General features: G+C 42.2%; 1 protein-coding gene and 2 long non-coding RNA genes across 7 annotated transcripts; 1 reads left to right on the top strand and 2 right to left on the bottom strand.

The window, feature by feature from the left end:
- Positions 1-591: 591 nt before the first annotated feature.
- On the bottom strand, positions 592-20039 carry LOC132381538 (uncharacterized). Its single transcript, XR_009508070.1, has 3 exons — positions 17633-20039; positions 2656-2795; positions 592-2545 (listed from the first exon to the last, which is right to left on the bottom strand). It is a non-coding gene; the product is annotated as an uncharacterized LOC132381538 (long non-coding RNA).
- Positions 20040-20437: 398 nt separating this feature from the next.
- On the top strand, positions 20438-166939 carry LOC132381542 (mitogen-activated protein kinase-binding protein 1-like). Of its 3 annotated transcripts, none has more exons than XM_059951038.1 (31): positions 20438-20770; positions 62301-62392; positions 70755-70817; positions 76938-76995; positions 77925-78095; positions 81018-81155; positions 82829-83011; positions 83101-83261; positions 83351-83540; positions 88869-89018; positions 89516-89691; positions 94275-94366; positions 97770-97895; positions 102311-102381; positions 102885-103006; positions 105409-105484; positions 113042-113153; positions 114435-114498; positions 114725-114847; positions 120384-120499; positions 125294-125358; positions 128905-129147; positions 135680-135849; positions 137440-137588; positions 145791-145958; positions 146053-146173; positions 147375-147429; positions 156602-156875; positions 157056-157904; positions 160078-160163; positions 165455-166939. In XM_059951038.1, the coding sequence occupies exons 1-31, from the start codon at positions 20654-20656 to the stop codon at positions 165695-165697; spliced, it is 4824 nt and encodes a 1607-aa protein (XP_059807021.1). In that variant the 5' UTR covers positions 20438-20653; the 3' UTR covers positions 165698-166939. The 3 variants fall into 3 exon arrangements, with proteins under 3 accessions (XP_059807021.1, XP_059807020.1, XP_059807022.1); XM_059951037.1 differs by having other exon boundaries at positions 157020-157904; XM_059951039.1 differs by lacking the exon at positions 157056-157904.
- Positions 166940-176771: 9832 nt separating this feature from the next.
- Positions 176772-193651, bottom strand: LOC132381533 (uncharacterized). Of its 3 annotated transcripts, none has more exons than XR_009508066.1 (4): positions 193632-193651; positions 183526-183590; positions 182498-182566; positions 176772-177432 (listed from the first exon to the last, which is right to left on the bottom strand). It is a non-coding gene; the product is annotated as an uncharacterized LOC132381533 (long non-coding RNA). The 3 variants fall into 3 exon arrangements; XR_009508065.1 differs by lacking the exon at positions 193632-193651 and adding an exon at positions 192647-192771; XR_009508067.1 differs by lacking the exon at positions 193632-193651 and adding an exon at positions 192047-192066.
- Positions 193652-229842: the final 36191 nt, after the last annotated feature.

Genomic DNA, 229842 nt, shown 5'->3' with positions numbered 1-229842 from the left:
TGTCTCAGCTCCCTGCAAACTTACTTCTTGCTCCCTCAAAACTCAAAGTCAATTTATTATCAAGTTACGTATGTTACCATAAACTACCTTGAGATTCATTTTCGTCCAAACATAACATAAAGAAATACAATAGATTCTTTATATACTTAGAGATACAGTGCAGAAAAGACCCTTCCAGCCCTTTGAGCTGCACCGCCCAGCAAATCCTAACAATCCTGATGTAACCCTAATCACAGGACAATTTATTCTGACCAATTAACCTATCTGGTACATCTACACTGTGGGAAGAAACCAGAGCAGCGGGAGGAAACCCATGCATTCCATAAGGAGGATGTACAGAGGACACTGGGATTGAACTGTGAATGCCAACACCCTAAACAGAATTGTGTTGTGTTAACCACTGTGCTACTCATAAACAGACAAATAGTAACAATCAATGTAGAAAAGAAGACAAACTGCAAATAAATAATACTGATAAGTTGTAAGTTGTAGAATCAGTTCAGAGTACTGGTGAATGAAGTTATCCACACCAGTTCAGCAGCCTGATGGTTGAAAGTTAATAATTGTTCCTGAACCTGATGGTGTGGTACCTAATGCTTCTGTATCTCCTACCCAATGGTAGTAGTGAGAAGTGAGCACAGCCTGGATGATGGCAGTCTTTGAAAATCAATGCTTGTGGCAGTACCTCAGTGGGGAGGGCTTTGCCTCTGATGGATTTGGCTGTATCCACCTTTTCCATTCCCGGGCATTGATGTTTTCATACCAGGTCATGATACAACCAGTCAGGAGACTCTCCACTGTGCATTCATAGAACCTATGCAAGCTTTCAAGAAAATATACTGTACACCCACTGACCATTCATTTCTCACCTGAATTTGTTAAAAAAAAATTCACCAACTACAGGGTACTTCACTATCAAACCTACCATTATTAATACTGTCAACATAACCTTCTGCCCCTGTAAACCTTCTCTGAACAGGCTATGGCTATTCAGGTCTTACCCTGAACGCCTTGATGAATACTTCCAATCCCTTCTGTCACTGCCACACCATCTTTACAGCTTCCTTTAAAAGTATGGCACCCTGTATAATTTCCTCCATCTCCTTTCTGTCAGGCTCTGTAGACTTCAACATCGTTGCCCACATCACCCTCCTGTAACACTTGAGCATTGCTCAGCTGGCTGGCACTTCCCTTTCTTATCTATTTACTTGCAAATAGGATATCACTCATTATTGTTATTCTTCCACATATGCACTGTTACCATTGATGTCTCCCAAGATTCTCCTCTACTCCCCCTCCTATTTTTAATCCTTAACTATAATAGCCCTCAACAGTGACAGTTTCCACATGAATTGTTGGCATCCATCCTCCCTGTCTCTCTGGACTCCTCCACTATGTAAATTGTTGGTCAGTGCTTGATATTCAGAAATGTCTTCCAACTAAAGTTTGGGCCATTTGAAACCTTCATCCCTATTGGCTATTACAACTACCTCTCTCAGCAACCAGCTTCATCCATTGCCTGCTAACCATCTGAAATGGATCCAGGCAATTCACAGTGCTGCTGCAACATACAAAATTCTGGAGAAACTCTCCAGGTCAGGCAGCATCTATGGAGGGGAATAAATAGTTGATGTCTCCAGACTCTTTGTCAAGTTGTTTTGGGATGAAACTTATCATCTGGACATTCTTATTAGCATTGTCAGTCTAAAATGTTGACTTGTAGTGATGTACTACATACAGAGATAGAAACAATGACACATAGTCGTTACATCATTTCGAGACTAGTTTATTCAAACATTGTGGTGCTGGCTTTTAATCCTTAGCTCCCGCCCTCCCCAGGCGGAAATTACGTCAGAGGTGCATTGCCAAAGTCTCTCCCCGCACGCGGGCTATTTGTGAGCCGGTTCGCCTGCACAGAAAGTGGGTCGCCACAGACTGTTTATTCCCCTCCATAGACGCTGATTGACTTGCTGAGTTTCTCCAATATTTTGTGAGTTGCTCTGGATTTCCAGGATTTGCAACCTCACCCCCAAGTCAGTTATGGTCAAGTTTGTGTTTTCTTTTTCATCTCAGTAATATTGATTGACTTGGCCCTGCTTTGGCCCAGCAGCAACTGGAGTTCTTCATAATATATGATTGCAACTCTTCAGCTAGTCCATTGCTTGTTTTCTAATGAAGTCACTCACCTCAACATACTCCAACACAAAACTTCACCATCCAGGCCATACTCTCTTCTCGTGGCTGCTGTCAGGAAGAAGGTGCAGGAGCCTTGGGTCCTACACCACCAGGTTCAGGAACAGTTATTACCCCTCAACCATCAGCATACTGAACCAGTATGGATAACTTCACTCACTGCAACCTTGAAATAATCACACAACCTATGGACTCACTTTCAAAAACTCTACAACTCATGTTCTCAGTAACATTTATTTATTTTTATATATTTACACATTTGTCTTCTTTTGCACTTTGGTTGTTTTTTAGTTTTTGCTTGTGTGTAGTTTTTCATTGATTCTATTGTATTTCTTTGTTCTACTGTGATTGCCTGCAAGAAAATGAATCTCAGGGTTATATATGGTGACATGCATGTATTTTGATAATAAATTTACTTTGAACTTTGAACTCAGTTGCTTGTTTCCTAATGAAGCCCCTCACCTCAACATACAAATGTTCCCACTCTAAACTCTGGAGTGTCCAGCAGGAGGAGAGATCGCCTGCAAGTGACCTCCAGCTTTTCTTCCAACTTGTGCTTTGCAATGTCCGGTGGTAAAATCTGAGATGGGCTGAACAATGAGCTGGGAAAAGGTAAGCATGATTCATATAACCATATAACAATTACAGCATGGAAACAGGCCATCTTCTAGTCCGTGCCGAATGTTTACTCTCACCTAGTTCCACCAACCTGCACTCAGCCCATAACCCTCCATTCCTTTCCTGTCCATATACCTATCCAATTTTACTTTAAATGACAATACCGAACCTGCCTCTACCACTTCTACTGGAAGCTCGTTCCACACAGCTACTGCTCTCTGAGTAAAGAAATTCCCTTTTGTGTTACCCCTAAACTTTTGCCCCCTAACTCTCAGCTCATGTCCTCTTGTTTGAATCTCCTCTACTCTCAATGAGAAAAGCCTATCCACGTCAACTTTATCTATCCCCCTCATAATTTTAAATACCTCTATCAAGTCCCCCTCAACCTTCTACGCTCCAACGAATAAAGACCTAATAGATTCCAATGATTCTTTGTCACATCGTTCTTGTTTTAATAGCTTCTGAAATTCCTAATGTTCCCATCAACCTTCCCCTGCATTTCTGGCAGAAACTGATGAGATCTCTGAATAGACCTTGTGCATAGCTACTGCTGTTCCCCCGGAAATTTCTGATTTCCTTCATTCAGTGAGTCAGGAAAAGTAACTGGTTCATCTCTTGCTGGTGGAGCAAGCTGAACCAACACTATATAGTGAGAGGAGACGACATCCAAGTGCAATGCACCTGACACTATATAATGTGAGAAAGTGAGGCAGCTGAGTGATACACCTGCTTCTGGGAAAATGGACTTTAATAAAAAAGCACAGAAGTAACCAATCGGCCCCTCTTGTCCTTTGCAACCGTTTAGTAGGATACAACTGATTTTTTTTTAACCTCTGCTCTATAGTCTTGCACTGGCCATCATTCCCTTGGACTCTGCCCACCTTACCCCTCACCTGGTTTTAAACATCACCCACCACTCCCCTCACTTTCTTATTCTGGCTTCTGCCCCCTTCTGTCCCGGGCTTGATCCAAGGCACCAACATAGATGCTGGAAATCCAGAGAAGAATACACAAAATACTGGAGGAACTGAGCAGGTCAGGCAGCATCTATGGAGGAGAATGGGAAGTTGATGTTTCAGGCTGAGGCCCTTCAGCAGGACTGAAGTGGAAAGGAGCAGAAGCCACAGAACTATTTGCCCTGTTAATTGCTCACGATAGCCACATTTAAATTTCAGTAACTTGAATACAACCATATTTCTGTCTTTAAAGATAACCTTTTAATCGCTCATCATTTAAAAGAAATACCTTGCTCTCTTTTTTTTAAATCAAAGTTGATGAACTATTTTTTTTAGAAATTATATCTATCTGGTATGTGAACATTCATCAATATCCCACTGAAGGTTCTCAGCACCCTCATTATTCACACTGCTGTCAAATTGCAATCTTCATCCTATTTCAATAGATTCTTGGTTCTGTTATTACAATTGCTGATGTTGGTTGTGAATAGCTTGGATCCAGCACTGATCTCTGATCCACTCCACCAGTCATAGCTTCTCAAACCAATAACGGCCTGTATATTCTGACTCTCATTATCCAACCCTCAATCCATGTTAGATCTACTTTTATTTAATTGGTTAATATGTTTACAGTATCTGCAATTTTTGCATTTCCCCCTCCCCCTCCCCCCCCTACTTTCAAATCTCTTACTATCTTTCCTTTCGGTTAGTCCTGACGAAGGGTCTCGGCCCGAAACATCGACAGTGCTTCTCCTCTAGATGATGCCTTGCCTGCTGTGTTCCACCAGCATTTTGTGTGTGTTGTTTGAATTTCCAGATTTCCTCATGTTTGTCCAGTATCTGCAGTTGTCTTTGTTCATTCACTGTAATATTCTGACTAATTGCAGCTTCCAGTCAATCACATGAAAGGCTGCTGAGTGGTAGGAGAATTTTGGACCCCATATCTCAGAAAGGATGTGTTGTCATTGGAGGTTCATGAGAATGATTCTGGGAATGGTAAGGGTTAACAGATGAAAAGCGTTTGGCAGTTTGGGCCTGTACTCACTGGAATTTAGAAGAATGCCATATTTTAGAAGAATAGGATGAACGTAAAGAGGATGTTTCCTAAGGTGGGTGTATCCAGAACTAGAGGACACAGCCTCAAAATTGAGGGGCAACCTTTTAGAACAGAGGTAAGAGGAATTTTTTAGCCTTAGTGTACTGAATCTGTGGAATGCTCTGCCACAGTTTGCCAAGTCCGTGTTTATATTTAAGTCGGAAGTTGAGCATTTCCTTATCAGTCAAGGCATCAAAGGATATGGTGAGAAGGCAGGTGTATGGGGTTGAGTGGGATCTGGGATCCACCATGATGGAATGGCAGAGCAGACCCGATGGGCTCAATGGCCTAATTCTGCTCCTATGTCTTCTGGTCTTTTGTATTCAATTTGTTTAATTGTCATTCAATCATATATGGATACAGCCAAATGAGAGAGTGTTACTCCAGAGCCAAGGTGCAAAACACGGTACCAACAGTCACACACAGTACAGACAAGATAGCAAGCACATGTAAGATAACAGTAAAATACACAAAAAAGTCCAGATCCTGTGTCCACGAATGCCACAGAAACCTGCAGTTGACCACGGTATAGCTTGTCTTCTGCCGAGTGAATGCTGGGAGGGCAGCACTGACTCCAGCCTGGATGTGGAGCCACACCAGCCCTGGTCCGGTGGCCATAAACATGTGTCCCTGAAGCTTGGGGCCTGGTCCTCACCAAGATCGAGGCCACGCAGCTCCCCCACTGTCTGTGAATTCAACTTGCAGCATTCCACATTAACGATGTCCAAAAAGAGTTGTGCAATCACAAGAAAAGTGACCCAGCTAACTCACTATTAGACAGCTAACCTCCTTCACACAACGACTCCTCCGAAGCCCCTCTGACACAGCAACACCAAGCCCAGCACCTTCAGTTTCTCCATCAATGAGCAACCCACTGATGGGGTAGACCTGCAGTACTTTAAGTTCCTATTGTTTAGTAGGATCTTGCAATCATAAAAAATAAGTTTTAAAAGGACAGTAGCACCCTTTGTTGACTGCATAGAAGCTGCAGCAATTGAATGTGCAACCATCTCACCAGAAGATATGTGGCTTCATCACCTGGGATGCTGATTACAGTCAGTGACAGTCACTAAACCTGTTGCCCTGTCTTTATTTAATTGTTTTCTGTGGTGAATTATCAAAGGCCCTCTAATACTCTAAATACATTACATCCATTAGTCCCCCTAGTCACAGCCTCAAAAATCTCTAATAGATCCAAACACTAAAGACTATGCAGATGCTCACAATGGCAGAGACCCAGACTCAAACCGCCCTGAGGTTTGCATGTTCTCTGTGGTGCTCTAGATGTGCAGTTTGGTAGGTTAATTCTCTCAGGTGTGTAGGAGTGGGGTGGAATCTGGGGGATATGAGGAATTGATGGGAATGGAGTATCCATAATGAAGGAGAAATGTCTAAGATGGTGAGAGTCTGTAAGAAGGGGGAATGTCTCGGATGGGGAGAGTCTGTAATGAAGGGGGAATGTCTCGGATGGGGAGAGTCTGTAATGAAGGGGGAATGTCTCAGATGGGGAGTCTGCAATGAAGGGGGATTGTCTTGGATGGGGAGAGTCTGTAATGAAGGGGGAATGTCTCGGATGGGGAGAGTCTGTAATGAAGGGGGATTGTCTTGGATGGGGAGAGTCTGTAATGAAGGGGGAATGTCTCGGATGGGGAGAGTCTGTAATGAAGGGGGATGACTTGGATGGGGAGAGTCTGTAATGAAGGGGGATGTTTTGGATGGGGAGAGTCTGTAATGAAGGGGGATGACTTGGATGGGGAGAGTCTGTAATGAAGGGGGATGTCTTGGATGGGGAGAGTCTGTAATGAAGGGGGATGACTTGGATGGGGAGAGTCTAATGAAGGGAGATGACTTGGATGGGGAGAGTCTGTAATGAAGGGGGATGTCTTGGATGGGGAGAGTCTGCAATTTTACGGGAATGTTTTTGGATGGTGACAGTCACTGGCATGCCTTCTTCATGACTGCATTGTGTTGGATCCAGGACAGATCCTTGAAGATGGCGGCTCGCAGGCACTCAAGGTATTTTGCTGCAATGGATTTGTGTTTAAATGAAAATTATAGGAAGGATTAATTTGTTCTGCTTTAACTCCTGGAGTTCTGGAATATCAGGTTCATTAAGTTTATACAAGTGGTTACATGTCTAGGAGATTTGGTCAGTGACTAATATCTTAGCTCCTAACATGCCATATCAAGGTGTTGAAGCTGGAACTGGATGAACTCCTGATTATTTGGGAGGCTTGGGGTTGATGGACAAGACGTACAGGATGGTGGTTGCACCCAAGGTGCAGGACGTGGATAACTGGGTAACCGTCAAGAGGGGAAATGGGATAGGCAACCAGTGCAGAGTACCCCTGTGCCACTCGCCTCAACAACAGGTATACTGCTTTGGATACTGCTGGGGGAGATGCCTGTCAGAGGAAAGCCACACTAGTCAGATCTCTGGCACTGAGTCTGGCTCTGTGGCTTGGAAGAGAGAGGAAGGGAAGAGGTGAATGATGACGATGGGGGATTTAACAGTTAGTGGAACAAAAAGGAGGTTTGATGGATGAGAACACAATTCCTGGATAGTTTGTTGCCTCCCAAGTATCAGGGACATCTTCGATCTAATACATAGCACTCTTAAGTGGGATGGAGCTAGAAGTCGTGGTTCATGTCAGTACCAATGACGTGGATAGGAAGGGTGACAAGGTCTTGCAAAATAAGTTCAGGGAATTGGGTTGTAATTTCAGGATTGCTACCCTTGTCACATGGTAGTGCATTCAGAAATAGGAGGATCTAGGAGTTTAACATGTGGCTAAGGAGATGGTGCAGGAGGGAGGGCTTCAGATTTTTGGATCATTGGGCTCTCTTCCAGGGAAGGTGGGACCTATGCAGGAGAGATGGTTTGTACCTGAACTGGAGAGGGACTAAAATCCTAGCAGGAAGGTTTGCTAGTGCTGTACAGAGGGGGTTTAAACTAGAGTTGCAGAGGGATGGGACCAGAGTGCCAGCACAGATAGTGGAATGGTTATGGAGAAAGATGATGTTGTTAAGCTTACACACAAAGTCATGATTGAGTATAATAGGACTAATTGTCTGAGTTGTGTATGCTGCAAGCAGTATTGTAGGAAAAGCAGATGAGCTCATGGCACAGATCAGTACGTGGTATTATGACATTGTAACCATTAGTAAGATTTATTTGCAGGAGAGGCACTATTAGCAGCTCAACATTCCAAGGTTCTATTGTAGATGTATAGAATGGGAGGGATTAAAGGAGGGGGAGTGGTATCAGGGAAAATGTCACGGTAGTGCTCAGTCAGGCCAGACTGGAGAGCTCATTTAGTGAGGTAGAACTGAAGATTAAGAAAGTTTTGGCCCAAAACGTCAACAGTGCTTCTCCTTATAGATGCTGCCTGGCCTGCTGTGTTCCACCAGCATTTTGTGTGTTTTGCTTGAATTTCCAGCATTTTCGAGCATCTGCAGATTTCCTCGTGTTTGATTAAGAAAGTTATGACCACATTAATGGGATTATATTATAGATCTCAGAATCAGAATCAGTTTTATTATCGCCAGCATGTGACATGAAATTTGCAGATTTAGAAGTACAAATTTGAAGAGAGATCCCAGACTGTTGCAAGAAATATAATGATATGATAGTCAGAGATTTCAACTTTCCACATGTTGTCTGGGACTCCAAAATTGTAAACTAACGAGATGGGATAGAGTTTGTCAAATGTGTTCAGGAGTGTTTCCTTAATCAGTATATAGAAGTCCCAATTATGAGTGCAATACTAGATCTCTTGTTGGGGATTGAGACAGAGCAGGTGACAGAAGTTTGCATAGGATAACACTGCATCTAGTGATCATAATGCCATTAGTTTCAACGGAATTGTGGAAAAGGATAGTTCGGGTCCTTGGGTTGAGATTTCAAATTGGAGAAAGGCCAATTTTGATGGTATCAGAAAGGATCTGGCAAGTGTGGATTGGGTCAGGTTGTTTTCTGGCAAAGGTATACTTGTTAAGTGGGAGGCCTTTGCAAGTGAAATTTTGAGAGTACTGGGTTTGTATGTTTCTGTCAAATTAAATGGCAAGAATAACAAGCTTAGGGAACCTTGGTTTTTGAAAGATGTTGAGGACATAGTTAAGAAAAAGGAGGTACATAGCAGGTATAGGCAGGCAGGAACAAATGAGGTACTTGAGGAAATCAAGAGGGCTTAAAAAAAAGGACATGAGGTTGCTCTAACAGACAAGTTTAGGGAGAATCCCAAGGGCTTTTACAGATATATCAAGTGCAAAAGGATAGCAAGGAACAAAATTGGTCCTCTGGAAGATCAGAGTGCTCATTTATGCATTGAGCCGAAAGAGGTGGAGAGATCCTAAATGGATTCTTTGGATCTGTATTTACTCGGGAGACGGACACGGAGTTGATAGGTGTGGGGCAATGCAATGACAAAGTTATGGACCCTGTACAGATTACAGAGGAGGAGGTGTTTGCTGTCTTAAGGAAAATTGCGGTGGATAAATCCCCAGGGCCTGATAATGTGTTCACTCAGACCCTGTGGGAGGCTAGTACAGAAATAGCGAGTGCCTAGTGGAGAGCTTTAAAACATCCTTAATTATGGGTGAGGTGCTGGAGGTTTGCAAGATAGCTAATGTTGTTCCATTGTTTGAGAGGCTCTAAGAATAAGCTGAGAAATTGTAGGCCAACGACAAGTGGGAAAGTTATTGGAAAGTATTCCAAGGAACCGGATATACAAGTATTTAGATCAACAGGGACCAATTAAGATAGTCAACATGGCTTTGTGCATGATAGATCATGTCTAACCAATTTCATAGAGGTGTTTGAGGAAGTTACCAGGAAAGTTGATGAAGGTAAAGCAGTGGATGTTATCTACGTGAACTTAGCAAGCATTTGACAAGGTCCTCGAGAGGCAAGTTGGAAAGGTTTGGTCAAACACGAGGGAATCTGCAGATGCTGGAAATTCAAAAAACACACACAAAATGCTGGTGGAACATAGCAGGCCAGGCAGCATCTATAAGGAGAAGCACTGTCGTTGCTTCGGGCCGAGACCCTTCGTCCTGACCTGATGCTGCCTGGCCTGCTGTGTTCCACCAGTATTCTGTGTGTGAAGGTTTGGTCACCTGGCATTCAAGATGAGATAGTAAATTGGATTAAACATTGAGAGGATAGACCAGGGTAGTTCTTACACGGTGAGCGGTAGGGCACTGAGGAGGACAGAGGAGCAGAAGGATCTGGGAATACAGGTCCTTAATTCCTCAGAAGTGACATCACAGGTCGATAGTCTTTGATTGTCTTAAATGGTCTTTCCTGCTCTCCTTGTTCTGCTGATAATTATTGAGTCTGTCAAGATGTTCACATTTATTTAAGCTTGATTATTGACACTTGTTTATGAGGAAGGATAAGCAGATGATAGGGCAAAGATGCACTCAGCCAGATGGTTTGAGATGTGTCTATTTTAATGCGAGAAGTATTGTAAGCAAGGTGGGTGAACTTAGAGTGTGGATCAGTACATGGAATTATGATGTGATGACCATTTCAGAGGGATGACTCAGGAGCAGGAATGGCTGCTGAGTGTGCCAGGCTTTAGATGTTTCAAAAAAGACAGGGAGGGAGGCAAAAGAGGTGGGGGAGTGGCATTGCTAATCAGGAATAGTAAAACGGCTGTAGAAAAGGGGGACGTTATGGAGAGATTGTCTACTGAGTCATTATGGGTGGAAATCAGAAACAGGAGGGGGTCAGACCCCGCTTGCAGTACCGTGTTGAATTCTTGTCACCTCACTACAGGAAGGTTATGGATACTACAGAGAATTCAGAGGAGATTTACAAAGATGTTGCCTGGATTGGAGAGCATGCCTTCTGAGAATAGGTTGAGTGAACTTGGGCATTTCTCCCTGGAGTGACGGAGGGTAAGAGGTGACCTGATAGAGGTGGATAAGATGATGCGAGGCATTGATTGTGTGGATAGACAGAGGCTTCTTCCCAGGGCTGAAATGGCTAACACAAGGGGGCATAGTTTTAAGGTGCTTGGATGTAGGTACAAGGGGGACGTCAGAGATACGTGTTTCACACAGAGAATGGTGGGTGTGTGGAATGTACTGCCAGTGATGGTGGTAGAGGCAGATTAAATAGGGTCTTTTAAGAGACACTTAAATAGGTACATGGAGCTTAGAAAAATAGAGGGCTATGCGGTAGGAAAATTCTAGGCAGTTTCTACAGTAGATTTCATGGTTGGTACAGCAATGTGGGCTGAAGGGCCTGTAATGTGCTGTAGATTTTTATGTTTCTATTGAATGTTCTGTTAATTGTTGATTGCTTATGGTTGTTTGCACCATTGTCTTGCTGTTTGCTATTGTGTTGTCTGGTATTGTCCTGTGTTTTATGCTTGGTACCGAAGCACAATCAATTCTGGTATGTTTCACATACTAGCAATAAAGTGACTCTGATTCATTCTGATAGGTTTGTAAAGAAAGCTTTTGGCACATTGGCTTTCATAAATCAAGGTTTAGAGTAGTGAGATGGGATGTTATGTTGAGATTGTATAAGATGTTGGTGAGGCTTAATTTGGTGTGGTGGTGGTTAACATCCGTCTATCTTGAAGGACAATGGCTGATGATGATCATCGTTACAAGCCTGGGCAGAAGGTATGAAGATCCTGTGATGCCCAGTCATCAAGATCCCCCTCTCGGCCTCACCAGCGTAGTCCAAAGGAAGACTAATGAAGCAATACACTTGGTACCAGCTTGGCCGCAGGAACTGCCCGAAGGATGTTCAAAGACATGCAGCCGCCTTAGGGGCTCCACTCTGGACTTGCTGTCTGAATTTGCTCCTGTAGACTTCATCTCTCCTGAGGCAGCCCATAAGGCAGTGGGGCTATTTACCATTAGCTAGGGATCTGGTTCACGAGCTCCAGTGCGTGTTCACACACAGGTGGACCTGCATGCTATGTGTGCAGGGGCCAGAACTCCTCCCTGTCCTCTGTAGTTCAGCCTGAGTCCAAAAGGAGTTCAGTTTCCGTGTGTCGCCAGCAAGGAGACACTACATGAGGTTTGCCGTTGTGGAGAAGCTATACACTGGCAGGGAGAGACTTACACATTCAGCTCTCCTTTTTGCAAGACTGCTAGCCAGCGGTGGAAGCTGCAAGTGAGAGTGACACTACCATATGAGATGCTTCACAACAACCATTTTGACACCAATTTGTATTGTGTCTTGTTTTGGTCACCTACCTACAGGAAAGATGTAAATAATATTGAAAGAGTACAGAGAAAATTTACTAAGATGATTCCAGGACTTGAGGACCTGAGATATAGGGAAAGGTTGAATAGGTTAGGACTTATTCCCCAGAACATTGAATACTGAGGGGTAATTTGCTGATGACACCACTGTTGTTTGTCTGAACCAAGGGTGGTGATAATTCAGCATATAGGAAGCTGTGTGGTGCCTCATCAACAACCTCTCAATCACTGTCAGCAAGTCCAACAAGCTGAGTATTGACTTATAAAATAAAAACAAATACAAAAAACGCTGACATTTGAACATCAAACTGAGTCTGTAGGAAGAGAGACTGCGATACTGTTTCAGATTGAGGAGCCTTGGTTGGAACTGGAAGATCAATAAACAACACACACAAACTGACGAAAAGCTCAACATGCCAGGCAGCGTCTGTAGAAATGAATAAACAATGGTTGTTTTGGGCTCAAGACATTTTGGGTAGAGAACAAAACCTTGATAAGACGGAAGGAAGTTAAGAGAGGGGAAAGTCTCTCATGGAATCCATGTACCAGTTCTTATCAGGGGAATCAGAGGTATAGAGGGCCAGCAGCTTTAAATTCCTTGGTGTGCATAATTTGTTACTCAATTAGCAGTAGATTGTCTTTTTTTTAATATACCTTTTTAAAACTTCAGCTAATTTGGACAGCTGCTTAATTGGGCCAAAATGTACTGGATGTGCCCCATTTAACTGGAATCTTACATGAGGAATCTTGCAACAACATTCTCCAAGGAGCTCATCTGCAGGACCAAGAGGAAACTGATCTGCTTACTCTGCTTTGCTCCAGAGCAAGAGCACTTTGCCTCTGTCACTGAGCTACAGCACAGAGACAGTGCTTTTAAAAGCTCAGAGACCATTGTCAATTTGTTCACCAGAAAACTACCCCAATGCAAGGCATAAACCCCTCACCAAACACTTCCGTGAAAAAAAATCCTGGATAACTTTCCACATCTCTAAACTACCTCTCAGTGTTGACAGACATTGAGGATGGAATTTGTTATCACCTCCAGTGTACCAGCACAGATTTTGAATGTTTAAGGTAGTGAAATGAGGAGTGTGGTAGAACAAAGGGATCTGGGAATACAGGTCCATAATTCCTTGAAAGTGGCAGCACAGATAGATAGGGTCATAAAGAAAGCTTTGACACATTGGCCATCACAAATCAAAATACTAAGTAGAGAGTTAGGATGTTACGTTGATATATAAAATGTTGGTAAGACCTAATTTGGAGTATTATGTTCAGTTCTAGTCAGTTAACTACAGAAAAGCTATCAATATGATAGAAGAGTACAGAGAAAATTTACAGGAATGTTTGCAGGACTTGAGGTTCTGAATAATAGGGAACGATTGAATAGGTTAGGACATTATTCCCTGGAGCATAGGAGAATGAGGGGAGACTGAGCTATACAAAATTATGACAGGTACAGAGAGAGTACTGTAAATGCAAGCAGGCTTTTTCCATTGAGGTTGCTGAGACTAGAACTAAAGGTCACAGGGGAAAGGTGAAATGTTTAAGGGGAACATGAGGGGGAACTTCTTCACTCAGAGGGTGGTGAAAATGTGGAATGAGCTGCCAGCAGAAATGGTGGATGCAGGTTTGATTTCAACATTTAAGAGAATTTTGTTTAAGTACATGCATGGGAAGAATATGGAGGGCTATGATCTGGGTGCGGGTTGATGGGTTTAGGCAGAATAACAGTTGTAGCATTTATAAGATTTGTAAATGATGGTGAAATTCAAGGAATTTTTTTCTATTGCAAAGAACTGCCTGAAACAAGCAAAGACCGAGATATATTTAATGTTTTGTCTTCATATCTGGAAACAGATTTATCTTGGAGGAATGGTGTTGACATTTATATGGGTGGTGCCCCATCCATGAGGGGTTTTGTTTCTTTTGTTTAAAAAAAATCCTGATGTCACAACACACTGCTTTCTTCACATATTGGTGCTGATGTCAAAAGGAGGTGAAATGAAAAAAGTTCTGGATTATGCTACAAAAATGGTTAACTTTACTAAACAAAGATCAGTTCACTTGAGAATTTTTTTAAAACTGTATGAAAACTTGAACAAATAGTACACCAATCTCCTGCTACATACAGAAATTCAGTGGCTTAGCAGAGGAAGAGTTCTCAACAGGATGTTTGAGCCAAAAAATAAATTGCAGGAGTAATTTCAAGAAAATAGTAGGTCAGATTTTGCTGAGTGCTTTTAAGGTAAAGAATAGCTGCAGAAACTAGCCTACTTGGCAGATATTTTTCATCATATGAATCAGTTGAACAAGTCTCTGCAAGGCCCTGGAAAAAATGTTTTGACTTCAAGTGAAAAGGAAATGGAATCTTTGGAAAAATCAGGACCTAGGTCAGGATGTCGTTCATTGACTATAGCTCAGCATTTAACAGCCTCATTCCCACAGTCCTGATTGAGAAGTTGCAGAATCTGGGCCTCTGTTCCTCCCTCTGCAATTGGATCCTTGACTCCTAACTGGAAGACCACAATCTGTGTGGATTGGTGATAACACATCTCCTTGCTGACGATCAACACTGGCGCACTTCAGGAGTGTGTGCTTAGTCAACTGCTCTACTCTCTATATTCGCAGGACTGTGTGGCTAGGCATAGTTCAAATACCATCTATAAATTTGCTAATGATACAAACATTATTGGTAGAATCTCAGATGGAAACGAGAGGGCGTACATGAGTAAAATATACCAACTAGTGGAGTGGTGTCACAGCAACAACCTTGCACTCAACGTCAGTAAGACAAAAGAGCTGATTGTGGATTTCAGGAAGGGTAAGACGAGGGAAAACATACCAATCCTCATAGAGGGATCAGAAGTGGGGAGAGTGAGCAGTTTCAAGTTCTTGGGTATCAACACGTACAAACAAGCTGGATGAACTCTGGTTGGGCAGCATCCGTTGAAATGAGCCAAAATCGGGTATCAAGATCTCTGAGGATCTAACCTGGTCCCAACATATTGATGTAGTTATAAAAATGGCAAGACAGGGGCTGTACTTCATTAGGAATTTGAAGAGATCTGTTATGTCAACAAATCCTGAAAAACTTCTATAGATGTACCGTGGAGAGCATTCTGACAAGCTGCATCATTGTGTGGTATGGGAAGGGGGGCTACTGCACAGCACCAAAAAAAGCTGCAAAGGGTTGTAAGTCTAGTCATAGAACAGAAAACCTACAGCACAATACAAACCCTTCCGCCCACAAAACTGTGCTGAACATGTCCTTATCTTAGAACTACCTATAGGGCTTACCTATAGCCCTCTATTTTTCTAAGCTCCATGTACCTATCCAGGAGCCTCTTTAAAGACCCTGTTGTGTCCACTGTCACCAGCAGCCCATTCCATGCACTCACCATTCTCTGAGTGAAAAAAACATACCCCTGGCATCTCCTCTGTACCTACTTCCAAGAATCTTAAAACTGTGCCCTGTCGTGCTAGCCATTTCAACCCTGCGAAATGTCTCTGACTATCCATAAGATCAATCCCTCTCATTATCTTGTACACCTCTATCAGGTCAACTCTCACTCTCCATCACTCCATGGAGAAAAGGCCATGTTCACTCAACTTATTCTTATAAGGCATGCTCCCCAATCCAGGTAACATCCTTGTAAATCTCCTCTGCACCTTTCCTATGGCTTCCACATCCTTCCTGTAGTGAGGTGACCAGAATTGAGCACAGTACTCCAAGTGGGTCCTATATAGCTGCAACATTACCTCTCAGCTCTTAAATTCAATCCCACTTTTGATGAAGGCAAATACACCCTATGCCTTCTTCTTCATCCAGGTCATTTATAAAAATCACAAAGAGAAGAGGTCCTAGAACAGATCCCTGAGGCACACCACTGGTCACTGACGTCCATGCAGAATATGACCCATCTACAACCACTGTTTGCCTCCGTGGGAAGCCAGTTCTGGATCCACAAAGCAATGTCCTCTTGGATCCCAGGCCTCCTTACTTTCTCAATAAGCCTTGCACACCTTATCAAATGCTTTGCTGAAATCCATATACACTACATCTATGGCTCTACCTTCATTAGTGTGTTTAGTCACATCCTCACATTCAGTCAGCTCCATCTTGGGTACTAGCCCACAAAGTACCCAGGATATCTTCAGGGAGTGGTGTCTCAGAAAGGCAACTTCCATTATTAAGGACCTCCAGCACCCAAGGCATGCCCTTTTCTCAGTGTTACCATCAGGTTAGAGGCACAGACTCAGCGATTCAGGAACAGCTTTTTTCCCTCTGCCATCCAATTCCTAAATGGACATTGAACCCTTGGACACTACCTCACATTTTTTAATACACGGTATTTCTGTTTTTTGCACTTTTTTAAATTATTCAACATACATGTACTGTAATTGATTTACTTATTTATTTTTTTCTCTTCTATATTATGTACTGCATTAAACTGTCAGATGTCAACGATAATAAATTTGATTCTAATTCAAAAAGAAATCTTAATATTTCTACTGCTGCTTGAGCTTGATAGTGGGGAAGAATATCAGAAAGTCTCAAGTCTTATTGAAAACTACCTGGAAGAAATACAGAACAAAATTGAACAGTATCTTTCCTTCCTTTCAATACAAGTGTATGACTGGGTGAGGGATCCTTTCTCTGAATCTTCTGCTCAGCCTGAGAACCTGACTTTGAGAAATTTGTGAGTTGCAGTCTGATTGTGCACTCAAGATGAGATTTACTTATCTGCCCCAGGACAAGTTCAGGATTTCATTGAAAGAAGAGTATCCTGCCATTCATAGGAAAGCAATGGATATTTTGCCACAGTTTTCAACTTCTAACATGTGTGAACAAGTTTTTTTCTTGTTTAACAAGCATCAAAAGCAACGATAGAAATAATATCATTTCAGTTGAAGATGAAATCCGTGTATGCTTATCTTAAATTTGACCCAGAATTGAGTATTTGTGCAGCATAAAACAAACACAGATTTCATGTGCTAGGCCTATATTTGGATCTGATCATGTCACTTAGTAAAAAAGTTTTTCAAAGTATTGTATGAAATTGTGTCTCGGGCTGTATTTTTATTCAAATTACTTTGGCTTATGGTTTTTAGTGATCTTACTCTTTAACATTGTCAATAAATTTTCATGCTGTAAGTAACATTAATAAAAATCAATTTAAAACTTTTATTTACATTTAATCTAGGAGCCTACCTATAGAAAAATTAAATCCCATGTTGGCTTAAGTCAGTTATTTAACAGAAATTTATTATGTTTGCCTTATGAATTTTTAAAATTTATGAAAGGGGAAGAAAGAGATTAATTTCAAGAAAGGCGAGCTAACTACCTGTGTTTTTCAAGAAAGGTTGGCTAAAACTTCATTCTTTACTAAAAAGATCATTGACAATTGTTTTTGGATTATTATTTCTACAATTTACTGATCACCCTAAGTTACCGTGAGCTTAAGATATAATACTTTTTACAGAAAGGTTACTCCAGGGCAAAAAGGTTGAGAAAGGGTTCGCTGCAGCAACTCACCAAGACTCCTGAGACAGTACCTTCCAAATACACGACCTCAGTCAGCGAGAGAAGGATAAGTAGCATCAGCATGGGGAACACCACCAACTGGAAGTTGCTCTCTGACCCACAACATCACTGGCCTTACGAATGAGTTTGTTGATTCTGTTGGTATCTGCTACCCTCAGCCTGCTGCCCCAGCACACAACAGCAAACCTGATAGCACTGGCCACCACAGCCTCATAGAACATCCTCAGCATCTTCCGGCAGATGTTAAAGGACCTCAGTCTCCTCAGGAAATAGAGACGGCTCTGACCCTTCTTGTAGACAGCCTCAGTGTTCTTTGACCAGTCCAGTTTATTGTCAATTCGTGTCCCAGGTATTTGTAATCCTCCACCATGTCCATACTGACCCCTTGAATGGAAACAGGGGTCACCAGTGCCTTAGCCCTCCTCAGGTCCACCACCAGCTCCTTAGTCTTTTTCACATTAAGCTGCAGATGATTCTGCTCGCACCATGTGACAAAGTTTTCCACCGTAGCCCTGTACTCAGCCTCATCTCCCTTGCTGATGCATCCAACTATGGCTGAGTCATCAGAAAACTTCTGAAGATGGCAGTAGTTGAAGTCCGAGGTGTAGATGGTGAAGAGAAAGGGAGACAGGACAGTCCCCTGTGGAGCCCCAGTGCTGCTGATCACTCTGTCTGAATTGGGTCCTGATTTGGGGATTCCATTGGAAACCAACAATTCCTCTCATAAATTCAAGAGATTCTGCAAATGCTGGAAATCCGAAGGAACAAATTCAAACTACTGGAGGAACTCAGCAAGTCAGACCCTTAAAATGAAGGGTTTTGGGTCCAAAAAGTCAACTCTTTATTATAAGCACAGATAGCGAGCAGTCAGACTGTCAGGAAGGGCAGACGGATGATAGGACAAAATTGCAACAGCAGGGTGAGTACCAGTACATTAGGAATGCAAAACCAAAAAGGGTAGCAAGTACAGTACTCTTGTTATATTTCAATGCACGGAGTATAAGCAATAAAATGGGTGATCTTGTTGCACTATTATTGTGGCCATCACTGAATTGTGGCTGAAGGATGGCCATATTTGGAAGCTGAATGTCCAGGGTTACACATTGTATTGGAAGGATAGGAAGGTAGGCAGATGGGGTGATGTGGCTGTGCTGGTAAAGAATGGCATCAAATCAGTAGAAAGGATTGGAAGATGTTGAACCCTTGTGGATTGAATTAAGAAGCTGCAAGGGTAAAACGATCCTGATGGCAGTTATATACAGGCCTCCCAGCAGTAGCTGGATTGTGGACCACAGATTAGAATGAGAAATGGAAAAGGCTTGTCAACAGAGATTTCAACATGCAGGTCAATTGGGAAAATCAGGTTGGAAATGGATCTCAAGAGACTGAGTTTGTTGAATACCTACGAGATGGCTTTTTAGAGCAGTTTGCCATTGAGCCTACTAGGGGATCAGCTAAACTGTATTGGGTGTTATATAATGAACCAGAGTCAAGGTTAGAGCATTTGCTGATTGGTAGGAAGCAGTGAGTGGGAATAAAAGGATCCTTTCTGGAACCTCCAGAGGAGGTTCACAGGGATGATTCTGGGAATGAAATATAGTATGAGAAACATTTGATGGCTCTGTGTCTACTTATTGGAGTCTAAACGGATGAGGGAAATCGCATTGAAACCTTTCAAATGTTGAAAGGCCTAGACAGAGGATGTTTCTTATGGTGGGGGGAGTCTAGGACAAAAGGGCACAGCCTCAGGATAGATGGGGTATCCATTTAAAACAGATGCGAAGAAATTTCTTTCATCAAAGGTGGTGAATTTATTACCACAAGCAGCTATGGAAGCAGGTCCTTGGTCAGATTTAAGGCAGAGTTTGATAGTATCTTGATTGGACACGCATCAAATGTTACGGAGAGAAGACTAGGGAGTGGGGCTGAGGAGAGTTAACAAGGATCAGCCATGAATGAATGGCGGAGCAGCCTCGACGGGCCAAACCGCCTAATTCTACTCCTACGTCTTATGTTCTTATAATTTAGTGTGTGTTACCAATAATTCCTCTTCCACTACCCCCCCCCCCCCCAGATTCCAGCAATCGGGTTAGGATCTGTGTCTTCATGAACAACTAAATGTTTCAACCCGCGAAGCCCACGTCGATTCGAAGAATAAGAAAATCATCTGCCCACCTCATCGAGCATCAGTTGTCCTGTGTGTGACAGAGTTTACAAATCTCACACAGGCCTCCCCACTCACCCCGGAACTCGAGTTGAAAACATCTGCAGAGCATCAATGCTCAATTTAAATTAAATTACGTGCGTCCTTCCTGCCGTTTGTACTCCCCCAAACACAGGAGCAGAATTAATACTGCATTGGCACATGTTGTATGTAAAGATTCCCATACAAAGACTGACCAAGCAAAAGGTACAAAAATATAACTGTAAGAAGATAGCCGGTTAAAAGAATGTGAAACATAAGCTGCAAAGTTACATGAGTTTTGGCTTGTCGATAGCGTTCATTGGCTCAGTCTTCTGCCAGTCATTCTTGCTTTATTCAATAACTAGAGCCTGAGGGTTGACGTTAATAGTTCTGCGAATCGATCCGTACTTCGGAAAGTCGTGAAGAAGGCGTGGTCTTAAATACCCTTTCTGAAGTTTATTGGTTAAGAAGGTTGCCAATCCCTATTCAATCCAATCACCAGGCAAAAACGTATCCCCCGGTGAAGAGGATCTCGAGGGGATTGGGCAGGCCGTCGTTCAATCACTCTCGGTGATCCAATCGCCTGCAGCCGATTGAGTTTGAATCGGGTCCACGCGCTGTGCCGCGAGCGAGGGTAGCCGTTGGAGGCTGGAATTTAAATCTCAGTTCGTGAGTGTGAGGTATTCTTCCGAGTAAATAAACAGCAACGAAAGTCTTCGAATCTGTCAGAGCGGCGCCCGAAGACGGGCAGCTTCTGAGGAGTTTTTGTTTTACTGTCGTTCGGAAGTTTTGCCAAGCGAGGCCTCCGGAGGCAGCGGGATTGCCAGATGGCGACGGCCGGGGAGAGTAGCAGTATCACCAGCCGCATTAGGAACCTGTTGCGCTCGCCACCGGCCCTCAACCTCAGGAGGTCCCGACCGGCGGCCAGGGATGTCTCGGAGCGGGTAAGGTGGAGGGTCGGACGGACAGGGGTGGTTAAGGGCTGTGGTCGGGGAGTGTACACTTCTGGAGGCTGTTGTGGGTGTGATTTTTGGGGAACACTGGCAGCTGGGCTACGAGGTGGTGTTTTTGCCCGTGCCCGCGCGAGTTGTGCGCGTGTTGTCCGCGTGCACGATATGCCTCTGCGCTACCTGCGCGTGTGCACGTGCTGTCTGCGTGCGCGCAAACAATATCAAGCTGGATGGAAAAAGCTTCTCGACTACATAAAAGATGATAGGGAGATGAGAGTGGATTTAGGATTGCTGGAAAATGAGGCCGGAGAAATAATACGTGGAAATTCAAGCAACACATGCAAAATGCTGGTGGAACACAACAGGCCAGGCAGCATCTATAAGGAGAAGCTCTGTCAGGACGAAGGGTCTCGGCCCGAAACGTCAGCAATGCTTCTCCTTAATAGATGCTGCCTGGCCTGCTGTGTTCCACCAGCATTTTGTGTGCGTTGCCGGAGAAATAATAACGGGGGACAAGGAGATGGCATATCAACTAAATCGGTCTTCACTGTGGAAGACACTAGCAGTGTTCCAGATGTTATAGGACTTCAGGGAAGAGGAGTGGGTACAGTTACAATTATAAGAGGGAAGGTGCCTAAAAAGCTGAAGGAAGTAGCGCTAGTGATTATGGAAGCATTAGTAATGATCTTTCAAAAATCATTGGATTCTAGCATGGTGAAAGAGGACTGGAAAATTGCAAATGTCACTCCAGTCTTTAAGAAAGTAAGAAAGCAGCAGAAAGGGAATTATAGACCAGTTAGCCTGACAGTGTTTGGGAAGATGTTGGAGTCAGTTGTTAAGGATGAAGTTGTGAAGTACTAGTGATAAAGGACAACATAGGACAAAGTCAGCATGATTTCCTTGAGGGAAAATCGTGCCTGACAAATCTGTTGGAATTATTTGAGGAGATTACAAGTAGGATAGATAAAGGGGATGCAGTGGATGTTGTACATTTGGATTTTGCGAAGGCCTTTCACAAGGTGCTACACATAAGGCGGCTTTCCAAGTTATGGGCCCGTGGTGTGTCAGGAAAGTTACTGGCGTGGTTAGAGCATTGGCTGATTGGGAGGAGGCAGTGAGTGGGAATAAAAGGATCAAAGAGTTTCATAAGGATGATTCTGGGAATGAAAGGGTTATTATATGAGGAATGTATAATGGCTCTGGATCTGTACTCGCTGGAATTTAGAAGGATGAGGGTGGATCTCATTGTAACCTTTCAAATGTTTGCAGATAATATGAAGATAGTGAAAGGGCAGGTAGTGTTGAGGAAACAGTCTGCAGAAGGACTTAGATTTGATTAATTGACTTTATTACTTGCGTCCTTCATATATATGAGTAAAAAATATTTATGTTGCATCTGTTTAAGTGCTTGATGTGAAATTTATAGTAATTTGTAATAAATAGTATGTACAACAGGACAGTTAATATAACTTAGAAATACAGTTGTGTCAGCATGAGTTAATCATTCTGTTGACCTAGTGCAGGGGTCGGCAACGTTTACCACTGAAAGAGCCAATATGGACCCATTTCCCACAGAAAAGAAAACACTGGGAGCCACAAAATGAAATAACACTGCATACAACGGGGTTTTTTTTTTGCCTTTATGCTATGTATAAACAAACTATAATGTGTTACATTTATGAAATTGATGAACTCCTGCAGAGAAAACGAAATTACATTTCTGCATGCAACAAAAACATTTTGAACTCCGAAAAAAAAGACGTTGTGTTGAAGGTTACTACATAGGTAGCCTACCTTGGATCGAAGAATTAAAAGAAAGCGCGCACTGGCGGGTGTCAGGCATTGGCAGTGGTGATGTATATTAATAGCGATAAAAAACACGTTTTAGCGGTGTGCTACACGCAGCGCTAAAATAAAGACTGCAGTCAAAGGTAACTTTATTCGAACTAAACAGCCTTGCTTTAAAGCCTCCCTCAACCCACCCCCAGTGGGCGCGGATGCTCCAAAAGACACGTACTCACAAACCCCCGTAGGCTATCTCCCTTAGCCTGAACGCTGGCTAATTGTGAGCCGGTTCGGATGTGCCAGGAAACGGTGCCTCCGCAAAGTTTTCAGATTGTACAAGATCACCATAATCTTCAAATTTCGAATTACATTTCAAAAGCTAACAAACTACGGGGAGCCGCATCACAGAGATCAAAGAGCCGCATGTGGCTCTGGAGCCGCAGGTTGCCGACCTCTGACCTAGTGGAAGAAGCTGTCTTGGAGCCTGTTGGTTCTGGCTTTAATGCTGCGCTACCTTTTCCCGGATGGTAATAGCTAGAACAGTTTGTGTTTGGGGTGACTTGGGTTCCCAATGATTCTTCCGGCCCTTGCTACACAGCTCTCTTTGTAAATGTCCTGAATCATGGCAAGTTCACAAATACAGATGTGCTGGGCCGTCCGCACCACTCTCTGCAGAGCCTTGCGATAGAGGGAAGTAACGTTCCCATATCAAGCAGTGATGCAGCCAGTCAGGATGGTCTCAGTTGCGCCCCTGTAGAAAGTTCTTGCGATTTGGTGGGGTATGTACAGACCACGGTGATGTGTATGCCAAGTAACTTGAAGCTGTTCACCCTCTCAACCCCAGATCCATTGATGTCAATAGGGTTAGCCTGTCTCCATTCCTCCTGTAGTCACAACCAGCTCCTTTGTTTTTTGCAATATTGAGGGGGAGGTTGTTTTCTTGACACCACTGTGCCAGGGTGATGACTTCTTCATAGGCTGTCTTGTTATTATTTGAGATGAGGCCAATCAATGTAGTAGAGTCAGCAAATTTATTTAGCAGATTGGAGCTGTGGGTGGTGATGCAGCTCCAATGAGGATGAGGGGAATGGACAAAGAAGTGGCAGAATAGATGTGGGAAGGTTGTTTCCCGTGGTGGGGGAAGTTTAGGACAAGAGGGTACAGCCTCAGGATAGATAGCCATCTGTTTGAAACAGAGATGTGGAGATAGTTCTTTAGCCAGAGGGTGTTGAGTTTGTTACCCCAGGCAGCTGTGGAGGTCAGGTCGTTGGGTGTATTTAAGGTGGAGATTGATGGGTTCCTAATTGGACTTGACATCAAAGGTTACAGGGAGAAAGCTGGGGAGTGGGACTGAGGAGGGGTAAAAAGAATCAGCCATGATTGAATGGCGGAGCAGACTCGATGGACCAGTTGTATTTTTGGATACCTTCCTTAATGATATTGGCCCTTGGCATACTGGGGAGGCACAGTAGCATAGTGGTTAGTGCTAGTGATAACCACTGGGCATTTGATTCCTGCCATTGTCTATAAGGAGTTGGTATGTTCTCCCAGTAACTGAGTGAGTTTCCTCCGTTTACATCTTTTATTATTTCTGCCAAAAATGCATGACCATACACTTCTCTATATTTCATCTGCCACTTCTTTGCCTATTTCCCTAATCTAAGACCTTCTGCAGACTCCCTGTTCCCTCAACACTACCTGCCTTTCCTCATATCATCTGCAAATGTGGCCACAAAGCCATCTATTCTGTCATCCAAATCATTGACCTATTGCATGAAAGGATGCAGTTTCAACCTCGAGCACAGTGGGACACCACTAGTCAACCAGAATAGACCCATTTTATTCTGAGTCTTTGCCTCCTGCCAGTCAGCCAAACGCCATTCCATGCTGGTATCTTTCCTGAAATACAATGGGCTTTTCTTGTTAAGCAGCATCATGTGTGGCACCTTGTCAAAGGCCCTATGGAAATCCACTGACTCTCCTTTCTGGCCTGCATTTCTATACCTCCTTATCCCAATGTTTAAAACCCTTTTTCTTTAATTATGACATCAATATCTACCTCTTCCACAGACAACCACAAAGTATACATTAAGAAAGTTCATACACAGAGGAACAGGACCTGACATCTTGTTTCTCTCTCCACATGTGTTGCCTGACCAGCCAGTTATCAAGTCAAGTCAAGTCACCTTTTATTGTCATTTCGACCATAACTGCTGGTACAATACACAGTAAAAACAAGACAATGTTTTTCAGGACCATGGTGCTACATAAAACAGTACAAAAACCACACTGAAACACGTAAAAACAACACAGCAGAAAACAACACTAGACTGCTGACCTACCCAGGACTGCATAAAGTGCACAGAACAGTGCAGGCATTACAGTAAATAATTAACAAGACAATGGGCACAGTAAAGGGCAGTCCAGACTCTGGGAATTGAGGAGTCTGATGGCTTGGGGGAAGAAACTGTTACATAGACTGGTCGTGAGAGCCCGAATGCTTTGGTGCCAAATCCCAGATGGTCGGAGGGAGAAGGGCTTGTATGAGGGGTGTGTGGGGTCCTTCATAATGCTGTCTGCTTTGCGGATGGAGCGTGTGGTGTAAATGTCTGTAATGGTGGGAAGAGAGACCCTGATGATCTTCTCAGCTGACCTCACTATCCGCTGCAGGGTCTTGCGATCCGAGATGGTGCAATTTCCAAACCAGGCAGTGATGCAGCTGCTCAGGATGCTCTCAATACAACCCCTATAGAATGTGATGAGGATGGGGGGGTGGGAGATGGACTTTCCTCAGCCTTCGCAGAAAGTAGAGATGCTTCTGGGATTTCTTTGCTGTGGAGCTGGTGCTGAGGGACCAGGTGAGATTCTCTGCCGGGTGAACACCAAGAAATTTGGTGCTCTTAACGATCTCTACCGAGGAGTCATCGATGTTCAGCTAAGAGAGATCACTCCATGCCCTCCCGAAGTCAACAACCATTTCTTTTGTTTTGTTCACATTTAGAGACCGGTTGTTGGCTCTGCACCATTCTGTTAGCCGCTGCGTCTGTATGCTGACTTGTTGTTCTTGTTAATGAGACCCACCACGGTTGTGTCGTCAGCGAACTTGATGTGATTTGAACTGAGTATTGCTGCACAGTCGTGGGTCAGCAGAGTGAACAGCAGTGGACTGAGCACATGGCCCTGGGGGCCCCCTGTGCTCAGCTTGATGGTGTTGGAGATGCTGCTTCCAATCCAGACTGACTTGAGGTCTCCCAGTCAGGAAGTCTAGATCCAGTTGAAGAGAAAGGTGTTCAGGCCCAGTAAGCACAGCTTTCCAATCAGTTTCTTAGGAATGATTGTGTTGAATGCTGAACTGAAGTCTATGAAGCATTGAAACATACGTCTTTTTTTTTGTCCAGGTGGGTTAGGGCCAGGTGGAGGGTGATGGCAATGGCGTCGTCTGTTGAACGTTTAGGACGGTACGTGAGCTGCAGGGGGTCCAATGAGGGGGGCAGCAGGGTCTTGATGTGCCTCATGACGAGCCTCTCGAAACACTTCATGATGATGGATGTGAGTGCAACGGGACGTTAGTCATTTAGGCAGGACACTGAAGACTTCTTTGACACGGGGATGATTTCTAGCATATTATGACTTTATTAGCTTTTTGGTCCTGGTTGGCCTTACACTTTCCTTATTGTTTTTCTCTTTATATATTCTGTCTACTGGATATGTTTTTCTTATCTGCTCTTTGCTTTCCTAATTTAAACTTTAATTTAAGCTTTAAACTTTGTTCTTCCAGTCTTTTTTTGGGATATTTAACTCTTGGCATCATACCAGACTTACTATTCATCTTGTCAACCAGAGACTCTAAATGTAGTATTCCAATTCCCTTGTGGGAATATGACTACTCTAACCCCCTTGAATCTCTTTGAATGTTTCTGATTTAGCTTCAGGTTATTATTTCCAGTCCATTTCTAGTCAGGCAGTCATAGAGCATGGAAACAACTCCTCTGGTTCACTGTTTGTGCTAAGCATTGAGCGCTGACTGCACTAATACCATTTTATTCTCCCCATGTTCCCATCAACTTCTGAACCAAATTTAAAGCACTCATCCACACAGGATGTGAAAGGATCTGGAACATCCACACAAAACCAGTGTAGAACATGGAAGGTTCAGTCAGAGTCCCTGAAGATGAAGCAAATAAAGTTTGGAATGAGTGTGGGCTCTTCCCCAATTTTCATTCTTGACATGTGTTTTATCTTTGCCTTTTCCTATAAATATTTAATTCTGACAACTGCCACAGAAATGCTCTCATGATGATCCTGTCACCCACCCTAACTGCATTCTTTTGTACCAAATCTCTATGAAGCTAGAAGTCTCACTCTTGCACCTCCACAGCCTCACATTCATCTGCACTGTTGGGTGGTACTGGATATTATTACCTTCCAGCATTGGCTTAATTTTTCTTGTCCTCATTCCTGTTTCTTTCTGTACTGTTGGGCTTGCAGTGGACCATGAGCCTTTAGCTGTTCACTCTCTATCCAGAATGATCAGTGGCTGCTCAATGATAATCTTTGGCACCTGGGAAATAAGATACCATCATGCAATCATTTATGTGACCACAGAACCACCTATTTACTCCTTTAACTACTGAATCCTCCATCATTATATTGAGTTTTCTTAGTTGGATAATTAGTTGGACACCAAGGGTGTGCGGAAAAAGTTACTTTTTAATCAGGGTGGCAATAGAGACTTTGAAGACAGAGTTTCACTCCAGTTTTTCTGAATTGAGGAGCAACCAATCAGCCACAGGGTTAGAAAGGGCCAATAAGAATAATTCAAGTGCAAGTGGAGTGGTGCTTCATTTTGAGTGTGCCAGTCTTTGGAGTGACTTTGGCTCATCAGGCTTAGACAAGATCAGCTTTTTGTAAGGTACAAGGGGTGATTGATAAGTTCATGGCCTAAGGTAGAAGGAGTTAGTTTTAGAAAACCCAACACACTTATTTTTCAGCATAGTCCCCTCCTACATTTACACACTTAATCCAGTGGTCATGGAGCATACGGATCTTGGGCCTCCAGAAAGTGTCCACAGATTGGTGATTGAAAAGTTCATGACTTAAGGTAGAATGAGATGAGTTACACATACAGGTCAACACTTTGATTATGCAGGAAGTTTGAAGTTAATAACTCATCTCCTTCTACCTTAGGTCACAAACCTATCAATCACCCTTTACGAGTTCTTAATTTCAAACTTATTGCATAATCACTCAGTTGAACTGCATGTGCATGTAATGAGAGCTGTATAACTCATCTCCTTCTACCTTAGGCCACAAACATATCAATCAGCCCTCGTACATTGTCTTGTAAGTTACTCTTTCTGTCCTTGTTCATTCCTCATCTATTAGGGCATAGTAAAGTAGTGCGAATGGCTCCGGGGTAGTGTTCTGTACTGCGTGGGATGTGGGAAGTCTGAGAGACCTCCAGTCTCCCAGATAAACAGATGTGCACCAGGCTGCAGCTCCCAAGAGAACATATTTAGGAACTGGACCTGCAACCAGATGACCTTCGACATACAGGAGAATGTGTAGGTGACAGAGAAGAGCTACAGGGAGGTAGTCACTCCTAGGTTGCAGGTGACTCCTAGGCAGTCACTCCTAGGTGACTGTCAGGAGGAGGGGAATTGCACAGAAAGTGCAGTGTACACCTGTGACCATTCCCCTCAATAAGTATATACCTAGATACTAATGAAGGGGACGACCTACTGGGGAAGCCACAGCGACCAGGTCTCTAGCACTAAGTCTGGTGATGTGGCTCGGAAGAGCAGAGAGGTGAAGAGAACTGCAGTTTTGATAGGAGATTCCTTAGTCAGAAGAACAGAGACAAAGTTTTGTAGGCCCGATAGAAACATCCAGGTGGTATGTTGCCTCCCTGGTGCCAGTTCAGGGATGTCTCAGATCAGGTGCATGGCACTCTTGAGGGTAAGGGTAAGCATCAGAAGTTTTGGTGCAGATTGGAACCAATGACATAAGTAGTCAAGGTGATGGTCCTGAAGAGAGATTTTAGACAGCTAGGTAGAAAGCTGAGAAATGGAACCTCCAGGGTAGAAATCTCTGGATTGCTGCCTGTACCATGTGATAGTGAGGGTAAGAATGGAATGATTTGACAGGTAAATGTGTGGCTCAGCAACTGGTGCAGGGGACAGGGTTTCAGATTTATGCATCGTTGGGATCTCTTCTGAGGAATGTATGACCTTTACAAATGGGATAGGATACACCTGAATTGGAGGAGTCCAATATCCTTGCTGGCAACGATGCGAGTTGCAACATGGAGGGTGTTGAATCATTGCGGATAGAGTGAAGGAACTGCAAGCATAAAAAGACCCTGACTGGAGTTTTATACAGACCCCCAAACAGTAGTAAGGATGTGGTCTACAAATTACAATGGGAGATGGAAAATGCGTGCCAGAAAGGCAATGTAGCAATAGACATGGGATTTCAATATGCAGGTAGATTGGAAAAATTAGGTTGGTGGTAGATTCCAAAAAGGGGTAATTTCTAGAATGCCTAAGACATATGTCAAACTCAAGGCCCGCGGGCCAAATCCGGCCCGTGGTGGAATTACCTTTGGCCCACAAGATAATATCTAATTACTATTAAAGCTGGCCCCAGTAATCGAAGCGCCTATGGCGTATGATATGGCTAATGCTGAGTTTATTCAGGTACCAGGTTTTCAGGGTTTTTAGTGTTTATTCGATTTCCCTGGTTTATTTCCTGAATATCATTAATGAATAAATTTTTTTTCTATTAGAGCTGGCCCGCCGGTATATTGCATGCACCACTAATACTACAAATCCCACAATGCACTGCCAGTGCATTGCTCGCGCTTGCCTTACTCTCTCATCAGCATCCTTATGGCGCTAGTCACGTGTGGTCAACTTTCAGCTATCCCTCACCCCAAAAATGGCTGAACGAAAGGTGGACTTTGAAAACAGGGGTTCTCAAGGCAGGTGGGAGGCAGAGTATATCTTCGCAGATATAAAGGGCAAACCTGTTTGTCTTGTGTGCGGAGACGGTGTGGCTGTAATTAAAGAATATGACGTAAGATGACACTATGAAACGAAACACCACAACAAATACAAGCATCTGGACAAGAAACAGAAGCCCTCGATGTGTGGTCAAAAGAGTGGATTGGTGGGCAGGATCCGGGAGAAGATGCGGGAGGAAAACGGCGCAGGAGCTGACAGCTTATCACTGCATCACACACTAGGAATCGTTGTGTGGCAAAGCCTTGAAAATGGAACATATAATGAGCACCATAACACGAGCAGTTAACTTCATAAGAGCCAAAGGTTTAAATCACCGCGAGTTCAAGTCGTTTCTGGAGGAGTTGGGTTCAGAATATAATGATTTGCCCTATCACACAGGTGCGATGGTTAAGCCAAGGAAAAGTGCTGAAAAGATGTTTCGAGTTGCGTGAGGAGATTTGTCAGTTCATGGAAAGCAAAGGGAAAGACACAACAGAGCTCTGGGATAAGAAGTTGCTTTGTGAAATGGCGTTTCTGTGTGACATCATGAACCATCTCAGTGCGCTCAACCTGCAGCTTCAGGGGCGGGGTCGTGTGATCACAGACATGTACGCTGCAGTGAGGGCTTTTAAAACCAAGCTGCGCCTGTGGGAGACGCAGATGCAGCAAGAAAACTTGAGCCATTTTCCGTGTTGCCAAACTATGAAAGAGCAGGTTTCTACCGCAGTGTTCCCACGTGCAAAGTTTGCTGAAAAACTTAGCATACTTGGTGCCGACTTCACACGGCGATTTGCCGACTTTGAAGCCCAAAAAAGCAGGTTTGAACTGCTCAGTAATCCATTTGCAGCTGACGTGGAAAGCGCACCAACCAACATACAAATGGAGCTGATTGAACTCCAATGTAGTGACACACTCAAGGCAAAGTATGACTCGGTGGACGCTGCAGTTTCTACGTTTCATTCCCGACACAATGCCCCAGCTGCGTACCCAAGCAGCTCAACTGCTCTCGATGTTTGGCAGCACATAGCTGTGTGAACAACTGTTCTCTTTGATGAAGATAAACAAAACATTGTGGCGACCCATTTCCTAGCGTATCCGAACCGACTCACAATTAGATAGCCTACGGGGGTTTGCGAGCACAGAGCTTTGGAGCCTCTGCGCCATGGGGGGCCGGTTGACAGAGGCTTAAAAGTGAGGCTGAAGTTTTCGAATAAAGTTTTTTCCTTCGACTGCAGTTACCGACTCCGTGTCGTAATTTTAGCGCTGCGTGTAGCACACCACTACAATTGGTGACCCCGACGGTCCAAACGATTTTTGGACCAGAAATGACCGACGCCGCCTCTGTTCATGCGGTTTCGTTGAAACTGCCAGGTTTCTGGACACAGCGCCCGGACCTATGGTTCCAGCAAGCCGAAGCCCAATTCCACGTTCGCCAGATCACCTCAGAAGACACCCGCTACTACTACGTGGTGAGCTCCCTCGACCAGGACACAGCGACCCAGGTCGCGGAGTTCGTACAGTCGCCCCCGGCAGACAGCAAGTACACGGAATTCAAAGCCCTGCTCCTCAGGACTTTCAGACTCTCTCAGCGCGAGCGGGCTGCCCGTTTACTACACCTGGATGGCTTGGGCGACAGACCTCCTTCGGCTTTAATGAATGAGATGTTGTCTCTCGCCGACGGCCACACACCCTGCCTCATGTTTGAGCAGGCATTCCTGGAGCAGCTGCCCGAGGACATGCGCCTGCTGCTGTCCGATGCGGATTTCAGTGACCCCCGGAAGGTGGCAGCCCGGGCGGACTTGCTGTGGAACGCCAAAAAGGTGAGCGGGGCGTCCATCGCACAGATCACCCAGCCACGCTCCCAGCAGCAAACCAGTCCAGGCCCGGCCACAGAGCCCGCCAACCCCCGGCCCAATGAACACTGGTGCTTCTACCACCAGCGGTGGGGCGCAGAAGCCCGCCGTTGTCGCCCGCCCTGCAAGTTCCCGGGAAACGCCAGGGCCAGCCGCCGCTGATGGCTACGGCGGCTGGCCATCGGGATAACCTCCTGTATGTGTGGTATAGAAAGTCGGGACGCCGGTTTTTGGTCGATACTGGGGCTGAGATCAGTGTTTTACCTCCGACGAGTTACGACACCCGCAGCAGGGCACCGGGTCCCCCCCTGAGGGCCGTGAATGGCAGCACCGTAAGGACCTATGGCACCCGTCAGGTGCAGCTACAGTTCGGCTCCAGCCAGTTCACGTGGGACTTCACACTGGCCGCCGTAGCCCAACCGCTTCTGGGTGCGGATTTTTTGCGGGCTCACAGCCTGCTGGTCGACCTGCCCAGGAAGAGACTGATACACGCCGAGACCTTTCAGACGTTCTCCCTGGGTGCAGCCCAGTTGCCAGCCCCTCACCTCGGCTCCATCACGCTGTCCGACAACGACTTCACCAGGGTCCTGGCGGAGTTCCCATCGGTTCTGGCACCGCAGTTCACAGCGGCCATGCCCAGGCACGGCGTACAGCACCACATCCCGACCCAGGGACCACCCCTCCATGCCCGTGCTCGGCGGCTTCCCCCAGACAAGCTCCGACTGGCGAAGGAGGAGTTCCAGAGGATGGAGGAATTGGGGATCATCCGGCGGTCCGACAGCCCATGGGCCTCCCCCCTGCACATGGTGCCCAAAGCGACGGGGGGCTGGAGACCGTGCGGCGACTACCGCAGGCTGAACGAGGCTACCACACCGGACCGCTACCCTGTGCCGCACATTCAGGACTTTGCAGCAAACCTGCACGGCGCACGGATCTTCTCCAAGGTAGATCTCGTCAGGGGATACCATCAAATCCCGATGCATCCTGATGACGTCCCCAAAACGGCTCTCATCACCCCTTTCGGCCTTTTCGAGTTCCTCCGCATGCCGTTCGGCCTGAAGAATGCCGCACAGACGTTCCAGCGGTTAATGGACGCGGTGGGACGGGACCTGGACTTCGCGTTCATCTATTTGGATGACGTCCTCATAGCCAGCGGCAGTCGTCAGGAGCATCTGTCCCACCTCCATCAACTCTGCGCCCGACTGAGTGAGTACGGTCTTACAATCAACCCCGCCAACTGCCAGTTCGGACTCGATACCATTGACTTCCTGGGCCACAGGATTACTAAAGACGGGGCAACCCCTCTGCCCGCTAAGGTAGATGCGGTCCGCCACTTCCCCCGACCCACCACGATCAAAGGCCTTCAGGAATTCGTAGGTATGGTCAATTTCTACCGCCGCTTCCTCCCTTCAGCTGCCCGGATCGCCCTGATGTCGGGTCCGAGCAAGGACATTACCTGGGACGAGGAGTCCGCCACCGCTTTCGTTCAAACGAAGGAAGCTTTGGCGGACGCCGCAATGCTAGTACATCCCAGAATGGACACCCCTACCGCCCTCACAGTGGACGCATCAAACACGGCAGTCGGTGGGGTGCTGGAGCAGCTCATCGCAGGTCGCTGGCAACCCCTGGCGTTTTTCAGCAAACACCTGCGACCACCCGAGCTTAAGTACAGTGCTTTCGACCGGGAACTGTTGGCGCTCTACCTGGCAATCCGGCATTTCAGGTACTTCCTAGAAGGTCGGCCCTTCACCGCGTTCACGGACCACAAACCGCTTACCTTTGCGTTTACGAAAGCATCCGACCCCTGGTCGTCCCGCCAGCAACGCCACCTGTCCTACATCTCTGAATACACGACGGATGTCCGGCACGTCTCGGGTAAGGACAATGTCGTGGCGGATGCGCTCTCTTGCCCTACCGTTCATGCCCTTTCCCAAGGGGTAGACTTTGAGGCACTGGCAGAGGCGCAGCAGGCGGATGAGGAGATTCCGAGTTACAGAACCGCAGTCTCCGGTCTGCAGCTCCAGGACCTCCCCGTGGGCCCAGGTGAGAGGACCCTACTCTGTGACGTCGCCACCGGCCAGCCCCGTCCAGTCGTTCCGACAGCATGGCGGCGCCGCGTTTTCGACTCCATTCATAACTTGGCGCATCCCTCCATCCGGACAACTGTCCGGATGGTTTCTAGCAGGTTCGTTTGGCACGGACTCTGCAAACAGGTCAGTGAATGGGCCAGAACGTGCATGCACTGCCAGACGGCCAAGGTGCAGCGGCACACCAAAGCCCCACCGCAGCAGTTCCATCCCGCCCACCGGCGTTTCGACCACATTCATGTGGATATCGTGGGCCCCCTGCAAGTGTCGCACGGGGCGCGTTACCTCCTGACTATCGTGGACCGGTTCACAAGATGGCCAGAGGCGGTCCCGCTCACCGACACCACCTCCGAATCTTGCGCCCGAGCCCTGATCGCCACCTGGATATCTCGCTTTGGTGTCCCGGCCCACATTACCTCCGACAGAGGCGCCCAGTTCACCTCCAGCCTGTGGTCAGCTATGGCCAGCCTTTTGGGGACTCAGCTGCACCACACAACTGCCTACCACCCGCAGTCGAACGGGCTAGTGGAGCGTTTCCACTGTCACCTGAAGTCGGCCCTCATGGCCCGCCTGCGAGGAGCCAACTGGGCGGACGAGCTTCCCTGGGTCCTACTCGGCATCTGCACAGCGCCCAAGGACGACCTGCACGCCTCGTCGGCCGAGTTGGTATACGGCGCGCCCCTGGTCGTCCCCGGGGAGTTCCTACCAGCCCCAAGGGGGCAAGAGGAAGAACCCGCAGCAGTCCTGGGCAGACTACGCGAGAAGCTCGGTAACCTGGCCCCCATACCCACTTCACAGCACGGGCGGCACCCGACCTGCGTACCCAAAGACCTACAGAACTGTAAGTTTGTGTTTGTACGAAGGGGCGGGCATCGGCCACCGCTGCAGCGGCCATACGAGGGGCCGTTTATGGTGCTCCGGAACAACGGGTCCACGTTCGTGCTGGACGTTGGGGGGAAAGAGGAGGTTTTCACGGTGGACCGCCTCAAACCGGCCCATGTGGACCTGGCGCAACCGGCCGAGTTTCCGGTGCCTCGGCGCAGAGGCCGACCTCCCAAGCAGGTTCTGGCCCAAACTGTGGACATTGGGGGGTGTATCGCCGGTTCTGGGGGGGGTTATGTGGCGACCCATTTCCTAGCGTATCCGAACCGACTCACAATTAGATAGCCTACGGGGGTTTGCGAGCACAGAGCTTTGGAGCCTCTGCGCCATGGGGGGCCGGTTGACAAAGGCTTAAAAGTGAGGCTGAAGTTTTCGAATAAAGTTTTTTCCTTCGACTGCAGTTACCGACTCCGTGTCGTAATTTTAGCGCTGCGTGTAGCACACCGCTACATCATCACACAGGAGTTGTCTTTCTGATGAACACCTTCACTCAATTCTGAGTCTTTCCTCAGCTCAGAGCCTGACTCCAAACATTGATGAACTTGCATCCAAGATGAGATGCCAAGTATCTGGCTTAGACTAGTGTGAATCACGGAGTGTTGGCCTGTGGAAAAATGTTTTCATTAGAAATTACTCCGGAAAAGCTGCAGATAAAGCCATAAGAAATAAATGCAACTGACTTTTTATTTATTTAATGTTTAGTGTTGTTTTTGTAGGCAATAACCTAAGCTTTGTTAGTTCCAGGTTAATATGTGTAATAAATTCATTTCAATAAGTTTTGCAAAAAACGCTGAACCAGTCCGGCCCTCAACTTGTACCGATTTTTAAATTTTGGCCCACTGTGTATTTGAGTTTGACACCCCTGGCCTAAGAGATGGTTTTTTCAAGCAGCTCATGGTTGAGCCCACTGGGGGATAAGCTATTCTGGATTGGGTGTTGTGCAGAGATCTGGAAATGATTAAGGAGCTTAAGGTAAAAGAACCCTTGGGGGAGAAAGTGATCATAATATGATAGAATTCACCCTGAATTTTGAGAAGGAGATGATAAAGTCAAAGGAGTATTACAGTGGAGTAACAGGAATCACAGTGACATGAGAGAGGGGTTGGTCAGAATTGATTGGAAAAGAACATTGGCAGGAATGATGGCAGAGCAACAACAGCTGAAGTTTCTGCAAGGTAATTTGGAAGGCACAGAATATATATGTCCCGAAGAAGTAGTATTCTAAAGGCAAGATGACACAGCTGTGGCTAACAAGACAAAACCAACATAAAAGCCAAAGGGAGGACATACAATAGAATAAAAATTAGAAGTTTGAGGACTGGGAAGTTTTGAAATACTAACAAAATGCAACTAAAAAGTCATTAAGAAGGTAAAGGTGGAATATGAAACTGTACAAAGTACTCCAAGTGCTTCACTAATAACTTGTATAACTGCAACATTATGTCCCTGCTCCTAAGCTTGATGCTGTGACTGAAGGTTAGCATGCTAAATGCCTGTTACACCACCCTGTCTACTTGCATGGCATTTTCAGCGATCTGTGCACTTGTACTCCCAGGTCCCTCTGTTCCACAATGCTCAACACGTTCCTACTATTCATCAAGTAGGTTCTACCCTAGTTTAACTGTCCAAAATAAGACATTCTTGCAGAATTTGGGTCATTTGGCCCATTGAGTCTGTTCTGCCATTCCATCACGGCTGATTAATTATCTCTCTCGACCCCATTCACCTGCTTTTACCCTGTAACCTTTGATGCCCAGACTAACCAAGAAGCTGTCAAACTCCAGTTTAAATATATCCAATGACTTGGCCACTACAGTTACTTATGGCAATGAATACCCAGAATTCATTACCCTCTGGTTAATGAAATTCCTCCTCATGTCCCTCTGGTCCTAGACTCACCCACTGTACATCTCCATACATCTACTCTATTCAGTCCTTTCAGTATTTGACAGGTTTCTATGAGATCCCCTCTCATTAGAGTCATAGAAAAGTAGGGCACAGAAACAGGCCCCTTGGCCCATCTTGTTCACGCTGAACTATTTAAACTGCCTAGTCCATTGACCTGGACCCAGACCATAGCCATCTATAGTTCTACTGTCAATATACCTATCCACACTTCCCTTAAACATTGAAATCAAGCTCACTTGCACTGGGAGCTTGTTCCATGCACTGGCAATTCTGAATGAAGAAGTTTTCTCTTGAGGTCCCCTTAAATGTTTCACCTTTCACCTTTAACCCATGACCTCTAGTAATCCCAACCAACCTCAATGGAAAAATATCAGAAGGGCTAAAAGAAGACATGAGGTACCTTTGGCAGTCAAGGTGAAGGATAATCCAAAGAGTATATTAAGAACAAAAGGATAGTAAGGGACAAAATTGGTTCTCTTGAAGATCAGAGTGGTCGGCTATGTATGGAACCAAAACAAATGGGGGAGATCTTAAATGGGTTTTTTGCATCAGTATTTACTAAGGAAACTGGCATGGAGTCAAAGGAAATAAGACAAACAAGTAGTGAGGTCATGGAACCTATACAGATTGAAGAGGAGGAGGTGCTTGCTGTCTTGAGACAAATCAGAGTAGATAAATCCCCAGGACCTGACAGGGTATTCCCTCGGACCGTGAAGGAGACTAGTGTTGAAATTGCAGGGGCCCTGGCAGATTTATTTGAAATGTCTGTATCTACGGGTGAGGTGCCGGAGAATTGGAGGATGGCTCATGTAGTTCCGTTGTTTAAAAAAGGCTCTAAAAATAATCCAGGAAATTACAGGCCAGTAAGTTTGATGTCGGTAGTAGGTAAATTATTGGAAGGAGTACTAACAGACAGGCTCTACAGTCGGCCCTCCTTATCTGCAGGGGATTGGTTCCGGGACTCCCCTGTGGCTACCAAAGTTTGCAGATGCTCAAGTCCCTTATTTAACATGTATCAGTGTGGTGATCTTTGGGACCCAATGGAACCCCGGACTTTATTTAACATGTCTCTGTGCGATGGACATTAGGACCTGGCGGTACAGCTCTGAATCCGTAGTGTTTCTCTTCATAAAAATAATCACGATCGCGATTGAAAATAAGGTGGAAGTAATAATGCGATTGGAAAGAGGTGAAACGCCATCGGTCACTGGAAAAGCATTAGGCTACAGTTGGTCAACGATTGGAACAATTTTAATAGAGAATGTGAAAAGCCCTGCCCCAATGAAAGCTACAATTATTACTAAGCAACGCAGTGGTTAAATTCAAAGGCAACACGAGTGAATCTGCAGATGCTGGAAATAAAAACTCAAGATGCTGGCAGAACTCAGCAGGCCAGACAGCATCTATGGGAGAAGGTAGTGATGACGTTTCGGGCTGAAACCCTTCAACCCTTCGCAGTGGTTAAGTTATTGAAATACGTATATTTCTTGAGTGTTTTATATGCATAGAATATATACTGTATACGAAGACAAACATTTTACTAACTGAGGCTAAATAATACCAGATGTACCTGTTCTGACTTCAAATCCGACTTAAAGATGGACTCGGGAACGGAACTCATTCATAACCCGGGGACTGCCTGTACTTTTAAATCATTTCTAGATTACTTATAATACCTAATACAATGTAAATGCTATGTAAATAGTTGTTATATTGTATTATTTAGGGAATAATGACAAGAAAAAATATCGTCTGTACATGCTTAATCAACGAGTGCTGGAGAGAGAACTTCCGGGTTTTCCTGATCCATGGTTGGTTGAATCCGTGGATAAGGAGGGCCAACTATACAAGTATTTGGATAGACAGGTACTTATTAGGGAGAGTCAACATGGCTTTGTGCATGGTAGGTCATGTTTAACCAATCTTAGAGTTTTTTTGAGGAGGTTACCAGGAAAGTGGATGAAGGGAAGGCAGTGGATGTTGTCTACATGGACTTCAGAAAGGCCTTTGACAAGGTCCCGCATGGGAGGTTAGTTAGGAAGATTCAGTTGCTAGGTATACATGGTGAGGTAGTAAATTGGATCAGACATTGGCTCAATGGGAGAAGTCAGAGAGTGGTAGTGGAGGATTGCTTATCTGAGTGGAGGCCTGTGACTAGTGGTGTGCCACAGGGATCAGTGCTGGATGATAATGTGGTAAATTGGATCAGCAAATTTGCTGATGATACAAAGATTGGATGTGTAGTGGTCAGTGTGGAAGGTTTTCAAAGCTTGCAGAGGGATTTGAACCAGCTGAAAAAATGGGCTAAAAAATGGCAGATGGAGTTAAATACAGACAAGTGTGAAGTATTGCACTTTGGAAGGACAAACCAAGGTAGAACGTACAAGGTAAATGGAAGGGCACTGAGGAGTGCAGTAGAACAGAGGGATCTGGGAATACAGATACAAAATTCCCTAAAAGTGGTGTCACGGGTAGATAGAGTTGTAAAGATAGCTTTTGGTACATTGGCCTTTGATTTATAAAGTATTGAGTATAAGAGTTGGAATGTTATGGTGAGGTTGTATAAGACACTGGTGAGGCCGAATTTGGAGTATTGTGAGCAGTTTTGGTCACCTAATTACAGGAAGGATATTAATAAGGTTGAAAGAGTGCAGAGAAAGTTTACAAGGATGTTGCCAGGACTTGAGGAACTGAGTTATAGAGAAAGGTTGAATAGGTTAGGACTTTATTCCCCGGAGCGTAGAATTTTATGTCTTTCAACCTTGTATACATCTTTCCTGTAGGTAGATTACCAAAACTGCACACTACACTCCAAATTGGGCTCACCATTGTCTTATACAAATTAAACGTAAGATCCCATCTCCTGTACTCTGTACTTTGACTTATGAAGGCCAATGTGCCAAAACTTTCTTTATAGCCCTATCTACCTGTGCTGTCACTTTCAATAAATTTGGACCTGTATTCCCAGATCCTTTTGTTCTACTCCTTAGTGCCCTACTATTCATCGTGTAAGACCTATCCTAGTTGGTCCTCCCAAAGTGCAGCACATCACACTTGACTGCTTTTATTCAGCCTATTTTCCCAGCTGTTCCAGATGCCGTTCTGAAGCACTTGATTGTCTTGCTGTCCACTACACCCCTAATCTTGGTGTTATCTGCAAATTTGCTGATTCAGTTAACCACATTATCATGTTGTCATTGATGTAGATGACAATCAACGAACCCTGCATCAATCCCTATAGCACCCCACTAGTTGCAGACCTCTAGTCAGAGAGGCAACTTTCTATGACCATACTCTGGCTTCTCCCACAAAGCCAACACTTAATCCAATTTACTACCTCATCTAAAATGCCAAGTGACATCTTTCTATACTCCACTGAGTTCAGGATCAGAGCTCCTCATATATTAACCCTATCATTCCTGAAATTATTCTTATCAGCCTCCTCTGGACCCTCCAATGCTAGCACATCTTTTTTTAGATAAGTGGCCCAAAACTGCTTACAGTACTCCCAAAAGTGGTCTGACCAATGCCTTATAGAACCTGAGCATTACATTCTTGCTTTTATATTCTAGTCCTCTCTAAATTAATGCTAAAATTGCATTTGCTTTCCTTTGCCACTGACTCAACCTGCAAGTTAACCTTTATGGGATCCAGCAAAAAGACTCCCAAGTCCCTTTGCAGCCCTGAGTTTTGAATTTTCTCTCAGCTTTGAAAACACAAGAAAATGAATGGCCTGTCAAGCCTGCTCTGCCATTCAATAAGATCATGGCTGATCTGACCATTGATTCATCTCCACCTACCTGCCTTTTCCCCATAACCCTTAATCACCCCTCACTATTTATACAAAAATCTATCCAACCTTGTCTTAAATATATTTACTGAGGTAGCTTCCTGCTGCAGTGGGCAGAGAATTCCACAGATTCATAATTCTCTGGGAAAACCTCCTCAACTTCATCCTAAATCTACTCCCACAAATCTTGAGGTTAGGTTCTCTAGTTCTAGTTTCACCTACCAGTGGAAACAACTTTCCTGTCTCTATCTTATGTATCCCTTTCTTATTTTTATGTTTCTACAAGATCTCTCGTTCTTCTGAATTTCAGCGAGTTCAGTCAAGGTGACTCAAACTCCCCTCATAATCTAACCCCCTCACCTCTGAAATCAACCTCATGAAAATTCTCTGCACTGCCTCCGAAGTCAGTATATTCTTCCTCATGTAAGGAGACCAGAACAAGTAGTCTGCCAAAGTGCATTATCGTACTTTTCCCTACACTATATTCCATCTGCCACTTATTTCTTCATTTCTCCAATCTGTCTGTCATTCTCCAGGCACCTTGCTTCCTCAGTACTACTTGCCCCTTCATCTTTCTTTGTGTCATCCACTTAATTGGCCACAAACCCATCAATTTCATCATCCAAATCTTGAACAGAAGGTGTCCTAAGAATGACCCGTGGAACACCACTAATCAATCAGCAAACCAGAATAGGCCACTTTAATTCCCACAACTTGCCTCCTGTCAGTCAGCAAATCTTCTACCCATGATAGCGTCTTTGCTAAAATACCATGTGCTGTAAATTTGTTAGCAGTCTCGTGCAGCATCTTGTCAAAGGTCTTCTGAAAATCAAGTGAACAACATCCTCTCACTGACTCTTTATCTATCTTGCTTGCTATTTCCTCTTGAGGGAAACTTTGCTGACTTTGGTCTATTTTATCATGTGGCACCAAGTACTCCCAAAACATCATTCTTAATAATGGATGCCAACATTTTACCATCCGCTGAAGTCAGGCTAACTGGCCTATATTTTCCGTTAGTCTATCTGCCTCCCTCCCTCCCTTCTTAGAGTGGAGTAACATTTGCAATTCTCCCATCTTCCAGAATGACACCCCCCCCCCCCCACCATTTCCCTCTTTCACCTTATCACCTCCCTTTGGTGGTCCTCCCCTTTTTCTTTCTTCCATGGCCTTCTGCCTCTTTCACCAATCAACTTCCAAGCTCTTTACTTCATCCTTTCCCCTGCTGGTTTCACCTCTCGCTTTGTGTGTTTCTCTCTCCATCTCCCCCCCCCCCCCCCCCACCACCTTTTAGTTCTACTCCTCAGCTTTTTTCTCCAGTCCTGCTAAAGGGTCTGCTGACTCCTCTTCCTGGGTGCTGCATGGCCTGCCGAGTTCCTCCAGCATTTTGTGTGTGTTGCTCGGATTTCCAGCATCTGCAGATTTTCTCTTGTTTATTCCAACATTGCATTTGCCACCTTTATCATAGACTCGACCTGTAAGTTGACCTTTTGGGAGTCTTGCACAAGAACTCCTAAGCCTTTTTGTACCTCAGATGTTTGAATCTTCTACCCATTTAGATAATAGTGCTATTGTTCCATAGAACCATAGAACATTACAGCATAGAAACAGGCCATTTGGCCCTTCTTGGCTGTGCCAAACCATTTTTCTGCCTAGTCCCACTGACCTGTACCTGGACCATATCCCTCCATACACCTCTCATCCATGTACATGTCCAAGTTTTTCTTAAATATTAAAAGTGAGCTCGCATTTACTACTTTATCTGGCAGCTCATTCCACACTCCTTCCACTCTGTGTGAAGAAGCCCCTCCCCCAATGTTCCCTTTAAACTTTTCCCCCAACCCATGTCCTCTGGTTTTATTCTCCCCTAGCCTCAGTGGAAAAAGCCTGCTTGCATTCACACTATCTATACCTATCATAATTTTATATACCTCTATAAAATCTCTCCTCATTCTTCTGCGCTCCAGGAAATAAAGTCTTAACCTATTCAACCTTTCTCTGTGACTCAGTTCCTCAAATCCTAGCACCATCCTTGTAATGCACTCTTCTCTGCACTCTTTCAACTTTATTAATATCCTCCTGTAATTTGGTGACCAAAACTGCACACAGTACTCCAAATTTGGCCTCATCAATGTCTTATACAACCTCACCATTAATTCCAACTCTTATGCTCAATACTTTCAGGAAGCAAAATATTAAGAAGGCTGCTAGCCCTGACTATGTCTCACTTGCCGCCCTTAAACACTATGCTAACCGTCTGTCAACAGCCTTTACAGATGTTTTCAATCAGTCTCCTAACATGTTGCAAGAAATCTGTATTTATTTCTGTCCCCACAAAAAAATCAAAGATCGCTGGACTCAATGACTACAGGCCAGTTGCAGTCACATCAATCACAATGAAGATTTTTGAAAGGCTGGTCACGTCATTGCTCAAATCCATAACTCAAAACTTTCTAGATCTGCTGCAGTTCACCTACAGAGCCAGCAGAACTGTAGATGATGCAATTAACATCGGTCTGGATTTCATAATACAGCACCTCACTCCTCTGATACATAGGTTAGGATTCTCTTTGTTGATTTCTTTTGAGCTGATTTATAAAGGCCAATGTACCAAAAGCTATCTTTAAAACCCTATTTACCTTGTATGTTCCACCTTGATTTGTCCTTCCAAAGTGCAATAGCTCACACTTGTCTATATTTAACTCCATCTGCCATTTTTCAGCCCATTTTTCAGCCCATTTTTCCAGCTGGTCCAAATCTCAATGCAAGCTTTGAAAACTTTCCACACTGTCCACTACACCTCCAATCTTTGTATCATCAGCAAACTTGCTTATCCAATTTACCACATTATCATCCAGATCATTGATATAGATGACAAATAACACTAGACCCAGTACTGATCCCTGTGGCACACCACTAGTCACAGGCCTCCACTCAGATAAGCAATCCTCTACTACCACTCTCTGACTTCTCCCATTGAGCCAATGTCTGATCCAATTTACTACCTCACCACGTATACCTAGCGATTGAATCTTCCTTACTAACCTCCCATGCGGGACCATGTCAAAGGCCTTTCTGAAGTCCATGTAGACAACATTCACTGCCTTCCCTTCATCCACTTTCCTGGTAACCTCCTCAAAAAACTCCCAAGATTGGTTAAACATGACCTACCATGCACAAAGCCGTGTTGACTCTCCCTAATAAGTCCCTGTCTATCCAAATACTTGTAGATCCTATCTCTTAGTACTCTTTCCAATAATTTACCTACTACCAACGTCAAACTTCCCGGCCTACGAGACAGATTTACGTCTGAGTCCGACCAAATGCCGAATATTATCCTTTGCTTCTCTCCTGGCTAGACGCTTGATCCTCCTTAGATGGAGAGATGTCACCCTGCCCACTCATGCTCAATGGCTTAACGACATTATGGCCTGCTTGGACCTCGAAAAAATTCATTATTCAGTTCTTAATTCAGACCTAAAGTTCCATAAGGTCTGGGGACCTTTTATCGAGTACTTTCATAACCTTCCTCTTGACTAGGGTTTTTTCTTTTCGGTCCCTTGCTTTCAGCTCCCTTTTTTTTCTGGTAGTAGGCATTACTATCCTCTGTTGCTAAGTGTATTCACAGTCTGGGAGTTTGATTGTCCTGATTTATATTCTCTATATTGTGTTGTGGTTGGTCTGGAGTTTTTTTTTTGTGTTGTGGGGCTTGGGGAGGATACTAAGTTTACTTGTCTTCAATTTAGGTGCTTTTTTTTAATTGTCTTTCTCTGTATCATATTGTCATTGTATGCTTAATTTTGCACTGTATTAATGTTCCTCATTGTGATTTGGGGTTTTTTAATCTGTAAAATGTATAAAAAATCTAATAAAAAAACAAAAAAAACTTCCCGGCCTATAGTTTCCTGTATTACTTTTACAGCCTTTTTTTAAACTTCAGAACAACATGAGCTATCCTCTAATCCTCCAGCACTTCACCCATAGATACCGACATTTCAAATATATCTGCCAGGGCCCCTGTAATTTCAACACTAGTCTCCTTCAAGGTCCGAGGGATTTATCTACTCTGTTTTGCCTCAAGATAGCAAGCACCGCCTCTTCAACCTGCATAAGTTCCATGACCTCACTACTTGTTTGCCTTATTTCCATCGACTCCATGTCAGTTTCTTTGGTAAATACTGATGTAAAAAACCCATTTAAGATCTCCCCTATTTCTTTTGGTTCCATACATAATCGACCACTCTGATCTTCAAGAGGACCAATTTTATCCCTTCCTTTTACTAAAATGTATCATCATATATATTTCCCAACACTATTCTATTTGCCACCATTTTGCCCATTCCTCCAATCTGTCCAATGCTTCCTCAGCACGACCTACCTCTGCACCCATCTTCAGATGATCCGTGAACTTAGCCACAAAACCTTCAATTACATTACCTATATCATTGACAAACAATGTGAAAAGTAGCCGTCCCAATACTGACCCCTGAGGAACACCACTAATCACAGACAGCCAACCAGAAAATGACCCCTTTATTCCCACTCACTGCCTCCTGCCTGTCAGCCATTCTTCTATCCATGCCAGCATCTTTCCTGTAACACCATAGTATTTTATCTTGTTAAGCAGCCTCGTATGTGGTACCTTATTAAATGACTTCTGAAAATTCAAGTAAATGACATCCACTGCCTCTCCTTTGTCCACCCTGCTTGTTTCCTCCTAAAGGAACTCTTAACAGATTTGTCAGGCAAGATTTCTCTTTACAGAAACCTTGCTGACTTTGACTTATTTTATCATTAGTCTCCAAGTACCCTGAAACCTGATCCTTAACAATAGGCTCCAACTCTTTCCTGTCAAGTGAGGTTGGGCTAACTGACCTATAATTTCCTTTCTTTTGCCTTCCTTCTTAGAGTAGAATGACATTTGCAATTTTCCATTCCTCTGGGACCATGCCAGAATCAAGTGATTCTTGAAAGACCATAACAAATGAATCCATTATCTCTTCAGCAATTCCTCTCAGGACACTGGGATGTAGTGCATCTGGTTCATGTGACTTATCCACCTTAATAGCTTTGATTTTGCCTGGCACTTTTCCTTCGTAATAGCAATGACACTCCTGCCCCCTGACACTCATGGATCTCTGGCATATAGCTAGTGTCTTCCACAGTAAAGACTGAAGCAAAGTGCTTTTAACTTCATCTGCCATTTCTTGTCCCCCATTACTACCTCAGCAGCATCATTTTCCAGAGGTCCAATATCAACCCTCACCGCCCTTTTACTCTTTATATAACTGAAAAAGCACTTAATGTCCTGCTTTATATTATTGGCTAGTTTACCCTCATTTCATCTTTTCTCTTCTTGTAGCTTTTTAGTTGCCTTTTGGATTTTAAAAGCTTCCCAATCATCCAGCTTCCCACTCACTTTTGCAACCTTGTATGCCCTTTCCTTAGCTTTTATGCAGTCCTTAACTAACTTTGTCAGCCACGATTGCCTAAACCTGCCATTTGAGAATTTCTTCTGTGTGACTTCTCTATCCTGTGCTTGTGAATATTCCCAGAAACTGCAGCCATCTCTTTTCTGCCATCATCCCCATCAGTATCTTCCCCCAATCCACCTGGGCTCCTCCCTCTTAAATTGCAGTATGAATACAATCATTATTATCATTACCTCCTAAAGGTTAACATTAAGCTCCCTAATAAGATCTGGGTAGTTACATAACACCCAATCTAAGATGTCCTTTACCCTAGTAGGCTCAAACACAAGCTGCTCTTAAAAAGCCATCTCGTAGGCGTTCAACTAATTCTCTCTGTTGCAATCTGACACCAACCTGATTTTTCTCAATTGCCTTGCATATTAAAGTCCTCCGCTACTATTTGGAGACCTTTTTTCTGATTCACATTGTGTTTTTTTTTAACCCTTGCAATTTCTTAACTCCACCCATGAAGATCCAACATTCTCTGACCCTACATCACCTCTTTCTAAAGATGCAGTTCCATCTTTTGCCAACAGTCACGCCATTGCTTCTGCCTTCCTGTCTGTCCTTTCAGTACAAAGTATAGCCTTTGATATTAAGCTCCCAGCTATGGCCTTCTTTCAGCCACAACTCAGAGATGCCCATAGCATCATACCAACCAATCTCTAGTTGCACCATGAATTTGTCCACCTTATTCCAGACACAGGCACAGGTTAGGCACAGGAGTATATTCAGCCAGAGACTCATTCTACCGAGATGCAACTCTGAATGTCATAGGAAGTCATTCCTGCCTGTGGCCATCAAACTTTACAACTCCTCCCTTGGAGTGTCAGACACCCTGAGCCAATAGGCTGGTCCTGGACTTATTTTCACTTGGCATTATTTACTTATTATTATTTAATTATTTATGGTTTTATATTGCTATATTTCTACACTATTCTTGGTTGGTGCAACTGTAACAAAACCTAGTTTCCCTCGGGATCAATAAAGTATGTCTGTCTGTTATTCCAAATGCGACAGACATTTGAATACAGAGCCTTGAGTCCTGCATTCTTTGCCTTTTTTATTTTGCCTCTGTGGTACAATTCATCACCTACTTGTAAACCTGCTGGCTTATCCTCAGCTCTATCATACTGGTTCCCATCTCCTACCAAATTGGTTTAAACCACTCTCGACAGTTCTAGTAAACCTGCCCACAAGAACATTGGTATCTACTGCTACTACTTTGACTTAGGCCTAGGGGGCCAGCATCGGGCACTCCTCCCTCATTAATGTGTTCAGTTCATCTACATTAGCTGTGCTACTATCTTCTTGGAGCGTGTTGACCATAGTCTTGGGAGGGCACCCAGGGTTCATCCTCCCATGCTTGGTCTCCCATGTGATGACTCGGCTGGCAGGGTAGCTCAAGGTGTCGTAGACAATGCCCCGCTAGTTGCAGTCTTCTTGCTTTGATTTTAGTAGTGAGCATTGGTAGGTTGTACAGAGCTCAATGTTTGTCGTGGGCTGTTGCCAACTCATACCCGGAGCCATCAGGAGCATTTGTGTATTGCAACCATCTAGTGACTTACAGGTGGTCTTGGTGAGTGTCAACGTCTTGCATCCGTATGTGAGAATGGACTCTATGACTGCTATGAAGATCCTCTTTTTGAGCCCTCTGGTCAGGTTCAACCTCCAGATTTCCTTCATGTCACTCATAGCCCTCCACATCAGTGTCTTCCGTATCTTTATGTCCTCTAAACTCATCATTCTTGACTTGAAGTCAAAGACTTTCTTAATGGTATCATTCTTTACGGTCTTGAGAGTACCTTCGTAGTTGAATGCCATGTACTCTGTCGTTTTAGTGTTTAGGTGAAGTCCACCTTTATTGCACTCAATTTCCACTTTTGTCCTCCATCTGGTCAGAGAGCAGGACTATGTCATCGTCAAAATCAAGATCTGTGAGCGTAACTGGTCTGACCCTTTTGGTTCGTCCTGGTTTTATGGTGAAACTGAACTTCTCATGATCTTTGGTAGCTTGACATAGAGTGTAATCAAGGATAATTATAAAGATGTAGGATGCCAGAGTGTTTCCTTGCAGCACACCAGCTAGGAGCTTGAATACTGCTGTTTCTCCGTCTGGTGATACGGCTTTCACCATGGTCTTGGTATAGTTGGACTCCATTGCTCTCAGTAGATGGTCTGTCACTCCGTAAGCTTTCAGGATCTTCAGCATTTTACCTCGGTGAATGGAGTCAAGGCCTTGCCTTGCTACTGGTACCATGTAGCCCAGTATTACCTGTGTTGAGTTGGGTTGTTGGCGACTCAACCGGCACATCCCCGGTACACTTCTGTTAACCAGAGAGGAGGGTGTATAGGCACCCAGCAGGACTAAAAACAAAGCCTGTTAAAGGGCGGATGAACTCTTTGTGAGTCAACAGCCACCTACTGTGGTGTGCCACATAGTCTTTCGTTTCGCACCTTGTAAGGCATTATGATGAACATTGGTACCCTTCAGATTCAAATGCAACCCGTCCCTTTTGTACATGTCACACCTGCCCCAAAAGAGGTCCCAGTTACCCAGAAATCTGAATGCGTCCAATTCTTCAGCCACACATTTATCTGCAATCTCATTCTGTTCCTCTCCTCACTGTCACATGACACAGGCAGCAATCCAGAAATTACTACTCTTGAGGTCTCATGCATCTTAATCTTCTGGATTAGTCTCCCAAGATGGACTCTGTCAAATACTAATTCTATAAACGTCCACTGCTCTACCCTCATCAACCTCTTTTGTTACTCTGTCAAAAAAGCTCCATCAAGTTGGTAAGAGATGACTTGCCCCATACAAAGCCATGCTGGTTCTCCCTGATAAGACCACAAGTTTCCAAACGCTCAAATGTCCTATCCCTAAGAATTTCCTCCAACAATATAACTGCAACTGATGTTTCCAGGAGCTATAGTTTCCTTTGTTCCCTTGTTAAATTGAAGTATTCCATTAGCCACTTGCTACTTCTCTGGGGCTTGTGTCTATAGAGAGGACAGGAAGATGATGGTCAAGGCCCCAGCAAACTCATCTCTTGTTTGCCTGCCCCTTCCAATAACCTGGGGTAAATCTCTTGGTCGTCCATGTCCTTTTCCTTGGTAAATACTGAAGCAGATGCTACCTCACTACCTTTTTGATTTCTATTTTCACACTACTAATTTAATTTATTCAATATATGTAATATTTTTACTGTAATTCTGTTTTCTTTCTGTTGAATCGCTGCTGTGAAGACCACAAATTTCACGACATATGCTGGTGTTATTAGACCTGATTCTGATACTAATTACCTCACTCCGCATCCAAGCAAATGTTCCCCTTTTTATTCTTGAGTAGTCCTACTCTCTCCCTAGTTATCCTCGTGTTCTACTAGACATAATGCAGTTTTAATTCTGCTGTAGATTAATTAATAACTTAATTCAGGTATGAATTGCAATAAACTTTGGCTTTAGTGATGGAAGATCTGAGATCTGACAGGGAAAGGTTAAACAGCGCAGTAAAACTTGGCTTTAGTGATGGAAGATGTGAGCTCTGATGTGGAAAAGGTTACATAAATAACTGATCTCAAGCTTAAAATTTTATTAGGATTTAAAAAAAATAGTTTCCAATTGCTACATTTGTGTTGAAATTTGAAACTGTTGTCACATTTTCTGAAGTGGAGCACAGTGGTTTCTTAACCCTAAATCTGGTGATATTCAGTACTTAAACATTTTTTTCCCTGCATTCTATCAAAATCTCTATTGCTTGTATGGTCCGTTCTTGTATTTTTCACTCTTGAAAGAGTGAAAATTGAACTCTTATCATTTACATTGTTATTTGAAACTTTCCAGAATATCTCATCACTATCAAAAACTTTATAGTTTGTGTTGTGGGATGTTGCGATGTTGTGGGAGTGGAACTGGACTCTCTGACAGTGGTGTCTGAAAAGAGGATGCTGTCCAAGTTGCATGCCATCTTGGACAATGACTCCCATCCACTCCATAATGTACTGGTTAGGCACAGGAGTACATTCAGCCAGAGACTCATTCCACCGAGATGCAACAATGAGTCATTCCGCCTGTGGCCATCAAACTTTACAACTCCTCCCTCGGAGTGTCAGACACTCTGAGCCAATAGGCTGGTCCTGGACTTATTTTCACTTGGCATTATTTACTTATTATTATTTAATTATTTATGGTTTTGTATTGCTATATTTCTACACTATTCTTGGTTGGTGCGATTGTAACAAAACCCAATTTCCCTCGGGATCAATACAGTATGTCTGCCTGTCTGTTTCAAGGGCAGTTGCCTAACTACAGTAGCTGGGCAGGTGGAAGAAGAAATCCTAGACTTTGGGGAAAGAGCAGAAAGGTGGAGCTAATTAGCAAGGGCTTTTAAAGAGCCAGCACAGATATGATACACCAGATGCCTGCTTTCTAAACTTCAGAATTCTGATTTTGGAGGTAAAAATGAGTGCTTATTTGATGTAGTCTTGATTGAAGAAGGACCGATCCAAAATTGTAGTTCATCTGTGTATTCATCCTGGCTCATTACTCATCTTGACCCTTGTAGAACAAAAATCACCAAACCAAATGAAGCCTTGGTTTAATCTCATCATTTAAGTAAAAAGGCTCCTTTTAAGGTTCACCAGATTTGTAAATACTAAATAAAAATGTTGTAGACTTTAATATTAAGCTTCCAGTGCTTGGCTAGAAACCATATGATTCTAATCCTAAACAAGTAAGTTATTAGCTGTGTCAGGAATACTTTAGAATTCATCTCCACTCCAGGAGCATTACACCACACATTTCTTTCGTCATAATTAATTTACTGCAGTTGTAACTTCTCTAGTGAGTAAGTTTGAACTTTGGCTGATTTGTGGTTGACAACTCTGGTATAAATAACATTAAAACTATATTTAAACGTTTTCAAATAATTAAAAAATAAATCCATATGTTGCACTCTGATATTTTGTGAAAGCAGTGAGAGCAGATGGTTGTTCATGACGTTTTAAAAGGGCAGGATTTCAGTGTAATGTTTTTCAGTTTAATGGAAAGTGCTTAAGATATCTACATCACTGAATCTCTTTTGACATGGTCTAATTGTACACAGAAAGAAAACTATTTTACCCCAATTTTTCATGTGCAGGCTCAGCATTCAATAGTTGAAGTATCTTTCGTGGGCAATTTAAAAATGATTCTTGTACAGCTTTTCAAGGCCATTGTACTTGGTATTTAAACCATTTTCTCATGTACACACATAAAAATGTATTTGTTCTGAGCATTTACAATATATTAGTACATTATTTATTGTATTATTATTAAAATGATGCAAGGTTAATGCCTAAATCAGCTCAGGAACACTTTATATCTGCTAGAACGTTCTTGAAATTATTCTTCTACAGTCCAGTTGGCTTTATGCTCAACTAGGGCTTCCAAGCCAAATGGCCTCTGGCAACCAAGTTGAGTTCTTGGCTTTCACGTGTGGCTTATCTACTAAGCCTGGTGAAACTGTTTCTACTGACAGGAGAAGGGTAAAGGCAGGTTACTGGCATCTTAAAACTAGTCACTTCAGGCAAATGGGGCTCTTCAGCTGTGGTTGACAGCTCATCTAGGAGAAGGAAAGCTCTGATCTTAAACTTCTGCCTAGCAGCTGTACCTGCTCATGGGGAAAGCTTCAAGAGTAAACCCAAAGGGGAAAATCATGAGCTGGAGTCCCTGATGCTGTCCTACGTTGGGTTCAATGCTGACTGGCAACTCCTCTGGCGTTGCTGGTACCAAACTGTATCATCCTGTGTCAAGGGTAACAGCTTGCCCTCCATATCGTACTGCCCAGGCTTGCGTATCTAGACAGCTAGGACGCAATATTCATAGTCAACCCTGACCGACGGAGGCCTCCGAATCAGAGACCTTCCATGTCTTTCACTATCTTTCTGTGACCAACTAGCAGAGACAAAAGAACCTCTACGGTGGTTTACTTTAGGTTCTTCAATGGTGTACTTCAAATTCCACTTGGTTACCTACGATTTTGCCATGATTTTGCATATCTGTTTTTTTTAATGTGGGTTATTTTGATTTTTGCAACTAACAAAGTACCTCAATGTAATCAATGAGGATGATACAACTAGCATAGTATTTTTGACTTTGCTTAGTTTCTTTTGACTTTTTAATAGGTGGCAAAGAGTATCTACTGTAATATTTTGTAGCTGTCCCTAATGGTATAATTTCCATTTCCAGTGAGTAACCCTCATATGATGTGTTATTTTCCTTCAAAGTTCCCTTGAACGAAGATGCAGTTTCTAATCACTATAGCAGCACCATGGTCACTTTGCATGGAATTTTTGTTGTAATTGTCATCTTCCTGGTAAATTTTGTAGAATTTGTTTTAATTTATTTGTACTGTGAGTGTTGAGTATCTGATGCTATGTGCCTGTGATGCTGCTGCAAGTATGCTTTTGTTGTTCTTTTGCATATAAGAACATGAGAAATAGGAACAGGATTAGGCCATCTGGCCCAACAGGCCTGCTCTGCCATTCAATAAGATCACGGCTGATCTGGCCATGGGCTCATCTCCACCTACCTGCCTTTTCCCCATAACCCTTAATTCCCCTACTATGTGAAAATCTATCCAACCTTGTCTTAAATATATTTACTGAGGTAGCTTCCACTGCTGCAGTGGGCAGAGAATTCCACAGATTCATTATCCTCTGGAAAAAGCAGTTCCTCCACTTCATCCTAAATCTACTCCCACAAATCTTGAGGCTATGTCCCCTAGTTCTAGTCTCACCTACCAGTGGAAACAACTTTCTTGTCTCTATCTTATCTATCCCTTTCATAATTCTATATGTTTCTGTATGATCTCCTCTTATTCTTCTGAATTCCAGTGAGTACAGTCCCAGGACACTCAATGTCTCCTCATAGTTTAACACCCTCATTTTTGCAATCAACCTGGTGAACCTCCTCAACACCACTTCCAAAGCCAGTATATCCTTCCTCATGTAAGGAGACCAAGAACTGCATGCATCCAGGTGTGGCCCCACCAGTACCCTGTACAGTTGCAGCATAGCCTCCCTGCTCTTAAATTCAATTCCTCTAGCAGTGAAGGCCAACGTTCCATTTGCCTTCTTGATCACTTGCTGCACCTGTAAACCAACCTTTTGTGATTCATGCACAAGCACTCCCAAGACCCTCTGCACAGCAGCATGCTGCAGCTTTCTTACTATTTAAATAGTAATCTGCTGTTCCATTTTTCCATCCAAAGTGGATGGCCTCACAGTTACCAACATTGTATTCCATCTGCCAGACCCTTATCAATTTTTTTAAACTACAAACCCCATTTCCAGAAAAGTTGGGATATTTTCCAAAATGCAATAAAAACAAAAATCTGTGAAATGTTAATTCACGTGAACCTTTATTTAACTGACAAAAGTACAAAGAAAAGATTTTCAATAGTTTTACTGACCAACTTAATTGTATTTTCTAAATATACACAGATTTAGAATTTGATGGCTGCAACACACTCAACAAAAGTTGGGACAGAGTTAAAATAAGATTGAAAAGTGCACGGAATATTCAAGTAACACTGGTTTGGAAGACTGCACATTAAGCAGGCTAATTGGTAGCAGGTGAGGTATCATGACTGGGTATAAAAGTAGCGTGCATCAAAGGCTCAGTCTTTGCAAGGACCTCTTTGTGCCAAAATTCGTGAGAGAATTGTTAGTCAGTTCAAAAGGAACATTTCCCAATGCAAGATTGCAGAAAATTTAGGTCTTTCAACATCTACAGTACATAATATTGTGAAAAGATTCAGAGAATTCAGAGACATCTCAGTGCGTAAAGGGCAAGGTCGGAAACCACTGTTGAATGCGCGTGATCTTCGAGCCCTCAGGCGGCACTGCCTAAGAAACCGTCATGCTACTGTGACAATTATAGCCACCTGGGCTCGGGAGTACTTCGGAAAACCATTGTCACTTAACACAGTCCATCGCTGCATCCAGAAATGCAACTTGAAACTGTATTATGCAAGGAGGAAGCCATACATCAACTCTATGCAGAAACACCGGCGAGTTCTCTGAGCCCGAACTCATCTCAGATGGACCGAAAGACTGTGGAACGGTGTGCTGTGATCAGATGAGTCCACATTTCAGCTAGTTTTCAGAAAAAATGGGCGTGGAGTTCTCAGTGCCAAAGATGAATACCTGATTGTTATCAACGAAAGGTGCAAAAGCCAGCATCTGTGATGGTATGGGGGTGCATCAGTGCCCACGGTATGGGGGTGCATCAGTGCCCACGGCATGGGTGAGTTGCATGTATGTGAAGGTACCATTGACTCTGAGGCGTGTATTAGGATTTTAGAGAGACATAGGTTGCCATCAAGGCAATGTCTCTTTCCGGGACGTCCATGCTTGTTTCAGCAGGACAATGCCAGACCACGTTCTGCACGGGCTACAACAGCATGGCCTGCTGCCAGTCCAGATCTATCTCCTATTGAAAATGTATGGCGCATCATGAAGAGAAGAATCAGACAATGGAGACCACAGACTGTTGAGCAGCTGAAGTCTTATATCAAGCAAGAATGGACAATATTTCCAATTGCAAATCTACTATAATTAGTATCCTCAGTTCCATAACGATTAAAAAGAAAGGTGATGTAACACAATGGTAAACACGCCTCTGTCCCAACTTTTGTTGAATGTGTTGCAGCCATCAAATTCTAAATTTTTGTATATTTACAAAATACAATTAAGTTGGTCAGTAAAACTATTAAAAATCTTTTCTTTGTACTTTTGTCAGTTAAATAAAAGTTCACATGAATTAACATATCACAGATTTTTGTTTTTATTGCATTTTGGAAAATATCCCAACTTTTCTGGAAATGGGGTTTGTATATCTCTCTGCAGACTCTCCATATATTCTGCACAATTTGCTTTTCCACTCAATTTAGTATTGTCGGCAAGCTTAGATACACTACACTTGGTCCCCTCTTCCACATTGTTAGGCCCAGTACCAACCCCTGCAACACACCACTCACCACTGATTGCCAACCAGAGAAACATCTCTGTATCCCAACTCTTCGCTTTCCACTTAATTAAACAATCCTCTATCCATGCTAATACATCACCCCTAGCTCTATGCATCCTCATCATATGAATAAGTTTTTTATGTGACACTTTATTGAATGCCTTCCGGAAATCCAAGTAAATAACATCCATCTGTTTCCCTCTATCCACTGGGATTGTTTTATCCTCAAAGAACTCCATTAAGTTTGTCAAACAGGACCTTCTTTTGCTGAATTTATGCTGTCTGCCTGATGGATCCATTTATTTCCAGATGCCTTGCGATTTCTTCTTTAATGATAGCTTCAAGCATTTTCAAAGGTTCAGAGGTCCAATTTAATGTCAGGGAAATGTATGCAATATACATCCTAAAATGCTTTTTCTTTGCAAGTATCCTTGTAAACAGAGAGGTGCGCCAAAGAATGAATGACAGTTAAACAGAAGAACCCCAAAGTTCTCCCACCCACCCTCCACCGGCAAAAAAAGTGAAAGCATCAGCACCGCCACCGAGCACTCGAGTGAGCAAAACAATAGCAAATAGCAGACTTGCAGTTACCCCAAAGGCTTCGTGTTTTACCCGGCATTCGACATACCACAGGTTCCCATTCTGTGTCTTTCTCTCTCCTAATAAGGGAGGAGACGTCTCCATTTTCCCAGCAAGAGGGGAGACATAACAAACAATTCGCTGGTTTACAATGCCAGAAGTCCATTACATCACTTTCTTCGAGCTCTGCCTGAAGATCACAAGGATCCTGGGTTTTACCGTGACACTGACCCTCGATTCACCCATCTCCAGAGCCCTGAGATCTTGGGCTTCCAAATCCAAGCCGGACTCTCAGGCTGAACCCTTGGCTTGCTGAACAATGGCCAGTCCTGAGAACGGGTCCCATTCCTGCAAAGAACTGGAGTCATTGTGTAACTCCAGGTCATGTTCTTCAAAAGAACCCTGAAAGACAAAAATAAATATATTAAAGATGGAAATAGAGTTGTTTGTGAAGATGCAAGCAAAGGAGTCACTGTTTAGCGACATCTTAACCTCACCCCGCCTCCTTTTATCTCAACTACAGATGTTGAGATAACTCAACTGGCCTGTAGTTACCTACCTTTTACCTGCATCCTTTCTTTGAACAGTGGCATGATGTTCGCTGTCTTCCAATCCGCCAGGTTCTGCCCAGAGTCCAGAGAATTTTGGTAAATTATCACCAAAGTCTCTACTATAACTTATACCATTTCTTTCATTATCCTGGGATGCACATTCCATCAGGACCAGGGGATTTATCTGTCTTCAAGCCCACAAGTTTGCTCTGCACTACCTCTTTAGTGATAGCTATTGTATCAAGATCCTCGCCTCCCATCGCTTTCATAATATCTCTCTTTGGCATGTAAGACACCGTGAAAACCGACACAAAATAGTCATTCAGAGCCTCTGTCATTTCCTCATTGCCCAATATCAATTTACCCTTCTCATCCTCCAAGGGGCCGATGCTCACTTTAGCCACCCTTTTCTGCTTTATATAATTATAAAAATTTTTTACTATTTATATTTTGTTTATTTTCATAATCTATCTGTTGCTTTTTAAAGTCTTCCCAATCTTCCAGTTTCCCACTACTCTTGGTGACTTTGTACGCACGAGCTTTTAGTTTGTATATGTAGCTTCCTCTTGTATTCATCCTATTTCTCCTTTTTCTTTCTTCCACCAAAAATACTTATCCGTTCATAGCCTAAGAACTATTATTTTATAAGCAAACATTATTTCAAATGTTAATTAAGAGTTAAATCTCCACTGGGAATGTATAAAGTTCGCTGTCCACGGAAGGCCACATTGGGCCTGAGGTTGCTTCCCATGGGAGACCAAGTTGGGGTGGTAGCAGGGAAACCATTTCTCAGCAGCTGAAGATACCATGGAAGGACTGAGTTCAAACAGTTGCTGTCTTCGACTCCGACTAAGAAATGGGATTATCAGTGTGGATCGTATTTTATATTGATCTCCTTCAGTTTTTCTGTGTTTTCTTTCTTGTTACTGATTGGCAGGTGGGTGATATGTTACTTTTTTGGGTGAGGGAGGGTTTGGGTGTTTAACATTATTGTTGATGTGGGTTTTTTTGTGTGTAAGGAGCTTGGGGTTAAGGGTTTGATGTTTTAGCTGCCGTGTTCGGGTGGGTGATCTGTTTTTGTGCAAGAGAGGTTGGGAGTTTTGAGGTTATGAGGTTTATTTGTTCTTTTTTGTGTGGGGGGGCCTCAATGACCCATCGTTTTTCTGTATTTTATGGCTATCTGGAAAAGATGAATATCAAAGTTGTATTCTACATACTTCAATAATGAGATGATTGGTTTCACTGTACACAAAGTTAAACAATTAGGATGGCATGTTGTTTGTGGGTCATTAACCTACTCTGGAGTTCAGATTATCTTGCAATCTTTCTCCATTTATTGAGAGCTCTCGTGAGAATGCCTTTAATGTCTACAAGTTTGCTGCCTAAAATAATGTTTGGGAGAGAGGGTGTAGACAAATTTTAACATTAATTGCTGGGATGTTGGCTCGGTTAGGTAAGGAGAAAATAAGCAAGATGGATTTGTACTTTTGAGTTTTAAAGATCAAGAATTGAGATGTTCAAAATGCTTCCCAGCTTTGACAGCATGGGTGCAGAGTAACACACACAAAATATTGGAGGAGCTCAGTATGTCGGGCAGTATCTTTGGAGATGAATTAACAGAATTGAAGGTGCAGATTTGGTTTTTCCCTTAAATAGAATGCCTAGAATCAGGTGCTTAGAGCTTCAAAATACAATATCAACCAATCAAGACAAATGAGAAGAACTATTCTCCCCCAGAGGATAATAACACTTTGGGAATTCACTTGCCAGTATAACTGGTTACTCGGTCACTGAGTATATTCAAGGTAGCTGGATAGCTTTTTTTCTTATATGAAATGCTGTGGAGATGGTTCATCTACAAAATCAGCTACCGTTTTACCAAAATATGGTGTAATCTCAAGGGGCTGAATGTCCTACTCTTCCTTAGAGCTCACAGATTCATTTACCCACAAGGCTGGTAATCAGGGCTATCAAAAGAGAAATTGGGTAAGAACAGGAAAATTTGAAGGGCTGTAAGGAAACAGTAGGGAAATAAAACTGAGAGGTTGATTTCCTGAGATAATCCAAAGCAAAGTAGCAATGTGAACTCTGAGAAAGATAGAGATCATTCAGCAGGCTGAGTGATCTACAGACTGGCAGTAAACTCCTCTTCTGATATACTACCACCTAAAGTACCTACAGCAGTATCAGTACTATCTCTTCAAATCTGACAAATTTTCTGGAAGGATAAGCAAACTGATATTGGAATCCTTGAGATACAGGTAGTCCCTGAGTTACGAAAGTCTGACTTACTGACAACTCGTACTTACAAACCGAGGAAGTAGAACACTGTCTGCCATTTCAAGTCAAATTGCAACACTGTCTGCCATTTTAAGTCAGAACGTGACGCCGACTACCATTTTAAGTTGTTGCTGTTAATACTGTGTTGAGTGCTTAACTTTGTATTTGGCTTAAAATTTTCTTAGTAAGATTCAGCCTGACCCCCCCCCCCCCACCCCCGTTCCGGTTGGCTGGTGGCACAGTGAGATCAGCGCCAGGCTGGAGAACGGAGGTTTTTGAGTTCAATTTAGTGACAGACCGCTCCTGTGTCCAGTTGATGTCGATCCAGTGACTCCCGTACCATCCGTGCTGGGTTGATGTCGAGCTCGCAACTTGTCCTCGTCAAAAAAACACTCCCACCTCCAGTTTAAATTCCCACGCAGAATATTGTGGATGATCAAATACCCAAACCCAGCACAGCCCCCACTTGTCCCATTTAGCCTGTTTCAGTGTGGACCCGGGGAATTCAATGCGGTGGTCCTTAGGACCCGGCGGACCTCGGGAGCCGGCACAGCTCGGCACCTGCCAGCTGCAGTGTTGCTGTTCCATTGACAGGAAGCGATCGCAATTGAAAATAAAGTGGAAATAATAAGGCGTTTGGAAAGAGGTGAAATGCCATCGGTCATTGGAAAAGCGTTAGGCTACAGCTGGTCAACGAGGGGAACAATTTTAAAGGATAAAGTGAGAATAATGGAGCATGTTAAAGGCCCTGCCCCGGTGAAAGCTACAATTATTACTAAGCAACACAGTGGTTTAATTATTGGAATACGTATGTTTCTGAAGTGTTTTATATGCATAGAAAGGTAAAATATATACTATATACTAAGCCAACCGTTTGACTAACTGACGCTAAATGATACCAGAAGTACTTGTTCCGATTTACATACAAATCCAGCTTAAATCCAGGACTCAGGAATGGAACTCGTATGTAACCCGGGGACTGCCTGTACCTATTATTGCCATTAGTTGCTTTCAGTTGGCTGCACCTACAGGGTGTATTATTCGCATGCTGACATCGGACTTCTGAAACAGACACTTCCAAATTTGCTTATGGAGAGAGATTACCAGGCAGACAAAGGGAAAGCTTCAAGGGTGTTCTCAAAGCCACAAATGTAAATCTCACTGTCTCGTGAAAATCTCTGGCAAGTGACTGTTCAAAGTGCAGCTGAGCCATTCAGAATGGTATTGCGAACCTTGACAATAGACAATAGGTGCAGAAGTAGACCATTCGGCCCCTCGAGTCTGCACCGCCATTCTGAGATCATGGCTGATCATTTACTATCAATACCCAGTCCCTGCCTTGTCCCCATATCCCTTGATTCCCCTATCCATCAGATATCTATCTAGCTCCTTCTTGAAAGCATCCAGAGAATTGGCCTCCACCGTCTTCCAAGGCAGTGCATTCCACACCTCCACAACTCTCTGGGAGAAGAAGCTCTTCCTCAACTCTTGTTTTAAATAACTGACCTCTTATTCTCAATCCATGCCCTCTGGACTCTCCCAACATCTGGAACATATTTCCTGCCTCAATCCTATCAAAACCTTTAATTATCTTAAACGTTTCAATCAGATCCCCTCTCAATCTCCTCAATTCCAGCGTGTACAAGCCCAATCTCTCTGCGTAAGACAGCCCTGCCATCCCAGGAATCAACCTAGTGAATCTACGCTGCACTTCCTCAATTGCCAGAATGTCCTTCCTTAAACCTGGAGACCAAAACTGTACACAATATTCCAGGTGTGGTCTCACCAGGGCCCTGTACAAATGCAAAAGGACATCCTTGCTCTTGTACTCAATTCCCCTTGTAACAAAGGCCAACATTCCATTTGCCCTCTTCACTGCCTGTTGCACTTGCTCATTCACTTTCATTGACTGGTGAACTAGGACTCCTAGGTCTCTTTGCATTTCTCCCTTACCTAACTCTACACCGTTCAGACAATACTCTGCCCTCTTGTTCCTGCTTCCAAAGTGGATAACTTCACATTTATTCACATTGAATGACATCTGCCAAGTATCTGCCCCCTCACCCAGCCTATCCAAGTCTCCCTGTATTCTCCTAACGTCCTCTTCGCATGTCACACTGCCACCCAGTTTAGTATCGTCAGCAAACTTGCTGATATAGTTTTCAATGCCCTCATCTAAATCGTTGACATAAATCGTAAAGAGCTGTGGTCCCAATACAGAGCCCTGTGGTACCCCACTAGTCACCTCCAGCCAGTCCGAGAAACACCCATTCACTGCTACCCTTTGCTTTCTATCTGCCAACCAGTTTTCTATCCATGTTGAAACCCTACCCCCAATGCCATGAGCTCTGATTTTACTCATCAATCTCCTATGTGGCACCTTATCGAATGGCTTCTGAAAATCTAGGTACACAACATCCACTGGCTTACCCTCGTCTAACATCCTTGTTACACCCTCAAAAAACTCCAACAGATTAGTCAAGCATGATTTGCCCTTGGTAAATCCATGCTGGCTCGGCCTAATCCTATTTCTGCCATCAAGATGTGCCACTATTTCGTCCTTAATAATGGACACAAGCATCTTCCCCATGACTGACGTTAGGCTAACAGGGCGATAGTTCTCCGTTTTCTCCTTCCCTCCCTTCTTGAAAAGTGGGATAACATTAGCCACTCTCCAATCTTCAGGAACTGATCCTGAATCTAAGGAACATTGGAAAATGATTACCAATGCATCCGCAATTTCCTGAGCCACCTCTTTTAGAACCCTCGGATGCAGACCATCTGGACCCAGGGATTTATTAGCCTTCAGTCCTACCAGTCTACTCATCACAGTTTCTTTCCTAATGTCAATCAGTCTCAATTCCTCTGATATCTTATGACCCTGGTTCATCCATACATCTGTCCTCCCTGGTGAAGACAGATGTAAAGTACGCATTAAATTCTGTTGCCATTTCCCTGTTTCCCATAACAATTTCTCCCAATTCATTCTTCAAGGGGCCAACATTGTTCTTAATTATCTTCTTTCTCTTCACATAGCTAAAAAAGCTTTTGCTATCCCCTTTTATATTCCTGGCTAGACTGAGCTCATACCTGATTTTTTCTCTCCGTATTGCTTTTTTAGTTAAGATCTGCTGTTCCTTAAAACTTTCCCAATCATCTGTATTCCCACTCATCTTAGCCCTGTCATACTTCTTTTTCTTTAACGCTATACAATCTCTGACTTCCTTCGTCAACCACTGTGGCCCCTTCCCCCTCTTTGAATCCTTCCTTCTCATTGGAATGAACTGCTTTTGCATCTTTTGTATTATGCCCAAGAATATCTGCCACTGCTGATCCACTGTCTTTCCTACCCATTTAACTTTGGTCAGCTCTTCCCTCATGGCTCCGTAGTCTCCTTTATTTAATTGCAACATTGACACCTCTGATCTGCCCTTATCCCTCTCAAATTGTAGATAAAAACTTATCATGTTATGATCACTACTTCCTAATGGCTCCTTTACTTCAAGATCACTTATCAATTCCTGTTCATTACACATCACCAAGTCCAAAATAGCCTCGTTCCTGGTTGGCTCAAGCACAAGCTGTTCCAAAAATACATCCCTTAGACACTCCACAAACTCCCTATCCTGGGGTCCAGCACCTACCTGATTCTCCCAGTTCACCTGCATGTTGAAATCTCCCATAACGACTGCATTACCTTTAGCACATGCCAATGTTAACTCCCTAATCAACTTGTACCCAATATCCATGCTACTGTTTGGTGAGGCAAAGATAAGCCGGGTATCACTTACCCACTCACTTGTCCTGTCAGTTATCTTTTTGCTCATTGCGTTACCAGACATTTTGGAACCCACAAAGCCAAGTCATCTTTAATCCATTCTAAGACTAGGGGGAGAGTATATTCAATTTGCTAAGTGACCTTGAGCCTGATAACAGTTCCATCATGGTTACTAATGAACTCTTTCTTCCCTGCCATCTCTTCTGTATTTACATAGTGTGTATTATAGCAACAATGCAATCAATTTTAATATTCTAAGCAAATATATTTCGTCTCAACTATTGAATGAGACTATTCAAATCTGTTTATTTTTTACCTTTCTACCTTCGGCTTGGTGACCATTGTAATCCCAGTCATGTAACCTGATGTGCCCTTTTTTTTAAGGAAAGAATAAATATTTAGAATTACATCCTGGATTATAAGTATGATGCAGTGGATTTGTGTACGTTTTTAACATTTTGGTTTCTCTTTGCTTTGTTGAAGTACAATTTCTGATCATGCAAAGTTATCTGGATGTGTTAAAAATTGTGTTTTTCAGATTAAACTGGACAAAGTTCTTGGGATTACAGCATCCAGCAGCAGTAGTTTAGCCTGTGATTTAACCACAGGACTAGTGGCATATCCAGCAGGGTAAGTGGCAAAGTAGACCCAGGATTTGTGGGGAAATGCATGAGTGCCCACTAAGGCAGTTGATGGTTAATGAGATTTATTTTAAGATGTTTCTCAGGTATTGGACAATTCAGTCTTCATATTTGTTTATTTTTCTGTCTTTATTTTCTTGCTAGCATTGTATTTTTATTAAATAGTTTACAGCAATAAGGATAGCAAGTGTCTGAGATTTTTAAAGTTGGAATGGTCTGAATAAAATGATGACTATCTAAGATTAGCAGTGCCTGTTTGGCATAGGTGCTTGAATATAGAAGATTAATGCATAAAGAACAAGCTGCTAAATTCATTGAGTAGAAATGGAAAGTGAATGTTTGGACAGAGATCCTTCATCTGGACTGAAAGAGTACAGAGGTGATAGATGGTAAAAGGAGATGGGTGTTGGCAGGAGCTGGCAAATTATACAAGGATCCAGCTGATGAGAAAGTTCTATTTTAACTTCATCAGTTCACAGGACTTGTTTCCAAAATGCATCAGGCTTGTTTGAACCTTTTGAATAGAACTTTTTGGCCAGAATGAGCAAAGGTATGTTTGGAGAAAAAAGGGTGCAGAATTTCATGAAAAGAACCCCTCTCCAACTGTTAAGCACGGGGGAGATCGATCATGCTTTGGGCTTGTGTTGCAGCCAGTGGTACAGGGAACATTTACTGGTAGAGGGAAGAATGAATTCACAATGAAATACCAGCAAATTCCGGAAGCAAACAACACACTGTAAAAAAAACTGAAGATGAAAAGAGGATGACTTCTACAACAGGATAATGATCCTAAACACACCTCAAAATCCACAATGGACTACCTCAAGAGGTGCAAGCTGAAGGTTTTGCCATGGTCTTCACAGTCCCCTGATCTAAACATCATCAAGAATCTGTGGCTAGACCTCAAAAGAGCAGTGCACGCAAGGCGGACCAAGAATCTCACAGAACTAGAAGACTTTTGTAAGGAAGAATGGGCGAAAATCCCCCAAACAAGAATTGAAAGACTCTTAGCTGGCTACAGAAAGCGTTTAAAGCTGTGATACTTGACAAAGGGGGTGTTACTAAGTACTGCCATGCAGGATGCCCAAACCTCTGCTTCGGACCCTTTTCCTTTTTTGTTATTTTGAAACTGTAAAAGATGGAAATAAAAAAGTTATCTTGCTTAAAATATTAAAGAAACGTGTCATCTTTAACTTTATGCCTTTTGAAAATCAGTTCATCTTTTATTTGCTTAGCTATTCACAGTAACAGAAATTTTGACCGGGGTGCCCAAACTTTTACATGTTACTGTATGAGCACCTTCTCTATAAGGAGATGTAACATGCCCAGGCAAAATTCCATGTTTTTTTTTGTATTTTTATTTTCATTAAACACAAACAAAAACAGAAACACTAAACATATGCTAACAAAGCCAGGGAATCACACGTAAGCAGCAACAAGTATATAACTATTAACTTTAAATATACAAATAAACCAGAAAATCCACTCTAAATACTGTTGGACAGAAGGAACTATATCTAAAAAGAGTCACAAAACAGAAACATTTACAGAGATAACCTGAAATGTTGACAGATTTGTACAGTCTTTACAGCTTTTTGGTTATGGGAAGTTTTCAGAGTATTAACGTATAGTTTGAAATCTGACGTAAAAATATAAATGAAGGTTTCTTATTGCTGTATTTGCATTTATGGATATAAAATTTGCTATAAATCAACAAAAGATATATGATAAAGAAATGATTCCTAAGAGATTTGGTATTATTAGTAAACCCAAATAAGACTTTTTCAAAACAAAAAGTAAAATCCACATTAATATATTGATCTATAAATTGACAAACATCAACCCAAAATGTTTTAACATGTTCATAATCCCAAAACAGATGAAATAAATCCTCTGGATATAAACCACAAAAAGAACAGTTAGCTTCAATATCAGATTTAAACCTTGTCAAATAAGCATTGGTTGGATATTATCTATGTATAATTTTAAATTAAATTTCTTTAATTTTATTCCTCAATAAAAATTTATTAAATAAGCCCCATATACTCCTTCACCTCAGATTCCCCAAGCGACTATTCCAAAAACTAACAGCCATAGGAATAGAAGTAATGTCTTTTTGAAACAAACTTCTAATACCTTTTCTAATACCTTATCCATAACAAACCTTCTCTCACTGCTCCCCATCTATAATTTCTTCGACCCTTCAACTTTTTAAGCATGTTTTGTGCCTGCTCTCCATCTCCCTTTGGTGGTCCCCTCCCCCTTTCTTTCTCCCTAGGCCTCCCATCCCATGATTCTTTCCCTTCTCCAGCTCTGTATCCCTTTTGCCAATCACCTTTCCAGCTCTCAGCTTCACCCCACCCCCTCCAGTCTTCTCCTATCATTTTGCATTTCCCCCTCCCCCTCCTACTTTCAAATCTCTTACTATCTTTCCTTTCAGTTAGTCCTGACGAAGGGTCTTGGCCCGAAATGTCAATAGTGCTTCTCCCTATAGATGCTGCCTGGCCTGCTGCATTCCACCAGCAATTTGTGTGTGTTGTTCTAATACCTTTACATATTTTTTTAAAAAATGGAGGAAAACAAACTTTCCTACAGCTGCACTGGATGGATCCAAGTTGGGTAATTCAACTACCAAATATGATGTATTTCTAAACAACATAATTACACCAGAGGGAATTGCATCCATAACAACAGCAAATTCTTTTGGAGTCATAGGAAATTCAAAGGTGGATAAAAACAGTATAACTCAATAAAGTACTGCTTGAATTAAATAACCGGTTAACTAACAAAATATTATTGTCAAACCAATCTTTATTTTAAAAAAAATTAATTCTTATAAGTTATGTTGTTGTTATTCCTGATAAAGTAACTGTGGAGAAAAATTGTGTTTGTAAATCAAAGACCAAGATAAAAGCATCTGTTGATGAAACTGAGATAAACGGAGAGGAACTTTGTCTATTTTGTAATTACATAAAAGAAAAAATTTCAATCCACCAACCCGGGAAAAGACAAAAGAAGGAATATAATTCCATATAGAAGTAAGGTTATGTAAAAATTGTTTAATCCAATTAATTTTAATAGTATTATTATGTCTGTCAAAATCAAGAAAATTTAGACCCCTGCCTTGTCATAACTATTCATGACAGGAGATTTTTTTATATAATGAACTTTGTTTTCCATAAAAAGTTAAACAACACGGTGTCTAACAATTTACAGATTTTTTTTAAGTTTAAGGGGAGAGCTATATATATTTATATATAAAAATAAAATCCTGGAAAGACCTTCTGCTTTACAAAGCAAAACCCAGCCTTTCAAAGATAAGTCCCTTTGAAGCCACTGGCTTAATCTATTTTTGGTCTTGTCTATAAGAGGTTTCCTATTAGTTAGTCCTGACGAAGGGTCTTGGCCCAAAATGTTGACAGTGCTTCTTCCTATAGATGCTGCCTGGCCTGCTGCGTTCCACCAGCGTTTTGAGTGTGTGTTGCTTGAATTTCCAGCATCTGCAGATTTCTATGTGTGAGACCTACATTAGTAACCTGTTTTCACATTACAAAGATGATTTTCGCTTTTCCAAGCATTTTTCCCTTATAAATTAATGGTTCTTTGCTTTACACCATTTTAGTTTAAGAAAGGTTTCATAGGAACGCTCTACCTTTGTAAAGGAAGGGACAGCTATAGTTTCATTAAAATAGTGGATTCCATTTAACTGGGTCATCATGACAAGCACTTTTTTGGGACAACTCTAAAGAATAAAAAATATTCAAAAAATAGCTGGGATTCCCTTAATTTATTGGGGACACTATGCTACTTAATTGGGACAGGAGACTGTTGCTGAACAGTTTCTAACTAGTATCAGTCGTAAGACATAGGAGTAGAATTATGCCATTTGGCCCATCAAGTCTGTTCTGCCATTCAATCATGGCTTTTTTTTTCCTTTCCTCGGTCCCACTCCCTAGCCTTACTCCATAACCTTTAATGCCTTGTCCAATCAAGAATCTGTCAATCTCTTGTCTTAAATACACCCAACAACCTGGCTTCCACAGCTGCCTGGTAACAAATTCCACAAATTTACCACCCTCTGGCTAAAGAAATTTGTCTGCATCTGTTTTAAATGGACATCCTCAATACTGAGACAGTGCCATCTTGTCCTAGACTCCCCACAATGGGAAACATCCTTTCCACATCTACTCTGTGTAGGCCTTTCAACATTCGAAACATTTCAACTGAGCTTCCCCACTCATCCTTCTAAATTCCAGTGAGTACAGACCCAAAGCTATCAAATGTTCCTTGTATGATAACCCTTTCATTCCCAGAGTCATGTGCACTTGTGTGGCCATTAGACACTGCAGTGTGCATAGGGTGAATAGTTTTTACAGTGTCAGTTGTGTATGAAATGATTATTGACACTCAAATCCTTGCTGTTTATAATTTTTATATAACTCTGCAAACAGCTTAAATTCTTACCTTTACCTTCAAACTTAAATGGATATAAACTGGAAATGTATTTTGCATCATTGCAAATTGTAGAATAATTGGTCTGCTGCAAAATCTAATTTAATCTTATTTCCAAGCTCTATTGCTGACCTAGTGCTAATTGATAAACATATAGAAACTGAAGGCTGTCGAGGGTATAGAGTGGAGGAATTTGTGAGAACAGCATTCATTTAGAAAATTACACACCAATGCAAAAAAAAATTTTAAGGTTAATTTGAATGAATTGGAAAATAAGTTAATTTTATGCAAGTTTGATTCTTTAGCTGGCCAATTTTAATGGCTTGCCATCATCTTTAGGTATCCCTGTGTTTTAATTGTAAACAATATTTGATTTTTGTCTTTTTAATTAGAATTGTGTGCGAACTGCTTAAATATTGAAGAGTCTTAATCTCTCAGGAATGTAGTACAGTTTGCAAAAATGCAAGTGGAGTTGAAAGTTTGGTTCGGAATGTTAATTTGGAGCTTTTTTTTTTAAAAGAAAAAAGAGGATTAAATTAACCAAAATGATAGTTGTTTTGTAAAGATCAATATGAATATAATTATTATGTTAAGAGTTATCTTTTAAATCATTTAACTTCTCGAGTCCATGTTTCATCTTAATATTCTGCAGTATATCATCACAATTGAAGTGATTTTTTTTATGGACTCAGGAATTTGGATGCTGTTCTAACCTACTACATAAATATTTCAATATGAGAAACATAGATGATGTCTCTTAACTCGTACAAGTCTCATTATTTTGATACCTTGCAACTATAGAGAACTTCAACTTTGATTTAGGTATGTATGTGGAGCAATCTAGATTGAGGTAATTGATTTAATGAAGAGTGCTCAGTCACAACTGCAGTGAAGCTGCACCACCCTCTGGCTGAAGAAATTTCTCCACATCTGTTTCAGATGGATGCCCCTCTTGTCCTAGACTCCCCCACCATAGTTTCCAATTCTACTATCTCAACCTTTCAACATTCAAAGTTTCAATGAGAACCCTCTCCCTCCCCGTCCTTCTAAATTCCAGCGAGTACAGACGTTATCAAACATTCCTTGTATGATAACCCTTTCATTCCTGGAATCATCCTTGTGAACTTCCTCTGGACCCTCTCCATTGGCAGCACTTATTTTCTTAGATGAGGAGCCCAAAACTATACTCAAGGTGAGACCTCACCAGTGCCTTATAAAGCCTCAGCATCACATCACTGCTCTTGTAATGAAAGAGAATGCTGCATTTGCCTTCCTCACCACTGACTCTACCTGCAAGTTAACCTTTACGGTGTTCTGCACAAAGACTCTCCAGGCCCTTTGCACCTCAGATTTTTGGATTTCTCCCCGTTTAGAAAATAGCTTGCACATTTATTTCTTCTACCAAACTGCATGACCACACATCAATCCAGAAATTACTACCTGTGAGGTCCTGCTTCTCCGTTTTCTACCTAGCTCTCTAAATTCTCTTTTCAGGACCTCTTTGTTTTTCCTTCCTATGTCATTGGTGCCAGTATGTACCAAGACATCTGGCTGCTCTCCCTCCCACTCCAAAATGTTGTGGACACGATCTGAGATGTTTCTGACCCTGGCACCTGGGATGCAACATACCATTCGGGTGTCCCATTCAGATCTACAGAATCTCCTGTCCATTGAGTCCACTATCACTACCACTGCCCTCTTCTCCCTCTTTCCCTTCTGCACCATGGACCCATGCTCAGTGCCAGTAACCTGGTTTCTGTGGCATTCCCCTGAGAGGTCATTCCCCCATAACAGTATTTAAAACTGTATTCTTATTATTGAGGGGAAAGGTCACAGCGGTGCTCTGTGCTAACTGCCTATTCACATTTCCATTTCCTCTGACAATCACCGAGCTACTTGCCTGTAGCTCTGATCTGTTATCTCCTCGGTTCTCCTGTACAAGCCGTAGGTCATCCAGCTGCTGCTCCAGATTCTTAACATGGTTTTCAAGGAGCTGCAGCTGGATGCACTTCATGCAGATGTAGTTCCCTGGGAGACTGTGGGTATCCCAGGACTCCAATACCCAGCATGAAGAACACACCACAGCCATTTACTACACTAGGTATGGTAAGTGGGGGGTGGGGAGGGGGGGAGAATATGGGAACCTTAACAGAAGTTTACCCAGAGCCAAAGTCTCCTTTGAGCCAAAGCTTGACACTGTTCCTCTCACTGCTGACCTACTCCCAACAATGGCTGTCCTTCTGACCTTTTAAACAGGCACTGAGAACCTGCGAGAAACCTCGTTGCTGTGGCCTGCTCCTGCAGCTGATTGGGCCATTGTCATGAACATGTTAGACACTTGTGTCTGTCCTGTGATGCAGTGTGAGTAGTACCATATTGCATCACTTTTGAGTTTAGTAACTGTCACTGCTTTTGTCATCCACCACTCAATCTTTTACTGAGAGTGTGTTCCATATTTTACCTTCCTAATTCACATCTCATGCTTTTGGTTGGTAATCTTATACTTTCTGAAATTCAGTAGAATGTCCACCTGTATTCTATGTGGAAAAACCTCAGAACATACAACCAAGTTAATTCATTGCAGTTCATGTGAGAAGCATTAATACAGTATCAGAAAATTTTAAGAATTAACATCATCTGTCTTTACTTAACAAAAAAATGCCATCTTTAGTGTTGGTTATTCCTATAAGATATGTATCATTTTAAAAACACAAATGTTTTCTTGTGTTTGCAAAATGTCATGCTCCTTAAAATATTTAACCTCACACTTAAAAAGAAAATCTATTCATATATGAAGTATATCTAGGAATAGACAGTGGAGGATGGGGTGGGGGGGGGGGGGAGGTTGATGAAGCTTACAGTAAAGCTTACAGAAATAATACATGCATTTCCAGAGTGAAATTGAAATTGCTACTAATGCCATTAGGGCATGGGAAATTTTTTTACTGCCCTCTAATTGAGTGAAAGTGATGTTTCTACAAAGTTAAAGTTAACTGGATAGATTAGATTTATTTGAAAATAAGTAAATAAGAATAACAAAAGGTTTGTTCATAGCATGTCATCATTATTTCATTGTAATTTTGGTGTGAAATTGGTTTTGATGAAATTAAGGATTACTTTAAAATTGAAATTGTTCTCAAATAATACAGTCAGCCCTCCTTATCCATGAGGGATTGGTTTCCGGGACCACATCCCCCAACCCCACCCCCAGATACTAAAAAACGCGGATGCTCAAATCCCTTATATAAAATGGCGTAGTATTTGCAAATAACGTACGCACATCCTCCCATATACTTTAAATTATCTCTGGATTACTTATTATACCTAATACAATGTAAATGCTGTGTAATTAGTTGTTGTACTGTAATGTTTAGGGAATACTAACAAGTAAAAAAATTGCATGTTCCTCTCGCTCAACGCAAGCAACGAACGAATGAGACACGAGGTGAACAGTGATCAAACAACGAGTAAAACTTGTAATACCTGTACAGTAGTTATTACATGGTTTAGGGAATAAGGACGCTTTGGTGGAGGCTTAATAATACTAAAGTCGGGAACTGTGGAGGTTGAGGGCTGAGGATTTTCAAACGTTGAATGTTGAGACTTCAGAATTGCAGATGCTTTGGTTAGAAACATTGTTATAAGAAGCTGTCTCTTTTTCTTTGCATTATCAAACAAATCTTGCAGTGGTTGTAGGCAGCATGTTGTTATCGCTCGGGTAACACGGAGGCTTTGAATAATGCTTGAACAACAAGTGCTGGAAGAGCACTTCTGGGTTTTCTCAATTCGCAGTTGGTTGAATTCACGTATGTGGAACTCGTGGATAAGCATAGCTGACTGTATAATTCAATTTGTTTTGAGTCTGTAACAAAAATTGAATTCTAATTTTCTATTTCAAGGTGTGTGGTGGTCCTCTGCAACCCAAAGAAGAATAAGCAGACTCACATTCTCAATGCTTCCAGGTAAGGGGAATCCAAAGAAAACAGTTAACCATCTTCAGCAAAGTAGTTGATCAGTAATATTGCTTGAGGGCCTTGACTTTTCAATGGTTTGGGGTTTTTATCCTCTACATTTCCTTTCCGATGCAACAGGTTCACACAAAGTAATGAAGGGCTATTTAACTAATGTTACTTACCCCGTAAATGGGTGTCTTACCAGCAAAGATAGAAGAATCCATTGGAGTCTGGTGGTACTATTCTCAAACAGTGTTTATTAGTAAAATATACAAATCAATATCAACAATGCAAATATATAGATAATACACGTTAGCAATACTAAACCTAAAAGTGTGGGTATAATAATAATCATTAATAATTGAGCTCTATCATTGTCTAGGGGATAATGAATTGTCATAGGAAAGTATAAAGTTCAGTTCACGTAGGCTGAGGTAGTTGTTCTTTTGTTGCAACCGTTGGAGGGAGAGAGAGAGAGAGGGCGAGCAAACAGTTACAGCTACAGTCAGTCAAACCTTCCTTTACGTTCTTGATCCGTCGATGTGTTATTGCGGCCATTCAGGTATGGCCTCTCTGTCCTTTAACTAGACTGTTCTTCTGTGGTGGACTCGTCACCCAGGCAAGGGTGGACACACACACAAGCCCCCACCGGCCTCGCTATAAACACTGAGTTAAAATTGACCGATCCTTCGTTCGGTCTCCGATGCCCCACACCTTCTCGTGGGTTCCAACACTTAAGCGGTGCTCACTAGTGCGTCTCCGGGTGTGTCTGAGGGGTGTCTCCCCAGGCACCTCACTTTTATCCCTACTCACGGGGTCTCGGGTGTCAAATCAGTTTTGAATGGCTTAGTCCATCAAACCAACCCATTGTGGCTGTCCACTGAGGAATTTTAATGAACAGAATGGTACCAAGTAAACAGCCTGCTCCAGAGCCATAAGTCTTTCAGGAGTCATAATATGGTGGAACAACAAGTCTCTCTCCCCTCTCTCATTAGCAGCATTGCAACAGTAACGGTTTGTAATTCTCCTGGGGGGGGGGGACATGGGCAACTCTGTACCCTTCTGCCCATCAGAGTTGTTCATCCTTCGTAACATCCCCATCCTTCTAGGAATTTTCACCAAAGGGGAAAATTAACTAATACAGCATCTTACAGAATTACAGAATCTAACAAAATACAGAAGTGTTTTTAACTACAAAGCAATGCAGATATACATTCAACTTAGCATCTAGATAAACAGTCAGCGATTACATTGTCACTCCCTTTAATATGTTGTATCTTAATATCAAACTCTTGTATCTTAATAAATTCCTGTAGCATCAGACTCCAATTTAATAACCGCCTATTTTTTTTCTCTTTGTTAGCCAACAAATACCAAGGGTTGTGATCTTAGCTTAAATGTATATTACAAAATGTGAACCAATACATGTGTGAGTATACTGTGGTACATTACAGAAGTTTGTGCAAATACAATTCTCTATTTTACTTTTAAACTTAACATTCAATCTTCCATGGTGTTGTCTTTATTATTTACATGCTTTGTCAAATTCCCTCAAAACCAGATCTTGTTATTCAAACGTGGCATTTTGTCAACCTTTGCCCCTTTTCCATTTAACTCTCACGTGGTTAGCTTGCTCACCAGTGTGGAATAGGCTTTCACATACTCCTTTCATAGGAGTTATCACCAATGTTTTCCAAACTTAGCCCATTCTTTGTACTTCCACATAATTCTTTATTTTTAAGCAAGTCATTAATTTTATCTTCAGGACCCTTCATTCTATTAGTTTTCAGTTTAACATCTGCAAGTGATCCCTCTTTGTCAAAATAACATTTTTGGTTCTGTCCCTCCAAATCACCTCCTTTAATAACATCAGCGAGTTGTTTACCTTTAAATTCCAAAACAAACTAATTGATTCACAGGCACCATGTTAACAAGCCATTGTTCCTTCAGCCTGGTTACTGCTTCCAAAACCAATCCAGACTTTAAATTTTCTTTATTCAATTTAGGAACAACACCTTTCCCTTCTTTTCAATAATATTCACATCACTAGCTTTCATCTCCTCACTAACTTTTAACACACTGTCTAACACAAACAACTGAGAATACTCACTTTCCACTGGTACCAAGATTAACCCTTTCTTCACTGAACCAAGTCCATCTGACCCAAAAGGACTGCATTCCTTTTCAACTAAATAAGATACCTCAGACTTTTTCTGAGTTTCAATACTAGGTTCAGTACCCTGTGACTCCACACCCTTCACACACTCAAACAGGACATCTACCTCTTCCAGGCTTTCCATACCAGTCCCTTTTTCAAATTCTAAGTTCCCCTGATCCTCCCAGTTACTCTCTGGGTAACTCCCATCCAGAGTAAACTCAACCCTGTGGGTTAAAACAACTTCATCTGTTAACCCAGCAGACTCCTTCAAGGTAATGGCATCCTTTTTATCTAGGACTGCCCTTACATCATTATCGGGAACACACTTAAATTTTGCAACTTCAAACTGCTCTGTCAAGCCAGCCAGACCATCCATGTCCAACCCTGGACCTTCTAACTGCCTTATCTGTTTCTCATCTTTATTCTGTGCCTCTATACATTCTCTCTTGGCTAAGGGTAGGTCTACCTTCTCTCCTTTATTCTCTTTCACCCCACTATCCTCCGTTTTACCTTCCCCTAACCCCTTTTGGTACAGGGTTGGTAAAAATATCTCAGCCAAATCAACACTGGTCTCATTTAAACTGTCCTCTTTCTCAGCCGCCTTTCTCGACATGCTGCGAGTGATTGCGCATGTGGGATAGAATCCAGGGGTGGGTCCTCAGCACTCACAGGCTTGCTTGTCAGTTTCACTGCTGAACACACATCACCACCTGCTAAATCATTACCAAGAAGGACGTCCACACTGCCTCTCGGTAATTCTGACCGCACCCCTACTTCGACTGGTCCAGATACCAGGTCACATTTTAAAATGATCCCATGCAAAGGCACAGCTTCTGTCCCTTTTCCTATACCTCCTCAATACCACCTCTCCAGTTTCAGGACCAAAATCAATGACTGGTCAGCCCCAGATTCTCCAGATTCTCACTGGAACTGGGGTCTCTCCTTTCACAGACACCATCCCTTCTGAAATAAATTTCTCACACCCCTCTCGTACTCTATCTACCTTTGCCTTCCTCGTCGATTTGCTGATCGACTCAATACACACTGTAGGGACTGCTGTTTTCCCCTTTCCTGTCTCCTTCTTCGGAGCAAAGCTCTTAGATGCAATATGACCAACCTTTCCACAATTATAACAGGTCAAGCCAGGAACCTTCCTGCCAGCCTGCTTATCCTCCTTACCTTTACCACTAACTCCCGGCTTATTCTCTACCTTAGCCGGTGGACTTTCTTTACTGTCCCTACTGCCTTTCTGGTAACTCTTATTTGAGGAAAACTTGTCTTGTGGGTTAGGGCATATTCATCTGCGAACCTGGCAAATTCCAATATAGACTTATTCGTCTTCTTGTTCAGATACATCCTGATATTATCCGAAACACAACCTTTAAATTCCTCAAACAGAATTAACTCTCTGAAACGATGGAAATCCTCCTCCACCTTTTCTGCAGCACACCAGTGATCCAAGAGCACACCCTTTTCATAGGCAAACTCCGCATACGTCTGATTCCACACTTTCTTTAAATCTCTGAACTTTTGTCTATACGCTTCAGGTACCAACTCGTAGGCCCGAAGGATAGCCTCTTTTACTTCCTCATAATCCTCAGACTCCCCCTCGGACAACGCCGCATATGCCCGTTGAGCCTTCCCTTTTAATACACTTTGTAACAATGCCACCCACTGATCTGTGGGCCACTTCTGAATCACTGCCACCTTTTCAAAATGCAAGAAGTAACTATCAACATCCGTCTCCTCGAACGGAGGTACTAACTTAAACTCACTACTAACATTAAACTTCTCCTCTCTTGAGCCTTCCCCTCGGTCTTTTCCCTGTTGCTTTAACCTCTCCATGTCCAGCACATGCTGCCTATCTCTCTCCTTTTCCCTTTCCTCCATCTCCCTTTCGACTTTCTCCTTCTCCCTTTCAGCCTTTTCCTTCTCCCTTTGTGCCTCCCAGGCAGCTCTTTCCCGCTCCCTTTTCGCCTTTAAATCCTTTAGCTGGAGCTCATACTCCCTTTTCTTCTGTTCTGCGTCCAACCTTAATTTTTCCAACTCTAACTGAACCAGCCCAACAACTGGTTTCTTTTCAGGGAACAGATCCAATACCCCAGCCGAAAACACATCCTTGTCCATATAATACTGGGCTATGGCCCTCTGTATCTCCCACTTTTTCATTGATGACTTCACCTCTGTGAGATTTAATCGTTTCGCAATATCCACCAAGACCGTCTTTGTGGCATCCTCTAGTGCCTTCAAAGTCAGGCTTTCTAAAAATTTGTCTATATCCATCTTTGCTGGTTTCTCGTCTGGTTACCCTCGCAACCAGATCAAATAATGGACTTATAGCCCGATTCACTGGCCCCCCAATTTGGTAATCAAATCTCGAGATGAGGCCCCAATTTGTTACGTACCCCGTAACTGGGTGGCTTACCAGCAAAGATAGAAGAATCCATTGGAGTCTGGTGGTACTATTCTCAAACAGTGTTTATTAGTAAAATATACAAATAATATCAACAATGCAAATATATAGATAATACACGTTAGCAATACTAAACCTAAAAGTGTGGGTATAATAATAATCAGTAATAATCGAGCTCTATCGATGTCTAGGGGATAATGAATTGTCATAGGAAAGTATAAAGTTCGGTTCAGTTCATGTAGGCTGAGGTAGTTGTTGGTTCTTTTGTTGTAACTGTTGGAGGGGGGGAGAAAGAGAGAGAGAGCGAACAGTGACAGCCAGTCAAACCTTTCTTTACATTCTTGATCCGTCGATGTGTTGTTGCGGCCATTCAGGTATGACCCCTCTGTCCTTTAGCTAGACCCTTCTTCTGTGGTGGACTCGTCACCCAGGCAAGGGTGGGCGCACACACAAGCCCCCACCGGCCTCGCTATAAACACTGTGAGTTAAAATTGACCGATCCTTCGTTCAGTCTCCGATGCCCCACACCATCTCGTGGGTCCAACACTTAAGCGGTGCTCACTAGTGCGTCTCCGGGTGTGTCTGAGGGGTGTCAAAACAAGATTTATCCCTACTCATGGGGTCTCGGGTGTCAATCAGTTTTGAATGGCTTAGTCCATCAAACCAACCCACTGTGGCTGTCCACTGAGGAATTTTAATGAACAGAATGGTACCAAGTAAACAGCCTGCTCCGGAGCCATATGTCTTTCACGAGTCATAATATGGTGGAACAAAAAGTTTCTCTCCCCTCTCTCATTAGCAGCATGGCAACAGTAACGGTTTGTAATTCTCCCGGGGGGGGGGGGGGGGAACATGGGCAACTCTGTACCCTTCTGCCCATCAGAGTTGTTCATCCTTTGTAACACTAAAAAGTAAATTTTATTTTTTTTCTTGCCTGAGCTTAAATGCTTCCTACTATTCATGAATTAAATCGTGAATCAAAATGTTGATCACCCTAAACCTTGGAAGTATTACTGCCAATTATGATATTCCAGGAGTTAGTTAACTTTGCACACATGAAAGACTTGAAACTAGTAACCTTGAATTCAGTCATGCTGTAAATTATCACTAGAAGAATTTACGAAATACAAAACTGATAATTTTTCCAAATTCCAGTCCAATTTTAAAACCATTAAGTAGGCTTTAAATGTAAATGTAGATAAATGCAATTATTTTGGCTTGGTCCCATTTAGCTACTCTTTTTAGTAGTTCCTAGTTATGATTGCTTGAATAAATGGATTAAATATCAGTAGACCAGAGTAGAAAAGATCGTGTAAGAGAATTTGTACCATCTAAATGAGCCATAGATTCTTTAATTCTAATTGGAAGTTGGGTTGGGGAGAACTCTTTTAACCTTAGTCCTTTGTCCTAGGGAAAAGATTTTGGAGAGCTTGATACTGCAAATTGCACATTATGTTGAGTTCTGGTACCTGAGAATGTCTTAGACTCTGGTGTGCAAATGGCATTTAAAATGAATAATGGTCCATCAATTCAATTATGATGTTTTGTCCTAATTTAGAAAAGCAATCTGTTCTTTGGCATTCTCACCAGATGGAAAATACTTAGTTACTGGGGAGGTGAGTATTTATTTAAAATTACGGGAATAGTTTGCAAGTTGTTTTGTTTTATTTACTGTCATATGTATTCAGTAGAAAAACTTAGTTTTGTAAATCCTCCATACAGATCATTTCAAAATATAATATGGAATGTCATTGCTCTGTGTTATGGCAATCCTCATTTAACTATACAAGTGTAAAGAAACAAGATTTTTGTCAATTTATCAATCAGTCTTGTTATCAATGTTTTTGTTTGAACTCATGACTATTTTGATAGGCTTTTAGTTTGTTCTATATCCCACTAAATGCTCTAAATATGATACATTGGACATTGAAACAAACCTAACTGTCCCTTTAACATTTTTTACTCTTCACCTAAATGTATTAGAGACATTAAATTGCAATGTCTTAATGGGAACTGCTGCTGAACTGTGGATAAGGTGTTCTTTGTTTGAAACGTTCCTGCTGCAGCCTAATAGTAACGTAAGCTTTCATATGGTGCTTGTGACCAAGGGCCTGCACCAGTAAATCTGCGAAATTTATTCTTTGTGCTAAAATAATAATTGGAAATTACCATAATTGTATGATTCCTTAATCTACTTGAAGGGGAAAAAGGAACATAACATCCAGATTGGTAATAACAGGGGAGAACTCACTGGAAAAGAAAATAAATGTAATTATATATCAAAATGGGTGCAGAGATACAAAAGTTAATATTTTGTGGGTGGATAGAGTTGGAGTTTTATACTTTCTGTAAAATAACTCAGTGGGGGAACCAAAGTTAATTGGAGGAAGATTTTTTTTTTAAGTTAGGTATACCATAAATTAAATGGATATTGCTATAGCACAAAGAATAAAAATAAAGTACTGAAATTTAGTAATTGATACTTATTGATCCCTATTGTATGCTGTATAAATGCGCTGATGTGATTTTAATTTTTTAAATGTAGAGTGGACATATGCCTGCGGTGCGAGTCTGGGATGTGGCTGAAACAACCCAGGTGGCAGAATTACAGTGCCACAAATATGGAGTATCGTGTGTATCCTTCTCTCCCAACATGAAGTATATTGTTTCAGTGGGTTACCAGCATGATAAACTTGTGAATGTCTGGGATTGGAAGGTAGGATGTATAAAATAGATCAGAAATAGTAACATATATTCAAACCCCATTTCCAGAAAAATTGGGATATTTTCCAAAATGCAATAAAAACAAAAATCTGTGATATGTTAATTCACGTGACCCTTTATTTAACTGACAAAAGTACAAAGAAAAGATTTTCAATAGTTTTACTGACCAACTTAATTGTATTTTGTAAATATACACAAATTTAGAATTTGATGGCTGCAACACACTCAACAAAAGTTAGGACAGAGGCATGTTTACCATTGTGTTACATCACCTTTCCTTTTAATAACACTTTTTAATCGTTTTGGAACTGAGGATACTAATTATAGTAGATTTGCAATTGGAAATTTTGTCCATTCTTGCTTGATATAAGACTTCAGCTGCTCAACAGTCTGTGGTCTCCATTGTCTGATTCTCCTCTTCATGATGCGCCATACATTTTCAATAGGAGATAGATCTGGACTGGCAGCAGGCCAGTCAAGCACATGCACTCTGTGTCTACAAAGCCACGCTGTTGTAGCCTGTGCAGAATGTGGTCTAGCATTGTCCTGCTGAAATAAGTATGGACATCCCGGGAAGAGATGTCACCTTGATGGCAACATATGTCTCTCTAAAATCCTAATATACACCTCAGAGTCAATGGTACTTACACATACATGCAACTCACCCATGCTGTGGGCACTGATGCACCCCCATACCATCACAGATGCTTGCTTTTGCACCTTTTGCTGATAACAGTCAGGATATCAACATGTGTCTCTCTAAAATCCTAATATACGCCTCAGAGTCAATGGTACCTGCACTTTTAATTTCATTTTGAAGGTTTCCCATTTACCAAGTACACCTTTGCCAGAAGCAGCCTGTACCAATCCACACTAGCTAGATCCTTTCTGATACCATCAAAATTGAAATAGCCTTTCTTCAATTTAGAACCTTAACCCGAGCAGCAGACTTATCCTTATCCATAATTGAAACTAACGGCATTAAAAGTTTCCCTACACAAGCTTCTGTCACCTGCCCTGCCTCATTCCGTAATAGGAGATCTAGTATCATACTCTCTAACTAGGACTTTTTTTTCCATCCTTTGACCTTTCCTACTCACCTACTTCACCTTCTTCCTTTCAGCTATCCTCCTCCTTCTTCCATCCCTCAGCTCAAATTTTTATTCTGTTGTCTTTTCCCCTTAGTTCTGAAGAAGGGTCTCAGTCAACTATTTATTCATTTCCATAGATGCTGCCTTACTGAGTTCCTCCAGCATTTTGTATGTGTTATCTTGTACATGCTGCCTTGGAGTATTTTCTTACATCAGGGGTATCCCACCTTTTTTATGCCATAGAGCCTTACCATTAACCAAGAGGTCTGTGGACCCCTGTTGGAAACCCCTGTTTTTCATGAATGTAGTACTCCGCTTATACCTGCTGTCACATTTATCACCAGAATAGAAACCTCAAATGAGTAAAGGATGTGACTATAAATCACTGTATGACTAGAAGATTGAGAGGAGATTTGACAGAGGTATACAAAATTAGAGGGATATAGATAGGGTAAATGCAAGCAGGCATTTTCCACTGAGGTTGAATGGGCCTACAACCAGAGGTCATGGGTTAAGAGTGACAGGTGCAAAATTTAAGGAGAACATGGTGGTGCATGCCAGCTCAATTTCAACATTTAGGAGAAGTTTGGATAGGTACATGGATGGCAGGGGTATGGAGGGCTTTGGTCTTGGTGCAGGTCAATGGTAGTAGGCAGTTTAAATGACTTCAGCATAGACTAGATGTGCCAAAGGGCCTGGTCTATGCTGTACTTTTCTATGGCTATATACTGATTAAGGAAATTTCCCTGAATACCTTTGACAAGCACTATCCCATCTAATCCTTTTACAACATGGGGGTCCCAGTCAATGTGTAGAAAGTTGCAATCACCTAGTATTACAACTTTGTTTATTGCAACAGTCTGCAATTTGCTCCTCTAAATCTCACCGACTATTGGGTGGTCTACAATATAATCCCATCAATGTGATCATACCCTTATTCCTCTGCTCTACAATGACATAATGCTCTACAATGGTGTGTGTTTTTTAAAAAAAAATGTTTGGGAATCCCTGGTCTGGAGGAAGTTCAAGAGAATGATCCCAGGAATGAAAGGGATAATGTATGAGGAATGTTTGATGGCTCTGGGCTTTTACTTGCTGGAGTTCAAAAGAACGTTAAACCCTACCAAATATTGAAAGGGTTAGATAGTGGAAATAATGGAAGATTCTAGGTACAGCCTCAGAATACAATTTAATCCCTTTAGAAAAGACGAGGACTTTTTTTTTAGCCAGAGGGTGGTGAATTCTTTGGAGGCCAAATCATTAAGTATAGTTAATGCAGAAGTTGTTGTGTTCTTGATAAGTAAAGGGAGAAGGCACAAGAATGAAGTTGAGAAGGATAATAAACCAGCCATGGTGGAGCAGACTAAATGGCCGAATAGCCTAATTCTGCTCCTATATTTTATGTGTTATGCTAAGGGTTAAAATCAAAGGGGAATAACATCTGGAATGAAAACCAACAGATCTTCATTCTAGTTTGAATTCTAAATTTAGTAATGCAAGTGGTACCTAGTAGCCAGTAATAATGAAATTTAAGAAAAGTCATTTGCATCTTGCTATCCACTCATGATCTATATTGCATTATGTAATTCCCACACAGGGCTCCAACTTCATCCACGATCCACTTCCACTCCGCTCAAACAAAAACTTCAGTCTGCTTCTGAATTTCCATACTTTTAATCTTTTGAAATATTATAGGCCTTATTTTACCTTGTCCTCCAAAATGATTTGCAGTAAAATCATTGTAGTAAAAATTTATCCTAAGCTAAATGGTAAAGAGCTTAGTTTTGTACATTGGTACTTACAGAAATACTTTCGTTTGACAGAAAAACTCCATTGTAGCATCTAATAAAGTTTCCAGTAAGGTATCAGCTGTTTCGTTCTCTGAAGACAGCAGTTATTTTGTCACAGCTGGCAATCGACATGTTAAGTTCTGGTACTTAAACGACTCCAAAACCTGCAAGGTAATTTATTCTTATTGTCTACGAGCATCTTCTAACCTGTAACCTGCCTAGAAATGCTTATCACTTTAATTAAAATTGTTTTGAATGTGCCAATTATGCAGTTATGAAATAAGTAGTTTTATTTCAAGATCCTGTGTTTTATCTATTATAAGCATTGCTCAGCTGTTATGTGGATGAGTATTTTGTGATGAGTTATAGTTCATTTTGTGTGTTATTTTCTTTCTTGGATTTTGTTTGAAGTTATATAAGCCATGAAATTTAATGTCTTGTGTATTTTGTTTGTAGCCACTCAAAAATCAACAGATGTTTGATTCCTGCTTGATTGATAACTCAAGACAGTTTTGGTAAAGTGTAAGAAGAGGCTAACTATTAATAGCAGGAACCAACTATGGCAGGTGTCACATCTTCATTGCGATGTGGAATCAAATCTCCAAGTGATTAGCCCCAACACCAGTTTCTAACAGTTGTTACGTACTCGTGACACATGACAGTGGAGCCCTTGTCATGTGACTGGGGTTGAAGCTGTACTGGACTTGAGGTGATGGTCTTCTGATGGTGGAATGACATCATTTTCCCGCCAGTAGAGATCATGTGACGGGTTTTTTTTACAGGTTATAAAAGGTAGACCCCACCCTGTGAGGAGGGGCAGTTCGTGGCTGGATTTGCCAAGTTGACTTCGTGCCACTGCGTGTTTGAAGTGATGACGCAGTTTAGTTGAAGGATGAAGTTTTTATTTAATGCCTAAAGTTTAAAAGGTTAATGCCAACAGGTTCTTTATGATTCTGTTAGTTTGAGAATTAAAGGAGAGTGAAGATTCAAGGTTGGAAGTTAAAGATCGAGGAGAATCGCTTTCTACGGTGAAACGAGGGCGACCTTTGTTTGATCCTTATTTGGAAGGATTTCGTTGACTATCTTCGTGTTAATCCCTAGGTTTACCTAGAAAGGATTGAAGGTAGTGGAGAAGGAAAGGTCAGTGCCTTTAAGCCGTTCTGTTTCGTAAATTCTTCGTGGGAATTTCGACGTCGGGAATCGAAGCAAGCGACGTGAAAAAGAACTTAAATCGTCCTGTAAAGTCTCTCCTTTTAAATGGACTGTGAGCATATAGAACTTTTGGCAATATCACTTTAAGAACTGTTTTGGAATATCACTTCAAAGAACTGTTTTGGAATATCACTTTACGAACTGTTTGAACAGCCGCGCAGCAGCTGTTTCCGGTTACGGTAGTGTTTGTTTACTTTTGGGGGGTTCGTTTTCTGTGTTTAATAAACGTGTTGTTTTATTATAAGAAACCCTTGCCGAACTCATATATTTATTGTTGCCTGAATACGTAACACAGTTGACTTTGCCCAAGTCACTTGGAGGTTTGATTCCACTTCGCAATGAAGATGTGACACCTGCCATAGTTGGTTCCTTTATTGAACCATAACATTTAAGATGCCTACCAAACTGAAATGAGTTTAAATATTATACAATTTCTGTTTTGGATCTTAAGTCATTTACATATCAATATGATTAAGTATTCAGCATAGCCAAGAAATTTTGTTTTGTAGAATGAGGTGGAGACAACATTTTTTAGCCTAGCTTTTGGGCAATCTGAAAGGTAGTATCCTTGTGTAACTTGTCATCCTTTCAATTCACTACTAATCTGAATACTTGTATGTTTTTCTATCCAGGCAAATATTACTGTTCCTTTAATAGGGCGATCTGGATTGCTGGGTGAGCTCCACAATAATTTTTTCTCTGGAGTGGCATGTGGTAAAGGGAAGATGGCAAGATATACCTTTTGCATCACCAGTTCTGGTCTTCTTTGCCAGTTCAATGGGAAAAGAGTGCTTGATAAATGGTTGGATTTGAAGGTACGCTGATCTCTGCTTTCTCTAATACAAGTGAATAAGTAAACCTCTTTTGGTAAATTAAGTAAGTATGTTTTCTTTGTACCCTTTAGACCTCTGCAGCAAATTGTATCTTTGCAACCCAGGACTTCATCTTTTGTGGTTGTTCCAATGGAACACTGAAGTTATTTAACTCTGTAAATCTCCGTTTTATTACCAATCTGCCCAAACCACACTATCTGGGATTGGATGTGGCAGCAGGAATTGAACTAAGGTAAAAATAAATGTTACACTAAGTTTTATTTTAAAGGCTAATACAAGATGTAAAATGCAAAGTTATTAACTATTAGTGTGTTTCCACAGCCGTTTATTCACTAAGAAGGCAGATGTCGTGTATCCTGACATTGTCGGTGTGGCTTTTGACCCTTCCAATCTATGGTTGTCATGTGTATACAGTGATCATAGTCTCTATGTGTGGGACATGAAAGACATTAAGAAAATTGGGAAGGTTTACTCTGCATTGTATCATAGTTCCAGCATATGGAGTGTGGAGGTACGATGTTACTTAGTACTCAATGCTTGTTCATTTGTCTTAAACAGGATTGCCATTGATGTGTGTTGGCATATTTAGTAAATGTGTAAAATTATCCTGTTTTAGGGTTTTAGAATATAGAACAATTTGCACAGTACAGGCTCTTCATCTGATGATGTTGTATTAACTGTTTAACTATTCAAAGATCACTCTGATTCTTCCCTCCTGCATAGTCCTTTTTTCTTTCATCCTGTGCCTATCAAAAAGACTCTCTTATGTCTCTAATGCATCTGCCTATTCCACCACCCTCAGCAGTGTGTTTCATGCACCCACCACTGTGCATATCTTTTAAAAAAAAAGAACTACCTCCAAACATCCACTCCCCGTACTTTCTTTCAATCACCTTAAAATTGTGCCTCGCATATTAGTCATTTCCAGCATGGGGCTGTCCATTCTATCAATGCCTCTTAGCATTTTATACATCTCTGTCAAGTCGTATGTCATCCTCTTTCACTCCAAAGCTAAAAGCCCTACCTCACTCAACCTTTCCTCATAAGACATGCTCTTTAATCTAGGGTGCATCCTAGTCAATCTCCTCTGCACCCACTCAAAAGCTTCCATGTCCTTCCTATAATGAGGCAATCAGAACTGACTACAACACTCCCAAGTATGGTGTAACTAGGGTTTTGTAGAATTCCAACATTGCCTCGAAGCTCCTGAACTCAGTCCACTGATGAATAAAGGTGAACACACCAACTTACCAACCTATCAATCCTGCCAATTAACCCTGTATTCTGCCTTCAAGTTTGCCCTTCTAAAGTGTAACACTTCACACTTTTCCGAATTGTACGCTATCAGCCACTTTTCAATCCAGATCTGCATCCAATTAATGTCCTGCTGTAACCGATGACAACATTCTACACTATCCATAACACTGCTAACTTTTGTGACATCTGCAAACTTAATAACCCACCATTCCACATCCTTAGCTAATCATTTATAAAACTCTCCAGGGGCAGGGATCCCAAAGCAGATCCCTGTGGAACACCACTGGCCACTGACCTCTAGGTAGAATACATTCCATCTACTATGACCCTCTGCCTTTTGTGGGCAAGCCGATTCTGTTGCAACATAGCCAAGTTTTCCTGTAAGCCACAATTTCCTGACATTTTGAATGAGACTACCATGGGAAGCCTTGACAAAACCTTACTAAAATCTGTATACATTACATCCACTGCTCTATATTCATCAATTTGTTTTGCCACTTCCTCAATTCAGTTTGGTTCCTGTGTCACAATCTACCCCTCACAAAGCCATGCTGACTAAACCTAATTAGAGTATGCTTCTCCAAATGCTTATAAATCCTCACCTGTCTTTAACATAGAACCATAGAACAGTACAGGCCCTTCAGCCCTCCATGTTGTGCCAATCCATATAATCCTTAAAAAAAGGTACTAAACCCATACTACCCCATAACCCTCCAATTTTCTTTCATCTATGTGCCTGTCCAAGAGGCTCTTAAATACCCCTAATGTTTTAGCCTCCACCACCATCCCTGGCAAGTCATTCCAGACATTCACAACCCTTTGGATTACCTGGATTATCCCTATTACCTTTCTTAAATAAAGGATTAAAGTTTACCATTCTTCAATTTTCTGGTACTACTATAGCCAGTGAGGATGCAAAGATCATTGTGAACAATCTCTTCCATCACTGCATAAGGTAACCTGGGGTATATCCCATCCAGCTCCAGAGACTTATTTGTTGTAATCTTTTTTAAAATTTTCAAGCACATCTTTTTTTAATGTCAATATGTTCCAGCATATTAACCTGTTCTACACTGACCTCACATTTGTCGAAGTCCCTCTCACTAGGGAATGCTGAAGCAAATTTCTATAATTATTTATTTACTTATTTAGCATTACAATTCTTAGTGTGCCCTTTGAGTCGAGCCAAGCCACCCAAGCAACTCTGCAACTCCAATTTTACCCTAACCTAATTGTGAAGCAACTTACAATGACTAATTAACGATTCCAGTATGTCTTTGGACTATGGGAGGAAAGCGGAGCACCCGAGGGAAACCCTTGCATTCCATGGGGAGGACGTATGGAGACTCCTTACAGCAGAGTGGAGGACTTTAACTCTGGAACAACTCGAGCTGTAGTAGCATTGTGCTAACTGCTACTCTACCATGTGCCCAGGACCTCCCTTCCTCTGACCCTAAGAACGTTCCCTCTTTTACCCTGATCCTCACTCGTTTTAGTCACGTTGTTTGTCAGTGACTTAGATAATGGAATTGATGACTTTGTGGCTAAGTTTGCAAATGATACCAAAATGGGTGGAGGGGTAGGTAGTGCTGAGGAAGCAATACAATAACAGCAGGACCTGGACAAATTGAAAGAAGGCAAAAAAGTGTCAGATGGAATACAGTGTTTGGTAATGTAAGATCATGCATTTTGGTAAAAGGAACAATAGTACAAACTTATCTAAATGGGGAGAAGGTTGTGCAGAGGAAATTGGGAGTCCTCGTGTAAGACACCCAGAATGTTAATTCACAGGTTGAGACTGTAATAAAGAAGGCATATGCAGTGTTGGCATTTATTTCAAGGGGAATAGAATATTAAAAGCAAGAAGATAATGCTAGCCTCTTTATAAGACACTTCAGGCCGCACTTGGAGTATTGTCAACAGTTTTGTGCCCAATAGGTATATGAACAGGAAAGGAATGGAGGGTTATGGGCTGAGTGCAGGTTGGTGGGACTAGGTGAGAGTAAGCGTTTGGCACGGACTAGAAAGGCCAAGATGGCCTGTTTCGGTGCTGTAATTGTTATATGGTTATATCTCAGAAAGGATGTGTTGTCATTGGAGAGAGTCCAGAAGGAGGTTTGCGGCATTGATTCTGGAAATGAAGGGGTTAATATATGAGAAGCGTTTGGCAGATTTGGGCCTGTACTCACTGGAGTTTAGAAGAGTGTTGGGGGACTCTCATTGAACCCTACCGATTGTTGAAAAGATTAGATATGGTGGATGTGGAGAGGATGTTTCCTATGATGGAGGTATCCAGAACTAGAGGGCACAGCCTCAAACTTGAGGGGTGACCCTTTAGAACAGAGGTAAGGAGGATTTTTTTTAAACCAGAGTAGTAAATCTATGGAATGCTCTGCCACAGACTGTGGTGGAGGCCAAGTCTATGTTTATATTTAAGGCAGAAGTTGATTATTTCTTCATTGGTCAGGGCAGCAAATGATATGGCGAGAAGGCAAGTGTATGGGGTTGAGTAGGATCTGGGATCAGCCATGATGGAATGGTGAAGCAAACTTGATGGGCTGACGGGCCTAATTCTGCTCCTATGTCTTGTAGTCATCCTTGTCTTTTTCACATACATGTAGTACGCCTTGGAGGTTTTCCTTAAACTTCACCTTATCATCCTTTCCTTGCCTCAATGGAACAAACCTATCTAGAACCCCGTGCAAGTGCTCCCTAAGCAGCTTCCACACTTCTATTGTGCATTTCCCTGAATATCTGTTCTCAATTTATGCTCCCAAGTTCCTGCCACTAGCATTCTAATTTGCTCTCCCCAATAAATTCGCTTCCAAACTTTCTGCTCTTATCCCTGTATAAGGCTATGATAAAGATCAGTGAGCTATGTTTACTGTCTCTAAAATGCTTCCCCACTGAGAGATCTGTCAACTAACAGGTTCATTGCCTAATGCTACATCCAGTATGGTGTCTCCTCTAGTCAGTCTGTCTACATATTGTGTAGGAATTCTATCTTGACACACTTAACAAATGATGCCACATTTAAACCTTTTACCATTAAGGAGTTGCCATCAATGTTAGGGAAGCTGAAGTCTCCCATGACAACAATCCTGTTATTTTTGCACCTTTTTAAAATCTGCCTCTTGGTCTGTTCCTCATTGTCTCTGTTGTCCATAGGATGTTCCCAATAGAGTGATTACTCCCATCCTATTTCCGCTTCCACCCACACTGACTCAGCAGATGATCCCTCCATGATGTCTGCACTTCCTGCAGCTGTTATACTTTCCCTGATTAACAATGCCTCTCCCCCACCTCTTTTCCCTCTCTCCCTGCTCCTTTCTAAATTCTAGCAAATTCAGTAGCCCCGTTCCTGCACTGTGACAACCAAGTCTGTGTAATGGCTACAGTGTTGTTGTTCTATGTATAGACCTATGCTTTAAGTTCATCACCCTTGTTCTTGATGCTTCTTGGATTAAAACAGTTACATTTCAACCCATCCAAGTGACTTTAATCCTCATTTACAAACGAGCTGGATGAACTCAGCAAGTTGGGCAGCATCCGTTGAAAGCAGCAGTCAGCGTTTCTGGCCAAGAGTCAGGACTGAAGAAGGAGGGGGCGGGGGCAGGGGCCCTATAAAGAAGGGGTGGGGAAGGTGCAGGTGAAAAACCAATCAAAGGAAAGATCAAGGAGTGGGGGTGGGGAAGCAGGGAGGGGATAGGCCGGAGAGGTGAAGAAGGAATGTAAATGGAAAGCACTATGGGTAGTAGAAGAAGGCAGAATCATGAGAGAGGTGATAGGCAGCTAGAAGAGGAGACAGAGTGAAAGTGGGTTGGGGGAAGGGAGAGGGAGGGAATTACCGGAAGTTGGAGAATTTGATGTTCATACCAAACACTCTTCCACTCTGCCTCCTCTTCTAGCTGCCTATCACCTCTCATGATTCTGCCGCCTTCTACCCAAAGTGTTTTCCCCTTAAATTCCTTCTTCACCTCTCCGGCCTATCCCCTCCCTGCTTCCCCTCCCCCCACCCCTTGATCTGATTGGTTTTTCACCTGCACCTTCCCCCTCCCCCCCACCTTCTTTATAGGGCCCCAGGCCCCTCCTCCTTTAATCCTGATGAACGGTCTCAGCCCGAAACGTTGACTGCTCCTTTCAACGGATTCTGCCCGACTTGTTGAGTTCATCCAGCTTGTTTGTACGTGTTGATTTGACCACAGCATCTGCAGTGTACTTTGTGTTTAGTCCTTACTGTCTCTCTATACAAACTAATAGCTTCATCTTCTGATTCATCACCTTGGATCCCATCCCTACCAAGTTTAAACCCTCCCCATAGTTTTAACACACCTTCCTGCAAGGATATTGGGGGTCCTCATTTAGGTGTAACCCAACCCTTTTGTGCAGATTATGCCGTCCCCAGAAGAGAACCAGGTGATCTACAAATCTGAAACCCTTTTGTTTGCTATCTCTCTGCAATTACTGTCGCGATTCTCATTCTCCAGTCTATGGATGATAATTTGAATAGTAGCGTTTACTTTAACTTTACTCCTTTATTTAAAAACCCAATGTATTAATTTGTTTTTCCTTGCCTTTTCAGATTTATCCAGAGTTGGAAAATGGTAATCTAGCTTGTCTGCCACCTGAATCTTTTCTAACTTGTTCATCAGACAATACTATACGATTGTGGGATTCTGGTGATGCTCCTGAATTTCAATTCACATCATTCCGTAGAAATATTTATAGCACAGTGAGTTTCAACTTCCACTTTCCATTTCCACTCTAACCTTATCGAAAACATTCAATTTTATTTTAGTTAGCAGAATTAGTAATGGGTACAGCATTTTATGTTATTTTTCAGTTCAGGGTGTTTGATGGGTTTTAATAAAATGCCACTGCTCAGAATTGATGTCAGGAGAGAGACTTCCAATGAAGAGAATGAATTCCCTGCAGAGTGGTTAAATAAATATATCATAGCTGATCGAAGTTTGGAATCTTAGTGATGGACAAAGGATCTGCAAATTAACACTACCTCCTTAAGAGGTAATGTGGGTAATATCCTGAGAAACAAAAAAAAATCAAAATAGCAATTAAATTTGGCTAGCTGGGACAGACTGAGGGTTTCATTTTAAACACTTTAGACAGATATTTTACACCTGTCTTTACATTAGAAAGCAAAACATGGAATTCAATGAGCAAGAAATCTGACTTTTTTTTAACCTCTCTCTCCACCTCCCACCCCCTCAGGACTTGATCAAAATTGTGTATGTTGGTGACAATATTCAGTACCTTCAAGATGCTAGTAACAATCCTGACCGAACTGAAAATGGAGGAAATTCTGAGATAAAATCAGGAATTCGTGTCATAACCATCAGCCCTGATGGGCAACATCTGGCGTCTGGGGATAGGATGGGGACCCTGAGGTACAAATAACTGATAATGAAGGTGTCTTCAACAGTCTAATACTAATGTTGACTTTGGGACAAAATATGTGAGGATTTATTCTTTTACTTTGCCATTTAAATGATTGTGAAAGGATCTTTGAAGAATCTAAATGTTATTAATGCAATTAAGCAAACTGTTTTACATACTGGTTCAAAAGGCAGCAGGATAATTATTGGACAGTTATAAATGGTTTTAGCACATGAAAGAGGAATTTAATGTAAAAAAATCATCATTCCCTTTCTGAATTAATGTGACTGAATGGATGATTATCACTAACCTATCCATGAAAAGCCCACAGGCTCCTACAGCTATCTCACTGGAAACCTATTCTGTTTTCAGTTCCTCAACCTGCACTTTAATTGTCTGGTCCATGGATTTTCCCATAAATGCCTCTGAAATGTTTTCCTTCCTGAGCAGTGACTACATCTCTACCATAGTTGACAGAGCTCTTGACCACATTCCCTGTACCTGTACATAACCTTGCAGACACAGTTAGTTCTCTTAGTTATATTTTATACCCTCCCAGCCTGTGCCTTCAGCATTTATAGTTTAGCAGTTTCTGCCATCTTCAGTAAGAATTCATCACCATATACATCAACCAGCCCTCTTTCAGCATGCTGAAGAGACTGTTCCTATGCTTTTCCATCTCTGTCAACCACTCATCCTTTCTTACTGTACTTTCTCATACAACAGCAGGAAGTGCAGCAATTGTCCTTTTACCTCTTCATTTCTGATCGTCCAGGCACTTGAACAGTCTTTATAACTGTATTGGAGGGGTTGTGACAGTCGCGTGCCCATTACCTGGTCGAAAGTCACACCACCTGCCAATCAAGGTTTAACCCCTCCTTGCCCATCAATGCACACCTAACCATTGGCCCCTTTAATTAGCCTTGTACTTGGCCTTGGGCAATTGGCCTTTGTAATCAGCTTAACTCAGCTGGCACCCAGCCATTGGCTTCCCTGTGAATTACCTGGGCTGGACTCATCATCCCTGCTGAACTACAAAGGTAGCCACATGTGCTTTACCCATTCTCTTTTTTGCTATCTCTGAGGGACCACCCTACTGTTGCTGAGTTGTGCATTGAATAGGATTGGGAGTCTGAGTATTGTCCCTAAGCAGAAGAACTGTGCCTGCACAAAGTCAAGGGCAGTGGGTATCGTATTGACTTTTCCTTTGGTTGTGTGTGTGTGTGTACTTTGTTCCCACGTGATTTTCCCATGTTTGTTATTAATTCTGCGTGTGTTTTATTGCTGATCCGACTGCTGTAAAATGTGTGCGTGTGTGTGTGTTGCTCCTGTTTTCCCACGTTTGCCTAATGTAAATAAAATCCTTTACCATGGCTGCATGTCTGGAGTCCTTGTCTGTGAGACCTATCGAGTCTGTTTCCTCACTCACAACAACAACCGAAGCCGTAATTCACTTTAACCTCAAGTGTAGAGTCCTGCAGTTGTGCACACATCGCTTGACTGAGAAAAAAGCAAAAGCAGGTTTAATCCCTGCTTTGCGGGAGATGCACATTCAATTTGAGGTGTCAGCCCTGGGCTTTGCTCCTTAATCGGGGTCAATTAAAGCCATGGGAGCAGGTGGTGGATGGTCATATGAGCAGCTGGTGCATATTAGAAGTCCTGATTAAGTAACTGCTGATACTAGGCAGACAATCTCTGAAGAGTATTGAGAATGGCTGGGATCATCTGTCATGTAAGCACTGCCCATAGGAAACTACTTCCGTAGAAAACTCTGCCAAGAACAATCATGGTCATGATAGATGGAAGACCATGTTTGTCTATGTCATATGACACTGCACATAATGATGATGATCCTAATCCACTCTGATCATCTGTGGTTTTGCACACTGTGCTAATGGATCCTCATGCTAGTGTCTATCATATTCAATAGTTTTGTGTATTTTAGCCTTTGTTTTCCAGAATTGGTCAGTTCTGCTTTATATTATCTATAAGTCAGTTTCTCTCTCTCCATAAATTGTGCCTGAACTGCTGGGTGTTTCCAAACCCCTTGACCTTAATTTCACAGCCATTGTAATATACTTTTGAAAATGCTTTTTAATCAGTAAGTTCTGGAAATTTTAAACCCACAGGGGTAGGGATACGTTTATTCAAGGAATAAATTAAAGGAGTAACAGGAATTCATTAAAAAAGATTGAGGAAGCAAAATGCTGAAATCTGTCATGATCTTATCAAGTGCGTGTGGCCTATTCTTTTTCCTGATCCTTATGCTTAAATAAAACTATGGACGTGTGGTCAATGTTTGGGGATCACTTGCAGGATGTTAGGGATAAATTTGTCCCGGTGAGGAAGATAAAGAATGGTAGAGTGAAGGAATCATGGGTGACAAGTGAGGTGGAAAATCTAGTCAGGTGGAAGAAGGCAGCATATATGAGGTTTAGGAAGCAAGGATCAGATGGGGCTATTGAGGAATATAGGGTAGCAAGAAGGGAGCTTAAGAAGGAGCAGAGGAAAGCAAGAAGGGGACATGAGAAGGCCTTGGCGAGAAGGGTAAAGGAAAACCCCAAGGCATTCTTCAATTATGTGAAGAACAAAAGAATGACAGGAGTGAAGGTAGGACCGATTAGAGATAAAGGTGGGAAGATGTGCCTGGAGGCTGAGAAGTGAGCGAGGTCCTCAATGAATACTTCTCTTCAGTATTCACCAATGAGAGGGAGCTTGATGATGGTGAGGACAATATGAGTGAGGTTGAAGTTCTGGAGCATGTTGATATTAAGGGAGAGGGAATGTCGGAGTTGTTAAAATACATTACAACGGATAAATCCGGGGCCCGACAGAATATTCCCCAGGCTGCTCCACGAGGCGAGGGAAGAGATTGCTGAGCCTCTGGCTAGGATCTTTTATGTTCTCGTTGTCCACGGAAATGGTACCTGAGGATTGGAGGGAGGCGAATGTTGTCCCCTTGTTTAAAAAAGATAGTAGGGATAGTCCAGGGAATTGTAGACCGGTGAGCCTTACGTCTATGGTGGGAAAGCTGTTGGAAAAGATTCTTAGAGATATGATCTATGGGCATTTAGAGAATCATGGTCTGATCAAGGATAGTCAGCATGTCTTTGAAGGGCAGTTTGTGTCTAACAAGCCTGATAGAGTTCTTTGAGGAGGTGACCAGGCATATAGATGAGGGTAGTGCAGTGGATGTGATCTACATGGATTTTAGTAAGGCATTTGATAAGGTTCTACACAGTGGGCTTATTCAGAAAGTCAGAAGGCATAGGATCCAGGGAAGTTTGGCCAGGTGGATTCAGAATTGGCTTGTCTGCAGAAGGCAGAGGGTCGTGGTGGAGGAGTACATTTGAATTGGAGGGTTGTGACTAGTGGTGTCCGACAAGGATAGGTTCTAGGATCCCTACTTTTTGTGATTTTTATTAACAACCTGGATGTGGGGGTAGAAGGGTGGGTTGACAAGTTTGCAGACAACACAAAGTTTGGTGGTGGTGTGGATAGTGTAGCCGATTGTTGAAGATTGCAGAGAGACATTGATAGGATACAGGAGTGGGCTGAGAAGTGGCAGATGGAGTTTAACCTGGTGAAGTGGTACACTTTGGAAGGACAACCTCCAAGGCAGAAGCAGAATACAAAGTACTTGGTAGTGTAGAGGAGCAGAGGGATCGGGGGGGGGGGGGGGGGGGGTAGGTGTCCACAGATCCATCAAAGTTGCCTCATAAGTAGATAGGATAGTTAAGAAAGCTTATGGAGTGTCAGCTTTCATAAGTCGGGATAGAGTTTAAGAGTCGCGATGTAATGATGCAGCTCTATAAAACTCTAGTTAGGCCACACTTGGAGTACTGTATCCAGTTCTGGTCGCCTCACTATGTGGAAGCATTGGAAAGGGTACAGAGGAGATTTACCAGGATGCTACCTGGTTTAGAGAGTATGCATTATGATCAGAGATTAAGGGAGCTAGGGCTTTACTCTTTGGAGAGGAGGAGGATGAGAGGAGACATGATAGAGGTGTACAAGATTTTAAGAGGAATAGATAGAGTGGACAGCCAGTGCCTCTTCTCCAGGGCATCACTGCTCAATATAAGAAGATGTGGCTTTAAGCTAAGGGGTGAGAAGTTCAAAGGGGATATTAGAGGAAGGTTTTTTACTCAGAGTGGTTGGTGCATGGAATGCACTGCCTGAGTCTGTGGTGGAGGCAGATACACTAGTGAAATTTAAGAGACTACTAGACAGGTAAATGGAGGAATTTAAGTTGGGGGGATATATGGGAGGCAGGGTTTAAGGGTTGGCCAACATTGTGGGCCGAAGGGCTTGTACTGTGCTGTACTGTTCTATGCTCTGAAAGTAAAATTTCCTCAGCATCATTATTTCCACAGATGCTGCCTGGCCTCTTGAACAATCAGTAGTCCATTGAACATTGCTTATTTTCCTACCTCTATTTGTAGTCCTGACTGGCAAATGTTGCTTCTCCCAGTCATACTTGGAAAAACAGAGGGCTGGGGGCTGGTGGGTATTTAAGTGCAACTGTGTTGTGTAACCAGTAGAGTTACACAACAGTCTAAAACATGGTAAAGTGTTTTTCTTTTGTTTTCAGAATTTTTGATCTGCAGTTCTTGGATGAACTAATGAAAGTTGAAGCTCATGATTCTGAGATCCTCTGTCTTGAGTACTCAAAACCTGAAACTGGTGAGCAATTGTACAATTTACTTTCAACTGCTTACTGATTATTGAGTTTGCAAATGCTTAGTCTTTTTGTTTGAAGGCAGCCGCTATTTGTCTCTCCCACTGTCTGAAGGGAAAGGGCCTGGGTACTGAAGAGGAGTAGCTGTCACTCCCAAACAAGCAAAATTGATTTTTAAAAAAACAAAGCCTCCAAACTCTGTATACGTACCTTAAAACTCTTATGATGAATCTTAAATGTCTTAAAGCTACTATGACTCATCATTGTCTGAGACATCAACAAAAGCATGACAACATATAATTTAAGACATGTTTACTTATTAAATGTTTCATGGAAATGAATTTCTATGGAAGCTGAACTTGAGCATTCCTAATTACTGCCATTTTTTATTTGTTTTGTAACAGCATGTAAACCAAGGTATTAACCAGAATGTATCTAACTGAACTAATCTTATTGAAGACTAATCACTGTGCACTTTGTCTTCCTTTTTAAAATTTCTCCTTTTCACCTCAAAATTTCTTCGAACTAATCTTCAGATCCAAAAGGAGGCTGCTCAACAGTTCAGCAGCTGAAAGCCATTGATCAAGCTGCTCATATATTTGATTTTGTGCATGTCCTGAGGCCGAGTTCCTTTATGTCATTAACTTGTTCAAGAATGCATGTGGGAAGATGAGCCTTGAACTTGATATATGCAATGCAGAGGTCATCTGTCAACCTGCCCCGTTTATGTCTCACTAACCATTGGCGATAAATAGAGAAGCCCTGAAAATGTGGACAACTATCAATATTCTGACATTCATCTCTCAGTCAAGACACATTCATAAAATTCAACAGCTTTAAGTGAGGAATGGAGTATTCCTCGCTTTAAAAAAAAATCAGTCTGCTGAGCAGCTGAGGTTCTTTCCCTTCCGTATGCTTCTGAGGCACGGGCCAGTTATAGCCACTAATATAGCCACTAACTTCTCAAGGCACTAGAAAATACCACAAAAATCTTTTGTGTTGCTGGAAACATAAGCAAGCCAATGCCAATGTCCTCTTCCCAGGTTAACATCTCCAGCACCAAGGCCTTAGTTACTCGATCAGCTATGTCGGTCTGGTCACAATGTTACTGTGCCCCTGAAACAATGCTTTTCTGGGGTATTTTGTAGGAGGAGGTACCTAATGGATAGAAAATGATTTAAGGATGTCTTTAAAGGTTTTCCACAGACTCCTGGGAGCCTCTGGCCTATGTCTGTTAAGGTGGAAGAGGAGCATTCTATATAGAACTGTGAATCTCAAGGCCAAGAATTCAGTGCACACAAAATCCCATGTAAGCAACAGAGAAGCACACTGTCTTGAAAACTAACAACCTACTTGATCTGTTGGTTGCTACCTGTTCCATTTGTAGGAGAGCTACATAACCAAGAAAAGAAAGTTATTTTTGATCCTGAGAGACTGCCTAAAAAGAGGAACTGGAATGAACTTTGATCAGATTGTGTGGGCTGTGAAAGAATTTTCTGGACATTGATGCTGCAGAAGTTTTGCTTTTATTTAAACATAAGGATTAGGGAAGGGGTAGGCCACAAGCAGATGATAAGATCATGACAGATTTCAACAGCATTTTGATTCCCCATTCCCATTGTAACATTAGCCAAACACTCAAATTCACAGGGAAGTAACAACGCAATCAATTACTGAGGAAACTGTTTGTAGAAGTCTACTGTTTTTATTCTGGGTAATTAATCCTTGAGAATGCAGGAGCCCACACCTGTGGTGTGGTGTCTGAAGCCACGCGACCATTCGTGTGATTCTGCTCAGATCTCTGTGACTTTTGCAGAAGCAGGTCTTCATAATACTTGAACAGACTTTCAAGGTGCGAAATCCAGCAATGGCAATCCAATTTTGATATATGCTCTTGTGTTCTTGACCCAAAATTGGTGTAAGAGTGATTTTTTTTGTCGACTATTAAAATCAATGAGAAGAAACCTCAACGATAGTTTTTATTTTCCATGCTAATTATTTCTGCTGTTCCACATCTAATTACTCTTTGAACAAATCACCAAAAAGGTATTTAACCTTAAACGTTGTTTTTCAACAGCCTGCTACCATTTCTCATGTTGCATGTAGTGTAAATCAATAACTTTTACAAATGTGTTTTTCAGTGTACAGTGGATTCCCCTGACATATTGGGACCAGTACATTTCTACCCAATTTTGTGAATGCCCCAACTAGCTGAAGTTTCATGGAAATAGTTAAAAAGACAAGCTACAGTTTAACTGAGTAACAAATTATGTAACATAGAAAACCTACAGCACAATACAGGCACTTTGGCCCACAATGCTGTGCCAAACAGGTACTTTAGAAATTACCTAGGGTTACCCTTGTATTTAAATGAAATGGAAGACAAATTAGAACACTACCAGTACAACTGTTTTCTAGAGTGTTAGACCAGGAGAGTTTTTAAAGTGGAAAAGCTATTGCACAGGGCAGTTACACTCATCCTCGGAAGTGGTATGTGTAGTTGTCTCTACTGGAGTCTTCCTTGGTTGAAATAGATGACCATGTCTTCTGTATCTTGTCATGCCCTTCACTCTCCATGACCATTGCAGATCCGCCTTCCTGGCGGTTGGATCTCACTGTAGGTCTCATTTGCCCACTCCCCCGGAGCCAACTTTGCATCCTAGGACAGGCATGTCTCTACCTCAGCAAAGTATGAGACCCACAAGCTACTCTCATCTGGTTTAGCCCCCCCCGTCGAAGTGATGTACCGAGGTGTGGCTGTTGTTGCATACAAACAGCTACATGGAGCCACAGGTTAGAGCTGAGTGTCTGGTAGGGACTAAAGGTAACATTTAAGATTATTTTCAATACCTTCAAATTATTTAATAGTTCCTAACTTGTTGAAGTAGTGAAATAATTTCATTTTCATTCCTGGCTGTTTCTGGTATCTCCAATCTGGAATGCTTGAAACTGTATGAGCAAAACAGTTCTGAATTGTCTTGCTGCTTATTTCTCACCAACTACAGTGGAAAAAATTCACTGCTTCTTGAACACATGCACACATGCAATTAACACTAAATATTTCACTGTAAACCCAGTGTAGTGTCTAATGGCCACACAAGCGCATGCAATTGACATTAGTGAGAAACTGTTTGGTAACAGCCTCGTGTCCCAATTAAGCAGCATAGTGTCCCAAATAAATGAAGGAAATCCCAGCTATTCTCAGGATTAGGTTTTGTAATTTGAGTTGTCCCAAATAAATGGCTATGTGTTGATTAACCTATGACCCGATTAACTGGAATCCACTGTATTTGATATTACCGTAATATTCAATAACTTCAAATAATTTCGGTGTTTTGTCATTTTTCTCTAATAATTTTCAGTCCTTTGTTACTGTATATTTTAACACATTTATTAAATTTTATTAAGGATTGAAGTTGTTAGCAACAGCAAGCAGAGACCGTCTAATCCATATATTAAATGTGGACAAACAGTATAGCCTGACACAGACACTAGATGACCATTCCTCTTCAATTACTGCTGTGAAGTTTGCAGGTACTTTGAGCAATAGATCTGCTTCATTATATTGCATTGAACTTAATTCCTTTATATGTTCATTCCTTCACTTCTGTTCTGGTGGTTTTAACCTGTTAATAAGGTGTTCTCGTCACTTTTATTATTTCTTAGACCTGGGTTATTAAACCAAGTAGTGTATTTCTTGTCTGGCTCTTCACTTAAAGGAAAGAAATTAAATTACAAGAATATACCATAGGTCCCTTAAGCCTGTTGTGGATTTCAGTGAAATCATGGCTGACATTCTACATGCATTTCTTTCTAACTTCACTCAGTTTCCTTATGGCAACAGTATTGCTTTATAAGTAGCTAGTTGAGCATCTATAATAGTTTGGTGAGAGAATTCAAAAAGATCCTTGCTCCTCATTACTCCCATTTTGTGGCTATGAGTCCAGAAAACCTATTTCCAATGTGTTTTTATAATTGGCCCATGGAGTTCAATACAGAAAAGTGTAAGGTGATGCAGTTTAAAAGATAGATCTTGAAGGTAGAGTACAAGGTTAATGGCAGAATTCTTAGTCTTGAGGGGATTACGGATCTACACCTGAAGGTTTTTCTGTTCCTCCACAAAGTTGCCACACAAGTTGATAGGTGATTAAGAAGGCATGTGGTGTGCTGGCCTTCATTAGTTGGGAAATCGAGTTCAAGAGCTGCGGGTAATGTGGCAGGTGGTTAGACCATGTTTGGAGTATTGTGTACAGTTATGGTCACCTCATTGTAGAAAACCTACAGGCCCTTCGGCTCACAATGCTGTGCCAAATGTACTTATTTTAGAAATTACCTAGGGTTATCCATAGCCCTCTATTTTCCTGAGCTCCCATGTTCCTATACATACTCTCATAAAAGACCCTATCATATCTGCCTTCATCACCATCGCTGGCAGCACATTCCATGCACTCACCACTCTGCGTAAAAGACTTAACCCTGACATCTCCTCTGTACCTACTTCCAAGCACCTTAAAACTGTGCTCTCTTGTGTTAGCCATTTCAGCCCTGGGAACAAGCCTCCGACTATCCACACGATCAATGCCTCTCATCTTATACACCTCTATCAGGTCACCTCTCATCCTTCATTGCTCCAAGGAGAAAAGGTACCCCATGCAAGGTACCCCAATCCAGGCAACATCCTTGTAAATCTCCTCTGCACCCTTCTATAGTTTCCACAGTGAGGTCACCAGAACTGAGTACAGGATTCCAAGTGGGGTCTGATCAGGATGCTGTGTAGCAGTGACGTTACCTCTCAGCTCTTAAACTCAATCCCATGGTTGATGAAGGCCAATGCACTGTGTGCCTTCTTAACCACAGAGTCAACCTGTGCAGCAGTTTTGAGTGTCCTAAGGACTCGGACCCCAAGATCCCTCTGATCCTCCACACTGGCAAGAGTCTTAATTCTGCTATCATATTTGACCTACCAAAATGAACCACTTCACACTTTTCTGGGTTGAACTCCATCTGCCACTTGTCAGCCCAGTTTGCATCCTATCGATGTCCTGCTGTAACCTCTGATAGCCCTCCACATGATCCACGGCACCCCAAACCTTTATGCCATCAGCAAATTTACTAACTCATCCCTCCACTTCCTCATCCAGGTCATTTATAAAAATCATAAAGAGAAGAGGTCCCAGAACAGATCCCTGAGGCACACCACTGGTCATCGACCTTCAAGCAGAATATGACCCATCACAACCACTCTTTGCCTTCTAAGGGCAAGCTAATTCTGGATCCACAAAGCAGGATCCCCTTGGATCCCATGCCTCCTTACTTTCTCAATAAGCCTTGCATGGGGTACCTTATCAAATGCCTTGCTGAAATCCATATACACTGCATCTACTGCTCTACCTTCAATGTGTTTAGTCACATCCTCAAAAAATTCATTCAGGCTTGTAAGGCATGACCTGTCCTTGACAAAGCCATGCTGACTATTCCTAATCATATTATGTCTCTCCAAATGTTCATAAATCCTGCCTCTCAGAATCTTCTCCATCAACTTACCAGCCACTGCAGGATGTGAAAGGTTCATAAAAATGCAGAGGAGACTTGCAGGATGCTGCCTGGGTTGGAGAACGTGATGTATAAGGAAAGGTTGCACAGGTTTGGTCTTTTTCTCTTTGGAGCGAAGGACAATGAGAGGTGACTTGATAGAGGTGTACAAAATTTTGAGGTATAAATAGAGTGGATAGCCAGCACCTTTTCCCCCAGGGTGGCATTTGGCCAATACAAGAGGGCTTTAAGGTCAGTGGAGGAAGGGTTAGTAGAAATGTCAGAGTTAGTTTATCTTTCTATAAAAAGAGTTGTAGATGCCTGGAATGTACTCTGCATAGTGGTGGTAAAAGCTGATATATTACGAACATATAAAAGACTCTTGTATAAGCACATGTATATAAGAAAATAGAGGGTTATGGACTCTGTAGAAGAGAAGTGTTAGATCGTGAAGTTGGTTTATATAGGTCAGCACAACATCATGGACTGCCGATTGTATTGTACTGTTCTATGTTCAGTGTTCTCTAGGGTCCCAACAATTATTTATGCATACCCTATTCTCATTAGACATCCTAAAATGCATCCTCTCATACTGAGGAGCAGTAAATTCCATCCGTTTTTGTTCTGCCCAATCCACCAGCAGAAGAATATCATTCTGCAATCTAAGAATCATGCTAATTTTCATGTCACTTACAAAGTTTACCAACTATAATCACAAAAAAGTCACTTTGTATTTGACAAACAGCATTGTTCCATGTGATAAGCATACATGATTCCCTGCACAGATGACCTCTTTGGACCTGAGGGGTTTTTCTCTTTCCCTCGTGTGTTCTATCCCTTAATAATAAGATGACATGGGTTTTAACTAATGGGTCTGATATGTTGCCAGGGGATTGGAGATTAGAAACAAGGAAAGATTTTTGCAATTTTACAGCATGTTGGTGAGGCCACATTATTCTCTGCATGATCTATCTCTGTTCATTAAATTTAATGGAAGTCCAAAAGTGATTCACAAAGGTAATTTCACCTTGGCCCCCCCCCAACCCATGACCTCTAGCTGTAGTCTCGCCCAATCTCAGTAGAAGAACCTTGCGTGTATTTACTCTATCTATACACTTCATAATTTTGTAGGTCATGTTATATACTATTCTCAGTATGGATTAAAAAATACCCGATGAACCCATAACCAACATAACTGCACAGCAATACAGTACCTTCTTTAGTAGATTTTAAAAGCACATTTCAAAACAAAATGTAATGAGTCCTCTAATATTCCTTGTTAATACTTTCAATAAGTTCATTAAAAATCCTATATAAAAATATTTTAACACTCAACAGCAGTAACATAAAAATACATCAAACCACAGAAAAGTCAGTTGGGACCATGTAAGTTACAAGAGATAGAGGTGAAATATTACAGCAAGGTAATTCCAGAGCTCCAGCCCAGGTTGAATGATCTGGGAGGTTGAAAGGGCTGGGAGAGCTGTCCTATCACTAGTGGCTAAAAAAGTGATCTGTATTCTCTGGAGCTTAAAATGAAGGGTGATGTTACTGTAGTATAAGATTGTGAGGAAGCTTGATAGTGTAGGTCTTGGGCTATTTCCACTAGTAGGAAAGTCCAAACAAGGCATTGCTACAAAGTAAGAAGATGATCATTCAACCTGGGCTGGAGATTTTCATGGAAGATGGTGAATGTCTGTTTTTTGGGGCTTGAGTTTACCAAGGCACTTAGCTCTGGAATTAACTTGCTGTAATATTTCACCTCTATCTCTTGTAACTTACATGGTCCTAACTGATTTTTTTTGTGGTTTGATGTATTTTTATGTTACTGCTGTTGCATCTTTAATATTTTTATACAGGATTTTTAATGAACTTGTTGGAAGTATTAGCATGGAATATTAGAGGACTCATTACATTTTGAAATGTGCCTTTAAAATCTATTAAAGCAGGTACTGTATTGTGCAGTTATAAGATGTTGGTTATGGGTTCATTGTGTATTTTTTAATCCATACTGAGAATAAAGAGTATGTAATGAGACCTACAAAATTATGAGGTGTATAGATAGGGTAAATACACGCAAGGTTTTTCTACTGAGATTGGGTGAGACTACAGCTAGAGGTCATGGGTTAGGGGGGCCAAGGTGAAATTAAGGGAACATGAAAGGGAACTACTTAACCCAGGATGGTGAGTGTGTGGAACAAGCTGCCAGCGTAAGTGTTGGATGTGGGATTGATCTCAACATTCCAGAGAAAGTTGGATAGGTAAATGGATGGGAGAGGTATAGAAGGTGCAGCTTGATGAGACTAGGCAGAGTAATTGTTTAGTATGGACTAGTTGAGCTTAAGTCCCAGTCACTCCACATATTGTGATGCAGATTGTTGATAACCTTATTGTGTTTTGTTTATTCTCTCCTGCAGCCAGTAATGATATTGTTAAAATGGTTAGTTGTGGAGCTGATAAAAGTATCTACTTTCGAACTGCACACAAGGTAAACCTTATTAGTTTCTTTTCTTTTAATCATTTCCTTTATAGTTTATGCATGTTTTCTCTGGTGGTTTGCCGTTATGTTCAGTTTGGTTACAATGCTATCAGAAAGATGCCATCAAACTGGAAAGAATGAAGAGAATATTTATGAAGACGTTCCTCAGACATGAAGGACTATGTCATGGAGAGAGGTTGAGCAGGTTGGGAATTTTTTTTTTCATTGGAGCATAGGAGAATGAGGAATGATCTTATGGTGGTGTATAAATTCATGGAGATTCAATAGGAGAATAAGGGGATGATCTTCTGGAGGTGTATAAAATGATGCACATTCAATAGGAGAATGGGAAATGATCGTAGGGGTGTAAAACTCCCTATTGATCAACACATGAATTTCTTGACTTTCTGGGAGACATGTTCTTTTCCTCTTTTTAATGTTTGTATCCATCAATATGTTGATTTTGTTTTGTTGAATGTGGGTAATAGTTCCTTTAAATTTTCTTTTGACAGTCTGTCGATGGAGTTCTGTTTACAAGAACTCATCATGTTGTTGGAAAGACAACCCTGTATGACATGGATGTTGATATCTCTCAGAAATATACAACTATAGGCTGCCAGGACAGAAATATTAGGTAAGTTTCTTACTCGCAGAGGGAATAGTCTTAATTTTTTTGTATGCTATTACATCAGGGTTCCCAATTCAGATGCTATAACTTAAATTCTTTTGAGAAGGTAAGGTTATAAAATGAATATCATAGAAAGAGGTCTTTGTTTATTGTGTCCATGTTGATCAAAAGTAGGTGCTATCCAACTTCTACCAACTGTCCAGATCTCGACCTGCAGATCTGCAGGACTTTCCTGTTCAAATACATCTAGTAACCATATAACAATTACAGCATGGAAACAGGCCATCTTGGCCCTTCTAGTCCGTGCTGAATGCTTATTCTCACCTAGTCCCACTGAGTCACACTCAGCCCATAACCCTCCATTCCTTTCCTGCCCATACACCTATCCAATTTTCCTTTAAATGACAATACTGATCCTGCCTCTACCACTTCTACTGGAAGCTCGTTCCACACAGCTACCACTCTCTGAGTAAAGAAATTCCCCCTCGTGTTACCCTTAAAGTTTTGCCCCCTAACTCTCAATTCATGTCCTCTTATTTGAATCTCCCCTACTCTCAATGGAAAAAGCCTATCCATGTCAACTCTATCTATCCCCTTCATAATTTTAAATACCTCTATCAAGTCCCCCCCGCCCCCAATTTTCTACGCTCTAAAGAATAAAGACTTAACTTGTTCAATCTTTTCCTGTAACTTAGGTGCTGAAACCCAGGTAACATTCTAGTAAATCTTCTCTGTACTCTCTCTATTTTGTTGACATCTTTCTTATAATTCACTGACCAGAACTGTACACAATACTCCAAATTTGGCCTTACCAATGCCTCGTACAATTTTAACATTACATTCCAACTCCTATACTCAATGCTCTGATTTACAAAGGCCAACGTACCAAAAGCTTTCTTCACCACCCTATCCACATGAGATTCCACCTTTGGGGAACTATGCACCATTATTCCTAGATCACTCTGTTCTGCTGCATTCTTCAATACCCTACAGTTGTATGTCCTATTTGGATTATTCCTACCAAAATGTAGCACCTCACACTTATCAGCATTAAACTCCATCTGGCATCGTTCAACCCACTCTTCTAACTGGCCTAAATCTCTCTGCAAACTTTGAAAACCTGCTTCATTATCCACAACGCCACCTACCTTAGTATCATCTGCATACTTACTAATCCAGTTTACTCTTACCAAAGTACATTAATGAAGGCTTCTGCCTCGGTCCTTCATTCAAGCAGTGAGTACCACACTAACGAAAAATATTTTTTATTTCCTCACTAATCATTTCACAATTACTTTTAAATTTCTTTTCCTTGGTTTTTGATCATTCAGCTAATTGGCATAATTCCCTTTTTGAGGCCCTTCATTATCTTATTTGTCTCATTTTAAGTCTCCCTTCGGTTTCCATTATTGCAAACAAAAACAGCTGTTTTTACGTAACCAGTCCGGGCAATATCTTTGTAAATTTTCTGTGCACCTCTCCAGTGCAGTCGCAATTCTGTGACCTGACTAGCTTGATAATTCTATTATCAACTCCTAGCTTTTATATTCTGGGGTTGACTTATAAAATAAATCATCTTGTATGCTTTTATTGGCCACCTTAGTTTGCTTGTTATACTTTTTAAGAATCTGTGGATGTATATTCCAAAGTCCTTCTGTTGCCAATTTTGAAAACCCTTGCCCTGTTGCACCTCCCCTTTGCATTACTCATACTTTCGTGCTGTAAAATTTTATTTCCCACTTTGGCCGGCTGACCAAGTGATCTATAAGACCATAAGACGTAGGAGCAGAACTAGGCCATTTGGCCTATCAAAACTGCTGTGCTATTCAGTCATGGCTGAGTTATTTTCCCATTCGATTCTAACCTCCTGCTTTCTCTCTGTAACTTTTGATACCCTGACTAATCAAGAGCCTATTAACCTACACTTTAAATATACCCAATGACTTGATCTCCATAGCCATCTGTGGCAATGAATTCTACAGATTCACCACCCTCTGGCTGAAGAAAATCCTTCTTTACTGTCAACCAAAAGACTAGTTTTGGTATCATTTGCAATCATTATTATGCACTGTGTAGGAAGGCAGAGATCTGCTGTCACATCCCAAATGAGTTTCCAGAAACCTATTCATTTTAGTGTCTGAGCTCTGTACACATTAAATTACCAGGTATGTTAGTTTATTTTAACTGGGGTATCACTGTTACCAGCATTCAAGCTCTCTAGCCATAGACTCTACCAGAAATACTGAGAATCAGGCTGAACTATAACGATGCATTGTTTAAAAAAATAAGGTCTCCAGCATGTAGGTAAGTTATTTTTCCGCACCTATAGAACAATACCTTTGAGAGGAGAAAAGTAAGGAGATACAAGAAAACTTACTTGTTTTTTTTTCCTCTTTTCAATTTTGCAGAATATATAACATCAACAATGGAAAGCAAAAAAGATGCTTCAAAGGTTCACAGAGTGAAGATGGGATCCTTCTCAAAGTAATCTCAAAATCATGTTCAGAATTTTTTCTGTTATCAGTTGTCTTGTGCGTGGTTAATACGAAATGACGAAACCTCATACATGTCCTGACTTTGACATCTCACTAATAAAAGATGAGACCAGGGAAAGGAGAGAACATGAGACATGTAGCAGAATTAGGCCTATCCCTGTACATCGAGTCTGCTCTGATATTCCATCATGGCTCATTTATTATCCCTTTGAAATCCATTCTCCTACTTTCTCCCTGTAACTTTGATGCCCTATCTAATCAAGAACCTATCAAACTCCCCTTTAAATATACTCAGTAACTTGTCCTCCACAGCCATCTGTAACAGTGAATTCCAGGGATTCATTACCCTGTAGCTGAAAAAGCAATTCTCCTCATCTCTATTACAAATGGATGTCCCTCTATTCTGAGACTGTGACCTCTGGTGGTTGTAGGCTCATACACTTGGAAACATCTACCACATCCACTCAATCCAGACCTTACAATATTGAATAGGTTTCAATGATTCATTCCCCTCCCCTGCCCCCAATTCTTCTAAACTCCAGCAGGTACAGGCCCCGAGCCATCAAATAACCCTCATGTTAACCCTTTCATTCCCAGAATCATTCTCATGAAGCTCTTCTAGACCTTCTACAAAGCTGGCATTTCCTTTAGATAAGGGGACCAAAACTGCTCACAGTACTCCAATTATGGCCTGTCCAATGCTTTAGCATTACATCCTTGCTCTTATTTTCTAGTCCTCTCAAAATAAATGCCAATGTTGTATTTGCCTTTTTTACTACCAGTTCAGCTGGCAGGTTAGTCTATTGGTTTTTAAAGCTTCCTAATCCTTTACCTTCCTACTGATTTTTGCAATATTTTGCTTTTGGGCTGTCTTTAACTTGTCGGCCATGGTTGCTTCATCCTCTCTTTAGAATATTACTTCATCTTTGGGCTGCCTCTCTCCTGTGCCTTCTGAATTGCTCCTAGAAACTCTAGCCGTTGATGTTCTGTGGTCATCCCTGTTAGTGTCCCTTTCCAATCAACTTTGGCCTGCTCCTCTCATGACCCATTAATTCCCCTAACTCCACTTTAATACTAATACATCCATTTATACTAAAACTAATACATTTATCTTCTCCCTATCAAGCTGCATGATGAATTCTATCATATGATCACTGCCTCCAAAGCTCCCTAATCAAATCTGATTCTTTACACTACACCCAATCCAGAATTGCCTTTTCCCCTACTGGGCTTGATGGCAAAATGGTCTAAAAAGCCACCTTGTAGGCACTTTACAAATTCCCTCTTGGGATGCAGCATAAATCTGATTTTCTCAATTTACCTGCATATGGAAATCCCCCATGACTATCATAATGTTACCCTTTTTCTTTCTCCTGTTGTAATTTACAGCCCACTTCTTGGCTGATGTTTGGAGGCCTGTACATAACTTCCATCAGGGTCTTTTCACCCTTACAGTTTCTTAACTTTACACATAAGGATTCTACATCTTTTGATCTTATGCCAGCACTTTCTAACATAGAAAACCTACAGTACAGTACAGGCCTTTTGGTCTACAAAGTTGTGCCAAACATGTCCCTACCTTAGAAATTACTAGACATGCCCATAGCCCTCTATTTTTCTAAGATCCATGTACCTATCCAAAAGTCTCTTAAAAGACCCTATCGTATTAGTCTCCACCACTGTTGCCGGCAGCCCATTCCACGCACTCACCACTCTGAGTTTTTAAAAAAAACTTATCCCTGACATCTCTTCTGTACCTACTCCCCAACACCTTAAACTGTGTCCTCTTGTGGCAACCATTTCAGCCCTGGGAAAAAGCCTCTGACTATCCACAAGATCAGTGCCTCTCATCATCTTATACACCTCTGTCAGGTCACCTCTCATCCTCCGTCGCTCCAAGTAGAAAAGGCCAGGTTTACTCAACATATTCTCATGAGGCATGCTCCCCAATCCAGGCAATGTCCTTGTAAATCTCCTTTGCATCCTTTCTATGGTTCCACATCCTTCGTTTAATGAGGTGACCAGAACTGAGCACAGTACTCCAAGTGGGGTCTGACCAGCGTCCTATAAACCTGCAACATTACCTCTCAGCTCCTAAATTCAATTCCACGATTGATGAAGGCCAAAGCACCGTGTGCCGCTTTTACCTCAGAGTCAACCTGCGCATCTGCTTTGAGCTTCCTGTGGACTTGAACCCCAAGATCCCTCTGATCCTCCACACCACCAAGAGTCTTACCATTAAAACGATATTCTGCCATCATATTTGACCAACCTAAATGAATCACTTCACACTTATCTGGGTTGGACTCCATCTGCCACTTCTCAGCCCAGTTTTGCATCTATCAATATCCCACTGTAACCTCTGACAGCTCTCCACAGTATCCACAACACCTCCAACCTTTGTGTCATCAGCAAACCTACCAACCCATCCTTCCACTTACTCATCCAGGTCATTTATAAAAATCTCGAAGAGTAAGCGTCCCAGACCAGATCCTTCAGGCTGGAGACTGACCTCCATGCAGAATATGACCCATCTACAACCACTCTTTGCCTTCTGTGGCCAAGCCAGTTCTTGATCCACAAAGTAATGTCCCTTGGATCCCATGCCTCCTTACTTTCTCAATAAGCCTTGCATGGGGTACCTTTATCAAATGCCTTGCTGAAATCCATATGCGCTACATCTACTGCTCTTCCTTCAACAATGTGTTTAGTCACATCTTCAAAAAAATTCAATCAGGTTCTTAAGGCATGACCTGCCCTTGACAAAGCCATGCTGACTATTCCTAATTATATTAAACCTCTCCAAATGTTCATAAATCCTGCCACTCGGGGTCTTTTCCATCAACTTACCAACCACCAAGGTAAGACTCACCGGTCTATAATTTCCTGGGTTATCTCTACTCCTTGAATAAAGGAACAACATCCACGACCCTCCAATCCTCCAGAACCTCTCCCATCCCCATTGTTGATGCAAAGATCATCGCCAGAGGCTCGGCAGTCTCCTCCCTCGCCTCCCACAGATGGGATATATCTCATCCGGTCCTGGCGACTTATCCAACTTGATGCTTTCCAAAAGCTCCAGCACATCTTCTTTCTTAATATCTGCATGTTCAAACTTTTCAGTCTTCTGCAAGTCATCACTACAGTCACCAAAGATCCTTCTCCATAGTGAATACTGAAGCAAAGTATTCATTAAGTACCTCTGCTATTTCCTCTGGTTCCATATACACTTCCCCACTGTCACACTTGATGGGTCCTATTCTTTCATGTCTTATCCTCTTGCTCTTCACATACTTGTAGAATGCCTTGGAGTTTTTCTTAATCCTGCCCGCCAAGGCCTTCTCATGGCTCCTTCAGGCTCTCCTAATTTTCTCCTTAATTTCCTTCCTGTTAGCCCTATAATCTTCTAGATCTCTAACATTACCTAGCTCTCTGAAGCTTTTGTAAGCTTTTCTTCTTGACTAGATCTATTGCAGCCTTTGTACACCACTGTACCAGTACCCTACCATAACTTCCCTGTCTCATTGGAACGTATCTATGCAGAACTCCACACAAATATTCCCTGAACATTTGCTACATTTCTTCCGTACTTTCCCTGAGAACATCTGTTTCCAATTTAAGCTTCCAATTTCCTGCCTGATACCCTCATAATTCCCCTTACTCCAATTAAACGCCTTTCTAACTTGTCTGTACCTATCTCTCTCCAGTGCTATTATAAAGAAGATAGATTTATGATCACGGTCTCCAAAGTACTCTACCACTGAGAGATCTGACACTTGACCAGGTTCATTTCCCAATACCAAATCAAGTACAGCCTCTCCTCTTGTAGGCTTATCTACATATTGTGTCAAGAAACATTCCTGAACACACCTAACAAACTCCAGCCCATCTAAACCCCTTGCTTTAGGGAGATGCCAATCGATATTTGGGAAATTAAAATCTCCCATCACGACCGCTCTGTTATTATTCCACCTTTCCAGGATGTTTCCCTATCTGTTCCTCTATCCCTGTTACTATTGGGCAGCCTTTAAAAATACCCAGTAAAGTTATTGACTAAACCTCCTGTTCCTAATCTCCATCCACAAAGACTTCGTAGACAGTCCCTCCATGACGTTCACCTTTTCTGCAGCCATGACATTATCTGTGATCAACAGTGCCACGCCCCCACCTCTTTTGCCTGCCTCCCTGTCCTTTCTGAAACACCTAAAACCTGGCACTTGAAGTAACCATTCCTGTCCGTGAGCCATCCAAGTCTCTGTAATGGCCACCACATCATAGCTCCAAGTACTGATCCATGCTCTCAGCTCATCCACTTTGTTCACAACACTCCTTGCATTAAAATAAATGCATCTCAAACCTTCGGTGTGAACATGTCCCTTCTCTATCACCTGCTTATCCTCAGAAAATGTCTCCTAGTTTTCTCTATTTGTGAGCCAACTGCCTCTTCCTCAGCCTCTTCAGTTTGGTTCTCTTTCCACCCCCCCCCCCCCCACCAACATTTATAGCTTAAACTCTCCCCAGTAGCCTTAGCAAGCCTCCCCTCCAGGACATTGGTCTTCCTGGGATTCAAGTGCAACCCATCGCAATATCCAGAAATCTGAATCCCTACCCCCTGCTCCAATCCCTCAGCCACACATTTATCCTTCACCTTGTTCTATTCCTATTCTCACTGTCATGTGGCACTGGCAGTAATTCCGAGATTGCTGCTTGCGGTCCTGCTTCTCAACTTCCTTCCTAACTCCCTGCAGTCTTTTTTTCAGGACCTCTTCCCTTTTCCTACCTATGTCACTGGTTCCAATATATACCACGACCTCTGGCTGTTCTCCCTCCCACTGCAGGATATCTTGGACGCAATCTGAAATGTCCCCGATCCTGGCACCTGGGAGGCAAACTACCATCCGAGTTTCTTTCCTACCTCCACAGAATCACCTAATTCTAAGTCCACAGAATTCTAAGGACATAATTTGATTTTTTTTTTTAACCTTTAGAGTCACCCCACCCCCTCTGCCTACCTGCCTGTCCTTTCGATACTGTCTGTATTCTTGGATTTTTAAGCTTCCAACTATGAGTATCTTTTAGCAAGGTTTCAGTGATGTCCACAACATCATGCCTATCAATCTCTAACTGTGCTGCAAGATCATTTACCTGATTTTGTACACTGTGTGCATTCAAATGTAACACCTTCATTCTTATATTCATCACCAGTTTTTTGATTTTGCCCCCATTTCATCTCATCCACTGACTGCAATTTTGCCCAATTGTCTCCCTGTCCTTCCTCACAAACTTACTACACTCTGCATATATTGTATACCAACTGCCCCATCAGAAATTCCATCATTCTGTTCCCATCTCCCTGCCAAATCAGTTTAAACCCTCCCCAACAGCTTTAACAAACTTGCCTGCAAGGATATTGGTCCCTCCCAGGTTAAGATGTAACCTGTTCTTTTGTACAGATCATACCATCCCCAGAAGAGATCCCAATGATCCAGAAATCTGAAACCCTGCCCTTTGCAACAATTCCTCAGCCACACATTAATCTGCCCAATAGTCCTATTCTTACTGGTGTGTGGTACTGACAGCAATCCAGAGATTACTATTCTGGAGGTCCTGTTTTTCAGCTTTTTACCTAGCTCCCTAAATTTTCTCTTTAGGATTTCCCCCATTTCTGTCCTATGGTGTTGTACCAATACGTACCAAGACCTCAGGCTCCTCATCCTCCACTCCCCACCCCCCCCCCCCAAACAGTATCTAAATCAGTTTACTTATTTTTGAGGGAAATAGCCACAGGGGTACTCTGCACCAGCTCTATTCCCTTTCCTGACGCTTACACAGGTACTTGTGTTCTGCAACTTGGGGATGACTACCTCCCTGTAGTTATTATCGAACACTTCCTCATTCTCAGATATGAGCTGAAGCTCATCAAATTTCAGCCCCAGCTCCTTAACATGCTTGGTGCATTACCTACAGGTACATCATCAGGGAAACTGGAAGTCTCCCAGACTTCCCACAAGACCCAATGCCCTGGATTTTGCAATCATTGAAAATGTTAATGGTTCCTTGCTTTCAGAATAAATAGAAATTAGCATAGTTGGAAGTTGAGGGCATTGTTGAGAAGTATCAACTGCACTTACTTAATCACAGCACCTTTCTAGATCTGCTGCCAATAAATGTGAGAGAAGATGGAAGAGTAAGGATGCTCACAGTCACGTTTGACAGATGTTCATATTTAAAAGAAATTGCAAATACTAGAATATAAAAGTAAGGATGTATGGTTGAGGCCTCATTTGGAGTATTGTGAGCAGTTTTAGGCCCCTTATCTCAAAAGGGAGAGGGTTCGAAGGAGGGTCACGAAAATGATTTCATTTGAAAAACAAAAGTTTAATCCTGGAGAGTGTTTGATGGCTCTGGGGCTGTATTCACTAGGATTCAGAAGAATGAGGGGTGACCTAATTGAAATCTATTGAATGGTGAAAGGCCTTGATAAAGTGAATGTGGAGAAGACATTCCCTATGCTGGGAGAGTCTACAAACAGTGGATACAACCTCAAAGAAGAGGGGCATCCTTTTAGAAAGGATGAGGAAGAAATTTCTTTAGCCAGTGAGTGGTGAATCTGTGAAATACTTTGCCACAGGCACCTGTGGAGGCCAAGCCTTTATGTATATTTATGGCAGAGGTTGATAGATTCTTGAATTGGTCAGGACATGAAAGGGATACAGGGCGAAGGTAGGTGATTGAGGCTGAGAGGAAAAATGGATCAACCATGATGAAATGGTAGAGCAGACTTAATGGGCAAATGGCCTAATTATGCTCATACATTTTATGATCTTGTGGATTGTTCATTTTCTGCAGGAATGAGAGGAAAAGCCTGGGAATTCGGCTAACTAAATAATTTCCCAGAAAAACTTGTATGGTTTGGTGAATGGGCACATATGCTTTCCTTTGCTTTGTTGCTTTTTTGCACATAATTGAGAAAGGATCCTATTTATATAAACATAGTTTAGAAGAGCACAGCTATTTTTGAAGACCACTAAAGTCGTCCCCATGGTGTTCATTGCATGGTGTTTTGTGTATCCCAGTGCTTTGCACTTCAATATAACCATGACATTGCTTGTCATCTTCAGAAATTTGCTTGTATTCCTGGGGTTCTAGATATTACTACAGTTCTGTTCCTTGCCTCCATTCCCATCTATTTCAAAATAGAAAGTATGCTGAAGCAAATGGACAACCCTTAAACCAAAGGGTAATGGGGACGCTCTCCGCTGCCAGAATAATGAAGGCACTTGAATATAAGGGAATGAATAAAATGTCTATTGTTTTAACAGTTTTAGAAAGATTTAAAATGAGCATTAAAAATAAACAAGTGCAATTTCTTGATCAACAGCTAGGAAAATGGATTCAAGTCCCAAGTTGTGCTGAATGATTGCTTCCTATGCAGTGAATTACTCATTTCTGTGATTTTGTTTTTTTAATACTATCTGCATTGTTACCAGTGACTCTTAATTTATTTGGACTATTTTCTTAGAAGATTGTCTGTTTTCAATTTTAGGTTCAAATGGATCCTTCTGGAACATTCGTAGCAACTAGTTGTTCTGACAAGAATATTTCTATCTTTGACTTCTACACTGGAGAATGTGTAGCCAGCATGTTTGGACATTCAGGTAGTCAAACTTATAAACAGTTAACAACTTGTATTCAGTCTGGTACTAAATTTGCTCTCATTCCTTGAGTCCCATATTTTGCTTTCTCCTCGTGAAATATCTGGTGATCTTGTGCATTCTTAAATTGTTTGAGGTTTGAGTACAAAGAGCAAGTCTAAGCTGAACTTGTCAATTGGAAATTACTTCCATTTACTCATCTGCATCTTTTTTTGTAAATATGAATTTTTAAGGAAAGATATGGGATTCTATAATGTCTCTAAATGAAAAGAATTTATGATTTAAAAGAATAAGTGTGACTAAGTTTGGCTGGTACAAATGTGAACAATTGCAATCAAAATTTTTAGCATTGAATTTTTACAAATACAAAACCACCAAAAAAGACATGTAGGTTATGTGGCCCTGTCGTTCAATATGACTGCTCCAGTTCCTGTGTCCTTCTACAATTAGTGAAAACCTATCTCAATCTCTGTCCTGTGATCTCTCCTTCATATCTTGTGCTTCAATAATATAAAATCACATCATTGTAAATGGCAAAGAATACAGATCCATCTACTTTAACTGTCAATTAATTCAGGATTTTTCTGTCTAAGCTGCTGACTATGTTCAGCATTCTCTTTCCAGGTTTCCAGCAACTTGTCGTGTTCTGTATCTCAGTGCCAACATTACTTTCTTTTCACTAATGTTCCCTTTCATTTCTCTCAGTTTACATTTCTAGTCAGATCAGCTGCGATTCAGCATTCTTTCACATCGCCCCACCTTCATTTTGCTCAGTTTACAGTACCAAGATTCATATCATTCAGATAGTTTCCATCTAGTCACAAAACCCTTTTGCCTTATTGATCCCTCCCCTTCTCTGCAACTTCAAACCTTCTTTCTGCTTTATTGTGGATGTAATGAAAAGTTAACAATCTAAACTGTTGACTGTTTCATTGACCCCAGATGTTACCTGATCCCCTGAGTATTTATTTTTTTCAAATTTCCAGTACCTGCATATATTTTTTTTGTGCTTTGCTTTTCAGCTACTGAAATGTACTGGGATTTCAAAGCTGTGATGGAATTTAGTTTCTATCCTTATTGTATGTTCATCTGGAGAGTAGGGGAGGGGGGTATAGGTATTTAGAGTTAACAGGTAACTAGTTTTGTGCTGCAATTCACAAAGTATTTTGCCTTCCCTGAAAACAGTTGTACTATTTTGAATTGTACATTTCCCAATTACAGAATATTGCATATAGCTTGCAAATCACACAATATTTCATATTAACTTTTATCCTTCTGTTTTAGAAATTGTAACTGGCATGAAATTTACTCATGATTGCAAATATCTGATAACAGTATCAGGAGACAGGTAAATACTTTTTGCCAAATCTGCTCATTGTGATGTAAACAAAATTATTGAAAGATCTTATTTTGTAAGCCAGCACCACATGTACAACTGTCACTAAAAAGACTGTCATGTTGTACTTTTTTGATTATGAAACATTCCCCCTACCTTCTATTGATTAAATCTGTGTATCACATTATTATATCGTAAGTATATTTTCAGAGTGCTAAACTTTACTTAAAATCCACAGTTGCATCTTCATATGGCACTTGGACCCTGAGTTGACTGCATGCATGAGGCATCGTCTATTTCAAATTAAACAAATTGCTAAAAAGGACAAGACAGTTGGGACCAAGGTTCCTGCACCAATAAGGTATGTTCAAAATTAAAACTGTAAGCTTGCGAAGTGCTTCAGAAAATCAGATGGATTTCAAGTATTTTTAATTTTGGAGATTGTAAAATTTGATCCAAAACTTTTGTGTGGATGGCACCATTCACAGATGTCTGCTAATACTATATTGAACATTAAATACACAAGATTAGGCGCCTATAATTTGTAACTTTTAGTCTCTCGTGGTGACGTACCGCTTAAAACAATATAGCAGAGTATCAGGCCCTTTGTACAGAGAAAATTTACAAGGATGTTGTTGGTATTAGTGGATCAAAATTGTAAGGGTAGATTGATTAGGTTAAAACTTTATTCCCTAGAATGTAGAAGATTGAGAGAAGATATGATAAGACGTCTACAAAATTGAGGGGTGTAGATTCAATGCAATCAGGCTTTTTCTGCTGTGGTTGAGTGAGACTGCAATTAGAGGTCATGGGTTTAGGGAGAAAGGTAAAATATTTAAGGGGAACTTCTTCACTCAGAGGATGGTGAGAGTGTGGAACAAGCTACCAGCACAAGTGATGGTTGCAGGGTCAATTTCAACATTTAAGAGAAGTTTGGATAGGTACATGGATGGGAGAGTTACAGAGGGCTATGATGCAGGTCGATGGGACAGGCAGTTTAAGTGGTTCTGCATGGACTAGCTGGACTGGGAGGCCCATTTCTGTACTGTAGTTTTCTATGACTCTAATATCGTGCTGAATTAAGTAAATTAGTAATCGAATAGCCAATTAAACTAATCCCTTATGCCTGCACAATACCCATATCCTTCCATTCTTGAAAGTACCTAATGTAATCTGCCTCTACCACCACCCCAGGCATCACATTCCAGGCACCCACCACTTTTTTTTAAAAAAAAAGCACATCTGCCCCTCACATCTCCTTTGAAATTACTCCCTCACTTTACCCTCGTGCCAGGGATCACTAGTCGTCCTCGGGTAACCAGCTGCCTTGCGCGGCCAGCGGGAAGTGCCATTGCTACTGTCCTGGAGTGCAGACAGATGGGTGCCACCTCTAAACCTGTTTAGCACGCCGAGTGTTCGTGGGGAACCCAGTGCTAAAATATCCGCAGATGACCTAATTCGGGCTCAGGGTTTCGTAAGTAGCAGAGCAGCTACCCCACTGCAATCTACTGAAAGTCATCCCTTGAGCCAAACTTCTGTTGGCTGATAGATCTTACAAGGGGGTCAGGTGCGCGCCCTGTCGCACTCCTCGCCTGGTCAGTCGCTCTCTCCAGATTGCGACCACTGCAGCTCTGGCATGGGGACCTCCAGCCCTCACCTTGTCCTTTCACCCCACCCATGACCAGCCACACCTGGCCAAGGCATCTGGCGGTGGGTGGGAGGCTGGAGTTCGGGCCCGGAGGCTGTCTAATGAGGCAATGAAGCCCTCAAAACTGCTTTGGTACCTTGAGTCCAAGCACCCTGCACTTAAGGACAAACCCACTGAGTTTTTTGAGCGGAAAAAATACGTGAGCAAACGGGACAGAAGCTAAGCGCTGAGAGCCACATAAAACTAAATTGCGGAATAGACTGGACGTAAGGAACCTGCTTCGAGTATCGCTGTATTGCAGTGCACAAGAATATTGTCAATATTAAACTGGTCCACGGTGTGAGAAAGGGTAGTGACCCCTGGTGTACATGGATTATTTCTACTTCCAGATTGTGGGGTTTTACTTCCGGTCTTTTCTGCCCAGTGCGCATGAGTGTGACTAATCGATTTAGTAGGTCGATCTTGCCTTTCACTAAGGCCGACTTAGGGGATCTTGGGCTTAAAGTTTGGTGACCACTACTCTAGAGAAAGTAACCCAATTGTGTCCAACATCTCATTATAGTCAATGCCTTCTAATCCATACAGCATCCTAATAAACCTCATCTGCACCCTCTTTAAAGCCATAACGTCCTTCCTATAATGAGGTGACCTGAACTGTATGCAGTACTCCAAATGCAGTCAAACTAGTACTGTATTTTACAAAGTTGCAACATAGCTACCTGACTTTTGAAATCAGTTCCTCGACTAATAAAGACCTTTGCATCCAGTGTAGCCGCTGTCAGGGAGCTATGAACTTGAACCCCAAGATCCATAAGACCATAGACCATAAGCCATAGGAACAGAAATAGGCCATTTGGTCCGTCGAGTCTGCTCCGCCATTCAATCATGGCTGAAAATCCCAGCTTCCGGCCTTCTCTCCGTAATACCTGATGCCATGTCCAATCAAGAACCTATCAAGAATCTCTCCCTTAAAAACACCCAATGACCTGGCCTCCACAGCTGCACGTGGCAACAAATTCCACAAATTCACCACCCTTTGGCTAAAGAAATTTCTCCACATCTGTTTTGAAAGGGCGCTTCTCTATCCTGAGGCTGTGCACTCTTGTCCTAGACTCTCCATATCTACTCTGTCTAAGCCTACCAACATTCAAAAGGTTTCAGTGAGATCCCCCCCTCATCCTTCTGACCCCTAAATGAGGAGTGGTGTGTGTTCTTATGACTTTCCCTTCCTGAAATCCACAATTAAGTCTATGGCCATGTACTGCGAAATAAAATTGGTGTTACTTATGAAACCTTTGGAGTTTTGGACCTTTCCACAAATTCTTTTAGTGATGCTAACTCTAGCTTGGGGAGAAGTAGGAGCAGAACCAGACCATTTGGCCCATCAGGTCTGCTCCACTATTTCATCATGGCTGATCCATTTTTCCTCTTGGTCCCAATCCCTTGCCTCCCATCCCCTTCCCTTGTATCCTTTCATGCCCCCAACCAGTCAAGAATCTATCAACCTCTGTTTTAAATATACATAAAAACAGCTTCCTGTGGTAACAAATTCCACAGATTCATCATTCTCTGGTTAAAGAAATCCTTCCATCTCCGTTCTAAAAAGATACCCCTCTAATTTGAGGCTTTGTCATAGACTCTCCTACCATAGGAAACATCCTCTCCACATTCGCCTATCAAGGCCTTTCATCATTCAATAGGTTTCAATTAGGTCATCCCTCATTCTTCTGAAACCTAGTGAATACAGGTCCAGAGCCATTAAAAACTCTTCATATGACAATCAGTTTGATCCTGGAATAATTTTTGTGAACCCTCTGTAGGTTCATCACATCCTTTCTAAGATGAGGGACCCAGATCTGCTCTCAACACCAAGTGAGGACTCACCAGTGCTTTATAAAGTTTCAGCATTACATCCTTGCTTTTATATTCTGGTCCTCTGGAAATAAATAATAACGTTGCATTTGCCTTCCTTATCACAGACTTGACCTGCAAATTAACCTTCAGGGAATCCTGCACAATGACTCCCAAATCCCTTTGCACCTCAGATATTTGTATTTTTGTCCATTTAGAAAATAACACTTTCATTTCTCCTACCAAAGTGCGTGACCATACACTTCCCGAAACTGTATTCTATCTGCCACTTCTTTGCCCATTCTCCTAATCTGTCCAAGTCCTTCTGTACTCTCCCTACTTCCTCAAAATTACCTGCTCTTCTACCTATCTTTGTATCATCTGCAAACTTCTCCATCATCTGAATCATTGACATATAATGTAAAAAGATTTGGTCCCAACACAGACCCCTGTGGAACACTGCTAGACACCAGCAGCCAACCAGAAAAGGCTCCCTTTATTCCCACTCTGCCTCCTGCCAATCAGCCATATCCATGCAAAAATCTTTCCTGTAATACCATTGGCTTTAGCTTGTTAAGCAGCCTCGTGTGGTACTTTGTCAAAGGCATTCTGAAAATCCAAGTACACAACATCAACCAAATCTCCTTTATCTATTCTGCTTGTTAATTCTTCAAAGAATTCCAATAGATTTGTCAGGCAAAATTCTCTCTTAAGGAAACCATGCTGACTATGGCCTATGTTATCATGTGCCTCCAAGTACTCCAAAGCCACATCCTTAACAATTGACTCCAACATCATTCCAATCACTGAGGTCAGTCTATCTGGCCTATAATTTCCTTTCTTCTGCCTCTCATCCTCCTTGCAGAGTAGTGACATTTACAATTTTCCAGTCTGCTGGAACCATTCCAGGGTCTAGTGATTCTTGAAAGATCATTACAAATGCCTCCACAATCTCTTCAGGCACGTATTTCAGAACTTTGGGGCGTACACCATTTGGTCTAGGTGACTTATCTACCTTCAGACCTTTGTTTCTCAAGAACTTTCTTCCTAGTAATGGTAACTTCACACACTTCAAGCCCCCTGACACCTGGAACTTCCACCATACTGCATATGGCTTCCACTGTGAAGACTAATGCAAAATACCTAACCAGTTTGTTCACCTTTTTCTTTTCCCCTATTACTACCTCTATTATATGCTCTCTCTTTGACTTTTATATTGGCTTTGACTTCTCTTGTTAGCCATGGCTGTGTCATCTTTCCTTCAGAATACTTCCTTCTCTTTGGTATATCCTGTGCCTTCTGAATTGCTTCCAGAAATATTCAGCCATTGCTGCTCGGCTATCATCCCTGTCAGTGTTCTTTTCCAAACAATTCTGACCAACTCCTCTTTCATGCCTCTGTAATTTCCTTTACTCCACAGAATACTGATACATCTGACTTTAGCTTCTCCTCAAATTTTAGGGTGAATTTGAATTGAATTGACTATTTGTTACATCCTTCACGCACATGAGGAGCAAAAATTTTTATGTTACATCTCCATCTGAATATGCAAATTATAGTAAATAGTATGTACAGTAAGATGTGCAACAGAACAGTCAATGTAGTTTAGAAACACAATTGTGTCAGCATGAATTAATCAATCTGATGGCCTGGTGGAAGATTTGATCACATTATGATCTCTTGCCTCTAAGGATTCTTTTATGTTAATCTCTCTAATCAATTCTGGTTCATTGCACAACACCATATCCAGATTAGCTGGTTCCCTAGTGAGCTCAACCACAAGCTGCTCTTAAAAGCCACCTCACAGACATTCTAGAAATTCTCCCTTTTGGAATCCTGCACCAACCTGATTTTCCCAGTCCACCTGCAAATTGAAATCCCCCATGATAATTATAACATTGCCCTTTTGGCATGCATTTTCTATCTCCCTTTTAACTTGTTGACCACATCCTTGCCCCTGTTTGGGGTCTGTATATAACTCCCTTCAGGGATTATTTACCCTTGTAGTTCCTTAGCTCTCTCCACAACGATTCAGGACCCATGTCACCACTTTCTAATGATTTAATTTCATTATTTACCAACAGAGCCATACCACCCCCTCTGCCTTCCAGCCTATCCTTTTGATGTATATTTTTGGATATTAAGCTCCCAGCTATAATCTTCTTTCAGCCATGATTCAATAATGCCTACAGCATCGTACTTGCCAATTTGTAACTGTGCTACAAGTTCATTGACCTTATTCCATATTCTGTGTGCATTTAAATATAATACCTTTAGGGCTCTACTCACTTATTTTTGATTTTGTCCGCTTTTGATTTTTAACTCATCTTCAATATTTGTTTAATAAGGTGAAAAAATTTCACCAGCAATATTTGTTAACTCTTCTGCATTAATTTAGAAGGGAGACCTTCATGGTACAAAAGTTAACTTCAGCTGATCAAGAGGATGATATGAGTGAGGAAGATGGAGATGACGGGTCATTCCAAACTCCTGTGAAAGACCACGTGGATAGAGGTAGGAAGAGAATTGTGTGTACTGTGAAGTGTATTAAAAATGAATACAAGTCCTCCCTGGGTTAGAGTGTTCCATTACTGAGGAATATGGGTAACTTGAACTGTTGTAAGTCAGCACTGAATTGTGTGGGAGAGGATCATAGAAACATCTGTAACAGGAAAATGAGCAGGCACTAGTGATGAGTCTGCTCAGCGGTCTTAACTCTGCTTGGTTCGATGCAGCTTGTTGTGGCTTGGTGGGAGGCAGAGAGAAGCCTTGTGGAACTGCTCCAGCAGCAGATGCCTGCAACACTACGACAACTAGCAAATCCATTCTACCAGTCTCCCTAAAGCTCCTCCTTATGTACAGGGTGTTCATAAATTGGGTGATTGTAACCCACAGAGGACCTGTATGGAGAGAAATTTCAAAAAGCAATATGGTGTCTGTCTTTACTACAAAGCTTATCTAAAAATACTGTGAACCAGTGCAGGTGAATGTTAACAAACTTGTAATATTGTAGTGGGGGGGGGGAGGGGGAATATATACTGGAATCTATATGATATCCATGTGATATCAAGACTCCAATAAAGAGTGAACCCTCACAAGGCAGAAGGTCCCAATGGAGTACCTGGTAAGGCTCTGTGCCAACCAACTAGCGGGAGTATTCAAGGATATTTTCAACCTCTCACTGCTACGGGCAGAAGTTCCCACTTGCTTCAAAAATGCAACAATTATACCAGTGCCTAAGGAGAATAATGTGGGCTTCCTTAATGACTATCGCCCGGTAGCACTCACATCGATAGTGATGAAATGCTTTGAGAGGTTGGTCATGACTAGTCTGAACTCCTGTCTCAGCAAGGACTTGGACCCATTGCAATTTGCCTAATGCCACAACTGGTCAACGGCAGACGCAATCTCAATGGTTCTCCACACGGCTTTTGACCACCTGGGCACAAAAACCTACGTCAGGATGCTGTTCATCGACTATGGATCAGCATTTAATACCATCATTCCCACAATCTTGATTGAAAAGTTTCAGAACCTGGGCCTCTGTACCTCCCTCTGCAATTGGATCCTCAACTTCCTAACCAGAAGACCACAATCTGTGCAGATTGGTGACAACATATCCTCCTTGCTGACCATCAACACTGGCATCAACTCTGATCATCAACTCAGGGGTGTGTGCTAAGCCCACTGATCTACTCTCTCTCTACACATGACTGTGGCTAGGCATACCTCAAGTACCATCTATAAATTTGCTGATAATACAACCTTTGTTGGTAGAATCTCAGGTGGTGATGAGATATGCCAACTAGTGGAGTGCTGCCACAGCAACAACCTGGCACTCAACGTCAGTAAGGCAAAAGAACTGATTGTGGACTTCAGGAAGGATAAGACGAAGGAACACATACCAATCCTCATAGAGGGATCAGAAGTGGAGAGAGTGAGCAGCTTCAAGTTCCTGGGTGTCAAGATCTCTGAGGATCTAAGCTGGTCCAAAAATATTGATGCAGTTATAAAGAAGGCTTTTATTAGAATATAAAGAATACTTTATTAGGAGTTTGAAGAGATTTGGTATGTTAACAAATGCAAAAAAAAAACTATAGTTGTACTGTGAAGAGCATTCTGACAGGCTGCATCATTGACTGGTATGGAGGGGCTACTGCACAGGATCGAAAGAAGTTGCAGAAGGTTGTAAATCTAGTCAGCTCCATCTTGGGTGTTAGCCTACAAAGTACCCTGGATATCTTTAGGGAGCGGGGTCTCAGAAAGACTGCGTCCATTATTAAGGACCTCCAGCATGCAGGGCATGCCCTTTTCTCACTGTTACCATCAGATAAGAGGTACAGAAGCCTGAAGGCACACACTCACGATTCAGGAACAGCTTCTTTCCCCTCTGCCATCCGATTCCTAAATGGACATTGAATCTTTAGATACTACCTCTAAAGATTTCTGTTTTTGCACATTTTTTTAATCTATTCAATATATGTAATTGTTTAGTTGTTTACTATTTTTTTATTACTGTTTTCTCTGCTAGATTGTGTATTGCATTGAACTGCTGTTGCTAAGTTAATAAATTTCACATCACATGCCGGTGATAATAAATCTGATTCTGACCAATTAATTCTGCTCCTATTTGAAGAAAAATCATGTTTAACCAATCTATTGGAGTACTTTAAGAAGGTACTTAGCTGAGAGAGAGCCAGTAGATGTGGTCTGTTTGGATTTTCAGAAAGCTTTCAATGATTTTGCATCGAGTTGATTGAATAATATTCAAGCATATACAGAGTGTAACTCAGTGGCTTCAGTGGTTAGGAATAAATGGGTCCTCTTTGTTTGATATGGCTTGTAATGGGAAACTGTTTGGTCGGTTTTCTCATCCCAGCAGATATGGGAATCAAATTTAATACATTTTCAGTTTACTAATGACAAAGCAATGTGGGAAATCAAGTAGTGATGAGAATGTAGAGGCTTCAAGTGGGTAAACCTAGTAAGTAGACAACCATGTTGATTGAGTACTATTTAGGAAAATTAGGTAATCTTCAGCAGAGAAACAAAAAAGCTGACTTTTTCTAAAATGGTGAAAGGGTTTGGGGATAATTTTGAAGGAGGTGTGGGAATCTTTGTAAATAAGTCACTGAAAACTAATGTGTGGGTGTAGCAAGCAATTTGAGATGAAAGTACAATTTTGGTTTTCTGGCCTACACAGCAATATGATTTGAGTACAACAGTAAAGATAAGTTTTCCTACAATTATACAGTGCTCAGAAAAGGCTATGCCTGAGGTGGTGAGCTTGTCATACAAGCAGGCTAGTCTTTTATTATTCTCTAGAATTTAGAAGAATGATTGGTGATCTCAGTGAAATATCAAAAATATGTATAGTCGGCCCTCCTTATCTGCGAATTCTGCATGCGCAAATTCAGCCAACAGCAAAAACCCGGAAGTGCTCTTCCAACACTTGTTGTTCGAGCATGTACAGACCTTTTTCTTGTCAATAGTTCCTAAACAATGCAGTATAACAACTATTTTACATAGCATTTACATTGTATTAGGTATTATAGATGATTTAAAGTGTACGGGAGGATGCGCATGGGTTATTGTGCATCGGGATCGAAAAAAAATTGTAAGTTCTCTTACTCAGTAAGTCACTGAGAAAGAAACAGGTACATCCAGTATTATTTAGCGTCAGTTAGTCAAACGTTTGTCTTAGTATATAGTATATATTTTACCTTTCTATGCATAGAAAGCACTCCAGGACGTATGTTTCAGCGCCGAGCTCAGGAACTTCTTCCCGAGTTCAATCCAGTGACAGACTGCTCTCGAGTGCGCTCTCCACCATGCCGGGTTGATGTGAGGATCAAAAACTCAAAACCCCAAAATCCAATAATTAAACCACTGTGTTGCTTAGTAATAATTGTAGCTTCCATCAGGGCACAGCCTTTCTCACTTTATCCATTAAAATTGTTCCAATCGTTGACCAACTGTAGCCTAACACTTTTCCAATGACCGATGACGTTTAACCTCTTTCCAATTGCTTTATTATTTCCACTTGCTTTATTATTTCCACTTTACTTTCAATCGCAATTGTGATTATTTTCGTGAACAAAAACACTGCCAATTCAGATCTCTGCCGCTGGGTCCTAATGTCCACCACACTGGGACAGCTTAAATAAGGTCTGGGGTTCTGCTGGGTCCTAAGATCCACCGCATTGAGACAGGTTGAATAAGGGACTCGAGCATCCGTGAATTTTTGGTATCTGCGAGGGGTCCAGGAACCAATCACTCGCGGATAAGGAGGGCCGATTGTATATAAATGTTTTATATGGGGAGGATGCTTGCCTGGCCTATGAGTGTAAATGCAGAAACAGCTCTGAATTGAAGAAACAAAATTCTTTGTTCAGATATGCGGCCTTTGGAATTCTCTACTCCAGAAAGCAATGAAGATTCAATCATTGGTTTCATTCAGAAGAAAGATCAAAACGTGGAACAAATAAGTGATATGAGAACAGTCGCGTTGACTCATTGAATGGCAGTGTTGACTTGAAGGACTGAATGTTTTACTCTTGCTCCAACTTTGTTTGATCCTGCCAAGGTTTCAAACAGGCCTTAAGTTGAGCTTACACTTTTGTTAGTGTACTGTTGCAACATTTTCTTTTAAAGGGTGGATTTTGTTGGAGTTAAACCCTGTTATTTGCTTCTTTCATAAAATTTCCCAAAATCTACTGGCAATCTTTTTATAAGTACGATGTAAAAGAAAATATGTTGCCAAATAAGTTTACTTATTGACTTGCTACCCATTACACTGCTGACGTTAGGGCAGCGATGATGGTCATCCTTCTCTGTCTGTATTTGTCCACACTGTAGATGGATTCTTCATTGCTATGTACATAACAATTTTGTTTGACCAGTTAGAGTTGTTAGCCCTGAGCTGAATCCCTGAACCTGGAGGACCAGAGAACCACGCTTGGTCTGGGCGCTACCCTTTGACCTGTTTGTATGGGTGACACTACCAAGATCCAAAGCATAAAGCTCTGACTCTAGCTAGAATAGCTCTCTGGGTCATTGAGACACGCAAGCTTCCAAACCCCGAGAAGGTTGCTGTTCTGTTGGAGGCAATTAAGTTTAGCAAAGATGTTAATCTTTTTCAGCTTGCACAAAATGCATTTTTATTCTCATTCTGTACAAAATCTTAATTAAAGAATCCAGGAAAGGAAAGGAAGTTTACCACACAGGAAATTATTATTTTTCATTTTGTGGAACAAACAGAACTAATCTTATTATCTCACCTCTCTACACAAACCTTTAATGTTGCAGGTAAGGCTGAAGGTGATGTATTCCTGTTGACTAATGGGAAACTTCCATTGTGGGCAAAGAGATTGGTGAGTATTTTGGGAGGAAGAGAATACTTAGTTGTGAAAACAATTTTTAAATTTAACTGAAATGTCATTTTATAATATCTTCATTGTTATTTTGCTCTTCTCTTTGGATAGTTGTTCTGTATATAAATCTGCAGGTGGCATTCATCACGTTCAAGTTCAGAGTGAGATAATAAATGGGATTAGACATTGTCTTTGTGGAAAAAGCCAGAAGATAGATGGATGGTAGTAGATGGTTGCTTCTCTGACTGGAGGCCTGACTAGAGGAGTGCTACAGGGATTGGTGCAGGGACTACTGTTGTTTATCATTCAGATTGTTGATAAAAAGTTAAAGGTACATTTGTTATCAAAATATGTACAGCCTTGAGATTCATCTCCTTACAGGTAACCACAAAATAAAGAAACCCACAGAAAAGACTGTCAAAACACGCAATGTGCAGAGAGAAAAGAAACACATTGTGCAGACAATAAAAGAAAGCAAATAGCATTTAGAATGAAAGTGAGTCCTCCGACATGAAGCCTTGGAGCAGGCTTACAGGCTCAACCTCAGTTCATCACAGAGCAGAGTAAGTATCTTGGAGCCTGCAGACCCAATGCTTGGAGCAGGCCTCAGCATTGGTGCAGCAGAGAGCAGGGTCAATGTCACAGAGCAGCGAGCTTCTGGTCCCAACACCCTGCACTTTCAATCCATCTAGCCCAGCATTTAAATCGTCCAAACATTGGGTCGTTCTTTATTCTAAGACCTGATCCTGATAGAGATAACAAAGTGGTAAATTGGATGACACCAGGATTCAGGATGTAGTGAACAGTGAGGAAGGCTATCAAAACTTGCGGTAGGATCTGGACCAGCAGGCAAATTGGGCTGAGAAGTGGCAGGTGGAATTTAATTCAGACAAGTGAGAGGTGTTTCACTTTAGGGGGACCAACCAGTATAAGACTTGTACAGGGAGTAGTAGGGCACCGAGGGAAGAGGTAGAACAGAGGAATCTGAGAATACAGATCTATAATTCCTTAAGTGGTATTACAGGTAGATGGGGTCATAAAAAGAGATTTTGGCACATTGGCCTTCATAAATCAAAGATTTGAGTACAGGACATGGGATGTTATGTTGTAATTGTACATGATATTGGTGAGACCTAATTTGAAGTATTATCTGCTGTTTTGGTCACCTACCTAGGGAAAAATATCAATAGGATTGAAAGTGCAGAGGAAATTTACAAGAAGGACCTGAGTTATATGTAAAGATTGAATAGGTTAGGACTTTATTCCCGAGAGCATAGAAGAATAAATGGATATTTGATACAGGTATACAGAATTATGAGGGGTATAGATAGCAGGCTTTTTCTACGGAGGTTGGCTAAGACTAGAATTGGAGGTTATGGGTGAAGGGTGAAATGTTTCAGGAGAACAAGGGGTAACCTTAATTTGGATAGGTATATGAATGGGAAGGATATGGAGGGCTGTGGTCTGTATGCAGGTGGGTGGGGCTAGGTAGATTAATAGTTTGGCACAGTCTAGATGGATGGAAGGGTCTGTTTCTGTTCTACAGTTTTATGAGTAAATGAAGTTTATATTTTGAGAATTTTTTAAATGCAAGTGTATTTAAAATGGTAAAAAGTTGCCAGCTAGTATCAATTTGTTAAGTAATGCACTAGCTATATAGGACGCTGGTCAGACCCCACTTGGAGTACTGTGCTCAGTTCTGGTTGCCTCACTCAGGAATGATGTGGAAACCATAGAAAGAGTGCAGAGGAGACTTACAAGGATGTTCCCTGGGTGTGGGAGCATGCCTTATGAGAATAGATTGAGTGAACTCAGCCTTCTCCTTGGAGCGGCGGAGGATGAGAGGTGACCTGATAGAGGTGTATAAGATGGTGAAGAGGCATTGATCGTGTGGATAGTCAGAGGCTTTTTCCCAAAAGTATGTGAATCTTTTGTTTTCAGTAACTGGTATGACCCCCTTGTACAGCATTAACTTCAACCAAATATTTCTGGTAACTGTTGATCGGTCTTGCACATAAGCTTGGAAGAATTTTAGGCCGTTCCTCACAAAACTGCTTCGACTCTGGGACGTTGGGACTGCTTGCTTCAGGTCCTTCCACAACATTTCTATAGGAGTTCAGTAGTCTTACAGCCTGGGGACAAAGCTGTTTCACATCTTAACAGTCCTTGTCCTAATGCTACAGTAACTCCTGCCTGATGGTAGGGTGTCAACAAAGATTGAGAGTTGAATGGGAGGGATCCTTGTCAATGCTAAGAGCCCTGCACTACTTTTATTTTTGCATGCCCCTATTATTTGTTTTGGAGTTTTAAAAAAACTTGTTGGAACGCAACAGTGACATCTGTGGAGGGAAATGAACAGGTAACTTTTGAGTTGTAATCCTTCATCTGGATTCCATATGTTTCTGCATCTTGATACACAGTTGTTCCTCATTTTTTCAGCTGTGATGTAGTAAAGCTGCTGCTTCCTCTACAGGTGCTACCTGACCGAGTACTTCCAACATTTTCCATTTCTGATTTCAGTTGGTCAGTAAAGAGCTGAAGGAAATTGGCATTAATGTATTAAAATGCATTCAAAAATTTAATAAAGCTAGATTCCAGCAAACCCCTGGGAATTGATGACATGAATCCCAAGGTTTGGGAAAAGATGGCGATGGCAGTTAACACTTTGCAAAATGTGTAACTTTAAAGCATTCCGAAATGAAAAGATCAAAGGTTTCAAAGGTACATTTAATGTCAGAGAAATGTATACAAAATACATCCTGAAATGCTTTTTCTTTGCAACCATCCACAAAAAGAGGAGTGCCCCAAAGAATGAACAACAGTTAAATGTTAGAACCCCAAAGTCTCTCCCCCCCCCCCCCCCCACCAGCTCATCTCCCTCCTATTTTAATGATGTTAAAAGTCTGTTACATCACTTTTTTTCAAGCTCTGTTCCCAAAGATCTTGGGTCTCTGGGTACACAGCGTATAAATACCAACTCTCCTGATGACATACAGATCTCCTGCTGTGATACCAACCTTCAATCCGCTTGTCTCCCGAGCCCTGAGATCCTAGGCCTCCAAAGTCAAGCCAAACTCTAATGCTAACCCCTTGGCATGCCGAAAAATGGCCGAAAAACATGCCGAAAAACCCCAAGAGTGGGTCTCATTCCCACAAAGAACCATAGACAGCATGTAACTCCAGATCAGGGTCTTCAAAAGGGAAGAGATAATTAAAGATGGAAATAGAGTGGTTTTCAAAGATGCAAGCAAAGGCATTGCCGTTCAGTGCCATCATCACTTCACTCCGCTCCTCGAAGATTGAAACAATGGATAAAGCTTCGCAAAATGTCTGAAGTGGCCACATTCCAGTCATTCTAAAACAGGTGAAACTGAAGAAAAATATTGTTTCTCTTAGACCTAGTCAGTTAATTAATCAGCTGTGAGGGTTCTTAACTCAAATGTACAGATAGCATTTTATATCAGAATTAATGTGCATTGATTTTATCACATGATAAATTCAGTACAATGATTTTCCAGAAGAATTTGTTTTACTGTATATTCACAGGAGGCTGGTGATAGCAGTGTGCTTGATCGAGCAGAACGTAACTCTAAGACGTCTCATCCACGAGGAAGATGGGCTGAAAGAATGGACAAAGATCTTATTCACTCCATTCTAGGAAGGAGGCAGCTGGAGGAGTACTGTACAACCCCAACTCCGGGTAGAATGTCAGTTGCCCAAGGGAAGTCCAACAACTGCTTAGAACAAGACAATTTTGAACCACGCAATTTGGATAACTTTCTTAAGATGGTTAGTCTGCTTCTGAGCTAGTAACTTTTTTGAATTGGTAATAAAGGGAAGAAGTTGTAATGCTCCATTTTTCCCCCTTTGATAACAGCTTTTACTGAAGAATCTAGTCACAATAGAGTCCCATCCTAAAAGATTTGTTCACTATTGATTTCTGTAAAGAGGCAGATTTGTGGGTCTGGTTTCCCTTGCATGGAGAATGAATAGGAAGTGCAACTTGATTTAGTGACATGATCATAAAACTGAAATTCTAAACTTTGATAACCATAAAACGTAGCAGCAGAATTAGGCTATTCATCCAATTGAGTCTGCTCTGCATCTGGGCAGTCACAGTTTGAAATTGCTCTTTGAAGAGATGTTCGTGTGTATTGACTTTTATTCATTCTGCTGACAACCACAGCTAATCCACATTCTAACTTGTTGGATTATGTCATATCTGCAAGATATTGTCATTTTAATATCTTGGATTAATAAATTGGAAGATATCACATTGCAGGCTTATTTGAAATGTAAACTACGTGCAATGTTGATTTTTTAAAAAACATTTATTAAGAACTGCTAAAAATGGGTTGTTTGTTAGAAAATGGCTAGAATTTAGGTGTCTTCTGGAGTGGGGAAGTAGTGCTGCATTTATGGGGCAGGCTGTAAATAGAGATATTATATCCAGCTTGTGAACAAGAGTGGTGCTTTTGATATGGGATTGTTAACCACTGCTTAAAGAAATGACCTTAGCCAAACAACACTGTAGAAATCTCTTGTTGAAGATGAAGCTTTACTTGAAAAAGTGAATATAACAGCAATGAGAAATTAACTGAATGGCTGTGAATTTGTGGGGGCAAAGCTCAGTCATCACTGAGAGCAATTTTATTTAATATACAAATGTAAGACTATAATTTGATGCTCAAGGTATGCTATTTGGCATTCAGTGCTTCATGAACCGATATGCTCTTTAAATATTCAAACAATCTTTGCTGTTACAATCCTTCAATGTTATGCTTTGCTGAAGGTGCAAGTGATTTTTTTTTGACGGATACTAATTCATAATTACTGTTTCCTATAGTTCAATTTTTTTATATTAAGCTCAACCTTGATCTCATTTGTAGCTTATAATCATTAGAGATAGAGGGATGTGAGATAAAGGCAGGAACTGGTAATTGAAAATTGATCATTTATTATCCAGCTTCATTCTGAATAGTGGCGTTATAGCCTACTCCTGCTCCTGGCAAAGTGTCTCTGACCTGAAGCACTCACTATCTCTTTCATTGCCATAATTGTGGCCTGGCCTGCAAACATTTCCGTTTTACTCCTTGTTTCTATATTTTTATTACTGTTTGAATGAGGTTTTTAAATATTTTTAAACTTCTTCAAAATAAATAATTATTGACAGCTTAATCTATATAATAACGAAGCCAAAACTTGCCTTTGTAATGACTATCTGATGCTGGCTGATATTAGGAAAGGAGAAGTTCATGCCACAGAAATAAGAACTCAGTAAGACATCAATCAAAATCAAAATCTCTGATGCATCAGGGTTAAAAGTTGTACATGCACAATACTTGAGATGTTTTACTGAAAATATCCTCTTTATAATATCTGGTTTATGATTTAAATGAAAATTTAAAAAGTATATTTACTGTATACGCATGGCTCCTCTTTGCAGTCGTAAGATCTGTTGAAATAGACAGGAACATTTCTGCAACTTTATAATTATTCATATTGAAGCAAGTCAACACTATCTTTTGTCATGTAAGAATACAAAAAAAAGTATTTATTTACACCCATGTGTTTGAACAAGCTGCAAAAATAGAGGATTAGGTCAACCTGACCAAAGCTGAAAACGGTGAGTAGGCTGGCTTGCTCACTCACCTTGGAAGTTTTTGTTTTATCGTTTTACAAGATAGAATCACAGTGGGTTTAATTTGGCACTTTTTTTTACACTGATCAACAGGAAGAGTCTCTTTTGTGTCAAAGTGAAAGCAGATCTCTACGAAGTGATCTAAATTTATTACAAATATAAAACACAAAATCGATGGCAAAGGCATTCACCCCCTTCAAGTAAATATTCAGTAGAAGCACCTTTGACAGCAAATGCAGCCTTGAATGTGTGTGGATAGGTCTCCATCAACTTTTAACATCTGGACACTGCAATTTTCCCCCATTCTTCTTTACAAAACTGCTCAAGCTCTGTCAGATTGCATGGGGGTCATGAGTGAACAGCCCTTTTCAAGTCCAGCCACAAATTCTCAATAGGATTGAGGTCTGGACTCTGACTTGGGCACTCCAGAACATAACTTTATTGTTTTTAAGCCACTCTTGTGTAGCTTTGGCTTTGTGCTTGGGGTCATTGCCTTGCTGGAAAACAAATCTTCTCCCGTTGCAGTTCTCTTGCAGGCTGCATCAGGTTATCCTCCAGGATTTCTCTGTATTTTGCGGCATTGATTCTACCCTCTACCTTCACAAGCCTTCCAGGGCCTGCTGCAGTGAAGCATCACCAGAACATGATGCAGCCACCACCATACACCACGGTAGTGATAGTATGTTACTGATGTTGTATGGTGTTTGGCTTATGCCAAACAGTGTTTAGTCTGATGGCCAAAAAGTTCAATTTTGGTTTAATCAGACCATAGAACCTTCAAGCTGACTTTAGAATCTTCAATGTGCCTTCTGGCAAACTTTATCTGAGATTTCATGTGAGGCTTTTTTTTTAATAGAGGCTTTCTCTTTGCCACTCTCCCATAAAGCTGCGACTGGTGGAGCACTGGGGCACCAGTTGCTGTATATGCAGTCTCTCCCATCTCAGCCACTGAAGCTTTTAACTCCTCCAGAGTTGTTATAAGTCTCTTGCTGGCCTCCCTCGCTTGTCCCCTTCTTGCATGGTCACTCAGTTTTTGAGGACAAACTGCTCTAAGCAGATTTACAGCTGTGCCATATTCTTTCCATTTCTTGATGATTGACTTAACTGTACTCCAAAGGATATTCAGTGACTTGGAAATTTTCCTATATCCATCTCCTGACCTGTGCTTTTCAATAACCTTTTTGCGGAGTTGCCTGGAGTGTTCATTTGTCTTCATGGTGTAGGTTTTGCCAGGAATTAGAATTAGAATTTATTTACATCCTACATCTATCCCACAACATGAGGGAGTAAGAATTTTTGCGATTTTTGTGACTCTGTTGCAACGTACAGACGTGAATTTGGAAGTCTTGGAAGTCTAATGGCTTGTAGAAATAAGCTGGCCTGTAGCCTGTTGGTCATGGCTTTCATGCTGTGGTAGAGTTTGCCAGACAGAAGCAGCTGAAACAGTTTATGATTGGGGTGACTGGTGTCCCTGATGATTTTTCAGGCCTTTTTTTCTGCACCTACTGCTACAAATGTTCTCAATGGAGGGAAGTTCACATCCACAGATGGGCTGGGCTGTCTGTACCACTCTCTGCAGTGCCCAGTATTCAAGGTTGGTGTATTTCCCATACCAGGCAGTGATACGGCCATTTAGTATGCTCTCAAATGGTGTCCCTGAAGAAGGTGTTGAGGATTTGGGGGCTCATACTGAACTTCTGCAGTTGCTTGAGGTGGAAGAGTTGCTGTTGTGCTTTTGCTTTTTTGCTACAAAACTAGTGTGTACAGTCCAAGTGAGATAATCAGTGATGCATATACTAAGGAACTTGAAATGACTCAACTGCAGACCCATTGACGTTGATCAGGCTGAGTTCCTTCTGTAGTCCACAGTCAGCTCTTTTGTTTTTTGGATGCTAACTCACCAGCAGTTGGATCTTTCAGGTGCAGTAGTTTTACTGCAGTCAATTGAAGCACCTTGTCTGCACACGGTGACCTCCATTTAACTAATTATGTGACTTCTAAAACCAATTGGCTGCATCAGTGATGATTTGGTGTGTCAAATTAAAGGGGCTGAATACTTAAGAATGGAGGGAGGGAGAAAACAGAGAACTATCGACCTGTCAGCCTGACATCGGTGGTGGGAAAGATGCTAGAGTCCATTATTAAGGATGAAATAGTGGCATATCTAGGTAGCAGTGATAGGATTGGGCTGAGCCAGCATGGATTTACCAAGGGTAAATCATGCTTGACTAATCAGTTGGAGTTTTTTGAGGATGTAACCAGGAAGTTAGACGGGGGAGATCCAGTGGATGTAGTGTACCTCGATTTTCAGAAGGCATTTGATAAGGTCCCACATAGAAGACTGGTGGGTAAAATCAAAGCTCAGGGAATCGGGGGGAAGGCATTGACATGGATAGAAAACTGGTTGGCAGATAGAAAGCAAAGGGTAGCGGTGAATGGGTGTTTTTCGGAATGGCAGGTGGTGACTAGTGGGGTGCCACAGGGCTCGGTATTGGGACCACAGCTGTTTACCATTTACGTTAACGATTTGGATGAAGGCATAGAAAATAACATCAGCAAATTTGCTGATGATACTATAAACTGGGTGGCAGTGTGACATGTGATGAGGATGTTAGGAGAATTCAGGGTGACTTGGATAGGCTGGGTAAGTGGGCAGATACTTGGCAGATGGCGTTTAATGTGAATAAGTGTGAGGTTATCCATTTTGGGAGTAAGAACAGGAAGGCAGATTATTATCTGAACAGTGTAGAGTTAGGTAAGGGAGAAATACAAAGAGATCTCGGAGTCCTTGTTCATCGGTCACTGAAGGTGAATGAGCAAGTGCAGCAGGCAGTGAAGAAGGCTAATGGAATGTTGGCCTTTGGTACAAAGGGAATTGAGTACAAGAGCAAGGAAATCTTCTTGCATTTCTACAGAGCCCTGGTGAGACCACACCTGGAGTATTGTGTACAGTTTTGGTCTCCAGGGTTAAGGAAGGACATCCTGGCTATAGAGGAAGTGCAGCGTAGATTCACAAGGTTAATTCCTGGGATGTCTGGACTGTCTTACGCAGAGAGGTTAGAGAGACTGGGCTCGTACACGCTGGAATTAAGGAGATTGAGAGGGGATCTGATTGCAACATATAAGATTATTAAGGGATTGGACAAGATAGAGGCAGGAAATATGTTCCAGATGCTGGGAGAGTCCAGTACCAGAGGGCATGGTTTGAGAATAAGGGGTAGGTCATTTAGGACAGAGTTAAGGAAAAACTTCTTCTCCCAGAGAGTTGTGGGGGTCTGGAATGCACTGCCTCGGAAGGTAGTGGAGGCCAATTCTCTGGATGCTTTCAAGAAGGAGCTAGATAGGTATCATGGTTAGGGGAATCAAGGGATATGGGGACAAGGCAGGAACCGGGTATTGATAGGAATTGATCAGCCATGATCTCATAATGGCGGTGCAGGCTCGAAGGGCCGAATGGTCTACTTCTGCACCTATTGTCTATTAAGCAATCAGTCATTGTGTTTTATATTTGTAATTAATTTAGATCACTTTGTAGAGATCTGTTTTCACTTTGACACTAAAAAGTATTTTTCTGTTGATCAGTGTCAAAAAAAAGCTGAATTATATCCACCGTGATTCAATGTTGTAAAACAATAAGACAAGAAAACTTCCAAGGGGTGTGAATACGTTTTATCGTCACTGTATATAGGGACTTCTCAGAAGTGTTTCTGAAGAGTTTTATTCACTCCATTATCTTCCACTTTGAAGAAATAGTCTCAAAACCAAAGTGTCAGCAATCCTGACGGTCTAATATCAGTCACTAATTGAGATGTAATCTATGAATTACCATGTTGCAGACTTTGTATTCCTTACAAACTGAGTGGGGTTTAGCAGCGGTATAACTGTGATTGCACTTTGTAACCAAGCTGAAGTGAATTCTAGTGTTTCATGTCATAATGATCATTTCATTTATACCATGAAGAAGTGAAATGAGCCTATGTATGTGTTTTCATGACGGATCGCAGAGCTGTATAAATGACAAGTTATATGCATGTTAATCATTGGTTCAAGTGTCTACTTGGCCAAATGATTTCAGATCAACTTCCATCGGAAGACATCAGTAATATTTAGATATTAGCTTTCACTTTCAGCATTGTTTCTACTGAAAATTGGCTTTCTTTTGAAACTTTAGACTGTTTGTTTATTTTTCAATGTGTGGGGAAAGAAATGTCAAGAAACTTAGCTAATGAAATATTCTGGAATTATGGAATCTTGATGTGCTTTTATACTCCAGAAATTTTAAGCATGATGAAATGCAAAGACTCTGCAATTGGAAAAGGTTGCTTGCTTTTAGTTTTCTCCCTACAGTCTATGTTTTGTTTTTACATTTTCTATAAAGATTCATTGCATCGTTGTATATTAACAAGCTTGCTAAGGTTCACACTTGACATAATTGTATATTTAACTGAATGATTGAACCAGCAGAGTGATGGTTTGAACATGAGGTAGAAATCCATGCTGTTAATCCAAATGTCATTCCTATCTTCAGTTTTTATGGGGAGCTAGAGTTTATGCATTGATGGTCAATATGGAGATGAATCTTGAAGGATTTATGGTATAATATATATTCCAGCACAGCAGATTAATTATGCTCAGTTTTTATCCTACAATACCAAAAAAATAAATAAATCATTTTTTTAGATGGAAATTTCCCCTGGTCTTTTGTCAAGAAATTCTGTCGGAAGGCCAAGTTCTATTTGCCCAGAAGATGCAGATAATACTTTGTCCCAGAGGATGGATGTGTTGGAAACTGAAACAAGCACGCTGACATTTTATCCTTTGAATGATGATCATTCTACCAGTACAGTAAAGTGGGTATTCTGAGCATTGCTATATGTTGAATTCTAAAATTACCTCATACCAATTATTCAGTATTTATCATCTGCACTGCAGGTCATTAGGTAATGTATGTAGGTGGGTTTCTTTAGAATAGCTTGGTCAGCAAAGTGGCACAGCAGATCCAGGCACTAGGCTTCAATCCTGTTGTCCTGTTCTTGATGCTAACTATATGTTACATGGTTCTCTTCCCATGTCCCAAAGACACAGTGACAGGTTACTGGCTATTGTAAATTATCTCTTAAAATGTAGCTTAATGGCAAAAAGGATTGGTGGGGTGGGTGATGGGCATGTGTAAGAAATTGCAGGATTGCAAGGAAATAAGGAGATATGGAATCAGAGCAGTGGAGTTGCTGTCATGATCCGATGTCAGATGGGCTGAATGAGCGATTTGGGTGGTGTGGATAGACTGGAGGGTTTTCAGAGGTTACAGCGTGACATCGATAGGATGCAGAATTGGGCTGAGAAACAGATAGAGTTCAACCCAGATAAGTGTGAAGTGGTTCATTTCAGTAGGTCAAATTTGAAGACAGACTATAATATTAATGGTAAGACTCTTGGCAGTGTGGAGGATCATTGAGATCTTGGGGTCCTCAAAGCGCAGATTGACAATGTTGTTAAGAAGGCGTATTGTGTATTAGCCTTCATCAACCATGGGACTGAGTTCAAGAGCTGTGAGGTAATGTTACAGCTATACAAGATCTTAGTTAGACCCCACTTGGAGTATGGTATTCAATTCTGGTCACCTCACTACAGGAAGAATATGGATACTGTAGAGAGAATGCAGAGGAGATTTACAAGGGTGTTGCCTGGGTTGGAGAACATGCCTTATGAGAGTAGGTTGAGTGAACTTGGCCTTTCCTGCTGGGAGCAATGAAATATGAGGGGTGACCTGATAAAGGTGTATAAGATGATGAGAGGCATTGATCGTGTGGATAGCCAGAGGCTTTTTCCCAGGGCTCAAATGGCTAACACGAGGGGACATAGTTTTAAGGTGTTTAGAAGTAAATACAAGGGGGATGTCAGAGGTAGATTTTTCAGTGTTGGGTGCATTGATTGCACTGCCAGTGACAGTGGTAGAGGTGGCGACAATAGGATCTTTTAAGAAACTCTTAGTTGGGTACATTGGGCTTAGAATAGAGGGCTATGCAGTAGGGAAATTCTGGGCACTTTCTAGAGTAGGTTGCATGGTTGGCACAATATTGTGGGCCGAAGGGCCTGCAGTGTGCTGTAGATTTCTGTGTTTCTATGACTCTTCCTGTCGACAAGAAAAAAATATTTTAAGTAGACTATCACTGCAGAAAGATTTGGAGTTTGTCAACAACTTATCAATATGAATAGTCCATTAACAAGAGAACTGAAATAGAATGTAAACTTTATTTCTTCAGCGGTTAAGTTAAGCGAGAGCAGGCATCTAATCATGAAAGGCTTTCTTTCAGTGTGACGTGAAAAGAAAATATTTGCGCTTACAAAATGTGTTTAATGCTCTTTAAGGTTTTGTACTGCGTAGTTTGAGTATTCATTATTCTCCTGCTGTGTATTTACTATACCATCTTCCATGACAGTGATTTGCAAGCAGAAGAACCACCAAAGAAACTACAAGACAGTGATTCTGATTGGCCAGTTGTGCATTCAGTGGAGAACAGTCCTGACAGTGCCTACTCTTTGGATTCAGGAAGCAGTCACACTACCAGTCATGAACAACGACAGGATGGTGAGCAATCCTGAACAGGAACCTAAAAACAATTTTGATTTTTACTAATAGAACAGAATTTAAAATTTGTGGGGAGAAAGTTAATGTCATTGAATGTGCTGAATCCATTAGCATATCTTATATATGCTGAGAATTGAAGAGAAAGGGTGATAACCCTTTTTGGGTTAATAACAGACTGTCACAGCACAAACCCACAAACTCTTATGGCTACTTGGACTTATACCTCCTCCCACCCTGATACTTGTAAAAATGTCATCCCCTTCTCTCAAGATAAGGCTTTTCATTCCGGAACAAAGATGTCCCCCTTCAAAGAAAGTGGCTTCCCTTCCTCCTCCATCAACACTGCCCTCAACCACATCTCTTCATTTCATGCATGTTTACTCTCACCCCATCCTTCCACCACCCCACCAAGGATAGGGTTCCCCTTGCCCTCAATACCACCCCACCAGCCTCTGCATTCAGCACACAATTTTCCGAAAATTCCACCATCTCCAATGGGATCCCACCTCCAAGCATTTCCCTTTCTTACCCCCCCTTTCCTGCTTTTCTCGGGGATCGCTCCCTATGCGATTCCCTTGTCCATTCATCCCTCCTCACTAATCTCCCTCCTGCACTTATCCTTGCAAGCAGAGCAAGTGCTGCACTGCCCCTCCCTCACTACCATTCAGGGCCCTGAACAGTCCTTCCAGGTGAGATGACACATCACCTTGAGTCTGTTGGGATCATATACTGTGTGTGGTGGTACCGGTGTGGCCTCCTGTATATCAGTGAGACTTGATGTCAATTGGGATACTGCTTCGCCGAGTATTTACGCTCCATCTGCCAGAAGAGGCAGGATCTCCCAGTGGCCACCCATTTTAATTTCACTTCCCATTCTCATTTCCATAGGTTAATTCATGGTCACCTCCTCTGTCATAATGAGTTCACACTCAGGGTAGCCTCCAACCTGATGGCATGAACATTGATTTTTCAAACATTGGTAATACCCCCTCCCCCTTCCCCATTCCCTTTCCTCTCTCTCACCTTATCTCCTTGCCTGCCCATCGCTTTCCTCAGGTTCTCTTCTATTCTTTCTTCCATGGCTTTCTGTCCTCCTCTACCAGACTCCCCCTTGTATCTCTTTCACCAATCATCTTCCCAATTCTTTACTTCTCCTTTCTCCCCCTCCCAGTTTCACCTATCACCTTGTGTTTCTCCCTCCCCTCCCCCCACTTTTAACTCCTTTACTCTTTTCTCTCTCCAGTCCTGCTGAAGGGTCTCAGCCCGGAACATCAACTGTTCTCTTTTCCATAGATGCTGTGTTGCCTGCTGAGTTCCTCCAGGATTTTGTATGCAGATTTTCTCATTTTTTTTAAATTGTCATTTAGCTATTTACTTATGTTTTTTAAATCCTTGTGTCCATCTGAACTCGATACTTTGAAGTTATTGTAATTTAATTAGTGAGTATAATCTCTGGGTTATTGTCTTTACAGTACTTTTCACTGTGATCTTCTAACACAAAAGTGAAGGTATTAATTCACAAAGCTGTTTTACTTTCTCCAGAGTGGGTTTGTTATATGCCTGCAGTTTTGGATTTATTTACAAAGTGAAAATTTGTGTACATACAGTATGTTATGAGACAATCCAGGGACATGGAGTGGAGGCCCAGAGGCAGTTGGTCTTGTTTGGGGTGTGAGTGAGTGAGTAGGAGGGATGGGAAAGGGACTTGCTTTGTTCGGGTGTTGCTACCGCTGCTTGTGTTGTTTTATGGAATATTGTGAGCATGCTGTGGTGGTACGGAATGTGTGCCGATGCTTGCAGGTTGCCCCCAGCACATCCCTGGGTGTGCTAGTTGTTAACATAAATGTAATGTAATAAATACATCTGGTCTGGGTGTGTTCTTGAAAATGTATTGAGGATTTGCTGTTACAAAAAACGCTGGTTTGCTTAAATCCACTCACAAGGTAGTGCCTTCTACCTTGGAGTTATTTCAACTTGGATTTTCAGGGTTTTGCTTTGGTGCACTGACCCTTCAGGTAGATATATTTAATAATGTAAAAGCAATGTGGTCTTTCTGAGAAAATGTGTGTAATGAAGAAACTTTAGCTGAAAATTAATTAAAGTTGAGTTTAAAGATTATTTTTCTGCAAATCAGAAAAGCAGGAGGAATATTGTTAGTTACCAACTGTTAAGAAAGTAGAAGAAAAAAGTAGAATTCTGAAAGTACCCTAGAGACATAGAGAATTCAATTTTATTATTTAAGACAGATATCGTAAAGTGTGGAGGGTGACCTGAAATGTGTCTAAAAACAAATAAAATGGTACTAGAACATAGTGATTTAAAAAGAAGACAAGTGTAATAAAACAGGAAAATATACAGATGGAAATCCTAACTGAGATTCAGAAGCAATCCTTGACAGACATGGATTGGTATAGGCTGTTGCCAAGCAAAGAGGTGTGTGGAAGGCTTTCAGAAGGAAAACTATAATAGTGTAGAATCTGCATATTCCATTTAGAATAAAAGGTAAAGCTAACAGTTTAGGGAAGAATATCAAAGTATGCTGAGGCCCAGGTAAGGGGAGCAGGTGCATATCAGATTTAGGCAGTTAAGGATCAAATGAGATGGTTGATGAGTATGAGAAATGCTAGAAAACACCTAAGAGAGAAATCAGGAGAGCTGGAAAGGGACAGGATGCTGCTCTGGCAGACAAACCCAAGGGTTTCTTTTGGTATAATAAGAGCAAAAGGAGAACCTGACAAAACTGATCCACTTGAAGATCCAGATGATCATCTATGCATGAAGCAGAAAGATATGGAAGAGAGTAACACACACAAAATGCTGGAGGAACTCGGCAGGCCAGGCAGCATCTGTGGAACAGAGTACAGTTGACGTTTCGGGCTGAGACCACAACTGGAGATAAAAAGATGAAGAGTCAGAGTAGGAAGGTTGTGGGGGTGGGGGGGGGTGAGGCGAGGGAGGGAAGATAGGTGATAGGTGAAACTAGGAGGGGGAGGGGTGAAATTAAAGAACAGGAAAGTTGGTGAAAGAGATGCAGGCCTGGAGAAGGGGGAATCTGATAGGAGAGGACAGAAGGCCATGGAAGAAAGAAAAGAGGGAGGAGCACCAGAGGGAGGTGATGGGCAGGTAAGGAGATATGGTGAGAGAGGGAAATGTGAATGGTAAAGGAGGTGGGGGGGGCGGATGGGGTGCATTGCTGGAAGTTTGAGGAATCTATGTTCATGTCAACATAGAAACTACCCAGACAGAATATAAGGTTTTGCTCTTCCAACTTGGGCGTGGCCTCATTATGACATAGAGGAGGCCATGGACTGGCGTGTCAGAATGGGAAGTGACATTAAAATGGGTGTCTTCTGGAAGATCCTTTTTCTGGCTGGCAAAACGCATGTGCAGATTTTCCCTTGTTTGAGATGTGAAGAATTTTTTTTTGGCATTTGTATTTACACAGGAGACAGACATAGAATTTGGGCAAAAGAGTAATGAAGTCATGGACCATAGATTACAGAAGAGGTGGTGCTGGCTGTCTTTAGGTGAATTGGGGTGGATAAATCCCCAGAGCCTGGTAAGCTGTCCCCACAGACCTTGTGGGAAGCTAGTGTAAAAATTGAAGGGGCTTGAGCAGAGGTATTGGAATGTCCTTAGCTATGGGTGAGGTATTGGAGGATAACTAATGTTGTTCCATTGTTTGAGAAAGGCTCTGGAATAAACTAGGAAATTGTAGGCCAGGGAGCCTTTTATCAGTTGTGAATAAATATAGGATACATCCATTAATGGGAGAGTAGATTCTGAGGGCATAGCCTCAGAATAAAACAAATGAGCAATTTCTGCAGCCAGAGGGCCATGAATCTATGGAATTTGTTGTCATTCAAGGCCAAGTCATTGTATCTTATTAAAGCAGAGATTGATTGGTTGGTAGGTTCTTGATTGGTTAAGGGAGTGGGAGTTGAAGGTTATGGGCAAGTGGGAGAATAGTGTTGTAAAAAAATGTGCCATGAATTTAGTACATTTAACAGGCTATATAGCCTAATTCTGCCACTAATATCTTATGATCTTATAGCTTGTAGTCTAAATTATTGAAAGGTAATCTGAGGGATGGGGTATTTAAGTATCTAGATAGACAGCCTGATTAGGGATAGTCAATATGGTTTTGTGCGTGATAGGTCATACTTAACCAATCTTGGATAGTTTCCTTAGGCATTTACCAAGAAGGTTGATGACAGAAAGGTGGTGGATGTTGTCAACATGAATGTTAGTGAGACCTTTAAGACCCATATGGGAGGCTAGTTAAGTTGTTTGGCATTCAACATGAAGTAGCAAATTTGCAGATGACACCAAGATTCGGGAGAGGTGCATTTTATAGAAAGGAAGTCTAACAAGGCCTGGAGTGTGATTTTGGAAAAAGAGTTGAAAAATGGCAGATGGAATTTAATGTAGACAAGGGTGAGGTGTTGCATTTTGGGAGGACAAGCAGGGTAGGGCTCACACAGTGATTGGTAGAGCACTGAGATGTGTGGCAGAATAAAGGAATCTAGGAATACAGATCCATAATTCCTTGAAAGTGGTGTCACACCACTGTATTTATCAATGTAGAGCAGAAAGAATTTGTAAATCTGGCAGGAACAGAGAATGTTGGGAATGGCAGTGGTGGAGCACTGAGGGAGCAGTGTAGAGCATGGGGGTGGGGGAGGGCTGACACGTGCAGACACACCCACTCCTCAGACTTCAGGCAAGGTCATTTGATTCCAAACTATTAGTTTTTTGATCATTACATAATATCTCTGTTTCCTGCTCTCTCCCTTCTCCCTTCTTCTTTTCCCAAATATGATTTCTGTCTCGCTGCTGTCTTGCTCCAAATAGACCCCCATGTCAGAATCGCTTTTATCGTCACTTACACGTGTTATAAATTTGGTTTTTTTTTTGTTGTAGTAGTACAGTGCGATACATAAAATTACTGCTATAGTACCCAAGTCTTTTGCACAGTACTGTAGTTAGGGTTGTAATGAGACCTTTTAGCATATTGGCCTTCAAAAAGCATTAGGACTTTGAGAACGGGATTTGAAATTCTACGTTGAGGTTGCAGAAGATGTTGATGATGCCTCGAGTATTGTTTATAGCTCTGGTCACCTACCTACTTCGGCTTGAAAGAGTATAGAGAAAATGTACAGGATGATCTGGGACTTGAAGTCCTGAATCATAGGCAAAGGTTAAATAGGTGGGTCTTTATTTCCTGGAGTGCAGGAGAATAATGGGAGATCTTGGAGTTATACGAAATTGAGGGGTATAGATAGTGAATTAGGGGTATAGGTGGTGAATGCTTATAGGCTTTTCCCTCTCAAATTGGGTGAGCCTATAACTAGAAATGATGGATTTACGGTGGAAAGAGAAATATTTGAGGATTTTGAGGAGAAGCTTCTTCACGTAGGGTGGTGCAAGTGAAGTATGAGCTGTCAGAAGAAATGGTAGAATGTGAGTTCAGCTGTAATACTTAAGAGAAGTATGGATAGGTACGCAGATGGAAAGGAGTTAGAGGGATATGGTTTGGGTGCAGGTAGACAGGACTCGACTGAAGATCTGGTTGGCATGGACTAGATGGCCAGAATGCTGGAAGTACTTAACATTGGGCAGTATCTATAGACTGGATCACTGGGGCTGAGAAATAGGTTGCAAGATTTACTGATTGACGGGGCCGGGAAATGGGTTGAGTGAGTGACTAATTGCTGGTGCAGGGAAATTGGTCGCATTAGTGACCTATCGCCAGGGCTTGGAAATTGGTTATATGACTGACTGACCACCTGGGCTGAGAAATTGCTTGCATGAAGCCAGGAAGATTAAATTACTGAAGGATTAATGGAGCCAGGAACCAAAAAATCTTTAACTAGCAAAAGAGTTGCACTGATTTAGTAACTATACAAAATTAGCTTCAAAATTATTTCTTGTTTGATTTTGAAATAGTTAGCTGCGAGACATGCTCTGTTGTTTCTTCCAGAACATAGAACATACAACTTAGTACATTGCAGGAACAGGCCATTTGGCCCGCAGTGTTGAGCCGAACCAGCTAAATAACAAATCAATATTACCCAAACACTGATCCCTTCCTACCTATACCATGTCCATATCCCTCCCTATCCACACCATGTCCATATCCCTCCATCTTCCTTCCATCCATGCGCCTATCTCTTAAAAGCCTCTAATGAATTTGCTTCTACCACCATACCAGACCATGCGTTCTAGGCATCCACAACTCTCTAAGTAAAATTCTTATCACTCACATTCCCCCTTGAACCTACTTCCTCTCCCCTTCTGGCTTTTTTGATTGAGCAAATGTAGCAGAGGTCTTGGTTCATTGAAGCAAATGATTGAAACTGGTTCAATGGGAGAATTACCGTAAATTCCGGACTATAAGCCGCTACTTTTTTCCCACGCTTTGAACACTGCGGCAACACTGCGGTCCATACTACGGTGCGGCTAATGCATGTTTTTTTTTTCATGCCACCAAAAACATTTTGCCTCGTAACAGTAGACCAATAAAATTGATGAGTAGTTCACAGAGGTCCAATGAAATTGTACGATAAATCAAGCGCAATTTCACAATTAAATTATTGTAAATCAGTCATTTGTACTCACCCTCATCAACATGGAAAACACTCGAAGAAAAGCATATGATGCAGCTTTTAAGTTAAAGGCGATCAATCTGGCGGTTGAAGAAGGAAATCAAGCTGCTGCACATAATCTTGGCATAAATAAATCGATGTTGAGACGGTGGAGACGCCAGCGTGAAGAACTGAGTCAATGCAAAAAGACGACAAAAGCTTTCAGAGGTAATCATAGCAGATGGCCCAAACTTGAAAACTTTCTTGAAGACTGGGTTAACACACAGAGAGCAGGAGGCCGCGGTGTTTCCACCGTGCAGATCAGACTGAAGGCTAAAGCAATTGCCACCAAAATGAAAATCGAAGATTTTAGAGGTGGGCCATCGTGGTGTTTTAGATTTATGAGACGAAAAAGCCTGTCCGTCAGGGTACGCAGGACTCTGTGTCAGCAGCTCCCTCCCGACCACGAGGAAAAACTTGCTAACTTCCGCACATTCACTCAAACAAAGATAGCGGAGAATTCCATCGGGCCAGATGATATCATAACTATGGATGAAATACCTTTGACGTTTGACCTGGCTCTCACTCGGACTGTTAATAAAAAAGGTGACTCGTCCATCACACTGAAAACAAGTGGCCATGAGAGAACGCATTTTACTTGTGTTCTGAGCTGCACAGCATCCGGACTAAAGCTTCCACTGATGGTGATTTTTTTAAGCAGCTGACAATGAAAGTTAAGTGAAAGCTGCCATCAAGAGTACAAACTCAATTCCAGCTGTGATTCCTGGGGGCACCACGAAGTATTTGCAGCCACTGGACATCAGCGTGAACCGGGCATTTAAAGTGGTGCTGCGCGTTGAGTGGGAGGCTTGGATGACGAGCGGCGAGAAATCCTTTACCAAAACAGGACGCATGCGAAGAGCATCTTTAACTCAAGTCTGCCAGTGGATCCTAAATGCGTGGAGCGGTGTCACAACTTCCACCATCACCAGCGGGTTTCGAAAGGCTGGACTGCTGCGTGATGAAGAGGACCGCGTGCGCTCAAGTGAGAGCGATAACGAAGAGACTGAAGTGAGTGATGAGATCCTGAGGTTTTATTCAATTCGGACACTGAAGGACTTTGATGGTTTTAGTGCGCAGGAGGAAGATGAAGAAGGCGATCAATAACTTTTCCTGGTAGGCTGCAGTATATATATTTTTTTTACCAGTCGTTAGGAGATATTGGAATGTTGTTCGTCCACTGTTCAGTAAAAAAGTATACGCAACGTAATTTGTGTGTTACCGATACGTATGTATATTTAAAAGTAGTTGTGTTACAGGCACTGTTCGAAAAAAAGCATTTGCAATATATATTTGTTTATGTTACCATACGGATTTAATTAAAAGTTAAAAAATCCTCACGCGTAATATCTTACTGTGTAAATATCTCATATTACAACGTGGGACACCTGCGGCTTAAAATCCGGTGCGGCTTGTACAAGTACAAAATTGATTTTCTTTCTAAAATTAGAGCATGCGGCTTTTAATCAGGTGCGCTCTGTAGTCCGGAATCTACGGTACAAAAAAAAAATCTAGAAAGCTCAAAGTGAATACTAACTATATTGTCACACCCTAGATTCTGACTCTGTTGGCCAGCTCAGTTCCGATGGTCATTCTTCAGGATTAGAAGAGGAGGAAGAACAGTGCAGCACAGTACCTCAGGAGTTACATGCAGCAAAAACACCAGACCAAGAAAAATTCCTCAAACACAACTTTGAAGCTCTAGCTAATGAGTTTTCTAATGGTAATAATGTGGAGAAAATGTGTTTTTTCTTTACCTATCTTTTCCAAACTAGTGATCACATGCACGTGAATAAAATAGGTTTGTTAATTTACAGAGAAATTTGACAATTCACTGAAAGATCTCCAGCAAAATGCAGAAAATGAGAACAACTTCTTCCTGAATCCACGCTTGAGTATTTCTGCTCGATTTCTGTCCCGCTGCCAGAAAAGTAGTAGGTTAGTATTAAACAATTGTGAAAGTTGAGTGTAGTATTCTAGTTTTGCAAACTGTCATATTTTTTGATTATGCTTTAGCAATCTTTCAGTATTAAGGCTCTGGAGCTTTTCAAGTGACTAATATTACTGTATTGGAGAATGATTGAGAACTGTGCTCCTCTCAACTAAATCCCTCATCGAAAGCTTGTCTGTTGTCTAAAACTGTCCACATATATCAAGTTTCTTCCATGTACACCTCGGAGGATCAAAATTAATCAGTTTAATTGCAAAACTTCACTCATAAACATTGACTGCTTTGCTATAGGCATCTAATATGGTACATCATATTTTGACATAGATTATACAGAAAAGACGGGTACAAGTTATTTTCAGGAACTTGCCCTTAAGGAAACTTTTCCCACAACATTCTTCAACATTTGTCACAAATGAACACTCCCTCATATTTGGCTTGCGTATTCATCACCCTACTGACCAGAAAGTGTGAAGCAGCTTCCACTACAGTAAATACCACTTCTATATTATCACTAGAGTAGAGGATGAGGGTTATAAAGGACCTTTATTTTGGCACTGTCTGGTATTACATTGCTCCTTGTTGATGGGAAGTGCAGATCCTATATTCTGTCTCTTCTGTTGGAGATGGTAAAAGCTGCTGTCTCCTTTGTTTTGTTTGGCTTCACAGCTTTTGTTCAGTCTAATGACTTGTGTATTTCATTAGGCTTGTTGCCATCCACTGAGCAGGTGATGTCAGTCCTTGGCAATGGTCTACATTCATTGTGCTGGTCAGGACTCTGCTCTGAGCCCCACCGTTGCATTGCTTGGCACAAACAGTGCATTCAGGGAATCTCAACCAGCTTGTGGGCAATTCATTGTTGGAAGGGCAGCAGTAGAAAATTGAAGGTTTGTGCAGGTTCCCAATATAGCAGCAACATGCAGGCCAAGCAGATGTCTTCAAATTGGAGGGCCAAGCTTGCTATAACAAGTAGGTACTCTGGTGGGCAGTGTTAAGTGAGTATCTATGCAAGGAGTAATATCTTTTCAGGGGTTCCCAACCTTTTTGAAGGTAAAAATCTTTGGTTACAGATTAACTTGATATTTTTAAGATGCATTTCATTCAGATGGTTTAAAAATATGCACTGTGTAATATCAACTACATGAAGTGCCATGTGTATGAAAATATTGTGACTTCTGTTTTACCCTGCAGGATCACAGCAGCTTTCCCCTACAACTTCCAACAGCAGAGCAAATATTTGCAAGATGTAAGTTAACTAAGTTTGGCATAGTTATATTTTAAAACCTTTCTCAAATGAGATTAAATAATTTGTGAGCTACTTCACCAATACACACAATGCTAGAGGAACTCAGCTGTTTACTTGGTGTTTCCCCTTTAAGTTTTCAGTGGAGGTTAGGAGTATAATTATTATTAAGTTTATGTGTAATTTGGGTAAGTTTGTGATTCAAAGCTGCCAATTGGATAAATTTATTTCTTGATGAGGAAACAAACCTGATGGGTGAAAGTTGGAGAGGATTATATTACTAATGCTTAAGGACCAATTCTCCCAACCTTTCAATTGTACTTTGCTTCAGAACTATAGTTTATGGAAATCCATCTGACAATTTGCATTGAAGAGTTTCAGCAAATATTGTCACTTATGTAAGCCCGACAGACTACCCAATAAACTTAGGTGCTTTCCTGGATTAACTTGGCCTTTTTCCTTGGAGCGACAGAGGATGAAAGGTGACCTGATAGAAGTGTACAAGATGATAGACAATAGACAATAGGTGCAGAAGTAGACCATTCGGCCCCTCGAGTCTGCACCGCCATTCTGAGATCATGGCTGATCATTCACTATCAATACCCAGTCCCTGCCTTGTCCCCATATCCCTTGATTCCCCTATCCATCAGATATCTATCCAGCTCCTTCTTGAAAGCATCCAGAGAATTGGCCTCCACCGTCTTCCGAGGCAGTGCATTCCACACCTCCACAACTCTCTGGGAGAAGAAGCTCTTCCTCAACTCTGTTTTAAATAACTGACCTCTTATTCTCAATCCATGCCCTCTGGTACTGGACTCTCCCAACATCTGGAACATATTTCCTGCCTCAATCCTATCAAATCCTTTAATTATCTTAAACGTTTCAATCAGATCCCCTCTCGATCTCCTCAATTCCAGCGTGTACAAGCCCAATCTCTCCAATCTCTCTGCGTAAGACAGCCCTGCCATCCCAGGAATCAACCTAGTGAATCTACGCTGCACTTCCTCAATTGCCAGAATGTCCTTCCTTAAACCTGGAGACCAAAACTGTACACAATATTCCAGGTGTGGTCTCACCAGGGCCCTGTACAAATGCAAAAGAACATCCTTGCTCTTGTATTCAATTCCCCTTGTAACAAAGGCCAACATTCCATTTGCCCTTTTAACTGCCTGTTGCACTTGCTCATTCACCTTCATTGACTGGTGAACTAGGACTCCTAGGTCTCTTTGCATTTCTCCCTTACCTAACTCTACACCGTTCAGACAATACTCTGCCCTCTTGTTCCAGCTTCCAAAGTGGATAACTTCACATTTATTCACATTGAATGACATCTGCCAAGTATCTGCCCACTCACTCAGCCTATCCAAGTCTCCCTGTATTCTCCTAACGTCCTCTTTGCATGTCACACTGCCACCCAGTTTAGTATCGTCAGCAAACTTGCTGATATAGTTTTCAATGCCCTCATCTAAATCATTGACATAAATCGTAAAGAGCTGTGGTCCCAATACAGAGCCCTGTGGTACCCCACTAGTCACCTCCAGCCAGTCTGAGAAACACCCATTCACTGCTACCCTTTGCTTTCTATCTGCCAACCGGTTTTCTATCCATGTTGAAACCCTGCCCCCAATGCCATGAGCTCTGATTTTACTCACCAATCTCCTATGTGGCACCTTATCGAATGCCTTCTGAAAATCTAGGTACACAACATCTACTGGCTTACCCTCGTCTAACATCCTTGTTACACCCTCAAAAAACTCCAACAGATTAGTCAAGCATGATTTGCCCTTGGTAAATCCATGCTGGCTCGGCCTAATCCTATTTCTGCCATCTAGATGTGCCACTATTTCGTCCTTAATAATGGACTCAAGCATCTTCCCCACGACTGACGTTAGGTTAACAGGGCGATAGTTCTCCGTTTTCTCCTTCCCTCCCTTCTTGAAAAGTGGGACAACATTAGCCACTCTCCAATCTTCAGGAACTGATCCTGAATCTAAGGAACATTGGAAAATGATTACCAATGCATCCGCAATTTCCTGAGCCACCTCTTTTAGAACCCTCGGATGCAGACCATCTAGACCCGGGGATTTATTAGCCTTCAGTCCTACCAGTCTACTCATCACAGTTTCTTTCCTAATGTCAATCTGTCTCAATTCCTCTGATATCTTATGACCCTGGCCCATCCATACATCTGGGAGATTGCTTGTGTCCTCCCTGTGAAGACAGATGTAAAGTACGCATTAAATTCTGTTGCCATTTCCCTGTTTCCCATAACAATTTCTCCCAATTCATTCTTCAAGGGGCCAACATTGTTCTTAACTATCTTCTTTCTCTTCACATAGCTAAAAAAGCTTTTGCTATCCCCTTTTATATTCCTGGCTAGACTGAGCTCATACCTGATTTTTTCTCTCCGTATTGCTTTTTTAGTTAAGATCTGCTGTTCCTTAAAACTTACCCAATCATCTGTATTCCCACTCATCTTAGCCCTGTCATACTTCTTTTTCTTTAATGCTATACAATCTCTGACTTCCTTTGTCAACCACTGTGGCCCCTTCCCCCTCTTTGAATCCTTCCTTCTCATTGGAATGAACTGCTTTTGCATCTTTTGTATTATGCCCAAGAATATCTGCCACTGCTGATCCACTGTCTTTCCTGCCAGGGCATCCGCCCATTTAACTTTGGCCAGCTCTTCCCTCATGGCTCCGTAGTCTCCTTTATTTAATTGCAACACTGACACCTCTGATCTGCCCTTATCCCTCTCAAATTGTAGATAAAAACTTATCATGTTATGATCACTACTTCCTAATGGCTCCTTTACTTCAAGATCACTTATCAATTCCTGTGCATTACACATCACCAAGTCCAAAATAGCCTCGTTCCTGGTTGGCTCAAGCACAAGCTGTTCCAAAAATACATCCCTTAGACACTCCACAAACTCCCTATCCTGGGGTCCAGCACCTACCTGATTCTCCCAGTCCACCTGCATGTTGAAATCTCCCATAACGACTGTATTACCTTTAGCACATGCCAATGTTAACTCCCTAATCAACTTGTACCCAATATCCACGCTACTGTTTGGGGGCCTGTACACAACACCCATTAGGGTCTTTTTACCCTTACTGTTCCTCAGCTCAATCCACACAGACTCTACTTCCCCTGTTCCCAAGTCACCTCTTGCTAAGGACTGAATCTCATTCCTCACCAACAGGGCCACCCCACCCCCTCTTCCCATATTTCTGTCTCTACGATAGCACGTATACCCTGGTACACTCAATTCCCAGGCCTGATCCCCTTGCAGCCATGTCTCCGTTATCCCAACAATATCGTAGTTCCCCATTTTCATCTGAGCTTCAAGCTCATCTGTCTTATTTCTGACACTACGCGCATTCAAGTATAGAATTCTTAGCCCATTCCTCCTCTCTTTGCTTAAAACACTGTCTACTGTACCTAACCCAGCTCCTTGAACTTCCATCGGGCAAATTGCACCCTGAATTTTGATGACCTTCTCAAGATCACCCAAACCTTGTACACATTTAACCCCATGCACCTTCTGACCAACCCTCTGGATCTGGATCCCTGCCCCCTGCATATCTAGTTTAAACCCCCCCGAGCTGCACTGGCAAATACTCCTGCAAGAATGTTAGTACCCCTCCGGTTCAGATGTAGACCATCCCTTCGAAACAGATCCCAATGTCCCTGGAACAAAGACCAATTATCCAAAAAGCTGAATCCTTCCTTCCTGCACCATGCTCTCAGCCTCGTAATAATGTGCATAATCATTCTATTCTTCGCCTCACTCGCACGTGGCACAGGTAGCAATCCCGAGATTGTCACCCTGGAGGTCCTGCCTTTCAGCTTCACTCCTAACTCCCTGAACTCTCTAAGCAGGGCCCCCTCACTCACCTTACCTACATCATTGGTCCCTACATGGACCACTACATCTGGGTTCATGCCCTCAACTCTCAAGAATAGCCTGCACCCGATCTGAGATGTCCCGGACCCTGGCACCAGGGAGGCAACATACCATCCGAGACTCCCGATCTGCCCCACAAAATCTCCTATCTGCCCCCCTAACTATAGAGTCCCCTAAAACTATCGCTCTCTTCTCTTCCCTCCTCCCCTTTCTAGTTGAGGGTTCAACCTCTGTGCCAGAGGCAGGACCACTACAACTCATTCCTGGTAGGTCATCCCCATCAACAGTACGGTATACTTATTGTTAATGGGAATGGCCGCAGGGGTGCTCTGCTCTCTCTGCCTGCTCCCCCTGCCTCTCTGGACCGTCACCCATCTGCCTACTTCTTGGTTTTTTGGTGTGACTACCTCCTGATAACTCCTATCTATCTCTGCCTCCACCTCCCGAATGATCCGTAGTTCATCCAGCTCCTGCTCCAACTCCCTAACTCGGTCTGATAGGAGCTGCAGCTGGACGCACCTTTTGCAGGTGTGGTCATCAGGGACAACTGTGTTGACCCTGACCTCCCACATACTGCATACGGAGCACACCACTGCTCTGACTGTCTCCCCCATACCTGAACTGGATTAATAGAATGTCTAAAAAGCACCTAGCGACCTTACCTTCTTCCCCTCAGCGAGCAATCACACAAGCTTACCGAAGTCCCCTTACGCCGAAGCCCACTTAGCCAAAGCCCAGGACTCTGCTGCCCGCTCTGAAAAGAAGCCCTGCCTTTTAAAGTGCGCGCTCGACGCTGACATCACTCGCGCCTGCGCAGTTCCCCCTCCTCCACAGGTATTGACCAGGTAGGCTTAAATCCTACCTACACGGTCGAATTCTCTGAGCTCCCAGCTGAATCACAAACTGTAACTTGCTCCCGATTCAAATGATGAGAGGCATTGACCGTGTGGATAGTCAGAGGCTTTTTCCCAGGGCTGAATTGGCTAGCGTGAGAGGGCACAGTTTTAAGGTGCTTGGAAGTAGTTACAGAGGAGATGTCAGGGGTAAGTTTTTAACGCAGAGAATGGTGTGTGCGACGGTGGTGGAGGCGGATATGATGGGGTCTTTTAAGAGAATCCTGGACAGGTATATGGAGCTCAGAAAAATAGAGGGCTATGGGTAGCTGTAGGTGATTTCTCAGCACAGCTTTGTGGGCTGAAGGGCGTATTGTGATGTAGGTTTATGTTTCTGAGAGCAATAAATCCTGCAAATCACTTTAAGTTAATGGATTAATCATGTTTTAAAGTATGTGTTTCTGGAAATATAATTAATGAATTGAATGTTCTGTGTAATTGCCCCCTAGAAAATTTGTTAGAGAAGCTCCCTGATTTTAATTCAAATTGGTTTGCATGGTAAGTTTTGTTCAAAGGCAGATTTTTTTTTGTTTTACAGGAATGGCCAATTTCTCCCAAATATAGAAACTTGTTAGATTAGTTTTTCTTTATTCTTTGATAAGTAATTATGCCACCCAAGGGTGAGGAATGTTGCACTTCAACTCAATCCTGATATTTACTTTTACTTTTTTGGTCTTGGAAGTTGCTTGCATGGCCAAAATGTACAGTACTAGCCATTTGGAAATTACCTGAGTTGGCAGTGCTGTTAAGATAGGGAGTTACAGGATCATGACCTATTGATGATAAAAGAATAGCAGAGTATTTACATATCAGGATGATGTGTGACTTGGAACAGCATATGCAAGTAGTGTTATGCAGCTGTATTAGCAGCCCTAGTTTTTCTTGGTGGTAAGAGTCATGAGTTACCAAAGTATGGGCATGCATTTCACCAAAGTTCAAAGTAAATTTATTATCGAAGTACTTACCAGAATCAGGTTTAATATTACCTACCTATGTCATGAAATTTATTAACTTGCAACAGCAGTACAATACAATACATGATAGATAAAGAAAACAATTACAGTAAATGTGTATAGTTAAATAAATAGTGCAAGAAATAGGAAATTTAAAAAAAGTAGTGAGGTAGTATTCATGGGTTCATTATCCATTCAGATATCAGATGGCAGAAGGGAAGAAGCTGTTACTGAATCATTGAGTGTGTGTCTGTTCCTCCTCCTTGATGGGAGAAATGAGAATAAGGCATGACCTGGATGATGCTGCTTTCCTGCGACAGCACTCCATGTAGATGTGTTCAGTTTTGGGGAGGGCTTTACATGTGATGGGCTGGGCCGTATCCACTACATTTTGCAGGATTTTCCATTCAAGGATTCAAGGGCATTGGTGTTTCCATACCAGCCTGTGATGCAGCCAGTCAATATACTCAAGGGTCTATTGGATGGCTTTCGGAGGCTTTTCCTAATCCAAGGATGTATCATTTCTCTCATGTTAGAATAACATAATCATCAGATCTTTTGTGCTGCTACCTTTACTATGCTGTATGAGGAGATGGCCTATTTGAGTTATATTGGAAATATTATTAAGATAATATTTGTTTATCATTTGCTAGAAGGCTACCAAACACACTTCAGTCTCTCCACTATATTTCTTCTTCTTCCTAAGCCCATTGTGTTTACTGGGACATAGGCTGCCAATAGCAGCTTTCCTTTGTCCTCTGTCCTGGGCCAGTCTTTTGTCTTGTCCCTAGATGCAGGCCATCTTTGAAGATCCTTCCTTTCCCAGGAATGAGGTTTTTGAAGTTTCTGATGGCATTTCAGGAACTTTTTTTTATGTGGTGGTGTTGCCAGCTCCATACCCTATGCCGCTCCTTTCATGGCAGGGCTTGGGACTGTCCGTGGTGGAGTTGTGCTGTGTTTGTAACAATAAATTCTCATTTGCTCTCACTGGTGTTCCGTCAAGAATAATTAAACATAATTTCTATTAAACCATATTTTGAGTAGTTGTTAACAATTGGAAGATCATTGAAGACTCACTGGATTCGAATTGTATCTAAATTCTTGGATTCATCACTGGACCCAAGTGAAGCCAATTCATCTTTAGAAATGAATTGCTTATTGCTTTTAGAAAAGTAAGAAGTCTTGAACAATCAAATCCAAATCATTAATTAGACTTCCCACCAGATATTTAAAAAGATATATTAGAAAAGATTCAGTGTCTTTTTTAACAGTTTAGAAGTGCATATGAATGCAGTTATTGAAACTTTACCCAGGACTGCATTGTAACTGCATGCTCCTTTCTCTTTAGAAATTCATTTGCATTGAACAACATATAATGGTAATAAGAGTTTCTATCAGTATCTGATGAGAAGTTGCTGTTGAAAACCCTTCTCTGATCAGATATTACTGTGCATTTCTAAATCTTTAATTTTGCATTTCTGCAATCAAACCTGTTTCTCCACCTCTTTTTCAGGATAAAATATAAGTTATAGGAGCAGAATTGGGCCATTTGGTACATTACGTCTGTTCCGCCATATTATCCTGGCAGATCCATTTCCCCCTCAGCCCCGACTTCCTGCCTCCTCCCAGTAACCCTTCATGCCCTGACTCTTCAAATATGTCAAACTCTGCCTTGATTGTACCCAGTGACTTGACCTTCACAGCTGCCTGTGACAACAATTCCACAGACAGATTCCTCATTTTCTGCCTAAAGATATTCCTCCTCATCTCCATTATAAATGCACGTCCCTCTATTCTGAGGCTGTATCCCCTGGTCTTAAACACTCTCACCATATCCGCTTTTTCGAGGCCTTTTAACATTCAGTACGTTTCAATGAGATTTCCTTTATTTTTCGGAGTTCCAGTGAGTACAGGCCCAGAGCCATCAAATGTTCTCCATTTGACAGGCTTTTCAATCCCGTAATTATTTTTGTAATCCATCTTTTAACCCTTTCCAATGTCAGCACATCCTTTCTTGAATAAGGGGCCCACAACTGCACACAATATTCCAAATGAGTTCTCACCAGTGCTTTATGAAGTCTCAACATTACATCCTTGCTTTTATATTCTAGTCCTCTTGAAAATAATACTAACATTGAGTTTACCTTCCTCACCACATACTCAATCTGCAAATTAACTTTTAGGGAAACCTGCATAAGGACACCCAAGTCCCTTTGCACCTCAGATTGATGAATTTTATCTCCATTTAGAAAATGTCTATGCTTTTATTTCTTCTACCAAAGTGCATTATCGTACACTTCCTGATACTGTATTCCATCTGCCACTTCTTTGCCCAGTCTTCTAATCTAAGTCCTGCAGTAGCCTCTCTACTTTCACAACACTACCTGTCCTTCAGCCTATCTTTGTATTGTCAGCAAACCTGGCCACAAAGCCAATAATTCCTTCATCAAAATCATTGACATGTAACATAAAAAGTGGGCCCAGCACAGACCCTTGTGGAACACCACTAGTCACTGGCAGCCAACCAGAAAAGGCTCCCTTTATTCCCACGCTTTGCATCCTGCCAATCAACCAATGCCAGTATCGATTCTAGTGTCTTTCCTGTAATACCATGGGCCTGTAGCTTGTTAAGCAACCTCATTTATGGCAGCTGTCAAAGCCTTTTGAAAATCAAAGTACACAACATCAACCGATTTTCCTTTGTCTATCCTGCTTGTTATTTCTTCAAAGAATTCCAACGGATTTGTCAGGCAAGGTTTTCCCTCGGGGAAACGCTACTGATCATGGCTTGTTTTATCATGTGTCTCCAAGTACCCTGAAACCAATCCTGCAGCACCCGTTCCTCAGCATGTTCTGAGGAGCTGCAGCTGGTGCAGATGTGTTTACACAGGAGACTGAAGGTCTCACAGAATTCCCACACTTCACGCACAGAACAGCCCCTAGAGTAGTTCTCATTGCAGGTACTGTGCCCTAACAGGCGAGGAATGTAGAGTAAAGAAGAAGAAACCTCCCCTTTACTTACCTTGCGCAAGCCTGATGAGCCAAAGCCATGCCAGCACTTTCCCCACTCATAATAACAGCTCCACTTGCCCCGTCTTATTTTTTTATGCCCTTTCTAATGAATCCCTTCACTGATGGGGCACAGTCCAACTCCAAAAACTGCCACAAAGCACTGCCATTTTTAATCTTCAGCCACAGATCTAAGTGAAATTGCTGCTCTTTCTCATGCTCCTGCTCAATGATTGGCTGCAGTCTAATAATATGTTAATAGCACTTAGCACACCACTTAATGTTGAGATTAGGGGGGGAAAAGGTAGCTGTAGGTTATGGAAAGCATTTCTTCTGTACCCAATTTATTAATAATGAGATTGAATGGAAGCTGTATTTGGGGAAAAAAATATTAATGATTTTCTCACTAGGCATCTCTCAAGTCTACACAGTTAAATCCTGAAGAGGAAACTTCGCAAGCTAATGGGTCACAGTTTCGGTCATCCTTCAGTGGGATAGAAATTCATGAAGTTGTAAAGGGAAATGGAGTTGAGAAAGTGACAAGTGGAAATGAACAGGAAGCACGGTTGGTGTTTACAAGTGCTGGCATTCCTCCTGTATTGCCTGGGGTGAAAGAACAAAGAAAGAATGAAGGCAGTCAAATGGGCAGAAGATCAGCCTCTGTCAAGGACCTGGTACAAATGGGTAAGATTTCACCTGGGTTGACTTACTTTCAATTGGACATGTCTCTACAGATCATTGTTTCCAATAGTAAAATTGTCAGTTCATACTTTTTGCTTTTAAGGCAAGTACACTATATTAAATATTTCTTATTTTGCTTTGAATCAGAAGGTGATAATTCGTTGTCATCTTCATTCATGTCAGCTTCTCAATCGAGCAATAATGATATGCAAGTGAATGAGGAGACAGCAGTGAGACCGTCACTTACTGGCAAAATGACATTTGCTGATTCAGTTACATCGAAAAACAAATCGGGCAGAGCCAGGTCATACATGGATCCAACCGCCAGCTTCAGAGCCAAGATATCTCGTAGTGCATCATTGGGGGAGAACCTGAATCTGAAAACCTTAGGACAATCGGTGAGTTTACCCAATTCCAAAGCATCATCTACTGCAGACTTAACAGAGGCAGTGACGGGATCCATTCCAAGTGAAGTCTGTTCAGCTGAAGATTCTAAAGAAAAGATGTTGCCAAATCAATCTTCACAAATTTATGGGAACCATCAAGCCCGAGCCAATTTAACCCTGAATCTTTCTAAAATTCATTCAGATAGACTGTTGATGCCTCCTCCATTAGTTAATAGTGTTGCAATTTCAAAGGTTAAACAAAAGCTACGAGCTGGTCAAGATTCCACACGGCTATCATCCTCTGCAGTTACATGCATGCAACCAACGTGTTTAGTGAAAAAGGATATAGCTATCTGTGACCACGAGGAAAATGGACACAAACCAAATGTGAATTCAGTGGAAGTCGTAAAAAGGGAGAGAGAACATTCAGAAAAGTGTAACACTTCAGAAGATGTAGTAGAGCACACTTTAGATGAATATCCATCTTTGGACTCGTTCACCACTATACCACAGCAAAACTATGTCAGTTCCAATGAGGATAGAATGAGTAGTAATTTCATGACTGTCTCAGAAGGAAACAGTTTCATGATCCCCAAGTCACCTGAGGAAAGCCAGGAAGTTGAAGAGCAGCCTACAAGTAAAGCAGGTATAATTTTTAGTGCTTATTTGCATAACTTCCAGAAAATTTTCCTAAAGATTGTTATTTTTAGAGAAAATTGTGCTTACTCTTTACTAATTTCATTATATTTAATATCCTCTCCAAAGTTGTGTTAGCCTGCTATTTCGTATGCTTGAACTTTAATGCTTTTTGTCCAGCAGCTAACAGGAACTTCCACTACCTGTGTAGTTAAAATGTTCATGTGTAAAACATTAATAAATATTTAAATTAAGGCTGTTTCCTCATACTTTAGCTGTGGCAGTATAATGGTTAGATTAATGAATGCTTCTGGACATTTGAGTCGCAGAGTCCAGATACAACAGTTAAAATTGCACTTAAAGGTAGCTGGGAAATTCAAATTTTTATTTTACTTGTCTAAGTAAAATGCTTGTCTCAATAATGTTGGTCATAAAACTATCACAATGTTACAGAAGGAAATCTGTCTTAAACATGATTTCTAATCACCAATGTGGCTTCTGAAGCGGTTCATCAAGCCATGTGGTTCAGGGGACAGTTAAAGATTGATAATTAATGCTGGTCCTCACAGTAATACACTGAAAATTAATGAAAAAAAAAACAGAAACATAGAAAACCTGCAGTGCAATACAGGCCCTTCAGTTCACAATGCTGAGCCGAACATGTACTTAACTTTAGAAATTACCTAGAGTTACCCATAGCCCTCTTTTTTTTCTAAGCTCCATGTACCTACCTAGACCCTACTGTATCTGCCTCCACCACTGTTACTGGCAACTCATTCCATGTGATTTCCTGACATCTCCTCTGTACCTACTTCCAAGTACCTTAAAACTGTGCCCTCTTGTGTTAGCAGTTTCAGCCCTGGGAAGAAGCCTCTGACTATCCAGACGATCAATGCCTCTCATCATCTTGTACACCTCTATCAGGTCACCTCTCATCCTCTGTCGCTCCAAGGAGAAAAGGCCGAGTTCACTCAACCTATTCTTGTATGGCATGCTCCCCAATCCAGGCAACATCCTTGTAAATCTCCTCTGCACCCTTTCTATAGTTTCCTCATCCTTCCTGTAGTGAGGCGACCAGAGCTGAGCGCAGTACTCCATGTGGGGTCTGACCAGGTCTTACAGCTTTTAATCATCCCAGTATTTAGATAAATGAATGTTCAGGCACTTCAACCTTATTGATGCAATGAGTTTTCAGATTCTTGTATTCCTGAAAGACTTGAGGAAAGTGTTAATAATTGTAAAGTTCTTGTTGCAATGCTTTCAAGTTGAAATCCTTGCTATTGTTTTGACAAATGGAAATTAACCTTGGCTAATAACAGCATAAGATTCACTGCCAGGAATAAGCACTGACTTTAATTAAACTCGATATTTGCAATCCCAAGAGGGACGACTTACAGAGCCAGAGGGTCATTGGTCATTTCAATAAGCATGTATAATCATACTTGCCTATCTCAACAGAGGGTCACTGACTGCACAGTGTCACAGCCAGTAGAATTGCTACTTCACAGATCTCGTGACCTGCATTCATCCTGGCTTAGGATACTGCTTCTGTGAAGTTTGCAGATTCACTCTGTCACCAAATAAATAAGTTGGCAGGTAAATGGGCTGCTGTAAATTACTGTCAGTGTGTGGGTGAGTGGTAGAAAATAAAGGGAATTGTTGGGAAGATGATTAAGATGGTGTAAATTTAGAGTGCTCTATGACCCTCTGACCCTCTATCATCCTGAATAATGTTTGCATGAGTATAGTATTAATGGTAAGACTTGTAGTATTAATAGTAAGACTCTTGGCAGTGTGGAGGTTCAAAGGAATCTTGGGGTCTGAGTCCATAGGACACTCAAAGCTGCTGCACGGGTTGATTCTATGGTTTAGAAGGCATATGATGCAATGGCCTTCATCAACCATGGGATTAAGTTTAAGAGCCAAGAGGTAATGTTACAGTTGCATAGGACTCTGGTCAGACTCCATTTGGAGTACTGTGCTCAGTTCTGGTCGCCTCACTACAGGAAGGATGTGGAAACTATAGAAATTGTCTTGCTGCTGCATGACCCAAGTGTTCACAGCATGTTTGGCTTTGCAGTATCTGCTGTGTTCTTTTGATCTAGTAAATTACTTAACATAATGCAGTGCATCACTGTTAGGAATTTATTTTTCTAAATTTGCTGTTAATATTTTTTTTGCAGATTTTGCAGTTAGTATTCAGAGTTGTGAATACGTTGTAACAGAACTTCAGAACACTTTGGAGAAGGCTTTGCACCTGTATAGCAAGGTTTGTGGATGAGCTTTTATAACATTATAATTCATCACTTATTTGCCGTAAATGGGAATTCTATTTGCATCATATTTGTAGGATATACTTTAGTTGTCCTTTAGAAGGATTGGTCTGCTAGTGCATGAGCTTCTCTAAATATATTTATTCCATAATGTCAACCAAGGCGTGATGAACAAGGTGATAAACTTAAAATGCATCTCAAAGAAGCCCACTGGAAATGTAACAGTTGAGCATTGATCAGAAGCTGTGAACAATATAACATGGAGATGTACTTGGTGCTTTACAAGGTCTTGGAGTCATAGAGAACTTCAGCACAGAAACAGGCCCTTTGGTCCATTTAGTCAGATCCATTTAAACTGCCTAGTTTTACCTCTACTATCCGTGAACCTTTCTAAACCTCTTAAATGTAGAAATTGAGCTTGCATGCACCACTTGTACTGGCAGCTCATTCCACACACTCAAGACTCTCTGAGTGAAGAGATGTCCCCTCATATTCCCCTTAAACTTACCTTTCATCTTTAACCCATGACTTATGGTTGTAATCCCACACAACCTTAGTGAAAAAAGCCTGCTTGCATTTACTCTTTTTATACCCTTCAAAATTTTGTATACCTCTATCAAATCTCCCCTTAATCTTCTATGTTCTATAATCTTCTTATCTTCTATAATCTTCCTGGGATGTCCGGACTGTCTTACGCAGAGAGGTTAGAGAGACTGGGCTTGTACACGCTGGAATTAAGGAGATTGAGAGGGGATCTGATTGCAACATATAAGATTATTAAAGGATTGGACAAGATAGAGGCAGGAAATATGTTCCAGACGCTGGGAGAGTCCAGTACCAGAGGGCATGGTTTGAGAATAAGGGGTAGGTCATTTAGGACAGAGTTAAGGAAAAACTTCTTCTCCCGGAGAGTTGTGGGGGTCTGGAATGCACTACCTTGGAAGGCAGTGGAGGCCAATTTTCTGGATGCTTTCAAGAAGGAGCTAGATAGGTATCTTATGGATAGGGGAATCAAGGGATATGGGGACAAGACAGGAACCGGGTATTGATAGTAGATGATCAGCCATGATCTCAGAATAGTGGTGCAGGCTCGAAGAGCCGAATGGTCTACTTCTGCACCTATTGTCTGTTGTTTTTAGGGTATAAAGTTATAACCTATCCAATGTTTCGTAATATCAATGGTCCTCCAATTCTGACAACTTCCTTGTAAATTTTCACTGTACTCTTTTGATCATATTTACATCTTTCTTGTAAACAGGTGAGAAAAACTGCACATACTACTCCAAGTTAGGCCTCACCAACATATACAATTTCAACATAGCATCCCAATTCCTGTATTGATTTATGAAGGCCAGTGTGCCAAAAGCTTTTTTTTTTACGACCCTATCTATCTGTGATATCACTTTCAATGAATTATGGACCTGTACTCCCAGACCCCTTTCTTCTACCGCACTCCTCAATACCCTACCACTCACTGAGTAAGACCTACCTTGGTTGATCCTTCCAAAGTGCGACAGCTCACACTTGTCTGCATTAAATTCCATCTGCCTTTTTTTTTTCTCAGCAGGTCCCAATCTCACTGCAAGCTTTGATAGTCTTCCTCTCTGTCCGTTATACCTCCAGTCATGTTGTCCTCCGCAAAGCTGCTGAACCAGTTAACCACATTATCATACAGATTGTTGATATAGATGACAAACAACAAGGCACCTTGCCCCACTCCCTGTGGTACTCCAGTCAGAGAGGCAACCATCTACTACCATTCTTTGGCTTCTCCCACAAAACCAAAGTCTAATCCAATTTACTACCTCACCCTGAATGAAAGTGACAGAACCTTCTTGACCAGCCCTCCATGTGGGACCTTCTCAAATGCCTTGCTAAAATTCATGTGGACAACATCCACGGCCTTCCCTTCATCAGTTTTCCTGGTAGCGTCCTTGAAATTCTGTAAGATTGGTTAGACCTGATCTACTATCAGGTCTGACTATCCCTAATCAGCCCCTGTCTATCCAAATACTCGTATATCCGGTCTCTTCGTAAACCTTCCAATAACTTTCCCACTACCCAAGTCAGGGTCACTGGCTTATAATTTCCTGGTTTATTCTTTGAGCCTTTCTTAAACACCAGAACAATGTGGCTATCTTCCAATCCTATGGTATGTATCTTGTCACTCAGGATGATTTAAATATCCATCTAGGGCCCCTGCAATTTCTGCACTTGCCTCCCACAGGGTCTGAGGGAGCACCTTGTCAGGCCCTGGGAATTTGTCCACCCTGATTTTCCTCAAAAGAGCAAGCACCTCTTCCTCTAATTTGTATATGGTTCACATCTTTGCTGCTGCTTTGCCTCACTTAACCAGTGATTAGATAAGTATGTAACCTACATATTTTCTAAATTCCAGTATGTAGATAAGCCTACAAGAGAAGAGGCTGTAATTGATTTGGTATTGGGAAGTGAACCTGTTTGGGTGTCAGATCTCTCAGTGGGAGAACATTTTGGAGATAGTGATCATAATTCTATCTCCTTTACAATAGCATTGGAGAGAGATAGGAACAGACAAGTTAGAAAAGTGTTTAATTGGAGTAAGGGGAATTATGAGGCTATCAGGCAGGAAATTGTAGGCTTAAATTGGAAACAGATGTTCTCAGGGAAACGTATGGAAAAAATGTGGCAAATATTCAAGGGATATTTGTGTAGATCTCTGCATAGGTACGTTCCAAGGAGACACGGAAGTTATGGTAGGGTACAGGAATTGGCTGTAATAAATCTAGTCAAGAAGAAAAGAAAAGCTTACAAAAGGTTCAGAGAGCTAGGTAATGTTAGAGATCTAGAAGATTATAAGGCTAACAGGAAGGAGCTTAACAAGGAAATTAGGAGAGCCAGAAGAGGCCATGAGAAGGCCTTGGCCGGCAGAATTAAGGAAAACCCCACGGCATTCTACAAGTATGTGAAGAGCAAGAGAATAAGTGGTGAAAGAATAGGACCTATAAAATGTGACAGTGGGAAAGTGTGCATGGAACCAGAGGAAATAGCAGAGATACTTAATGAATACTTTAGTATTCGCTATGGAAAAGGATCTTAGTGATTGTAGTGATGACCTGCAGCAGACTGAAAAGCTTGAGCATGTAGTTGTTAAGAAAGAGGATATGCTGGAGCTTTTGGAAAGTTTCAAGTTGGCTAAGTTGCCGGGACCAGACGAAATGTACCCCAGGCTACTGTGGGAGGCGAGGGAGGAGATTGCTGAGCCTCTAGCGATGATCTTTGCATCATCAGTGGGGACCGGAGAGGTTCCCAAGGATTGGAGGGTTGTGGATGTTGTTCCTTTTTTCAAGAAAGGGAGTAGAGATGGCCAGGATATTATAGACCAGTGAGTCTTACCTCAGTGGTTGGTAAGTTAGAACCATAGAACATTACAGCACAGAAACAGGCCTTTTGGCCCTTCTTGGCTATGCTGAACCATTTTTCTGCCTAGTCCCACTGACCTGCACCTGGACCATATCCCTCCATACCCCTCTCATCCATGTTCCTGTCCAAGTTGATGGAGAAGGTCCTGAGAGGCAGGATTTAAGAACATTGGAGAGGTATAGTATGATTAGGAGTAGTCAGCATGGCTCTGTAAAGGGCAGGTTGTGCTTTACAAGCCTGATTGAATTTTTTGAGGATGTGACATTGATCACATCTTCAACACATTGATGAAGGAAGAGCAGTAGATGTAGATGTATGGACAGGAAAGGAATGGAGGGTTATGGGCTGAGTGCAGGTCGGTGGGACTATGTGAGAGTAAGTGTTCAGCACAGACTAGAAGGGCCGAGATGGCCTGTTTCCATGCTGTAATTGTTATATGGTAGTGTATATGAATTTCAGCAAGGCATTTGATAAGATGCCCCATGCAAGGCTTATTGAGAAAGTAAGGAGGCATGGGATCCCAGGGGGTATTGCTTTGTGGATCCAGAACTGGCTTGCCCACAGAAGACAAAGAGTTGTTGTAGACGGGTCATATTCTGCATAGAGGTCGGTCACCAGTGGATTACCTCAGGGATCTGTTTTGGGACCCTTACTCTTTGTGATCTTTATAAATGACCTGGATGAGGAAGTATGACCTGGATGGTTAGTAAGTTTGCTGATGACACGAAGGTTGGAGGTGTTGTGGATAGTGTGGAGGGCTGTCAGACTTTACAGCAGGACATTGGTTGGATGCAAAACTGGGCGGAGAAGTGGCAGATGGAGTTCAACCCAGATAAGTGTGAGGTGGTTCATTTTGGTAGGTCAAATATGATGGGAGAATATAGTATTAATGGTAAGACTCTTGGCAGTGTGGAGGATCAGAGGGCTCTTGGGGTCAGAGTCCATAGGATGCTCAAAGCAACTGCACAGGTTGACTCTGGTTAAGAAGGCATATGGTATATTGGCCTTCATCAATCGTGGAATTGAACTTAGGAGGCAAGAGGTAATGTTGCAGCTATATAGGGCCCTGATCAGACCCCACTTGAAGTACTGTGCTCAGTTCTGGTCGCCTCACTACAGGAAACCATAGTAAGGGTGCAGAGGAGATTTACAAGGATGTTGACTGGATTGGGGAGCATGCCTTATGAGAATAGGTTGAGTGAACTCAGCTTTTACTCCTTGGAGGGGAGGAAGATGAGAGGTGACCTGATAGAGGTGTATAAAATGATGAGAGGCATTGATCATGTGGATAGTCAGGAACTTCTTCCCAGGGCTGAAATGGTTGCCACAAGAGGACACAGGTTTCAGGTGCTGGGGAGTAGGTACAGAGGAGATGTTAGGGGTAAGTTTTTTTTTTACTCAGAGTGATGAGTGTGTGGAATGGGCTGCCGGCAACGGTGGTGGAGGTGGATACGATAGGGTCTTTTAAGAGGCTTTTAGATAGGTACAGGGAGCTTAGTAAAATAGAGGGCTATGGGTAAGCCTAGTAATTTCTAAGGTAGGGATGTGTTCTGCAGAACTTCGTGGGCCTGTATTGTGCTGTAGGTTTTCTGTGTTTCTATGATTGTTTAGTTGTGGGTTCACCACTGTTAGTCTCACTGTCACCAAATAACTGTGGTCTAGAATTCCACTATTTTTTTAATTTGTCAACTGTTTCTTGCTGCTTACTGCTGGTACATAATGCATGATTGTTGTTTGAAAACCAAGTGTAGATGAGCTTTTCTTCTCAGCCTATGTGAGGCATCTAACTCGTGTAAGATAACTGGCTATTGGTAACAGCTGTTGCCTAAGAAACTGAGAGGGAAATGTATGTTTTTAAAGATATTGTCCCGATCCAATTTTACAGGTGACATCCAGTGAAGCTGCACCAGAAGTGAAGTCCCAGATGATAACTATCTTGTGTAATGCATTTTCCTCTGCGAGGAATCATTTGAACTCTGTGGCATGTTTGCCAGCTTCAGATGCTGTAATGGGCGTGTCACTTTCCCCTTCAGAATGTCTGGAAAATGGCAAGACGGGAGCGCTGCTTGAGCATTATTCAGAACTGTTGATAAAAATGATAGAACAGAAACTACATTTACCGAAATAAGACTCCCCTGAAACCACAGAAGGAAGTTAAGTGCCTGGGTTCTTGGTGTCTTTACAGGACTTTAATAAAAGGACCATAATTCCTCAACAACTCACTTTGTAGTTGTACTTTTAAGTGGAAAAGTATTTCCAGATTTTCTTGTGCTATTAAGAATCAACTGCTAATTCTAATCCTTCAGTGACACAAGTTTGTGTATAAAATTGACAAGCAGAAAATGTTTTTTAAGCAATTTATGATTCTGCCTCCTTCCCCACAATCCTTGCCATTTTACACTCAAAAGATTAAAACTTGCACTTGCCTTTGGAAAACAGTGCTTCCAAAAATGACTTAGTAGCTTTATTTTTAAAAGTTCTAAATGAGAAAGCTATTTATTATTTTCAGGTGTTTTTATTTTGGAAAATTTGCATCTTTCATAGAAATCTATAACACAGTATTCATTTGGGAAGCAATCACAAATCTGCTGAATAGTATCAGAAAGATGGGACTTGCTTTATCATTGGTCAGAGCTGGGGGCAGGGAGCGTGGGAGGGAATCTCAAACTACAAGAAATGTCTATAATTCACAGCATTTTTATAAATAGCGTGAATTATAGGAGTAACTTAAATTGAATAAAAGAGTGAATATAGATGACCAGATAATTAGATCCCCGCCTTCACATTCCTATTCTGTTCCTATATCATCTGTTTGCAGTAGCAGCATTTTGATACATTAACATTAATCTGCATGGAGGCCATCTGATTATTCAAGGCTTTGTGCATTTAAAAGTTCTCGTGAAGAGGGATTTTTAAAAGGTTTTCTTTGATTTCCTAGCCCAAGGAATTGTAGCTGTTTCTTCCATTGTTGTTTCTTTACAAAAAATAAATATTTTCATGCAGGTATTTTTAAAGCAGGTTTGAAATTTTAAAGAGACTAAATATGTGAAAACCATTAAAAATTGTGGAATAATTCCCCAGGCCAAAACCCCTTCTGGGGCAAAAAGTACTGTTTGTCTTAATCAGGATATCTGATGGGCTTTTGTCTTAAAACTGTATTAGTTTTTTTAAAAACATGTATGATCCATATGGATACTTATTTTTGTGTGCTGTACATACTTGTATGAAGTTAGAATTTTATAATGCAATAATGTATTACAATAAGCATGCCTTGTTTTAAAGTTGCATTATTTTTAGTGTTTTTTGTATGTATGTCTTTGTGTGGATTTTGTTCTTGAATCTCTTACCTTAAATAAACATTGTGAGCATTTGAAGGTGAAATCAAGAATTTTAATTTACATGTGATATTGTGAATGTCAAAGTTTCTGCTGTTCATGAATATGAGATAAGAGTGGATGAGTTCAGCCCTTTGCGCAGAGTATGTTCATGGTTGTAAAATCCTGTCACAATTCTTTTTAAATGATGTTTCCTAAATACCTCTATAAAGAAAATTAAATCCTGTAAAGACTTCTCAGTTTCAATTAAGCTCTCTTTCACACTTCTAAACTGCAAAAGGTGAAAGGTAAATAAGCAATTCAATCCTAATTATTCAAGACAAAATTCCCCTTTACACATCAAATCTTACTAAGTTCTGCAATTATGGAAGCTGATAAAGGCAGGCAGATTAGCAGGGGTTCAGAAAGGGAAAATCATATTTTACTAATATGCTGGAGTTCTATAAGGCAACTAACATTTATGATAGCAATAGAGTCATTTACTTGGACTTTTAGGTAGGCTTTTGACAAGGTACCCCAACAGAGGTCAATAATCAAATCACAGGAGGAAGGGATTGGGGGTAAGGTGTGCAAATGAGTGCAGAATTGGCTCAAAAACAGGAAACAATGAGTTACAGTGAGAGGATCGTTTCACACCTAGAAGATGTTAAAAGTGGGGTTCCACAGGGGTCAGCTTTGGGACTGCTGCTGTTTCTAATTTATATTAATGAATTGGATAAACACATGGCAAACTAATTAAATTTGCAGGTAACACAAAATTAGGGGTATAGTTGATAACATTCAGGCAGCAGAATCAATATAGTTAGATCCAAACAAAAGCCAGAGGTATTGCACTTAGAGTATTGTGTTCAATTCTGGTCACCTCATTATAGGAAGGATGTGGAAGCTATGTAGAGGGTGCAGAGGAGATTTACTAGGATGCTGCCTGGATTGGAGAACAAGTCATATGAAACAAGGTTAGCAGAGTTGGGACTTGAGAGGCATAGATAGGGTGGTTAGTCAGTACCTGTTTCCCAGGGCACCAATAGCAAACACCAGAGGGCATATGTACAAAATTAAGGGAGGGAGGTTTAGGGGAGACATCAGGGGTAAGTTTTTTTTACACAGAGGGTTGTGAGTGCCTGGAATGACTTGCCAGGGATGGTGGTGGAGGCTAAAACATTAGGGGTATTTAAGAGCCTCTTGGACAGGCAAATGGATGAAAAAATGGAGGGTTATGGGATAGTGTGGGTTTAGTACTTTTTTTAAAGGATTATATGGGTTAGCACAACATTGGAGGGCTGAAGGGCCTGTACTGTGCTGTAGTGTTCTAAGTGGGCAGATAATTGGCAAATGAAAATTAATGTAAGTAAGTATAAAATATTACATACAAGAAGCAGCAATATTAGACATAAATATACAATGGTGGGGGGTCTTGAGTTAAAAAGTGCACTTTATGAGAGGATTTGGTCATCGCTATCCACATCTAGACAATGCACAGAAGCGATTAGGAAAGCTTAATAGAATATTGGGCTGTATAGTGCACTCTTTGAAGTTCAAGTCTAGAGGTGTCCTTGAGCTGTATAACGCCTTTGTGAGGCCACACTTTGAGTGCTGTGTAAGATTTTGGTCTCCATATTTTGTGACGGATTTTGTGAGAGTTCACAGAAGGGCAACTAGACTCATTCCAGGTCTGCAGGGTATGAGCTATGAAGAAAGATTGAAAATATTAATTATTTTAGCCTAAGTAGATGTAGAATGAGAGGAGACATAATAGAAGTGTTCAAAATCATTAAGGGTATAAGGTGGATGCCAGATGGTACTTCAAAATTAAGCCATCAGCAAGGACATGGGGCTATAGGTGGAGACTATCATCAGAAAGCATTTCTTTACGCAGTGAGTTGTAGACACATGGAACAAACTACCTAGTTGTGTAATTGAGAGTCGTACCTTGGAGATTTTCCAATCAACTCGATTGTTATTTCAACTGATTAGGAATTTGGCAAGGTTTGTTAGGCTGAATGGCCTATTCTTATCAGAAACTTTCTAATATACTACTGAGAGCCAATGCCTTAAGGTGTAGGTGTCTGCAAAATGGAGTTCAAATTAATAACAACATTTTGGAACCTTTGAATCTTGGAGAAGGCAGGAGAATGTTAAGAGGAAAATTGGTCAGCCACGATGAAATGGCAGAGCAGTCTCAATGGGATGTATGGCTTGATTCTGCTCCAATGTTTTATGGTCTTTACAAGCCAAATTCTCCTGACAGTGATTTTTATACTTTATCTTGACTTGCACATCAGTATGTTATTTAATTAATCTTAAACAAATCATCTATTGTGTGAAATTGGCTATTCCATATATTTAACAACTATATTTTGTAGCATTTGATCTCGCCACATCCCACTCCAATACAAACTTTATAGTGTTTTCAACCATTATTTTACACTTGTTGCACATAAACCCTATTCCATGTGACTTCTCATTACCAAGCTATTTTTGATTCTATAGTAGACCTGTACATTTGAGGGAGAGCCTGGAGTCTGGTATCCTGGATCAACCAAAGTATGCAGAGAGTAGAAGACTGCAGGGAAAACACTGAAGACAGCATGAATTGTTTACTTATTTGGCCTTAAACCTGACTCTGAAACAACTGTTTTGGTTTAAATTTCCCTGTTTGAGATCCAGATCTTCCATTCAATGTGGAGACAAGGTGAGCATTAATTTTCCTTGGTTTATAATCTGAACTTGATGTGGCAGCATTGAACCAGAGGGGGCCCAACATCCTTGTGGGCAAGTTGGCTAGAGTTCGGGAGGGTTTAAACTAATTTGGTACAGAGGTGGGAACCAACATAATAGTGCTGAAGATGAGGTAGCTGGTTTACAAATAGATGCAATGTGTAGTGAGGAGAAGCTGTTGATAGGATAAAATTGAAGTCAACAGGATGTGTTGCAGTGTAAAAGGTGAACAAAATCAAAAATAGTGAATACAGAACTGAAAGTGTTAAATTCGCACACAGTATATGGAATAAGGTAGATGAACGTGTAAACTCAACACAGTTACAGATTGTCATGCATGATTTCATATGTATCACTGAATCATGTCTGAGAGAAGATTATAGCTGGGAGCTTTATTCCCAAGGATGCACATTGTATTGAAAGGACAGGTGGGAAAGCAGAGGGAGTGGTGTAGCTCTGTTGGTGAAAAATGAAGTAAAATCATTAAAAAGAAGTGACACAGGGTCAGAAGGTGTTAAGGAACTGCAAGGGTAAAAAGACCCCTATAGGAGTTGTATAGAATCCCCCCAACAGTGGAAAGGATGTGATCTACAAATTACAATGGGAGACAGAAAATGCATGCCAAAAGGGCATTGTTACAATTGTCATGGGGGATTTCAATATGCAGATAGATTGGGAAAATCAGGCTGGTGCTGGATTCCATGAGGGGATTCCATTTCTAGACTGCCTATGAGGTAGCTTTTTAGAGCAGCTCATGGTTGATCCCATAGGGGGTCAGCTATTCTGGATTGTGTGTTGTGCAATGAACTGGAATTGATTAGAGGGTTTAAGGTAAAAGAACCCTTAGGGGAAAGTGATGATAATACGATCAAATTCAACCTACAATTTGAGAGACGCTCAAGTCAGATGAATCAGCGCTGCATTGGAGTAAGGGAACTACAGAGGCATGAGAGTTGGCAGGAATGATGGCAGAGCAGCAATGGATGGAATTTCTGGAAGCAATTAGGAAGGCACAGGATATATATACTTCCTAAAAAGGAAGAAGTATTCTAAAGCCAAGATGACACAACTGTGGCTAACAAGTCAAAACTAACATAAAAGCCAAAGAGAGGGCATATAATAGAGCAAATATTAGTGGGAATTTAGAGGATTGGGAAGCTTTCAAAAACCAACAAAAGGAACTTTAAAAATATGTCATTAAGAAGGTAAACTTAGATTGTGAAAATAAGATGGCCAATAACGTGTAACACCCTGGTTAAGATTTCTATTGCTATGCTGATGTTTTTTTTAAAGCATTTTTCTGTAAAAGCTGCGTGTCCTGCTTTTAAGAGTGTTTTGGATTTGGCTAAAGATGAGGGGATCATGTTGTCCAACTTTGGAATGTTATGTTAGCTAATCAGGAATGGGATAACATGGGACATTCTCGAGAGCTGGGCCGGAAGAGTTTTCTAAAGGACAGTAGTCTGGTTTGATGTCTTTTGGTGGGAGGTCTGAAGAAAAGAGCACCAGGGAAGATGCCTTGAGGATCTCATCCGAAGGGGTTCTACCTGTGGTTGGTGAGGAGAATTCTACACCATGAGTAAAGCTACCCCCAGTTACTACAGAAACGAGTTCTAATGTTTATTTGCACATTTTCACTGGTGTAACTGTAATTGGCCCTTTTATTTTTATGTTGCTTTATCCGGTAACTGTTTGATAAAGTTGAAAAATGGTAAATATATTTTCTATAATTTTATCCTGGTGTATAATCTGTCCATGTGTATGGACAGTATTTACACAACATTCACTCAAATTGAGGTTCCTTAAATCAAACATCTCAACATTCCTATTTGGTTGAACCCTAAATCTACCGACTCTACTCGTGTAATGCTTATGAAAGGTGGCCTTCTCACTACCGAATAACGTGACCGTTAGCAGAGTCAGCTAGTGAGCCAAGTTGGTGTATGAGCCCCACTGATAGGGTTGCAATATTAAAGAGGATACCAAAAGTTTTTACAGATACATAAATTGTATAACAGAAGTGAGAGTGGATATTGGATTGCTGGAAAACAAAGTTGCAGTGGTAGTAATGGGGGTCAAGGAAATGGTGGGCAAACTGAATAAGTATTTTGGGTCAGTCTTCACTGTGGAAGACACCAGCTGTGTGCTGGTTGTCAGGGGTCATGAAGTGTGTGAAGTTGCCATTACTAGAGAGAAGGTTCTTGGGAGACAGAAAATTCTGAAGGTAGATACACCTGGACCAGAAGTGTACAGCCCAGGGTTCTGAAAGAGGTAGTTGAAGAGATATTGGAGGCATTAGTAATGATCTTTCAAGAATCACTAGATTCTGAAATGGTTCCCGAAAACTGAAAAATCGCAAATGGTACTCCACCTTTCAAGAAGAGAGAAAAGCAGGAGAAAGGAAACTATAGGCCAGTTAGTCTGACATCAGTGGTTGGGAAAATGTTGGTGTCAATTATTAAAGATGAAGTCTCAGGTTACTAGGAAGCAGATGATAAAATAGGCCATAGTCAGCATGGTTTCCTCAAGGGAAAGTCTTGCCTGACAAATCTATTGGAATTCTTTGAAGAAGAATTTCCATCTTTATTTTCATTATTTTTCCCTTTCAGGGTTCTTTTGAAGACCCTGACCTGGAGTTAAACGCTGACTACAGTTCTTTGCGGGAATGGGACCTGCTCTCAGGGTTTCATAACTGCCCGTTGTTCTTTGGTGTGCCAAGGGCTCGGCCTGTCTGACTCAGCTTTGTAGGCCTAGGAACTCAGGGCTTTGGAGCCGGGTGGATCAAAGGTTGGTGTCATGGCAGGAGACCTGTGTGTCATCAGGGGAGTTGGAATATTTACAGCTGTGTGCCCAGTTCTTTGGGCACAGAGCTCGAAAAAAGCAGCGTAATGGTCTTTTAAAATCGTAAACCAGCAAATTGTTTATGTCTCCCGCTCACTGTGAAAACCCAGAGACAACTCCCTTATTAGGGAGAGAGAGAGAGCCTGTGATGTGTCGAATACTGGGTGAAATGCGAAGTCTTTGGAGTAACTGCAAGTCTGTGTCTTTGCTGTTGCTTTGCTCAAGCTTGAGTACTCGGTGGTGGGTGCTGATGCTTTTTTTTTGCCGGTGGGGGGAAGGTGGATTGTTTTCTTGCTGCCGCTTATGTGTGGGAGGGAGGGGAGCGGGGGAGACTTTGGGTTCTACATTTAACTGTAGTTCATTCTTTAGGGCACTCCACTGTTCTTGTGGATGGTTGCGAAGAAAGAGCATTTCAGGATGTACAGTATATTGTATATATTTCTCTGGCATTAAATATACCTTTGAAACCTTTGAAATAACAAGCAGGATAGACAAAGGAGAATCAGTTAGTGTAATGTACTTGGATTTTCAGAACGCCTTTAACGAGATGCCACACGTGAGGCTGCTTAATAAGGTACGAGCCCATGGTATTGCAGGAAAGATTCTAGCATAATTATTGCAGTGGCTGATTTGCAGGAGGCAAAAAATGAGAATAAAGGGAGCCTTTTCTGATTGGCTACCAGTGACTAGTAGGGTTCCATAGTGGTCTGTGTTGGGAACGATTCTTTTTGCGATGTATGTCAATGATTTGGATGATGGAACTGATGGCTTTGTTGAAAAGTATGGAGACGGTATGAAGACTGATGGAAGGGCAGTTTGTTTTTAGGAAGTAGAGAGGCTACAGAAGGACTGAGATTGGGAGAATAGGCAAAGAAGTGGCAGGTGGAATACAGTGCTGGGAAGTGTAGTCATGCACTTGGGTTGACTGCATTCTAAATTGAGAGAAAATATAAATATAAAAAAATATAAAATATAAAAAAAACTGAGATTCAAAGAGTCTTGGCAGTCCTTGTGCAGGATTCCCTAACAGTTAATCTGCAGGTTGAGTTTGCAATGTGGAAGGCAAATGTGATGTTAACATTCATTTCCAGACGGCTAGAATATAAAAACAATGATGTAATGTTGAGATTACACATAAAGTCCTCACATAGAGTATTATGATCAGTTTTGCCACAGTATATTTAAGGCAGAGGTTGATAGGTTCTTGATTGGTCAGGGCATGAAGGGATATGGGGAGAAGGCAGGAGATTGGGGCTGAGAGGAAAATGGTCCAGTTCTGCTCCTATATCTTATGGTCTTTGCCTAATGTTATCCATGGTGATAGACAAGAGGCCAGTGCCATAGTGGAAAAGACCATATTCACACAAAGACTATAACAGCCAAGTGAGTTTGACATAGGATATAGAAATACAGAAGTTATTCTTGTACAGTACAGAAACAGCCATTCAGTCCATATCTATAGTGACTATATTATACTTCAATTCCATTTCCCAGCATTTGATCTGTAACCATCTTTGGCATGGTGTTCATCTATATAAAAGGATAGTCACAAACGAGGAAGTCTGTGAGAGATCCCTGTGGAAAGGGAAAGAGATACCAGCCCTGTATCTCTCTCACCAATCAACTTCCCAGCTCTTCTCACCTCCCCTCCTCCTCTCCCCCCACCTATCACCTTGTGGTTCTTCCTCCTCTCCCCCTACTTTCTTACTCTGACTCCATCTTTTTCCCAGTCCTGATGAAGGGTCTCAGCCTGAACCATCAACTATCCCTTTTTCCAGAGATGCTGCCTGGCCTGCTGAGTTCCTCCAGTATTCTGTTTGTGTTGCATAAAAAAAGATTACCTATCTACCTTCACCCCCTCGGAAAATTTGAAGCAAAGTTCTTCCTCAGATCTGCTCTAACTACCCCACATTTTCAATCTGGGCAGTCTGGTTATTGGTCTCTGCTGAAGAAAATGCTTTCCCTGTCTATTCTATCTGTGTCTATTACTATGCATATCTAAATCAGATGATCCCTCGTGGTATTTCTCTGCTCCAGAGATAATCCAGGCTGAATGGATTTGAGTGTATTAGGGCAGAAGTGTGTAGTTGTTACTATTAAGGTGAAGATGCTTGGGAAGCTGAAAGGTCTGAAGGTTGGTAAGTCACCTGGACCTGATGGACTACACCACTGGGTTCTGAACAAGGTAGCTGAAGATTGAGGGGAGAGTTCATGGAGATATACAAAATTAATGAGAGATTAAGGATAGGGTAAATGCAACCAGTCTTTTTCCACTGAGGTTGGGTTAGACTAGAACTTGAGGTCATGGGTTAAGGGTGAGAGGTAAAATGTTTAAGGGGAACAAGAAGGGAAGATTCTTCACTCAGAGGGTGGTGAAGTGTGTGGAACAACCTGCCAGCACAAGTGGTGGATGTGGGGTTGATTTCAACATTTAAGAAAAATTCGGATGGTACACAGATGAGAGGGTATACAGGGCTATGGTCTGAGTGCAGGTTGATGGGACTAGGGAGGTTAGTAGTTCCGCACAGACTTTATGGGCTAAAAGGACTGTTTCTGCATGGTAGTATTCTATGACTCACAAGATAGACAAAGGAGACTGTGTTAATGTTGTTTACTCTGATTTTCAGAAGGCCACTAAACAAAATTAGAGCCGAATGTATTATGGAAAAGGTACTAGCATGGTTAAAAGGTTGGCTGGCTAGCAGAAGGCCAAGTTGTGGGAATTAAGAGAACCTCATCTAGTTGGTTGCCAGTGACTAATTGGGCCTGCTTCTTTTCACATTATATTTCAATGATTCGGATGATAGAGTTGATTGTTTTGTGGCCAGGTTTGTGGACAGTATGAAGGTGGGTGGTGTTGAGAAAGCAGGGAGCCTACAGAAGGACTTAAGACAGGTTAGGAGAATGGGCAAAGAAGTGGCAGTTAGAATACAGTGTGCCATGAAATGTATAGTCATGCACTTTGGTAGAAGGAATGAAAGGGTAGATAATTTTCTAAATGGAGAAAAAATTCAAAAATTGCAAGTGCAAAGGGACTTGGGAGTCCTAATGCAGGGTTCCCTAAAGGCTAACTTTTAGGTTGAGTCAGTGGTGAGGAAGGCAAATACAATATTAGCATTCATTTCAAGAGAACTAGAATATAATGATGAGGATGTAATGCTGAGGCTTTATAAGGCACTACTGAGGCCTCACTTGGAGTATTGTAAGCTGTTTAGGGCCTCATCAAAAAGACAGGATGTGCTGATGCTGTAGAAGGTTCACAAAAATGATTCTGAGATTGAAAGGTTTATTATAGCAATGTAGAAGAATGGGGGGGAATCTCATTGAAACCTTGTGGCGACCCACTTTCTGCGCAGGCGAACCAGCTCACAAATAGCCAGCGCGCAGGGAGAGACTTTGGTAATGCACCTCCGATGTCATTTCCGCCCAGAGAGGGCGGGCGCTAGGGATTTAAATACCAGCACCAGGAAGTTTGAATAAACTAGTCTCGAAACGACTTACCGACTGCGTGTCATTATTTCAGCGCTGTGTGTAGCACATCGCTACAACCTATTGATTATTGAAAGGCCTAAGTAGAGTGAATGTGGAAAGGATGCTTCCAATAGTGGGGGGGGGGGGGGGGGAGAGTCTCAGACCAAAGGGCACTTGAAAGACAAGGCATCCATTTAACAGAGATGAGGACAAATTTCTTTAGCCAGAGAGAGTGAATCTCATTGCCACAGTGGGTTGTGGATGCCAAGTCATTCGGTATATTTAAAGCGGAGGTTGATAGGTCTTGATTAGTAAGGGCATCAAAGGTTAGAGTATATGGGGAGAAGGTGGGAGAACAAGGTTGGAAAAGATAATAAAGCAGCCATGATGGAGTGGGAATTGGATGACCACCTCAGGAAAACCATTTATTAATGGTTTTATGCATTGGTTAATGCATTTATTAATCTGCTGCTGGTTGTGCATGGTATCTCAGGAGCTCCGGTGTATCTGAGAGTTAGAACATTTGACTTCCATGATAGATTTTTTTTCACTTTAGCTGTGGTGGTGTAACTGTTCTTGAATGAACAAAACATTCAGTGATGCGTAACAAAGGCAAGAAATGCTTCAACCCATTTAACTTTCTTCCCCCAGTCAACAATTTAAAGAGTCTAGTCAAGTTTGTAATCCTTCATCTTGCTATCCTCCTGCTTGCTGTGCAAGATGGAATATAGTTTTAATATTTTTGTAATTCTCAGGAACATGTGATTGCAATTCCAAAAGTAGTTGAACAAAGTTCATCCAAAATTTGCACTGTAAGAAAACCACATCACATGCTGATTATTTTTGACTTGTAAAATTTATTGTAATAACAGATCTTGCATATTGAAGCAGTGACTGAAGTAGTTAACAATAATTGTGTTCTGTAAGACATCTTTGTTAGCGTTCCCCACAATTTCCCCTTAAGTACCCACTATTGCTCACTAATCCAAATAGTCATTTAGTACTGTCAATTCTTGGCCTGATCTTTCTTCCAAGTGTATTAATTGCATTGACCTGGATTAAAAAAGTGAAACTAAACCAAAACACAGTTCAACCTGAAGAATTTAGAAAACCGAAATGTTAGCTTCTCTCAAGGCACTGGAAAAGATTATTTTGTTTTAACTTCAATCCAAACATCTAATTCTGCTTCATCCTTCAGAGATTTTAAAAAGGCCCTTCTATTTTTAAAGTAATTTTGTCAAGTGTTAAGTTCCTTTAAAAAGAGCCTGTTTAACAACCATTACCATCATAGAGATACCCAGTAAGCAACATAAAATGAGCTAGAAGAAACTAAGTAGAGGGATATGCTTAATCTAAATATGAGAGGGCCCCTTGGGATCCAAGACGCATGATCAGGCAGATGCTACCAACAGCCTGGCTGCCATTACTTGCAGTGCTTCTTCTCCTTCTTCCCCTTCTTCTCTTTCTTATGCTTCTTCACTTTCTTCTTTATTCCACACTAAATGGATTTAAAAAGGCATGTCAATTTTAAAAACCAACACATTTTAAAGTGATCAGTTGTACCAGATCCTTCAGACTTGGATAATGTTTTGAGCTTTCAGTGCTCCTTAAATTTGTAAGCTCCTTTCGTCCATATGAACATGGCAATACTACAACCCTTGTTAAAAGTTCCCTCCCAGTTTAGAAGTTACATAACTTCTTAAAATTTTGTCATTAGCCTAGGGGTGTGGCCCTACTTCTGGTCCAACTCAGTGGAGCGCGGTATTAGGCATTTATCATGTCATCATATATGAATGAGTGCCTATTAAATCTTCTCACATCACAAATTTTATTCAGAGAAGCAGCATGGTAACAGTCCCTTCTGACCAAAAGAGCCTGCACTGCCCAATTACACTCATGCGATTAATTACCCACTAGCCTGTATGTCTTTGAATGTGAGGAAAAACCAGAGCACATGGTCTCAGAGAGAACACTGGCATTTTAGTAGCATTATACTAACCAGTATATTGCCGTAGCCTAGGATTAGAGTCTGTGTGCCATGCATGCATTGCTATTGTATATTTGACTGATTCAGATATCCATTGTTATTGTTTAATGCCATTGTACATTACAGTACCAGCCAACAACTGCCTTGTGCTTTCCCTGTTCCACTTTAGCATCTGTATGATTATTTGAATTGGCAAGGCACGAGGAGGCTGACTGGTATTATAAGTTCTGAATGGTTGGATTGTTGAATAAGAGTTCTGTTGTTTTTTTTCAGGAATGTCAGGATTATTTTGTGGAGAATATTAGCTCTTCCAGAATCAGAGTACTTTTTGCTCAGAGCATCAAATGACAAGATGAAGACGGGAGTGCAGAAAAAATGCTTTGCACTTTAGAATGCCGTGCCTCGTCCCCTCTATGGTTGGCCTTATACATTGTGAATCCAGTCAATGGTAGCATACTGCATTGCTAAGAATTTATCCAAAAGGAATTTTGTAATGTTATGGAGGCAAGTAGACTCTTGTTAGAAGTTGTTATTGGTTAGCAGTTACTTTACATGAATATCAGCCCGAGCCTTCAATGCTGTTGTGTCTAATTGTCCGAGGGCTGAGTGAAACTGATCGGCAGGAATCAATGCTATTTATTAGATGGGAAGCTCCCTGACAAAGCAGAGCTCAGGTTGTGCCTGTAATAATTAGCTCTAATAAGCACAGCCACTCTCCTTTTGCTGGTATGATAACAGATTTCCAATTCCATTCTGCAATAATGTTGGAGACAATGATCAGTGATATATCTCATTTTGCCAATGTTACCTCTCAATTTAGTTGTGAAAAGTTAAAGAGGATGCAGAGGGCGAAGTATGAATGGTCAAAAATGTGGCTGAGAATACAACGTGGAATAATGTTCTTTCTTCTACCATCTACCAGAGTGGATGGGTTTAGTTTTTTATATTTAAAAAAAAGATTGAAAAGAGGTGGTGTGTTTTTAAATGAGCCAGGTAATCATGATGGATTAGAAAGGCAAACAGTAGACAAAACTTTGTTAGAGATCTAGTATCCAAGCCCAACCAAAGAAGGGGATATTTCCAATGGAGGGAGTGCACAGCTGAACTTCACGGCAGCTTGTTTGCAAGATGAAATTAAAACAACTTAGCTTGAGTTAAGGAAAAGTATGAAATGGTGTCCTTGAAACATACAGGCAAGATGATCACCTGGCACAAGAACCAATGCTCTTTGTCAAGCAGAGATAAGGAATGTCTTTACCCCGAGTGTGGTGAGCCTTTGAAATTCTGTCTGTGGATGCTGTCACTAAGTATACAGTATTCAGTTTTTAAGAAGTGAAATTAAGGTGAAAGATTATAAAGTAGTAGAGTGGGCATGAGAAGCTGAATGCCCTAATATAATTTCTCTTGGTTTTTAAAAGGTTTTCAAAGCAAATATGTTCATTAGTTAATGAATCCTTTTGTACAGTATTTTAACACCTGTAGCCTAGCAACAATAGCCCAAAGCATAAATAAACCTGGGTCCTTGGCTGATTGCCCAGATAATGGTGTAGGATCAGATTATCTTTTCATTAGAAAAATGAAAAACAACATTTGCCTTGGGCACTTAATGGAATTGGCTAACAACAGCAATCCTGACCAGACAAGGATGGCAACATGTTATCACCTTCAGTAGTAAGCAACTGAGTTTTAAAAAAACCCTTGTCTATGTGCTCTGCTGCAGAAACAAACACATCCTTATACTTGATGGCACACTCTGAGCTGTATCGGGCGGCACAGACATGCGATAGTTATGTGGACAGCAGTGTGCCGAGCAGTTATTGTTGCGGAGCGCATTTTTTCAGTATGATTGGAAGAGAGATGCTGGGGACGAAAAGTGCAGTTCTCTTCTTACTGTTAAGAAATTAAGTTTCTATTTACAGAGGGATGTTTTTGTGAAAAGGTGATGCCAGTTCCCCAACGTATCGTATGATCATCTTGAATGGATAGAAAACAGCCACGTGGATTCAGAATTGGCTTGCCTGCAGAAAGCAGGGGGTCGTGGTGGGGAGTACTTTGGATTGGAGGGTTGTGACTAGTGGTGTCCCACAAGGATCGGTTCTGGGACCTCTACTTTTTGTGATTTTTTTTTTATTAACAACCTGGATGGGGGGGGGGTAGAAGGGTTGATTGGCAAGTTTGCAGATGACACAAAGATTGGTGGTGTTGTGGATAGTGTAGATGATTGTCGAAGATTGCAGAATGCAGAAGTGGGCTGAGAAGTGGCAGATAGAGTTCAACCCAGAGAAGTGTGAGGTGGTACACTTTGGAAGGACAAACTCCAAGGCAGAGTACAAAGTAAATGGCAGGATACTTGTTAGTGTGGAGGAGCAGAAGGATCTGGGGGTACGTGTCCACAGATCCCTGAAAGTTGTCTCACAAATAGATAGGGTATGCTTATGGGGTGTTAGCTTTCATAAGTCGAGGGATAGAGTTTAAGAGTCGCGAGGTAATGATGCAGCTCTATAAAACTGTGGTTAGGCCACACTTGGAGTACTGTGTCCAGTTCTGGTTGCCTCACTATAGGAAGGATGTGGAAGCATTGGAAAGGGTACAGAGAAGATTCACCAGGATGCTGCCTGGTTTAGAGAGTATGCATTATGATCAGAGATTAAGGGAGCTAGGGCTTTACTCTCTGGAGAGGAGGATGAGAGGAGACATGATACAGGAATAGATAGAGTGGACAGCTGGCACTTCTTCCCCAGGGCACCACTGCTTAATACAAGAGGACATGGCTTTAAGGTAAGGAGTGGGAAGTTCAAGGGGGATATTAGAGGAAGATTTTTAAACAGAGAGTGGTTGGTGCATGAAATACACTGACTGAGTCTATGGTGGAGCAGATACACTAGTGAAATTTAAGAGAATACTAGACAGGTATATGGAGGAATTTAAGGTGGGGGTTTATATGGGAGGCAGGGTTTAAGGGTTGGCACAACATTGTGGGCTGAAGGGCCTGTACTATGCTGTACTGTTCTATGTTCTAAAACAGAATGACAGAAAGAAAAATGGAGGGCTATGGGGAGGGAAGGGTTGAATTGATCTTAAGAATAGGTTAAATAGTCAGCATGATATCATGGGCTGAAGGGCCTGGGCTATAGGGAGCTGATATGTGGGGTTCAGCTCTGAGGACTCAATCTTAGTTTGGAATGTTGTTCACTTCAATTATTTGCATGTTCTTTCCCTCTTTCTCATGTGCATTGGGTGTTTTTTTTTTCTTTCTTTAATTGGGTTCTTTCGGGTTTCTTGTTTTGTTTACATGTGAGCAAACAAATTTCAAGGTTGTACAACTGTACATTCTTTGATAATAAATGTACTTTGAATCTTTGGATCTATGACCCAATGGTTTATGTGCTAGCAGTAAGTCAAGCCATGAGAGGGATCATGTTTGTTGGGCACTGGGTCCCAATAAGCAACTTCTGTCCAAAAATGAAATTATGGTTAAAATTATAGTACATGGTGGTCTTATTTGTGAAACAGAATAGGATCACAATTGTACTTCACCCAGAAAATAGTATTTTTTTAAATGATTGTAAGACTGGGGTTTCAAACCTGGGGGCCACTGGCCCCTTCCTTAATGGTATTGGTCCATGGCATAAAAATGCTTGGGAATCCCTTTCATAAAGGGAAGAGTGAATGAAACTATAATGCCATCAAATTGAAGGCCAGGCAGTAGAAATTTAATTCTCATGTCACAAGTGGATGGTGAGGAAACTGAAGCCAAAAGGGCCACTTCCCATAAACTTTTAGCCAGAGAGAAGTAAATCTGTGGAATGCTCTGCAACGAACTGCGGTTGAGGCCAAGTCTGTGCATATACTTAAGCAGAAGTTGATGGTTTCCTGATTGGTCAGGGCATTAAAGGATATGGCAAGGCGGCAGTATATGGTGTTAAAGAGTAATTTTTGGGTTTAGGTCATTAACACTTAGTAAATGGCTTCAGCCACCAGTCTTCTGTTCCTTGACAATGCATTTCCTAAAAGCTGTGAATATGGAATACCAATTAAGACACTGCTGAGGAGAAAGTGTGAGGTTTGCATGCAGTTTCAAAGACAGCATTATCTATACTTTGGATTGTCCTTCATGTTAAGCACGGAAAATACCAAATGAATGTATTGTGGATTCAGTTTGGAACAATGGACTCCTGAATTCCAGTCCTGATGATGCTGGCGCTGGTGGGATGGACGTAATTGGGAGGTGTGAAGTTTGTATGTAGTTTCAAAAGAAAGCATTGTCTATACTTTGTAAAGATGGAATTGTCCTTTGTGTGTAGCAAGTAAGTAATCGAGCCCCACGTTGGGAAGCAGAGCTTTCCACCAAAAGCATCTCTGTCCATATGATGCCTGCTGAACCTTGCTTTGTCAAATAAAGAAGCTGCTTTGTATCTACCAGTAACTTTCTCTCTGGTGATATCATTCATGCAACAACACATGGGGTTGAATGGGATCTGGGATAAACCATGATGGAATGGTGGAATGGACTCGATGGGCTGAACAGCCTGGCTCTGCTCCTATGTCTTGTGGTCTTTTCCCATTTGAATCCTACCTTTTCTTTCCCGTCATGCTCTGAGCTGGAGCTGGAACTGGAACTGGAGCTGGAGCTGGAGCTACCACTCTGTAAACAAAAAGTTCAGTTCAAAAAGTGGATCAAAGGTTTCCTTAGCCTAACCAAACACTCATTTAAACAAATGTCTGATACCAACAGAAAGACCAGAGTCTGCAAATAATGTAATCTAGAGTAACACTATAAACTGCTGGAAGAACTCAGTGGGTCAGATAGCATCTGTAAAGGGAAATGAATAGTTGTCACTATGGGTCAAGACCCTTCATTTGAACTGGACTGACACACCCTAAACTGTTTACTGTCCTATTTCAAATTCCCATAAAAAAAAACCCTTATTTAACCAAATTCAGTGACACCAACAGACTGGTGTAGGGAATACAGATGATTAAATTAAATACATTCCAAAGATAATGGGAACAAGACTGAAGGGGAAGGGCTGGAAAGAGTAATTGTTTAAAAACACTGGTTATAAATGCACACTGTCCTTTTAAACCCCACTTCCTCCACCCCTCTGAATATGGATGAGAGGATTCTCAAAGAAGATCTCATCAACTTGTCATGGTGGGGAGGCTTGTGAGTTCTTGACATCCTCTATGGATGCTGTCTGCTTACCTCCTCGTAGGGTCACTAATGGGGGTATGGTCAAGTGGGGGAGGGGTTCCAGACAGAGGAATCAAACCACCTCAACAGTGGGAGTGAGTGGAAGATGATGACAACACAACAGCGGTGAAGATGGCTGATATTTTGCATTCCACGTCACTGGACCATTAGGTGGCTACCCATGCATCAGTCTTTAAACAAAGTCACACACAGGAGCTCTCCATTAAAGAAACCTGCCCCAAACTGCTTAGGAGAACATCATACTCTGCTTGAGTGATCACACTACTGCCAAAGTAGGGAGTACGATTTCCACAAAAGACAACACTATAAATCCTCTCGCACCTTTCACTGCACACCCTGAGCAGTAGACAACCTGCAGATCAAAACTGAGCTGTATTAGACACTCTTACCTTTTTATCACATTTCTCTTTATCACTCATTTTTGCTGCACAAGGCTTCTTGTCCTTGTCAAAATCTGTTGGAAAAGTAACATTTTAGAATTGGGCTGAGCTATTTAAGAGTGCAGGTGCCAGGGTAACCAGACCAGTCTGAAACCCAGCACAACTGCTGCAAAGTATCAAATTCAGTTAATGATACAAATCTAACAAACATTAATAGTGACCAAAAGGTTACCAGATTCTCATCGTGACTCCATCTAGTTCACTAATACCAAGACACAAGAGATTGCAGATCCTGGAATCTGGGACAAAAACTTCTGCCGGAGGAACTCAGCAGTCAAGCAGCATCCATGAAGGGAAATGGACAGTCAGTGTTTTAGATCAAGACCTTTCATTTGGACAGAAAGATAGGGGCAAGATATCCAGTATAGAGATGAGAAAGGGAGATAGGGTGGGAATGGAATTGTGGAAATAGATGTCAATGACACAAGAGATTCTGCACATGCTGGACATCCAGAGCAACACACACAAAAAAAGCTGGAGGAACTAACTCAGCAGGTCAGACAGCATCTGTGGAGAGGAAATAGCAGTTGATATTTGGGCCAAGAGTGAAGAGCAATGGATAAGTTTGACTCCCAAGACAAATATGGAAAGATGTAGGGGAGGGAGATGTTGACTCTTCCATCCTCACCTATCACGTACAACTTGTATTCCACCCTTTCCCCTCTTTTTTATAACATTCATCTTCCCTCTATATTTCAGTCCAAGAGTTTCAGTCAGAAATGTCCACTGTCCATTTCCATCACAGAAGCTGCCTGACTAGAGTTCCTCCAGCAGTTTGTTTTCTGAACCACCAATATCCTTCAAGATAAGAACTCTGCCATGGTTAGCCAGTCTGGCCTGGCCTGGCCTGTGTTGTGACTGTCACACTGTTGTGACCAGTGTAGGGAACTGTAAAGTCTATTCTGAAATTGTTGCTCAGAACTCGGGGAGTAATAAGGGACATCATCTCCATATTGAAAGTCATCATTGCGGGGGGGGGGGGATTCTAACTAATTACAATCTTATAAATATTTACAAAATACCCCCAGCCTCCTATATCCAAGTGAGAATAAACCCAGCCCATCCAATCTTTCCTTGTAACTACAGCCCTCCAGGAGACACACTTTAAGTCTCTTCTGTACTCTTACACACCTCCACACATTTCCTGTAGTATCGCGACCAGAACTACACACAATGCTAAGGTGCAGTCCCATCACTCAGTTGTACATTTGTAACATGAAGTCCCAGTGTCTCAGCTATGAAGCCAACCATACTGAAAGCCTTTTTCACCACCCTGTCCACCTGTGTCATACATATAGGGAGCTATGGATTTGTATCCCAAAGTCCCTCTGTATATAAATACGCCCTGCCATTTACTCTGTATGCCCTACCCTAATTTGTATCAAAGTCCCTCTGTATATAAATATTCCCTGCAATTTATTCCGTATGCCCTGCCCTAATTCGTATTTCAAAGTCCCTCTGTACATAAATACTCTCCGCCCTTTACTCCGTATGCCCTACCCTGATTTGTATCCCAAGTCCATTAGCTGACATTTGTCTGACACATCTCCACCCAACTTTATGTCCCACAGCATTTTTAAACCTCGTTATCTACAATTTCACCATTATTATTATAACATTCACAAGTCAGCGGCATACACAACTAACTAACCACCTAGTTTATAAAATAAGTACAAGTGTACTGTCCTTATTCAACAAAGTGGTGTATCCACACTCAGTGGCCACTTTATTAGGTACCCCTGATCATTAATGAAAATATCTAATCAGCCAATCACATGGCAGCAATTCAAAACAAAGACATGGTCAAGAGGTTATAGCTCAAATCAAATGTCAGAATAGGGAAGAAATGTGATCTAAGTGACTTTGACTGGAATGATTGCTGGGGCCATGTTGGGTGGCTTAGTTTCTGAGATACTCAATCAGCTGGGATTTTCACGCACAACAGCCTCTAAAGTTTACAGAGAATGGCGTGAAACAATAACATCCAGTGAGCAGCAGTGTTGTGGATGAAAATGCCTTGTTAATAAGAGAGGTCAGAGGAGAATGACCAGACTGGTTCAAGCTGACAGCAACTCAAATAACCACATGTTACAACAGTGGTGTGCAGAAGAGCATCTCTGAATGCACAACACGTCAAACCTTGAAGTGGATGGGCTACAGAAGCAATAGACCACACACATACATTCAGTGGCCACTTTATTAAGTACAGGAGGTAGGTAATAAAATGTCTACTGAGTTTATGTGCAGATTCAAGGCTCCACAGGAGGGAAAGGGCAGACTTGGGAAGAAACAGAGGTTACTGTCATGTGTGGTAATTAGTGATAATTAGAATTTGCTCAAGATACAAGCAATAACGAGAACCACATCCTCCACCCCACCCAGTTCATAAATAATGGAACTTGTACTGAAGTAATAACCAAGAAGAAATAATCTTATTCTGGATGAACAGATTTATCACCCCAGTCATGTTCCGTGACTCTTACAGTGAAGGTTCTGCAAGACTGATTTCTGAACAGGTTCTCAGGGTGCCACTCCTTGTGTTTATTGTTCAGCTAGATGGGTGTGACCAGTTGTAGTTCTTTGGCTTTTGGAAGAGAGAAGGGAGTGACCAGAAACAGAAGCTAATGCAAGACAGTTTGGGAGCAGCTGTTAGTAAAGTTGAATCACCACCAATGGGACACTATTCACTATCTCTACAAAACATTAACCTGATCCCTGTTCATTTAGGGTAGATATGGCATGAAGGCTCAAATTCCACCTTTATTATCTTTTAGGGTTTTTCTGTTCAACAACAAATCAGTTCTTCCCCCCCCCCCCCCCCCACTACCCCTGAACATCCCCAGCTCATCATCTCACATGCTTCATGGATGCCTTCCCTACCACCTCTAGTCCCTTTGGGCAAGCCCATTGTTTGCCCGAGTCACTCTAACAGCATTCTCTGCCAAACCACCTCCTTCCTCATCAAGACTTCATGCCCAGTTAGTTTGTCCACAAGCTTCGACCCTCCTTCCTTCGAACTATGTTCCTACAATTCCTGCTGTACCTGTGCTGGTGGATGGATGTTCCCACTCTCTGGATTTCCTTCTGCATTGTTCCACAACCTCAGAACGTGGTCCCTGTCATCCACACAATGGCGGAGCAAATTGGTGTAACTGCGTACTTCATGTTAGTCTGGGCAAAGGCCATGTGCTCAGTGGGATTGCAATTTCCATTTTGGCTATTCCATTCCAAAGTGACCATCACTCAGCAATCTTCTCCTACTAAATTAGCATGGCTGACCTGCTAACTCATCACAAGGTGGGGCAGCAAATGAGATTGTCCCAAATTGAGCAGATTCCTGTTTCCAGCAGATGGCTGTTTCCAGCTCTTTACATGTTATAACAGAGCACTTGTGGGTGCCACAGCAACTTAGTGGTTAGTGTGATAATATTACAGCTTGAGGCAGAGTTCAATTCCGATGCTGCCTGTAAGCCCTCCCCATGATACGTGTGGGTTTCTCCTGGGTGCTCCAGTGTCCTTCTACAGTCCAAAGTACATCGTAAATTGTCTTGTGAACAGGCAAGGGTTAAATAGGTGAGTTGCTGAACAGTGTGGCCTGTTTGGCAGGAAGGGTTTATCTCTAAATTAAAAAAAATCTGTTCATTGCTTAAATTAAAAAAAAAACCATTTCAACAGAAGACTCTTTAAAAAATCCCCTTGTTAAGAATTATTGTGAACAGGAACAACAATGGCACAGTTGGCAGGCTATTACAGCACAGTTCCAGCAACCAAAGAGCTGAACTCCAGTGCTTTGGTTTGCAGTCACAATACAGGGCAACAAGAGAGAGCAAGTGCACACTGGCCTCAATAAGCATCTCACCAGCTCAAAACCTGCAGAGCAACAACTGAAGTGTTATCCGATATCAATACGCAGCAGCCTTTCCGGACTCTGGATTGGGGATTGCCAAACGTTATGTGGATTTTCTGGTGTAGTCTGCTTTTGTCATATGCTTTTGTGATATCATTCTGGAGGAACGTTGTTTCATTTTTTAAACTGCATTGCATTTGTGGCTTCTAAATGACAATAAACTGAATCTGAATCCTGGGCCAAGCAGGTGGAGATCAGGACTGAATTGTTTGTTACACACCAGCCAAGAACACAAACCTCTCTGATTATCACACCTCACTCAGGGATGTTAGGCAAGATCTATCTTTCAACAAAGACACTAAAGATAGTTCTTCTGTAGCCACAAATTAAGTACAGCTTTATTTTTATAAACTCTTATTAAAATGAAAGGAACAATTAGGAGCTGAACTAATAGCAGAATGATACTCTTTGTTTAGTAGGTAAAAATAAGTTCTGCACAAGCTGGAAATCTTCAACAACACAAATTAGTGCAGGAACTCAACAGCTTATATGAAGGGGGAAAAAGTCACTATCAACTGTTTATTCCCATTCACTGATGCTCCCTGATTTGCTGAGTTCCTCCAGAAGTGTGTGTGTGCATGTGCTGTTTAAAAGGCATTTTAGACATTTTCAACAAGGGGAACTGAAAGTTGCTGAAGAGAACTATTTCTATAGCATAGGTCGAGGGCCTTGAAGTTTGAAACTCCATAACCTGGGACTAGTAAAGGCAACAACAGTAGGGTTGCAAGTCCCTTAATACCTCTTGCTAATAAAACATAAAATTAATAACAATTTATTAACTAAATATATCAAGAGATATAGAGTTAGACACCAGACACCTATGATATCATGGAGTGAGAGGAGGGATTCTAGGGGCAGAATGCCCTTGTCTATTAATAACTAAGCTGAAGGTTTGGAGCTACCAGACTATCACCAGATAGCAAGATCACCTATATAGGACCCTGGTCAGACCCCACTTGGAGTACTGTGCTCAGTTCTGGTCGCCTCACTACAGGAAGGATGTGGAAGCCATAGAAAGAGTGCAGAGGACATTTACAAGGTTATTGCCTGGTTATTGCAGAGGTTATTTACAAGGCATGCCTTATGAGAATAGGTTGAGTGAACTTGGCCTTTTCTCCTTGGAGTGATGGAGGATGAGAGGTGACCTGATAGAGGTGTATAAGATGATGAGAGGCATTGATTGTGTGGATAGTCAGAGGCTTTTTCCCAGGGCTGAAATGGTTGCCACAAGAGGACCCAGGTTTAAGGTGCTGAGGAGTAGGTACAGAGAATATGTCAGGGGTAAGCTTTTTTTTTACTCAGAGCGTGGTGAGTGTGTGGAATGGGCTGCCGGCAACGGTGGTGGAGGCGGATACGAGAGGGTCTTTTAAGAGGCTTTTGGATAGGTACACAGAACTCAGTAAAATAGAGGACTATGGGTAAGCCTAGTAATTTCTAAGGTAGGGACATGTTTGGCATAGCTTTGTGAACCAAACGGTCTGTATTGTGCTACAGGTTTTCTATGTTTCTATCAAGTTTTGAATCTCACTGATTAGAACAAGGATATGATTGTGTTGAACACTGGTGTTCCTATGGTCCAAGGCTGAGTGGAGAGCCAGTGAGATTGCATCGGTTGTGCCGGTAGGCAAATTGCAAGAAGTCCAGCCCCTTGCTTAGGCAAGAGTTGATTCTAGCCATGACCAACCTCTCAAAGTACCTCATCACAGTAGATGCAGATGCCACCAGTCTGGATGCTCCAACCTAGTTAGTAATAAATGTAGGCCATTCAGCCCATTGAGCCTTCCTGTACCTCCTGCTACAACTGGAAACCTGACTCCCTCATTGGGGGACCAGAGTCAGCACAGATTGGAAATAACATCTGTTCCTCACCGACAATCACACTGGCACAAGAATGTGTGCATATCTTACTGCTCTACTCTTGTCTGTGTAGCGAGGCAGTGCTCAATCACCATCTAGAAATTCACCAGTGACATACTATAACTGTTTTTGCCAGAGTTTCAGATGACGATGAGCCGTACAGGTTGATCAGCTGGTTGAGTGGTGTCACAACAAACCGCCTTGCACTCAATGTCAGCAAGGCTACAGGGAAGCTTCAATGACTAAGGGGCCATCATGAGCCTAACACATTGACGCAATCATGCCAGCAGGTACACTTCCATCAGAAATTTGAGGAGATTTGGTACATCACTAAAGATGTACAGCGTTCTAACTGGCTGCATCAAAGTCAGGAGGCATGGAGGCATCGATACACTGGGTTGGGAAAAGCTGCAGAGGGTGTTAACTCAGCCAGAACCATCATGGCACTGGCCTCTCCACCATGGAGGACATCTGCAAAAGGCCTTGCCTCAAAGTGTGGCATCCATCAAGGGCCCCCACCATCCAGGATATGCTGTATTCTCATTGCTACCATCAGGGAGGAGATACAAGTGTTTGAAGGCACACACTCAATGTTTGGAACAGCTTCTTCCCCTCTGCTATCAGAGTTAGGAACACTAACTCACCATTTTGCTCTGCATTTCCACTTTTTGTTTATATTTTTTATTGTAACAGAGTAATTGCATGCATTGCACTGTACTGCTGCCACAAAACAACTTCCACAACAAAAAAAAACGAGAAAATCTGCAGTTGCTGGAAATCCAAGCAACTCAGCATCTATGGAAAAGAGTACAGTTGACATTTCGGGCCAAGACCCTTTGGCAGGACTGGAGAAAAAGAGATTAGGAGTAGATTTCATAACATCCTGTTTGTCAGTGATATTAAACCTGATGCATAAAATTTGTACCCACATATACTGGGGGTTGGTTTAACAGAGCACCAAGAGCTAACATCACATAAAGGTATTTTGTCAGTCAGTGTGGATCACTAAAAAGTGTTTTCTGCCAATTTAACATCACTATCAGCAGGGTGAGTGGGGAGGGGCCTGTACTGGCAACTGCCCCACACCCCACCCCACCCCACTGTCAGCACAGCTTCAGCAGAAGTGCTTTGAGGAGATCCCTCACCACCTTCTAAAGGGAAACTAACAATGAACAGCAGTTACCAGTCACACCCAGATCCCATCCCACAATCTCTGTCTGACCTCCTACTGTCACCCCTGCATTACCAAAACAAATACTGAGCAACAGCTTCTTCCCTCAGGCTGCGAGACTTCTGAAAACTGTTACCACCCAGTGCATATTGTGTATGACAGCAATACTAATGTACTGTCATCTGGTATACGCACAAGAATAATATCTGTTAATATTAGCCTGATTCCAGTCCTATATCTTATGGATAATATTATTGTATGTGCTGTACATAATACACCTGCTACGTTTTTCACCTTGGTCCCAGAAGAATGTTTTTTTTCTTTAGCTGTTATACATGTGTACTGCTGAATGTCAATAAACTTGAAGTTGAGAAGAACCAGGCCAACCTGGACTGCACAGCAGTCACTCTAAACAGGACTTCAGATTTCATGGTTGAAAGGTAAAACTTTGAAGGAGTTTTGGGAAAACTTTTAAAAACTTCAAAAGCCCATGGAGTCTGTGGTAGGTTGGTGTTAGGGAAAAGAAACCAAGAGCAGGGAGTATAGTTCAGGCTCAAAATAACCTGCACTTGCGATAAAGGCACAGAGAATGGTAGTAATTCAATGAAGCCTTCAAAGGAGCTAGCACAGGATGGATGTATCAGTGGCCTCATCTTGTGCAGCACCGTCCTGGGTTACTTGCATCCTGCATTCTAACATCTTGTTTACAAATCACACATTACCTGGTAAACAGAGTAATGTTGGAAAAACTCAGCAGGTCAGGCAGCGTCTACGGAGAGGAATAATCAGTCCCAAAACTGTCAACTGATTATTCATTTCCATAGATGCTGCTTGACCTACTGAGTTCCTCCAACATTTTCTGTGTGACTCTGGATTTCCAGCAGCTTGAGTTTAAAACAACAGTGTGTAGCATCAGTGATTGAACTCCAGCTTTTTACTTCACTTAGAACGCGTTGTGCAGGACGCACAGATCAAATGAAGACAGTGCCTCCCGGCTCATCAGCCAGTGGCAGTATATTTCCACAGAGAAGATGCTGGAAATCTCAAAGCAAAAACAGAGACTGGTGAAAATACTCAGCAGGTTAGGCAGCGCCCATGGTGAGAGAAACAGATCATACCCTTTGGCAGTATAGAGAAACAGAAAAATAAAGTTACAGCAAAGGTGTGTGGGGGGGGGGGAAGAGAAGCAAAATGAATAGAGCAATAGAGCACTATTACTCCACCTGCTCCCATTGACTGGCACCAGGACCATAGCCCACCATACCTATCCAAAGTTTTCTTAAATGTTGAGATCAAACCAGCATCCAGCAGTTTGCTGGTAGCTCGATGCAAACTCTCACCTCCGAGTGAAGCAGGTTCCCCTTGAACATTTCACTTTTCACCCTTAACATGACCTCTAGTGCTAGCTTCACCCAACCTCAGTGGAAACAGACAGTTTACATTTACTCCGTCTATACCCCTCATTTGTCAAATCTTCCCTCATTCTCCTTCGCTTCTGGGAGTAAAGTTCTAACCTATTCAACCTTTCCACGTACCTCCAGTTCCCAAATCCCGGCAATGTGATAAATCTTAATCTGACCAGATTACTTCCTCTGGCAGCGCTTTCAGCATGGGCGTGAAGAAAACGAGGTGTCAGTATGTTCCTGCTGCATTTCTCTACGGCTAATTCCCTGTGCCCATCCCGCTGTTACCAACATTCAGGATTATATTCCCTGTCTCCTGTCAAAGGCATCACAGATAAAGTGCAGAACACCACCCTCGGGACGCTGCACTCGCCCGCTCTGTCCCGCCTGCATCCTTCCCCCAGAGCCGGTGCTCCTCGGGTCTCTTACCCATCCCACCAACAGCCCGAGTGGGGGAGCGGTTTAAACGAGTGGCCACTCGTCCCAATCCCACCTACCACTGGTCTACATAGTCTGAACTACAACACACAATCGAAACGCTGGGGAACCTCAACAGGTCTGGGAGCAAGGGGGACAAACACCCACAGGTTCGGGGAGAGACCCTCCATCCCATCCACACACGCAGCACTTTGTGTGCATGTTACTCGACATTTTCAGCTGCTGCATTACTGGCTTTAACACACCGCTGCTTCACGCCACGCCCCGCATGCAAAACCCCTTCACTCCACTTACCTAAACGTCCATAGCAGTGGAAAAATTGATCACTACCCAGCTCTTTATAACACCTTCCTCCCACTCTTAGCGTCACCCTCGGGGGGCGGCGTCCTAATGGGTGTAAACCCGATGCACCTGAAAGCCGGCTAGGGCGTGTCTGCCAAGCAACTGCATCGTTAAAAGTGTTCACGATTCTATTGACCGCGCAATCTGCAGTTAAACATAAAGTAAATTAAACAAGAAATTAAGGGAGTCAAGAAGGTGTCAGGATTTTGAATTTCGTTTGCAATGTCTCTTCCGAGTTGGCCGTGAAGCCACCACCCGCAATTCCGTATTCTGGAAAAAGCTGGAGGAACTCGGCGGGTCGGGCGATATCGGGGTGGGTTTAGATCGGGCAGTTTCTTGACAAGTGCACTCCTCACAAATGCCTGTAACACACGAAAACGTTGAAGGAACTTAGTGGGCCAGGCAGCACCTACAGTCGCCATTTCAGGCCGAGGCCCCTCGATGGGACTGGGAAAAATAGTTGAGGAGTCCGGTAGGAAGGTGGGGGGAGGAGGAAGAAACACAAGGTGAAATGGGGGAGGAGTGAAGGGAGATCATAAGACTCAGGAGCAGAATTAGGCCTTTCAGCCCATCAAGTCAAGTCTGCAGACATCCCACCTTTCAAAAACTCATTTCAGGGAGGTAGCACCCCGCCCCACGCAACGCCATATATCCCCTCCCCCCCCCCCCGGGTCGACCTCCAAGGGTTTATGTAATACTTTGTATAGTGATTTTGGTCTAATCTGTAAACCAAGTTGGGTACATGCAGAAAATGTGACATTAAAATACGTTCTTATATTATCATGGAGTCGTTTTCTTTAATTACAACTTCAAGCAAGTCTACAGGGAGTTTGGCCTTATTACATAGGACATCAATAGAGTAACTCCTTAGCAGCTAGCCAGCTAGTTTAAATAATGTTAGCTATGCTAATAAACGAATGACCCCTGTTAAACTCACCTCAACATTTAACCCACCATGCGCAATAGAAAAATCACTGTTGCAAACAGTGCAGTGAGCAAGACTCATTATTTTTGACCCCTATTAGGAAGGAGTACACTTTAGTGGGGTGAAGTACGTTTTATATTTTCTGTTTTTGGAACTTCTGCAATGGAGCAGCAGGACACTAAACTGAACTGATGGACGATGAAAGAGAGGGGGGGGGGGGTCGACCTTAAAGCCCGCCCACAGAAAAAACTGATAGGTCTACTTAGCACAAAGAGAGACCAATCAGGAAGCTCCCTCTCCCTCTCTCAAAAAAATCGATTTCCAGGATATTGTATATAACTTGCGGGCGTCAGGGAGCCGCTATCAATATGCGGGAGACTCCCGGAACTTCTGGGAGAGGTGGGATGTCTGATTCTGCTCCACCATTCCATCATGGCTGATCCCAGATCGTACTTAACCCCGTACACGGGCCTTCTTACCACATTCTTTGATGCTCTGACCATCAGAAACTATCAACTTCTGCTTTAAATATACACATGGACTTGGCCTCCACCGCGGTTTGTGGCAGAGCATTCCACAAATTCACTTCACTCGGGCTAGAATAGTTCTTCCATACCTCTGTTCTAAAAGGTCACCCTTCAATTTTAAGGCTGTGCTCTCTAGTTGTGGATAGCCCCACCATAGGAAACATACTGTCCACATCCACCCTATCTGTCTCTTTCAATATTCGGTAGGTTTCTATGAGATCACTACACAATCTTCTAAATTCCAATGAGTACAGGCCCAAAGCTTCCAAACACTCATATGTTAACTCCTTCATTCCCAAAATTATCCTCGTGAACCTCCTCAGGATTCTCTCCAATGACAACACATCCGTCATCCTTTCTGAGATATTGGGCCTAAAATTGTTGACAATACTCCAAGTGCGACCTTACTAGCTTTATAAAGCCTCAGAGTTATCCCTTTGCTTTTAAATTTTATTCCCCTTGAAATAAATGTTAACACTGCATTTGCCTTCTTTACCACAGACTCAACCTGTAAATTAATCTTCTGGGAGTCTTGCACAAGCACCTCCAAGTCCCTCTGCACCTCTAATGTTTGAATTTTCTCCCCATTCAGGTAACAGTCCACACTATTGTTCTTTTTACCAAAATGCATTGTCATACATTTCCCAACACTGTATTCCAACTGCCATTTTTTGCCCATTCTTCCAAGCTAAGTCCTACTGTGATTGCATTGCTTCCTCAGCACTACCTACCCTTCCACATATCCTCATATAATCTGCAAAATTTGCTACAAAGTCATCAATTCCATCATCCAAATCATTGGCAACAATGTGAAAAGTAGCCGTCCCAATAATGACCCCTGAGGAACTCCACTAGTCACTGGCAGCCAACCAGAAAAAGCCCCCTTTATTCCCACTCTCTGCCTCCTGCCTGTCAGCCATTCCTCTATCCATGCCAGTATCTTTCCTGTAACGCCACAGGATTTTATCTTGTTAAGCAGCCTCAGGTGAGGCATCTTATCAAATGCCTTCTGAAAATCCAAGTAAATGTCATCCACTGGCTCTCCTTTGCCCACCCTGCTTGTTACTTCCTCAAAGAACTCTAGCCAGGCAAGATTTCCCTTTACAGAAACCATGCTGACTTTGACATTTTATTATTAGACTCCAATCAAGTAAATACCCGTCCTTATACCTCCTCCCTCACTACCATTCAGGGCCCCGAGCAGTCCTTCCAAGTGAGGCAAAGTTTCACCTGTGAGTCTGTTGGGGTCAGCTACTGAGTCCAGTGCTCCCATTGTGGCCTCCTGTACATCAGTGAGACCGCTTCGCTGAGCACCTACGCTCCATCCGCCAGAAGAAGTGGGATCTCCCAGTGGCCTCCATTTTAATTCCACTTCCCATTCCCAAAATGACCTGTCAACCAAGGACCCCCTCTACTGTCTCACTGAGGCCACACCTTATATTATGGCTGGTTAGCTTCCAACCCGATGGTACGAGCATCGATTTCTCTAACTTCCCATACACCCCTCCTCCTCCTCCTTCACTGTTCCCCATTCCCAATCCCCTCTGTTACCTTATCGCCTTACCTGCCCATCATTTCCCTCCTTTTCTCAGCCTCCTTTTCTTTCTTCCATGGCTTTCTGTCCTCTCCTATCAGTCTCCCCGTTCTCCAACCCCCATGCATCTCTTTCACCAATTAACTTCCCAGCTGTCTACTTCATCCCTCCCCTCCTGGCTTCACCCATCACTTTGTGTTTCTTCCTCCCTCCCTACCTTCTAACTCTGACTCATTTTTTTTTCTCCAGTCTCGGCTCGAATCGTCAACTGGACCATTTTCCATGGCTGCTGTCTGGCCTGCTGAGTTCCTCAGCATTTTGTGTGTGTTACTTGGATTTCCAGTATCTGCAGATTTTCTCTTATTTGTGATTGCATTACAAATGCCTGTATCATGCATATTAATTCTGATCATGGAATTGTTCAACCCTGTGTGTCCAATATATAAAACTTCTTTCCTCCCATTTGAGTTCCCATCATCCTCTGAGGATGAATTTTATATAAATGTTGTTTCCTCTTTTCCTTATCCTGGCTTTGTTGCCGCAGTGACGGAATGGACTTTTAAGTTATGACTTTCACTTCTCCCTTATGCTAAGGCACCACTATACTTACATGCTTCATTTTAAATGATTGCTTGGATAAAAAGTCTGCTACCTCATTCCCTTCACGCCCAACATGAGCTGGGACCAACAGAAATGTATACCCAAGCCTAGACCCTGCAGCCCCAACAGATGCAGTCCAATCTCAGGAAGAATGTCTGGCCTACACGTTGAAGTACTTGTTTAAATGGACGTCAAGCACTTGCCGCCATTGTTCTGCACTCAGTCCATGTGTTTTTGTGCGTAGGTGAGTCTCTTGGCCTTGTTTCCACTTCAGAGGAATGACTTTTTGGCAGCAACTCTTCCATGAAGGGCACTTCTGACGAGATTCCTCCGGACTGTAGGGGGCGTGCTTGGGTTTCTGAGAGTTCAGAGCCAATAGCTTCTTCCGATTTAGAAGGGACATCAGTTTGATGTATCTCCCATCTACTGCACATGGCCGACCAATGCGCTTCTGGTCCTCAACCTTTGTTTCTTTGTGATTCTTCAGAGGAGCTTGGACAACACATCTTGAAACTCCTGTCTGCTGTGAAATTTCTGCTCGGGAGAGAGCTTGCTGATGCTTTGCTCATACTTGCCATGGTGTAAGAATTGATGATTTCTGCCACAGCCTCACCTTTTAGTTTGGTTGTTCTTCACTCAGCTTGACTCTTTCTACATCCGTTTCCATTTCATTTAATCAGTTTCCTTCATTCAACTCACTGTGTTATTGATCATTAGCATCTGTTTCTTCTCTTTGTTAAATCATGTACTGAGTTATACACCTACAAAGTAATCATGTTTTACTTGAAAAGTTGATCTATTACCTAATATGTTTCTTTCTTTAAAAAAATCTCTGTAACATTTTTTTTGGAAAATGGAAGTTTGGAAATCTAAAATCCACTCTTTTCTACTGACACACTAATGCTTAAGACAAAAATAAATATCTAAAACAAAATTTGTTTTAAACATCTAGGGTGCCTGAGACTTTCGCATCGTATTGTACTTGTGATAAATAAATAAATAAATAAATAAAGCAGAAGTTAGAAAACCTGTGGCATTCCCTTCCCCATTTGACAATGGATACCAAGTCACTGATTTTACACTCAGTGATCATTTTACTAGATACACACATACACCTGCTCATTAATATCTAAATAGCCAATCATGTAGCAGCCACTCAATGCATAAAGAATGCAGACATGGTCAGGAGGTTCAGTTGTTGTTCAGACCAAACATCAAAATGGGAAAGAAATGTGATCTAAGTGACTTTGACCATGGAATGATTGTTGGTGCCAGATGGGGTGGTTTGAGTATCTCAGAAACTGCTGGTCTCTTGGGTTTTTCACACATAGCAATCTCTAGAGTTTACAGAGAATGGTGCAAAAAGCTTATAAAAATCTAGTGAGTGGCAGTTCTGTGGACTTGCTTGTGAGAGAGGTCAGAGGAGAATGGCTAGACTGGTTCCAATGAACAGGAAGCTGATAGAAACTCAAATTGCCACATGTTACAACAGTGGTGTGCAGAAGAGCATCTCTGAAAGCACAACACATCAAGCCTTGAAGTTGGTGGACTACAGCAGCAGAAGACTGTGAACGTACATTCAGTGGCCACTTTATTAGGTACAGGAGGTCTCTACTGAGCACATCTGAGAAGGAGATGGACAAACTTCCAGAGTCAGGAGGTGCTGAGGGGTATGGAGAGAGAATGGGAATATGGAACTGAGGCCACTTTGATACATGATCATGTTGGCTTCGAGGGGCCAAAAGGACTATCCCCATCCCATTACTTGATGTTTCTAATAATGAAAATTCCATGTCCAAATTTAACATTGAAAATAATTTTCAAAATTCTATTTCCCTAACATATTATAATAACACTTTGAATAATCCTCCCCTAAGGTGTCTTACTGGTTCTATTCAGTAAAACAGGTTGCTGAGTTCCCCCAGCATTTTTGTGTTTATCAAGATTTCTGGCATCTGCAAAATGTTTTGTGTTTATAACTGGTTTGACTTCCTTGGCCACTTTGTATGGTATAGTGAAAATTTTCAAAAACACTTTTTGGTTTTGCATTTATTGTTCATCTCCCTGTTTTGAGTTTGTTTATCAGTCACCTAGAAAGGAGTTCTATTTTTGGTAAGAAAAAGTAACTCAACAGGAAAGAGGAGACTTTCCTTAGCACAGAAAGTTGTGATGAGAAGATTGAACAGGAAATTGTGGAAGGGAATTGGAAAAAGTTCGTCATTCTGTGGGGAAAAATCCAGTTGGATTGGGGGGGGGGGGGGCGGGGGTCTAATCTAAGAGCTGACCTGAACAGAGGAGGCAAAAGTAGTTGTGATTGTCTCATTCGATAACATCACCATCTGCTTACTAAATGCCACCACCTGAAAACTCCAAACTTCGAAGTTTAGAGTAAATTTATTTTTTGTACACTGAGATTTGTTTTCTTGCAGGCAAGAAATGCAATAGAATCAATGAAAAACTATATACAAAGACTGACAAACCACCAGTGCGCAAAAGAAGAGAAACTCTGCAAATACAAAAAAATGTAAATCATTTTCAAAATATTATTTTAATTTCCAAGTCCCCCACACACTGGTATTTCTCATCACACATACATCCCAAGCCTCTCACCGACTCATCAATGGTTACAAGAGTCCTTTGTGAGCTGCTCATAAACAGTCACTGCCTACCACCAGCATCAAGGAGCAGTGCCACAGAAAGGCAGCATCCATCACTGGGGACCCCACCATCCAGGCCACGCTCTCTTCCCACTGCTGCCTTCAGGCACTAGGTTCCGTAACAGTTATTACCCCTCAACCATCAGGCTCGTGAACTAGCGAGTATAACTTCGGTGACCTCAGCTCTGAACTGATTACACAACCTTTCAGGATCAGAAGGGTACAGCAGGATGAAGAGACTCAGCCCAAAACATCAACTGTTTCTGTAGATGCTGATGGGCTGTTGAGTTCCTCCAGCACTTTGTGTGTGTTTCTTGGATTTCCAGCATCTGCAGATTTTCTCTCGTTTGTCGTCACTGGATATGAATGCTACTGAATGATAATCATAAAGGCAAGCTCTTCTTGGGCACTGGTATAATTGTTGTCCTTTTGAAGCAGGTGGGAAATCCCAACAAGTTTCAAGGTACTCCAACAGGGCTTGCTCTCTTGCATGGGTTCACCCTCCTGATAGTCAGCCTGACGTCATCCCCTGAGACAGAGATCACAGGGTCACTGGGATCTTTGCAGATGTTGCTTTATTCTCTCTTTCAAAGTGAGCATAAAAGGCGTTGAGCTTGTCTGGTAGTGAAGCATCACTGACATTCATGATGTTGGGTTTCGCTTTGTTTGCCAGTCTTTGTGTATAGTTTTTCAGAAATTCTGTCCTTTTTTTTCTGGTAAATGCCTTCAAGAAAATGAATTACAATGAACTTTGAACTATAAGAAATATGAACTTCGATGATAAATTTACTTTTAACTTTCAACATGTAATTAAAAAGAAGCTAACCACGTTTTAAATTGGATTGAATATTTTAATGATAAGCTTGATATAAATACACAGTGTGATTATGAACAGTCACGCTTCAATTCTGTGCTTTATTAACAGAGTGCTACACTAATTCTGTATCTAAGCAGTCTATACTCTGGGGATAAACCTTTTTCCTTTAAAATAAAATGCCCCAAAGGAACAACACCAGACAAAGAAGATGCTATAAAACAGGAGTTCCCAACCTGGGATCCAAGGACCCCTCAGTTAATGGCAGGGTCCACGGTATAAAGATGATTGGGAACCCCTGCCTGCCATAACTGGAGAGTTTCACAAGAGGTAGTTTTAAATATCTTAATGGAAAGGCTAGGGTAGAGATGTTTTGGGAAGGAGTCCAGGAGGCAGAAGCCCACACAGTAGTGGGTCAAAAGGAAGTGAGGGCGCACAGCAATGTAGAGTTGTCGGGCTGGAGGAGGTTATATTGATCAGGAAAAGGAGGGGTGACTTTTATCAACATACAGAAGGCTGCAGTGATCTGAAAGTACCATCTGGAAGGATTGAAAGTTTAGCCGAACCATCCTTGGCCAGTGACTGGGTCTGCAGGGAAACTGGGACTGAGTCATTCACCTCAGTGAATCTCTCCTGTCACTCGCCACCTCCACAGATACAACATCACTGACCTCTGGTTTTCTAGACATCAGCAAGCAGGGAACATTTGCCCAGCTGCAGAACACACATAGGGGCAGAGTTAGGACAAACAGCCCATTGGGTATGCTATGCCATTCCATTATAGCTGATTTATTTTTCCTCTTAAGTCCTATTCTCCTGCCTTCTCCCCAAAACCTTCGACACCCTTACTAATCAGAAACCTTTCAACCTCCACTTTAAATATACTCAATGACTTGGCCTCCACAGCCGGCTGTGGCAATAATTTCCACAGATTCACCACCCTCTGGCTAAAGACGTCCCTCCTCAAGGAAGGGGAGGATGTCACAGACCAACAGCCCCCTCCCATCTGTACCTCATTCCTTCTCCCTCATTTGTGCACCATCTTTGTCTTCATTATGCCTTCACCCACTGGACAGATCCATGTATGAACGGGGTCCTACTGCCATACATTTTGGTCCCTCCCCTCCCCTGCTGGTGACAGTGAGTATAGCACCAAAACAGGTCCTTTGACCCGTGGTGTCGATGCCCACCATCAACAACCTATCTCCACCGATATCATTTCATCAGAAACACCACACTTGAAAACAATCGAAGTGTTAGTCTGGAGATGGCCTTTCCTGTAGTTGAAGGAATGTGTGTGTGTGGGAGAGAGTGTAGAGAACGTGTGAGAGAGAGTGTGTGAATGTGAGAGAGTGAGAGAGAGTGTGAGTGTGAGAGAGTGTGACTGAGAGAGAGTGTGACTGAGAGAGTGTGAGAGAGAGAGAGTGTGAGTGTGAGAGAGTGTGACAGAGAGAGTGTGACTGTGAGAGAGAGAGTGTGAGAGTGTGTGAGAGAGCATAAAAGAGGGCATGTGAGAGACAGTGTGAGAGAGTGTGTGAGCAAGAGAGAGTGTGAGAGTGAATGTGTGCGCGAGAGCGTGACTGCAAGAGACAGTGTGTGAATGTGAGACAGTGTGTGAGAGAATGAGTGAGAGAGAGTGTGTGCAAGTGTGTGCAAGAGTCAGTGTGTGTGAGAGAGTGTGAGAGCGTGAGAGAGCGCGTGAGAGAGAAAGAGAGAGTGTGTGAGAGGGAGTGTGAGAGAGCGCGTGAGAGAGAGTGTGAGAGATAGCGAGTGAGAGAGTGAAAGAGAGAGCGAGTGTGAGAGAGAGCATGTGTGTACGCCTGCATTGTTGTGGGAGGGAGGAAAGGTGTCTGTTTTGCTGTTGTTTTTTGCTTGCTGTGTTCTGTGTCGTTCTGCTGAACATTGTGGACGTGCTCTGTTGGAGCTGGAACTTGTGGGCTGCCCCCAGCATAACCTTAGAATGTGTTGGTTGTTAATGCAAGCGATACGTTTCACTTGATGTTTCGATAGACGTGTGGTAAATAAATGAACGTGAATCTCTGAGGCCGGACAGAGAGCAGGGGAGGTGGAGGAATCAAATAGGAGAATTTTATGAACAGAATAGTGGCCAGTATGATCAAAGAACACAAGGACATCCATTCAGAACGGAGATGAGGAGGATTTCCTTTAGCCAGATGGTGGTGAATCTGTGGAATTCGTTGCTGTGGAGGCCCAAGTCTTCGGGTATATCTGAAGTGGAGACTGTTTGGTTATGGGGAGAAGGCAGGGGAATAGGAATGAGAGGGATAATTAATCAGCCATGTAGCAGACTTGATGGGCCAAAAGGCCTAATTTTGCTGCTATGTCTCTTAGAAAGAAGCACCTCAACGGGAGAAGCAAGCTTCTTCCTGAAGGTTCATTCGGAAGAGTACAGGCTCTGAGGCTGTTGGCTTACAAGAGAAAGTCATTTACAAGTGTGTATAGGAGGAAGGTTCATCTAGAAATGCCTTAAACATCCAATAAGAATCCAAATTCTTCACAGAATCCGCGTCAAAGGTTTTCTTAACATATGCAGTTCTCAGCCTTGGTTTTGGCGCCGTCTCTCTCACTCCCACCTTTCACCTGATCCGCCTTTCCTTTCTTCACCTTTTTCTTCTTCTGCATACATCCAGTCTGTGAAGGAGAGTCATCAAATGATTGAAGGTAAACACAAGGGCACCCACCAGCACCAGCTGCATCGAGGCATTGACAAATCTACCAGGCGCCTGTGGCAATGAATTCCGCAGGCTTCGCACAGCTCAGCAAAGGAAGCCTCAAGAGAAATGGCCTGGTGCAAGGATGCCTCAGAGTTTGTGGAAGGACAGAAGGAGCAGGATCCTGGCCTGTACCAACCAGAAATCTAGATTGTGGGAAGCAATTTCATCTGAGTGTGTCTTTGGAACTAATCAATCGCAGAGAGTGGTAATTTAGATGTGTCTTAGAACATAGAACAGTACAGCACCTTTTGGCTGCGATGTTGTGCTGACTTCTCAACCTATTCTAAGATCAATCTGACACTCCTTTCCTATATAGCTTTTCAAGTTTCTCCCATCCAGGTACCTGTCTAGGATTCGTTAAATGTCTCTAATGTAGCTGCCTCTATCACCACCCCTGGTAAGGTGTTCCACACACCCAACACTCTCTGTCTAATAAAAAATACCCCTGACATCCATCTCCCCCCCCCCATACTTTCCTCCAGTCACCTTAACGTTATGCCTCCTTGTATTAGTCATTTCTGCCCTGGGAAAAAGTCTCTGGCTGTCCACTCAATCTGTGCCCCTTATTATCTTGTACACCTCTATCAAGTCACCCCTCATCCTCCTTTGAACAAGTCCTAACTTGTTCAACCTATCCGCATAAGACATCCTCTCTGACCCAGGCAATCTCCTCTGCACCCTCTCTAGCCTTCCTGCAATGAGGCAACCAGAACTGAACACAATACCTGTACTCCAAGTGTGGTCTGACCACGTAAGCCGCAACCTTACCTCCCGGCTCTCGTCTCAGTCTCTGCACAGAGGAACTGAATATATAATTCAGTGCTCTGCAGTTTCATCCCCCTGGTATTACTGAAAGTTCACTAACATGACCCCAGGTGTAACGGGATTGTCTTACAAGGTCACGTTAAACCAGATGGGACTCTGTCTATTGCAGTTTAGAGGAAAAGCAGGACACAGAATGTGCTGACCCTTGAGAGTCCAGAGGAGATCAGAACACTGTTCCCAGGAATGAATGGCTTATCCTAGGAAGAGTGATGTCTCTGAACCCGTATTTGATGGAGTTCAGAACGATGAGGGTGAGACTTTACGCACATTGAAACACATAAAATTATTGTGATGTTTGACAGTGTATGTTTGCTCCCATGGGAGAGTCCAAGAGTGTGAGGCCCCCAATTAAGACTGGGATGGGATGAGGAAGAATTGTGATGGCTGTGAGCCGCAGAAGCTCCCTCCCACAGGCAAGTGTGAGGGCAGAGACTCCAGGTATTTTGTGTGCTGCAATAGACAAGATTTCTAATGACAGAGTCAATGGTTATGTCAAAAGGGCAGGAATGTGGATTTGAGGAACAGTAGATCATCCTACTAAAATGTGGAAAAGAGCTGAGGGGCTGAATGGCCTTGTGTTCCTCTTGCTTATATCTAATCCAACACTTTGATCACCTGCTACTACAATGGACAGAGTTTCTTTTTGTTCCAATTGTGTTTTTTTTTGTAAAAATAGTGTGTATTTTACATTTTTCTTGAAATGTTTTGTGACAGTGATGTTGCTGCAAGGAAGATTTTCATTCCACCTGTGCATGCACGTGCTTGTTCATTTGACTTTGACTGCTTCACAGGAAGTTGTCAACTTTCAGGTTTTGCCTCCCCACCTGTTCAATCGGGCTCGCATGCCATTCCACCAGCTTCCCTTGCCTTTACCAAATGCAAAATAAAACACACTGGAAACAGGCGGACATGATGGGGGATTCAGAAATGCAAGTTCAAGAACCCCTAAAAGACAAAGGACTGTGGATAATGAGCAAGGTGAATGAAGCACCAGCACTGCAGGCAGAGGTTGTAACACTGCATCCAGTTCATGGCAGCTCAACACGAGAATCAGTCAGCTGAGGAGTCACCAGGGGTAATAAATGGTTAATTATGAAGGTAGATTGTATCACAATGCTTCCCTTCTCTTGTGATCCAAAGATTCCAATCTGGTCCAAGTTTGGATGTAGCCCAGGTGCAGGTCCATGGGAGTTTAAATTGTTCAGCATGGACTAGATGGGCCGAAGGGCTCATTTCTGTGCTGTACTTTTCTATGACTCTATGCGTAAGCTTGATGGACAAACAGAAAATAAATTTCATGGGGTTGGCAGGACAGGGTGCGAGGGCTTTTGCACAATTAAAACAACAGTTCTGTGGTGATAAACACAAGAGATTCTGCAGAAGCTGGAAATCCAAAGCCACGCACTCAGAATGCTGGAGGAAAGCAGCAGGGCAGGCAGCATCTAGGAGGGGAACGAACAGTTAGAGTTCCAGGCCAAGGGCCTGCTTCAGCATTGGAAAGGAAGGGAGAAGAAACTCGAATAAGTAGTGATATTGGGAGGTACATTTTTACCAAAGGAGGTAGAAGTATGGAGAATCATTTCCTGCTGATAAGGGGATGGGTCCATTGAAAAATATAGTACAAATTAAAAGATTTAATTTAAGGATTAAAGGGATAGAGAACAAGGTGAACAAATCCACCCAGATCTAAATAAATAATGTTTCTTAGGATAATTTATGTGTTGCACTGTACTGCTGCCGCCCTGTGTCAGTGATAATAAACCTGATTCTGACAACGAAATGAAGGGAAAAAGCTGGAAGCATGGTCATCTTTGAACACAGAAAGAAAGGGGAACATAGGGGAAACCCACGCAGTCTCCGCACAGACAGCACCGGACGTCAGGATTGAACCTGCGTTGCTGGAGTCACTGCACAGCACAGCAGGACTGTGACATCGATGAAGAGAATACCATCCTCACCTTCCCCTCGCCTTCACCTTCTGAGGAGCTGCTGGAGCTGGAGCTGGAGCTGGGAGAGCGACCGGCTTCCACCTGGAGGGAAAGAGAACAGACCAGGATCAGGGCAAAGGACAGACCAGGATCAGGGCAGAGGACAGACCAGGATCAGGGCAGAGGACAGACCAGGATCAGGGCAGAGGACAGACCAGGATCAGGGCAGAGGACAGACCAGGACCGTGAATGGGGCAGAGGACAGACCAGGATCAGGGCAGAGGACAGACCAGGATCAGGGCAGAGGACAGACCAGGACCGTGAATGGGGCAGAGGACAGACCAGGATCAGGGCAGAGGACAGACCAGGTCTGTGAAAGGGGCAGAGGACAGACCAGGACCGTGAATGGGGCAGAGGACAGACCAGGATCAGGGCAGAGGACAGACCAGGATCAGGGCAGAGGACAGACCAGGACTGTGAATGGGGCAGAGGACAGACCAGGATCAGGGCAGAGGACAGACCAGGATCAGGGCAGAGGACAGACCAGGACCGTGAACGGGGCAGAGGACAGACCAGGATCAGGGCAGAGGACAGACCAGGACTGTGAATGGGGCAGAGGACAGACCAGGATCAGGGCAGAGGACAGACCAGGACTGTGAATGGGGCAGAGGACAGACCAGGATCAGGGCAGAGGACAGACCAGGACTGTGAATGGGGCAGAGGACAGACCAGGATCAGGGCAGAGGACAGACCAGGATCAGGGCAGAGGACAGACCAGGATCAGGGCAGATGTTGGCAGTCATTTCAGTTTAAGACTAAGCCCTCTAATTTTAGAATCCCCTACCCTGGGGGAAAGGACCTTATCTATGGCGCTTTTATAAACCTTCACAAAGTCGTTGCTCACCCCCCCCCCCCAGAGGTCACAGACAATGACAAGGTGGTGTCACTCTCCAACGGGAAGCTGCTGAGCAGAGAGAGAGTCTCCAATCTTGGCGGCATTTTATGACGTGGCAGTGGAGTGTTAGGTGGAGGCCGATCGGGACAATGCTTACCTTTTTATGTTGGGAACCACACTGGCCTTTGGTATCTCTGGCACTCTTTTTCTCATCACTGCGGATGGTGGCATCGCCCGAATTCAGCTGGGCACCTCCCTCTTTCTCCATGGCATTGCTCCCTTCAACACCTCCCTGCTTGACTTGAGGGTCACTGATCGCCGTTGCGTCGCCTGCGTCCTCTCCAGCCTCGCCCTGCTTTACCCTGGGCTCCACGGTGATCTTGCCGGCATCCAGTTCGGTGCTGTACACCTGCTTGGTGGCACCAGCCTCCGGCATCTGACAGCCCTTGCTGCTTTCTGATTCCCAACAAGAAGAGTACAGGATAAGTATGACATTGACGGTAAATCTTTGGGATGCACAGCCCATAGCTCCAGCGACCCAGCTCAACCCCCACCTCTGATGCTGTCTGTGTGGAGTTTGTACATTCTCCCTGTAACCATGGGTGTTTCCCCTGCGTTCTCCAGTGTCTGCCATATTGCATAGATTCGTGTAGGTTGGTAGCTTAACGGGTCTCTGAATTTCCCCTCGTGTGTAGATGAGCAGTAAGATATGGGCCATTGTGATGGACGCAGGGGAGAATAAAATTAAATAGCACAAACATGCATTTGATGGTCAGCACAAACTTGTTGGGCCGAATGGCCTGCTGCGTGACTTTCTTTCACTGTTTAAAAGTTAGCTCTATGAAGAGACTGCCGATCTTGTGTCAATGTAAATAGTTTCTTTACAAGAGAATTTGCAGATGCTGGAAATCCGAGCAGCTCACACAAGATGCTGGAGGAACTCGGCAGGCCAGGCAGCATCTGTGGAGAGGAATAAACAGGCAATGTTCCAGGCAGAGTCCATTCATCTGGACTTCTGAAGAAGAGTCTTGGCCTGATACATCAGGTCTTTCTCCATAGATGCTGACTGACCCACTGAGTTCCTCCAGCATTTTGTTATCTACAACCACTGCCAGGTTTCCAGAAGATTCCAAGGAAGTGAAAGAGAAAGAGTGGGTATGGTCTTTCCATTTCCTAACTCTCCAGGTGTAGCACAGATGCTTCTTCCAGTAACGTAAGCCCTTTCCTTTCATGTCTTCGTGCAAGCAGACAGTACAGAGCAAGGCCATGATGAACTCGCCAATCCTGTACATTCAATAGTCTATCCCCACTGTTATCAAACAATCCCTTTGTAGGATAAGATGGACTCTGGGCCACACAAGCTTCCTCGTTGTGGCTGTGCACTGTACTCTCTGCACCTTCTCTGTAAATGTGACACTTTGTTCTGTATTCTGTTATTGTTTTCCCTTCTACAAACTTAATGTACTGGTGTGATGAAATTATCTGTATGGATGGCATTAAAAAGGGGGGAGGAGGGGGGAGTGAGGGAGACGTGTGCGGGAGACAAAAGGGGAGGGGGAGGGGGATGAGAGAGGGCAGGGATGAGAGATGGGGAGAGGGTAGAGTGAGAGGGGGATGGGAGAGATGGGGAGGAGATCGCGGGGGGGGGGGGGAAGCGAGAGGAGGGAAGATGTAAATTTTAATTCTACTTCCCATTCCCAATCCAACATGTTATTCCATCGCCTCCTTTACTGTTGCAATGAGGCCACGCTCAGGTTTGGAGGAACAACACCTTATATTCCATCTGGTAAACTCCAACCTGATGCTATGAACATCAATTTCTCAAACTTCCAGTACTAGCTCCCCACCTTCACCATTCCTCATCCCCTTTTCCCTCTCTCACCTTATTCCTGCCCATCGGCTCCCTCTGGTCCTCCTCCCCCCCCTTTTCTTTCTTCCATGATCTCCTGTCCTCTCCTAATAGATCCCCTATTCTGCAGCCCTGTATCTCTCTCACCAACTTCCTAGCTCTTCACTTCAACCCTCCCGGTTTCACCTATCACCTTGAGTTTCTTCCTCCCCTCCCCTCACTTTCTTACTCTGTCTCCCCATCTTTTTTTCTCCAATCCTGAGGAAGGGTTTCGGTCTGAAATGTTGACGTTCCTCTTTTCCATGGGCACGGTCTGGCCCACTGAGGTGCTCGGGCGTAGAAAGGGGGGGAGTGGGGGTAAGGGCATGAAAGCAGAGGGGTGAGGTGCAGTAAGAGATTGAGGTGAGAGGCCCAAGAGTTTGGAGAGAGACAAGGAGAGTGGGGAGATGATCATTTATAGTATTTCCCCATGAACTTGCAGTTTACATAACCTGCCCATCAACTTCCCATTCATTCTTCCTGCCAGTGACCTACACAACAGAGGTGGAGACAATTAGACATCAATTGATGAACCTCCCTACCTGCAGGGACTTGACGGATCACATGGTCACAGGGAAAACGTGTGAGCGCTATAAGGTTGGGCTTCAATGTGGGTTTCTGGATCTCTGAGCCAGTGGATCTACGATCTGTGCCTCAGTGCCTCTCTATTTCAGTTATATTACTAAATGAGATAGATTATAAACACGCACATGATTGACTAAAGACCATGGAATGATTCTTAGATTAGAAGATATATTAAAAGATATTAAGGGTGATTTACACATAGCGGCCACTTTAATAGGTACACCTGTACATTAATGCAACTATCTCATCAGCCAATCATGTGGCAACAACTCAATGCATAAAAGTATGCAGACATGGTCAAGAGGTTCAGTTGTTGCTCAGACCAAACATCAGAATGAGGAAGAAGTGTGATCTAAGTGACTTTGACCGTGGAATGATTGTGGGTGCCAGATGGGGTGGTTTGAGTATCTCAGAAACTGTTGACCTCCTGGGATTTTCACACACAACGGTGCCCAGAGTTTACAGAGAAGAAGAAAGCCCTTAACTCCGAGCGGAGTCATCAGGACGCCATCGTGACAACATTTTTTTTAAGCAGGCTTTCTTGTTTTTGCGAGGTCGAGTTACTAGCACAACGCTCAACCCAGCACGGATGGAAAGTGTGCAAGGGAGCCTGCTGGATTTGAACTCGGGAGCCTTCATTCCAAAGTCCGGCACTGATGCCACTATGGCACCAGCCAGCTAAAACAGAAACAAGCCCTTCAGCCCAACTCGTCCATGCTGAATTTGCAGCAATTGGCCGAATTTCTTCCTCTCTATGAACCTTCCAGTATCATTAAAATGTTGTAACTGCCCCTACCTTGGCCCCTTCCTCTGGCAGCTAATTCCACATACCGTCCTCTGTGTAAAAAACTTTCCCCTCCACACTCCAGCAGTGAGAAAATTAAGTGGCAGGGTGCTCCTTCCCTCTACTGGCCTGCAAGTCACCCTTGGGCAAAGTGTAGCATCTGCTTAGCCCCCGATCAGGGTCACACAGGGGCAGGCGGTGGATGGTCGTATGACCAGCCGGTGCAGATCACAAGTCCTGGTTATGTGACCACTGACGCCAGGCAATCTCTGAAAAGTATTGATAATGGCTGGGGTCACCCATCTTGTAAAGACACTGCCCAGAAGAAGGCAATCGCAAACCACTTCTGTGAAAAAATATGCCAAGAATAATCATGGTCATGGAAATACCATGATTGCCACATCTTACGTTACCCTGAAATGAATGAACCCTGAGAAAGTTTGAAATCTATATTTCTGGAAACTTTTGAGCATTTTCTTTTAGCTTTAAACTATTTTTAAAGATAAAGATTTGCTTGATTTGTCACATGTACATTGAAACACCACAAAATGAAATATGTTGTTTGCGTCAAATCAAATCAGCGAGGATGATGCTGGGCAGCCGGCAAGTGTCACAACACTTGTCTGGTGATAACATAGCGAGCGCTCAACTTAGTCGTTAGAATGCAGGAGGAAACCGAGCACCCGGAGGAAACACACACAGTCACAGAGAAAAAACATTTCACATTTTTGGCTGAGACTCTACATCAGGGTCCCTACAGTGTACCAGCCAAAATACCGACTGATTCTTCAATTCCGTTGATGTTGCCTGGCTTGCTGATTTCCTCCAGCATTTTGTGTGTGTTGTTCTGTATTAATGTCCCTGGGGAGCGGAGATACTTGTCTTGCAGGTTTTTCTCAAAAGAGGCAGAGGGGTGAAAAGTTTAAAACACACTTCATATAGGGTAATCATCTATCAACTGATATTAAAACAGCTTCTAATTAACCTTTAAGTTCTGACAAGTCATCAATATGAATGTTCAATACTTCTTTTTCTTACAGATGCTACTGCTTTTCACTTTTTTGTTTGGAGATTGGTGCCCTTTAGGTTCAATCACACCTCTCCTTTTGGTTTAGTCAAGTTCTTACACCCTCCATTCAGACATGTGCACCTGCATTTTTCTTCAAGGTGTGTGCCATCACTTCAACTCATGTTAAATGAGCCCTGATTGAGGGTATTCACCAGATGAAAGAAAATATCAAACCAGTTTGGGGACATTGCCAGATACTCTGAGTTATTTTTGTCTCACTGACACAATCAACCCTTCAGCCAATGCAATTAATGCTACTTAGCAAAATTTTTAGAAGATGAATATAAAAATGACTACAAAGAAAAGAACAATTATTAAACTACCGTCTTAAGATATAGAAGGAGAATTAGACTTTTTAGCCCTTCAGATCTGCTCCACAATTCACAAAAGGCTGATTTTCTTGTTCAGCACAACTCTCCCACTTTGTCCCCCACCAGTCAGGAACCTATCAATCTCTGCCTTAAATACACCCAATGACTTGGGCTCCATAGCTCCTCTGTGGCAAGGAATTCCACACATTCACCACTATCTGGCTGAAGGAAGTCAAAGTCAACAAAAATTTATTAGTAAGGTAATCCAGGTCACTTTATGGGTCACTTAGTTATAGTAATTAGTGGTCACTTTATGGGTACAAAGAAGAGAAAATCTGCAGATGCTGAAAATCCAAGCAGCTCACACGAGCTGGAGGAACTCAGCAGGCCAGGCAGCATCTGTGGAAAAAGTACAGTCGACATTTTGGGTAAGTGATTTTCTGCTGCTGTAGCCCATCCAGTTTAAATTTTGATGTTTGTGCATTCAGAGATGCTCTTCTGCACACCACTGTCGTAATGCATGGTTACCGTTTCCTTTCAGTCAGCTCGAACCTGTCTGGCCATTCTGGCCCACAAAACAGCAGCTCACTGCATGTTTTCAGTTTTTCATACCATTGTCTGTAAACTCTAGGGATTGTTGTGCATGAAAATCCCAGGAGATCAGCAATTTCTGAGATACTCAAACCAACCCGTCTGGCAACATTAAAGTGGCCACTGAGTGTACGTTTATGACACCATATACTACTTTGAGATTCATTTTTATGCAGGAATTTACAGGAAAATACATAGAATTTATGAAAACAATACATTAACAAAGACTGACAAACAACGCGCGAATGAAGGCCAATTGTGCAAATCAAGAAAAAAATAATTAGTACTGAGAATATAAGTTACGAGTCTTTGCACATGAGTCCATGGATTGTGGAGATGAGATGAGTGAAGTTATCCATTAGTTCAGGAGCCTGGTAGGTTGGGAACTAAGCTTCCCCTGAGAACAAAGGATGGATGGTGCTAGGATGCTCCATGTCGATGTGGTCAATGGTGGGGAGGGCTTCATCGGTGCTGGATCGGGCAGTATCCACTATTTTTTTGTAGGTTTTTCCATTCCTGGCCAGTAGTGTTTCCATACCAGGCCACAATGTAATGCTCTCTACCATGCATCTATAGAAATCTGTCAAAGAATTTGGTGAAATGCCAAATCTGTGCAAACTTCTTTGAAATTAGAGGTGTTGTCATGCCTCATTCCTAATGACATTTACATGCTGGTCCCAGGACATATCCGCTGATAATGATAACTCCTAGGAATTTAAAGTGATTGATCTGCTCCACTCCTGTTTCCCTGGTAAGGGCTGGTATCTTCATCCTGGAGCTGATAATCAGCTCTTTGTTGTTGCTGTTGTGGCACCCCAACCCCATCCTATCGCAGTTTTACCAGGCAGCATCACTGTCTGGTATTGAGGCTACTGCACAGGATCAAAAGAAGCTACAGAAAGTTGAAAAAGTAGTCAGCTCCATCATGGGTATTCCATACTATCCAAGATATACTCAAGAAGTGATGCCTTCGAAAGACAGCATACAGTACCAAGTACCCCCACCACCTAGGGCATGCCCTCTCTTCACAGTTTCCGTCAGAAATTAGGTACAGAGGCCTGAAGATACACACTCAACAATTCAGGAATTGCCTCTTTCCCTCTGCCTTCTGATTTCTAAGTGGACATTGAACACTACCTCACTTTTTAAAATTATTTGTTTTTGCACTATTATTTTTAATTATTTAATATACATAAACATACTGACTGGAAATCATTTATTTTTCTATTGCAATGGACCACTGCCGCTAAGTTAACAAATTTCACATTAAACCTGATTCTCATTCGGAGTTACAATGCAGGTAGGCAAGGTGCAAGGTCACAGCGAGATAAAATAGCCGCCTATTCCCATTAATTAATCCCATTCTCCTGCTCTTTCTCCTAAATCCTATTCCAACTTTCCCTTCACTTTTTTTTTAATCCACCGTTGAACCTCCCGCGCTTCCTATTGAGCACATCAACCTCCGCCACGATTTTATTCTCTCTCCCCTCAAAGGGTTGAACAGAATTTCCTCTTAACCTTTTTGTAAAAGTTGGAAGTCTTCCCTGTTTAAAATCTCAGGGACCCGCAGTCCAGCCGGGTATAGTACTTGGTTACTCCAGTGGGGTTGGGTCGCCGAGTCACCGAGGGAAAGGGACAGGGAATTTAGGGAGGACCGTCCTGGAACAGTCAAGATCACCAGCCGTCGGCTGTGGGCTTCCCGTGTTGTCGTCCCACCTCGTGTAATATTCACCTCGAGAGATACTCAGATAAGCTATTTAAAATATAGACGTTTATCACCGAGCATCCTCGCACCAGTACAAGCGGCAGAAATTGTCCCAGTCCCTGCTTCACCGGCGCGAATCGCTTATCTGCAGTCTTAATATCGGACATTTAAACTGCGGGCATCTGCACTGTCCCGCAGAATTCCGCCTATCTCTCCTCTAGGAATCAGGACACCTCCTGCCAAAGGTCTGCGCACCGGCCGCAATCACATTCCCGGGGTTCATAAGCAGGTTAAATCCCCTACCAACCCTCCCCCGAAGATCCCTCACTCCCTTCCATTGCTCGCCCCTGGAGCCAGAGGCAAACGCAAACAACCCGGTTCAACCGGTCCGGAGTTAAGTTTGCATCCTGTTGTCTGTCGCACAGTATCCTTCAGCGAAATCCACACTGCCAGCAAAATTTTGAAACACGATCCCTGCGTATAATAAAATTTCCGAGCCCTTCGGTCTTACCTGAAGCCATGGTGTGAAGATAGTCGGGGCCAGGGGCGCCGCTGGGTTATTTATAGGTCTGGGGGCGGGTGGTGTGAGCTGGCACCGATTAATCTCAGTAAAAGAAAGTCCAGCTTCATTCCCACATCATTGGTGATCCATGACCCAAGATATTTCCATTATCTAAATAACAACCCATCCGATTTCGGAACACCATTACAATTTGAGGAAAGCATATTCCCGTGGTTTACTCCTTAGAATAAAATCTCTGTTGTTCGTTACTCATCTTTTCATGTCCTTTGAACACAAACTCTGAAAACGCGGCGGTTAGCACTGTTGCTTACCAGCTCCAGCAACCTGACGTACGGTGCCATCAGTGCGAAGTTCTCACTGAGACAGAATAGATTTCTGCCGGTTGCTCTGGTTTCCTCCCACATCCCAAAATCAAGCGGGTCGGTAGGTTAATTGGCGCTGAGCTCTCCATCCGCGGTGTAAGTGAACGTTAGAATCACGAGGCTGATTGGAAAGTGGGGAGAATTAAACGGTAACCATGAACTATGCATGATGAAGGCACCATGGCCCTATCTATCTCCAGAGACCTTAGAACTGGTTCACCTCTCTTTTAACAAACTTCTCAACACGAACGGAAGATGACTGGGAATTTATTAACTCAGAGGAGTGTGGAAGGAGCTGTCAGCACAAATGGTAGATGTGGGTTCCATTTCGACATTTCACAGGATTTGGATAGGTACATGGATGGATGGGAGGGCTATGGACCAGGTGCAGTTTGATGGGACATGGCAGATTAATGATTCAGCATTGACCAGATGGCCCAAAAGACCTGTTTCAATGCTGTAGTGTTCTACGGTTATGGCACTTTTGAAATGTGGACTGTACTTTTTTTCCCCCACAGATGCTGCCTGACCTGCTGAGTTCCACCAGCATTCCGTGTGTGTTGCTCAGATTTCCAGAATCTGCAGATTTTCTCTTGTTTGTGGTTTTAGGGTGGGTAAGTCAACTGGAACAGATGGACTACATCCCAGAGTACTGAGAGAGGTTGCTGAATGGATGCATTGGTAATGATCTTTCAAGAATCACTTGATTCTGACATGTCTCGGATGACTGGAAGATTGCAAATGTCACTCCACTCTTTTAGAAGGGAGGAAGGCAAAAGAAGGGAAATTATAGGCCAATTAGCCTAACCTCAGTGACTGAGGAAATGTTGGAGTCTATTATTAAGTGTGAGGTTTTGGGGTACAAAAAAGGTATTGGCATGGATAGAGGAATGGCTAACAGCCAGGAGTTAGTGAGTGGGAATAAGGGGAGCCTTTTCTGGTTGGCTGCCAGTGACTAGTGGTGTTCCTCAGGGACATGATGTATTGGGACTGCTACTTTTCACATTGTTTGTTGATGATTTGGATAATGGAACTGATGGCTTTGTGGCAAAGTTTGTAGATGATATGAAGATAGATGGAGGGATAGGTAGTGCTGAGGAAGCAATGCAATTGCAACAGGACTTAGACAAATTGGAAGAATGGGCAAAAAAGTAGTAGATGGAATACAATGTTGGGAAATACATTTTGGTAAAAGGAACAATAGTGCAGCCTATTATCTAAGTGGGGAGAAAATTCAAACATCAGAGGTGAAGAGAGGCAGAGAGACTGGGGAGTCCTTGTGCAAGACTCCCAAAAGGTTAATTTACAGGTCAAGTCTGTGGTAAAGAAAGCAAATGCAATGTTGGCATTTATTTCAAGGGGAATAGAATATAAAAACAAGGAAATAATGTTGAGGCTTTATAAGACACTAGTCAGGCCACACTTAAGAGTATTGTTATCAGTTTTGGGCCCCATATCTCAGAAAGGATGTGTTGTCATTGGAGAGCCTAGAGGAGGTTCATGAGGATGATTCCAGGAATGAAGGGGTTAACAGCCGAGGAGCATTTGGCAACTTTGGGCCCATACTCCCTGGAATTTAGATGAATGTGGGGGGGGGGGGTGGATGGATGGAAAGAGTCATTGAAACCTACTGAGTGTTGAAAGGACTAAATAAGGTGGATATAGAGGATGTTTCCTATGTTGGGGGTATCAAGAACTAGATGGACAGCCTTGAAATTGAGGGGCAACCTTTTAGAACAGAAGTAAGGAGAATTTTTTTTTAGCCAGAGAGTAGCAATCTGTGGAATGCTTTGCCACAGACGGTGGTGGAGGCCAAGTCTGCGGGTATATTTATAGCAGAAGTTGATAGTTTCCTGACACAGTGGCCGCTTAAATATGTATCCCTGCTCGTTAATGCAAATATCTAATCAGCCAATCATGTGCCAGCAACTCAATGAATAAAAACATGCAGGCATGAAGAGGTTCAATTGTTGTTCAAGGCAAACGTCAGAATGGGGAGGAAATGTGATCTAAGTCACTTTGACCGTGGAATGATTGTTGGTGCCAGATGGGGTAATTTGATGATCTCAGAAACTGTCTCTTTGGATTTTCAGAAACAATAATCTCTAGAGTTTACAGAGAATGGTGTGAAAAATGAAAAAAAAAAATCTATCAGTGGCAGTTAGACCACAGGAACAGAAGTTGGCCATTCAGCCCACCAAGTCCGATCCACCATTCAATCATGGGCTGATCCAATTCTTCCAGTCATCCCCACTCCCCAGCCTTCTCCCCATACCCTTTGATGTCCTGGCTAATCAAGAACCTATCTATCTCTGCCTTAAATGCACCCAATGACTTAGTTTCCATGGCCGCTAGTGGCTACAAATTCCGCAGATTTACCACCCTCTGACTAAAGTAATTTCTCCTAATCTCTGTTCTAAATGGACATTCTTCAATGCCCTCTTGTCCTGGATTCCCCTACCATGGGAGATAACTTTGCCATATCTAATTTGTGGAGCCTTTTATCATACAGAATGTTTCTTAAGATCTCCCCTTATTCGCCTGAGCTCCAGGGAATACAGTCCAAGAGCTGCCAGACATTCCTCATACGATAACCCTTTCACTCCTGGAATCATTCTCGTGAATCTTCTCTGAATCCTTCTCCAGTGTCAGTATATGCTTTCTAAATAAGGAGCCTAAAACTGCACACAATACAGTACTCCAAGTGTGGTCTCAGGAGTGCTTTATAGAGCCTCAATATCACATCCCTGCTCTTATATTCTATACCTCTAGAAATGAATGCCAACATTGCATTTGGCTTCTTCACTACTGACTCAACCTGGAGGTTAACCTTTAGGGTAGCCTGCACAAGGACTCCCAAGTCCCTTTACATCTTTGCACTTTGAATTCTCTCATCTAAATAGTAGTCTGCCCTTCTATTCCTTCCACCAAAGTGCATGACCATACATTTTCCAACATTGTATTTCATTTGCCACTTCTTTGCCCATTCCCCTAAACTACCTAAGTCTCTCTGCAGGCTGCTTCCTCAACACTACTCACTCCTCCATCTTTGTATCATCGGCAAATTTAGCCACAATTCCATTAATCCCATAGTCCAAATCATTGACATACATTATAAAAAGCAGCAGTTCCAACACCGACCCTTGTGGAACTCTACTGGTAACCGGCAGGCAGCCAGAATAGGATCCCTTTATTCCCACTCTCTGTTTCCTGCTCCACCTGTGCTAGTAACTCACCTGTAATTCCATGGGCTCTTATCTTGCTAAACAGCCTCATGTGCAGCACCTTGTCAAAGCACCTCGGAAAATCCAAGTACACCACATCTACTGCATCTCCTTTGTCTACTCTGCTTGTAATTTTCTCAAAAAATTACCATAGGTCAGGCAGGATTTTCCTTTTAGGAAACCATGCTGGCTTTGGCCTATCTTGTCATGTGCCTCCAGCTTCTCCGTAATCTCATCCTTAACAATCAATTCCAACAACTTCCCAACCACTAATGTCAGGCTAACAGATCTATAGTTTCCTTTCTGCTGCCTTCCACCCTTATTAAATAGTGGAGTAACATTTCCAATCTTCCCGTCATCTGGTACAATGCCAGAATCTATTGATTCTTGAAAGATCACTGTTAATGCCTCCACAATCTCTCCAGCTACTTCCTTCAGAACCTGCTAGTGCATTCCATCAGGTCCAGGAGATGTATCCATCTGCAGACCATTAAGCTTCCTGAGCACATTCTCAGTTGTAATTTTCACTGCATAAACTTCACTCCCCTGACACTCTTGAATGTCCGGTATACTGCAGATGTCTTCCACTGTGAAGACTGATGCAAAATACACATTCACTTCCTCTGCCATCTCTGATTAGAATATCTCCAGCGTCATTTTCTATTTGTCCTATAGCTATGCTCAACTTTCTTTTACCCTTTATGTACTCTAAAAAGCTTTTTTAGTATCTTCTTTGATAGTAGTCACCAGCTTCCTTTCATAATTCATCTTTTTCTTCCTAATGACCTTCTTAGTTTCGTTCTGCAAGTTTTTAACAGCTTCCCAATCCTCCATCTTCCCACTAGTTTTGGCCTCCTTGTGTGCCCCCTCCTTTGCACTTACTTTGGCTCTGACTTCACTTGTCAGCTACGATAGTGTCCGTCTTCCATTCGAAAATTTCTTATTATTTGGAATATATCTGTCTTGCACTTCTTTGGAGTGGGGCTGAAGGCGACAGTTCTTTCGAGTGGGGCTGAGGGGATGGATGCAGATGAACAGAAGTTTCCTTATTTTGTGAATGTTGTTATGGAGCTGGGTAAATGAACATCAGAAATTGCACTACCAGCACAAATATTTTTTATTAAATCTTCAGCCTCAACATCCTGAAATATCGCCTTTGGAAAACTTTCAGAGCCAGTTCTAAACATGGATTTACATGCTGGCCCATCCAACAATAACCAGACACAGGGGCACTTTATGTCCGTTTAGTGCTCCCTCTATTCATAACTTGTTTTCTCTTTAACGGTTGAAAATAAAACTCCCTTAACCACAAACACAGCAAGTACAGGCCATGCAAATGATATTAGCATCTGTGGCTCTCTTACACAAGAGGAAAGAACACCTCCCTCAGTTCAGATATGACTGTACAGTAGTGTGTAAACATGAAACCAAGAGGGTGCCAGTGCTATTGATACAAGGATTGTTCTATGCGCTCTTTCCCTTGCTCCCACCTCACTTCAACAAATAACGTCTCCTTTCTCCATGATGACTAATATTCCCTTTCTACTGTTATTTGTGGATGCCTGGAGCAACACACACAAAATGCTGGAGGAACTCAACAAGTCAGGCTGCATCTAAGGAAATGAATAAATAATCGAAATTTCAGGCCGATTCCCTTCATTAGGACCCAACATGTCGATTGTTTATTCATTTCCACAGATGCTTCCTGACCTGCTGAGTTCCTCCAGTATTTAGGAAGCATCACTCCAGCATCTACAGAATCTCATGTTTGTGGAAACCTGGCTTCCTTCCCAGGAAAAACAAATATTCTTCTCCCAAAGGTAGTACAGAAAATAAACACACACACATTCTGTGTTGATAAAAAAAATAAAGCATACCTGCACAGAAATGTGACACATGTCCGGATTTTGCCGGAATGTTCGATTCCACTCCTGTTCCATCTCTAACTATGCAGCACTAAAACAGACTCATCCGTGCTGGCCAAGTTGCCTGATCTGGTCCTGTAGCTCTCAAAACACCGCAAAGTTCCTCTAAAGCTTAGCATTACACTTTCCTACACTGCATTTTTACCAGTAATACACTTACTGTTAGTGACAACCCCAAATCGTCAACCTGCATTGTCAATTCAATGGAAATGATTAAGGTGGACAAGACAACAGAATACTGACAGGTAACATTTAGTGCAATTAACTAACAAAACACATAAACTTTGAATAAAAGAACCATAGGAGTTTAAAATACACAGGAATTTATAACAGCAATTAAAAAAAAATGTTTTTATATTTAGACACAGCACAGTATTAGGCCTTTCTGGGCCAGCTGTTCAATTACACCCATGTGACTAACCGGCATATCTGTGTACTGTGGGAGGAAAGCCATGTGGTCACTGGGAGAACGTACAAACTCTTTACAGACAGCAGTGGGAAATGAACTCAGGTCACTGGTGCTGTAAAGCGTTACACCAACCACCATGCTACCATGCCACCCAATAAATAGTGTCAATTAATGCTTCCTGCAAACTTCACAGAGCTTGTTACAAATGACAAATGATCTAACAGCTCTCTGTTCCGGCACGGTAGTTAAGAGTGCTAGCTATCTAGATTTATTTAAATATTGGACTGTGCAATCAAGTCAATCAAGATTTGAATAGCTCAGCAGAAAGCCGTTGATTAGACAATCAAGATTTGAATATCTCAGACTCAGCAGAAAGCAGCTGATTGGGCAATCGAGATCAGGTGACCAAGCAGTTTGAAAAGCTCAAACAAATAAATAGAGGGCTAGCTCAAGCGGAGCGGCCTGTGGAAAGTGGCCAGTGAAGGAGTGGAGATTTGTGTCTTTGACTTGAGAGGCTTCGATGAGAAGAGGCAGAGGACGAGCTTGTTCCCAGTTAGTCTTTGCAATGCCTCCTGAGACGGTGATGTGCCTCTCCTGTGAGATGTGGCAGTCTTGGGGGAACTCCCCTCTCCCGCACAGTCACATCTGCCAGAAGTGCTTGCGGCTGGGCGATCTGGAAGACCGTGTGAGGAATCTGGAGCAGCAGCTGGATGATCTTTGACTCATAAGGGAGAATGAGGCAGTCATAGATGAGAGCTACAGGGAGGTAGTCACACCTAGGCTGCCGGAAGCAGGTCGTTGGATGACAGTCCGAGGGGGGGGAAGCAAAGGAGATTAGACAGGTAGTGCAGAGCACCCCTGTAGCCATTCCTCTGAATAATAAGTTTACCGTCCTGGATGCTGTTGGTGAGGATGACTGACCAGGTGTGAGCCACGGTGGCAGGGCCTCTGGCACTGAGTCTGACCCTGTGGTGCAGAAGGATGGGACGGAGAAGAGCAGAGCTGTCGTCATTGTTCTATAGTCAGGGGAGCACACAGGAGATTTTGTGGATGTGAGAAGGAAACCCGAATGGTTTGTTGCCTCCCGGGTACCAAGGTCCGGGATGTCTCTGACCGGGTGCATGACATACTGTTACGAGAAGGAAAGCAACCAGAAGTCGTGATACATGTTGGTACCAACAACATAGGCAGGAAGAGGGATGAGGTCCTGAAGTGTGAGTTTCGGGAACTAGGCAGAAGGCTGAAGAACAGGACCTCAAGGGTGGCGTTCTCAGGATTGCTGCCAGTACTATGTGATGGTAAGAATTGGAGGAGATGGCAGTTGAATGCGTGGCTAAAGAGCTGGTGCAGGGCGCAGGGTTTTAGATTTTTGGATCATTGGGATCTCTTCTGGGGAAGGTGAGACCTGTACAGATTGGTTGGGTTGCACCTGAACTCGAGGGGGAGCAATATCCTTGCTGGTAGGTTTGCTAGCATGGTTTGGGAGGGTTTAAACTAATTTGCAAGGGGGATGGGACCAAGAGCGATACAGCAGTGAAAGAAGTGCATGGAGTAAAGCCAGATGTCACATATATAACCATATAACAATCACAGCACGGAAACAGGCCATCTTAGCCCTCCTAGTCCGAGCCGAACCCTTAATCTCACCTAGTCCCACCTACCCGCACTCAGCCCATAACCCTCCACTCCCTTCCTGTCCATATACCTATCCAATTTTACCTTAAATGACACAACTGAACTGGCCTCTACTACTTCTACAGGAAGCTCATTCCACACAGCTATCACTCTTTGAGTAAAGAAATACCCCCTCGTGTTTCCCTTAAACTTCTGCCCCCTAACTCTCAAATCATGTCCTCTCGTTTGAATCTCCCCTACTCTCAATGGAAACTGCCTGTTCATGTCAACTCTATCTATCCCTCTCAAAATTTTAAATACCTCGATCAAATCCCCCCTCAACCTTCTACGCTCCAATGAATAGAGACCTAACTTGTTCAACCTTTCTCTGTAACTTAATTGCTGAAACCCAGGTAACATCCTAGTAAATCGTCTCTGCACTCTCTCTAATTTATTGATATCTTTCCTATAATTCGGTGACCAGAACTGCACACAATATTCCAAATTTGGCCTTACCAATGCCTTGTACAACTTTAGCATTACATCCCAACTTCTGTACTCAATGCTTTGATTTATAAAGGCCAGCGTTCCAAAAGCCCTCTTCACCACCCTATCTACATGAGACTTCACTTTCAGGGAACTATGCACAGTTATTCCTAGATCTCTCTGTTCCTCTGCATTCCTCAATGCCCTACCATTTACTCTGTATGTTCTATTTGGATTATTCCTGCCAAAATGTAGAACCTCACACTTCTGAGCATTAATCTCCATCTGCCAACGTTCAGCCCATTCTTCTAACCGGCATAAATCTCCCTGCAAGCTTTGAAAATCCACCTCATTATCCACAACACCTCCTACCTTAGTATCATCCAATTTACCACCCCATCATCCAGATCATTTATGTATATTACAAACAACATTGGGCCCAAAACAGATCCCTGAGGCACCCCGCTAGTCACCGGCCTCCATCCCGATAAACAATTATCCACCACTACTCTCTGGCATCTCGCATCTAGCCACTGTTGAATCCATTTTATTACTCCAGCATTAATACCTAACGACTGAACCTTCTTAACTAACCTTCCATGTGGAACTTTGTCAAAGGCTTTGCTGAAGTCCATATAGACTACATCCACTGCCTTACCCTCATCAACATTCCTCGTAACTTCTTCAAAACATTCAATAAGGTTTGTCAAACATGACCTTCCACGCACAAATCCATGCTGGCTACTTCTAATCAGATCCCGTCTATCCAGATAATTATAAATACTATCTCTAAGAATACTTTCCATTAATTTACCCACCACTGATGTCAAACTGACAGGTCTATAATTGCTAGGCTTCCTTCTAGAACCCTTTTTAAACAATGGAACCACATGAGCAATACGCCAATCCTCCGGCACAATCCCCGTTTCTAATGACATATTAAAGATCTCCGTCAGAGCTCCTGTTATTTCTACACAAACTTCCCTCAAGGTCCTGGGGAATATCCTGTCAGGACCTGGAGATTTATCCACTTTTAAATTTCTTAAAAGCGCCAGTACCTCCACCTCTTTAATTGTCATAGGTTCCATAACTTCCTTACTTGTTTCCCACACCTTAGACAATTCAATATCCTTCTCCTTAGTGAATACCGAAGAGAAGAAATCATTCAAAATCTCTCCCATCTCCTTCGGTTCCACACATAGCTGACCACTCTGATTCTCTAAGGGGCCAATTTTATCCCTCACTATCCTCTTGCTTTTAATATAACTGTAGAAACCTTTCGGATTTACTTTCACCTTATTTGCCAAACCAACCTCGTATCTTCTTTTAGCTTTTCTAATCTCTTTCTTAAGATTCCTTTTACATTCTTTATATTCCTCGAGCAATTCTTTTACTCCATGCTGCCTATATCTATTGTAGACATCCCTCTTTTTCTGAACCAAATTTCTAATATCCCTTGAAAACCATGGTGCTCTCAAACCTTTAACCTTTCCTTTCACCCTAACAGGAACATAAAGATTCTGTACCCTCATAATTTCACCCTTAAATGACCTCCATTTCTCTATTACATCCTTCCCATAAAACAACTTGACCCAATCCACTCTCTCTAAATCCCTTCGCATCCCCTCAAAGTTAGCCTTTCTCCAATCAAAAATCTCAACTCTAGGTCCAGTCCTGTCCTTCTCCATAATTATATTGAAGCTAATGCTATTGTGATCACTGGACCCGAAGTGCTCCCCAACACATACATCTGTCAGCTGACCTATCGCATTCCCTAACAGGAGATCCAACACTGCCCCATCTCTAGTCGGTACTTCTATGTATTGTTGCAAAAAACTATCCTGCACACATTTCACAAACTCTAAACCATCCAGCCCTTTTACAGAATGAGCTTCCCAGTCTACGTGTGGAAAATTAAAATCTCCCACAATCACCACCTTGTGTACTACAAATATCTGCTATCTCCTTACACATTTGCTCTTCCAACTCACGCACCCCATTAGGTGGCCTATAATACACTCCTATCAGTGTTACTGCACCTTTCCCATTCTTCAATTCCACCCAAATGGCCTCCCTAGAGGAGCTCTCTAATCTATCCTTCCAAAGCACCGCCATAAGATTTTCTCGGACAAGCAATGCAACACCTCCTCCTCTGGCCCCTCCTACTCTATCACACCTGAAGCAACTAAATCCAGGAATATTTAGTTGCCAATCACACCCTTCCTGCAACCATGTTTCACTAATAGCTACAACATCATAATTCCAGGTATCAATATAGAGAGGCTTTGATGAAAAAGAAGCAGAATAAAGGGTGTAAAGGTAGTAATGTAGAAGGGCTAAAGTGTGTGTACTTCAGTGCAAGAAACATCAGGAATAAAGGTGATGAAATGAGAGCTTGGATATATACATGGAATTATGATGTAGTGGCCATTACGGAGACTTGGCTGGCACCAGGGCAGGAATGGATTCTCAATATTCCTGGATTTCAGTGCTTTAAAAGGGATGGGGATACTAGTCGGGGATACTATTACAGCTGCAGAAAGGGTGGATAATGTAGCAGGATCCTCTTTTGAATCAGTATGGGTAGAAGTCAGGAACAGGAAGGGAGCAGTTACTCTACTGGGGATATTCTATAGGCCCCCGGTAGCAGCTGAGATACCGAGGAGCAGATTGGGAGACAGATTTTGGAAAGGTGCCAAAATAGCAGGGTTGTTATCATGGGTGACTTTAACTTCCCTAATGTTGATTGGCACTTGTTTAGTTCCAAGGGTTTAGATGGTGCAGAGTTTGGTAAGTGTGTCCAGGATGGACTCCTGTCACAGTATGTTGACAGGCCGACTAGGGGGAATGCCGTACTAGATCTAGTATAAGGTAACAAACCAGGTCAGGTCACAGATCTGTCAGTGCGTGAGCATCTGGGGGACAGTGATCACCGCTCCCTGGCCTTTAGCATTATCATGGAAAAGGATAGAATCAGAGAGGACAGGAAAATTTTTAATTGGGGAAGAGCAAATTGAGGCTATAAGGCTGGAACTTGCGGATGTGAATTGGGATGATGTTTTCGCAGGGAAATGTACAATGGACATGTGGTAGATGTTTAAGGATCTTTTGCAGGATGTTAGGGATATATTTGTCCCAGTGAGGAAGATAAAGAATGGTCTGATGAAGGAACCATGGGTGACAAGAGAAGTGGAAAATCTAGTCAGGTAGAAGAAGGCAGCACACATGAGGTTTAGGAAGCAAGGATCAGATGGGTCTATTGAGGAATATAAAGCAGCAAGAAAGGAGCTTAAGAAGGGGCTGAGAAGAGCAAGAAGGGGGCATGAGAAGGCCTTGGCAAGTAGGGTAAAGGAAAACCCCAAGGCTTTCTTCAATTATGTGAAGAACAAAAGGATGACAGGAGTAAAGGTAGGACTGGTTAGAGATAAAAGTGGGAAGATGTGCCTGGAGGCTGTGGAAGTGAGCAAGGTCCTCAATGAAAACTTCTCTTCGGTATTCACCAATGAGAGGCAACTTGATGATGGTGAGGATAATATGAGTGAGGTTGATGTTCTGGAGTATGTTGATATTAAGGGGAGAGGAGGTGTTGGAGTTGTTAAAATACATTAGGACGGATAAGTCCCCTGGGCCTGACGAAATATTCCCCAGGCTGCTCCATGAGGTGAGGGAAGAGATTGCTGAGCCTCTGGCTAGGATCTTCATTTCCTCAGTGTCCACGGGAATGGTACCGGAGGATTGGAGGGAGGAGAATGTTGTCCCCTTGTTCAAAAAAGGTAGTAGGGATAGTCTGGGTAATTATAGGCCAGTGAGCCTTGCGTCTGTGGTGGGAAAACTGTTGGAAAAGATTCTTAGAGATAGGATCTATGGGCATTTAGAGAATCATGGTTTGATCAGGGACAGTCAGCATGGCTTTGTGAAAGGCAGATCGTGCCTAACAAGCCTGATAGAGTTCTTTGAGGAGGTGACCAGACATATAGATGGGGGTAGTGCAGTCGATGTGATCTACACGGATTTTAGTAAGGCATTTGACAAGGTTCCACATGGTAGGCTTATTCAGAAAGTCAGAAGGCATGGGATCCAGGGAAGTTTGGCCAGATGGATTCAGAATTGGCTTGCCTGCAGAAGGCAGAGGGTTGTGGTGGACTGAGTACATTCAGATTGTAGGGTTGTGACTAGTGGTGTCTCACAAGGATCTGTTCTGGGACCTCTACTTTTCGTGATTTTTATTAACGACCTGGCTGTGGGGGTAGAAGGATGGGTTGGCAAGTTTGCAGACTACATAAAGGTTGGTGGTGTTGTGGATAGTGTAGAGGATTGTTGAAGTTTGCAGAGAGACATTGATAGGATACAGAAGTGGGCTGAGCAGTGGCAGATGGAGTTCAACCCGGAGAAGTGTGAGGTGGTACACTTTGGAAGGACAAACTCCAAGGCAGAGTACAAAGTAAATGGCAGGATACTTGGCAGTGTGGAAGAGCAAAGGGATCTGGGGGTACATGTCCACAGATCCCTGAAAGTTGTCTCACAGGTAGATAGGGTAGTTAAGAAAGCTTCTGGAGTGTTAGCTTTCATAAGTCGAGGAATAGCGTTTAAGAGATGCGATGTAATGATGCAGCTCTATAAAATTCTGGTCAGGCCACACTTAGAGTACTGTGTCCATTTCTGATCGCCTCACTATAGGAAGGATGTGGACGCACTGGAAAGGGTACAGAGGATGCTGCCTGGTTTAGAGAGGAGACATGATAGAGGTGTACAAGATATTAAGAGGAATAGACAGAGAGGACAGCCAGCACCTCTTCCACAGGGCAACACTGCAAGAGGACATGGCTTTAAGTTAAGGGGAGGGAAGTTCAAGGGGGATATTAGAGGAAGGTTTTTCACTCAGAGAGTGGTTGATGTGTGGAATGCACTGCCTGAGTCAGTGGTGGAGGCAGACACACTAGTGAAGTTTCAGAGACTACTAGACAGGTATATGGAGGAATTTAAGGTGGGGGTTATATGTGAGGCAGGGTTTGAGGGTCAGCACAACATTATGGGCCAAAGGGCCTGTAAATGAGCTGTACTATTCTATATTCTATATACCCCAGCTCTGGCTCAACACAAACAAAACTAGTTTGAAGCCCCATACTCCAGCAGACAAACCTAAGCAATGTAGGGTGCAGCAGTATTAATAACAAGCTACGCTTAAAGGATTTCATTTTGTAATAAAACAAAATCTGCAGCAATATTTTAAGTCAGATGCTCAAATGGAACCATTGAGGTTTTAAGGTCTGTATGTTGAAAATATCAACAATGAAAAGAATTTTCCTTACCTGAAGGAAGGAATCAAAATCAACACACTATCAAATCCCAAAACTAACTGGCTTTGCAGAATGTACAGTGCTGACCTATTCATTATTTCTGCTCTCAATCAACTCCTAGAAACCTACAATATGGAGACAGGCCATTCAGCCTACTGAACCTATATTAATCTCATTCTTACTCTTCCCACATTCTCATAAAAACCATCTAACACCTACACAACAGGAGTAGTTTACAGCAGCTAAACATCCACCAACTCATAAGACCACAAGATAAAGGAGCAGAATTAGTCATTCATGATTTATTTTCCCTCTCAACCTCATTCTCCTCCCTTCTATCTTAACCTTTGATTCCCTGATAATCAAGAACCTATCAACCCCTACTTTACATATACTCAATGACTTGGCCTCTAAAAATGCCTGTGGCAATGAATTCCACAGATTTGCCACCCTCTTAAGTAAACAGATTCCTCCTCTATTCTAAAGGGACATCCTTCTATTCCTAAACTCTCCAAATATTTGAAACATTCTCTCCATGTCCATTCTATCCATGCCTTTCAATATTTGATAAATTTCAATGAATTCCCCCCACACCGCCCAATTCTTCTAAATTTCAGTGAGTTCAAGCCCAGAGTGATCAAATGTTCCTCATTCCTGGGATAATTCTCGTAAACCTCCTCTGGACCCTCTCCAATGTCAGCACATCACCCTTTGATATAGAGGAAAAAACTATGCATAACCGACATACATTTGGAAGGTGGGAGGAGATGAAAGAATCTCAAAGGCACTGCGACAAGGCGAATGCACACACTTTATACAGAGAGCACCCTGGACAACCATTACACCCAGGCTGCTGGTGGTTGCTCAACTAGCTGTATCACTGAAAATGCTATAGTTCAAATTGGCTTAACGGAGCAGGGATCTGTCGTGATATTGTTTAGCAAATAAGCACAATGTAGTACGAATCAAAAGGGACATCTAAAAATGCTCAAACATTTCACCCAGCAGTTCAGATGGTAACACTCACCTTGCTGAATTATTTTACATTGGACAGCAAGTAAGTCAGCTGCTTGGTTACAGTCCCTAGCTAGAGTGACACTGGGTGAAGAGAAAGCAGAAGGGCATACAAAAAACATCATGAAACCAAAGCTGCTATTATTCACAAACCTGAACAGCACACACAGAGAATGAGATGAAGATAAAACCTTTATAGAGATGACTGTATGTAACAGAAATAATTAAACTATCAGTGATAAGTGATTTGTTCCTATATCAATGCCAAATATTTGCAGATTCTTTAATTTTTTTTACCAAATATGATTTATTGATATTCACAGATGCAGTACACATATGCTTTTAAAATCGCAACAAAGAAGAATCAAAGATATTTAAGAATGTACCACATATCTTAATGTAAATATTTGGGAATCTGTATATACACAGAGAGTTGTAAAGTTAGGATCACGGTAATAATTGGAGAACTACGTCAACTTTCATAATGGTTGCACCACTCTCAGTCCAATCTTGACGAAGATCAGGTTTTAGAACTCAAAACTCAAGCAGAAGAAACCTTCAAGCTGGTACAAATAAATATGTGAGAGTTGTACCATCACTCTATTGACAAGTGCCCACAGCATCTAGCTAAACAACAAACATCTTGACAAATCTTATCAGGGACAAACTACACAGGCTGTTTGGAAGGAACCAGATTAAACTACATCAATTAACCAAGCTAAACTACAGATCCCTATAAGGGACACGTTTACAAGTCAAAGTTCAAAGCATCAGGATTTGAACCAATCCTAATCAGAACTGCTTATTGACAACTATACAGTTCCTCAAACTCTTGAGTAATATAAAAAGCCTTCTAAAATAATTTAAAGTTTGTTTTAAACAAAGCAGTGAGTAACTTTGGCAAGCATATCATGACCTTTGTTGTATTGAACCTCAATTTAAAAACTAAAAGAGAAGTAGAATGATTCAAATGGACTATTTGAGGCTTATCTCAAGGTCCTAATTTAGTAGTGCGTGGCCAGCTATTCAACCATAAATCCATGGTCAATGCAGCAGGCATGTTCCTGGATTTGACAACAGAGATCTGCAGTCAGAATCCCTGTGAATTATCACCCTTCTCAACTCAGAGCTGGGTTGGAAAATCAAAGTACCAAAGCAACCCACACTCTGATTTCTAGAGCAGGCTGAGAAAGAACTTCATATCTATAATGCTTTCCCTTAAATGTCCAGGAGTGCTTGTAGTAACGGGAGCAAATAAACTACAAGCTGCACTGTGCAGTTCAGCCCAACAGCATGATCTTAAATATTACATGGGGTGTTTGCTGCATATGTATTGGCTGTCCACCTCAAACCCGTTTGGGGAAAACTTCAAAATGTGAAGAATTGAATTATGGGAAGCTTGAGGCACTACAGACCCTCAATGTGGTCTGAGGATGAGCAATAACTACCTTGCAATCTACAGTACATCTCATCATCTGCTCCACCACTGTTCACATTAAACTTGATGATGGGCTATTTTACAGGACAGCATAAACCTTGAAGCCAAAGGTGCAGCAGGGCTGTATTAAAGCCACAAAGTATAACCTAAATTGAGGGGGGAAACTAGACAATTAATCTCAGCTTTGGTTTGATTTGATTCCTAATTGAATCTGCTTTTTTTTATGTGGGGTTAAATAAGAAAGATACCTCTTGTTTTTGGCAATTTGCAGATGAAAATGGCTGCCTTTCTTATTAATATATATTTTAAATTGTATAAGTTATTTTCATACAGGCAGACATGTGAGTGTCATGTTACAAATATTCAGCCTAACAACCCTTCTTTGTAAGTATGATTGATTTTGTACCACCTAAATGTTGCTGAAATGTCAACATGACTGATTTGCTTAGTTTGACATTGAATCTTGTCCATTCCCAACAAAAA

This window comes from Hypanus sabinus, chromosome 26 (assembly GCF_030144855.1).
Source record: "Hypanus sabinus isolate sHypSab1 chromosome 26, sHypSab1.hap1, whole genome shotgun sequence".
In the NCBI taxonomy this organism is placed as follows: Eukaryota; Metazoa; Chordata; class Chondrichthyes; order Myliobatiformes; family Dasyatidae; genus Hypanus; species Hypanus sabinus.
Note: the sequence above shows the minus strand (reverse complement) of the source record. Positions and strands in the feature narration are given on the sequence as shown.

Excerpts from the sequence above, each read along its gene's own strand:
- LOC132381542 (XM_059951037.1), top strand. The coding sequence starts at position 20,654 with ATGGCGACGGCCGGGGAGAGTAGCAGTATCACCAGCCGCATTAGGAAC. Across the intron at positions 62,393-70,754 it reads CTAGTGGCATATCCAGCAGG|GTGTGTGGTGGTCCTCTGCA; the intron begins GTAAGTGGCAAA and ends TTCTATTTCAAG. Across the intron at positions 103,007-105,408 it reads TGCCAGGACAGAAATATTAG|AATATATAACATCAACAATG; the intron begins GTAAGTTTCTTA and ends TCAATTTTGCAG.